Genomic DNA, 288,358 nt, shown 5'->3' on the forward strand with positions numbered 1-288,358 from the left:
CAGGATCACCTTGGAAGAAAGTCCTTAGGATCTCCCCGGGGGACTGTGAAGGGGGGCAGAGTTGAGCCTGGCCTGGAGATACCCTTCCTCCCTCTTCCTTATTTCTCAGTTCATCACATCTCCTCACGCCAAGGCCTTGCAGCTGTTCTCTCTGACGCTCAGTTCAGGCTCTTGGCAGGAACCTGCCCTCTGACACTCACGAGGGCCCTGGGTGGGCCCTTCCTCCTGTGAACGGCTGCACTAACGAGGGTGACATTTCTACTTTCCCCTCCTGTTGTCTTTGTCTTCCTGCAACATCCTGGGCCGGGTCTCCTGGGATACCTAATTAAAAGGATGACAATGCATTTACCATGTTTGGAGCTGAGAATTGTATCTCTATGGAAAAAGAGATTGCTGCTTGGGATCTGTCCCAAAGGTCTACGTTCCATATGGTTCCATAGTCCACATCAGTTAGACGGGAGACATCAGGTGTTAGAGCAGAATATCTTGTTTATGACCGAGAGCATCAGGCATTAGGGTACAAGGTGAAGCAGATGATTTTAATGACAACCTTGACTGCATTAATTTGTTCAACTGATTCATTTATTAAACATGAGCTGCCTTCTGCGGGCTTGGTACTGCAGTCATACACTAGTCAATGACAGACCACGTACACAGTGGTGGTCCCGTACGATTATAATGGAGTTGAAAATTCCTATCACTTAGTGATATCATAGCCATTGTCACGTCATAGTGCAAATACTTGTGTATTTGTGGGGTGATGCTGGTTGAAACAAATGCACCGCCCTGCCACTCATAGAATCATAATACGTGATAATGATCACCCACAAGTGTTGCTGGTTTGTTTTCACTCTACTATACTTTATAATTATTTTAGAGGGTTCTCTTGTACTTAATTAAACAAAAAAGGCATTGACTGTAAAATAACATGTCAGGTTATGTTGGCAGCAGCCTTCAGATCTCTTGTGGATTGTGTTTCTGAGTTGCATCAAAGGCTCCATTGAGTGATGGAACTATACCATCTAGATTTGTAGAAGCGTGTTGTATGATGTTTACACGATGACAAAATCACCTAGTGATGCATTTCTCAGAACCTATTGTTAAACAATACGTGACTGTGGATTAGAGATGAAGATGCTTGCATATAAAAGAGCTAAGGTTCTTGCTTTCAGAGGGCCCGGATGACACAGCATCTATGTCTCCTTAGCTTGATAATCTTACCTCAATCTCCTCCTATTTTCTATTCATGGGGATCTAGAGGAAGGGACTAATCCCATTCCCAAGGGTAAGGGCTAGGCAAGTGAACAAAACCAGGACAAATCAGAGTGTAATTTTCCTTTTTCCCAGGCACCATGATTAGATCCAGGAGAGGACATGACCCATGTCAATGTCAGAAAGAGTCACCCCCTGGAACTTTTGCCAGAACTTTTGCAAAACCCTTGAGTTTTCCTTGCGCTAATCTTTTGTTGTTGTTTGTGTGTTCTTTTGGTGTTGGAGATTGAACCCAGGGTTGCTTTCTCCTCGAGGTGCATCCCTAGTCTTATTTATTTATTTATTTATTTACTTATTGGGGGTTACTGGGGATTGAACTCAGGGGCACTTGGCCACTGAGCCACATCCCCAGCCCTATTTTGTACTTTGTTTAGAGACAAGGTTTCACTGAGTTGTTTAATGCCTCACTTTTGCTGAGGCTGGCTTTGAACTCATGATCCTCCTCCCTCAGTCTCCCAAGCTGCTGGGATTACAGGTGTGTGCAACCATACCCGGACCCAGGCCTTTTTATTTTGAGAGAAGATCTCACTAAATTGCTCAGGCTGGCCTTGAATTTGTGATCCTCCTGCCTCCGCCTCCCTTGTAGCTGGGATGAAGAGCATGCACCACTGAATCTGGCCTTCTAGTTTTGCTAAGAGATTGGATGCATGCCCATGGATCCTGGAGCCCTCCTTGTTACTCTTTGGGAAGAGGCTGCTAGAGAATGAAGCCAGAACAAAGGTGCAGAGAGCTGAGAGTAGGGTCGTGTCATATTTCTGAATTATCCTTGGAGTCCTTAGAGCCAAGAGGGCTAGATCTCCCATGGATTTTTTCAATGACTAATAAATTAGCTCTTTCACCCTTAACCCAAGTAGAAATGGGCTTCTGTCTTTTGAAAAAAAAAAACATCCTTTACTAGTAAGACTAGAGGAATGTAGAGGAGCAATTGTTCACTTATTATAGAACATTTTAATAATATAATTGTGACAACAGACACAGAATTGCCTTAGAATCTAGATGGGAGGACCTCACCCAACATGAGAGATTTGGGAAAAAGATCCAAAGAACAGGAGCCTTAGTCTCAGTCATACAGGAAGATGGGCATTGTTTAGATACATGGACATCTTCTTCCAGGAAAAAAAAAAAAACATATAAAAATAAGATGAAATTCGTTAAACATAATATTTTTTATGCAACTTTTTATTTTTTTGCAGGGTTGGGAGTGAAACCTAGCACCTCATACATACTACAGGCAAGAACTCTACCAATGAATCATACCCCTAGACCCCAAATATTTTACTTTTAGTTTTTTGCATTTCTGGGGATCAAGCTCAGGGCCCCCAGCACATTAACATGTGTTAACAAACACTCTACTGCTGACCTCTACCCAGCCCGCCAGAATAATATTTTTTTTTAAATGTTAATATTCCATTAAAGAATTATTTGAACCTGAGCTGACTTACTGAAAAACTATTTGGTGCTCAAAAGGGGAAATTTATATTTTATCAGAAATTAATACATGTGGGGCATCTCATCCCTTCATAATGCCATATAATTTCTGCTAGTCCCAGACACACCTTTCTCACTTTTAAAGAATTTCATATAATTAAGTGTACCTTTCCCCCCCACAGCCTCGCCAACACTTGTTTTTGTATTCTTATGACTGCCATTCTGACCGGAGTGAGATGAAATCTTAGAGTAGTTTTATTTTCACTTCTCTAATTGCTAGAGATGATGAATATTTTTTCATATGTTTGTTGATCACTTGCATTTCTTCTTCTGTGAAGTGTCAGTTCAATTCCTTTGCCCATTTATTAATTGGGTTATTTGGGATTTTTTGATGTTAAGTTATTTTAGTTCTTTATATATCCTGGAGATGAGTGCTCTAGCTATCGCACTCTTTGGTTTATACCCAAAGGATTTTTAAGATCACCATACTACAGTGACACAGCCACGTCAATGTTTATAGCAGCTCAATTCACAATTGCAAAACTATGGAACCAATTAAGATGTCCTTCAACAGATGAATGGATAAAGAAAATGTGGTACATATATACAATGGAATATTACTCCGCCTTAAAGAAGAATGGAATTATGGCATTTGTAGGTAATGGATGGAATTATGGCATTTGTAGGTAATGGATGGAGTACATCATGCTAAGTAAAATATGCCAGTCTCCAAAATCCAAAAGCCAAATGTTTTCTCTGATAAAGGGATGCTGATCCATAGTGGGGCAGGGTGATAGGGTTTGTGTAGAGGGGATTGAGGGGAGGGTTGGGGCTGTGGGGATGGAAAGGATGGTAGAATGAAACAGAAATTATTATTGCACCATGTACAGACAGAAGAATGAGAAGTTGTGCTCCCTTTGTATACAGTATGTATACAAATGTCAAAATGCATTCTACTGTGTAACAAAGAAACAAAGAAAGAAAGACAGAATTCCATATAAAAAACATACATCCATAAGAGGATAGAATCTATAGCAATTGTTCAAAACTTGAGTTTATGAGAATCCCTTAAGAGAGTGAAATTACAGTCACATGAATCCCTACCTCTGACTGACTCAAACTCAAAAAGAGGTCTGGTGTTTCATTAAGGCTCCTCATGTGACTTCTCTGTGTAGTCAGTTTTGGGGTTCACTGAATCTGAAGAAAGGGAAAAGTACGACAATAGAAAGCACCAATATTTTGAAAATTTTAAGTTTCATAACTGCAGCTTTATAACTTAATTTGCAAAACAGCAATAATTAACGTTCCCTTAGCATTTGTGGTTATTTGTTAGATGTCAAGCCAGATGTTATATCGTGTGCTTGTATTAGGTGCTTTCCCTAGTTCCTAAAGTGAATGTTTAGGTTCTTATTTATATATTATATATATAATATATAAATATTATATATAAATATAATGTATAAATATTATATTATATATATATATATATATATAACTTTTCAAATATGTGTGTTTAATGCTGTACATTTCTCTTGAAATAATGCTTTCATTTCATCCCAGAAATTTTAATTAGTTGTATTTTCATTTAGTTCAAAATATCTAAAATTTATTTATTTTAAGACTTAGTTTTTGATCCATGAGTCATTGCGAAGTTTGTGTTTAATTTCCAAATATTTGGGAATTTTCCAGTTCTTTGTATTATTGATTGATTAGTTGTTTAACACTCATTAGGTATTTCTGGTTTAATTTCATTGTCAACTGAGGACATATTTTGTATATCTGTTCTTTCAAAATGAGTTGTGTGTTTTATATCTTGAGAAAAGTGTGTATTATTCTGTTGTATGAAATACCCTATAAATATCAGTTAGATCAATTTGATAGCGCTATTCAAGTCATTGTACCCTTACTGATAATCTATCTACTAGAACTCTCATTTATTGCAGAGATATGAAGGATATGAAGATCTCCAGTCATAATTGTGGATTAGTCTCCTTCCTTTTTTAGTTTTACTAGTTTTGCTCTTATATATTTTGGATGCTCTGTTTTTGGGTGCATACACATTTAGGATTATTAAATCTTTACTAAATGCTTCCTGTTTTGGTCTGCTTTTGGGACACTGTGATCAAAAGACAGGAAAAATTAATTTTGGGGCTCACAGTTTCAGAGGTCTTAGTCCATACTTGGCCAACTCGATTGCTCTGAGCTCCAGGTGAGGCAGGACATCGTAGTGGAAGGGTGTGGAGGAAGAAAGCAGCTCAGAACATGGCACCAGGAAGGGGGGGGGAGAGAGAGAGAGAGAGAGAGAGAGAGAGAGAGAATATTCTACTCATCCAGAAAAAAATGTATGCCCCAAAGGCATGCCCCCCAATGACCAATCTCTAGCCACACCCTACCTGCCTATGTCCGTCACCCAGTTAATCCCTATTAGTGCATTAACACACTAATTCGATGAAGACTCTTATATAACCAATCAGTTCACCTCTGAACCCTATTGCATTGACTCACACATGAGCTTTTGGGGGACACCTAGTATCTAAATCATAATACTTCCTTTATCACTATATAATCTCCCTTTATTCCTGATAATCTTCTAAATTCTGAAGTCTTTATCTAAAAGTAGCATGGTTATGCCAGCTTTCTTTTAATTCATGTGGGCTTGTTGAATGTTTTTTCTATCCATTTGCTTGTTAGTCATGCGAGTTTTGTATTTAAAGGGTCGTTTCTTGTGTTTTAGCCACTCTGACAATGCTTGTCTTTTAATGTGTTTAAAGCCTTCACGTTTAAAATGTTTCTTGATACAGCTGAATGGAGACCTACTAATCTACCTCCACCATCAAAATAGCCCTATACCACCTGCCATATTATAACAGTGTTATAATAATAATTTGTGCATCTCATTCTTTATAGTTTAGCTGTTGGTTTACTTTTCCATGGACTATAGTCACCAATACATTTACTATTATTGTTTTTATCAGTTATAGGTTAATAAAGAATTTAAAAAGGGAAACATTTTGTTCTACCTTCTCGGTCCTTTCTCCTGGGCTCTTTCTTTCTTAATGTGGATATGGATGATTTTAATATATTCATTTTGCCTTTGGGTTTCTGAAGTTTCAATATAATATGCCTAAGTGTAGATATTTTAAAAATTTATCCTGGTTGGTCTTCTCTGAGCCTCTTGGATGTGTAGTTCGGTGTGGGTCATTAATTTTTTTAAAAAATCTTTAGCCATTATTACTTCAAATATTTATTTTGCTCTGTTAATTCTTCCTTTTCCTTCTAATATTCCTATTGCATGCATATTACACCTGTTGAAATCGTCTGAACATTCCATTCTTTTTCTTTTTTTAATTTTTTTTCTGAACATTCCATTCTTTTTCTTTTTTAATTTTTTTTTTCATTTTTGTATTTTGGTTTGGTAAATTTCTCTGAACTTATCTTCAGGTTCATGAATTCCATTTTTATCCATGTTAATAGAAAAAAATTACTGAATAGATCATCAAAAATATTCTTCATTTCTGTTATATTGTTCTTGGTTTCTACCATTTACTTTATTTATTTTTTTAAATTATTCTTATTTTTTAGTTGTAGGTGGACACAATACCTTTGTTTATTTTTATGTGGTGCTGAGGATCCAACCCAGTGCCTCACACATGCTAGGTGAGTGCTCTACCACTGAGCCACAACCCCAACCCCTACATTTACTTTTTATTCTTTCTTAGAGTTGTACCCTTCTGCTTATATGACTCATCTGTTCTTTTTTTTTAGATATGCATGACAGTAGGGTATATTTTGAATGGTGCAACCCATTACAATTTTGATCCCATTCTTGTGGTTGAACATGATGTGGAGCTATACTGGTCATGTATTCATATATGAGTATAGGAAAGTTATATATTGAATGCTTTGAATTTTTCCATTAAAAGCCTTAACATATGAATATAAAATAACATATATAAAATATAAAATATTTTATATAACATATAAAATAATTATGAATCATAATTATTTTAAATTTTCTGTGTGTTAATTCTGGGATTTTGTGTTTTAATGATTTCTTCACATCTTCAGAATGTGTTTTTTGTCTTGTTTTAGCAAGCCTCAAAATTTTTCCTTTAGGTGAAAGGCAGAAAATGACATGCTACACTTGTAATTCCAGCGACGGGAGACTGAAGTAGGAGTATTGCAAGTTCGAGGCCAGCCTCAGCAACTCAGTGAAGTTCTAAGCAACTTAGTGCGATCTTGACTCAAAAAATAAATAAATAAATAAAATAAAAAGGGACTTGGGATGCAGCTCCATAGTAAAGTGCCCCTGAATTCAATTCCCAGTACCAAAGGAAAAAAAAGAAAGAGAATTACATACTCAGTAATAGGAACTGAGGTAAATAGGCCTTTCATGTGAGAGTTTGTGTTTATCTGGTTCAGAGTCAGCTTGTAGTTATAGACAATAGACTTCAAATTCCTCCATTGCTTCCCCTGTTTTTAGTTACTCTGTTATGTTTGGGTTTCCCTAAGAACTCCTCCTCACATAGCTCTTTCAGCCGTAATATGATGTCATTGACCAGAGTCTTGATGTAGGAGTAAGTCATGGGGGTGTGGGAGTATTCTATAATCCCATGAGTAGATCTCAGTTTTCAATGGGTTTGTGTCCCTGGGCTATGGCTTTTAAAGTTTTGTGAGTTTTTTTCTTTCTTCTTCTTCTTCTTCTTCCTTTTCTTTCTTTTTTTTTTTTTTTTTTTTGTACTGGGGATTAAACCCAGGGGGGCACTTAACTGCCCACGGAGACACACCCCAGCTCTTTTAATTTTAATTTTTTATTTAGAGACAGGGTCTCACTGAGTTGCTTAGGGTCTCACAAAGTTGCTGAGGCTGGCTTTGAACTTGCTGTCCTTCTCCCTCAGATTATAGTTGTGTACCACCACACCTGGCGTGTGTGTGTGTGTGTGTGTTTTGTTGTTGTTGGTTTTTGGTTTTTAGCTTTTTTTCCCTCTCTCTTTTTCCTTTTAGGTGGGAGAAGAAGACTAGAGGATATGCAGCTGGAGAAATACCCCTTTCTCAAGGAGGATAAGGCTCTGGGACAGACTTTCCTCTGGGTGGCTTGTGTTGTAGAGAAGGCTTTTGGTGCATCTCATGCTCATCACACTGCTAGAGCCATAAGAGGATTTTTTTTTTTAAATCTCTTTGTTGTGAGTACCTGGTGAAATTTCTGGAGATAAAACCAGAAAAATGTGCTCCCCACCCACAGATGACAGCCTCCAGGAATTTCTCACTCTTAAGCCAGTTCCCAACCTTCAGCCATTCATGCAGATGGTCATCCAGTATCTCTACCAGCTCTGTTAGTCTCTGCCAGCTTCTGCTCTGGGTAAGCAGATCCCAGTGACTTCTTTCTTCTGTTTATTCCCATTTGGACAGTTGGCGATCTCCAAGAAGTGCCTTCGAATTCACAATCTATTCGGCAATTTCTTATTGCAAGGATGGGAATGCTGATTTCTAAGTTCTTTACCCTTTGGAGCTGAAACCAAAGCCACCTCATTCATATTTTAAAATATAAATTGATAGACCCAGGAAGTAGCCATTCTGGGTAGACTTAGAAACTGAAGATCAGTGTAGTTAACTGACTTTCCCAAGTTCTGATGGTTAGTAAGCTGGGACCAGGGTACTTCAGCCTCATTCTTCTCCTTCTCTATTCCACGGGTCACATTTCCTCCTGCAGATCTTCACATATAAATGGAAGAAATTATGTCATGTGGTTCAGTTTGCTATCCAGAGCAATCTAGCTACATATAAATTATTTCTGGGTCTGCTTTTAGTAGGTAAAAGATAGATAGTCAGACACAGATGGTGGGGGTGGAGGTAAGATAGAGAGAGAAGGATGAGGAGGGGTAAAGGAAGAAGAAAACTTTAACCCTTATACATAGACTTTCTAGTCTGTGGGCCTAAGAAAGATTCTATTCTCTATCTTTTCCAATTTACATTAATCTTATGTTTGAGAGAGATTTTTCTGATTACTTTGCTGACACCACATTTTCCCTGGATTCACCGTACTTTCAGGAGCTGGAGTTGGGAGGGGAGAGGAAAGATAAGGTGATGTCATCTGATTCTTTTCCTCCACTTCTTACTAGCTATGTCTGACCTTGGGCCAGTAGCCAAACTTCTCTGAGACACCTATTCTCCTCAATAAGATAATTCAACTTTCTTTTGTAAGAATCAAGGATTTTAGGTAAATATGTGTTAAGAGTCTGTAAACAAGTCAAAATAACACCTGGCATTTTGCCAGGGGAATGTTAGAGTTCGTAAACAAGTCTGGATGGTGCCTGGCAAAATGCCAGAGGGAGTGGTTTGAGAAGTAACAAAAACAAGCCATTAAGTGTGGAGATTCCTTATTGGTTGACTGATGTATCTAGTTTATGCTAATTAGATAAGCTGTGTGGAATGTATAAATACTGCTCCTGTCCTGCAATACACGGCTCCCTCTCCTGCTGTATCAACTTACACAAGTTATTCGTCACCCCCCGGTTATTTTGCTGCAGCCAGCCGGCCTTCGGCAAATATGTGATACATGTATTAAAACTTATTGTTGTTACTTATTGTTATTAGCTAATATTAACATTCTAGGCCTTACCTTTGTACAGTTTCTGGTGGACACATCTCTGCAAGAATAACCTCCTTCATGCAAATGTGATCCTGAGGACACCTTATTTATCCCCCTCATCTACCAACTCCGACCCTTCCATTTTTAAATCCTCTGGTAAATGAGGACTTTTCAAATTGATTACTGTATGAGCCTGCTAGGGCTGTAATCACAAAATTTGACACCTGGGTAGTTTATACAATAGAAGTTTATTTTCTCACAGTTCTGGAGGTTGGAAATTTGAAATCAAGTTTGAGATCAGCCCTGTTGGCAGGGTGGGTTCTTCCTGAGCATTATGAGGGGAAGATCTGTCCCAGGTCTTTCTCCTGGACTTGTGTGTCCTCACATGGTGTCTTCTCTCTATGCAGATTTTTTTTTTTTAAAGAGGCATGGTCTATATTGGGTTAGGGTGAACCTCAATGACCTCCTTTTAACTTTAATACCTTTGGACCTGTCTCCCAATTAGGTCACATTCTAAGATAAGCAGAGTTAGGACTTCAAAAAAAGAATTTTTTGGAGGGGGACACAATTCAACCTCTAACAATGACCTTGCTACTATTTCTTCTGTGCTACGACTGCCCATTTTTCTTTCTGTCAGTGCTTCTTAGTTTGAGAGCTCTCCACATCCCCTGTAAGACTCTATCACTTGCTCCACACACCTTTCCCATTTTAGAAGTTTCGTTCCATTTAGTCCCTGCCTTTGGGTTGTCATTCCCTTTCCTACTCTTTCTTGATCCACGGAGGGGAAATTTTGTCACTCGCTGGCTGTTCTTGTGCTCTTGCTGTGTTTGTCTTAGCTTTTGAACAAATTCCAAAAATAATCCTTGCAACCTGTAATTTTTATCTCCACGTTGTCTTTTGTTGTGCTGTGCATTGCTGGAACCGTGACAGAATTCTCAGAGTAATTCCAAATCAGCATATATTCACGACAGCTTCATAAAGCTTATTTTATCCTTAGGTAGATGCATCTGAAACTTTGCCTCTCTCTCAGTTCTCATAGCTTTCAGCTTTAGAGCTAAAGCCACTTTGGGAGATGACATGGAATTCATGGATGAAATTGGCTTTGGGAAGCTTTCTTTTGTATTTGCATTGAATTCATTTCAATCCAGCCAATATGTTTTGAGCACCTTCGATGCTTTAAATCCTGGGCATCAAGTAATTCCAGAAGCTCTTGGTCTAGAAGAGAGACACAAATACTGTGATAAGTGATATTCAAATAGTGGATATAAAATGCTATGGGAGCTCCTGTTGTTAAGTTTTAGATTTTATCTCATTTTGGAGATTACTTTAGTGCTTTTAGATTTTCAAGTTTTATCATGGCTGTTGGCCTATGGTATCAGTGATTTGACTTGACTTCATGGTTTTCTAGTGTTCTTAAGATGTATATAAAAATCCTCCATGTGGACTATAGGGGCTTCTGCAACCTGATCCCTGAGCTTGGGTGATCTTATTCCTAGGATGATGTTTCCCTGCGATACAGATGGTCTTTCCATGAGTCAAGGCTGAATGTGCATTACTCAGTTCAGGACCTAAACACGGGCTGTTTTCCTGAAATTGCTTGTCCACCCCTCTTGGTCAACACCTATGCTTCCTCTGGCCTCAAGAATAAAATCCACTTACTCCAAAGAGACTCTGCTATATTCCTCTCTGCCCACCTCAATTAATTCCTCTGAATTATTTTCTTAGTCACTCTGTACATTTTTTCCACACTACTTTCAATGCTCTGTGTCTAGTTATTTGTGTGACTAGTTCTTTAATGTCTATGACCTTCACTGGATTACAAGATCCCCAGGGCTAGAGAAGTCTCTTTCTTTGGCTCATCCTTCTGTGTCCAGTATGGAGTCCAAGACAAAATGGGATCTGTTGTAATCTCTGCTTTTACTTTATCATGTCCTTCCTCATATTCTCTGCTTACACCCAAATCTCTTGCTTTGTGCCATAGTCACATCCTAAGAGCTCAGTACTCACAGCTTTCCTAAGTTCTCATAGCTTTCACATCCTAAGATCACTTGATCTTCTACTTGTGCGGCTCAAGATGTATTTTCCAAACCCCGTTCACTGGACATAAGTGACGAAATGAGTTCCTGTGCTGATATTTGTATTTTTCCTACTTTTCAGAAATATATACTCTACTGAGATAAACAAGAAAAATCATCTGAAATTAAGTTAACTCTTTGTAGGCATTATGCCTACAATAAGACAATGAGAAAATGATAGTACCTGTTTGGGATGACCTAGATTCCCCTCAGAAAGCAGATTTCATTTCATGCAAATTCTAAAAACTTATTGGTGTCTGTTTAGAGTGTTCTTGTGAAGATTCTGCATGAGATTCTGTCTGCCTCATAGTGGAAAAAAAGTGCCGTGGTTGATTAGCAATATCTATTTTGGATTTAGAGTTAGAGGCAGAACACATACTGCCCTTATCCTTACACGAGGACTAGAAGCTGGGCTAACTTACCAGATTCAGGAAGTGAAAACTATGCTCAGTATTTTCAGCAGATATTGAGTGAAGTGGATCCCTATTCCCATTCTTTTAAATTATGTATAATTTACAAATAGTAAAATCCACACTCTGTAAGTTAGAATTCTGGGAGTTTTCATGAATATAAACAGTTGTGTAACCACCACACAATCTAGATATAGGAGAGTTCTTTTGCTCTCCCAATTCTCCCATGCCCTTGTGTACCCATTTTCTTCCCTCAGCCCTCGATAACCACGAATTTGTTTTCTAACCTTATAGTTTGTTTTTGCAAGAATGTCATATAAATGGAATAAAAAACTATGTAGCCTTTTGAGTCTGTCTTCTTTCATTTAACACAGTGAATTTGACAGTCGTCTATATTATTGTGTGTGTATAAGGATAAGGGCTGTATGTGTTCTGCCTCTTGCCTTCATCAAGAAATCAATGAAATAGATTTTTATGTATCTACTTGCTATAATTTATATCTTGAATGCTCCCTAAAGACCCAGGTGTTAAAGGCTTGGTCCTCAGGGTAGTACTACCAGGAGATAGTAGGACCTTTAAGAGGTGGAGCCTAGTAGGAGGTCTTAAAAGGCCTTGCGTTTTCTTCCTTTCTTACCTTTTGCTTCTCAGCTATGAGGTGAGCAGTTTTGTTCTGACATATGCTCCTGCTATCATGCATTCCTCACCACAGACCCCCAAAGCAATAGGGCCAATAGATTATGAACTGGACCTGCAAAATGGTGAGGCTAAACAAACTTTCTCTTTATAACATTATCTCAGGGATTTTGTTGAAGTAACAGAAAGCTGACTAACATACTACTGGAAATGATTGTTGTATATATTGAAATTATAATTGCTAATATGCTTATAAATACAAAGAAATACATGCAAGCCTGGTCTTTTCCCCTTCTGAATGTCTGCCTGTCTATCTACCAATCATCTATCTATCTATCTATCTATCTATATCTCAAATTAAGTTATAAAACAAATTCTAACTAAGTGACGAGACATAGTGCATTCTAAAGGTGTTCAGAGGATGAAGAGGTTTTTGCTCACAGTCAGGGGTTGGTGGCATTTGAGGAAACCTTGAGAAGCGGTTAAGACATCCCTTTAGGAAATGTTGAGCATCCCTTGAAAACTTTCTAAGTGTTCTCTTTTGCTTTTGAGGTGTTCATCAAACCTTTCTCATTTCCAGCCCAACCTTATGCCATGCACAAGTAGGAAATGGAATGGTTGGGGACAGTGAGGCTTTATATGCTTTTCACTGTAGCAAATGTAGATTAACCATATGCTAGTTGTAAGATTCTATGCAATGTGCTCTGGGGAATACTGAGGTGAAGAAGACATGGTTTTACCACTTTATTACTTACTTGTTTATGTCAGGCTTCCCTTTATTCTATCCTGATGTTTCCCTTTTCTCCTTTCCTATTTTGTTTCATAAAGAATTTGAGTCAGTCTCTAAAACTCCATGGAAAATAAATCATTGGAGCAAAGAGATATTATGGACAGGATACCAATTCAGGAGTAAATTTACCTACCTCTCAGGAATGGGTGCTAAATTATTTAGAGATGGACTACAGATTGGGATGTGCATTTTCAGAAGATGAAAGTAAGTAGGGAAACATAATCAGTTAAAAGATCCATGTTGTCCATAAGATAAAGGCAGCCTAGCTGTTTAAGGTTTTCATCTTGCTGAGCTGAGAAAAATTTCTCCCTTGGGTCTTTGTAAAGAAAACACTTTTGATTCAAAGAATAACATCCTGGACTCCATCCCAGCAATAAATTCAAGAGGAAAGTTTGCTGTGTGGCTTCTTGCAGCATCCCTCAATGCAAGCCAATATCGGAACAGCAAAGTTCAATTCTGTCAAGTAAATTTGACAACAATCAGAATGATGCCATCCAGATATGCAGCTCTCTGATGGTATGATTTGATCCAAGGGTAAAATTCATCATTTTTAGAGAATAGATGACTGGCATGTCCTTCAGACAATCCTCCATAAATATCTATTCTCATAAGTGGAGTTTTGATAGGATTTAGACAACAGAGAGTTATCTGACAAGTAACTAGAATACATCTATTCACGGTTTCCACTAGGGGCCGATACACATATTTTGACAACGGATCAGACAGAAGGTAGGATGGGATTGTTTATTAAAAATCACAAAGACTATATAAGATGTGTTTGAACAAAGGTTAGTTTTCCTTAGTATCAAGGAAACATGCTAGACCTTTAAACATACTCTGTCATTTCAACCTTCTATACTATCCTTCTATTGTAACTTCTATTTTATTCCCAGTTGACAGAGAAGCAAACTATCATTTAGAGGAGTTTAGTGATTTGCTCAGGTTATAAACTTGTAAGTAATAGAGCCAGGTTTCAAAGACTAGGTATCTTTAGACTCCTAAACTGCAAAAATCTTTTACTTTTATTTGTTTGAAATATTTTTAACATAAAAATATAAGGTATAATATATTGAACATTTATGGTCTCAAACCTAGCTTATGTTATAAACTATTAGGAGTAAAGTTTATACCCAAATACATTCTTCCCTGATCTCATTCTCTTCTTCCAAAGCCCCTGTTCCTGAAATTGTATTCATTCATGTGTTTACTTTCTGTTAATATAAAAAATACCTTTGATAATTAACTTATAAAGAGTAAAGATATACTTTGGTTCATGGTTTGGGAGATTCCAGTACATATTTGGTTCCATGGCTTTGGGCCTGTGGGAAAGACAGTACATCATGGTGGGGACATGTGGCAGGGTCACCTCATTATCCAGGAAGCCAAAGAAAACAAGGAAATTTCCTAAATTTGCTGCAAGGGCATGCTCCCAATGACCTAAGAGCCTTCCATTAGGCCCCGCCTCCTATGAGCACTATCTGGGGACCAGGTCTTTAAGAAGTGGGACCTTTGGGGAGATGTTCAAGTACCAAATCATAGCAATTTTCATGACCATTTTTTATATTTATCTATCTCTATGCCCATATCCTGAGACTATTTGTGAGGTTGAATTTAAAGATGGTAAACTAATTAATCTGGTGGAGGAAATTTCAAGGCAGCTCAGCATTCAGGCAGTGGCATGAATATTGCTGGTGGCTTTTAGCCAAGTTTACTATAAGAGTCAGGAGCACAAAGCTGAGCCGAAAGATTTTTTAAAAATTGCAGTTCGGCCAGAAAAGTGGCAGTGAAACTCAGGCTAAGGAAGTTGTGTTTGTTAAAGAGATGTTATGAACTGAACAAAGAGACAATAGGAAAGATGGCTTGAGGGCATTTTAGGGATTGGCAATATCACACCCATCTCAGGTTCAAGGTTAAAAGTAAAAATTCCTTTGAGTAGAGACCCTGGGGGCACCATGCTTGCACAAGGGTACCTAGGAAGTTTTTTCCCTGTGCTCACCCACCTGGGCACTCAGAGGCTGCTGCAGCTGTGGCCCTAGAAGGCTTGGCTACTGCTCAAGAGGGTGGCAGACCATGGCATCAACCATATGATCCTGGTTCTGCAGGATGGCAGGATGGTGGAGTTAGGGATTCATGGAGACTTCCATCAAGATTTCAAGGGAAGGCCTGGGAAGGCCGGCAAAGTGTTGTAGCATTGGAGTCCCTGTGGGCTGTCCCTGTTGGAGCAATATGTGAAGATGGCGAGAGGGAAGCTGAAGCTTTAGGAGAGACTCCTGAGATTAAGATATATCAGTAATAGGGTGTCTGCTAAGGAAAGCTGCAGGAATTAAAAAGAAACAAGCTAAGAGAGAGGCTGCACGGTCTGCAACCAACATGGCCACAGAGGCAGGGCTACACAAGTCCTTTGGAGAGAACCTCACAATGCCCTGTGCCCCAGATGCTGGATGCGGAGCTACAGGAAGGACTTGTTTGCCCAGTTGCATTTCAGTCTTACTCTGGTCCCATTCCTTCTTTCTTTGTTCCTCTTTCTCCCTTTTGGGATGGGAATATTTACTCTGTGCCATTATATGTTGAATATATGCAACTTGCTTTTGTTTTTTACAGGGGATCACCCTGAGAATTTCCCTTGAGTCCCAGGAGAGACTTTGGACTTGGACTTTTGGGTCATGCTAAAACCCAAAACTATGAGGACTCTTGGAAATGGACTAAGTATATTTTGAATTGTAAGATGGACATGAACTTTCAGAGGCTGGGGGCAGAATTTTATAGTTCGGATATGTGGGGTCCTGCAAAATCTCATGTGTGGCAATGCAAGGATTTTCAGGGGTGAAATGATTGGATTACCTAGTTGGTAGATTAGTTCATTAACAGGTTAATGGGGCAGTAACTGCAGTCAGGTAGAGTGTGGCTGAAGGTGACATGCTTTGGGGTTTTTTTATTTTGTTCCGGGTGAGCAGAGCTCTCTCTGTTTCCTGTTTGCCATATCTTGAGCTAGTTTCCTCCTTCACACATTGTCTGTCATGCTGTTCTGCCTCCCATTGGATCCAGAGCAAATAGGGTCAGCTGTTTGTTGACTGAGATCTCTGAAATTATAAGCCCCCAATAAACTTTTCTTCCTCTACAGTTTTTTTCTTCCTTATCAGTTTTTTTTTTTTCCTTAATAGAGACGAAAAAGCTGACTAAAACATGGGATGGAAGAAAAAATTTTCAACTCATATATCTGATGGAGAATTGATACACAGAATATAAATAGCTCCTATAATTCATTAACAGCAAAAGGAGAAGAAAATCCTTCAAATAATCTTGTCTTCAACAAATGGTGCTGGGAAAACTGGAAATCCATAGGCAGCAAAATGAAAATAAACCCCTAGCTCTCATCATGCACAAAACTCAACTCAAAGTGGATCAAGGACCTAGGAATTAGTCCAGAGACTCTGTGCCTAATTGAGGAAAAAGTGGGCTCAAATCTTCATCATGTTGGATTAGGCCCCGACTTCCTTAACAAGACTCCTAAAGTGCAAGAAATAATATCAAGAATTAATAAATGGGTTGGACCCAAACTAAAAAGATTCTTCTCAGCAAAAGAATCAATGAGGTGAAAAGAGAGCCTACATTTTGGGAGCAAATTTTTGCCACATGCACATCAGATAGAGCACTAATCTTCTTCAGGACATATAAAGGATTCCAAAAACTTTACACCAAAATAATAATAATAATAATAACAACAACATCAACCCAGTCAATAAATGGGCTAAGGAGCTGAACAGATAGTTCTTAGAAGAAAATATAAACTCGATCAACAAATATATGAAGAAATATTTAACATCTCTAGTAATTAGAGAAATGCAAATCAAAACTACTCTAAGATTTCATCTCACTCCAGTCAGAATGGCAGTTATCAAGAATATAAACAACAAAAAATGTTAGTGAGGATGTGGGAGAAAAGGCACACTCATACATTGCTGGTGGGATTGCAAATTGGTGTAACCAATCTGGAAAGTATGGAGATTCCTTAGAAAACTTGGAATGGAACCACCATTTGACCCAGCTATCTCACTCCTCGGTCTATACCCAAAGGACTTAAAATCAGCATACTATACTAATGCAGCCACATCAATGTTCACAATAGCTAAAATGTGAAAGCAACCTAGATGCCCTTCAATAGATGAATGGATAAAGAAACTAGGGTAACTAGGTTATATAAACATAATGGAATATTACTCAGCATTAAAAGAGAATCAGATTATGGTATTTGCAGGTAAATGGATAGAGTTGGAGAATATCATGCTAAGCAAAGTAAACCAATCAAAAAAACAAAAAACAAAACAAAGGATGAATGTTTTCTCTGATAAAATGGCTGCTGATTCATAACAGAGGTGGGGCATGAGAAAAATGAAGGAACTTTGATTGATCCCAAAAGGGAGGCAAGGATGGGGAGGGAACATGGGGCCAGGAAAGATGGTGGAATAAGATGGACATCAATACCCTAGGTACATGTATGACTGCCCATATGGTGTGATGCTATATCATGAACAACAAGAGAAATGAAAAGTTGTGCTGCAATTGTGTACAATGAATCAAAATGCAATCTGCTGTCATATATGCCTAAATACATAAATTAATTTAAAAAAGAAAGAGTTAAAAGACTTGAATACACATTCCTCCATAGAAGATATACAAGTGATCAACAAACACATGAAAGGATGCAGATCACTAATTCTTAGAAAATGCAAATCAGAACTGCAATAAGATACTACTTACATCCCCTAACATAACTGTTATTTTTTTTAAAGCAGATAATAAGTGTTGGTGAGGATGTGGCAAAATTAGAACCCATGTGCATTTCTTGTGGGCATATAAAATGCTGTAGCATGGAAAATGGTATGGTGATTTTTCAAATAGTGAAAAAACAATTGCTATGTGATTCAGTGATTTTGCTTCTGAGTATATTGCCCAAAAAACTGAAAGCAGGGACTTGAATAGATACTTATACCTACATACATGTCCATAGCATTATTTATAGTAGCTAAAAGGTAAAAGCAACCCAAATGTCTAGTGTCACATAAATGGATAAACAAAATATAGTGGCTATTATGTACAATTTATATTATTCAGCATTAAAAAGGAAAGTAATTCTGACATCTTCAACATGAATGAAAATTGAAGACATTATGGTAAGTGAAATATAGGTCTCAAATAGTAGATATAAATTGTATACTATGAGATACTTAGATTAGTCATAGTCATAGGGATAGGAAGTAGGATGTAGGTCACCAGGGGCTGAGGACAGCATGGAAGGTTATTGTTTAAGGAGTGAAGGGGGTCATCTAGGTAAGATTAAAAAGTTCTGGGGATGGATGGTGGTGATAGTTGCACAGCAATGTGAATGCACTTAGTGCCACTGAGCAGCACCCTTAATAATGGTGCATCTTATGTATATTTATCAAGATAAAAGTATATTTTCTTAAAAAACAAGGACCAAGCCCTTAGATATGAAAATAATATTGTTTTATAATCGATTTCCTTTTAAAAATATAGTTTGCTATCATGTTGACTTTTAAGTAATTCTTATGATCTAGAAATATCCTTAATTTAAAAAAATCAGGTAGTCGTCTAGAATTATGTTTCCTTTTTTATGAATGAAATACTTTCCAAAGAATAACACTTCTATTGCCAATAAAAAGACAAGTTCCTTTCTTATGCTCCACCAGTGGCTCAAAATCGTGTCATAATTTAGTTTGCTTCATAGCTGATCCTTGATTCTCTGGTTTGTGTTTTTGAAATTAAGTATGTAGATTAGTTATAGGATTTTGAATTTCATTAAAGAACAGTAAAGAAGATATTATAAAATATGTGTTAACAAAAAAAGGACAATAGACCTGATAAGGTTGTGAACTACTGCTCTAGGGTAGATGGTTGGGAATGGAATTTCTGATTATAGGATATGTACATTTTCAAATTTACTAAAAAGAGCCAAATAATTTTCTGTAGAAATTTTAAAAGTCATGCCATCATCGGCATTTTAGAGATTCTATATTTTTTCCATTTCATCACCAACACTTGTGATCATCATGCTTTTAAATTTATGCCAACCTAGACATACGATGTAAATTAGGTTCCAATGCTGTTTTTTTTTAAAACTATGAATAATTTAGCCCCACTAATTGAATAATTTGCTGTTCATTAATTCATAAGCCCTAACGACTATATATATATCCAAATTTTTTACATGTGTAGATGGTTCTGGGCTTTCTATTTTGATTATTCTATGAAAATATCAATGTCTTAATCACCATAGATTTATAATAAATCTCCATAAAAGTATTCATTTTTTCACTATTAATATATACTCCCTCCAAAAGTGGTCTAATATTTAGCAATATAACCTTATGGTAAATCCTTAAGGATAACTAGTTGTAAATTATATACACATATTTGAGTTTTAAATGTGAAGGCTGGAGGGAATCCAAATATATGGAAGCAAATCTGCCAAAGCTGATGAAAGCAATGAATATCAGACCTTTATTTTCTTTGTCTGCTGAGACCACCTATAGAAGTTGACACTGTAATAAGATCAACATTTAAAACTCTGAAGTTTATGCTTTGGTTGGTGGGCGGACATGCAGTCAACTTACTTATTCACATACATGAAAATGACAAAGTAAGGCATGCATATTTATTTTCAGTATTTGAAATTGCTAAGTGATCTTTCCAGAACCCATTCCTCATAATCGTGATGAGTGAGGTCCACTCATGGTGTCTCCTTGATATCACCATTCTAGTAAAGGTCACACATGGTCAGCAGTATCAATTGCTCTCTAGAAAGAGAAATTATTATATCCGCTTCTCTCAAGCTGATACATTGCATGGTCCACGGCTTGGTGAACAGGACAGAAAGACCAAATTCATTCATTGTATCAATTGGCTTTGTGCAAGGTGCTACTTGAGAATGAAGGCCAGATCACACATCTGAGAAGATCATGTTCACCGCCATGTCTGGGGTAATGTACATGTGGAGACAAATTTGACCACAAACTACTCAATAAATGAAGGATCAAAAGACTTTTGTTTTACTCTTAGGAACACTTAAAGATGCTTTCCTACCTTCATCCAAAAAAGGTTTAAAATAAACTGTCATATCCCTTCCCCCCAAAAAAGTTGAGAGTGAAAAAAGTTAGGGTAATCCCTGCAACATTAGTGCAAGGATAGAGAAGAAGGCTTAAATGTGCATTAAAGATAGAAATGACCAACATGGAGCTTTTAAAGTGAGTGGCTTTAGACACCCACCCCTCATATTGAACAGGACATAGTCAACACAGTTCTGTGTCTTTATTGATCTCACAAGATACTTGGGCCTGGAAAGAAAGTAGATAACCTTCTTTCTCTGAAGTTGGGTGGAGAATGGAGTTTCTGATTCTTACCATGTATGATTCTTATAGTTGGGGGTAAGGAGAAGTGCTAGTGTTAAGTAATCCATTACCAGTGATTAAATTTGCCACCATTGGTACAATTATTGTAGCTTGTTGATGCCTAACCAGAGAGGTGATCTTGCTTGAAGAGAAAGAGAATGCTCATTTGACCCTTGAAAAACAAATGGATTACTTCTTTAGCAAGTTTTATACACATGGAGACTGTTGCAATCACAATAATGTACAACACCACTTTCCAGGTCTCAATGTGTTCCCTGAAATTCATACATTAAAACCCAGTCCCCAATGTGATGGTATTAGAAGGATTGGTTTTGAAAGGTGATTAGGTCATGAGGACTCCATTCTCATGAACTCAATTTGGCCCTTTATAAAAGAGACCCCTGGAGATGTTAGATAGCCTCTTCCACTGTGTATTGATGTGCTGAGATGTCCTCCCTAAACCAGGAAGCACTCTCTCACCAGATACCAGATCTTCTAACACCCTCACCTTGGACTTTCCAGTCTCCAGAAGACATTTTTGTGAGAAAGACATTTTTGTTATTTATATGCTACCAGTTTATGGTGTTTTTGTTATAATAGCACAATAGGACTAATGTACCCCTAAAATGGAGTACATATCTGGATCTTGGAGTATTTGGAATAAATTATGTTTCATAGTAATATATAAGATGTTTTATAGTAATATAGTAAGATTTCATCTCACTCCCGTCAGAATGGCCATCATCAAGAATACAGGCAACAATAAATGTTGGCGAGGATGTGGGGGAAAAGGTACACTCATACATTACTGGTGGGACTGCAAATTGGTCCAACCACTATGGAAAGTAGTATGGAGATTCCTCAGAAAACTTGGAATGGAACCATCATTTGACCCAGCTATCCCACTCCTCAGTTTTTACCCAAAGGACTTAAAAATCAGCATACTACTGTAATGCAGCCACATCAATGTTTATAGGAGCTCAATTCACAATAGCTAAACTATGGAACCAACCTAGGTGTCCTTCAATAGATGAATAGATTTTAAAAAATGTATATGTACTCAATGGAATACAACTCAGCTTTAAAGAAGAGAGAAATTATGGCATTTGCCAGTAAATGGATGGAGTTGGAGAATATCATGCTAAGTGAAATAAGCCAATCCCCAAACACCAAAGGCTGAATGTCTTCTCTAATATGAGGATGCTAATTCACAATAAGGCTCGGGGCACTAGAGAAGAACAGCGTTACCTTAGATTAGGTAGAGGGAATTGAAGGGAGGAGAGGGAAGGGAATGTGGGGATAGGAAAGATAGTAGAATGAAACAGATGTTATTACTGTATGTATATATGTGTATATATATATATATATATATATATATATATATATATATATATATATATGACTGCATGACCAATATGATTCTATAACATGTACACTCAGAAAAATGAGAAATTATATCCCATCTATGTATGATAGATCAAAGTGCATAAATGCATTCTGTTGTCATGTATAACTAATTAAAACAAATTAAAAAATTAATTAAAAAATATAGTAAATGTATGAACACATAAAAGAATGAAACCTGGTTCTCTATCACCTTGCTTACTTGGATTCGCCCATTATCATTGTCTTTTCTTACAAGATGTTACACTTCAAGTGAAAACTGCAAAACCTATCTAAAGAGAACTCCCCTGCAGTTTAATTTTCAAGATTTTATCAAGTTGTCTGCAGATATTTTGGTAGTTTCACAAGAAAAATTGATAAGAAAGAACTTTTTTATTGTGAGAAACATAAACTTCACAAAAGGGAAATATATGATATGTGTTTTTTTTTTTTTCCTTTAGAACATTCTTACTTTTTAATCATTGCATTTGGAAATCTGCCTAGGCCCCACAGGAGTTTCTTACTGGTTCGTCTTAGCTAAAATACCTTTCATGAAATATAGCTATCTGGCCACTAGTGACTTCATGATATTTGTTGTTACTGATATTCATTACATTTGCCTTTCTGTGGTCATATTATATTACGTTGAATCCCAAATGCACAGAAATGGATTAGTGGTGACACACAGTGATTCACTGAGGTATAAAAACAGCCTAAAGATACTTCAAAAATAAAGAACCTGGAAATTGTCACTGTCATCCTTAAAAATAAGAAAAAGCTGGAAAAATCAACAACTTTTTTTGGATACATCAAAAAGCAGAGATCACAGGGCAAACTACCTAACTTGGGCTACTCTGAAATCTGGACAGTCAGGTACATCCATGGAGACTGAGTAACTGAGATCTGTTTATCTGGAACTGAGGTCACTGGGCCATAAACTGTTGGGAACATGTGTGTGATAACATTTGATAAATCATTGGAGGTTGAATGTGGACTAGTGTTTTAGTCAATTTTTCTGTAGCTGTGACCAAAAGGCCTGATAAGAACAATTTTAGGAGGAAAAGTTGATTTGGGGACTCACAGTTTCAGAGGTCTCAGTCTATAGATGGCTGACTCCACTGGTTGGGGACCAATGAGAGGCAGAATATCTGGCGGAAATGTGTCCCAGAGAAAAATACTGGGACTATGGCACCAGGAAGCAGAGAGAGCATTCTTCTCACCAAGGACAGAATGTAAACCAAAGGACATGCCCCCAGGAACCCACCTCCTCCAGCCACAACCTACCTGCCTACAGTTACCATCCAGTTAATCCCTATCAGCAGATTAATGCACTGATTAGGTTAAACCTCTCATAACCCAAAATTGTTTCACCTCTAAACTTTCTTGCATTGTCTCACACATGAGTTTTTGGGGAACACCTCATCTAAATCCTAACAACTAGGGTGAGAGTGATCAGCTAAGCGTCTCCACTCTTTTATGAAATTTTTCTGGTAGGAACCCTATTTGCTTTCTTATGGGGAAGATCCCACAAAGATCTCTTGTTGACCCTGCCTGTAGGAGGGACAGATCAGTCACTTCAGAACATACATGAAGTACTACTGAGAAACTGATGTGATTACATTTTTGAGAAACCAGCCTCTACCTCAGAGCAAAGCCTTCCAGAGGAAGGGGGCGTGGCTCTTGTCCTTGGAAAACCCCACAGAGCACTCCTAAACATATATCCACCCCTGCTGAGTTGTTTGTCTACAAATAACAGGAGAGATCTGTTGCGCCAGGTGTCCCTGACTCAGTCAGGTTAGGACTCATAGCAACCCCCTGGCAACCACCAATCAGCATGAGACAGGGAAATACCTGGGATGCCAGATGACCCCCTAGTAGTTTATGGTGGTTGATAACATGTTGGGAAACCATGCAGTTTAGCAGTCCACCCCTCATGGATTAAACCAATCAGTTCAAAGGAATCCCCCTCTTGTACTAACCAATCACCCCTCCCAACTTGTTCCTGCCAGTGAATGTGCTAATCAATGTTAAGAATTGTTCTTTGACTTTCCCAAGGTATGGAATGATTTGCTGTGTGATGGTGTGAGCATAGAGTATCCCCCCAAAACCTATAAAATCTCACTGGACAAAGGACCGGGACTCACTCCCTGGGACCCCTGCATCGGGAGCAGTTGTGAGTCCAGGCTCGAGCTTGCAATAAAGACTCTTGTGTGACTGCATCCGATTCAGCTCCTGGAGGTCTATTGGTGGTCCCACAAATCTGGCATCACACTACCAATGACAAAGGCAGATCTACAGGCAGAAGGGACTTCGCCGGAGCCCAGTTTTGAAAACTTTTTCCAGCTATGATAAACACACACACAAAAACAAACAAACAAACAAACAAACAAAAACACAACAAAACAAAACCTGCCCATTTTGGTCACCTAAGGGCAAAAATAATCAACACAACAAGGGCTTCAAGAAAATTGATTTAAAATGTGGTCAGGGAAGAGAGTAGAAGTAGGTGGAAGGTGAGAGTGGGTTTGTGGCAGGAGGAAATGATAGACCACTGGAAGAGAAATGGAAATATTTGTGAAGCCGTAACTCTTAAGATAGGTCGACTAAGAGACAGAGGTGTAACTGAAGGTCATAATATGACACTCTGCTGATCCCACACCCTACCACTACACAAATAAGTTTCTGGCATAACAGTGAATTGCGCTTGCAAGATTCAGAGTCTCTATAATGAGCAGTACACAGGAAACCTGAAAGCTAATAGGGAAGACAAAAATAAAGACATCAGAGCAATTTGAAGCCCCTAGCACTTAAAATTATAACAAGACCTAAATATGATCGAACACTTCTAGAGAGGTTAACATAAAAAACAAAACAAACAAACCTCACACGAAAGACTCACTTACCCCAGTTTATACCACCCACTACAACATGCCCAGCTTTCCAAATAGCCAAAGGGCAGTCAGGCGCGGTCGGTCGTATGCACCTGTAATACCAGGCACTTGGCAGGTGGAGCCAGGAGAATTGCTTGAACCCAAGAATTTGAGGCCATCCTGGGAAACATTAGTAAGATTCAGTTCAAAAAGAAAGAAAGAAAGAAAAGTCAAAGAACAAGGAAAAAACAAAAGAACAACAAACAAAAATATTTTAGAGGCGATAATACATATGTATTTCCAATATTATAAATGAACGACAAAAAAGTTATCACTACTGATTCCCACAGATATTAAGAAAGGCAATAAAGGAATAGTTAAGAACAACTGTATGATCAGAAATTTAATACAAAGTGGAAACATGTCAATTTCTTGGAAGGTAGAAACCACAACATCTCTTTCAAGAAGAAATAATCTGACTACTCCTAGAACTATTAAAGGAATGGAGCCTATAATGAAAACCTTCCCGTAAGAAAAGAACCAGTACTCTACCACACAATCCCCAGTCAATTCTACCATATATGTAAAGAAATAATCCTTATTTTCTACAATATCTTCTGAAAAGTAGAAATAGAGCCCTTCCTGACTCATTCTCTGAGACCAGCATTACACTAATACCAAGAACAAATCATAATTCTCAGATGAATTAACTTTGGCTTTTTTGCCTTAAGTTAGTTTGGAATTTTAAATTCACAAAATAGGTTTACAAACATAGTACAGAGTTTCTGTATACCTTTCTGTATACCCTAAAAGAACAGAGTCACATTAGATTAGGTAGAGGGAAGTGATGAGAGGGGAGGAGAGGGGATGTGGAGATAGGAAAGATAGTAGAATGAAACAGACATTATTACTGTATGTATATATGTGACTGCATGACCAATATGTACACTCAGAAAAATGAGAAATTGTATCCCATCTATGTATGATATATCAAAGTGCATAAATGCATTCTGCTGTCATGTATAACTAAATAAAACAAATTAAAAAATAAAAAGATAAAGTACGTAGTCATATTAAATGCAAATTTAAAAAATTCATTTAGTATTTAGGGAATCCAGGGTAGAAACTAGCTGCATTATGAAAGTATTGAACCTCAATTAAGGGGTGGGAGTTAGTGAAATCTGTAAGTTTAAAGGCTCAAGGAATAATACATAAAGCACTGAACCCTAGTTGGCAAAGTTTTATCATTTAAAAAATTTCCCACTGGGTATAAGTTAACAATTCAAAAATCATGACACATGGATCTCAAGTTGAAAAATTAAGAAATGAATAGTTGATGAGGGCAGACATGGTTTTCACTGTTGGAATGGGAAATTACAGGGCAAGCAAGAAGAAAATGGTAGAATGATTTATGTGGTATTGGAGTTGCAGACATTTGTAGGAATTCGGTTTCAACTTCATATAATTATAGCTGGATGCATAGAGAAACTGATGTGTGTGCCTATATACAGTTTAGCATAGACACATGTGTTTCCTTCTTCTGTTAGGCCAGAAGATCTAGAAGCAATGACACCCAGCAGCAATTGCACCCAGATCTTGGTTTCTAAAACCTCTCTCCCATAAAAGGAACCATGGCTTCTAAAAAAAAAAAAAAAAAAAAAAAAAAAAATGGCCGCTTCTAGACTCAACTGAGAAATACAGAAGACAATCCCAGAATAGCTCATTGTGCCAAAAAGTAACAAATTGCCCAAAGAAACCTCAAAGGAAGGGATATGCCAAAGAGATACAGAAGTTAACAGAAAGAACTCCCCATGGTTAAAGCTGGAGCAAGTTGAGCAGCAAAATAAGAAAAATAGCTTTGGATTATCATTTGAGGTACGAAATAAATATTCATGAGCCCATCCTGATATAAATAAGTGATTGGAAAAATAAACAAGCAGGGGAGAATTGAAAATATCCTGTACAGCAGAATCAAAAGTAATTTATGTAGATACTCTACCCTTGAGAAGGTGGAGCACAGGTGTCCACATCTGAAGTCTGGGCTATGCATAGTAACTTCCTTCTAAAGGGTATATTAGGAAGAGGAGTGGAAAAGTAGTCACTCCGCAATGGAAAAACCTGGCGATCGCTACCTGAGACAGCTGATCAAGGTTATCATCAACAGTGAAAAGTCATGTCAATAGCTCGTAGTCTTGATATGACGTGATGGGTACCGCACTTCATCTGTGTGGTCTTCCTCCCCAAACCCATAACTCGGGTATCATCTCAGAAACACATCAAAAACCAATCACAGTGGAGAGATGCTTTAGAACATACCATCGGCCCTCCTTGGAATTGTCAAGGTCATCAGAAACAAGCCGTGTCTGACCTCTTGTCACACCAGAGGAGCCAAAGGAGACCATGACAACTAAATGTAAAAGGGGATCTTGGAAGAGAAGGACATAAGGTAAAAATCTAAGGAAATCAAGATAAAGTGTGGACTTCAGGTACTAATGATGAATTGATATTGGTTCATTAGTTGTGATCAATGAGTACTTGTGACTATATAGTGGGGATTAGAGTGATTTAAGATGTTAGCTTTAGGGAAAACTTGGTATGGAATATATGGAAGCTCTCTGTACTATCATTGCAATGTTCCCATAATTCTAACACTATTCTTAGGAAAGGTTCCTTGAAAATAGTAAAGAAAATAATAATAGAATCAAGAATCTAAAATTGCCACAAAATTAAACAGTGGACAAAATTCTTTGAATCCAATGATTTTAGACAAGCAACCCCCCCCCCGCCAAAAAAAAAAAAAAAAAAAAAACTCAAGAAAAACTGAAAAGAAATATGGTGGAGACTAGATAAAATATTGCATTTTATTGGACTGGCACTTCTTGGGTTCCAATCCCCTATACCCTGTCGGCAGTCTGTTGCACATGGTGATGTAAAACTAGCAAAGCTTTTGTGTCATTTGTCAAGTCCATGACCTTTCACTAAATTAATTAAATTTTTAAAGAACAAGGACAAATCAATGTTTTCCAGTCTGAGAATGTGTGGAACTTGTTTCTAAAGGCATTTAAAGAAGGGCTAAATTTGTAGAGGCATCATTCAAGTTTTCATCCCTGAGAGCAGAAACAGGTACAAATCACACTATTGCTGAGATGCTTGCAAAATCAGATGCAAAGATAATGACAAATATTATGCTCACAGAGAGAAAGGACAATGAACTAGCAAGAATCCTTCATTAGAAAACGCTCGTGGTTGCTTTGGGTTCTCCATGAATATCACATGGGAGAACTGTTATTATCTCACTTGTAAGTCATCTATATTTACCTTATAGTTGTAAAAAACCATGGCTTGCTGAATTTGAATTAATTTCATACACACATATATGTTATACACACACATGCCTGCATATGAAGGAGACATGTTCAAATCGTTTCCGATTGATCCATACAGGTCATGGGATATCAAGGTTTTAATTTAAGCATTTCCTTGCAATCCCTACTAGAGACTGCGGAGTGTGTTGGAATTAGCATGAAGTGGTGTTGGTGACTGAAGTTAAGTGAGACATTAGTCCTTTACCACCTGGCTGGGTACACTGGGATGTCGACGCATTGCTGTAGATATTGATAGCCATCGGTGATCATTAACATTCTATCTAACATCGATCCAAGATCGAAGGACATTTAAACATTTTCTAGAATAAAATGAAATCCTGGAGACAGGGAGTTTATGTATTTGCAGCAAGATGTGAGATGGAATGGATGGTGACAATAACACTCTTCTTTTCCTAATTTATGCTAACCGTAGTATGAAAGATGCCCACAGGAGATTTTTTTTTCATTATATTGATAAATTAGTTTTGAAAAGGTAATCTTTGTGTGTGGTACAGAATATAAGAAGTCCAAAAGGATAAGCAGTAGTCTTGTCTTATCTGAGGGATATTCTTTACAACATGACCAGTGGGTGCCTAAATTGTGAATAGTACTAAATCGTATCTATATGGCGCTTTTCCCCTATATGTGCACACAGGAATAATTTAATGCCCTATGTGTCTTAGCAAAGCACTTATCATACATTATGGCTGTAACTTTTATAGTTTAGGGGCATGACAGCAAAACTAGAATGAATTTCTTTTTCCTTCCCCCCAGTTTCATGGAAGATTTGTTCTTACCATATATCTGAGCAAGGATGACATGACATTTTTCCTTAAGGACTTTGACCTTCTCACTTAAAAGGAGCACTTTATGGCTTCTCTTTGGCATATTTGAATTATCGGCAACACTATTCTTGCACTTTGGGGCCACTATTAAGTTCCATAAGGGTTACCTGAACACAAGCACTGTGATACCATGGGAGTAAATCCAATAACCAAGATGCCTACTAAGTGACTAATGGGAAGGTGGCATATACAGCATGGATACGCTGGACAAAGGAGTCATGTCCCAGGGAGGATGAAGCAGGATGATGTGAGATTTCATCCAACTACTATAGTGGCACACGATTGAAAACTGATGAATTGTTCATTTCTGGAATTTTATGCTTAATGTGTCTGGACGGTGGTTGACTGCAGGTTACTGAAACCGTGGAAAGCAAAACCTTGGATAAGGATGGACTACTGTCAATAGGAAAGTATGGACTCTTCTCACTCTCATCTCTCTTCCTCAGAGGCCACCACTGCGGCCAGTTCCTCCCTGTTAGTTGTTGACATGAAGAATGCAATAAAAATCGGACGCTTATGATTTCCTGTTAAATATGTCAAGTGGAAAGCCTGCTTTCATCACAGTTTCCTTCACAAATCTCTGAGATATGAAAATAAAGGATTAAAAAGGCCTGGACCCAGAGGACAAAGAGAATGGGAAAGGAGATAGCAATGAAAAATTTGAAATATGGAGAGCAGACAAATGGATGTTAGCAAATTCATCAGAGCAGAGAAATTTAAAACTTCAGCTGATAGTGTGTTAAGCCTAGAAGCAAGATTGTTAGTTATGAAAGGCTTAAGAATCTCAGAAACGGAGGCATCTGAAAGCGGAAATGCAGAGGAAGATGAATATGGCAGGTGTGAGTTTAAAAGTTCTGTATAATATGCAGGTAGATCAGATTCCACCCCTAACCAATTCTCTGCTGCCTGGTGACATGATCCAACATTCTGGAAGAAGATATGGGGTCAACTCTTTGAAAAGTTGAGCCGGAGAGATTCTGGACTTGGGTTTGCAGGCATAGCTCTGGGTAGAGTCCATTATGGAAAATAGAGGAAGAAGTAGAAACATATACACTGGATAAGAAGATTGCTTAGCCTGCTTTCTCTCTTTGGCTTTTGGGAGTCTGTCAATCAGACTATACCTCCAGGAAGGAGATAGAAAGGTCATCTCTCAAGGTATGGATCATACAAGAGAAAAGATAGGCTGAAGTTGGGAATCTCTTAACAAAACAACCTCAGTTCCCAATTGACATACTAATGGTACTTGCAGGTGGACCCTTCAGGAGGTAATTAGGATTAATTGAGGTCTTAAAGGGGGCCTCCATGGTGGCATTAGTGGCTTTAAAGAAGAAGAACAGAGGCCCAAGGTAGCATGCTTGCTCTCTCTCACCATGTGAAGCCCTCCTCCATGTTACCACGCAGCAAGAAGGACCTTGCCAGATGCTCAGAAGATGCTGGTGCTGTGCTCTTAGACTTCCACTTTCCAGATCATGGAGCAAAGCACTTATATCTTAATAAATTATCCAGTCTCAGGCGTTCTGTTATAGCCACAGAAAATGGAATAAGACAAGTTCCAATGTATCATGAGAAGATGTAAGGCATCTGTAGATAAATTGGTGATGGTTACTTGGAAATAAAGCAAGAAAGAAAAATCAGAGAATAAAATAAAACCATATTCAATAAAAGACGACATGGCTCAGCTATGGGTAACAATCTAGAGTAAAAATAGGCCAGTAATAAATATTCATGTAAACAAAACATGATAAATCCACATTTGGAGGGATGGTGGAGGGGCAGATCTTTGTGGCTGGTAGGTCAGGGAGAGTTAGATTGAGAAGTCTCATCACCCACAGTGGCAATTCAAGAGGCAACATCTAAAAACTGTAAAGCAAAAATTAAAGACTGAACATATTCTTTAGAAAGTTAAAAATAAATGCCAAGAAAAAAAATCAGTTTAAGGGATTAAAACTGTTGCCTCCAGGGAATTGCAATTCCTTATTATTTTATTTGGTATTGTTTTAAATCATATAAGACTATTTGACTTTCAAAAAGAAATAAACCAAGAAACAAATAAACAAGATGAGGGAATTCGACCAGTGGGAAAACTGTTGTATTTTGGAAACTTCAAGAAGTTTGCCTGCAGAGGTATCTCTCAATGACTTATTTAAATCTTAGGTAGCTTGAACTATCTCCTCAGGCATAAAATATAATTTTTAAGGTTGAGAAGTCAGATACAAAGATTTTTCAAAAAGACCTAACTTGATATGAAGGGCACGCTTTTTGAAAACTGATCTTGTTCTCACAATTATTATCAGGAAAAAACCCAATGCAGCATTATTTAAAATCATACACAAACATAAGCAAATCTGGGGTTTGAAGTCCAGTTGAAGAAGAGATTAGGAACTCACTTGCCAGATTCTTCTCAGCAGAGATAATTAAAGTTTGAACCTGGTTGTCTTGATGTCAAACAGAAAGTGGAAAGTCGTTTTCAATGAGAAATCTCTCAAGTTTTTAGTCCTCTTTTTATCCCCTCTTTTTATCCAAGAAATACTGACTGTCTCAAGAACAGGTGAATAGTTGTCCCTACCAAGCCTGATGGCCCACCATTGGGTACTCGAGCTTTCTGATTTAGGAGAAATCAAGTGCTCAAAAACCGATTAGATGAATGGTACTGCATCGTCATTGAGCTGGGTACCACACAAGACTATAAACAATATCATCTCACACCATGAGATGAGTCATTACTATTGATTTAGTTATGATCCACTTAACATTGGGGATCTGTTCTGAGAAATTCATTGTTAGGTAATTCCATGACTGGGCCAACATCATAGAGTGTACTTACATAAACCTCGGTGGGGTAACTCAATCACTCAGTGTGGCTTCTTGATGCAATTAAAAAAAAAAACGCAATAAACTTGTCATGTCTGAGGCTGCTGTTGGAGTAAAGTGGCATATTGCTTTATACTAAACTGTTTTTCTTTAATTAGAAGGAGTACACTCCTCAATAACCGGAAGTATAATATAGTGAATACAGTCGCCAGTTAGTCTTTTATTGTCACGATTAACTATTACATACTGTACATAATTGTACGTGCTATCCTTTTTATGACTGACTATGCAGTAGGTTTGTTCACACCAGCATCACCACAAACATGAGATACTAATGGTACTTGCAGGTGGGCCCTTTAGGAGGTAATTAGGATTGTGGCTATGACATTTTGATGGCTTTGACAACACGAGGCTTTAGGAGTTTTGCAGCTCCATTTAATGGTTTGGGATCTCCATGGTAAGTGTGAGGCATATCCATCATTGACCAAAAAATCACCATGTAGCATGTGACTGCATGTGGCTCAATGTGGACCACACTCTCCCACCAGTCAGTGACTAATGTATTATCTGCTAGCATCCTTTCTGATGGATCATAAAATATCTCTTCTGATTGGTTGTTGGCTAGTTAGTTATCTTTTGTTTTCTTTCACATTCTCTCTCTTTCCATGGCTGTTAGTTCCAACACAGGGGTTCCCACTAATAGATCAGGGTTTCTTAGCACCATCTGGAAATTTGTGGAGTTGAAACATCCACTTCTCATTTTTTGTCCAGTGCCAGGCTTTTACACTGTTGATGTGGAAAACTGAGGTATAGCTGCAGCTTTTTCCCTGCTTGGAAAATTTACAAATGATTACTCCTTTTTTTTTTTCCTTTCTTGGTGGTTATATTATGTCTCTGGGGAAATGCAAAGCCAGACTTCTTTGAAAATGAGACTGAAAAAAATTGGATTCTAATGCACCAGTAACTCTTGCTTCCAGTTTTGCAATGATTTCAGGCCTCTGAATCCCCTTATGAGCATTTGAGGCTATGGAGACAAAGCATCATGCACCTGGCTCATCCTCAGGAGACCTGGCCACCAGAGGCACACTGTGAAATAATTTTACGTGTGAAAACCCATAAGGTTTTGCTCCGTCAAGCTCAGCCAGGCTGTGAAGTGGGAAGAGTGAGGATATGCAGGGCTTGCTTAGTGTGCCCGGTGCTTAGTAGCCTATGAAGTGACCAAGGAATCCTGGAAGAAAAAATAGCACAGGGCTGTTTAGAGGAAGGGAGATGTGGTGGAGGAATGGAAGAAGTTGTCAGTGTTTGAATGTTTGAATACTTAGCATGTCGAAGGGGAGTCAAGTCCCCTGGTTCAGGCTGACTCCAGAAGGCAGAGGCAGGTCTTATAGATGGGACACTCAAGCATAAGGTAGCTCAGAGCACACTTTCTGAAGTCCAATGGATTCCCATTGCTGCCGCTTTACAAGGTGTATGACCTTGACCTTGGACGAGTTACTTAATCTGGGTTCCAGGGTCCTCATCGATGTATTAGGGGTAATTTCAGCATCCACCTCACAAAATTATTCTACGCATGAAACTATTGTGATATAATATGACCATTTAGACTAGTGCTGGGGATTTAGTAGGCATTCACAGGACATGGGGCTGGCAGCACTCACTACAACATATGGCGGATTGTTCTGGTATTGAACACTGAAAAGCTCATCAATGTTGCAGAGTCAAGAGGAAGCCTGTTGCCAGCCCCACAGGGATGGAAAGATTTATGCAAAATATGATGAGTGGGACGAAAGGACTTAGGGGCTGGAGTAGGAGCCCTGTGGTCTCTGCTGAGTAGCTGGCTTAGAGGGCTGGCTTTCAGTCTGATCTGTCCTCAGGGACACTTCTCTGTGTTACTCAGCCAGTTCTCACAGGCACGATCACGGTGGGCTTCAGTTCTTGGGTGTTTTACATAATGGGATGTGGTCTATGGAATGGACCACCGTCCTGGTAGCATTTTCCCTTCAATAGATACTGAGAGCGGAGCTTGCTGGTGTCTTTTAAACAATGAGAGACTTCCACACTGGAAGACGAAATCCATGCTGAGAAAAAAGCAAAAAAAAAAAAAAAAAACCAAAAACTTTGAGTGAATAACACAGGAAGGAACTGTGTGTCTCTTGGTACCAGGAGGCGGGAAAGTGTATTTTGAAACAGTCAACTCACAGGCACAAATCCACACTGTCTGTTGGGTCTCTCAGGCACCCCAGCTGCCAGCAGATGGGAAAATGTTCCTGTGGCAGAGCAGCAGGCCAGCTGCAGGGGCTGAGCTCCTTGGCCGCCAACCCAAAGCCTCTCAGCCATGCAGCACCTGGGTTCAAACCCATTTCATTAAACATTCCAGTACATGCAAATTACTATGTTACATTATAACATGAGGGTCCATTGATATTTTTTTAACTGACAAAGCCAAAGTGATTGCTTTAGAAAAACTTCTTTTTAAAAAATTTGTTTTAATTGGTTATACATGACAGTAGAATGCACTTATATACTTTGATGTATCATACATAGATGGATTATAATTTCTCATTTTTCTGTATATATATATATATATATATATATATATATATATATATATATATATATCGTAGAATCACATTGGTCATACAGTCACATGTAATGCATCAGAAAAACTTCTAAAACAGAAGGAGCATCCTGTGAAATATCATCACTTGTACAATTCCTATATTTTGACTCTATTTTTGCTCTTTCCCCCATGCTCGTACTTTTTTTACATAATCATACCTTGTCTCTTAACTAATAAGAATTTTCCCCAAGTTGCAACTTTGTCTAAACTCTTAAAGTTGGAAACAATGTTACCCAATATTATCTTACATGCACTTCCTGTGTTTTAAATGAATAATTACTTACTGTTGGGCATTTAAATTGCTACCAGTTTTGCATGGTGACAATAGTCATAGTTTTTCTTTCCTGTTTTATACTTTTAAATTACTGACATTAAATATAATTACTGGGTTAAGGGATATGAAAATTTTATGACTCAGTTTTTACTTAAAGAGCAACACTTTTATTTATACAAATATAGAAGATCAACCATGTGCATTTATCTCTACTTTCTCCTGAGAGTCCACTAAAGTGGCAGAGGGAGGAAGGCACAGGACATGTCTGGGAGACTCAAGTGGAAGGTGGAACTACATGGGGTAAGCTGCAGCCTGCTGGGCAGACTGTTTGTTGAGCTCCTGAGAGAAGGTGCACAGAGGTGGGACCAGCTGAGCCTGGGATTCAGCCGTCCCCACCTCCAAGTATGTGAAAAAGCCCAAGGGCAGTTGAATTTCACTAAGTATATTGCAGTCAGCATCACCTATAGCAGAATGTCCTCTCCCACAACCCCGAACCCCTGACTTCCTGCTTATGATATATGCAGATGCTCCTCGAGTTATGATGGCGTCCCATCCCAATAAATGCATTGTAAGTTGAAAATGCGCTTACTATGTCCCACCTACCAAGCACCCTAACTTAGCAACCCAGGACCCTATGGAGTGTGAATGGTTTCTTCTCACCATCCATAGCTGACTGGGAGCTGTGACTTTCTGCCATGGCCCAGCATCAGGAAAGAGGGTTATATTCCATATTTCCAGCCCAGGATAAGATAAATATTAAAAACAGCTTGAATTCAATCTACTGAATGCATATCCTTTTCACATCAGTGTATAGTCCAACCATCGTAAGTCAGGGACACTGTAAGTCAGATATGTGTTTTTTAAATTGCTTAATTTTGCCATAGAGTCATAGCATTACTAAAATAGAAGAGGAAAATATGAAAATGTGAACAAGAACTGATGATGAATGCTGGGGAAAATAGAATGTTTAACAATAAAAATAAAAATAATCATACTTGGCTGCTTCTGAAAGTCCCCCAGTCTGCCCAACCTCTCTCCAACACTGAATGCTTACAATTATTATTATTATTATTATTATAAACTATGTTTTAGTGACTAACTATGTATGTACTGTTGGGATTCAGGATGAGACTCTCAAATATGGACACTTGCATTTGAGCAAGAGCAGAAGCCAGAAGTCCACTCTCAACTTCCTCTCATCTTCCCTTGAAGAGGCCATAAAACCAACCTGACTTCCTCTAACGTAGATCATGAGACCCTCCCTAACATCCGTATCCTGGAAGCCATGGGGACACAGAGAAGAGTCTGAGGAAGTAGGCCTTGCTAAGTGCCCCCAGTTTATTACCAGTAGATCACTCCTGCTCCGTTCAGCCCCCGTCCTGCCTGATGGTCTGAAAATGCTAAGATTTCCCTGTTTCCTTGAATCCGCATTACTGAAGGCTCCTGTGTCACCATAAAACTTATATTAACTATGTTTTTATGCTTTGCTCTTGCTAATCTGCATTTCGTCGGAGGAGCTTCAGCCGTGTGGACCTCTGCATGGGTGAGCAAAGAGAGGACTTTTTCTCCCTTTTGGTACTAACTTCCTAGGACAGATTACTGTTGGTGGACGTCATGAGTCAGGCTGTTTGAGGGGATTTTAAAGGTTCCTGTTACACGATCAGGTGGTGTATCTGAGAGCCACCCTGACTCTCACTTCCGCATGCCAGAAGACTAATAGCAGTTCCTCCACAGGCAGTTTTCACAAGAACATCATTAAAGCCCTATCATCCATGTCCTCTCCACCTTGGATTTCCCAGTTCCTCTTGCCCTACATGTTTTTTTCAATAGCTTTTCATTTTAACCCACTTTCAGATAACCCACCTCTCTTTCTCCTTCCTTAAATGTGTTTTCCCAGGTGTTCAAACCTGGTCCTCAAATAACGTGACTGCCTTGCTTTTGGGAAAATGACTTCAACTCCCCAGAACCTTGTTCCCTCCTTTGTGAAGGGAGAGGATTTACCACATACAAACCCTCCCTGTCCCCGGGTTCCACATCCATGTAGTTAACCAACTGTGCATCAAAAATATTTTAAAAAAATTTCATCTGCACTGAACATGTAGACTATTTTCTTTTCATCATTCCCTAAACAGTAGAGTATAACAGCTATTTACATAGCATTTAGGCTTTATTAATTATTATAAGTAAGCTAGAAATGATTTAAAGCATGTGGTAGGATGTTCGAAGGTTATATGCAAATATTGCAAAGTTTTATATAAGAGATTTGAGCATCTGCAGAGTTCGGTATCTGCAGAGAATCCTGGAACCAATCCCCTGAGGATACCAAGGCATGACGGTTATTTCTAAAGTTCTTTCAGTTCCAGTTTTATTTATACCATCGAATAACTGGAATGACACAAATGCTCTACAATAGGATTTTGGTTAAATAAATTATGATATATCCGGATGACAGAATACCCAACAGTAATTTAAAGATTTTTGTTTCGATTACTTTGCATAGGAATGAACTCATGATAGGATGACATTGCACAGTTCCCAATTAATGTCTTCCCACATAAATCTTTTTGCATAAAAGTAAAAGGAACTATACCACAAGGCCAGCATTGGTTCCCTATATACTTGTGATATGGGCAGTATACAGTTAGAAAAATACATTTTCTGTACTTGTGAAATCAAGCAGTGAAGTTGGATCTGTGAAAGGTTCTTGGCCTCGGTGGGGCCTCCACTGAGCTGAGAGTAGGTGGGTCCTCCATCCTAGCCACCCCCCTACCCCTACACCAAAACTTCATTACAGCAAACCCTATTGTTGTGGATGCTGGTCAACACATCTGCACTGCACTGAGCTCTGAGCCTACCCATAATGGAGTCCTTGTTTGGTTGATGCTTAGAACAAGCCAGACATATGTTGCCTGAATGATGAATAAACCAGTTGGTGAAACAATTTCTGTTGGAACTATAATTCTGAAGCTTGATATTGCCTGCTACTTTTCCGTTTCTAAAGTAAATAATGTGAGTACCTCAGATCATATTTCCTCCTAAATGCTTTGTCTACCACTGGAGTAAATTGCCACCAGGTGCTCCCTGGGAGTTTGGATTGGAAAATTCTTTGTGGGGAGGTGAAGGCATCGGGCAACCATACCCAGTGGCATCAATTATGTGTGCATACATCTATCTTCTGTTGCTGGGATCCCCTTGCTCACCGTGCAACTTTGGAGTTGCAATTTGGCTTCTTGTAGAAATATCAAAACAGAGTAAATGTGCTAGCTGGGGGGACTAGAGGACATGGGAGTGACAGATACCTCTAGCAGTTGTGTTTCTCATGTCAAATGAATGAATTGGCAAAATTGTTTTAGCTCAGCCTTTCTGAACGCAAGAAACTTTGGAACACCGAGGAAATTGGATTTGGGTATCTGTGAAGCTGAGGATGAGATTTGGGACTTTGTTGTCCTAGATAGTGAACTGTTACCATTTGAGGCCCCTTGGCATGCTTTATTCTTGTGATGTGGTCTATTCCCTTCCAACAGCAATGGGGAATCAGAGGACTTCTTATCAGGATTGCAGTAGGAGAAATGTCCAAGATGAAAGAGAAGGTCCTATAGGATTTGGTTTACAATACATAAGCTTCAGAAAAACTTTCAGGTTTTGGTGCAACAAAGTTTTGACATAACCAGGTTAAATTGTGGAAATTGGTCAGGGTTTCCCAAGGATCAGCTGGACTGGCCAGTCCTCAAAATTCATTATGGTTACACTTCAGAGCAAAAGTAGCTTAGTTGTTTATTTATTTCTTATATTTCTACTCTATAAATTGTATTTTGTTTGTACGTGTACCAACCTAATTATTATTTATATTTAGCTGTTTTAAATACATCTTACTGTTTGTAGAAAGGATCCTGGTAGTCATTTAAAGCATACCACTCTCTCTGTGAATAGTTTACCCTTTCTTTCATCTCTCCTCTCATAGTTGAAGGGCTCTCCCTAATGCCAGTGTAATCCTGGCTGGTGTTATTCTATCTGCTTTTAAAATTAGTCTCTGTCATCAACTGATTTTGCATACACTCGATCCTTGAATCTCTCTTGGTCTCTATGTAGCCTTCCCTGACATCCCAGGCAGAATTAGATCAAGGAATATCCACAAATAGGATTACAGTACTCCCATGCACCCCAAATCTCCATTGGTTCTCTCTGAGAATTAGATCAACTCTATAAATTCCTGAACTGGTCTAATAAGCCTTCATCACTAGATATCATTCCTCACTATATAGCTCAGGTCCCAGCCACCGCAAGATGCTCACGTCCCTCGACTATGTCTTCCTTCTCTGTCACACTTCTGACTTGCAACCCCTCTTATTTGTGCCGACAATATTTTCTTTACTATTTGGAAAAATTCTGTTTGCATCCTTCAAAAACAAGATGATCCATCATGTCAGCAAGCACAGTTTCTCGCTCTTTCCTTTGGGTTTTTCACAGTCCTTTAAACAAACCTATTCTCTTGCAATTACCCCCCAAGTATTATAAATGTGTTTGCATTTGTTTGTCTCTTACTAGACTATGAACTTCTTGAGAGCAGAGAGCTGCCATTCATCTCTGGAGAGCCAGTGCTTAACATGGTATCTGCCTCATCATAGATCCTTAATTCATGTTTATTGAATTTATTAATTAAGCCATAACCAAGGCATCACCATCCATTTAATTGCAAATGAAATCCCCCAGATGAAATTAACAGCCTCATTTTCTATCAGCTTTGCTGATAAAGTGATGACAAACACTGAATGTTTCACACAACAGCCAGCCAATGTAGAGCAAAGAAAAGCATCCAAGGTTACTGGCCCTGCCCTTGAGGAGCTTACAAGAGAGTTGGAGAGAGAAGGTTTTCATTCACAAAACAAGCTGAGGACAAAATTAAGACTGTTTGAAAGCCATGTTCGTTTTAGACTTGAACTGAAGGTTTGAGGCCAGAATAAATGAGAGCAGCACGTGAAACAAAATAGGAGCTCAGGAATGTTTTCTCCATGAGTGATTAAATGCACGGATGCAGGACCATGCATGATAATATAGCTAGCCCTTCGTGTTGTCACTACCAAATGTCCCCTTCTCCACCTGGGTTGACAAGCAACTTAGCCAATCCCTAGCTGTGCATCCTAACTTTCTAACCCAACTCAGAATCCCCAGTGGGCCAAACATCAAAGGGTCAGGGTTTCGCACTGGTCAGCTGGGCTGGCCTTTCCTCAAGGCTTGTTGTTACTAAAGGCTGAGTAATAAAGATAACAAAACTTTGAGCCTGGCTTGGTGTGCCTGCCGGAGCATGGAAACAAACATGACCCAGGAGCTCCAGGCTCTGCTGATAACAAAGGCTTTCTGAGCAATGGCCCTTCAGAGCAACAAATCAAGACAGACAGCCTGCCAAAAACATGCCGACCCAGCAGACTCAGAATCCCTTACCCGCCGAGAAACAGCCCTCCCAGCCCATCCATCACTTAGACAACTCAAATTAGATGGTGAGAACATCAAGGAAGCCGAATCTGCCTGTTGGGGATATGAGAAAGCTTCCTGATTTCTTGGGCAACCTCGCCCCGAGTAAATCCCCCTTCCCCACATCTCAGTGAACCTGAAGAATAAATACCTCTGTCCGTCAGATTTCTATTCATCCTTCCAGGCTCAGCTCAGATGCCACCACCTTCATTCATCTTCAAAGAACATGTTGCTGGGTCAAGAGTAGGTTTTGATGTTGTTCTTGGAAAAAAGTCTCAGCATTGTCCAAATTGATTTTCTAATCAATTGCCTCTTTCCTCAAAGTGATACACACAAGGAAAAGTTATGTAGGGAACCAAGAACTAACTCCCTTTCACCCACCACAGAATTGAATTACAAAACATAGATTGAAACCCAAGAGGAGCTACTATCTCCTAAAACCAGAATTCAAGTTTGGGGTCTCAGTCCCTTGTACCATGGCAATGACAAAGCCATTCAGACAGATGGATGGGAGGAAAGAGAAACCATCATGTTTGGCTGAAGGTCTAGGCTTTGAGTTCATTTATTAATCCTACCACAGGACAGAGGTGTTGTCTTTGTCTGGTTTTGCTGCTACAACAAAACATCCCAGTCTGGGTAGTTCATAAACCATAGAAATTTGTTTCTCATAGTTCTGGTGGACCGGAAGTCCAAGATCAAGATATAATTGGTTTCTGGTGAGTGCTATTCTCTGCTACCAAGATGACAATTTACTGAGATATCTTCCATTGAGTGTGTGTATGTGGGGGTGGGGGTGGGGGATGTTTTTTATGGCAGAAGCAGAAAAGCAAGATAGAGTAAGAGGAGTCCAAACTTGCCCTTATCTAATGACACCAGTCTCACTTCTAAGGGTGGAGCCCTTGCAGCTTAATCAGTTCTGGAAGCTCCCACTTCTTACTATTGTTACAATGGTAATTAAATTTCAACATGAGTGTTGGAAGGACATTTAATCCATCAAACGTGGGTACGAAAGGGAGGAGACGGATGGATTTAGTCCTGCCTATCCTTTTCCAATTGAGTGATCTCACTCATGCCTAAATATGGCTCAGTTAAGGACTTGGATTCTGACCAATCATATTAGCAAAGAGTAGAGGAGCCCTCTTCCTTTCAGATGTGACTTTAGCCACTTTTACCACTGACCACACATTCATAGAACTGGATGTGATGCTTCCAGTCTCTGGAAAGTGATGCTTCCAGTCTCTGGATCTATGTTCTGATTCAGAGCCCAGGAGATGGTTCCATTATCAGGCACCACTTCGCAATTCCCTGTGTGCCTCCTTATAGGGGGGTTAATATTAGCAAGAGAAAGGATGTAAGTGCTCCATCTTAAATACTCACAAATGATCTAACTCCTTCTTCTATGGTGGATCACTATGACATATAACCAGTCCCAAGTCCTTACAGGACTGAGTCAGGGGAAATGCTCAGGGTTTGAGAAACCTGTGGAGTGTCACGGGGACAGATCTGGAACACGGAAGAAGGGTAAGACAGTAGTGTAGAAAAAAATAAAAGCATCAGGGAGGGAGGAAAAAAGATGGAACTGGAGATCTTTGCAGCCTAAATATTATATACAAAATATATCCTTGGTTTTAGAACAGAATGGAAGAAAAGAGACTTCTTGTGAAGGTGGGAAGTGACAAGGACAGATGAGAATAAACTGTACCCAGTGAGTGGATGGAGGAATCCAGGGAGAGGGATTTAAGGATCCATCTGACACTGCTGCCTGACCATCAGCTCCTATTATCTTTCCAGGATTAATTTAGATTTTATTTCTTCCAGAAAGCCTTCCTTGACTCTTCCAGTCCTGGAGAGTGTCACTCTTCTTCCTGGAGCCCACATCTCTTGCCTCAGAAGTTCATCATGAACCATCTCATCTCAGTGGAGAGAAGATATGCAACCTCCCATCCTCAGAACAGCCAAGACAATTGGTCCTATCCCATGTGTTCCATTGTACACAGGACAGGCACTGATGTTATAATGTACATCCCTTTGACAGGCTGTGGTGTGTCCTAAGGTCGTGTCTTGTTGAGTTCCGAAGGACAGGAGGCCAAAGCTTAGTACTGATTGAGAGAGCTGGGTCTTCTGGCATCAGTGAAGGGGAGGTTAATTGTGGCCTGCCAGTCATGAGTTGCCATAGAGACAGGCCTGAGATGATAGTATTAGCAACCAGCTCAGGAGACCCTAAAAAGTAGGCATGTTGCTGGAGAAAGTACGTTCAATTTTTTTTTCTTTTTTTATTCACAAACTTTAGCAACTGCTGCCTTGAGAGTCCATGTAAAAGAATCTCTAGTACTTTTACATATTTTGTGCTTTTTTCTTTTTTCTGGGAAACAGAACAGAACAAATCTGGACATCTGGATGGAAGTGTAAGTTAGAGGGGACCTGCAGGTGGAGAGCTGCACGGAGAGGCACCTGCTCTGACTTCTGGACCTGCGGTTGGACAGGGCCTGTCTCCATCCTGAGACCTTTCTTTCTCATCAGATGACCAATCACTCAGAGACCCTTCCAGTTTGAGGCTGACCTCTGACATGGAGGCCAGACTGACCATCAGAGCCCTCTATTAAAATGTTCTTTCTAATTCAGGTGGAATTAAAGACAATATAGCATAGGCAAAAATGCTCAACACTGTGTATATTTTATCCTCGTTTCATAGATGAGAAAACGGACATATAAAATGTCTAATTACACTCTAGGTAACACAGACAGTCGACTCCAAACCCACTGTGCTTGAGCCACTCTGCTATTCTGTCTCTTCTGCTAAGCTGGAACTAACTTTCACTGTATCTGCTCCTCACTGCACCTCATTCCTTCTCTGCAACAATGCAGGATAAACTCCCTTTCATTTCAGCCTTTTACCTTGGAGAGAATGTGCATGATGCCCTTAGTAAACTAGAAGCCCCATGGACATTGTGAGGAGTGATGTTCCACACGTGGCTTTGTGTCTCCCCTTGATCCCTTAAAATATGTAGTGAGAGCCCCGGGTCATTATTCCTAACAAATACATTTATTTCCATTTCTTTTCAGAAAAAAGCACGTGCACGTGCGCGCACGCGCACACACACACACACACACACACACACACACACAAAATCCCTTGAATGCTGCATCTATAGAATCAGATGACTTAGTGTCGGGCCAGCACAGATAAAATGCTTTCTGCTCTGCTTGGCATCCGCTAATGCATTGCCTGGTGTCCAATGAGTGTGGAACAAACTAAGGTGCTGCACTCAGTCCCTTGGGTCCCAGGACTGATGTCAGAAAATGCAGCAATTACAGGTCATCCGTCTGCAAGTAACTTTGAGAAGACAATTTAGTGACAGACAGGCTATATCTTTGGGTATTACCTGAGTGTCATGTATGAGTTGAAGTCCCCTGATTCTTACCTCTCCTGCTGTACTGTGCTCTTGAAGGTCAAGACCTACAAGCTTAGGATGTGATGTTTAAAGTGATGGAGGTCATCACCTAATCCAATTGGATCATTTTACAGGTAAGAAAACAGATCCAGACAGATGAAACCATGCTGTCATCCAGTAGCAGCAGCACTAGGAATCAAATCTAGGTTTGTACAAGTCCAACCAACATGTCTTAACCAACATGCTAAAATTCATTTGGCCCCAAACATTGACCAGCACTCTGACTTTGGAAAATCTATAAAATGGACATAATGCAAATACTTCATAGAGTTGTCTTGAGTATTAAGTGGGAAATATGTTATGTGTCCAGCACTGAGGCAGGCACAGAGTAAACTCAATCGGAGGCATCCAGGGTCATCAGCAGGAATGAGGACCCCCGATGACTCTCTGGTGATCCTTTGTACCACACCACATCTGTCTCCCTGGTGTTCCTTAACACAACAGGGTTAGGGGGTGCATTATGTTAGGGATAACATGAAGCAACAGCCAAATTGTGGCCCCAGGGAGCTTTAACTCAATGAGAGACACAAAAAGAGCACCCATCTTACACATCTCAGCAGAAGCAGACAGAGCAGTTGGATGGCTCCTTTGGAAACTTTTCCCTCTCCTTGTTTCTGAGACAGTAATCTCTCTCCATTTGCTTCCTACACATTCGCAAACCCCTTCACAGTCCTCTTTTCTGGATTGTCATTCTTTTCCAGATCTGTAAATATGGCTGGTTCTTGAAGCTTCTCCACTTATCCCCAAAGGGAACTTTCCTGGGGGATCTAATCAGGTCTCATGATTTTGAGTTCCAACTGGAACACTGATGCCTATGATCTTCTTCATTTCATCTTTGATCTCTGCTCTCAGCTCCAAGATCCAATATCCCACAACCCACATGGCTTCAATGCGAGGTTTCTCAACCGTAACATTTCCTAAGCTGAACTATAATTCTTACGTCCCAAACCCATTGCTCTCCCCTGTGATTTTTGCATTTCCCTTTATGTCCCCCAAGTTATTCATTCAATGCCTATTTATTGAGTCACTATCATTATTCCAAGCATTGTTCCAGGCAGGGGAGACCAATACAAAGTGAAAAAAATATGACATCCCTGTTTTCACAGAGCTCATAAACTTAGTAGAAAATAACAATTAAATGATGAACTTCTGGCCCCTCTTCTTGTTCCTCCTCTCTCTATATCTCAGAAGATGACACCACCATTTGCTAGTTGCCGAAGCCAAAGAACTTGAGGTCATTTTTCACCTCTGTCTCTCTTTAACTTTCACTATGTGATCCTTCCACAAGTTCTGTAAGCTTTCTTTGGAATTGAGTTGTTAGTGTTGGAGGTGTGGAGAATGGATGAGATCATGAGTGATTTTGTAGACACCATATGGTACTGGGGGGGAAAAAAAGGAATACCAATGAAAATATTTTCCTCCATTGTCCAGAGATCTAGGGAGTGGGAAACCATCTTCTGCACTCTTGTTACCAGGACAATTCACAGAATTTCTGTCATTGGTTTTATATTTCTCCGGTACTTCTTTTGGGGTGGGGGGTCCCATTATTCCTTTCCTGGCTACAGTGGGGTGATGGTTCTGGTCCTACGACTGTGTTGGCTCCAAGGCAGATCTGGAGCTGTTCTGGGAAGACTACCTGAGGCGAATGTACAGGGGTGTTCCTTTCCATAACCTACCTACCTCTATATCATGGTCCCTCCTTTCCTCTAAGACTTCAGGGTCTTAGAAATAGCTTGTGATATTCAAAGGAGGACTATTTAAGTAGAGTAAGTTAGATGGTAACGAAAAAAGAAAAGTAAAGAAATTAGAGAACAAGCAAATGTCACTTCTGCAGGATGGTCATCAATGGTCCGTTGGACAGCACCAAATGTCCAAATGGGCAGCAGCAGAGCTTTTCCATGATGTTTATGCAAATGGAGGCTAGGTAGATGGCAGGGACTCATCTGGCTTCCATATTGTTCCCAAGTCTGGACAATATTCAGAGTTTTCTCTCTGACACAAGTGTGAAGGCTTCTGGGCTCCTTAAATTGATTCTGGAACTTCCCGCATGGTTCCTCTAGGTGTTGTCCAGAATCTCCTTCTCTGGTCTGGTGTTGGGGCTGAGGGAGAGAGCCTTGCTTTTATAGTCTGTAAAATCGATTGCTGGAGCCCACATTGCTCCCCTTCCTCCAGAGACCAATCAAAAGCAAAATGACCATTTTGTCAAACTTCTCTTGAGACAACTATATAGAATATCTAGCTGAGTGAATGGTGAAAAAATACACACAAAATAGCATATTTGAATCTTTCTACCATGGTTGCTTTGTCATTGAGGAAGACCCAACATTTTGAGGAATGGAAACACCTAAAAATGACCATTAGAATTTATTAAAAGTTTTCATGAGTATAATTTCATTTAATCTTCACGTTGATGCTGTGAATTATCTGTAGTTTATATATGTATATCATACATATTGGATTTTACATATATATGATAAAATCTGCACAGAGCTAGGACTTTTATTTATTTATTTATTTTTTTAGTTGTAGTTGAGCACAATACATTTATTCCAAACATTTAGTTTTATGTGGTGCTGAGGATCGAACCCAGGGCCCTGCGCATGCTAGGCAAGCGCTCTACCACTGAGCCACAACCCCAGCCCCAACAGAGCAAGGACTTAAATGTAGATTTCTTACCTAACTTTACTGTATAAATCAATCCAAGGTGGCAGTCCTGACATCAATGGCTATCAGATCTATATGCTAATCATGGGGCCATGGGTATATTGCGCTTCCCGGTGAGTCTGTGCCTGTTGGTTTCCTTGACTCCTGGAGATAAAGCTATAATTTAAAGCCCAGATGCAAAGATGGTGCTTTAGAAAGAGGTAGGAAAAGAGCCAACTGACTTAGGTGTCTTTGACTAAGGGTGGGAGCAAGTTCTGTGCTTGAGCTTTAATGAACAGAGAACAAACATGAGGTGTTCACAGCATGAGCAACAAAGAGAGGGAATGTATATCTTTATTATTTACTTTTAATTCAACGTTTTCCAAGGGGATGAAAGGAACCTGTATCTTTTCCAGAAAATTGAATTTTGACCTCATTTTTTGGGAAGTCCTTTAAGGACCTGTAGACTTGTATTTTTGACATGGCTAAGAAGTGAATGTACTTTGAAAAAAAAACCTCATTTTTTTAATAACAGGAATAGAGGGGAAGAAATGATGTCTTGGGACAACTATGTAGAATATCTAGCTGAGTGAATGGTGAAGTGACACATAAGAAAAAATACACATAAACTAGCATACTTGAATCCCTAACTTTCTTAGCTGTCTGTGGAGAGAGAACGTGTTTTGTTTTTCTTGGTTGCAGCAAGGTAGGGTATAGGTGCAGGGGTGGGGATGGAGGTTGACGTTTATAAGATTTGGGGGTGGGCTGGGGATGTGGCTCAAGCGGTAGCACGCTCACTCGCCTGGCATGCATGCAGCCCGGGTTCAATCCTCAGCACCACATACAAACAAAGATATTGTGTCCACCGAAAACTAAAAAATAAATATTAAAACTTTCTCTCTCTCTCTCTCTTTCTCTTTAAAAAAAAGATTTGGGGGGCACACTTTAGGAAAAAAAAAGAAAAAAATGATTAGAAAAGCAAATATTTCTTTAGCATGAGGAAAAGAATTCCAAAAAATAAAATTACAGGAAACTTGGGGATTCAGTTACCTTCCTTTGAAAATCTCTTCTGACAATTAGCTAGGAAAACAAATCAAAGCAAAACAAAACAAAAACAAAAACAAAAAAAGAAAAGAAAGCTGAATTAGAAACTTTCTGGTTGCATCTTAAAGTCCCCACCCCTCTTAGAATATTCTGCAAGCCCAACCATTTTGTAGGGAGTCTGTGCAACGCAGTGGGGGACTTAAACTTCAGTAGATTCCTGGGGTGGGGGGTGAATGGGAAGTGAAGAGAATCATTAGAGGTGGGGGCACCAATTGGCCACAGAGAAAAGAACCTATGGTGTGGAGGGGCGGTTAACCACCTCTACCTTGGAAGCATCTTTGGACTGTGGAGAAGAAGATGGGGTAGCAGCTGCTGCCCAAAATTAGATCATATATTGAAAGCTGGTCATCTCTGCTCAGACATCTGTGGACCCACCAGCAGCTTCAGCTGGCCAAGGGCACTGTTCAAGCCCCTGGGACCTCTTCATCCCAGGCTTCAAGTGGTAAACAGATGACAGCATGTTAAGCCTTTCTTGTGTATGGCTCCCTTTGAGAATATAGGGAATTTTTCCACAATTGTGCAATGAAAGCTCCTCTCCTACTATTTCTGCTTTAGTTTAGAAGGAATGGGGTCTCCTGCTTCTTCACTCATCTTGGTCAGGTCTAGGTGAGGGGATATTGTCTCTTGGACAACTCCACTTACCTGCTTCCCACAAAGGCAAGAGGACTGGTTGATCTGACTTTTCTATATTCTCTGGGTAAATTCAGCGATTATAATGGCAAGAATCAGAGGTCCTGGTTTACAGCATATTCTCTTTTGCTCTTTCTATTTTTTGCATTGATTTCCTTATCTTTCTTTCCTAGACGATCTCTTTCAGTTGAGAAATGCATGCTAGGATTCAGGTCTGAGACCACCATTTGTATGCTACACACTCATAAGCACACATGCAATTTTAAATACTGTGTCAGGGGGATCACAGATCATTCTAAGAAAACCAAGGAGACTCACTTCTTAAACATCAAGGTGTCTGTAAATCATCCAGAGTTCTCGTTAGAATGTTAAGTCTGATTCAGAAAGTCTGGGGCTGGGCTTGAGATCTGCAGTTCTCATAAGTGCCCAGGTGATGCCAATGTATCCTTGGATCCTTGCTACTTAAATGTGGTCTAGGGACCAGCTGTGCTAGCCCTGCCTGGGCTCTTGTTAGAAATGCAGAGATTCTCAGGGTCCCATCTCAGACCCATGGAAACAGAAACCTAGCCACTCCTAGGTAACTGTTGCCTTCACATTTCTTCGCTCCCTCCCCCCCATCTCTCCAGGGTTACATTATATAAATGTTAAACAACTGCTCTGGGCAGGAGTTGGTTAAATTAGGAGCTGGTCAAGTAGGAAAATCGCTAATTTCCCCAAGGAGTCTCAGAGACGCTGCTTGGCAGCTGGTCCTCCTCTGTGAGTCGTTGGAGTTTGCAGCCGGGACCTTGTGCAATGTTTGTGGAAGGTAATGTGGCTGAATTAATGATGATGCAGGAGCCTTCGCAGAGGTGATTCTTGACTCTTTTAATTGCACCATTTCTCAACCCTAATGCTGCCTCGCTGCCTTTTCTGCAGTATATACCCCCCACACATACAGAGACACCCATATTGTAGATTAATTCTCCTGCTCAAACTGATAAACTACCTGACACATAATTTATACTCATTTATCTTTGCCTCAATCTAGCCAAACTCTTTTTTCTTCTACTCTGTCAACCAGCGTGCTTTGAGAAAATTAGTCTTTAGGCTGCATCCCTCTACGGTGCTCTTCACAGAAGTCCATTCAAAAGCTTCAGGAGGAGTCAGAGCTCATAAAGTTATGGGGTCTTTTCTATATTTCTGACTTTATCCTGATGGAGAGTCTTTAGCCCTCAGGATGCCTGAGGACTTTACATCTGAAAATTGTAATTTATTCCATCACAAACAAAAGTTTCCCTCAATCTGTCCTCTTTCCCAGTCCCTATGGGACACATTCTTCCCCAGCTAATGTCTGTGATCCTGTCTGCCTCTAGACCTGGAGCCTCCAGGCTGGAAACTCACCCCTTTGACATCTGCCTCCATATTGGTTAGCATCCTCCTGCCTGGCTGGACTGGGAGTCTTTGTGTTGTCTCTCTCAGAACATCCCTTTCCACCTTGGTTCAGGGCCTGGAAGGACCCAATGTCTCATCAGAATCCAGATGTAAGGTTGAGCCTCCTCAAGGAACTTATGTCCCTCTTCAAGTGGCACCAAATGGAGTCAAGGGACATGGGGAATGTGAGGAGCTCTGTTCGTAACAATCCAGTGAGGACCTGAGGGACCTTTTATGATGAACCATCAAACTGTCCTAGCTTGAAATTGAGGGTTTGGATGTGGGGAGAAGTGAGGGACAACCTGGCTTCTTTAAACAGCTCAACTGAACACAGGGATCTGCACCTGGTTCCATGTTAAAAGAAGGTTAAGAACTGGCTCCAGCAGAGGGCCAAGGAGGTGTGAACATGGATATCAGTCCCCATTCTTTTCTATTGGACAAACCAAACACGATAACTCCCAGATTCCTTAGTAACCTCCCCAACTGTGGCAAATCATGGGAGAGAATCAATTATCATCTTGGGACTAGATGGGAGTCCATAGTTGGGTTTGTATGATTGGGGAATGGTGGAGATTCCAGAAAGAGTTGGTGGTGGCCAATTTGTTCTCTTATGGAGTCTAATGTCATGGCCAGTCAATTCAAACTGCTTGCAAAACTTACACCAAGTTCTTCCATCTCCTTCACCATTTGCTCTGCTGAGCTTCTGCTTAATTAATTAATTGCACTGTCATTTTTTCTTCCTTCCTTGGCTGCAGGAACTTTATAGAGACAGTGCTGAAACAATCCTAGTAGACCGTCCACAGATCTTTCCTACTGGAACTCAAGAGGGTCTTCATTGACCCTCATTAAGCCTCCTTCACCACTTGGTAAGGGTCCACTCCCTTGCCCTCTCAAAGCCCCTGGTTTCATTCCCACCTGTACCTTCTCAACTCATGTCCTCACCTTCTGCTTTATAATAATGAAGCTCTCCTGAGTAGGGCAGAGGGAAAAGGAGAAGAAATGCAAGTGGAAAGGAGTCAAGAAAGAACCTAGGGAGGAAAACAGAACAGGCTTAGGTGGGGAAGTGTATGCAGTGTGGAGTTCAAGAAGGATCTCCCTGATTTCGGGGCATGGGAGGAGAACACAATGCTAAGTGCTCACCGAGGCTCAGCAGCTGTCTGACCCAGCCTTGCGAAGCTTCTGTCAGCTTCACCCCCTCCCATGAATTCATGCCATCTCTGATTTAGTGAAAAATAAAGACAATATCTGTGGCAGAAGCTGGAATTTGCACATTCAAGCAACCGTTTATTCATCAGTTTTTTATTCCAGGAAGAGCCCACGATTTCAACGATAGCAAGGCCAGGGAAGACTCTGACACCTCTCACAACACAGTCAAGAATTCAAGATCTAATTTTAGAGTTGAGGAAGCACAAGGTGAAGTCCAATCTCACCCTTGGAACAGGGGAGACAGGTGTGAGAGTTTGTGGTGGCACCAGAGAGAATTGTGCTGACTGTGCATGAGATTGTAGGATTACAGAGAAAAGCTGGGAGATGGAAAGTCCAAACCCCAAGGGGTCATTCAAGGAAGTTTTCTTTCTGAGCAGCAGCCCTCCAGGGAGTCCTGAATTCATTTGCACTTGCAATCAGAACCAACCTTTGCTTCTGGTTGCACCAGATGTCTCTTCCTTTTGGTATCTTTCTCCTCCTTTTTGCTCTCTTTTTCTGGCTCTTTTTTACCAAAGTCTAGGCAGAAAAACAGGAAACATGCTAAATATTCCAAACATAGGGAAAACACTCGGTGGAACATTGTGCAAAAGCCTTGGTAGGGCCAGGAAAGCTGCAGAGAGGAAAATGAGCTACACCAGAGACTGGAGAGACAGGAAGCTGCGGCTGCCTCTAGGGCTGGAGGAGCCCAAGCAGGAGGTTCCGGAGCCCAGCAGCACCATGATGGCTGGCCCCGCTGGAGGGGGCAGCTGCTATTCAAAGAAATCACTGATGTGTTGTAGAAAGCAGCGCGAGAACACTGGAGGCTACAGCTACCTGCTGATGCTGCCACTGCTGGATTTGGGGCCATTATTGGATCCTGCAGGTGATGTCCCCTGCTGTGCATTGCCCAGTTCAACCACTGCTGGGGCAGAGCAGAGCTTGAGAGCGCAGGAACGGTGCAGAGGCCCTGGGCAGTACTAGCACATTCCTTTACTGATCCATCTCTCAGTCTTACCTTCTCTTAATAATTAGTTCTTTTTTCTTTTTTTTTTTCCTCTCCTGTTGGATTCCATTGGATATCCTTCATTGAGCACCCTGTGACAGGCATCAGGCTAGAATTGGGGGATAGGGCTGGTGGGTTCAGAAATACAACACCCACAACTGGTCCTCAGGGTACTTATAGATTAGAAATAGCTCTCTGAAGACCAGTAGAGCAGAGGAAGAATCCCAAGAGGAGCCAAGAGAGGAGAGAAAGGGGAGGTAGCGGGAATTCAGTCGATCAAATTCATTATGTACATGTACAAAAATATGTCATAATAAACCCCATTATTATGTATAATTATAATGCACCAATTTAAAAAATTAATATCCCTCTTATCTTTTTGAGGGAGAATTGCTTCTGGAAATGGGTCCTTTCAAGTTGCCGCTATCTTTCCCTTCTGCTTAAAAACCTTAGGACAACATCTGACTGATTTGCTCAATCAGTAGACATGTACTGAGAATCTGTAACATACATTAGACTTTACTGGGGGCAGCGAGACTTTACCTTCAAGAATCTTCAATCTAATGAAGAGATACTCGCAGGACATGGCATAGTGCACAGAATCGTATTGCAACAAGCTCAGGGGTTGACTTCTCAAAGGTTGCTTGTAGGACACACAGGATGCAATGGGGCTGGGCAGGGTCAGGACAGGAAAGAGGCTTATCCTGGATGCACGGAGTGAGAATGCATCTCAGAGAGGAATATGCAGCAAACTTAGGTGTGTACACAACTCGTCTTCTTGCCTCCTGCATGGCCGCCACCCTCATCAGCCTCTGAAATATGGAAACATCCAACATGAGGAGGCAGAAATGCTCACAGAGTTCTAATTCTCTCCTCCCATAGAATCTTGGTCCAATGACCTTGGAGCTTCAGTTTGTGACCTTGGGATATTGACTCCAGATCCTCATCATAGGGATCTGGAACATATAAATTCTTGTGGTTCCATTCTGCTCTATGATCCAGGATCCCATAACTTACCTGAGACCTAGGGGGACACAAAGTTCTGGGGAGGAAAGTGGAATTCTTTCAAGGACCAGTGAGAATACTTGGTCCTTTCTCCTTAGCTCACACGCCTATTCTATTTTCTTCTCTTTGCAGCAGCTCCTATCTTGGAGATGTTGAGGCACTTGGAGAGACCTCCCCAGGTTTATTTTCCTGTTGAGGTAATTTGCAGGCTCCTAGGATACCAGCCAATAGTGTGCAGGAAGAAGTCCTTCCATATCTGTGTGAGGAAAAGCTGCCCAGCTGATGCACAGACCAGAGGCTGGACTGGGGATGGGCTGATCTTTGTGTAGTCAAGTTGGAGGGGATCATAGAAGGTCAGGACATCCTGCACTGACATGACCTCCCCACCCCCACTCCCCAAGTCCATGGTACAGATCAGAAGACCAAGACCCAGAGAAGTGACAAGATTGACGATGTTAGTTGAACAGGACTCTGGGACAGAAAGACGCTGATGTCCCTGGTGGGTCCTCTTTCCAAACCCTGGTCTCCTTCACACTTCTAAATCCCTTCTCCACACTTCAGTTGAGGGGACCTAAGTTAATTTCAAGGGCTTTCAATGACCATTTGCAATTAACTGTATGGGAAATATCTCCAGCCAATTAGTGTTGGCACATTTCCAGGGCTGTCACCAACCTGCTCTGGAGCAATCAGACTTAATTATCTTGTTGTCTTTCTTTTTTTTTTTTTATGTTAATCTCATTTGTGTGGATTTCTGTAAACAATTAGGTAAGCAAAGACTTAATTCGAATGAAGCAATGCATTTTACCAACAACTCAAAATCTTTAAAAAAACCTCGATTGAGTCCATCCCATAGTTGTTATAGGGCCTAAATCTCCTCCAAACCACTGGAATTATGCTTCTTGGGCAACCCTGAACCTCACTTTCCGATTTGTTTTCTTAACCAGCATGGGGCATACAGAAGAACTCTAGAAGGGACAGCCTGTGTTTTGTTTGAGTTTGACCTCTTCAGACCCAAGAATGAACTCACCAAATTAAACAAAACAACCATTTAATAGCAGGAATTGATGTCTGCTTAGGGAGACAGCAAGATGCAGCACAGCATTTCCAAAACGAGTTCTGTGGAGGATTAGCAGGTGTTTGGAGTGAGTGATGGTCATTTCTGCCTGCTTGACCATTCATTCTCCCACGAACAATAGCTTCCTGTTTTCTTTAGGGATAATTCCCTGGCGTTCTTAATCCTTGCTATTCCAGGGAGGATGAGCTGTCACCACCCAGCTCTGGGGTATGGGGAACTGCTCAACTGCATTGTCTGAGGGTCGTTGTTGGCTTGAGATAAGAAAATGATCTGGGCTGGGCCAAGGAGAAGCAACGGTGGGTGACATTTTCTGAATAGCTGTCTTTCTGCTGGTGGTACTAGGATGTAAAATGAGTTCTGGTCCCTGTCAGCAGCTTCATGAGAAGAGTCAGCTCCATGCCAGTGAAGGAAAACAGGAGAATGAGAGGGAAAGAGCAAGAGAGATGTGATGTCAGTAGTGGAGTTGATGCCTGGATTCTGCTTTACCCTCTGACTTTTCAGTGATTTGGCCAATGCTATAGTTTGGATTTGGTTTGAGTATGTTTCCTATGGCTTCCCAATTGGTAGTGATGGAAAGTGGTGGAATCTATAAGAGGTGGGACCTAGTGGAAGGTGATTAGGTCATTGGATCACTGCTCTTGGAACCATTAATGTTCTGTGGAATTCCAGTTAGGTTTTGAAACAAGGTTGTTATAAAGGAAAATATGACTCACTCCTCCCTGTTCTCTGGCTTTACGTCTCACCATGAAATCTCTCCCTCTCCCATATGCTCCTCCCATCATGCCATCCATCCTAGTGTGACACAACCAGGGTTAGGGGCCCTCACCAGAACTGGCACCATGCTTATTTGGATTTTCAGCCTCCAAACTCTAATCTAAATAAGCCTCTTTTCTTTATAAATTACTCAGCCTCTGGTATTTTGTAGAGCGATGCAAAATGGAATAATACAGCCAATGATTGGTGTATTTTCCCCTCCTTAATCCAATTTGACTTTCCTGTGTCACTTGCAACTCAAAGAGTTTTTACAGAGTACAGAGACAGGAAAGTTTTCAAGGTCAAAAAATTATGATTGAACTAACTTGAATTTCAACTGAAGCTCTCTAAAGGACTGAATGATAAAATCAAGGTAGAATTAATTGTACGAAAGAAATAATGATCATTTTACCTTTGTTCCTCCGTGGAAGCTCCGGGGCAGCCATAGTCTTTTTCTTTAGAATCCTTGAGAATTGGAGCAATGATCTCTCAACTGCTTTTCTCTTGATCCAGGGATAGCTTAGCTGTGCCCTGGTTACCTGGAATTTGCAGCCATGTGGCATGCAGAGCAAAGGGCATTGGGCCAGGATTCCTGAGGCTTTGCCTGTTTTCCCAACAGCTGGCTGAGTGGTTTTGGGCTAGGCAAGGTGGCTAGGCTAATTTTGGCATGGTTCTCAGGGGTCCATTCAGTGATGCCAGTTTCTTCTTATGTGAGCCCCTTTTTAGGCCACTTTTAAGTCCTTGTGCTGCTTTTGGCCCATGCCAGCCTGTCCTTCAAGAGGTCTTTCACCCTTGACTCAAGTGAGATCCTAAAAACCCTTCCTGCAGCATCCTGTGTTCTCCAGAGCTCCTGGTTTTCCCCTTCAAAACCAGCCTGGCTTCAGAACATGACACCACTCTATGTCATTGCTACATTTAGACTTTTATTTCCCTTGGTATTTGGCACAGGCTCAAAAAAAAAAAAAAAAAAAAAAGATAATCACAGAGCTTTTGCTAGGATTAGGATCTGGTCTCTGGGAGGTTCTGTGGAGGATTTCAGAAAGTGGGTGCATGGAGGCAGATTGGAGTTATCAAGTGTACACTGGCTCTGGAAATGTGTGTGCTGGGGAGGGACTAGATAGCAGGCTTTGTACCCGTTACCAGACATTCATCACACAACTGAAAAGTGAGCAAGTAAAGAAACACTTGATGTGAATTTGAAGAAAAAACAAGAGGAGAGCTCATCTCGGGGCTCTTCCTCCTGGATCAACGCAGCCTGCAGCCTGGCTTTTCCTGGGGGAAGGGATGAACTTTTAGTCTTCACGTGTGTCCTATAGGGATGAGAGTGTTTTGCCCTTGACTTTGGTAGTCTGGATTCTGGGGCATCTGTCAGCCCCACTTTAAGTAGCACAGCTGGCCACCCTGGCTCTGCTCCTGGCTCTGAACATCTCTTGGGTCCGGTCCAACACATTACAGAATCAATAAATATTTGAATTTCATGCTTCCAGAAGCCACCGTCATGGTAAATGTTGTTGCTCAAAAAATATCACGAGAGGATAACAAAATCTTTCCTCCTCAGGACCCTTTAGTTACTGCATTATCTTTGGTCCTCCCATTGAATCATCAAAGTGTCTCTCCTGGCTTCAGCTTTATAAAAAAGGAGGAAGAACTGTTTTGGAGATTCTAGCCAAGAGTGTTGTATGTCTTTCCTGGAAAACTGGGCCCTCGGTAGCTGGTTTTCTAATCCAGATACTTGAAGGTTGGTATTCGTGCTATTTGCAAAATAGTGCTATTTTTTTTTAAAAAAAAAAAAAAGCACTAGTGCTATTTGCAAAAACAGCATATGCTTTTTTTCACTTCTAGAGCAGAGTAGAATTTTGCTTCCTGCCTGGCTCATTTGTGATTCATACATTCAAATGACTAGTTCTGATAAGAGGGCTAAGAACACAAGTGACATGTGTCAATTTTAGACTGGAGTATTTAATTGCTGATTTAATACCCTCTAGATACATTTTCCCTTCTGATATGGTGGTCCACAACGCTCAATCTGGTGGCTCCTCCATCAGCCTGAGTGCCTGAGTGACTTTAATAAACTGAGCCCTCTGCCATCCTTAGTGGAAAGACTGCATGGATAAAGGAGTACACTTTAATGGTTTGAACCCATTAAAATATTAGGGTTCAGTTGTTATTGCAGCATAAATCTAACCTTTTCTGACTGATACAAGCTCCAAAGCACTGAGACTTGTGAAAGGGACAGATTCCCACATGCTTCTTCCTTTCATCTACCTTAACCATCAATATAGCAATATAAGCAAGATATTGAAGTAGCAATATAATCTTCCCTTTGGGCTAAGAGTAGCTATTTTTGCACCATTGGGGAAATTTCTGATTATGTCTCCAGGAGAATCCTAGCATACAGACAAAGGGGCATCTTCCTATGGTCCATTGATGTTTTCTCCCCAGTTACTCAGGGAATCTTGCATTTCTTGAGATGGAAAGCACAGAAGTTGTCAATATCTCAGAACCAAGTGGAATTTCATTTACTCATTCTGGAAATGGGTCTGGAATAGGCTTGGGAAAAAGGCGTATGATGGGATGTGCCTGTAACATTCATCTAGAGTTTGTATGAGGACAAAAGTTCACCTCATGCTTCTCTAAGGAGGTTCAGCCTCTGAGTTCTAGCCTCTTCTGGCAGGTGGGAGGTTGAGGCTGCAGAACTACAGGAAGTAGGTGTGTGTGTGTGTGGGGATTTGGAAGGCCATGATTCCATGTCTGGGTGAGACAGGCTTCCCAGAGCATGGCTTCCAAGATTCAGGGGTAAGAAAGGTACTAACACATGGCAGAGGCTGGACTTTCTTTGGTTGTCCCAACATTAATCCCAGGCAGAGAGCAGTATCTAACCCTTTAACCTCACTGGTGGAGAGAAAAGCGTGGATCCCTCCATCCAGCATGGGAGCATCAGCAATCTGGCCCAGATCTCTGTGCAGATTACTATAAAGACACACAGGATGGACAAGGGCAATGGACCATGGATTTTTGCATTGCAGGAACTCATACCTTCAAAGCGACTTGACCACTGCTGTTGCACTCTCAGGCTATCAGCAGGGCTGCGGGATCTGACTTTCAGAATTCAATGCCAAAACTTGAAGGAGAAATTGGAAAGTATGCTTTTTCCTGTGGTCGACAAGGAGGGTGCACAGGTCAAGGGCAGTTGTCTTTTTTTTTTTTTCCTGGTGGAAGTTGTCATTATCTTTAATTGGGGGAAGAATCATATTATCAACTGCTGGTTGATGAGGAACAGGAATCAGTATCCCTGTTCAGGGACATTCTAAGTCACATCCCTGCAATGACCTTTGCATCTGCTCCTCTGCCTGGCTCACAATCAATATTGCGAAAGAGGAAGCTTCTGGATAGGTAAGACGGTCTGAAGAAATATTCCTATTAAAGCTATATTAGCTTTGTGCATCCTGAAGGGCTCTTCATTCTCCAAGGGTTATCTCTCTCTCTCTCTCTCTTCCTTGTCATGCCTGCCACTAGTATTGAGTACATTGGCAAGTCATCACGGGCTACCTCAATTTTGTGACAACCAGAGTTCAGGGTTTGCTCTCAGTCCTGGATTTGAGGCCACTTATAATTCTGAGCAGGCTCCCCAAAGTTAACTCTCACATCCTCTGTATTCTTCTCCTGACAATACCCCCCCTTTTTTTTTTTCATTTGCAGAACTCTTTATACTTCCACATCCATTATTGCATTCGCTTCTCGTGGGCTTTTCAAGAATTGCAAAATAGATTTCCATAGTGTACATAGGCTATTTGCAGTTCCTTTCCCACCACCAGGATAAACCAAAACCATTTACACAAACATTCAGTTAAGGACACCGTAGCTTTTTGTAAACACAATAGAGTCACATTTTTATTTATTTTTTTCCCCATCTCTGCTTCTCATAATGTGTTTTACTCTTTTAGAACCTCTTTCTCCTGATTACATTATATGCATTCACACTTCAGGATTTGTGTGGTCTCAGGAAGTATTTAAGCACAATATCCTTATTCTTTATTCTTGCTTCACCCTCTTTTTTTTTTCAACAAGGCACTTGAAGTCCTTTTTGTCTTTTTAATTATCACTTGCTTTTTTCTTCACCGTCTTCCCTTTCTGTCCATGCCAATCTCTCTCAACTTGCTCCCAAACTGAGGCAGAGAACTCTCTTTGGTCCCACAGGTATTTCCTTCCTTTGTGTCTTTAAAAGAGAAATAGGCATCCATTCACTCACTCACTCACTCTCCTGTGTAGCCATTAGACAAATGTTTGCTGAGCACCTATGACAAGCTGGAAAAATAGCAGTGGATGAGATGGGCACAGTCCCTGCCCTCATTACCTAATATTTCTATAGGGAGACTAACCCAAATCCAAAGGATTAAGAATCATCATTTCAGATAGTGATGTGTGCACCAAAGAAAAACAAAGCAGAGTAGGGCGGAAAAGAGGGAGAGAACTGGAAGTGATAGAGGAGGACTCTTGGAGAAAGTAATGCCAAAGTAGAAATCACCATGAAGCAGAGAGGCAGCTGTGCCCACTGGGGCATCTTCATGCACCTTGTGGGGAGCCCAGGCACAGGGTGCTACACCTTCAAGAGACATCAAGGAGACCAGTGCAGCTGAGCTGGATGAGTGAGGGAAGGAGAATAGGTGGTGGGACTGGAGGGGTGGGCTGAGGGCCTCCAAGGCCATAGGCGACCAAGTTGATTTGATAGGATGAGATGGCTTGCAGGGTGAAGGGCAGACAGTGACATAATCTGGTTAATGTTGTAGGATGAAAGCTCCGACTTCTGGATGAGGATTGACAGCATGCAGGGGTGGATAGAGAGATCATTTAGGAGGCCATTGCAGAGACCCAACAAAGACAATTCTGGTCCATGGGACAGACCTCCACTGGTGGAGGTCAGAAGGACAGACTGGGTTTCAGATGTGCCTTGAGGGTAGACTTTCTAGTGACTGTTCGTGGTCTGCTCATGGGTGATGAAGGAAAGAGAGGAGCATGGACCACCCCTAGGTGTTGGGTCTCAGTAAAACTAAGCAAGTGGTGTTCTGAACAAAGTGAGAAACCAGAGGCAAGACAGATGGCAGGAAATTAAGGGCTCACTCAGACTTAGATATATTTAGTTTAATATGTAAATGGAGATGAAGGAGGAAAGGAACTGAGCAATTAGTGGAGGTAGCAAGACCACACAGATATGGACCATGAAATAAAAAATGTTTAAAGCTGTAGGCCTTGACCGAATCAGTCAAGGAGTAGGCGAGGAGAGAGAAGAACAGCAACTCAAGGACTTGGCCTGAGGGAAAGTCCAATTTTAAAGGTTAAGAAGGAAAGTAGGAGTCAGCAGAGAAGATTTAGAAGTAGTGGCCAGTGATCAAGGAGGAATATCAGCAGGGTAATGGCTCCCGGAAGTCAAGTCAGGAAAATATTTCAGGAAGAAGGGTACGATAAATGAGGCCAACTCTATTGTACCTTAGAGCAATGCTGTCAGGCACAGAGGATGGTCTCCATTTTGCAGACAGGGACACTGACAGGGCATGGAAGTGGTTTTCTAAAACGGATGCAAACTGTTGGTAACTTAGTACCACATTCACTTTCCCTTAACTCACACATCTCTGTCTGCGTCCCCTGAAGAGAATTTCCTGAGAGGGTCTGCAGCAGAAGCATTAGGGATCAGAGCCAGCTTTTCTCTTGTGGACTGGGAGAAGATTTTAATATCAAGAAAGAGAGAGAGAAAAAGAGAGAGAGAGGGAGAGAGAATGCAAACTGGGTGCCAACTTCCCTTTCTCTGCTAGAGCATCTTTCAGAAGACAGAGAATAACACCATTAAAAGGCCACGTGCTGTGGTCTGAATAGGGTTATAATCTCTGAAGCTCATGTTGAAATTTGATTGCCTTTGTAGTGATTTAGGAGGTAGGATCTTTAAGAGGTGATCAGGTCATTCAGAAGTGTTGATACCGCTCTCCAGCTACTGGGTTAATTCTTGTGGAAGTGAATTCAGATGCCAGGACTATGCTTTTGGACTTCATAACTTCCAAAATTATGAGCCAATATAAACCTGTACTGTCTATAAATCATATAGTTTCAGGTGTTCTCTTACAGCAACAGAAAACCAACTAAGACCCCATGTAAACAAATATTAGTACCTTCCTGGATGGTATGGGGCTGGACTTCAAAGCCATCACAGCCTGGAACTAGGTTGTGGCCAAGCAGAATGAAGGTCTCTCTTTGGTTAGCTAGAAATTCTGAGGCTCTGAGGAAATCCCTCTGAAACACATTATCATTCCCTTATCTTGACTTTAATGGCAGGTGTTGGGATAGGAAGTTCAGTGGCTGTTAGCTAGCATGCATAAAGGGCTCAAATGTGCCTAGTAAAGGTTCCCTCTTTCTTTCTAACTATAGCTGGCTTGCCTATTTTGAACCTCTAACTGTATGCAGTGTAACAGGAGAGGTGAACCATCAGGTCTTAGGTTCATACCTGCTTTGCAACTGAATTGGAGAATGATGCTAGCCAGAAACCTGGGAAAATCATCTTCACCCCCGATCCCCGCCTTCACCACTGGACCTAGCACCAGGTTTGTCCAGTTTTACCTCCTAAATATCCCTCAAACTTAATTATGTTCCTCTCTGCTGCTACAGCTGGCATCCAGACCATTAGCAGCCTTCTGTGGACTTAGGAAGGGACTCCTAATTAGTCTCCCCACATCTACTCTGAGCCCTGTAACTGCTCTCTCTGCTGCAGAGTTATCTTCTCAGCCTCTGTCTAGAAACTTTCAATAATTTCCCAGTGACCTTGAAATGAAGTCCAAGTTCCACATCATGACACCCACCCCCACCTTCCTCTTGATCCCAACCAAAGCATCATTGTTTCATGAAGAAATACTCTGATCACTTTGCCCACCATGAATTCTTTTGACATCTGCTCTCATCGAACCACACCCCTTCCCTTCACGGTACTTGCCTTGGTTTGGTAAATATAAACGTGACACTGTGATGATTTGTTTGATATCTACACTGCAGGTCATTAATCCTCTGTTCTGTCTGGTTCCACATTCTAACCATATCACCAACCCTTCTCAGACGCCGCTCAGGAAGAACAAATGGCAGTGTGAAGGCTGCTGTGGACAGCCAAGAGGAGGTGTAAGCAGTTGTCACCTGGAATCCCATTGCCCTTGGAGATCTGGGGGCAATTGTCATGAACACATGGGTGTCTTCCCTTCTCCCACAGTGCTTCTGCAGGTCCTGGTATAGGCTCCTCTCAGAGTCCAAAAACCTCATCTGCAAGTGCTGTCTTTATTTTCTCCACCCCTTTCCATCATCATGATTAGGCCTTCATAAGAAATGGACTCCCACCAGCCACATTGCATTTTTCAACAAAATGTGGGACTCATATGGTCACCTCACAAATAGCCTTACCATCTTTCCATTTTTCCATTTCTCCTCTCTCCCTGTCCCTTCCCGGATTGCTTCTTTGATCTTCTCCACTTTGAAGAACTCCAGATTCTTTTTCATTTATGCAGAACATCTTCCCTGTACCTTTGCAGACTTGATGCCATCTGATAGTCAGACTAGAAGATGTTCTGGGCATCTATATCCAAACTTGCACATAGGAACCTATGGAGAACCTGAGAAAGAAGCTCTTATGAGAATTATTCCTGAAAGAACATTCAGAATTGCATAGGGGGAAAAAATCCCATCCACTACCCTCCCCAACTCAATCATGAAGACAGACTACCATGTTCGCTTAGTAGGATCTAGGATGCTTTAATAAGCTCTAGGCAATAGCTAGTTGGCCTGTCTTCTCTGAGACATCATTCTGGTGGTGAGTTTAATGAAAACATGAATCTTTATGAGAACCACCTGGTTTTTAAAGGCCACATCCTCTCTTCATCCCTGGAAACTCTGGTACAATTAGTTTGCATGGTGCCGAGCAGTGATATCTGTGAGTGTATTCGTGCACATCCAGGGCTGAGGATCTCTCATGGATCATCTCCTTCTTTTTAGAGATAAGGAATTGGAGTCCTGGAGAGCAAAATCTGCAACTTGACAAGCATCCTGTTAACACAGAATTCTATTTTTAAATGGTTTGAAAGCTCAGAGTTTGTCCTTTCAAAACTCAGCACCCCCATTCTTGGATTCTTTAATCTCCTAAATGTCTGAACATCTTTGAATTTCTTCTTTCAGGGATGATAGGTGGTATTATACTTTCTACATTCTGGCATATGAATGATTTTGCATTGCAATCCCACTCGGGTGGCTGCTTGGGTGGTATTAATGCTGTACTTCTGGGGTGGTGTGCCCGTGAGTCTCCTGGGGAACTTGTTAAATGCAGACTGACTTGAGAAGTTCTGGGTGGAGGCTTTGATGCTTCATTGTCATTTCTAGCAGGGTCTCGGGGGATACTGATGTGCTGGTCCGTGGACCACAATTTGAGTAGCAAGAGCAAAATGAAGTGTTATAGGGTCTGTTTTTTCCCAACAGAGTTTTCACTTCATTTTGTCAGATGCCTTTAGGGAAATTTAACTTGTTATCCTTTTATGAGAACCCCCTCCCTACCCACAAAGATTGCTATGATATTACGGAAGAAGTTCTCTTTTCCCCAAGGTTGTTATATTGAGAAGCGAGCTAGTCAGATCACCCAGAAGGTATCGTGGCTGCTAGATGGTGAGATTCTGTCTGCTAAAGCCAGGAAGAGTCAAGGTAAGATGAATAGAAGACTCAAGTGAAGCTGGTGTGGTGGCGCACACCTGTAATCCCAGTGGCTCGGGAGGCTGAGGCAGAGGATCATGAGTTCAAAGCCAGCCTCAGCCAAGAGCAAGGCACTAAGCAACTCAGTGAGACCCTATCTCTAAATAAAATACAAAATGGGGTGGGAATGTGGCTCAGTGGCCGAGTGCCCCTGAGTTCAATCTCCAGTTACCCCCTAAACAAACAAACAAAAAAATAGAGTCAACGTGAGTTAATCTGTATCTAAAGATCTATCACGAAATGTATTTCTCACTTATCTTGGTTAATAAATTCCTTTTCCCTCCTTAGACTGGTCTAAATGTTACAAAATCCTGGGGAACAGGGTAATTTGAGGTCATTTCCACAATGGTGAGGTTCACCCTGGTCTTAACTGGGAATTTGGTAATATTTATCATATCATAGTAAAGAAACAGGTTGAGCTGCTACTCATTGAGCTGGAACTCTTTTTGAACTTTTTTTTCCTTTTAATGAACATGTCATACCTTTGTGTGATACCCTGTAGTGCGTATGTGTGATAGTTCAATGCACATATGCAATGTGTGGTGATTAAACAGATAATTAGCATTTCCATCTCCTTATCATTTCTTTATTTTGATACATTTGAGTTCTTTTAGTTCTTCATAAAACATATATTAATACACACACATTATGAGTTATAGTTAACCCACTGTGCTTTGGAACACTAGAACCAATTCCTTCTATCTGTTGTTTGGTTCCAATGATCTCACCTCCCTCCCCTCTCCCCCCTTACTCTAGTAATCTATTCTAACTCCTTTTTAGGCTGAGATCATCATTTTGTAACTTCCACATATGAGAAAGAACACATGGTATTTGGTTTTCTGTCCCTGGCTTATTTCACTAAACACACTGTCCTCCAGCTCTATCCATTTTTTTCTACTTTTTATGGTTAAATAATATTCCTCTAGAGACAAATATCACATCTTCTTCATCCATCCATTGGTGGGTGGTACCTTGGTTGATTCCATACTTTGCCTATTGTAAATAGTGCTGAAATAAAACATGGAAAGCTGGTGTTCTTTGATATGCTTATTTCATTTTCTTTAGATACACACCCAGAATTGGGATAGCTGGATCACATGGTACATTTGTTTTTAGTTATTTAAGAAACCTTCATCTTGTTAGAGCTGGAATTCCTTCCAACTTAGGACTCAATTTAAGTGCCTATTGAACTTGAGAAATTGCAACTTTGGAATGTTAAAGTAGACTGACTTTTTCTTTTTCCTTTTTTCTTTTGTTGATGGGAGACAAACAAATATAAATAAAGGATCAAGTGCTATAGTCCCAGCTACCTGTCTGGAAGCAGGAAAGGAATACCATGTAACTGTGGTCTGTTGTACAACCTATCTAAGGTAGTAGCCAGTCAAATCATCATATGTCCTGATATATATATTTTTAATCTCAAACTTAAGTTAATGCAAAGCAGGACAGGAGATTGAGAAATTGTACTAATTATCTAGTATTGCACAAAAATTACTCTACAACTTACCTGCTTAAAACAGTAAACACTATTACCTCCAAGTGTCTGTGGAGTAGGAATTCCAGCACAACTCTGATGAACACCTATGCACTATGACTTAGTGTCTCAAAAGATCGTAGTCAAGGTGTGGGCTGGTATTGTGGGCTCACCTGAAGACGGAGCTTGGGTAGAGGGATGCTTATTTCCAAGCACTGCCATGGCATTGGAGGACTGGATCTCTTCCCACACGGGCTTCTATTATGGTCTGGATCTGGAATGTCTCCCAAAGGCTCATGTGTTGAAAGCTTTGTCTTCATTGCAGAAGTGAGGCTTTTGAGAAGTAGTCGGATCATGAGAGCTCTAACCTTATGAGTGGATTAGTCCATTGATGGATTCATAATCTAAATGGATTATTGGGAGGTAGTAGCATCTGTGTAAGAGGTGGGACCTAGTTAAAGGAAATGGGTCCTTGAAGGCATGCCCGTAGATACTATATCTTGTCCCAAGCCCCTTCCTGTCTCTCTTTGTTTCCTAGCTGCTATGAGGTGATTGGCTTGCTCTGCCATGCCTTCTGCCATGAGGTGCAACAGAGGCTCAAATATAATGGCCAGCTGACAATGGACGAAACCTCTGAAACCATGAGCCCAGAGTTATCTGGCTGTCTCAAGTTGAGCATCCTTTAAGTTGTTTATATCAGGTATTTGTCATAGCAACAAAAAGCTGACCAACACAGACCCTTCACTGGGTTGCCTTACAACATGGTAGCTGGCTTTCCCCAGGATTAGTGATTGAGGCGAGAGCAAGAGAGGAAGGACCTAAAGTGAAAGCCACAGTCTTTTCATAATGCAAACCCTTAGGACCCAGCCAAGACATCCAACTGAGGCTCAAAGAACCTTTGTTATACCTGTAACAGTCCCAGTGACTTGGGAGGCTGATGCAGGGGGATTGCTAGTTCAAAGTCAGCCTTAGCAATGAGTGCAATGATTCTTAGTCACCATCTTAAAAGCTGCTTACCAAAGAAATTCATTGATAAATAAGATTCCAACTCATGAAGTTACTCTGAGTTCCTTCCAAGGGCCTTCTGCTACATATTCTCAATCACAGTTAACCTATTCCACGAACAGCTAAGACCAACACTACTTAAATTCTTCCTCAGCAATTGTCAATGGTTAGAGGCAGCAGCCAACAACGATGCTGTAAGTTTTGGTTCCTGGATGAGGAAGAATATGGCCAATTGGTAAAAGCCAGGAACAGTATGGGTGGGGCCTAGGCACAGAGACCATGGTGTTCATTAAGATGAGTGCTGAGCTGGGTGTGGTGGCACATACCTATAACAGTCCCAGTGACTTGGGAGGCTGATGCAGGGGGATTGCTAGTTCAAAGCCAGCCTTAGCAACTTAGTGAGGCTGCAACAACTTAGTTATCTAAGTTATCATTTTTATTTTATTATCTCAAAATAAAAAATGGAAAGGATTGGGGATATAGGCCAGTGTTAAGGTGCCCCTGGGTTAAATCCCCAGTACCACCATGCCCCCCCAAAGTGCTGGCTGTCTAGGTTTCAGAAATCACATGGATCCACGGTAACTAAGTCTTCAGGAAACTGTACCAAGAGAGAACCCCATGCCTGCTAACGGGGGTTCATGTTTGTTTACTCCCCCTAAAATCCCTAGGCTTGTGTGCCACCTGGCTATAAGGGATGATATATATATATATATATATATATATATATATATATATATATATATATATATATGTGTGTGTGTGTTGTTACTAAATCTCTTTTGTACTCCTCTCAGGTATGGAAGATAATGACTAAGAGAGCAGAAAGCAGGAACCCTGACTGATGGAAGACTCATTCCACCATTAGGCAGGAAACCTTAGTTTCTCTCCAGCAGAGTTGTGAGAGCCCTGAGACCACCGGAGTCAATCTCCTCCCTCCCTTTTCTAACTCAGAGTTGGTGTTGTGTCAGTTCTATTTTCTGCCTATCCCTTCAACACTAGACTTGTCAGAAGTGGGCAAGTCTATCGTTTAGCCTTGGGTTGCACAAGTTTGGGGGAACTCATGGGTGAGCACATGTTCCAGACAATGGACTTGTAGGTGGATGCAGTAACCAGATAAGCTGATGAGTTGTCTTCCTTTGGAGGACAAGGTACGTGGGTGTTGTTATTATATTGCAGATGGTAGCTTCACATTGAGAATATTTTGTAGACACGAATATCAAGGAAATCAAGCAACTTGAGCATGAGGTCCTAGGACAGAATAGAGTGGAATATGGCAGCTGTGGGCTTGATTTCCCATCTCTTGTTCTCCTGTTCCTTTGATGAAGCTTCTCTTCTGTTCTATGGGAAGGCTGTGGGATGGTTGAGACTGCCAATCAGAATATTTTGCTTTTCCTTCTCAGGGATTCTCTCTCTTGCAATGGGGAAGTCTTTCAACTAAAAAATGAGTATGTACAGAATATCTTGGTCTTACCTTTTTTCTTCCATAAATATTATCAATTACCTTTGCCATTTAATGTTACAGAGAATAATTTTAAAGTTAATCTATTTTTATAAAAATAGGAAGGGAGGCAAATTGTTAAATCTATCTTATCTTACCCTGGAGTTCAAGATATATCTCTATCCAGGGGGAACTCTCTTTAATATTCACTGAAGCCTTTTGAACTGAAGGTTCAAGGTCTTCAGTTTAAGGATATTTTTCTTTTATTAAATCATTGATATTTGCTTCTGCTAAAATTTTCTTATTCTTTGCCATCAGATACACCATGAATATGTAATTTGGGACTGTCTCTTTTGTCATCTATTCGTAGCATCACCTCATTCAAGAAATTATTTTTCCTTTTACTCTTGATTGTGGGTGAGTTCCTCAAAACTGTCCTTTATATTGTTGATGTCCTCTGTATTCCTATATTCCTCTATACACTGTTGATTTTTTTTCTTTGCATTTTTATGCATTTGAATCATCTCTTTTCACATGTTTAATAGTAACATTCTTTGCTTATCTCATCTAGTTCCTTTTTAAACTCCCTCTTAGCAGCTGCCTTTTGATCTCACTGTGTTTGTCTTTTGTTTTAATATTGTTGACAATACAAGACGAATGTAGGAAATTTATGTCTGTTTCCTGAAGCAAACCTTTATAGAAAGATTGCTCGTCTATTGCTATGTATTATATTCTCCCATCTGTGTTTAGAAACTCTTCACAGGTTCCATATTATTTTGCTTCTTTTTTTTTTTCATTGTTTGAACAATAAAAGTTCTTTCTGTGTCTAGATTTGTTCCCCAAACTGGATGAGTAAATTCTTCTGACATCATCTCACTGAGGTCTTAAGCTTGAGGGTAGTCTGAGGACAGGAGAGAGAGCTACAGTATGGAACACAAAGGACATTTCAGGAAGAGTTAACTTTTTAATGTGACAAAGTCACTGAACTGGACACCCATCGTCATAGTCCAACATTCCCATCCCTGGTCCACCATGTCTGGATGAGCCAAGTTTCTCTGTGTGATGGCGGTGATGGATGGTGGGGTTGCTATGGTCCCAGCTCATTGTATGGTGCAGTTGACCATCCCCTGGTCTGTCAGTATAGTTGCTCTTAAAATTTCCCTTGTCCTTTCTGGAATTACTGCCTTTTCATGAGAAAGAAACTTCCCCTACACCATAACCTCCAACCACAACCTCCAACCACAAATGGTCATTCTTGACGCACAGAACTTCCGACTTTTCATCAAATTTTCATTAGCTATGTGTTAACCCATATATAATGCACAACTTACACACATCACCCTACATGTGTTAATTAGTGCCATTTCCTATGCCTGGAATGTATCAGCATGTATTATCTACCCTTACAGGAGGGTAACCGTCCAATTTCTCCTCCTCCTTGAACATCTAGCACCATTGCCCTCTTCCACGCCAGGAACTTCTGAGCTTCTCCAACTGGAGTTCTTTCTCCTGTTGTACCTGATATCCATCTCTATTTCAGCATGTGGTAAGTTACATTTTAATTGCTTAGTCTTTTGTCTCCCTAGTTAGCATCCGAGTTCCAACTTGTCAAGGATGGGTTTTAATCATCTCTATTTTCCCTTCTTTGTTCTTGACATCTAACAGACAGCTCAGTAAATGTTTACAAAGGTACTAATTGAGTGAGGAAGCATGAACACCAGAAAACAACTTATTCGACCTTGAGGCACTTCCTTTACATTTGGTTGAGAACCTGGTGGTGGGTGCTGAAGCTCAGTTTTGACTGAGTGTTAGAGTTGCAGACTTCTGTGTTCTGTATCATTTCTGTGCAATTCTCCTCACTTGCAAAATCATGCAACAGACCACAATTCCCAACACATTGTCTTCTGCCCTAACAGGTACAGGGTGTTTGCAGTCATCCCCAATTCTTCAAAGACAAGCTGTGCGAACTGCTAATTGGAAGAAGCCTTTAACTTTAAAAGGAAGCCAACCCACTTTTTTCAAGTTCATGTTGCTATAAATCACACTACTTCTATAGCTATGCGCCCGTCTTTCTTTTCTTTTTTTTTTTTTTGACAGAAATGCAAAATTGAATATGCCAATCCCTCTCTGCTAGGCATGCTTTATTTTTAAGATTTCAACCAAATGTCAAAGAGACAGGGGAATGTCTTGCTCTTAAGGAAATCCTGTCTAATGGTTTTGGAGAGAAGGTTGAAATGTGGCCAGGTGATAATTATACACTAGTTTTCCTTAGAACCTATCAATTGATGGGGAGGGGATTTAATTATATCTTTAGGTGCAGAAAGTAACTCCAATAAACAAAAGCGTTTACTTTTATTGTCTAAATCTGTGTATTCTGTTTTTCTTTTTTTTTTGTGACCTTATTGAGGTTTAGTTAGTATATGAAAAACTGCACAAATTATACTGTACAAGTTTTCAATTTTGGATTATATATGTCTGTGTATGTATACATGTCTGGGGAAACATGACCATTCCCAAAACAATATACATGAATAGGCACAAATCTTGTGGATTTATATGCCACCATGATCAAGAGTTCTACATTCCCAGGGCTAATAAATTTTGTTAGTTTTTAATCTGTTGCAGATTTTTTTTTTTTGACATTTGGCTTTGAAGTCCTTCTTAGGTTTCATTTTTTTGTTGTTGTTACCATGATTGTCAATATTGTAGTGATTTTCCTTTTTCTTAACACTGAGGCTGCTTAGTTTTCAGCCACTGACATTGTGTGTGTGTGTGTGTGTAGGGAGAGCATTCTTTGCTTTTTCTCCTGGAATCAATTATCTGAAAACCTGAGTCTTTCAGAACTTTGTATATTCCCGCTCCCCTATTCTGACCATAACTCCAACCATGTCGATGAACACTGAAGTGAATATGAAGTGAATATTTCTACCACCTCTTCTCTACCATTGAATCATCCCTATGACTTCGTGACCCTTGGCATACGTATTCACTGACGAGCCAGGGGTAGCCATAGCATATTCATGTTTTGCCTAGTTGCTAGCGGGTTTTTAGACATGATCTTGCTTTAAAATAAGACTTCTCATCTTCTGATAACACAGAAAGATTGGATTATATTACATTCCTGGGAAGCAAAGGGAAAAATTGGTAGCTTGGATGATATTAGCTCCTTATATATGTTTTAATCTGAGTGTATAATTGAAAGCACCTTAACTTGAACTAGGAAGTCATCACTCAGATTGTCCCCTCCACACACACACACACACACACACACACACATAAGGAATAATTTATTTCAGCTTTCCTAGACAGAATAGTTGATGTTAAGTAAGAATCATAGTCTGTAAATCACATTGTGGTCATTTGTTTGATAAATAGGACAGAGTCATATCTCCATAGGACTATAAAATTGTTTTACAAATACCATTTGAAGAAAGCAGGTCATCTTCTAAGGCTTGGAAAATCTTTTCGCCCTGGAGAGACTCTCGAAGGTGTCGTAATTATGTGATTTACTCTGTTTTGTTCTTATGTTGTATTCACTGGCTTGTTGGGCAAAGGTTGGAAGAAACAATAAGAACTTTCAGTGCCCAGGGAGAACTAGGTGAGGGTGGGTTGGAGAGGAAGAGATTGTGAGAGGAAAAAGAGAGAGTGAGAGAAGGAAGGGGAGAGGGAAGGAAAGGTCAACTATGGAAGAGCAAATGAGGACAGGAATTTTGAAACATGACAAATCTTTTGATCCTAATTTACAAGAATAAAGATGAATGAAAACAGATTCAAATATGGCAGTTGACATTGTCTATGAACAAGGACCTTGGCTGGCCCAAACCTCCTCAAAACTTAATGGTTTGCTTGTTTTTTTTTTTTTTTTTTTTTTTTTTGGTCTTGGCAATTGAACCCAGGGACCTCTGCCACTGAGCCACACTCCCAGTCCTTTTCTATTTCTCATTTAGAGGCAGGGTCTTGCTAAGTTGTCAGGCTGGCCTCTAACTTGTGATCCTCCTTTCTCAGCCTCCTGAGTCACTGGGATTTTAGGAATGTGCCACCACACCCAGCAAGATAATGATTTCTTCTGTGGGACTCACCATTCCAAGCATGGATGTTCCAATGAGCAAGGTGTAAGGCGCATTGATTTTCGTGACATCCTGAAGACTATGAAGACTCAAGGAGAAGGGACCTACGTAAGCCTCAGCTCTTTCATGGGGAAAGTATCAAAGAATTGGGGAGACACATTTTTAAACCATGACAGTTTTGTAGTTCACTTTACCTACCCTACTCTAAAAGAGTTCCCTCATGGATATTACTATGTATTTTCACTTAACTTCCTGAGTGAATCTCAATACACCGCAGTAAATAAACAAGGAAGCTCATATAAGATATCCTGAATACTATGCTAAAGTATTGGAAAGAATTGATCTTTAAGATGGCAAAATCAATAGAAAAATAGAATACATTCAGCAAGGGAAATAGAAGGGCAATGTTAAATGCATTTAGTTTGCCCATGAGAATGTGAATCCCTGGAAGTTGAGTTTATCTTTTACTCATCTATATCCAAACCATGCATGGTACTTGGCACGTAGGAAGTACTCACTTAATACCTTTGGATTGATGAAAAAATTAGCCTTAGTCTGAATTGACCACCCCCCTCCAAATTTCTATAAGCTCAGGAAAGGGGGTGAATATTACTAGGGATGATAAACCCAGAGAAGAGAGAGATTGACTGATCTGTGAGAGCATACGATGCTGCCTTGGGATATTGAACCAACTAAGTGACAGAGTGGAAAGACCTTATCTGTGATGCTACAAAAGGGAGAATTAGGACTGATGGTGAGGTGGGTTTGGAACTGGTGAAAGCTAACCAACTATGGAATGCATGGTGAGCGCCACTTCACTGGTTAAGCATAGTAGAAAATACTTGCTCTGTATCAGATTCAAGAGATTCTAAGACCAAAAGGATGATGGTTTCAGCCTGCCCTGAAGCTGATCTTTAAAATGAACAAGGAACATTTATTATTATTATTATTATTATTATTATTATTATTATTATTATTATTATTTTGCTAGCAGGGATTAAACCCAGTGGTGTTCAACTACTGAGCCACATCCCTCAGACCTTTTTACATTTTTATATTTTTATTTTGAGACAGGGTCTCCCTAAGTTGCTTAGTATGGCCATTTTGACCTCACTAAGTGGCTGAGGCTGACTTTGATTTTCCTGCCCCAGCCTCCTGAGCCTCTAGGATTATGGGTATGGGCCACTGTACCTGGTGGAAACTTAACAATTTGGGGTCATCTTTTCTTCTTCTTCTTCTTTTTTTATTTGTTCTTTTTAGTTATACATGACAGTAGAATGTATTTTGACATATCATATATACATGGAGTATAACTTCCTATTCTTGTAGTTGTACATCATATGGCATTACACTGATCATGTATTTATGTATATAGGAAAGTTATGTCCTGTTCATTCTACTGTCTTTCTCATTCCAATTCCCCCTTCCTTTTCTGCATTCCCCCATTCAGTGAACATCCATTCCTTTCCCAATCTAGCCTATTGTGAGTCAGCATCTGCATATCAGAGACAACATTTGGCCTTCAGTTTTTTGGGATTGGCTTATTTCACTTAGCACGATAGCCTCCAGTTCCACCATTTCCTGACAAATGCCATAAATTCATCCTCTTTTTATGGCTGAGTAAATTGATTGTTTATATATATATCACATTTTCTTTACTCATTCATCTATTGGAGGGCACCTGGGTTGATTACATAGCTTAGCTAATTGTGAATTGAGCTGCTATAAACATTGATGTGGCTACATCACTAGAGTATGCTAATTTTAAATCCTTTGGGTATATGCCAAGGAGTGGGATAACTAGGTCAAGTGGTAGTTCTATTCCAAGTTTACTGAGGAATTTCCATACCACTTTCCATAATGATTGCACCAATTTGCAGTCCCACCAGCAATGTATAAGAGTGCCTTTCCCCCCACATCCTCACCAACAATTTTTTGTTCCTTGTGTTCTTGATAATTGCCATTCTGATTGGAGTGAGGTCAAATCTCAGTGTAGTTTTAATTTGCATTTCTCTAATTGCTAGTGATGTTGAACATTTTTTTCATATATTTGTTAACCAGTAATATTTCTTCTCCTGTGAAGTGTCTGTTCAGTTCCTTTGCCCATTTATTGATTGGGTTATTTGATTTTTTTGGTGTTAAGTTTTTTGAGTTCTTTATACATCCTGGAGATTAATGCTCTATCTGAAGTGCATGTGGTAAAGATTTTCTCCCATTCTGTAGGCTCTCTGTTCATGTTCTTGTTTGTTTCTTTTATGGTGAAAAAGCTTTTTAGATTCAAACAATCCCATTTATTGAATCTTTATATTACTTCTTGTGCCTTAGGAGTTCATTGAGGAATTCATTTCCTAAGCCAACACAATGAAAGGTTGAGCCTATGTTTTTTCTAGGAGGCCCAGGTCTCTGGCCTAATGCCTAGGTCCTTGATCCACTTTGAGCTGAGTTTTGTGCAGGTTGAAAAATAGGGATCTAATTTCATTTCTTGCGTATAGATTTCCAGTTTTCCCAGAACAATTTGTTGAAAAAGTCTATTTTTCTCCAATGTTATATTTATGGCACCTTTGTATAGTATGAGATAACTGTATTTATATGGGTTTGTCTCTGTGTCTTCTGTTCTGTACCACTGATCTTCTTGTCTATTTTAGTACTAATACCCCAGACATTTTTGTTACTATAGCTCTGTAGTATAATTTAAAGTCTGGTATTGTGATGCCTCCTGCTTTATTTTTCTTGCTGAGGATTACTTTGGCTATTCTGGACCTCTTATTTTTCCAAATGAATTTCATGACTGCTTTTTCTATTTCTATGAAGAATGTCATTGGAAACTTAGTAGAAATTGCATTAACTACATATATAGTGCTTTTGGTAGTATGGCCATTTTGACAATGTTATTTCTGCCTATCCAAGAACAAGGGAAACCTTTCCATCATCTAAGGTATTCTTCAATTTTTATTTTTAGTGTCCTGTAGTTTTCATTGTAGAGGTATTTCACCTCTTTTGTTAGATTGAGTCTCAAAAAAATTTTTTGAGGGCATTGTGAATGGCATAGTTTTCCTAATTTCTCCTTCAGTGGATTCATCACTGACATATCAATTTTGGCTCATCTTAAGAAATTAAAAGACCCAAGCCATGAAAAATAAAGTCTGTGTGGGAAGTGTGTCAACAAAATTACTCTTTATTTTTGCTATTCCAATTATTGGTTTCTTATAAAACTTCTATGAATTTAGGGCAGACAGGACGAGGATGAGTGGAAGTATTATAATATTCACAATCTCAGTTAGAGGCCCAGGGCAGTGGTGGGGAGCTTCCAAGACTAGTGGTTCTTTCTTAAAGTGTGTTGTCTGGTACCACAGAATGAATATCACAGGGTAAATGAAAAACAGGTTAGAAAAAAAAATTGGAAAGATGATTATAAATGTAAAAGTCAATGTCAATTGTGTGCATGTATGAATATATAACAATGAATTCTACTATTATGTGTAATTCTAATGCACCAATAAAAATGAACAAAACAAATTAAGCAAAGGAGGAAATATTGAAAGTAAAAAAGAAAGGAAGGAAGGAAGTGAGGAAGGGAGGAATGGAGGAAGGGGTATCAGAAAAAGAAAGAAGCTCAATCAGAAACTCAGAGTAGGGCCTGGAAATCTGTGGTTTAGCAGGAAGTCCAGGTAATTCTGGGACTGGCCAAAGTTTGATAATTAGACCATTTCTGAGGCTCCTTTTAACTCTAAAATACTCCTTCATCATTACAAATTCCACATGATCACGAGCTCCTCCTGTTTCTCTTGGTTACTTATAGGGTACCACAATTCTGGAACCTATTAGATTTATAAGAAAAAATAATCTGTGCATTTCCAGATGTGGGAACATCTCAGAAAAACTTGAAATTTCATATTCGAAATACAGGTACTTCTTTTATTTTCTGCCCTTCCTGGGCCTCTCTGGAAATTCAAGAATCAGATAGGAACTTACTCAGTTTTCCAGAAGGGGATCCTGCAAAGCTGGTAAAGACACAGTCCTTAGAAGATTCAGACCCATGTGAAAAGTCAGTAATTCTCATCACTTTGGGATTGGATTTATGACTACATTGTTTTTATTTGATTTTTATATACTCCCCCTGTAAGAGACACATGTTGTACAATTTTAAGTTAATTCTTGATTGTGCTATAATTGGAGGGCAAATGCGAATGATGAGTCAAATCGGAAGAGGTTCAAAGGAATCAGAAAAGTCTGTGAAGGTAATGCAGAGACCTTTCCATTTACGGATCCACCAACCAAGACTGAGAGAAGCAAAGTGCTTCCCACGGGGCTGCAAAGCTACGACGAAACCAGGATTAGACTCAGATCGTCCTACTTCCAGATCAGAGCATTTACCTTGACATTATAAATTCCCAAAATGGGATGAGCGAGGTACATCTCCATTTAAAAATCTTAAATAAAAGTAAATGTCAAGATGTTTTTTTTAATAGTTTAGCAATATTGGTGTATGCAAATTGCATGCTTCTATTCAGAAGATACGGCATGTCTGGATTAATCTTCCCCATTGTTACTTTAAGTAGAAATGACGAGTCATGTATTTCCCTAACTGAAACACATTGAATGGAAAATAAAATCACTGCCCTAGAGCCCTTTCCGACACTAATGTATGCATGTTTATCTTTGCCTTCACATTCTACTAGACAGTTGTGTCTGCGAGGATGCTTCTAAAAGTGTTTCAAAGGAGGAGAAAGCTATGCTTACAGTTCTAGCTAGAATTGACTGGCGGCTGTTTAGTCATAGATGGGATTCACAGTGCTGGGAGTGACAGTTCATTAACTGGTGCCCAGAGTCTAGTCCTGCTATGGGCAAACCAGCTGCTCTTAACTTTGGGGCTAGTGCTGGTACTTGAAAAGTCTGGCATTAGGAAAGAAAGATTTCAGAGAAGAACAAGGACACCTTGGGACCCAAGCACGTGAAGGAGAGAGCCAGTCTGGACCAACCAGAACCTCTGTTGGTTCCCATTGCCTCCAACTTCCATGAAGGCTGCAGAAGCTGGTTCCGTCCCTCACAGAGCTAAGCACACCCAGAGCCCATAAGATGGCAAAACTGGAGGAAGATCTAAAGACAAGGTGAAGCAGTTGCAGGACAGACTGCTGCCCGGGGACAATAAAGACAGCCAGCTGATCAGCGATGAGGTGTCACTACACACAACTTCTGTTCTCCAAGTCTGGAGTGATAATCTGTCTTGTGGTCCAGAGGCACACCCCAATGAGATTCTGGGAAAGGTAGCTGAGTCCAACCAAGTGGCTTCATCACAAAGCCATCACATGGACCTAACCTCAGAACCTCTCTGGAGACTTGTTATGAGATTTTGATTCATACAGATCCTGGATCTGTACATAATGTTTTTGACAATGATGACATGTGCTTCCCACTATGAACAATAGTCTATTTGAGGTATGGTAGAGGCCAGAAATACATCACCAACCTTTATTCTCAAGTTCTTTTGCATTCTAATATAAGAAAGAGCATATGCAGATGAGACATTGTCATTTTAACAATTCTCCACAATGGGGATGTCTCAAAGATTGTTCTGTTCCCTATGGGCCAGTTCGGGATTCTTGCTCTTTAAGCATCAAAACTCTTTTCTTCTTTGAATCATTTGCATGATGTCTTTCACACATACATTTTATATTTTCTGACATCCGACAAAGCATGACAGGAATGATTTAAGCTTTCCTCTATGATTCAGAGTCATCGCTGGGTGTATCCGCTATTGTATTTTTCTATAATGGGACCAGTTGTATTTGGGGCGATTTGGGCTGACGTTAAATGGCCCCATGATTGATATTGTTCTCTGTCGCTCTCAGCTGGCATTTCTCCCTACTTTCACTCTTCTTGCCTATGGCAGTGTCTCCCCCTTCTTCTAATTTGCTGCTTCCCATCTGCTATAGATTGAGAAACCAGAGAGCTAATCTTATTAAAACTGTGCACCATGCATGATAAAACAAGAACTAGAGCCAGACTCATTTTGTGGCATTTCCCCGCTTTCTTGAGAGCAGGGGAGGTTCGGTGTTGCACCAGTAGTAAATCTACTCCACAGTGTGCTTCCATATAAAATGGAGGCATTCCCAGGAAGAAGGACCACATGGTGCCTGGGACCTTGGCACTGTCTGTGAACACAGGGTTCCTGGCAGCCATACACGGAGAACCAGTGGGAGGATGGATTGATCATGTCACCCCATGCAGTGGAGGTGTGTGGGCTCAAAAGGACCTTCCTGTGGCAACTGGGATTGTCGTCACACTGGGGAGAGCAATTGAATTCCAGTAAGACATCACTTGGCCCATGAAACTTACGTTAGTGGTTTGAGTTTATTAATTTTACACTTTACCGCTATTTGGTGTTTCAATCTTATCATTTTAAAAAGATCTGTATCATGAAATTATACATAAGTTGACGGAGTATATGTGGTGGCAGTAAGCGTGCCTATGTGGGGGGTGGGGTAGCTTTTTATTTTGACATGAAAAAATAACTTCCCATTAAGTGTCAGCCTTATCTGTCAAGTTACTCAAATTTTCACTTTTCTCTTTCACATTAAAGGAGAAATCTTTCAGATTCTGCCTGTCTGGGACCACTTTACCCTTCAGCCTTTCCATTAGCAGCATTTAGTTTTACTCGGTGAGACATTTTGTCATCATCGTCAAGAGATGGGCTTCAGGGCCAGACAGTGTGGGTTGGAATCCCACCTCCGTAAAAGTATTATTTAGTTGCATGACCTGGAGCAATTTAAACTCTGTGCCTCAGTCTTTTATTCAACAGAGACAATCCGAGAGGAGACCTGCTAAGGTTCTTGTGAAGACTGAATGAAGTAGTACATGCAAAGCATCAAGAATAATGCCTACTGGGAAATGAGTGCTTCCTAAATGTTGGCTATGGATAGTCTGGCTTTTCAGCCTCCAAGCATAAAATGATGCTGAAATAAATGAAATGAAAAGAAAAAAGAGCCAAGCCATGAAAGTTAATACTGGCACTATAAAAAGTATTGCTATAAATCCCATTTATTTAATTACAAGCATTTTTAATTAATTTCAAAGCAGGATGGGCATCCCCATCCGTGCTTGGCAGAATGCCTGTATTGGAGGATGAAGAAGACGTGGAGTGGGAGTGTGTGGATGGGCTGCCCGTCATGCTTTCACGATCAAAAATGAGCTCCGTCGTCCATTTAAAATCCTATTCAAAGCAAAATCACATTTGCATGACAAACAACACCCCATCGACCAGTTAGAGTCATGTTTGCATGGCAGAAAGTCGAGCATTCATAAAGTCAAACACGGTATCCCAGCCATGAAGAAGGAATAGTTCTAGCCTCAGCCCTGGAACATAAAGAGAGCCCAACTGGTGTCTAAAGAATGAAGGGATGCATCCATGAATGGATGAATGAATAAGGAAAGAACAAATAGGATTGATCTGCAAAAGGTGAGAATAAATGCCAAAAAGGAGTGTGCATATATAATAGAAGATAACAAAAAGAGATAAGATGCGTAGAAATCCATATTATTCCCAAGCTGCAAATTAGTCCTCCAATGCAAGCCTCACCATGATCAACCCTGTTTGACTGTAAAAAGATCTGGAGTGGAAAGAATATAAATGTGTAAAAAATGTGTGTGTGTGTGTGTGTGTGTGCACGCGCGCGCAAAGGTGTGCACTTTTGCAATAATTTAGTCTGGTTCTCTCAACTTCTTCTCCTTAGTCTAAACTCACAAAAGCAAAGTAAAAGCCTTCTCATTATCTGTCACTCATGTCAGACAGAGTCTGACAATTGGCCCCTTGGACCTCAGTTCAGTCTTCCTCTAACCACGACTCTTCTCTGGCCCTTTAATCTGTAACTCTGAAAAGGGGAGCGGCAGTTTCTGACTTTCCTCTCATATGTGACTGCCCGCTTCTTATCCTCATGAGAGTCAGAACATTATGGAGAAGGATCTCTAGAACCTAACCTCTGGGGGTCCCCACAAGCTGGCTTAATTTGCATTCCTCTGTCTTTCCCTCCTGTAGGATGTCAGGTTGGGCTCATCAGAAACTGCTACAACAGTCTTTTAGGAACTACTGTCACTCGTTCTCTCCTTAGGGACTCTCCTCAGCTCCTCCAAACCTGGATTATGCTCCATGTAAACCACAGAAGGTTCTTGACACAAGATAAAGGGGTCTCCCTAATGAATAATCTTACCTTCAAATTCTTTCACCTTGTCTGCACTGCCAGCCCTTATGGAGAGTTGCTGGGATTTACAAGCATCAATGTCTCTTCTTGCTGTAATTGTTTAGGTGCTTACAGTGTGCCGCATCCTGGCTCACCCTGGTCTCCTGGTCCCCAGGCCTGTCTGACTATTGCCAAACTTTTACTCTCACCTTTTGCAGAGATCAACCCTATGCACAAGACAGCACCAGGGCCTTGGATATGATGCGGGCACTCTCATGGCATAAAGAAGGTAGAGTAAGAAGACCTGGGTTTGAATCTCAGCTCAAACTCTTTCTGCTCATGGTCATGGGCAAGTGGCTTTACTTCTTTGAGCCTTACATCCTTATTGCAGATGAAGATGCTGTTTCTCCCTCCCAGAGTTATTAGGAGGATAAAAGTTATTAGGAGGAGTCCTGTGTCTCTCCCAACATTGCTCCTGGAGTGTGCAAAACCTGCTCCAGAGAGATGCTTAAAATGATTAGTTTATGCCTTGCTTAGCCCCTGTGGAAAGGCTTGCCCTACTCTTTTCATACCCGGGAGGAAAAATAATGTTGTGACATTAAGAGATAAAGAGATGCCACCGTTTAAGCCAGATGTCTCATCTGCTGCAGACTCCAGATTACACCATACATAGTTGGCCGTCTCTGTCTATGGGGTCCATGTCCAAGGATCAGCTGAAAAAATTTAAAATTTTTTGTTATTATCTATTAATCATACATATCAATGGGGCTCAGGGTGATATTTTAATACATGCATATAGTGTACCCTGATCAGATTCAAAATTCAGCCTCCTTGTAGCCACTCTCTCTCAATCCTTTCCCAATCTCTTGTAATCAATATTCTACATTTACGTCGACTTGATTTCTTTTTGACTTGAAAACATTTGAAAAAATATTCATCTGTACTGTGCATGGACAGCTGTTTTCCTTGTCACTTTCTAAAAAAATACAGTATAACATCTGCTTACATAGCAGTTACGTTGCATTAGGTATTTTAAGTCATTTGGAGAAGATTTAAAGTGTGTGGAAGAGGACGGGGAACAGGGGAGGAACAGGGGGTTGGTGATTAAAACCAAATTATTTGCAAGTATGGTTTTGTCAAAATGAACCCAACTACGATGTACGAGGCTCTAAAAAATAAATGACAAAAAGGAATAAAATACATAAAATAATAAAAGTAATGTGCATAGGTTGTATACAAATATTCTGCCCTTTTATACAAGGGGCTTAGATATCATGGCTTTTGGGATCTTTCAGGAGACCTGGAACCAATCCCCTGTGCATGCCAAGGACTGCTATTTCTGCATCTGAGGCCCTCCCACAAGTCACAGCAGACCTGATGGGAAGCTTTGGGGACAGTAACTGTATATCTAAAAATCCTTGTGTGGGGCCTTGGTGGCAAGGGCACTTGCATTTTAATGTCGAGTCACAGCAGTATGACCTTGGCAAATCCAATAAAGGTATCTGCCGTGCTCTCCTCTCACCATGGTGTTCCCTTTGAAGTTAGATGACAATCTTAGTTCTTGGTGCAGCCCCAGCCTCCCAGTTGGCCTGCCATCAATACTAACTGTCCTTGTCTTTAGGATTACCCTCATGAAGTCTGAACTGGGCCTGGGCTGAACGTAAATTTGTTTTCCCATCAAATCACTTCTTCCCAAACATTCTGCCTAATTTCCCCTTTCTGTCCCTTCTTCCTATCTCCGTCAGACCTCCTAGTTTTTCTGGTGACTTTCTGATATTTAAGAGTGGACTGAGGGCTTCAATCTCATTCCAGCCTGTACCCACTTTCTCTCCCCTCCAAATTGCTCGCACCTCAACCCGAGGCATCCATGTGAAGCATACACAGAAGCATACACATTTTTCCTCCTCCTTCCCTTCTTCTCTGGTGTGTTGGGGTTTGCATGTGGGGTGAGAGGAGGAAGTCCATTTTTTTTAAGGTGGTGAATGCTGGAGGCATCAATCTACCTTGGTGGTAGCAGTCTGCCTGGTGGCCCCTGGTGGTCCTTTTCTGGCAGATAGAGGAGGGGAGGGGCCAGGAATGAAGGAAAAGAAGGTGAAGGTAACTTTGGCTGAATTCTTTGAGCTTCCCTTAGCTGCTTCTCCCTTTGGGATACCCAAGTTCTTGCTGCTTAGGGCTCCCTCAGGGTAAATCACCATCCTGGGCAGGAAAACAACAAGACAGCTTGAGTCTAGCTGCCATGACCCTTGGAGGCCGTCCTCACATCCTCGTCATGACGGACAGGTGCCTAAAACAGTGACTGACATATAGTAGGCACTCAGTAAATTATTGATCAATGAGTGAAAAATATGAGGCCCATATTATTACCAGGGCAGACTCATTAGGAACTGCAAGCTGACAGCCATGAGCCGACTCTTCCATTATGTAGGTGGCAAGCAGACAGGGCCAGGAGGACTGATCAAATGTCTCTCATCTGTTTGCTCTGCACCTGCAATTAGGTTGGTAATTTGGGGCCTGCCCTGAAAATGTGATCAGATATAATTTGAAGAGTAAAGAAGCACTAAGCCAATGTTCTTTTTGCTATTCAGTTTTGCTGAAAGCTGTACTGTGGCATAGCAAGTGCTTGCCATCGACTAAGTAATAGCACTTGGATTGTGATTCTGCAGTTGCTCCTAGCACCTCCAGTGTTTATGGGCTTGGGGTATAATAATAACAAAACTCTACCATGATCTGGAACCACATGGGGAAATGCACAAGAAAAACTGAATACTTGGGTACAAAGAACTACTTGGAAGGAATAAAACTCTGGACCCAGTCCTGGCCAAGCTTGGGCCATGACAGATAGCACTGATTAAGAGACTTTGCAACAGAAAGACTTAATTGGGGCTGAATGAAGCATGTACTGGACCTCACTCCCAAATAGCCGGCTTAGAGTTTTGGCTCAGGATAGAGAGATTTTTCATGGAGTGAAAGGTGGTGGTTTTATTTCTTGTCATAGAATGCATGGGGGAGGCAGGATTCTGACTGGAGGGGAAGGGCGATGGGGGTTGGGGTGCACTTCAAATTCTAAATTTTAGAAATAAAAGTTGTTTCTGGGAGTGACTTGATTCTTCACTGATTCTCGGCATTAGAGCTGGGGGACCCTCGTGGTTTGAAGGCAAGCTCAAGAAGTCCAAAAAAAAAAAAAAAAAGATAAGGGGACAAGTGAATTAACTAAGGCAGGAAGGATTAGCAGTTTTAGGGAAGGCAGCGCAGAGGGGAGGAGGAAGCTGTAGATGTCACTTGTCTTTTAAAGACACAGGTTTGGGCAGCTTCAAAAGTTGCACATAATCAAAAGAAAGTTTGGAGCTTTCTGGAAGTTTTAGAAAAACCCCACGGCAATGCAATTTAATTTCTTCTTGGGAGACTTCTACCCAGTCAGAGGGAAGTCCACAGGCCGACCCCCAGCAAAGCTGAAACTCGGCTTTCTTTCCTTTCCTTCCTGCTCAGTCTATACCCGGCTCTTTTGTGGCTTCAGGAGAGTGACATGGCACGACTGATTTTGCTTAGGGAAACCTATTTCTGCAGAAAGTATTACCTGGTCTATATTTTGTGTGTGCCTATGGGGTGGGGGGTGGGGGTCTTGCACCATAGAATAAATGCATCTCTTATTGGTCCACCTACTTGAGGCTCTTTAAGATTAAAAAAAAAAGTCAGAAATTCCATCAGTTTAGTAAATAAAAGGAGAGTGATTAACTCAAAGGACTGAAGGTCTTAGGGTAGATCAAACTGCTGGTTGGAGGCCTACAGAGGTTTCTCTACTGCCTTCAGAATTCTCTTTGTTGGTGACTGTCACTCCCCACCACTCAGAGATTTGTTTCTCCCTGCATTTATTTTTAATTAGGTTTTGTCCCATGTGGTGACAGAATATTGTCCTCCTGTTGGGTCTTCAACCCCCATCACTGCAAAAGCTTATGTCACCACTAAAACCCTTGTTCTCTGAAGAAAAATAATTAAAAAAAAAATGCTGGCATCTATATACATCCCTCCAAAGGGCTTAGATTGGTTTTGCCTGGGTCTCGTGTCTAGGTTGTAGAAATTAGGTCACTGATGGCCTGTCTTGGTGATGTCCCTAACCCGGTGGTAGAGAAAGCAAAGCTACTTAATGGACAGCTTCATCAGAATCTGATATGTGTGTGACACGGAGGGGTTCAGTGACCAAAAGGAACACATCTCTTAGGACTGACCTTTCTGCATTTTCAAAGTGACACATGTGGAAGTTTTGGATTGGATTAATTTCTTTTCATGTCTGCTTTTTTTTTTTTTAATTGGTGCATTACAGTCATACCTAATAGTGGGATTGGTTGTTACATATTTGCAAATGCGCACAATATAACAATATATTTGGGCCACTCCCACTCCCCCATATTTCCTTGTTCCCTTTCCTCTGCCTTCCCCCCTGATCCCTTTCTTCTAACTGATCTCCCTTCTATTTTCATGAGATCCTCCCCCACCCCGTCACCTTTTCTTTTATTTTTTTTCCTCTCCGGCTTTCACATGAGAGAAACCACAGGACCCATGACTTTCTGAGTTTGGCTGATTTCACTTCACCTAATAATGTTCTCAAGTTCCATCCATTTTCCCGCAAATGACATCGTTTCATTTTTCTTTATGACTGAATAAAGCTCCACTGTATATATATACTATATTTTCTTTCTCCATTCATCCACTGATGGACACCTAGGCTGGTTCCATAGTTTGGCTATTGTGAATTGTGCTGCTATAAAAATGGGTATGCATGGTTCATGACAGCATGCTGGCTTTGATTCTTTAGGATAAATACCGAGGAGTGGTTTGGCATGGTGGTTCCATTCTTAGTCTTTTGAGGACCCTTTCTACTGATTTAGGATTGGATTAATTTCATTTTAGAAGCACCAAAAAAATTAAGCCCCCCCAAGGTGTGATCAAGAAGTTTGAGTGAGATCTTTTGCCTGGTTCAAGCATAATGAAAAATTAAGGGGGGAATTTTGCATTATAATTTTGGGAGAATTTTTTTTTCCTAGAAGTGATTTTTTTTTTCTAAAAGGGAAAGTGATTTTTACTTTCAGAACTTGATTTGTTTTTAATTTACTGTATTTAAAATTCAGGCACCCTTATTTGGTTACTCGGGATCCTTGTACAATCTTGAGGGCACTTGATTGGTTCTACATATTTTGAGATGGAGAATTATTAGAGATTGGGGGAGAAAGTGTTGTTCCTATTCTTGTCCTCTCTGGCAACACAATGCTTCTGATACCTGGTGTATGGAAGTTTATTTCCCCAGACATGAAGCGATTCTCCAGTGGACAGCACCTGAGTAGCCTCAAATTCATTTGAATCCTGATGCTGTGTACCTGGAGCTAGCATCTGATCCCACGGATGAGAGTTCACTGCCACAAGACTGCCTCCTCCCCTCAGGAGCTAATCAAAACTAGCAGGTTGTCATTTAACTTATGACCAACTGGGTGTATATAAATCAGGGGTTTCCATGATACCCTCATCATGCTTGATCAATTTACTAAATAAGCTCATAGAATTCAGGGAAACCTATTTGCTCATTTATTATAAAGGATGTTACAAAGGATACAGATGAATGGATGTATATGGCAAGTCATGAGAGAAGGGGTACAGAGCTTCCTTGTCCTTTTTGGGTGCCCCACCCTTCATGAACCTCCATGTTCAGCTATCCCAAAGCTCTCTGAACCCTTTTGGGATTTTATGGAGGCTGAAGGTAGAACTAAAATTTCCAACCTTCTAATCATACCTTGGTCTTTCTGGTGATGCCCCCAGCTTGAACCAATCTAGGGGTCCCCAGCTACCAGTCCAATCATTAGCATTCAAAAGGCACTCATCACTTCAAAGATGTAAGGTCTTTGGAAGCAGAAGCAGAGCATAGATATAATGTGCCCATATGATACCTTCTTTTATCAGTGTATCTTATTATAACTTGCAAATCACTCAAGTAGACTAGAATGTGGATATTTTGTATGCTGTGCTTTGGAATAAAGTATCTTTTGACCTCATTCAGATATTTCTGCGGGTCACAGATACATTGTTGCTCTCAGGTTCCAGAGTGGTAGCTCCATGTGGGTGGACAGTGGGATTTCTCACCTTCCTGTGGGGACAGTCATATCCCTGACTCTGGGCTTGCTTGTTCAGCCCCTAGCTTAAAAGAAGAAAGACTGTGCATGCTGCAGTTGGAAGGATGATTCTGCCATTCCCCCTCAGCCTGCCTCCTCTTCTCATGGAAGAAGGCAGGGCTTCTGTGATCCCTTTGTGCTCCTCTTTGTGACAATCCCCTTTCTGATGTTTCTACCCTTCCCTCAACACACACTACTGCAAAATGTGCCTTTTTTGGACATACCTGTCCAGGTATCTCCTACTAATCCACTTTTCTTATGCCCAAACTCCATAAAGCATATTTATTAAATATGAATCATTCTTTTCCCAATGAATTAAAACACTGCATTTGTCACATCAAAACTGCATATATTCTAGGACCTAATTTAGGTTCTCATGTCTGTTTCTCTCAGCTGCTTGACTATTTCTATAAAACACTATAGTGATTCGATTACATTGACTTTATAATGCTCTGATGCCTGATAAGACAGCTTTCCTCATAGCTTTCTCCTGCTTGCTTTATTAGCCGTTTTCTGCCAAATGCATTTATTCTGCCAAATGAAAATTTAAAGTAGTACATGCAATTAAAAAATGCCTGTAGAGAATCTAGTAAAATGGCAGTCAATTTAGACATTAATTTAGTGAAAATGGACATTTGGTGACATTTAGAATCCCTATCCAAAAACTGGTCAGTAAAGCATTAACTGTAATATCTGCTCTGTAGCTACTGTGTTAATGCTAGCCATTATTATTATCATCATTTCCATATGTTTGAATCTTGATTTTTTTCTGTAAATTTTGTAAATTTTAAGATGTAGCCTCTATGCTTTTCTTCTTAAAGTTACAGGAATAATATAATATTTCACAGTGAATGGAACTTTTAAAATATATCATTTTAAGTATTTATTGCTAGCTATATAAAAGATATTCTTTTAAATATATGCATCTTGGATCCAGTTTTCCAATTACTTTATCCAATTATCTTATTAATTATAGTTTTCAATTCAAATATTTGAATTTCATACATGTACAGTCATGCTATCTAAAAAATGCTACATATATTTTCTAAAAATTTTTTAAATTTTTTCTCCTTAAATTATTTTATTTTTTCCAGTGGCTTGGGAGGCCGAGGCAGGAGGATTACAAGTTCAAAGCCAGCCTCATCAACTTAGGGAGGGCCTAAGGCAACTTAGGAAGTCTCTGGCTCAAAATAAATAAATAAATAAATAAATAAAAATAGAGAGCTGGAGATGTGGCTCTGTGGTTTAGGATCCCTGGGTTCAATCCCTCATAAAAAATAAAATTATTTTATTTTTGTGTAAGTTAAAAGGAAATTGAATAATAAAATCTCAAGACTTTGGGCATGCATACTAACCTAGTTAGAGTTTATTCTGCATGTGTCTCTTTTTTTTTTTTTTTTTTATAAGAATTTCCCAAAACATTTAAACCCTAGTTTTTACAGTGTATACAGCCTAAACCAGAATAATCTATGATTATATCATTTCACACTGTGCAAAATCCTCAAACTAGTGATACAATAGAAAAAAATCAGTAGCAAGGGAATTTTATTGTAATGCATTCATATAATTTGGTCCTTCTCCAAATCAAACTGATTTAAAATAGACACAATCTTGTTAAACTCCTCTAATGAAGTTCTAACAATAATCTATTTGCCCTAGAACAAAAGAGCAATTGATGAAGTAATTTGGAAAAGGTCTAAAAGCAATATGCTAGACTATTAAGATTCAAAAGGAGCCTAAAATTGTTAACAAAACCAGATCTGAAAGAAAAAAAAAACACCACAAATGAAATTTAAAAAAAAATTAAACAGGAAATTTGGAGCTTATTTATGATAGCAAAGGTGATTCTATATGAAAAAAATGGAGGGGATTTCATAGATGATGGAGGTTTGAGGGTTTTTTTTGGGGGGTTGGTTTTGGTTTTGTTTTGGGTACTAGGAGTTGAACTCAGGGGCACTCGACCACTGAGCCACATCCCCAGCCCTATTTTGTATTTTATTTAGAGACAGGGTTTCATTGAGTTGCTTATCACCTCCCTAAATTGCTGAAGCTGGATTTGAACTCACGATCTTCCTGCTTCAGCCTCCTGAGATATCTATGTTTTCTAAAAAATCATGAATTGGTATAAAATAGTTGAAAAACACAAACTCATCCCTGGGACCAGTATAATCAGTGATATCAAAGTCAACAAATCCTATGCTAGAAGGGCTCACTTCTGAAAATCCACAATATTCTCCAAATTCATCCTCTTCATCATCCTCTGCTCCATTGTCTATGGGTGGTAGGGGTATGAAAAGTATGTATGAATGATGTGTGGCTTTGTTGTTCAGTTGCTTTTAAAGAATTAATTTGTACCCAGCTTTTCTACGGTGGGTGGGATAGGCATGGCTCAGGTGGGCTGGAGGAGCGACTGGCTCCCCCAGGAAGGACAGGCTGTTTGGAACTGGTGAGAGCAGAAGGCAGGCTGTTCCCAGCCTGTCTGAGCATCGCCACAGCCACCTACCCAAGAATTTCAGTGCTGCCTCTACCTTCTTCTGCAGAAACCCCACCCATTCCTTCTTTGTATTTTCAATGTTTATATCCAACAATGGTAGACAATGGTCGCTTGGCCAAGGATAGACGTTCTCTCTCTACACCTAATGAGCAAACAAACCTGTCAATCTATATGACCATCAAAGGGAAAGAGCAAAGGGTTTGAAACAGTAGTAAGGAGAATTAACAGGATGGAGAGGATTGCACAGTGTCGGGGCTGCACAGATTACCTCAAAGAGAGGATGCTGTGGTGCTCACAGGGCTGAAGTGGTTAAGGAAATGGAATCCCTCAATTTCCCTTTAATTGGTTTATTTCTCTTTTGGATAGCCCTCAACAACTTTTCTTTATCAGGATCTTCATATTCTGGTTGACAGGGTCTTTGAACAGTTGTGACATCGTTTCAGTAATAAGGGAGGGTTCCAGTAACTTGGTTGCAATAGATGATTATGACATTTTCTGGAAACTGTAGTGCCCCTCAAGGGGTTGCAATTAACTATAACTGGAGGGTAGGGGTTCTTGACATACCAGACTCCCTTCTCCATTGCTCATCTATTTCTGTTAGGGTCCCAAAGATTTTAAGTAACAATTCCACCAAGGGATTGTATTTCTCTACAGCATGAGGAAAGTGGGGCATTAAACATCTCCTTCCCAAATGCTTGCCTGTTGGATAAGATTCCTTGATTTTTCAGTTTTATTACTCCTGGATTTTTCTTAGTGATCAGATTTTCATTGTTGTTTTTCATTTCCTCCTCGTAGAATATTTTGCTAAGAATGTTTTATAGTGCAGGCTTTCTTGCTGTAAATTCTTTTAGCTTCTGTTTATCATGGAAGGTTTTTATTTTATCATCAAATTTGAAGCTTAATTTTGCTGGATATAAGATTCTTGGTTGGCATCCATTATCTTTTAGAGCTTGATATATGTTGTTCCAAGATCTTCTGGCTTTGAGGGTCTGGCTTAAAAAAATCTGCTGAGATTTGAATTGGTTTTCCCTTATACGTAATCTGATTTTTCTCTCTTGCAGCCTTTAAAATTCTATCCTTAGTCTGCATGGTAGGCATTTTCATTATAATGTTTCTTGGTGTAGATCTGTTGAATTTTGTACATTTGGTGTCCTATAGGCCTCTTGTATTTGATTTTCCAATTCATTCCTCAGGCTTGGGAAATTTTCTGATATTATTTCATTGAAGAGATTGTGCATTCCTTTGGTTTGAATCTCTGAACCTTCTTCTATCCCAATAAATCTTAAATTTGGTCTTTTGATGGTATCCCACAATTCTTGGATGTTCTGTTCATGGTTTCTTACTATCTTCACTGTGAGGTCAACTTTATTTTCAAGACTATGTATTGTTGTCTTCATTGTCTGAGGTCCTGTCTTCCAAGATGTCTAGTCTGTTGGTGATGCTATCTATTGAGTTTTTTAATTGGCTTATTGTTTCTTTCATTTTGAGGATTTCTCTTTGTTTTTTTTTTTTTCAGTATCTCTATCTGTTTCTTGAAGTAATCTCTTGCAACCTGTATTTGCTCTCTTATCTCTTTATTGGTGTGATAGATGGTTACCTGTATTTGTTCTCTTATCTTTTTGTTGGAGTGATCAGTTTTTGCCTGTATCTGCTCACTTAGGTCATTCTTTAATTCTCAAATCATTGTAGTTATGTATATTCTGAACTCTTTCTCTGACATTTTATCGACTGCACTATCTATGGATTCTATTGTTGTAGTGTCTTGGTTTGTTTGTGGCACTTTCCTTCCTTGTTTTTTCATGATGTCTATGTGTCTTCCTCTCTTGAGTGTAGATCTCAGGTACTACAGTTTCTGCCCTATTGTCTTATAGTGTCCCTCCAGGTTACCAATACCTCACTTTCAAGGGTGAGATCAATATCACAGCACTTAATCAACCCAAAGTGCATCCATGTATAAGTTAGCTTCTATTTTTACACTTACAGTTTTGTCATTTTAAACAGAAATAATGAGTTCAGTTATCTTAAATCATATAAGCAATAGGTTTGCAGTTTCTGATGGTGGAAGGGGGTTCTGGGTGGTTGGCTGAGATGTTTAAGGGTAGGATGTGAGAATATGGAGGTATTAGATTATATGACCAGTGAGGGGGTGATCATAAGAAATTGGCTGTTAGTAGGAGAAACAAGAGATAGGCAACCCCATATAAGACTCCCTGTTTCCTCAGCAACAGGATAACTGTTAGCACCCCTAGTAGAGAAACCTCTGGTGCAGCCAGGCCACAGGGTCCTTGGTGATATCTTACCAGGGTCCTTATTGTTGTCTCTTGATAGAAGCAGTGATATTTTCATGGTGGTGGCAGCCTCAAAGCCTATATGTAGGGCTGTGGAGCCATGCTTTGGTGAATAAGAAGACCCAACACAGGGTGGCTGTCCACGCAGGCATGGGGCGGCTCTCCCCCAGAATTCCCGGCCACTAGCATGGGTTGGGCATGTGGGCTGTGTCTCTGGAACTCTGGTGCTTAGATTTAATGACTAATCTTCATTGTTCTTTTCCTCTACCCACCTGTTTGTGGCTAACTAATATACCTAACAGAAGGACTCCCCAATCAAAAGCATCACACAGTGAGGGTATGAAATTCCACATAGTTCTTGGAAACCACATCTCGACACTGACTTTTCTATGGTAATCGAGATCCCACATCCATTATGGAGATTAGGAATGTGTCATGGTTTGTACAGTGCCCACTTGGAGAAGCTGGAGCTACATTTCACATAGACCCCTTCCTTGTCTGGTTCTAGGTTAGAGTTTACAGTGGCCTTTGTGAAGATCATTGAGGCTGTAGCTTGTTCTTACTCTGCTCTCTCTGCATCCAGCAGTCCCCCCCCAACACTTCTGCGCCTATGGACCACTTCTCACCTTGAGCTTATCAGCAGATTTTGGAGGTAGATCCATATGATACTGACAGAAGCTACCTATAGAACTATAGGAAGTTACCTTCCTACAGGACCCCACAGGACTCTTTATTTCACAGCCCTACTTTGGGGGATGGGCATGTTTGGCTTATGGAATTAAATGAACTAGAATCCCTTCTTTGGTCCTCTCCCTTCCCTCTGGACCTTTACTTTCCAACTCCCCCAACAGTTGTGCGTGGTCAGATTACTCTCCCATAACTCATCAATTCTCTGCTTGCTGGCGGAGACCCTGATTGATACTGAAGATCTTATCACACAAACAAGATCTGTGCCATCAAGTACGGTATGTAGTCAGAAAAACCAAGCTACCAAGATTCTCAAGTGTCCTAACTGTAGAGACAAAAGAAACCTGGAATAACAAAGTGGAGACTGATGTTCTTGCAGGTGCAATATCTTCTCAAGCCAGCCAGAGTGAAGGTCTGGGTGAGAAATTCTCTTTGTGATAAGTTACTCAACAAAGCAAGCAATAGCTTTGAAAGAAAAGGTGCTTCAAAAAGAATCAAAGCAATCTGAACTGTAACCACATAGGCAAACTCCTGAGGATAAAATATATGTGCAGAAACATTCCTGGGGAGGTTGGTGTCTCACCTTCTGGTTTTGTGCCCCTTCAAGTCCCCCTTCCAGTTTCATCTTCCTGCTCTCATTACTGCTGCTGGCTGCAAGATAATATTATTTAGCACTTGAAATGTGCATGTAGATCTCTTAGTACTCTTATGGATTTTTTTCCAATCCTGGGGATTGAACCCAGGGCCTCACACATGCCAGGCAAGTGCCTTACCACTGAGCTATATTCCAATCCACGCCCCCCCACACACACACGTTTTTTAAAATTTTGAGACATGGTCTCATTAAGTTGCTGAGGCTGGCATTGAACTTGTGATCCTCCCGCCTCAGCCTTCTGAGCAGCTGGGATTATAGGTGTGTGCCATCATCCCAGGCCTTTTGTGGATATTAACTTATTTCATTTTCATAAAACTTTATAGAGTATATGCTATTGTCTCATATTTTTTAAATTGAGGTAAACTACACAAAATATAAAGCTCTCCAGTTTAACCATTTGGAAGCATACAGTTCAGCCATTTTTAGTACCTTCACAATATTGTGCAGCCATCACCACTAAGTGATTTCAGAAATTTTGCATCTCCCCCAAGAGAAAACTTATGCCCCTTAAGGAGTTACTCGCCTGTTCAGTAGTGGCTAAATGTTTTTGCTTCTGGAGTCAAATTCTCCAAGTTCATGCTAAGAAGGAGAGAAACTTGGAGACTTAACTGTTAGGGAGCTTAGGGAAGGTATCACTGAACTGAAAACTCTGATGAATGTATTTGAGTAAGTCTATGAGGGGAAGGACATTCTGGGCAGGAGGGACAACATTGCAAAGGATCTGTGGGCAATGGGATGGACTGAGAGGTGTTTCAGAGTTCAACTATGTAAGAGGAGGGTGACTCAAGATGGAGAAAGAAAATCATGGTTATCTATTGTTTCATAATAAATCACTCCAAAACCTAATGTCTTAAAACAATGAACACTTACTAATCTCTTTTTTCCACCCTGTGGGTCAAAAATCTGGGTCCCTCTGACCTGGGTTCTCTTGCCAAACTGTGATCAAGGCATTGGCCAGAGCTCAGTCATCTGAAGACTTGATTCTGAAGAATCCATGTCCCAAATCAATGGCTTTTGGCAGGTCTTGGGTTCTTACCGGGCCATTGGCACAAGACATCATTTTGTTGCCACTAGGTTGCTAACAATATGACAGCTGGCCTTCCTCAAAGGAAGAGGGGGCTGTGGAGAAGGGAGAAAAATAGTCTTTTGAGAGATTTAGTGTCAAAAATGGCATCCATTGCTGGATGCTGTGGTGCATGCCTGTCATCCCAGCAACTTGGGAGGCTGTACCAGAAGGATCACAAGTTTGAGACCAGCCTTAGTGATTTAATTTTAGTGAGGTTCTAAGTAATTTAGCAAGGTCCTGTCTCAAAATAAATAAATAAGTAAATAAGTAAATAAATAAATGAATAAATAAATGGCTGTGGACATAGTTCAGTGGTTAAGTCTCTTGGGTTCAATCCTTCATACCAAAATGAATCAAAATGACATCCATCAATCTTGACTTGTTCTATTTGTTAGAAGGGAGTCAGTAGGCTCTGCCCACATTCTATGGCAAGAGAGAACACAGGATGTGAATACTAGGATGAAAGATTCAGGGAGACCATTTAAAAAGCCACCTTGCTACACATGTCGAGAGAGCACAGAAGCTTTGTAGTGGATCATGAGGGCTCTGGCCTCATTAGTGGATTGATCCACTGATAGCTGAATGAACCACTGGGAGGTGGTAGCAACTTTAGGAGGTGGGGCCTGATTGAAGAAAGCAGGTCATGGGATGTGTCTAGAAACCTATTCCCTATGCCCAGAGTCTTGTTCTGTCCCTCTCTCTGTTTCTGGCTGCCATGAGTGGAGTTGTCTTTCCCACCATTCCCTTTCACCCTGATGTTGTTGTGTTGAAGTCAGCTGACCATGGACTGGAACCCCTGACCCTGCAAGCCAAAATGAACCTTTCCTCCTTTATGTTGTTCATGTCAGGTATTTTGGTGACAGCAATGTAAAGCTAACACTGTTGTTTAAAAGAAAATCTTAAAATCTCCAGATAATACATCTTTTTTTTCCTATTTTAGTGTTTTATTTCATTATTTATGTTTTTATTGCTTTGTATTCATGAAACATGCTGGTATTTTCACTCTGAAATGTTGCATGTTTGCAGCAATTGAAAACACTATTTCCCCCCTTTCACTCTGATATATTCTTACATATTATGTGAGACTTGTTTATTGTGATCATGGCTTTATTCGACTTCATCTATCAAGTTCTGAGAAAGATGCATTAAAATCTCCAATCAAGAAAGAGTTTCCATTTCTCCTCAGGTGGGAATTTTATCATCCCAATGCCAATATTTTCTTGTATAATGTGTGATAATCCAGGAGGGATTTTCATTATGTCAGAAACTGTATCCTTTATTAGTTTAAAGAACTCTCCCTTGTCCAGTGGAATGATTTTTTCATGTCATTTTTGCGTTTATTTGTTATGTGGTTGAGACCACCTCTTTCTTTCAATTCTGGAGAGCATTTTGTTTTAGATACCTCTCTCAGGTTTTGCTTTTTTGGTATAGTCTGCTCATTTTAAACTGAATAAAAGATTTTTAAAAATTGGATTTTATGATTTAGGTTTATTGAGGAGTTAAATCATTATACTGTTTATTTATTATTTTGTACTAGGGATTGAACCTGGGGCTTCTTTAACACCAATTTACATCCCCAGTACTTTTTTTTTTTTTTAATTTGAGATAGTGTCTTGCTAACTTGCTGAGGCTAACCTTAAATTGCAATCCTCCTGCCTTGGCCTCCCAAGTTGCTGGGGTTACAGGTGGGTGCTGTTAGGTGCGGGGCAGACTGAACTAAGTTGTCTGCAGGGCAGGCTGGACAAATATTAGCTGCAGGATAACCCATGCACTCAAACCCCGCTCTGTCTGGTCCTTTATCACCTGTTTGCATCAAGTCTGAACACTCAACCCCACTCAAGGCTGAGCACTTGACCCCCACCTGTCTGGTACAACGGAAACCACATCTGACCCCTGCCCCATCTGCCTGAAGGTAGAAGATGACACTACTGTATGATCCAATCACTGTACGCCAACAAGGCAGCTTGCAGACCCAGAGACCCCATTAGATTTGAGCTATAAAAACTCCCTCCTGCCGGGCCCCTCTCTCTTTCTCTTGCTCTGTCTCCCTCTCTTGCTTTCGCTCTCTCTTGCTCTCTCTTTCTTCTCTCTCTCTCTCTCTCTCTCTCTCTCTCTCTCTCTCTCTCTCTTTTGCACTGCTGCAATAAAGATCTCTTGGTTGCTCCAAGTATTGTGGTCACTCTCCTTTCAGCAGCACAACTTTTCATTTCTCTAGTTGTATAAGACATAGCATTACACCATATGTGCAGACAATACATGTACCTAGGGTAATGATGTCCATCTCATTCCCCCATGCTCTCTCCCCTCCCCCCCCCCACAGGAACTGGATGACATTCATCTTCGCCTGCTATGAAAGACAAAGATCAGTCCACATATGAAATCTACTGTTTTCTTTTTTCATCCTAGTTCAAAAGTTGGGTTAATTATATTATGACACACTTTTAAGGTAAATATGCTTATATTTTCTACAGGGGTTTAGCTTTAGTTTCACACCATATGTTGACACACAAAACCAATCCTTTTGCTTGGACACTGCATTTTTTTCATAGTGAGTTGGACTTTGTCTTTCAGCTTTATTGTTTGTTTATTTTAGGAGATGTTCTAGGATCTTTTACATCGTGAGAAGTTGAAGATGTGCAGATATGTATGTGACTTTTGTATATGAATTTCAGTTCCTTCAGGACTTTGTAGATACCTTTTCACAGTCTTTTAATTGGAATGTTTCTGTCAATTAGTTTCTACCAGCCTGGTTTAGCTTTTATCCTTGCATATAATTTTCTGGTATGGGTGTGGATGTGGAAGTGAATTAGGCACCCTGAGATGCTCCACAGAGATGACTTCCTCTTAGTATTCATGCACTTGAGAAATTCCTCGGGTGAGTGCTATACCTAGTGATTTGCTTTTGTCAAATAATATATAGCCAAAGTGATGGGATATCTCTTCTAGTATCATTACTGAAAGACTGACTTCTGTCTCGATCATCCTCTCTTACTCTGTAAGTGGCTCCTTCTGAGTGGGCTTGCCAGATTTAGCAAATGCTAGCATAAGAGGCTAGGTGAATTTAAATCTCAGATAAGCAGTGAATAATCTTGTAGAGTCAGTATGTCTTTATGCAATATTTGGGACTTATACTAAAAAATTATTTGCTCTTTATCTGAAATTTAAGCAATTGGACATCCTAGCTCAGAGAGCAGCCAGCTGTTGTATGGTGAGCTGCTTTATAGAAATGGCACATGGCAAGAATCTGAGCACAGTCTCCAACCAACAGCTAGAAAAGAACCAAAGTTCTCGGTCAATCAACTCTGGAGGAATTGAATCTAACAGCCACATAAATGAGTATGGAAGTAATCCTTCCTGGAGTAGGCTTGGTATGTCTGCAGCACCTGGGGACTTTAGGATTGCTGCCCTTGAGCCAGAGGGCCCAGCTTAGCTGCACTTGAAAACCCCTCCCACAGAAACTGTTCAATAATGTTTGTTTTTTTAAGCCTCTAAGTTTTGGGGAGCTTATCATTTATTGGAGGATGACTAGTAGGAGGTCTCTGGATACATTTTTAAACCACCACTTTTTTATTGAATGCCTCTCACTTTATAAGGAGATGGAAACATTAATCACCCTGAATTGCTCAGTACATTTTATATACATAAATTGAAATATCAAGCTACACCTCATAAATATGTACAATTATTACTTGTCAATCAAAAAAAAATTTTAAATATTTAAGGAGATGGAGCTGTTAAGGAGATGAATTTGATCATGATATACTATATACATGTATTGAATTATCATGCTGTACCCATAAATTGATACAATTAAGATGATAATTAACAAAAAAACTTATTAAAAAAGAAAAATAAAAAATATATTCTGCTGTAGGTAGTTCTTCATTAATCTCTCTTTGTTTCAATGGGAGGAATCCACAGATTTCAAAGTTGATATCTGAGGACTGACCCCAGGGATGCTCTGCTACTGAACCACATACCTAGAACTTTCTACTTTTTATTTTTGACATAAGTCTTCACTAAGTTACACAGACTGTCCTTACACTTGTGATCCTCCTGCCTCAGGCTCCCAAAGAGCTGGGATTAAAGGTGTGCGCCCAGCTAGATTTCAGATTTTGTGTTTTGTCTTTCAATAGCTTTTTAAATCTGCTTTTCCATTTTCTCCCTCTTTCTTTTAAACATTTTATTCTTCTCAAATTGATTTTACTACGTTTTCTCAACATCATCTTCAATCTCCCTGACTGTATTTCTGCATTATCTAATTTTCTTTTTTAGTGCTTCTGTTGTTACCCTCATTTCTGAAATAGTACAGGTGTTTCTTTTCCATCTATTTCTTGAGCTTCGCCAGCACACATTTTATCCCTTCAATCATTCTGACTTGTGCCTTTGAATCTCTTCTTTGAGCTTTTATTTCATGTGAAACTTCATTTTTTTTATTTCATGCAGAAATCTGGTCATAAGTTTTACTGGCTTTGTTCTATAATATTTCTGAGTTGCTCCCTCTGTTAGGGGGTCTCCTTCTTCCCCACCGTCTCCATTCACACCAGCTTATTTATTTTCCTTAGGATCATTGCTCTCGTTGGGATGGACTTCATCCTTCCTGGATAGACACAGCAAAGGGTTGAGGGATTCAGCTGGAAGAGGAAACAGCCGGAGACTTGCTCTTCTATCTTTAAACACATTAAAACACAGTGATTTCTCCTTCTGCATTGGTCTTCAGAAATTCTCCCTTGTCATAGGGAAATTATATATTTCACAGCCATTCTTGGTGGAAATGACTTAGCCTTTGGGTATTTCCAGCAGCTTTGAATATACTCTCCACCTCTCCAACATGACTTCTTTTTTTACAAAGGTGGTAGTTCTACTTAATTTCACAAAACCCCTCCTTCCCCACTATGTCAAATTTTAGGATAACCCCCTCAGCTGCCCATGTACCTCTGATTGGCCTTTCTCATCTAAGAGTCCTAGATGCTATCTTCTTGAGGATTCCATACCCTGCCTGCCACATCTAAAACCTCAGCAGCGGGAGTCTTCGGTCCTGGTGCATCCACCTTATCCTGGCTGACATTTTACTATGCACATCAGTTTTCTTTCATTGATTGGAGTTTGAAGTTACAAATCCATTTTAATTTCACTGAATATAGAATACAGAATTTTCTGTTTCTTCTCTTTGTGTGTGTGTGTGTGTGTTTTTTTTTTTCAGGGAGCTTCAAGAAGAAAGAAAAGAGCAAGTACTCTTTGTTTCTGATTATAAGCAGAGTGTATACTTGTTTAAAAGAAAAGAAAATTAAACTACCTCAAAAATGGTAACTTAAAATGCCCACCGTACATTAATTCCTTATATATGGAAATAATAAGTATGCTCTCAACAAAAATTTGATTTTAATACACATATACAGATATTAAAATTTCTATTGTAACTCATCCTGGGTCAGCAGATATGGGCACAGAGCACTCTGTATACACAAACTCACACATGCACACGCCTAGGCTGCAGTTAATGCAGCTGATACTGTGGTGGAGATGGAGCTTTTATTTATTTATTTATTTTGGTACCGAGGATTGAAAACAGGGGTGCTTGAATGCAGAGCTACATTCCCAGTCTTTTTTATTTTTTTAATTTTTAAATTTTGAGACAGGCTCTCACTAAGTTGTTTAAGTCCTTGCTGAGTTTCTGTGACTGGCTTTGAACCTGCGATCCTCCTGCCTCAGCCTCCTCAGTTGTTGGGATTACAGGTGCATGCCACACACCCAGCAGGATTTAGTCCTCAGTACTTGGGATCACTATAAGATCATAGGCTCTTGTGAAATGTGTTTATAATATTCAGTCCATTGTATAGTATTTTCCTTTTTCTTCTTGTCCTCTCAAGACATGGCTCTATCTGTAGATTCTTGTAGCCTAGTAGCATGTTTATAAGACCCTCAAAATGTCCAAGCATGTCCAACATCCTCTAATTTCCTGATAAACATGCCACTCTGATTTTTCCTCAGTTTCTTTCTATGTACCTGGACACACCTGGATATTTGCATGAAATCTATCCTACGAAATTCTTCTAGCATCTTTGTAACATACTTTGTTGCACCACTTTGGTTGACTACTGTGGGTCAGAGCTATTTACTATGACATGAAACAGTGTCAGAGAGATCAAGAGGAGCAAACATATGGGTCAGCAGCTTCTAATCTGAGCAAAGCCAGTATTTCCTTTTAGCAGTTATTTAGTACTTACAGGGAGATAACACTTCATCTACTCTACTATATAATATGCTGTGAGAAAGACAATTCTGTATTGCTAATATCATTGAATGAATACAGGTATATGTTTTAAATATTAGATAATTCTTGGATGAACCTCACTTTTATGAATCAATGCTCCCTCAGTGCAGCATATAATAGATGTCAGCCTAAGGTCTGCATTTTCCCAGATCTGATTCTGAGATAAGGGCTTGAGTACAGGTGGCATGCCGCGGAGGGGGGTTCCAGGAAGTACCAGGAGTTGTGAGACTAGAAGAGGAAGAAGTGATGCAAAGAGCATACAGAGCAGATTACCATGGTGGGCAACCAAGACTCAGTCCATTGTGGATATCTGAGAGGTAGCATGAAACATGCCTCAGAATTATCCCATGTAGGAACAAGGGAGCAAGGATATTTGTCCTCTGACTCCCATTCATCATCAGCTGAAGTTTGCTCTTGGAGGTACTCCCCACACTCTGGCCTTCCCTGAGACAGTTAACAGAAAGCTCACACATGGAGAATGGCTAATGTCCCAGGTAGGATGCTGCTGGAACACAGTACCAAGGGGACATGGAGCCTATGCTACAGTTCCTCCTTGCACCACTCAGATTCCTCGTTCATTCTGTCTTGGCACTGTACCTTAGAGAAATCCAGTGTTGAGAGCCACAGCCAAAGGGGCCCCAGCAAACTTCCAGCTGCCGGCTGATGATTGGCTCACAGCGGCCCCCAGCAACATCTAGTTGATTAGCTCCTCTGCAGTGATGCTCATTGGGCTGTTTCCCTGCCCTTTCAGACCAGGGAGCTGCTCATTGGGGGACTTTTTTGGCTCCACCCACACAACCCAGCCAATTGGCCTCAAGAGCAGGAGGATGGGGGGAGGTGGTGAGGCTTGTGTTTTCAGGGAGAGGCTTGTGGGAAGCCGGTGGTGGCAGTTGGGGCTCTGAGGGTTTTTCCTGAGGAGCTGTTTTGTTTGGAGTGTGTGGTTCTAAAAATAAAGTTAGTTTCTTTTGACGAGTGGCTCCTGATTGTGCCCAGCCAGACTGCGGCAATCCAGATCTTCTGGACCTCTGCAAAGACTTGATGGTTGTAATGGCCCAATTCATGGTCATTACTAGGCATGCAATCATCCTGAGGTGTCCCAGTGAATCCCCTGAGTTCCAGACAGTTCTTGTTTCCCTCTATCTCCCCTGCTGATATAAGAAATCCATTCTTTGCCTGAGAATCTGCTGGCTAAGGCAGACCCAAATTGCTATATATCAGCCATAGCTTTTGGTTCAGTAGAAAACTTAATGTGTCTCCTAGAATAACTATCCCCACCACCCTAGTAAGCAGCATCTCTAAAGTAGAAGGGCCAAAATTGTGGAGATAGGAACAACAATTTCTGCAGCTGAGGTTCTAGAACTGGTGCTGAGAAATACACTCTTACTTCTATCTCTTGATCTCTGCATCAAGTGTATTCTGTCTTGAAGGATGGCACTGTTTAGGTGTTCAGAGCTGGTGACTTAGTTTCTTCTTAATAGAGTTCCTCTCAATATTCTATTCTATCAGCAACTTATAGAGGAAGAAATATATGAAAAAGCTAACGAAGCTCATTTGCCTTAAATTGAGTCCACTGGTCCTAGAAATTGTAATTCAGAATCCCAGTTTGGAAAGTCAAAACCTCCATGAGCTCTTAGATTATGATGCTGACCGAGACACTGTACTTGGGAAGGCAAATCCATGCTCATAATATGTAGCAATACTAACAAGGGTTGAATTCATGCCCTTTAAATGGAAGAATGGGTCCAGTGTAATCCACTTGACACGTAATAGTAGTTGGTCTCCTGAAAATGCCAGGCTTCGTTCTAGGCTCTGCTACAATCAAGCTAGAGTACTTGTTATCAGCAAAGGCAAGTTAGTTTTGTTGACCAGAAGTTCATGCTGGTAGGTCCAAGAATTCCTTCCAGTATGTCTAATGTGTTAATTTATAGGTACTGAGTGGCTGAGGATGAAAGACAGCTGAACTCTGCATGTCCTCCCACCCAGTGCCTTTTGAGTTGTCACTGATATGAGACATAAGAACTCATTTTGTGTCCGTTCCCAAATGTCTATTCATATGCCCCTTCCCTTCTTCAGGTTTATGTTCTTTCAGTCTTGACCTCTGCCCCCTCCTGCTCTACCACCAAGGGATTCATAGGTGTCCTTATCTCAGTCACTTCTCTTCCCCTACAAAGGTGATGGTGTGGTGCACTGTTCTAAGCTCTGCTCTGGAGGCTTTCCCTTATCCCACTGTTTTAAAGCCACCCATCTCTTGGGCTCTTGAGTGTCTATGTTCTGTTTTCTTCCCGCACCAACATGTTGAGACACTCCCTTGATGAATCAGGCCTGGGTATGTTTCCTCCACTGATAGGTGGAGTTATAGGGAACTCCACCACAGAGCTCTCCTTATGAGCTGATGGAAATGCATTGCTATATGTTTATGACCCCCTTCATATGTTGGAGCCTAGACCCCCATGTGCTGGTGTTTGGAAGAGATGATTAAATCCCAAAGGCAGAGCCTTCATTAGTAAGAATAACGCCCATGTTAAAGAGACCCCAGGGAGGTCCCTCATCCCATTTGTCATGGGAGGACACAAGAAGATACATCTATGAACCAGAGAGTGGGCTCTCCCCAGACAACAGATTTGCTGGTTCCTTGATCCCAGAAGAACAGTGAGAAATAAATTTTCATTCTTTAGAGACCACCCAGTCTTCGTATCTTGTGACAGCAACTTCAATGGACAAGGCATATATATCAACACAAAAAAGCCGGTGACTTGGGAATCTGGGCCACCCATTTATATAACTTGTGCCTCCTGGACCTTCTTGGGGACAATTTCAAATATTTCATTTCCATCACATTCACTTATATTGGCAGAATAATGGACACACAAAGGTATATGTGTTCCAATCCCTGGAACCTGTGGCGATGTTAGGATGTGGAAAGAGGGAATTAAGGCAGAAAGAATGGAGTCCTGCTCAACTCTTTCATTTTAAACCAGTGACACCTGCACTTCTAACTTGTACAACTATAAGATAATAAGTTTTTTTTTTTTTTTGTTATTTTAACTGGTGAAACTTATGGTAATTTGTTATGCCCAGAGTAGAAAACTAATTTAACACCTGGGCTTATGACTTGTAGTTTGGATGGGCCCTAGGTTATGGTGAGGAGCTGTAATTTTATAGTCAGTTGATATCACTTGATTATCAGGTCTCAGGTGTCAGGAGTTACTCAGTCTCTCCTTGGCCCCAAGGCAAATCAGAGATGATTTGGATTTGTTTTGTTATGCCCATGAATAGTTCTGTGGCTGTAGATCCAATGGCCTTACTCCAGAACTAGAGAGAACTGCACTCTCCTGTTGAAACTAGCCAGGGATTCTACATGGCACCTTACCTACCATGGGCACTTGCTGCTTGGTGGTGGGAAGTGATAGGCGTAGTGCATTTTTCCTCTGGAGATAACTATCTCAGTGTGGTCCTAACATAGTGCTTCACAAACTTTTGCAGGCAAAGGAATCATTTGAGGAGCTAGCTGTTCAACTCAGTTTCCTAGGTTTCTCCCCCAGATTTTGATTCAGTTGTTCTCCAGTAAAAACTGAAAATTTGCATTGCTAATGAGTTCCAAAGGGATGCTGATGTCTCCAGTCCACAGACCCCACCTACACTGAAAAGCACAGTTTTTGAGGCCACTGGATTCCTGTATTGGTTACCAATGTGAGGAGATCATGAACTTGTCAGGTTTTTCTTTTACCCACTGACTGTGTGTGTGTGTTTTTGTGTGTAGAGTATCCAAAATACTAACACTATTACTTGCCAAGATCTCTTGGTTACTATTATCATCAGTATAGTGGACCACTATCATGTTCTGCAGAATTTCAAGACAATTGACATTGTTTTGGATAAGATAGTGACAGAGAAAATGAGACTTAACATAGGCCTGGGGTGAAACTGTAAATGAAGATTGCCATCTACCCCATGTGACTGAAAATTGCCTTTTCTTCTTCTTTTTGTTGAGTATTGAGAAAAATGCATTTGCCAGATCAGTAGCTGCATTCCAAGAACTTACACCTGTGTTACTCTGTTCCGTTGAAGACACTAGCAAAGCTGCTGCAGTTGAGTCTATCATGTACTTAGACTGACAGTGATTCACAATCCACTTGGTTGCAACAAATGCCATATTGGTGAGTTAAATGAGATATATGGGGGACCAAAACCTCTTCAATCTTTATGATTTGAGAGTGGCTCTGGTTCCTGCCATTTCAGCTGGGATGAGTTATTGCTTCTAAATTATTCTCTTGGCTAGGGTATTGAGTATTTTCAGGGGTTTTCACTTGGCCTTTTATACTATAATGGCTGTCATTCTGCTGAGCAGGAACAAACGTGAGGGGGTCTTCCAGCTGCTAAGTATATCTGACCAAATTAAGCACTTCGTAACCATAAAAATTATCACAGTGTGGGTTGGCAGACCCAATGAACATTTATGAGATGGACTTGGGCCAAGACTCCATTTTTCACCTGGCTTTCACATACCCACTCTAATAAGGGCATTTCTCTAGTGTTAGTGTCAGCTCAAATGCTGGATCCAACAGCCCTGGAAATATCTGGGCTGTATCCATACCTATAGCACATGGTATGATATACACTTCATTTTACTTTTTCAACGTATAATCCTTTGGAGAAGAATTGGAAAATTAGTTCTGCATATTCTTGCAGAGGCTTTGTAGAAGCCTCTACTTCTGCAAGAGTATCTAGCATCTCCCCCGGTCACAGGACTCTGGATCTGAGAACTGGCTCAGCTTTGGAAACAAGGTAAGAGATTATAACCTTCTATTGAGCAGCTACCTCCAGAACCCTGATCATATGCTCTTGGTCTACTTTGGTGATATAAGACAAGCAATGCCCTTGTTGGTTTCCCAACTAGCTTCCCCTAGAAATACCAAGGTCTAGTACTCTCTTTGTCACAGAGCCCTGTAGTTCTAGGCTTCTATTTGCTTTTCCAGTATTGCTGTCTATTATGATTATTAAATCCACTTTGCCTCTGGTGGTTAAGAGTTACTGCCTGTTTCTTCTGTTCTGGAATTCTATCATTTTTATTAGCATTAGGGATCCTACTTTCATGGAAGCATCTCTAACTATCAACCCTGTACTCTAGGGGAAGATACCACTGAGCTTTTCATCAAGGTCAAGTTCTCCTTCACGAGCACATTCCATATTTTTTTTTAGCGACAGTACTCTTCTTTGAGTTTTTCCAGCAAAGATGGTCAGCTGGTGAATTGTCTGGTCTTATGTAAAAATTCACTCTAACATGTGTACCTCAGAACTTATTGATACCTTCTTCAAAACTCTGCCAAAGCAATTCCATCTCTGCTTTGTTACCTGCAAAACAGCATTGTTTCTGGGATTCAAGGAGAAGGTATTCTAGCAGAATATGTGTCCCAGCTCTTAGCATCCTTGCCAGGATGTTAAGTCTATGGTCATTGGAGAATAGGTCTATATTGATAAACTTTCCACTACTCTGCCTTATATTTCACTTCGTTAGTCCATCGACCTCTAGAGACCAGTTACATTATCATAAGTCTTTCCAGTACATGTTAATCGTACCCTGCAGTTCTTTTGAAAAATAATCACTTTCTTCTCAAAGCACAGATAACACTTCTCAGCTTGAGCCATGCTGAATTTTGATCCTTATTATTGGCTTTGAAACAATGAGAGAAAGCAGAGACAGACCTTGAGGACAAACTTACTCTTTTAAGGCATGCTCCCTAGGAGTCCCCTTTGCATGATGTCTGAGAAATAAGTCTGATCTTTTCTAGTAAGGGGGGAGACGGCCACCTCTGTTTGCTCACAGAGTTCAGAGGAATCTGCTTGTTCAAAGTTCTCAGTAACCAGCATAGAAAACCTACTGGGTTGTGCATATTCTGCCACTCACAATGAAGTCTTGAGCCTCATCTTTAGCACAGTTGTCCAGTAGGAGATGGAAGACTCTGTAAATGCTACCATGGATACACTGACATTCTCAACATGCCCTGAGTTGATAATCGATCAACCCGAGTCTTTTATTTTCTTCCTTTAGTGCTTCTAGGGTGCTGAACAACATCCAATTTCATAATCCTTAAAGCAGCTACTGTGCCAGGTATGGTGGCACATGCCTGTAATCCCAGTGGCTCAGGATGCTGAGACAGGAGAATTGTGAGTTCAAAGGCAGCCTCAGCAACAGCAAGGGGCTAAGCAACTCAGTGAGACCCTGTCTCTAAATAAAATATAAAATAGGACTGGGGTGTGGCTCAGTGGCCAAGTGCACCTGAGTTCAATCCCTGGTCCCAAATTCCCCCCATAAAAAGCAGCTACTGTGCCTGTGTCTTATAACCACTAGTTCTGTTACATAAGCCTGCACATCCCTTTCTAACCATAGGGAGAATCCTAGTCAACATGATTCTACAGGCTGATAACATCTCTCCTTTACATCAGACATGGAAATGGAGCCCTCCTTGTTATTTGGGTGGGGAGTGATCCAGTTTCAGAAGCCCACCTGAGGGTCTTCTTCTTTACCACTTGTCATGGGCTGGTTCACCCCCGGTCTTGAGACAACACTTGAAATTTAAGTGGCTTATTAGGGAGATGATCCCAGAAAATCTGCTTGGGGACAGAGGAAGGAGACAAGGACAAAACCTATGGCATTTCTATTAATGAGCAAGTTACTATTGTGAGTAAGTCAATAGTAAAAAGAATCAATAGTAATAGTATACTCATTAGTAATAATAACAATAGTATACTCAACAGTAATAAGAATCTCAAAGCTGTTCCCCTGCAAGGGCCGAGGAGCATATAGAATTTATTTCCCCACATCTCTCTATCACTGGCTGATCTTTGTCTTTGGTACTTTCAGCCCATCTTACATGTGGGCTAAAATAAAGCCCTTGGATCAGGGTTCAGAAAACTTCCACCTAGAGGTTAAATCCAGTAACCCTAGTTTTGCGAATCAAGTTTTATTGAAACACAACTGCCCATTTCATTTTGTCTATGGTTGCTTTTCCATGAGAAGGACAGGACTGAGAAGTTGCAAGAGGGATTGTTCACAAAGCCTAAAATATCTGGCCCTTTATAGAAAACAAAACTGTTATAATAGAGAAAACAAAAATATTAGCTCTTAATGTTAGAGTGACAGGTGTTTGTAAGTGTACTCAAACAGTGAGCACAGAAGTAGACAACAGCCACACATGTACTACAATTTATGAAACTATCTGTCTATGATTGGTACTTAAGTTGTTTCCTATTTTTGCTTTTGTAGAAAAATCCCATGAAAATAATCTCACAGATATGTCTTAGCACACTTTATGCCTATTTTTTTCAGTGCTTTCAAAAAACGGTTTTATTGTGGTATACTTGTATTAAAATAAATAATGAAACCAGTTGGATGCCTTTGAACATAGGCATACACCTATGAAACCATCACCACAATCCTAATTATAAACATATTCATCATTTCTAAAGTTTTCTTGTATCCCTTCATATTTTTGTGTGACAGGAATACTTAACATGAGTTTTACCTTCTTCTTATCAAATTTTGAAGTGTGCAATACCATATCATCAATTATAGGCATTACGTTGTGCAACAGATCTCCGAGATTTACTGTATATCTAGAACTTATTGTATAACTGAAACTTTATATCCACTGAATGCAACTCCCCCATTCCCTAGTGACCACCAGTCTCTTCTGTGCTTCTCTAAATTTATCTATTTTCGAAACATTATATAAATGGAATATTTTATAAAATAAATTCTTAGAAGTGGAATGTTAGTTGCAGGTACATGCATAATTTTAGATTGAGAATATGGCCTAATTAACCTCCAAAATTATACATTTTTATAATTCCTACATGTGAGGACTCCTGTATCATCACCAAAACTGGCTGTAATGCTTTGCTCCTAGGGTTTGGCTACATATGAGCCTGTAGTCCAGGAAAGAAATTTGGGCTGGAGTCAGAGGTTTAAAAACCATCATTATATAAACGACAATTAAGGACAAAAGAGTATCTGAGACCACTGAGGGTCACAAACTCATCATGATCTGATCTTTCCCTTCTTTTATTCAGCAAACAAATATTGAGTGCCTCTTATGTGCATGAATTTCTTGGGAATTTGTCCATATTGTCAAGGTCACTAGTCAGAAAATGTTCTATGATGAGGTCACCCATACTTAAGCACTCAACTACTCAGAGTCTCAGAATTAGCTCTCCTTTATGGTCTCGGTGATCAGCCAACCCTTTGCCATGCATGGTCCTATGCCAGTGTGAACCTTTCGATGTATGTGGCTGCTTTTTGAAATACCCAGGCAGGGTCTGATAGTCATTTCTATCTTAGATAAGCTGACAGTTTTCATTGACTTTGAACCTCAAAGAAAAGAATTTAGGGTTGAGGCTCCATCCATTCCATCTTTTTGCTTCCTGAGTAAAATGGATCCAATCTAAAGTCAGATCTCAGGTCCTAATTCAGTCAAAACACACAGGTCATCCATCTGCCCCAAGTAGGATAAGTGGTTATGAGTTTAAGTTTTGTGCGACTGAACCTTGTTTTAGAAGAACAAAGCAACTTAGTAAGAAGGTGTCTCTCTTGCTCCTCTTTAGGAGATCTCTTCCCATTTTATCTTTGGTTCTTGTGATGGGTCCAACAAGTGGATCAGAGATGATGAGTGGTGATTCCCTTTTAAATGGCCTGGTATGCAGGACTATCCTTCATCTGATGGTTGTCCTGAACACTACAGTATTTCCCTCTCTCCCTCCTGCATGTTTGCAGATGAAGAAGCAACTGACATGACTATCTCCAAATGACTCTTCATGCTACTGACCTCTGATTCTAGTATTTCTCACTTTATCTAAGCAATCTTTTCTTTTCATAGCACCATTGTCAAACCATAGGCCTGGTTTTAGACTTTCAGAAAACATCCCTTTTCTTAATAGCAAATGTTATGGTTGAGGTGTGGTGTCCTCCAAAAACTCACGAGTAAGACAATGCAAGAAGGTTCAGAGGAGAAAGGATTGAGTTGTAAGAGTCTTCACCGAATCAGTGGGTTAATCCCTTGACAGAGATTAACTGAGTGGTAATTGGAGTGGTAACTTGTGGCTGGAGGAGGTGAGAATTGGGGTATGGCCGTGGGGGTATATATTTATATTTGGCCAGTGGAGTCTCTCTCTATTTTCTGATCACCATGTGAGCTGCTTTCTCTGCCACACTCTTCCGCCAGGCTGTCCTGCCTCACTACGAGCCCCAAGGAATGGAGCCTGCTGTGTATAGATTGAGACCTCTGGAACAGTGAGCCCCAAAATAAACCTTTCCTCCTCTACAGGAGTTCTGGTTGGGTTCTTTAGACACAGCAGCAAAAAAGGAAAAAAAAAAAAAGCAGACTAAAATAACAAATGAGAAATATGTATGATGGGCCATTTTCCTAAGTCTGCCTGTTTTACCCATTCCGCTTACATTTTGAAAGTGAGAAGTGTCTCTTCTAATTGCAGAAGACTTTTAAATGCTCAAAGGAGCAACATTCTAAGTTACACAGTCATTCAATAGCCTATTCTGGCCTCCTCTGAAATCTTCTCCTCTTCCAGAAAGCCTTCTTCAATACCTTCCCTCCCCTGAGCTTCCCCAAATAGATGGATATATCAAATTGTACTATAATAATTTATGAACTTGTCTATATTTATTGACTTTTTGATTCTTTGAGAATTAGTAGCCTGTTTAATTGGAATGATTTATAATTATTCTTTGGGGCCTAGAATTTTGCCTGCATAATGGATGGATGGATTGATGGATGGATGGATGGATGGATAGATGGATGAAGTAAGAAAAATGACAAGCCTCCGAATCCTGTGGGTGCTTCCATTTGCCCATGACCATTTCATCATGGAACTAAACCATAATATTTTATGTTATAAAAATATTATAACATTTTAAAACATTTTTAACATGCATATATTGTTTTATAGTTTAAATGATGCAAAAAGTTGTACAATGAATAGCATGGCTCCCTCTCATCCCTGCCTCCAAGTTCCCCTAGTTTCCCTCCTCTAATGGAACCACTGTTAGCCTTTCTTATGGATCTTTTCCAACCTGGTCGAGGCGTGAAGTAACATGTTAATTTCATAAACTTTTGCTCCTGTGCAGAATCCTGACTTAGTTCCTGTGACTCCCAACATGGCCTTTGGGTGACTGAAGCATCCTTAACGTGAGGAGGAATGGTTACCACACTCCCAGTACATACCAGGAGGCTGAGAGTCCATACCAGGAGATGGGAGACAAAAATTACTTGCTGCTTTGATTAGGTTAAAGATGAAGTCTATGCACATGGCTCTATAAACTGGGGTTTGATATGGGTATTCTCAAGTCCCCACCTGCACCCCACCCCCACGTCCCACCCTTCTATCAGCAGCCTCTGATTCTCCTGACTAGAGCATAGACTGGAGTTTTGCAGCAAACTGCTCAGACCCTGAATCTTCCTCTCTATAACACCATCTCTCTGTTCACCCCAGAAGCCCTCCTGGGCAGCCCTGAGGAGACCCTCACCCACACCTATCTCCTCTGCCAATTCTGGCATGAGACGGATGCCTTGGTTTGTCTGAGCTCGGATACAATTTACAAAAGGCTGTGATTTCCTAGGAGTTGAGACTGCGAGGCGGCCATTGTTTACTGGATGAGAGCCTTGACATTCCTAATCGCACCCGCCTCGGGCTCCAGGAGCATGAAGAAACCCTATTTACTAGCATTCACTGGGCCTCTGGGTGTTATTTCAGATGCAGAATAATTAGCAATATGCCCAAGAAGCAACAAAGGCTTGAATGGTATTTAGTGACAATTATTCAGCCAAACCATTGCTTACTATTATAGGGGCTTATTAGCACCAAATTGTTTCGATAGGAAGTGGCATCAGCAATAAAAATAATGGCTGCAGCTTGCTGTGCAATCCCAGAGTCAGCAGAAAGGGGCTGGGATGTGTTCATGTCTCTTTTACATCCCCCCCCAGAAATTCAGGGGGACCCACTGCGATGTGTTGGCACCAAAGGGAATTGACTTAGGAGGCTCGCCTTAGAGAGCAGGCGGGGCTATGCCCTACCAATCAATTGCTCCCTCCTCTCAGAGATTATTTAGATATGAAAACCCTGTAGGGAGCAGGCTCTTCTGTATATCTGTGCCCAGCTCCACTTTGGGAAAAGCAGGTTGTAGGACACCAAGGGACTTGCTGGCATCTTCTACCTTATCACTCTTTGCTCCTGTGCAGAATCCTGCCTCAGTTCCTGTGACTCCTAGCGTGGCCTTTGGGTAACTGAAGCATCCTTAAAGTGAGGAGGAATGGTTGCCACACTCCCAGTACATACCCCCTTATCTAGCTCTCTAATTTACAGAATTCACCTGAAATGTAGCACATGGGTGGTGGAAGGAAAATCACTGCAATAATCCATATTCAGAGATGTCATTGAACTTACTATATAAGGTCACACTGCTAGGCTGGGAGGAAAGTCTGGGTAAACTACATATGCCCTTTTCCTTTACCTTTTCTTCATCCGGGATTTCATTTTTTAATTGGTGCATATTAATTACATAGAGTGGTGAGTCACTGGACATGTGAGTCACATATGTAGCATCATTTGGTCACTTTCACCCCCGGTTATCTCCCTTTACTCTCCCTGTCCTCTCTGCCAATTGTCTTTTTCCTCTACCCCAAGGGTCTCCCTTTTATGACATCCCTATTTTTTTTCTTTCTCTTTTAGCTTTCACATATGAGAGAAAACAGGTAACATTTGTCTTTCTGAGTCTGGCTTATTTTGCTTAACATGTTACTTCCCAGATCCATCCATTTTCTTACAAATGGCATAATTTCATTCTTTTTTGATGGCTAAATAAAACTTCATGTGTGTATGTGTATGTATGTATATGTGTGTGTGTGTATGTGTGTGTGTTTTATGCATTCATCTGTTGACAGACACCAAGGATGATTCCATAACTTGGCTATTGTGAATTGTGCTTCAATAAACATAGGTATGCATATATTTCTAAAGTATGCTCACTTTATTTCTTTTGGGTAAATACCATGGAGTGGTTATAGCTGGATCATATATATGGTAGTCCAATATTTGGTTTTTGGAGGAGCTTCCATACTGATTTCCATAGTAGTTGTACTAATTTACTTTCCCCCCCAAATATATAAAAGTCCCTCTTTCCACCTCTGTATCTTCTACAGCCTTTTTTTAAAAAAATTATTGTCATTCTGTCTGGAGTAAAATGGAATCTCAATGTAGTTTTGATTTGCAGGTCACTGATGGCCAAAGATGGTAAATATATTTTTATATCATTGTTGGTCAATTGGATTTGTTGTATTTGTTCTTTTGAGAAGTGTCTGTTTATAGTTCATTTGCCCATTTATTGAATGGGTTATTGGGTTTGGTGGGTTGAGTTTTTTGAGTTCTTTATCTACTCTGGATATGAATCCCCTGTCAGAAGAATAGCTGACAAAGGAGTCTCTCCCATTCTGTAGGCTACCTCTTCACTCTGTTAATGGTTTCCTTTGATGTGCAGAAGATTTCTAATTTGATGCAATCCCATTTATCAATTTTTGGTTTTATTACCTGGTTATGGAATGCTATTCAGGAGGCCATTAACCATTTCATCACCCATTTATTCTCTCAATGTTAGGGTGTTTCCCCTGCATTTTCTTTTAATAGTTGCAAAGTTTCTTGTCTTAAATCCAAGTCTCTGACCCACATGGAGTTGTTTTTTTTTTTTGTACTCTCCTTCACTATAGAAGAGAATGCATAGTCAAGTCCACGAGTCAGATTTCCAGGATAGAAACATCTTGGACACTTTTTGACAGAATTTCAGTGGGTGATGTATATGCAGAATCAGTAACTTGGAGCTATAGAGATGACTTCTTGTCCTTGGCTCTGTTTCAACTGTCTGTCTTCTCCAATCTGCTTTTCATCCTCCATGTTTAAGTGAGTAGGTGAGTTTTCATGTCCAAACTGAGAGAGCATGTCTGAGGATTGATTACTCAGGAAATTGGGCCCCCTTCTCTAGCTCTCTAATTTACAGAATTCACCTTAGGAATGATGGGGAAGTGTTACAACAAACTGATTTAAGATTTACATGAATAAAAAGATTCAATAAATAGATGAAATGTAATAAGGATGAATAGAAATCTTCGCATTTGGGTTTTAAAAACTCAGTGCATGCGTAAGAAGGGAAGCTATGTTCAAATATGACTGAGTATTTGGGAGTTTTAATAATAAATGCTATGTAAGTCAGTGTCAGTCTGCTTTGGCTTCTGTAACAAAATCCCATAGACTTTTTGGCTTAAACAATAGTGGTCTAGTTCTCTCTGTTCTGGAGGCTGGATATCAGGAATCAGGGCACCAGCATAGTTGAGCTCTGGGGAAGGCTGTCTTCCCGATTTGCAGACCACCACCCTCTTTCTGTGTACTCACATAGTCTTCCTCGGTGGGTGTACATAGAGGGTCTTTCTTTCTCTACTTGCAAGGGCATTGATCTGCTCATGAGAGTTCTACCTTCTTGACCTCACCAAAATCTAATGACCTCCCCGAGGCCCCATTTCCAAATGACACCATGCTTTGGGTAAAGGCTTGAACATATAAATTTTGGAGAGATACAATTTAATCTATTCCAGTCAGCCTTGCTAAGTAAAATAACATTTTAAAAGGTCAAATATAAACTTCGGTTCAATTAAGAAAATATGTTGTAAGTGAGAAAGGAGGTGGTAAAACCATCATGGGTCAGCTTGTAACTGGAATTAAATGGCTCTCTCATTTTGTGGGGCCTTTGCTAAAATAACATTGGTGGGAAGGATCGGTTCAAAGATGTTAGTTACTCAGGGGTCTAAAGAGTTCTAAGGGGAAAAAAATCATTCACAAAAAAAAATTGTGAATTAAAAAAATCAATACTAAAAATGATTTAAAAATCTTATCCCAAATAGCAATTTATCTATTACTAACCAAACCTCAGGGAAGTAGTGCTGGCACAGGTGTGGGAGAAATCACGCAGGGGATTTCTATATAGATTCACAATGGCTGACCTTGCATTTGGAGACAACTTGAGGACAACTTAGGTGGTCTCACTGGAACCCATGGCCAGGTTTCAATCCAGCAATGGATTTAAAATACTGAGCCCACTAACACAGTTGCTATTTTAGTCAGTATTCACATAGGTTAAGAGTACCTAAATACTTTAGGTACTATTTCTATTAATTTTGACTTAGTCTTGACTTTTTTTTTAACCATTTCATCACCCATTTATTTTCTTATTCTCAATGACTTCCTTTTTTCATTTTTTATTCTAATTTGTTATATATGACAGCAGAATGCATTAAAGTTCATATTACACATACACACATATATGCACAATTTTTCATATCTCTGGTTGTATACAAAGTATATTCACACCATTTGTGTCTTCATAAATGTATTAGGGTAAAGGTGTTCATTTCATTCCTTTTTTTTTCCTACCCCCATGCCCCCTCCCTTCTCCTCCCACCCCTCTGCACTATCTAGAGTTTGTCTAATTTTCCCTTGCTCCCCCTCCTATAAATCAATCTCCTTAAATCAGAGAAAACATTTGGCATTTGGATTTTGGGGGCTGGCTCACTTCACTTAGCATTATATTCTCCAACTCCATCCATTTACCTGTAAATGCCATGATTTTATTCTCTTTTATTGCTGAGTAATAGCCCATTGTGTATATATATACCACTTTTTTTTTAATCCATCTACTGAAGGGCATCTAAGTTAGTTCCACTGTTTAGCTATTGTGAATTGTGCTGCAATAAACATTGATGAGAAATGCAAATAAAAACTACTCTAAGATTTCATTTTACTCCAGTCAGAATGGCAGCTATTATGAAAACAAACAACAATAAGTGTTGGCGAGGATGTGGGGAAAAAGGCACCCTCATACATTACTGGTGGGACTGCAAAATGGTGCATCCAATATGGAAAACAGTTTGAAGATTCCTTGGAAAACTGGGAATGGGACCACCTTTTGATCCAGCTATTCCACTCCTCAGTGTTTACCCAAAGGACTTAAAAGCAGCATACTATAGGGACACAACCACATCAATGTTTACTGCAACATAATTCACAATAGCTAAACTGTGGAACCAAACTAGTCTTTACTTTTTTAAAAAAATGTTTTTGAAGTAGAAATGGGAACCATGTTGATATTTAATAAATTTCTTTAATGCAGAGTTGTCTTTGCAGGGGAAAAGAAGTGTTGTCCTTGTATGACAGAACACAACTGACTGGTTAAATATTTAATAAGCAGCCCTAATCTGGTAGCAGCTCCATCACCCCACGATTAGGGCCAGAACATACCCATCAAATTGGCCCTGTTTTTTTATTTATTTTTTTTTTGAAGGGCATTCATTTCCTTCCAGAGTCAAAAATCAAAGTTTTATGGGAATAATCATAAATTTCACCCCAGTCAAACTTACTATAATGAACAGGAAATTAAAAGCAACACTCCCACCAGTAGCAAAAAGAAATAAGACCACTTTAAGACACACACATTAAGAAGTATCAGACACAGAAAAAGAGATCAGAAGATCCCTGGATGCTGTGTAACTGGTTGCATTTTGATTGTATCGGAGCCCCCTCCACTTAGGTCACTTCCCCTAGAAATACTACCTGAGGGTGGGAAGGGGAGAAAAGAGCCTATGTGAAACAACCCTGCGAAGTCCTAGTACTTGCCCCCAACATCAGGAGAGGTAGACTGAGAGCTACGCAGCCATCCTAGGACACAGGTGCCCCAAACCAGAGGGATGAAGCCCCTCCCACAACTTTGATCCCACCAGACACAGAAAAACACAGACAGGAAAAGTGGAAAGATGGTAATCAGTGGGAGGCAATTATCCCTAGGAAGAAACAAGGATTCAGAAAGACAGAAGACAAGGAGAAAAATACATAAAACAAGGTCCTGGGAGAAAACTGAAGGATGAAAGGGAAATTCAGATGAAAGCTGAGACTCTGGAAGGACTACTGACAGGCTGCAGCCCCTCCAGACCCAAAGGACACAGGTGGGAGTGTGTGTGCCCACACAGGTACAGAAACACCCAGAAACCAAGGAAACAGGGATTACGTAGGAAAGAGCAAACATGAAAGAAAGAAAGTGTTATGAGATAAGAATTAAGCTCAATGAAATCTTTTGTATCAGTAAAAACTAATAGTATGAACTTATCTAGTAAAAGGAAAGAAAGTTTAGCTTAGAGGTGTCTCCAGGACCCCCAACATTATGCACAAACCTCACCTAAACAAAAAGTTGATTTTGAATAAAGACCCAGTAGAAGGGAGGAAGCGAGTCATTGGTGCATGAGGGGGAAAGAGCAGGTGTGGAGATCCTGTGGGTGGAGGCTGCAGAGTGTGTTCCAAGAATAACCAGAGGACCACTGCTGCCGAGCAGCAAATGGCAAATGAAGGGGAAAGTCGTGGGAGATGAGCTCACGGAGGAGACGTGGGGTTGGATAACCACAGGGAACCCAGGCTCCTGCCTTTCTCACTTCTCTTTTTCTTTTGGAAGGGAGGAAGAGGTCACAGATAACAAGCCCCTGAAAGCATTTAGGCAAGGGTGCTGTGTGTAATTAATTTTTTTAAAATTTCATTTTACATTCTCGGCACACAATATACACCCAAAGTTGATAAGGTGATGGATATGTTAATGAACTGAAGGGAATCTTTCTTCACTCTATACATAGATCAACGTATCACTCCGTACCCCATAAATATGCACAATTATCATCACTCATTTTTAACAGCACGCTTTGGCTGCTGCATTGGAAGTAGGTTCCGGGGGATATGGGAGAGACCCATGAAATAAGACAACAGGAAGACTCAGGCTAGGATGGTGGCATCGGGGGTGGTGAGAGGTAGTCAGGTGTGTAGTGAAGTTAGGGCCAACCGAAGTAAGAAACAGGATCATCAGCAAATAGTAAGATGGGGGAGATGTTAGAGAAGAGAGGGAAATGAAATAGCTACCTAAGAAAATGGGGAAAATGGATGGACTAGGGAAACATGGTACAGTCAGCAATACATGCCATGGGAGGCTAGTGGATAATACATTTAAAATAAAAATGATCAGTATGGCTGTGTGCTTGACTCCAACCACACCCAGCTCCATAGTCTCTAGCGCATCGTGGAGGTGGAGGGGTGGAGGAGGTGGAGGAACCAAGAAACAGATAAAGGAAAGAAGAGTTAGGGATCTAGGTGATTTTTATAGAATTATAGCAAACCGTGCATTTAAACAGGGTGAGGATTACTGTGGGAACTGGAGAGGGTAAGGGATGAGGAAAATAAGTGAGGTCAGTAGACTTATTGATAGTCTCAGTAGAGAAAGGATTTTTGAGTTGGGTTCAGTTTGGAAAGATGAGAGGCAGTGATTGTTGAATTGGACTAAAGAAAATTAGTTTAGAGATATCCTACCTATACCCATTAGATTGACAAAATCTAGACTCTCCACGTACTATTGTAATTTATAATGATAGTCTACTTATTTATTATAGATTTTAATATCTGTCCATCTTTGAATCCTTGTTCATAGAAAGAACTCTTTAAACCCTTATAATTTCCTAAGTGATAAAACGTATGAAGGTAAAAGTAGTGTCTTTTGTTATTCATAACAAGCTCCTTTCAACCACCCTGAGTTCCTAGCTCTTAGAAAGCTCCTAAGGCTGGGTGTCATGGTGTACACCTGTAATCCCAGCAGCTTGGAAGGCTGAGGCAGGAGGATAACATGTTCAAAGTCAGCCTCAGTAACATAGTGTGGCCCTAAGCAACTTAGTGAGACTCTGTCTCAAAGTAAAAAGGGCTGGGAAAGTGGTTCAGTGGTTAAGTGCCCCTGGGTTCAATCCCTGGTGAAAGAAAGATAGGGGTGGGGGAAAGAAAGCTCCTAAAGATAGGAGCTGGTTGCCCTACCAACTGTGAGATCTGAGGGTTGGAATTTCAGCCTAACTTCCTGGCCTCCAAGGAAAGGAAAGGGGCTAGAGATTGAGTTGACTATCAGTGACCAATGATTTTGTCAATCATACATATGTAATGAAGCTTTATAACAACCCAAAATTATGGGGTCCAGGGAGCTTCTGGGTTGGGGAACACATGGATGTTCTGAAAGGGTGATGTGCCCAGAGAGGGCTTGGGTTGTCTGTGCCCCTTTCCTGTGCATCTCTTCCATTGGCTGACCTGAGATATATCCCTGGTACTGTGTAAATAACTAGTAACAATAGAACTAGGGGGGGGGGTCATGGGAATCTCCTATTTATAGTCAGTTGATCAGAAACACAGGTAATAGCCTTAACGTGTGACTGACGTCTGAGGTGGGGAGACTGGCAGTCTTGTGAAACTGAGCCCTTAACCTGTGGCCTCCGTGCTAACTTCAGTTAGTGTCAGAATTTAACTGAGTTGTGACCAGAAATGAGGTGTTGAAGTATTGATGTGAGTATAGGAAGAAAAGCATCTTGTTCTATTCTCACCCAGATAATGGATAAATAGGAATCCTTCATGTTCTACTGGTAGAAATGCAGTAATTCTTCAAAGCAAACTGGCAGAACTCAGTGAATTTAAGAAAACTTATCTCTCAGGATCTGTTACCCTGTCCATAGTCAGGATAAAGTTCGTGGAGCTCATAGAGAAATGGGCAAGGCAGTGTTCACTGTAAGATTATTTATGGGAACACAAAGTTGAATACAACCCAGATGCTCATTACTATACATATATGAGTAATAAGAAAACACATATACACACATATGCAGAGATGTATGTATGCATGTAAATTCTTAAGATGTCCAGGAAAGAAAACTTGTTTTTAGTTTAGTTTCTTTCTTTTGTAGAAAGAAACTTGGGGTAAAGGGAGGAAGACAAATTTATTTCCCATTCATTTTGGTAGCATTTATCTTTTTTTTTTTAATACAATGTACATGCAATAATTTCTTATTATTTTAAGGTTAACATTGTTATCTGGGTGGTTGGCTAAAGTACCATTTACATTTTCTTCACATTTTTCAGGTTAAAAAACAAAACACATAACCTTACAAATATGACTTTCAAATGTTGGCCGAACACCTACTATACACAAAGTGATAATCCAAAGCTGACCTTGCAAAGATAGACAACTTCTGCTCTGAAGGAGTTCCCACTGAGGTGGGAGATACATGGATTTGCACAAATTATTACAAAATATCATGGAAAGACATTCAGGGTGGTCTGGGAGCACCAAAGTACCAGATTGTTCCAAGACCCAATTTTATAGTTCAGAAATGAGAAACATTTCTGGAGGCAAGTGGTCAGATGAGAGGTGGGAGGGTGTGCTCTGGAGAAGAAGGGACACATTGAATGACTGGACTCTGAACTTTGCTTTCTCATTTATAAAAAATGTGACTAAACACTTATCTCACAGGTTGTGCAAAGATTAAATAAATCATATCTATAAAAAGCCCGGCTCAGAGTGGCATTCAAATCGGAGTGCTTTTTTTCTTCCTCTGACTCATACCAGAAGCCAGGAAATTGCACCAGGTAGGTGTTTCCATTTTTTTCCAGGTTGAAAAACAACAACGAACAAACCCCAGAGGTAAATCTTGCCCAACATGACTGGCTTACAACAGGCAGAGCCCGGGGAAAGCGCTGCTCTGAGGCGTAGGTGGATGCTCCTTGCTTAGTACTTATGGGTATAAGGTAGGGATGCTTAAACATGTCCGGTTTCCTGTGGACAAGAAGAGAGGGTAAGGAGGGCAGGTGCGTCATTTGTTTCAAAGCACAGACTGTTATGCTTGAAGACATGCCAGGCTCCAAGTCTACAAAGAACTGTTCCCCACAGTGACCCAGGAACCTGAGGCCCTTACCTATCTCTCATCCCTCCTATTCTTATCCCCAGAATCGACCAGCCCACAGTGAGCAGAGGCTTCTGATACATGCAAGGCGATCTATTTATGAGTGTTATCTCACTGTCATCACAATGTTCACAACACCAAGGGCATTCAAATACTTCGTATGCTTTAATGAGTCAACATTTTATGGTGGGTTGCACTTGAGAAAGAAAAGAGGGCCCTTAGATGCTCAGTTTGTAATAGAGATGAGGGGAAATGTTCTTTTCTCCATTTCTAAATACTTGTCCACGCCAAGTAGGAGATGTGTGTGGGGTGGGGGGGGCGGGGAGTGGGAGGACTTCAACAGCCAAACACAGCTCATCCTGTTCTTAAATTCTCAAGGCATTCTGAAGGTGGAAGTCCATGAAATCATTAGCACTGCATTTCTGAAGGGCAGCTTCAGAGAAACCTCACTAAGGAGGCAGCTGGGTATCTATACAAGCTAAATTGTCAAAAGGAACTCTTCAGACACTTCTTGCCAATCATCTCAATTGCAGATGACCCTGCAGAAGGGTGTCCCAAAGAATGCTAGTCTAATGTTGTCCTGCTCTGTGTAAGAAGGTTGGGTTAAATTTTAGTTAGGCCCATTCTTAAACAAAAGACTGTCCTTTTTATTAAAAACTGAATGAATACAGCAATTACTTCGGCTCTCTGTAGTTCTTTAAGCTTGCAGATCCCTTAGCTCCTAGTCTGTGCTGCCCTAGGTCTTCATCCAGTAGAGTTCACAGGGATTCATCTTCCACCACAGGCTCTGCCTTAAAGAACTTAAAGAACACAGAAATATTCCGCAGTCTGTACCTGTTTTTTTTTTTAACAAACATGGAGACCATCTTTTTGTTTGTTTAATAATAGGCACAGCTAAAACTTAACCCTAATTTTTTTCTACAGAGCAACAAACAGGGTACCAACTCTGTAAGTACCTTAACAAGTTGAAGAAAAGCTGAACAACAAGTCTCCTAAACTATATCTTCCCAGTGTTCCTTAGTGTGGGAGGTCTTTGATCCTTTGAGCCCCGTTGATTCCTGAATCAGACAGTAGCATGTTCCTTCTGTTGCAGATAGAATTTGCTGTAAGTCGGAGGCTAGCTTCTTAATGTCCTTCAGGAGACCAGCGCTACCTATATGCACATTAGAATGAGAAAATATCGATTATGCGTTATATTGCCACCACTTATTATTTTACTATGTGCAAGAAACTTTTATAATTGCTATATAAGCATTAGCATATTGAATTCTCTTTTAAGGCCACTTTGGAATAAATGCCATTATTATTCTCTTTTCGCATATAAGGAAATTAATTTAAGGCTTTATAAGCAATTCCCCCATCCAACCAACATAGGTGTATATTAGCTATTTATTGTTTCATATCAAATTACCCAACAACGTACAGCCTTAAAACAATAATATGTATTCATCATCTTGCACACTTTCCAGATCAGGAGTTCAGGAATTGCTTTATTGGGTCTTTTGAGATCAGGATCCTTCTTGAAGTTAGATTCACGATGTCATCTGGGACTAATCATTGGGAGGTTTGACAGGGGCTGGGGGATCCTGCTGCCAAGGTGGTGCATGTTTCCGGGAGGAGGCTGCAGTTTCTCGCCACATGGGCATCTCCAGGGGATAGAATAATATTTTTGCAACATCGCAGTTGATTTTTTTTTTCTCAGAATGAGTAATCCAAGGAAGAGAACAAGACAGAAACCTCAGTATCTTTATACCTAGCCCTAGAACTCACACATTAGTACTTTCACTATCTTCTACTGGGCAAAAAGAAGTGTCATGATCCAGCAGGGGACATTTCTACACAAGGGCAATGCTACCAGGAGGAGGCAATCGCTAGGGGACACCTCAGAGACTGGCTGAGTTTGGATTTCAGTTTGCATCTACTCTCTGCTGAGCCATATTCCTGACCTCTCTATGTAAGAAATTGCCTCCCTAATAAAAATCGTCTCTGAAGTGTTCACGATATTTGGATAGACATGAAAGAGTAAACAATGACAAAACCAGAAAAACAAGGTACTGAGTGTCTCCCATGTCCCAGGCATGGTACTAAGTGATTGGCAATATTCTCTCGTCGTACCCAGTGACGAGGCTCAGAGAAGTTAAGTGATTTGCCCAGAATCTCAGAAGTAGAATCAAAATGATATTTCTGAATGGGAAGCCTGTGCGAGATGAGTAAATGAGCACCGATGGAGACCACTTCTGTGAAGGGGAAAGAAGAGAACCAAGGGAGCATGCATCTGTGCTGGAGGAAAGACTGGCAGGGGGAAACGAGAGTCGGGACTGGAAATCAGGATGCTTCACACAATAGATGTCACCACTCAGTTGGAATGCCATGGAACTAAGAGTGGGCACCAGACCTAAGAAAGAGATAAGGTGGAAGAGATCCCAGGGCATGAGTTACATACTGGGCAAATATACAGTGACCTTAGGATCTCATTCTGTTTAGCTGAATGGATCCATCTTTTTCAGAGTCATCATCTGGCTTTCTTGATGACAAGGAGACAAAAGAGAGAGGAAAGAGATACAGAAAACTTGGTTTCTAAACACCCCTCCAGACCAGATAAATCCATCGAGTAAACAAGAAATTTCTTAAAACCAGACACATTGTTACGTGACATCCAGTTCTATTTTCTCACTATCCTGCATGGTGGAATTAATCCACGGCGTTACAAATCCACCTCATGAACTGATCATGAACTATCAAGTACAGTATCAGGGGATGGTGCATATTCTAGAGAAACTCTGATTTATTTGTAGAGAAAAGACTTACCAGGGAATCCTCTGCAGGCCACAATGAGTTTTTTTTTTTTTTTATTGGTTGTTCAAAACATTACAAAGCTCATGACATATCATCATCCATACATTTGATTCAAGTGGGTTATGAACTCCCATTTTTTACCCCAAATACAAGTTGCAGAATCACATCGGTTACTCATCCACATTTTTACATAATGCCATATTAATGACTGTTGTATTCTGCTACCTTTCCTATCCCCTACTATCCCCCCTCCCCTTCCCTCTCATCTTCCCTCTCTACCCCATCTGCTGTTGTTTAATTCTCTCCCTTGTTTTTTTTTCCCCTTTCCCCTCACAAACTCTTATATGCAAATTTTGTGTAACAATGAGGGTCTCCTTCCATTTCCATAATTTCCCTTCTCTCTCCCTTTCTTTCCCCCCACTCGTCTCTGTTTAATGTTAATCTTTTCCTCATGCTCTTCTTCCCTGTTCTGATCTTAGTTGCTCTCTTTATATCAAAGAAGACATTTGGCATTTGTTTTTTAAGGAATGGCTAGCTTCACTTAGCATAATCTGCTCTAATGCCATCCATTTCCCTGCAAAATCCATGATTTTGTCATTTTTTAGTGCTTCGTAATACTCCATTGTGTATAGATGCCACAGTTTTTTAATCCATTCATCTATTGAAGGGCATCTAGGTTGATTCCAAAGTCTAGCTATTGTGAATTGTGCTGCTATGATCATTGATGTGGCAGTATCCCTATAGTATGCTCTTTTAAGGTCCTCAGGGAATAGACCGAGAAGGGCGATAGCTGGGTCAAATGGTGGTTCCATTCCCAGCTTTCCTAGGAATCTCCATACTGCTTTCCATATTGGCCGCACCAATTTGCAGTTCCACCAGCAATGTACAAGTGTACCCTTTTCCCCACATCCTCGCCAGCACTTATTGTTGCTTTACTTCATAATGGCTGCCAATCTTACTGGAGTGAGATGGTATCTTAGGGTGGTTTTGATTTGCATTTCTCTGACTGCTAGAGATGGTGAGCATTTTTTCATGTACTTGTTGATTGATTGTATGTCCTCCTCTGAGAAGTGTCTGTTCAGGTCCTTGGCCCATTTGTTGATAGGGTTATTTGTAACACAGTGAGTTTTTGAGAAGCCAAATGTTGTTCGTAGACAGCAAACTTAGAAGGGAGACAGAAGGATGTTATCTATGGAGGCAAAAATAAAAAACAAATGGGTATAACAGAAGAGATTTGACTCCTGCTTTCATGATGGTCAAGTTTGGATTGGGGTCTCTTTATGTATTTATTTAGGCTTCTACACAAGCAAATCCTGAGACAAAAACTTGGTTCAAGTGGCTTATTTGGGACATAAGTCCAGGACACAATAATAGTGCAAGGAAGTGTATGCGGGAGAAATATACAAGATGAATCAAGAAAGGATGGCTTATTATGACTGCTGCTGTAGGGAGCTCAGCCCTTCAGGGATCTTGGAGAAGCATATAGAATGCTTCCTAGATTTTTTTCTTCTGAAGAATAGGAACCTGAGGCATTAGTTCACTAGCTAAGAGAACCCATTTATTGAGAGTGAACCCCAGAGGCACTACACCCCAGTCTTTCCTGGCTGTTCCAAAGTGGACATTTGTGGTTTGGAAGAAAGGCCTAAGGGAAAAACAAAATTAATGCTATAACATGTCCTTGAGATGGGGACACTAGCTTTGAGTTTGGAATTGCCCACCATAGCTATGGCTAATATTAGAGGCAGGTGAAGGAAATGTGGTAGGAAAAAAAAAATATGCTATAATCAATAAAGTACAAATGACTTCCTCTTGTACCCTCAACTTAATTGTCATTGGCCAGAAATATGTAAGGTGGAAGGGAACGTGGAGAATTGAATGGTTTGGGTGGGGTCAAGTACAGTATCAGGGGATGGTACATATGTGAGTAAGAGAAAATTTTCTAAGGGCCACAATGAACAAAAAGATAATACATTCAGTAAGGAAGATTTGGAATGGATATTGGACAGGCAACTGGCATGATTTATTCAACATTGTGTCTAAGAGTTCAAGGTGGAGTTGACCCCCACGCTCTGAACATCCATAAATCATGCAGTGTGTAGAAGAGGCAGTCAGAAAATCTGACATTTGAGCAACTGCCATTGACCCTCTTCCATATATGTAGCTGTTTATGGCAATCCTGGAGAATATTACAGGGTAAAAGATTATCCACCATGCCGATAATCAGGGAAAAGGGATTGGGTAACAGTAGAGCTGTTGCCACTCAAGTTAAGGACTTGACTGACATGTGGCAATACTGTCAGGGGCCAGAGAACCCCTGGAAGATTAGAGTCAATAAGAATTGTCTTGGAACCAGTAAAACCAGACAGAACTTCTTTCCTTTGCACCCTACTCTCTGCCTGGTTCTTCTCTGAGAAGGAATCAGCAAGAAGCTTGCCACTGGATTTATCCTTTCCAAAGATCTCCAACTTAGAAAAAGGGCATAGAATGGGACATTCCGTCCTGTCTCAGATCCCTCTCCTCCTGTCCTGGTCTCTGTGGGGGAAACAATTACATAGAGGCTGTTACTGCCGGTATCCATGGAAACCAAATAAGTGACATACAGTCTGAAAGTCATAAACTTAATGAAACTATAGTTTTTATTGCACTTCACCCTCGTCCCTGATTAAATCAGATCTGCATAATGTGAAGATATTAAATTTCCATGTTTCTCATTTTATCTCCCCTGCCAATAGGAAGGCTCTGTTGCGAGGAATCCCTGCCAGTGGGCTGGGAACATCATTGCTCTAGATTTTGCTGAAAAATGACTTTTAATAATTGGTGCTGGCTGGGCCACAAAGCAAAGCAGACTTCTGAGAAACAGTTGGATTCTGGCTCCATGGAGATACAGCTGCTTTCCTCTGGCAGGTGGAGATTTTATGGAGGTCTAGGGGAGCCATGGAGAAGCAAAGAGATGTCAAAGGGACACAGAGCAGCAGAGACACAATTGATTCAGGAAATGGTAACTGAGCACTGCATCTGGGCCAGGCCATGGGACACCGAGGGATTCAGAGATGAACAGGATAAAGCACCTCGGTGCAAGGGGCTCACAGTCTAAAGAGGTCACATGGACTACTTCTCCCACGTAGCCCACTTCCAAAACAACCCAAAGGAATGGGGCTGGGCACGGAATCTTTGCCGGCCAGTCAACCACTGTGTGATAGCATTTCAGGTTTTCTGCTAGATTCTCCAGGGATTTCCAGATCAATGATATCGATGCTTGAATTTTATAAGAGCTTTCATTTTAGCAGAGAGGTGAGGTGATGATAGGGACAAAGTGCCATAATATTTTCAGGAAGGAGCAATTTCTCATAGTAGGAGTCTTTAAGGAGGTAGCACGAGGCACTTACATATGTCAGGGATCCTGCAAAATGTTTTCACTGGAAGGAGATTTTTGTCTTCTTGTATTTTTATGTCACTTCATTTCAGGAAAAAATAAAAGATACATGCATATATGGAAATATCAGTGAATCCCATTAATTTGTACAATGAAGATGTGTTAATAATTAAAATTTTTAAAAAATAGGAAGGAGGGTATAATAAAGCAGTGGTTCTCAGCTGGGGATGATTTTGGACCCTAACCCCATATCCAGAAGACATCTGACGATGACATTTTTGGTGGTCACAACTAGGGAAGGTGCTACTGGAATATAGTGGGTAGAGGCCAGGGTGCTGCTACATATCAGATCATGTGCAAAATAGACCTCCCCAAAATGTCAATAGCGAGGAGGTCCAAGAGATCCTGGTGCATGGGACATAATGTGCTACTAACCTAATGTTGATGTCCCCAGAGAGCAGAGAGAGGCAGATCAGCAGATTCTTAAGTGAAGTCCTGGCCCTGCTGAGGTCAGGTGGTCAGGGCTGTCAGGTGAGGGGATGAATTCTCAGGGCCAAGGTGTGTCATACACAGGGAGGCTGGAGCAGGATGCGGCTGTGTCCAGAGCTGGAGGGGAGTTACACCCGGGTTTTACGTTAGAGATGTTCATTTTGCTTCCTTGCCTATGCTCCTGTGTCAGGAGCCCCTGAGACCCTCCCATGTGGGTATGGACCACCCCTTTTCTCTCCTTCTGCTCTCCCTGGATTATTTTTCCTGACCCTAGGCTTTTCTAAAGCTTAAGCATCAGGCTGGTCATGTTCAAGGTCAAGGTTAACAAGGTAAGATAAGGAGAAGGGATTTGATTTCAAGGCCTCATTCCTCCCATTTTAAGACTTCTTAGTCAAGTAGAAACTGCTATTTCACTTTATAAAGTGAATGTTTTAAAAAAGGTTAAAAGAAAGAAAGAAAAAAAAAAAGACTTGCCATGAAAGTACTTAAAATTCCTGGACTTGGTTCCCTGGTTTTAACTTTCAACAAGTATTTGAAACAGTTACCACCTTTTAATGGATGAAGAAGTTATGACCCACATACATTAAAGAATTCTTCCAGGGTGACACACAGCCAGGAAACTATTATCTTGGCATCTTGTCACATAAACGTGCCAAAGACAGTCTTTCTATATTAACCCCTCTATTGCTTTTTTTTTCTAAAAAGCTGATGCTTAACTCATATTTTCACATATACAATTGTTTTGGAAATCACCCAAACAAGCAGATTTGTAGCCACCATAAACATGTCTCCTTTGTATACCCCTGGAAACCTCACACTCATTGCTGACGATAGAGAAGCCCTCAGAACATAAAGACCCCAAGCTGCAGAGACCCTCGACCTTCTGCTCTCTGGCCCAGAGACTTCCCACAATGCTGCGGAGTCTTCTCTCTGATTCCTGGGACTTCCCTTCATCTTCTCTTTTTCTGGAGGGTGAGTTTATCCTGTCCCACCGAGGAGCCTCTGCACAGTCTCCTGCTCTGGGGGTGCTTCTCTCACTCAGCCTGTCCAAGCACGGCCAATACGACTTGCCTCCACGTGTGTGTTATTGCCTTGTGGTTGTATCTTTTCCCTTGAACTTCCCCCAATCCCTCCAACCCCTTCCATGTTCCCAATCAGATCTCCAGGCTCTGTGTTCCCCCTGCCTCACAACTTGTACCTTGCTTTTGGACTTTTTTCAACAAATGGGATTATACAAAAGATAGAGCATCCAGACAGTGTTCTCAGAGATGTGCCAGGAGTTGACCTGAAACTTAGTACACATGGCTCAGTGTCCCAAATCTGGGGAAAGCCTGAACTATCTGGAAAGAACATAAAATTCTTATAGAAACACAATTTTTTTTAAAAAAATATCATTACTTTTTTGATTGACATATAATGTCTGTACACATTTGAGTCACATTATTATTTCAGGCTGAGCATCCCTGATCCAAAGAACCAAAATCTAAAATGCTTCAAAATCAGAAATTTTTGTTTTGGTTTTGGTAATGGGGCTTGAACCCAGGGATGCTTAACCACTGAGCCACAACATCCCCAGGCCTGTTTTAGTTTTTGTTTTAAGACAGGATCTCACTAAGTTACTTAGGGCCTTGCTAAGTGGCTGAAGCTGACTTTGAACTTGTGATCCTCCTATACCTCAGGAGTTGCTGGGATCATAGGTGTGTGCCACCACACCTAGCTCAGAAACTTTTTGAGCACTCATACAATGCTTAACAAGAAAGAGACAGTGGAATGAAATTGATGAGACTATATTATGTACATACATGAATATGTAACAGTGAATTTCATATATATATATATATATATATATATATATATATATATATATATATATATCTCACTAATTGAAAAAAAAAAAACTATAAATAAATAGAAGGAAGACCAATTGAGTTGAGGAAGGGGAACAGGAAAAGGGAGGAGTGGAGGGTAAGGGGAAGCACTAGGGACCAAATTAGAGTAAATTATATTCCATGCTCATATGATGATATCAAAATGAACCCCCATATTATATGTAACTGTAATACACTAATTTCAAAAAGTTTTAGATTTTGGAGTATTTTGGATTTTAGATTTTCAGGTGAGAGATACTCGACCTGCAAAACCTGTGCAAATATTTAAAAATTTGGAGAACTTTGAAATCCAAAATACTACCCATCCTAAGCATTTCAAAAAAGGGTACCCTACCTCTCATACTATAATTCCTACAGTTTCCACATTCATCCTCTGAAAGAGATAGGGACAAGAGCGAGAACCCTAGAGACTTGCTAAGAATCATCACATTATTAATAACTTCCAATCACTGAGCGCTCATCCTGTGCCAAGCACGTACTATGCCACCTCAGTCTCACCGAGTTCTACAGAATCATCCAGGAGCACCGCCAAGTTTTACAGTTCGCAGGCCATAGCAGCCTGGGACGGCTATGGTAGCAGATAGGGACTCCTCCTCCTCTTTACTACCTCATTTAAATTTTCTGAGAAACAGCACAAGCCACTCACCATGGAAATACACAGGGGCCACTCCTGACTCAAGTTCCTGTCCAAGTTCACGAGCTGCCTCCTGCCTGGTTGCTGAGCTGCTTCTGTCCTTTAAGGGACCAACATGGTCACTCTTCTGACTGAATGGAGTCCCTATGAGATGAGAAAGCAACTCCGTTTAGCAGACACAAACCCAGCTAGGAAAACCCCATGTGGATCCTGACGTTATGTGGACAGGGTGTTCAGGAAAGCTGTTATTTTCCAAATTTCAGCTCTAGCATGTCTATTCATTATGTCTTCCTAACAAATTTTTGTATTCAGAAAGCTCCACATAAAAAACAGTGGTTATAAATATTTCATTTGATGGTCCCCTCAGGCCACAACTCTTTGGGTAAATTGATGAAACTATATTACATACATATATGAATCTCACTTACACTGTAGAAATCACTTCCCAAGTCAGAGCCGGTTAGAAGAAGCTCAACCATCGTGGCCCTCTTTGCAATCATAGGCAATTTGAACCAAAGTCAACCCCAGACTAGGTGGGGGAAGGCAGATCAGACAAAGGAGGGGTAGAAGTCCAAGGTACGCAGGGGGTAGACGTATGTCCCCCTGCAAGGTTTCTCCTTCCCTTGTAACCATCATGCTACTCAGTAAATTGGAAGCCAGTGAAGCCCTGTGACTATATCTGTATGACATTTCTAGAGAAGCGCTTGGAAAATGAATTAGGTCTTGTGAGATAATTGGGTACGTGATTTGCTTGGGTTTGCAAGATCAGGCCTTCAGAGTTGTGTTCTTGACTTCTGGTAAGGTATCATGAGGACCTGCCAAAAGACAAATAGTAGAAATCATGATTGTAGCTAGGTGCTTATTAAATGTCAGGCCTTTTTCTAAGTGTTTTACTTAGGAAAAAAAAAAAAAGTGCATTACTAACCTTTGAAATCTTCACAAGAGGGCTGGAAAGTAAGGCTTACTATTATCCCTAGGTTACATTGTAGATGTAAGAAAACCAAGACCAGAGATTAGCCATCTGTTTATAGGTCTTGAGGCACAGAGTGGGAAGCAGGTCCTTGGCTTCAGAGTGCATACTCCTCATCCCATGCATCCTCCAGTTAGGACCTGGTGGAACATTGTTCTGACTTTTAACAGGTTGGTGGACCAATAAAAAATATAGAATATGATCTGAGTTGGTTTATTTTCAAAACACAATCTCAAATGTAATGAAAATAATATGCAAAGCATTAGCCAACCTTGACTTTTTAAAAACATATTGGGAAAAACAAAGCCCAGGAAGATTTAAAAATACAAAGTGATTTAAATACAAAAATGAAGGTATTAACTTAAGACCCTTCTTGCTAATTTTTAAGTGTCGTTTTTCTTGGCTCATGCCATTTTGGGTTTTGCCACCGTGGTTTTTAGCTAACCGGTTGAAGCCCCATTTAGAAGACAGAATTTTTGAGGCATCTGGAGTTCTGTAGTTTGGCTGTGACATTTCATGTCTTACAAGAAGCATTGGGATCAGTCCACACATTATGTTTACTAAAGATTCCTTGTCTTCTTAGTTAAAATCATTTGGAGTACTAGTTAAAACTGTGGATTCCAGATCATACTCCAGGTCTAACAAATCAGAATCTTTTAAGAAAGGGAAAAATGAATCCAATGGTTCTTAGTCATAATCACTCCTCAAGACTTTGACTCCATTGCGCTGATATTGGGTGATAACAGTAGCTTCCAGGGTTGGTTTAACATCTCAGTATCAGTCGTTGCTTCTACCTGGGTAGAAGCCTTGCTGCCAGCATATGCCTGTCACACATTTTTTTTTAAGTTCCTGGAAGGATTTATATGTCTGAGATACAAAAATCACTTGCTGCCTTAGACCTTGGCAAAATAATCATAAGTCAGTATCACAAGTAAGGTGTCTTTGGTGACACAGGAGATAGTTTAGTGACAGAACATAGAAGGAAATTAGTCATGAAGCCAGCTGCATGAGAGAAAAGGCAGCTCTCAACCTGGGAGGTCAATTTCAAAGTGGGATGAGTGAAGAATGTGGATGAGATGCCGGAGTCATTAACTAAAAGTCTGAGCTCAGCCTCAGGACCAGGGTCTGTATGTATAGACAGGGTAGATGGCCATCTGAGGTCCGGGATGCTGCGGGGGCTGTCAGGCTGCAGGGAACCAAGACCCAGCAAGGGGAGACAGGGCTCAGGTACAGGAAATTCAAACCCTCCTAGGAGGAGTGGGATGACAACCAGAAACTCTGGGAACAGAGGTAGGGTCCCAGGGGTTGAAGAAAAAGTGGGTGGGACTTAAAGAAACGAAAATCTGAACAAGAATTCCTCAGTTCCCTGTCTTAAGGGATGATGTTGACTCCAGAATTGGTGAAGTGGAGAAAAAGACTTTCACAGCGGGTCATAGGATAGAGGAGATCCCATTTGGAAATTTAGAGATCCCAAAGGACTCAGGCCACACAGGACATTCCATTGTTAATCTGTTAATCTCAAGATGCTGTCCTTCAATGTGGCTTGCTGAATCTCCCTGTTTGACCTTAAGAAGCTTCCCTTTGGAAAGGTGTTCCCAGCCAGCACACAGCCCACGTGTGCTCCTCCATGTGCATGAGCCCCATGAGCCCACACCCTCCCTCTCTGCACCCAGTCTGGTCTGGCTAATGCCTACAGTTGTAGCTTGATTCCAGGCCCAGCATGCTCAGATCTATCCCATAGCTCCCAAGAAGCCGGGACCAGGTGAGGATAGCATTCTCAATACCAATATCTCCATTTCTCCAAGGTATATCCTAGCGGCTCTGTTTCTGAGTGTGAGCCTCTAGCATCCGGGAATTCACACCCTGATTGGAAGGGACCACACAGCTTATGATTGTTCCTCATCAGAATGGCACAACGAGGCACTTGTCTCATGCAATACAACAAAGCCAGTTGGGGTGAAATGATCCTCCTGAACTACTTCAGAAAGCCAACAGGCATGCTGCAATCCCCTGAGCCCCAGACACATCCAGAGGCCCCCTCTTTCCATTTTCTTGGAGTTTGTTCCATCTGATACCTCTCATCGAGCACCTTCTGGCCTCTTCCATGTGCTGGAAGGCCCCTCCCAGGAAGCCCCACGGCACACGCTCAGAGCCACATGAGGATTCAAGCGACTGTTCAGACACTAATGAAGCCTCCTTGTGCAGAACTGAGCACAGGCACAGATTGTATGTGGGAGGAGATGTTCTCTCCATGTCTGCTCTAAATGTTGTTTCTGAGTTCAGCATTCCAAGAGAAGGAAATGAATGGGGATTACCTGAACCACCCCCTGAGCTGAGGCACATCAATTAACCAGATCATGGGACTCGGCAGGAAGAGTCTCCTTTTTGCTCTTTTTATACCTAAAATCTTTGGGTCAGATTTTGGGATGGTGCACCATAGCCCTTACTCACTTTTCCCTTACACTGCTCCCCCTAGGTGGACCCCATGGTGGTCTGAGCTGCTGAGATCTGGGACCATCTCCTCCTGTGATCTGGGCTCCTAAGGTGGTAGTGACTTCCCACTGTTGCTAATCATAGCTTCTTAGCTCTTCCATCCCCTGCATAACCCATCCTGTGTTTCCAAGACCTCTAGTTCTTCTTCTTTTCTTGGCTGATAAATTGGTTAAGTAAGAGCTAACCCTTTTTGTGACATTACTAAATGCTTTCCATTATTTACACATTTAATTCTAACTTTTACCATCCAAAAAGTACTCTTATTATGCCCCTTTTACAGAGGTAGGGACTAATCTACAGAAAGGTGGCACAGTCAATTAGTGACATAACTGGGATTCATGGGCTCCAAAGTCCATGCTCTGAATCAAAAATAAAAACACAATAATCATAACACAAACAATCTGAGTCACAGCATTTTAGAAGCAAGAGCACATGAGGATAGTGGTTGTCGGAGTGTGAATCCTAGACTGGGCAGCATTAGCATCCCCTAGGTGCTGGTTAGACATGTAACTCTCAGCCTTCAGCCCTAATCTACTGAATCTAAAGTAGTATCCACAGAGGGGGAAGCCCCCTCTAGGTGATTCATATCTTAGTGAAGTTTGGGGACCACTTGTTGAGAGAATGGTTCTATCCTTGGTGTCAAGATTCTGGAACAGTTTGAGATTCTCTCCCTAAAAACCGAGTAGTAGCTTATGTGCCATCTCCCTCCTCCTCTGTAAACCTCTTGTTCTTTCTGGCATGGCCACTTTAGGTGACTGTGCCTACTCTTTCATCTTAAGTAGGGCACTCTTCAGTGGGCACAATGATTGCCCGTCAAAGATGTCCACATCTTAATCTTTAGGACATGTGAATATGTTATATGTCACATGGCAAGGGGGAGTCAAGGTTGCTAATCAGTTCACCATATACACATTATTCTGGATTTTATGGGTGGGTCCAATATAACTACAAAAGTCCTTACATGAGGAAAAGAGAGAGAGAGAAGAATCAGAATCAGAGAAATGGTTGTTTTTAAAGATGGAGGAAAAAAAAAAAAGACGGAGGAAGGGGACATAAGCCAAGAAATGCATAGTCTCTAGAAGCTTGAAAAGGCAAGAAACAGCTTCTCCTTTACAGCCTGCAGAAGGAGCACAGCCCTGCTGACCCCATCACTTTATCCCCGAGAGTCCTATTTTAGACTTCTGACCTCCAGAACTATAAGATAACTTTATACTGTTCTAAGTCACTGACTTTGAAGTAACTTGTTACTGCGGCAATAGGAAACTAATACATACTCCATAATAGAAGACACTCCAGGACGTATTTGATACTCAGAGCTATAGACCTAACCAAATTTTTAATGAATTTCTCACATCTGTTGTTCTTTCAATCTTATCCTACTTAAAACACACACACACACACACACACACACACACATACACACACACAAAGCTTCCAAATCTGGATCCATTTTAGAGACCACTCCTCTCTTTGACTGAACCCTGTCCCTATGTCCTCTGGAACTCTTATTCATCTACCCCCTCCCACTTCTGTCTTCCTTTCTGATCCTGAACACTCCCAAAGGCCCTGAGTCTCTGAAGGCCACTCAAACAGAGGCTGAGTTTTCTCTCACAGCCTAAAGACTTTAGATTCAGGAGGAACACCCTATATCTTTCTAATTTACCATTGTCATCTTGAGGCCATTTAACCCTCTCCCTCTAGCAAAATTCCTTCTTATTGAATGCTCATGCCACTCAGTTCATCACTACTCCTCCTTCTCCTTTCTCCCATCTGTCAGCCTGTCAGTCACTCTGCATCATGCACTGAAGATGTTTGGTCTCACTGTCTACCCTGCCTCTCTACTGATGACCCAAACAGCACCCTGACCTCTCAATTCCTTCATTTATCTTCTCCAGAGATAGTTTCCAACTGTCCCTCATCTATTCACTTCCACAGTCACACCTGCTCTTTGTCATCCCCAAGAACCACATCTTCCTCAGAAATGCGATTTTAAAACTTCCATCCAATCACCACCACTTTTAGGTCTTCTTCTTCCAATGCGACAATGCTTTGATTTCATGGAAACTTCCAAACTTCATCTCACTTATCTAATTGCACAGCCAAAAATCCATAGCTGATTAGTTTAATCACTTCTGTGAGAGGAAAGAAATGATCCCTCTTCTTTTTTTTTTTTTAACTGTACCCTTACAACACAACACAGATTTCTGTGACCCCTAAAAGCATGGGGGTTGCTTCCCACCCTCAAGCACATAATCAGTAATCCAGCAGATACCAAATCACTTCTGTTCTGATACTACCTACCTAGAAATAGTGTCAGGTCCCACCGGTCGAGGTCCAGTCCCATAAGACTGACCCCCACTTCCAGTGCCTTTCCCAAGGCCAGAGGGTCAATTGTGCCTCTGACCAACCAGCTATAAATCAGAGGTTCCTGTGACCCTCTTGTCAGGCTTGATTAATTTTAGAGCAGTTGAGAGGACTCAAGGAAATACTTTACTTTCAATAACTGGTTTATGATACAGGATATTACAAAGGATGCAGATGGAAGACGTGTAAAGCCTTGTAAGAAATAGTTTCCATGTCCCCTCTGGGAAAGATGTACCCAGGGATCTCCACATGCTCAGCTATCTGGAGGTTCTCCAAACTCTGCCCTTTGGGTTTTTTATGAAAGCTTCATTATGTAGCATAATTGATTAAATTATTGACCATTAGTAATCAATTGAAACTTTAGTCCTTTTCCCCTCCCTGGAGATTGGGGGATTGGAACTAAGAATGACTAACCATGCCTTAGTCTTTGTAGTGATCCACCCCCATCCTGAAGCTACTTATGGGGGGTGGGGGGCAGCCACCGCTCAATTCATTAGCATACAAAAATACATCAGTTTGGAAATTTCAAGGATTTTAGGAAGGAAGACCAAATGCACATTCCCCAATTTTATAGTTTCCTTGAAACTGTAATCAAAAATAAAAATACAAGACCATAAGATGAGAGAGCCCTCCCTCTCTCATCTCATGGTCTTGGCCCCTGGTGAAACCCAGCCCTGGCTGAGCCCACCTATCTGTCTTCTCCATTATCTGCATTTGAATAGCAGAGCTTTGCGACTCTAGGTAGAAAATCACAGATCCAGGTTCACTGCTTTGCTTGAAAGATCACAGCCATTATTGTCATGTGAGCAGGGCACACTGCCTGGCGCATCTGTTACCCTTCAGTATGAAATCCCCTCCTCCACAGCCTGACATGCCTGCTTCATAGAGATTCCTTTCTGTTCATCCCCTCCTCACTCTCTCGCCCACATACTCAGTTGGTGATCTCTCCTCATGCTGAAGGAGAAAATGTCAGATGGGAGCCCTCCCCACTCCCCGCCAGCATCTGTAAGTCCTCATTTTAATTCATTTCCTTTCCCAGTCTTCTGGCTCTAAAGAGAGGGCTTCGCCACTAACCGGAACTTGGTCTCAACACTGATGTCTAGAATGGCATTTCCCTTTGCTTACCCAAGGGCTTTGATTCTCCCTGTCCTCAGTCATTCTGGATGGGAATCTATAGCTTCAACTGCTTCTATGATAAAATAAAGAGAAGTCTAAAATCAAAGATCTGAATTTTCTGCTTTTAGAAATTCAGATAAAGATTAAGAGACGTTACGCCTAAGCAGCTCAGTGGTAGAGTGCTTGCCTGGAATACGAGAGGTTCCAATCTCACAGCACCACCAAATGAGGGGGTGACTCTAAGAGTAGGGAGAAGGAAAGAAATAATTAGATTAGCTTTTAAAATAATAATAATGATGATGATGAAATTAAAAAACAATGAAGCCCAAAGTTACTTCTTTGAAGAGGTCAACAAGTTAATGATTCCAGAAATCGATGGAGACAAAAAGAAATCGGATACAAATTTTCAACATCCTAGATGAAAGAGGAATTATTATTATAGATGGTATAGTTACCAAAACACCTCAGAGGAACTGCTATAATTAACTTGATGTCAACAAATTTAACAATGGATTTGAAATGGACCGATATCTTTAAAAAAATACAATTCCCAAGACTGATACAAGAATAGCATTTAGCTTCCAAAAAGTTAAACTTATTGCCAAACTCACCACAAAAGAAAACTTCAGGCCCAGATAGGTTCATGAGGGAATTTCAAGGAGGAACCAATACCAAATCAACAGGACCTATTTCAGAAAGTTGAGGAATGGATTGCTAATAGAATAATCTGAATGAATATCATGGATTTTCTGCTGATCCAAAGATGCCACACCAAAAAAAAAAAAAGTTATATATTTTAGAATTCCATTTAAATGATGTTCTAGAATATGTAAAACTAATTTCTTGTGGGAAACTTCAAAACTTCCTCTGTTGGAATGGGGGAAATTTATATCAAGGGCTTTTCTAGAATAATGGGATCAGGTTAAGGTTACAGGAGTATTAAGAAGATTGCATGTAAGAGTTTTGAATTTAAATATATGTAAATTTAACAAATAAACATTCCAGAAAGAGTGTGAGTAGGTGGAAGTTGAGACAGAACAAGAATGGCAGAATGTTTGCGGTTGTTGAAGTTGGGTGATGCCTGTGTGGGAGTGTATGGCTGGGTTGTGTTTGTGTTGTGTGCGCTTTAAATTCTCCATAATGAAGAGTTAAAGTGGAACAGTTGTGAAGTTGGATTTATAGAGCGAGACATTGTATTTGTGAAACACCCCATTTCCAATTTGCATAGTTCAGATTTGTGCAAAAGAGAGGACATTTGTAATTTCCTTCTAGTCTTATATTTCAAATTGTCCTAACCGATACCGATACACACTTTTGCACCCAGATTTTCTACCCACATTATACTGTAAGCAACTTTGCAGTTTTAGAGTCTTTGGGAATCATCATTTTTAATGGCTACCCCTCTGTCTTCTTAATGCTGAAACTCAGATTTTTATCTCATTATTTTTATCTATATTAAATGTTAGGGCTACTCAGAGCAATGCATCTCCAACGCACCCCTCAGGTATTCTCATTTAATTATTTATGGTATTTATATTCTTCTTGTCCCCAGGAGGATTTAAGGTGGCCTTCATAAAAATGCAACATGATAAAATACATTTAAAACCTAATACAAAAAATAAAGAGAAATGAAATGAATATTTTGTGCAGCAACAATCACACACCCTTCTTCGCTGAGGAAAAGCTTAATAAAACACACACCCAGAACAGATAATGAGGGACAGTGATATTGCTGTATAAGGTGCGCGGGGCTGAAGCAACCTCAAACGCTCACTGGAGGGTAGACAGCAGGATGGCCAAACAAAGTAGCCTCTTATAACAAAGAGTTACTTCTGAAGCAGTACATGTTAGGGGATTTCTGCTAAGCTGGTAACACTTTCATTTTAGAATAATGGAGTAACTTCAGATACAGGATAGAATAGCTTTAACTTGTTATTAGGAGAGCTGAGAGGCAGGGCAGAGGAATAGGCTCCCCTATGGGCTATGCTCTTCCCAGCCCATTATCTTGAGCAAATGAACTCAACATTCCCATTCTCCATTTCTTGCTTTGTAAAACCAAGGGCAATACACCCCTACGTTATGGTGTCACTGTGGAGATTTATCACAATTCTTGGGTTCAGGTGAGGCCCCTTGTGCAGTCACACAGCAAGACATGGCAACTATGTCTCTATCCTTAAGATGCTCATCTTCTGGGGGGCGGGTGGGGGTGGGGGGCAAGGAAACAAATAAGCAACATCACTTCAGAGAGTGACAGTGTCTATCAAGAAAAATTTGCATGTTGTGGAACTCAGGTCAATGGTGTGTGTGTGTGTGAGAGAGAGAGAGTGTGTCTCCCCACTTCTAAAGATATATTCTTAAGAGATATAAGGCACTCACAAAAAGACAAATACTACATGATCTCATTCATTTGTGAAATTAAAAAAAAAATTGATCTCACCAAAGTGGAGAGTAGAATGGTGGTGACCAGGGGATGGGGACGGCAGGGGAGAAGAGGATAGGGAAGGATTGGACAAAGGGAGAAAGCTACAGATACCTACAGGAGGAATAGGTTCTGGTTTTCTGTTGCACAGTAAGATGACAATAGTGTGTATGTGTGTGTGTGTGTGTTGTATAGTGTATATATGTATATGTATACATTATATACTATAGGATCTCTGTTTTTATACTCCATGTGTGTATGATATGCCAAAATACATTCTACTGTCATGTGTAACTAAAAAGAAAAAAAAAGTTAAGAGGAAAAAAAGACTAGAAGAGAGGATTTCAAATATTGTTATCACAAAGCAATGAGAAATGCCGGGGTGATGAACATATTAATTACTTATCATTGTGCACTGTGTACACTGTGTAGGTGCCTCAAAACATCACTTGGTAGCCCATAAATATGTACCATTGTTATGTGTTAATTAAAAGAAAAACGATGTATTGGTCAGGGAATGCTTCTCTGAAAAAGTTCTATTTCGAAAGGAATCTGAAGGATGGAAAGAAAGGTCATCAGGGAACGTGAACAATGAGCCTCAGGTTTGAAGAGACAGCTGGAAGGATCAGTAGGAATGGGGAGAAGAAGGCAGGGGGCAGAGCTCATGGTGCCAGGCTCAGGGACCCAGATTTCACTGTGCGGAAGGAGAGACATTGGAAGATGGAGGCAGTGGAGCTGCACGGTGTGATGGGTGTGTTAAGCCACCATGTGGAGGATGGATTGCAGAGTGGCAAGAGTGAGGCAAAAAGGCCCAGAAAGAAATCACTACATATTAGATGCTTAGGATAATACCTGATGCATAAGGAGCACCACTAAATAGCAGCTACTTTTGGCCAGGCGTGGTATCATACTCCTGTAATCCCAGCAACTCAGGAGGCTGGGGTAGGAGGATGGCAAGTTGAAGGCCAGCCTCATCTCAGCATCTTAGTGAGGCCCTAAGCAACTTAGTGAGACCCCATTTAAAAAAAAAAAAGGCTGGGGATGTGGGTCAGTGGTTAAGCACCCCTAGGTTCAATCCCTAAGGGATTGAACTGGTGACCTGTAGCCCTTCTTTTTGGAAAAAGAAAAATTAGCTTGCAAGGTTAATGATACATTTGGACCATTCATTATTTGGATCAGGTCTTGCTGTTCTCTGTAACTGTTACTCTTAAGTGTGCAGCTCTGTGATGTGCCAGCTTGGCTAGACTCAACTCCATTCCCCAGAAGTCCTTTTCCTGGGTGTGTCACAGAGAGCTTCTAATGGGAGGTTTGGAGAGCGGACAGGAAGCCTCAGGACTTTTCCCCTGTGTGTCTCCATTCACATTACAGACCAGGCACAGATCCCAGGCTGGGGCACATATGCTCTGCCTCTTTTTTTCTATACAGTCATTGTAAGAACACAGACGGCAAAATGCACCCTGAGGCCAGTGTCAAGATTCTGTAGCTCACACATATTGTTGATGTGGTGACTACAGGTCTCTGCAGTGGCTGCAACTGCTCTGCCCTCTCCCATCCTCCTTCAACTTCCCAAGCTCACAGCAGCATTATATGTTCAGCATTATGGTGAAGAGTCCTGGCTTCTACAGGTTCCCCAGACTAAGGTCGGAGGTGATAATAACTGATGTAGATTGCTGTGCACAGTGGTGCACATTTGTAATCCTAGTGATTCTGGAGGCTGAGGCAGGAGGATTGCAAGTTTGAGGCCAGTCTGAGGAACTTAGTGAGACGTTGTCTCAAAATAAAAATAACAAGGGTTGGGAATGTAACGTAGGAAAAAAGTGTCTTTGGTTCTATTCCCATTACCCTCCACACCCCCTCAAAAAAAAGAAGGGGCTGGGGATATGGCTCAAGCGATAGCGCGCTCGCCTGGCATGCGTGCAGCCTGGGTTCGATCCTCAGCACCACAGACAAACAAAGATGTTGTGTCCACCAAAAACTAAAAAATAAATACTAAAAAATTTTCTCTCTCTCTCTCTCTCTCTCTCTCTCTCTCTCTCTCTCTTTAAAAAAAAAAAAAGAAAAGAAAAGAATTGATCTGGGCTTCAGCACATTCTCAATTGAACCAGTTCATGTTAATGGATTCTAGCACATTCCTTCATTCCTTTGCTTTGCATCCATCTTTTCTTTTCCACTATCTTCCCTTGAACTTCAAGTTTCAGAATTAAATGTGAAGAGAACAGTCGTGCATAGGGCTTCCACAAGGTCAAGGTCAATTCCAAATGTATATGTAATTTTATTTTATCTATCTATTTATCAATCTACCTGTGATTCTGCTTCTCCAATGGATCCCTGATTTAATGGATACACCAATACTGATATCAGATCCAGCAGAAATCAATTCAAAAGAAATAGGATTAAATATATCCTGGATTTATCTGAAATCTCTAAGTGTACTTGAGCTTCAGGTATTTAACATTGTTGACAAAAGATAGGACTCAGTTCTGCACAGAGAAAATGTGGATGTGCTGGAATGTAGTTCAGTGGTGTAGTGCTTGCCTAGCATGTTTGAGTCCCTGGGTTATATCCCCAGTACTGGACCATAGAATATTATTTAGCCTTTAAAAAGGAAGGAAATCTTATCATTTGCCATAGCATGGATAAATTTAGAGGTCATTATGCTCAATGAGATAAGCCAAGAATGGAAAGAAAATGACTATATGATTTCACTTATACAAGGAATCTTTAAAAAAAATCAAATTCATAAAAGCAGAGGTTAAAATGCAGTTGCCAGGGGTTAGAAGGAAAAGTTGAATGGAACGGGGACATGCTGGTCAAAGGTTACAATGTTTCAGTTAGGAAGAATATGTTCCAGAGATCTACTGTACAACATAGTGACTATGCTTAATATTAAAGTATTCTCTTCTTGAAATTTACTGAGAGTCAATTTTAAATGTCCTTATCACAAAAAGTGATAAGTATGTGAAGTGATGAATAAGTTCCTTTAATCACTTAATAAATAAGTTTGATTTAATCATTTCACAGTATATACACCTATATCCCATTGTACATCATAAATACATGCACGATTTTTCACTTGTTAATTAAGTCAAGAATGCATGATTCAGCTTTAATTCCCTTGGCAAATTACCACCCAGATTCTCTGTGACCTGCATCTGGGCTTTTGGTGGCCCATCCTAATGAGAAACAGGGAGAAGAGACATTGCTTGGGTATGTAGTTCAGCCCAGTCAAGAAGACACAACTAAGGAGCCCCTGTCTACAGAGTCAAAGGTTGAGAAAGACCAAAGATATTATGTATCCACTATTTTCCTGGTTGTTCATTCTAGAAGGTAGCAACAATGGTCCATAGGATATCATCTGCATCCTAAGCCTATCTGTAGTGCTTATAAAACGTTGACCTGAGAAAAACACATTTGCAACTTAAGCAAGTCACTAGAGCAGGATATTGATAGATGGCACAACAGGCTAATTGTAAACTAGGTTTACCATTGAAGGACAATGGAGGTTTGCTTTGCTTACTTTGAGAACAAAATAAACTATATTGGGTTTCCAGTCAGATAAAGGCCATATTTGAAAAACCAATTAAAGTGAGCAAGTCTACAAACATCGGAGTTTATTATTTCATGAGGTTCTTAAATAGCTTGGTTGGCAAAAGTGCCTTTAGTTGTTTTATTTACCGTAGGTTTCAAAAACTTTGTTCTAGAGGACCATTCCCACTTTCCAGTCAGGAAATCATTTTGGATTGATACTACTTCCAGATATGTATTTAGAGCTATTTATTTAGCTTATAATTCCAGATGTGGGAGTGTCTCTATGAAAGACTCCTTTCATTGCCAACTTAATAGCTCTTCTCCTGTGCTTACTTTTTTGCTAAGAGAACCTAAATGCTCTTGGAATTCTAATGTACCAACCCTAGGCAATGAATCTTCAATCAAGTCTGTTTGGAAGCGGGGTTTTAGTGAGGTTTTACACTGCTGCCACTAAAAGACCCAACCAGAACAATTTTACAGGAGAAAAAGTTTATCTGGGGGCTTCTGGCCTCAGAGGTCTCAATCCACAGACAGCAGCCTCCATTCCTTAGGGCTTGAGGACAGGCAGAACGTCATGGCAGAAGAATATAGTTGAGGGAAACAGCTCATGTGATGATCAGAAAGCAGAGAGAGAGAATCCACTCGGCAAATACGAATATATAAGCCCCAAGCAACGCCCCCAATGCCCCGCCTCCTCCAGCCACACCCCCCCAGCCTTCAGTTACCACTCAGTTAATCCCATCCGGTGGGTAATTCATTGATTGTGTTTAGGCTTCCATACCCCAATCATTTCTTCTCTGAACCTTCTTGCATTGTCTCACATGTGAGCTTTTGGGGGACATCTCACATAGAAGACTATGGAAAAGTTATTTCTTTTCTTTTCTTTCTTTCTTTTCTTCTTTTTTTTTTTTTTGCCAAGAGAGCTTGCAGAAGAAAATATATCATTTGTTTCTTTCACTCTACTTCTTTAATCTCTCCCAACTCCTGACTCCTGCAGGGAAAGTATCTATGATTCTCATAGCTTCATCAGCTACTTTGCCAGGAAAACATCAGGCTTCCATGATGGTTTTGGTAGGATGGAAAGAATCTGGACCTGGTGGAGATGATTGAACACTGAACCAGTCCTAGGCTGCCTTCCTACAAACTCCGTGCTCTTTGTGATAGCTAAATTAAGCCTCTGCAAAACAGGCATTCGGTTACTTGCATCCAAAGCCTCTCCTAACTGATACATCCCCTTTCACCTTACTTTCCTGAGCCATGCCTTGGACAAATGGCATGGCAGACTTTGATTGCAACAGTTCTAAAAGTGGCACTTAGATCTTTCTTGGGACCATTTAATTTCTTTAGTGTTTTGCTGTTTCAATAATAAAGTTGTGTCAAGTTCTATATTTGATATATATTTGTCATATTTGGAAATTATATTTGTCGTATAAGGAGGCATTCAATCCAGCCGTGACAGGTATCATCAGACTTGCTACTTAACAATTAGTTCCCAACAAATAATACGTTGTTTTTCATGGAATACATAGAGTTTATATGGTCAACAAGACAATACCTATATCTAGCTAAGCCAAATTTACATTGGCAAGGGAATGTACCTGTAAGTTACATGAAGCCTTTGGGGAATTAAATCAAAAGAGGCAAAACCATAAAGTATATATGAACCAGGCAAATCCCCTAGGTTGACATGAATAAGACTTGTCAATTTATTCTAATCTTCGTAAGAGTTCCACAGTTCACTCTCTGACAGCTGGCACAACAAAGACTTAAAACTCTAACTAGGAAGGAGGAGGTGGTTACCATCTGTGGCCATTACTGATCCCTCAGAGTTCATCTGTGAGGAATAACTCCATGAGGTATGTAATTTTTTTTGGTTTTCAATTCTTAAAAATAGATTATTACAGTATATTCAAACATACAAGAGAGATTGCAGCAAATAATATAATATACATCCATGTACTCATTGCTGATATTTGACAGGTGTTAACATTTGCCATTGGCTTTAGATGTTATAAAAATAAAACTTTGCAGATACTCTCAAGCCCCTGCATCATCCCGTGTCCTTATTGTTTTAATTTGCATTTCACAAGGCATGTCTTTGCAAAACTAGACCACCTGTGCATCTAAAACTTTATCCATATTTAGGAAGATGTCAAGTAGATGTCTGTCTTCCAAACACACTTTGGTTAGTGGAATTAAATCCTGATGCTACCCAGCCAATATAATCCTGGTGGTTCCTTTCTGATGCCTAGGAATCCAGATTTCATTTGACCACCCAAACCATTAGGACCACACTTTTCTCCCTATATTCCATTTTACGATTAAATGGATCTTGCAAGTTGCAAGAGCTATACATAATTCTTGGAAAGAGTATTTGAGGCAACCCTCAAGACCAGCCTTTAGGGAAGGACATGGTTTAAAACTAGCAATGTGTCAGCCCAGTTCCCAGCCCCAGGTTTCTGCTCAGCATGTTAGACCCTTCTTCTGAGCCCTCCTGATGCTTTTTTACTCAGGGAAGGGAAACTGGGTGGGTAATATTAAGATTCACTCTTGACTTTGAAGACCAAGGTGCTCTGTCCACATCCTTCCTCCTTCCTGGGTTCTCTGGGTTAGTGCTCCAGGCCAGTCCTCTGCCTCGTTCCTGGTTTGTGCATCCAATGAAGACACATTGCTCTACGTCTCTTTATTTCTCAACTGTAGTTTTACCTTCTCACCTCCCTCTCCTGCTCTGAGTACTAAGTCCTGGCTAGAGTCCTAGTGTGATAGTAGAAGCATATGTGACTCCATTTTGTTTTATGACTTCATCCTGTAAAACAACCATGCCAAGTACAAGGGTCATGACTGGGGCAAGATGTTCTTTTCCTTTTGCTATAGAAATCTGTAAGGACACAGAACTACCTAATGGGGCATTGTTTCTGTAACTAGGGTGACTGGGCTAACTGTGATTGGTTAGCTTCCCTCCGCTTGACCGCACTGTCTCGCTTCTGTAACCTGGCTTGCTTGCATTGGCTAGACCCCCCGAACATCCCTTTTGTGGTTTTCAGGCTTATAAAGAGTGCCCTTGAAATTGTTCGGGGCTGATCAGGGGAACAGCTTTATGTTCTGGTCAGCCGCCACCGGTGTGCTTCAATAAAGGCTTGATTCGATTATACGAGAGTGGTCTGGAAGTCAGTTTATGAAACCCCGGGACAAATCTTTAACAATAACACTAGTACAAACCTTTCCCAGAAAGAGAACTTGAATTTCTACAAGCTTACCTGGGGATGGGACTTAAGCTTTCCCATGATATAAGCAGCCAGTAAGGGGTATTCTTCTACTGTCTTTGTGATATACTATGCTAATAAGTCCTGATTTGGGAGAACTAACATCTGTTTAAAAATCTGAAAGCAAAACTTTCCATTTTTTGCACCCATCACAATCCAACTGGACTTTAAATTGTCATTTCCTTAGGCCAGCCTGACAAAAGAACTACCCTGACTACCTATGATCATTTGTAAAAATATTTTTATTTTATTTTCATGTGGTGCTGAGGATCGAACCCAGGGCCTCGCACGTGCCAGACGAGTGCTCTACCACTGAGCCACAATCCCAGCACCCCCGTGATCATTTTTAATATCATTTATAAAATCTTTCCCTCCAACTCAACACAATGGCATATACTTTAAAAAGTAAACAACATTTTATCTCGGGAGACCTCACACTTGAAGTCAATTCATCCTACAGTCCTTGATATATAAAGAGAAATGGCACCTCCAGCTCCCTTGGTACTGAGCCTTGCTCAATCCAAAGAGGATGAGAGAAGCAAATTTCTGGAAGACAGCGATTGATTAAGGAGGCAAGGAATATTCACATTAGGATGATGACTTTTCCCAACTTACCTGGGAAGGTTCCAATTTTATCATTGCATGTGTCCCGTTAGGTCTGAGCAAATCCAGACAGCTGATCATCCTACTGCACATATAGGAGGGGATTTTAAGATCTAACCGAAGGTGTTGGTAAATAAAAGCTCCTCAAAATTGGGCAAGTTTTACAAAATCCAAGTTCTCCGGAGCGAATTAAGGCTCATGTTGAGAAGTAAACAATGATTTCACCATGTGAAGACAAAGGCTAGGCATATTTTCCATTTGATATGTGTTCAACAGGAAGAGGAGGAGGAGGGGGAGGGGGATGGGGAGGGGGAGTGGGGCAGGGGAGGAGGAAGAGGAAGAAGAGGAAGAGGAGAAGGAGGAGGAGAAGGAAGAGGAGAAAGAAGAGGAGGAGGAGGAAGAAGAGGAGGAGAGGGTGGGGGAGGGGAGGAGGAAGAGGAAGAAGAGGAAGAGGAGGAGGAGGAGAAAGAAGAAGCAGCAGCTTGATTCCTATGGCAGCTTCCTGGAGACTTCTATTTTAACATTGCCACATCAACAGTACTTTTGGTTAAGTTTATCAGCACCAAAATAACATAATAAAATTCATGCTATTATTGCTTGCTGAGAAAATAGACCGGTGATCCTACTCAAAGGAAATTGAAGTTGGTTCTGCCTGATTCTAAGTGACCCTCCTCTGATTCCCAGTGATCTCCAGTTTCCTTACCAAGGCTCACAATTTGAAAGCAATAAATATGATTCCATGTAATAAGTAAGGAGCAATGTAATAAGTAAGAAGCAAGTCTCTGTTTTGAGAAAGCCACATTTCTCCCATTTTAAAAACAGGGCATGGTGGTACATGCCTGTTAATCCCAGCCGTTGGGAAGGCTGAAGCAGGAGGATCTTGAGTTCAAGGTCAGACTGGGCAACTTAGCAAAAAAATTTTTTGAAATTTTGAAATTAAAAAAAAAAATAAAAAGGGCTGGGGATGGTCAATGACAGAGTGCCCTTGGGTTCAATCAGGCCAGTGTTTGCCTGGGACTCTCTGTCACAATTTTCCCATCCGTTTCAAGGAAAGCATCGATTCTGCCCATCCGTGTTGTTTTGGAGGCTACAGTTTGTAAAGCACAGGTGTCCTGGATTCCTTAAGACTGGCAGGGAGTTCTCTAATGAGATTTCTTCCTCTCTGGGGCTTTAGAAGTCTCATATCCCCAGTTAGTCTAGCCTCCCTTATTTGAAGGTAATTTTCCTAATGGAGAAGAGAGGAACAAAATAGAAGCTGAACATCATTTCCCTGTTATCTGTAATGTAATAGCGCTTCTCCCCATGTCGCCTGATTAAATGTAATTAAAACAAACTTTGAGTTCATTTGAATGACTTTGATATTTTTGGCTAAATGTTTTCATTTTTCAGCTCTCTTAAAACATAGATTGGTCCCAGAAATTGGACAAAGAAAAATGAAAAGGGGTTATTAAGGAAATGGAAGAAATTACTCATGAAATTTTAAGCAAATTTATTCTTTGTAGACTGATATTTATTGTGTATATATATCAAGTCAAAACAAATATTTAAAGATGAAAAATTCAGTTAATCAACAGAATGCTTTCCCCTCGTTTGTTCTGCACGTTGCTGGGTTGAATGATTTGGGTTGGTACTCAGGGCAAACTCTCTGGACTTACCAGCTATCTATAGATTCACCATCTTAACTAGTCACCTCTTCCCACTGCTGCTCAGACACTCCAGAGACAACAGATCAAGCTGCCAAAAGAGGTCTTACTTGAGAAACCACCTTCATATTTTCCTGTTTCCCCTGTAGTTCTCTAATGGCCAATAGCTGCACTCATTTCCCAGTTAATTTAGTTCAACTAACGAGGTTGGGCATTGAATACAGTTGAGGACCTGTGTTTGGTATTAGAGCAAATGATGTTGAACAGAACAGGCTCCCAAATATTGAGATCCTTATATTCTTGTAAGGGAATGAGGACATGTACACAGATGGTTTATGATAGAGTAGAAAGTAGGTAGTTCCATAAGACAAGGCTCAAGTGAAAGGAGGGATTAATTCGCCTTGGGAATCAGGAAGGTCCCACGATTTGTGTTGACCTTGTCTGAGGTTGCTCAGTAGAATATTGACAGTGGTAAAGAAGATGGGAGGGCATGTTTGATAGGATGCCAAGTGTGTCTGAAGTATAGCAGGGAGCTTCCAAGTATATTTGAATACATTGAGGTTAGTGTGTTGAAACCTCCTATGGACAGAACTTAAGGATGGTTTGGGCTCATTGCCATCACCAATAACTTTCCACAGATGTGCTTACAGGTCACTTGCAGCAGAACCACCTGGGGACTCCCAGTTACTCATGAAAAGTCTCAAGCCACCCTCCTGCCTTGCCCCGTGAACTCCAGTCTGCATTTTTAACAAGATCCCAGGTGATTTGCAGACACAGGACAGCTGGAAAGGTATTTCCTTAGATATCAACTGTATCATCTTTAATTTATTATCCTGAGGGCCATGTGGAAATGATGCTATTTTATTTCTTTTGGTAGTCACTTCTCAATCTTCAAAGCACACACTTAAAATCTGGAAGTTTCGACTTCCATAATGCAACACCAGAGTTCTCCCCTTTCACCTTGTGCAGACACAACTAGAAGTTTCCATCTGAGAGTCAAGAAATGCCGCCCCCGCCCCCAGTCCCTGAATCTGATGTCACCTTGATCTTGGACTTCTCAACTTCTGAAACTGTGAGAAATCAGTGTCCCTTATTAGAGGCCACCCCGTCTAAGGCACTTTGTCATAGCAGCCTGAAGGGAATGAGACACATCTCCTTGGCAGGTTCTTTACTCTATTACTCTCCTGTTTTCAGCTTTACAACTCAATTCTTCTCTCCCTAGCTTACCACCTTCCTGAATCTATTTTTTAAACCTTTATTTTATTTATTTTTATGTGGTGCTGAGGATTGAACCCAGCATCTCGCACGTGGTAGGCAAGCGCTCTAAGGCTGAGCCACAACCCCAGCCCCCTGAGTCTATTTTTAAGGACAAGTGTGAGGTCATATACTTCCTAAATTGGTGTGGTATTGCTCCTTTCACTTGGAAATAGCACTTTTATAGGTAAGGATCTTGAGGATCGATCTTTTCCTTTTGAAAATTTCTAAACATTTCCTGTTATTTTCAGGCATCAAAGATGGAAGAAACATCTGAAGTCGGCCTTATTTCTTTGTAAGTCAGTCACTTGTTCATTCCATCTAAATGATGGTAGGATTCCATATTTCTGAACTAATCTGTCAACAGAATATGATTAGCGTGTGACTCTGTTTACATGTAGTATATAACAAGAATACAACTGGTTTGTTTCTTTTTGTTATTTTTTGCCTAAGAATTAGAGAATACTTTGGATGCATAAGTTCAAATCTTTCCTAAACTCTAGAAACTTTTTTTCATATATCTTTGCAAATATTTTTGCTTATTTTATTTTGTCTCTTTCTCAGGAATGCTAACTGTCCTATATTATCAAATTTCCACTGTCTACTCCTCATCTCTCCTACTTCTGATTATGTATATCTCCTTGTTCTCCTGCTCTGCATGATGGGCAATTTTTATGAAAACCATCTTCATCATACAATTCAATTTTTGGAGCTCCGAATATTCTTTTTCTTGTTTCTCATTGCTGCTATAAACTCTAAAGTAAAATTTTGTCTCTCCTACCTTCTTCTTTAAATACCCCATAACACATTTCTTTTTTTTAACTTTATTTATTTTTTAAATATTTTTTTAGTTGTAGATGGACATATAATACTTTATTTATTTTTTTGTGGTGCTGAGAATCAAACCCAGTGCCTCACATATGCAAGGCAAGCACTTTACTACTGAGCTACAGCCCCAGCCCCAACACATTTATTTTTAACATACTATCTTGTAATCTTATTTTCACCAAGTCTACTTTTTTAAAATGTTCTAGTGCCAATATTTTTTTGTTCCTTATGGTACTCGTGGCTCTGACTCTGCATATATTACTTACATGGCTTGTTTTTTTTGTTTGTTTTAATTAGTTATACATGACAGTAGAATGCATTTATGCCCTTTGATATATCATACATAGATGGGATATAATTTCTCATTTTTCTGAGTGCACACGTTGCAGAATCATATTGGTCATGCAGTCACATATATACATACAGTAATAATGTCTGTTTCATTTTACTGTCTTTCCTACCCCCAAGTCCCCTCCCCTCCCCTCCCATCACTTCCCTCTACCTAATCTAAGGTAATGCTATTCTTCCCTAGTGTCCCCTGCCTTATTGTGAATGGCTTGTTAATTTCCTTCTTTAATGTTTTACATACTAAAGTAAGTTACATGTTATTTTTATTTGCTCTGCTATTAACTATTCCCTCAGTTTGTTCAGATCAATGAAGACGAGTCATTTCCACTGAGCTGAATGGTGGATGCTCTTGTGGACTGTTTCCTACTTACTGTGTCCTGGTCTAGATCGCTAGCTGGGTTATTCTGCGTCCTGAGAGAGTTAGGAAAGGGAGCTGAGGCCATGGCAGTCTCAATCTCAAGGCAGGAGAACTCATTTGTCTATTTTATTTTCTTTGTGTCCACAGCAACTAGAAACGACCTTCCTCTATAAGCTTTTCTATGCAGACATGATCTGTGGTGCATAAACCATGAAACTGTCTCCTTCCTGTTGCTCAGAGACTAGCATTGTCCCTCTGATTTGAAAATACTATTTGAATGTGAAGTGATCCAGTTCCTTTAACTAAAAACTCTGCTTTCTAGAGTCTTTCCAGTTCAAGGTGAAGGAATAGTTGTCCATAGAGTAATCCCCAAAGATCTGGTTGGTTCTTTGTTCCAACCTTGCCTGACACAATAGAGAGGGTTTCTCTACGTTCTCTCTTGCTTATCACCAACACATGGGTAGAAAAAGCCAGGGATATGCTAGAGAACATCTGTACTGTGAGCTTCCTTTGCAACCCACCCTTACGGCCTTGGGGTGCTATTAATGCAGTGGGACAGCCACAGTTCTCCAGTAACCTCTCCATGACCTCAAAGGAAGGGATAACACTTGAACTTGACAGAGGTTCTTCTCACAAGGCTGTGCCATCATCTCAGGAATAAGACTCATCTGCTGATTTCCCGTGTCTTCCTTGAGTTTATCAAGGTCTGCTCTTTATCCAGAAGTAATTGTGCTCTGTGGTTGTTTGATACCAAAGGGACTCTTGGTACCATTCTCTTGATTCTTCTCTGAGGAGAGCTTTGGAGTTCTCCTTTTATTGATATATCCACCTGATCATTTTGGTCAGTTTCTGGAACAGAAGGTTAGATGCTCATTTTTTAATGCAGTCCTACATTTCATAAATATTTCCTGAGTGCTTAATAGTTCCCGATTGCAATGAACTGGACTGCATTGTCTTAAGCTATTTTCTTTCAGCTCCAAACACATGCTTTTGTGACACTTGGTCTAGGATTATACAACCCATGGCCCTGGCATTGGGCTCCCACTAGGCTGGGCCAACAGTGGCTGCTAGAAAGAGCCTACAAGAAGGACATAAAATGTATCCTGTTTGCTGTTGTATCTGTGAGCACAGCCACCAGTGATCTTTACCCAACATTATTGGTTAGTTCCAGTTCTCACCACATTCCCCAAACTACCCTTATCATACTCCCCACTCTCTTCCCTCCTTCCCTCCAACCAAAAGATAACAGCTCCCGTTAGTTAGCATCCCCATAGTTTTGGGTCCCCTCCTCTAAGCTCCATGGGGCCATATCAAAACCAGGCAGGCTGCTCTGGGTCTCAGCTTGGCAGAACTCCTCCTGCAGGCTTTGAGGTTCTAGTACCTCCAAACTCTTTCTTCATTTCCCAGACAGAGGGGTAATAACTGACTCCTGTTGTTCCATACTTATTAACACCACACTATTGCCATCTTTACCTTTTCAATCCTCCAATGTCTGTTTACCCAATGCTTTCTACTGAATGCCTTCTATTGAAATTACTGGCTTTGGTTGTCTTTCTGACTAGATCATAACTGATGCAAAGGCAGAACAAGCCCTCACAGAATGTGTCCATGCCCTGAAGGCACAGAAGAGGAAAATCTAAACTGGTCAATTGGTAAGAGTTCATTAGGGGAGTGGAGAGAGGAAGAAAGGGTGTTCTAGTAAAGTTCTAAGACAAGAGAGAACAGGACACTTCTGAGTCCAAAGGGGAAGAAAAGCATAGACAGTTGAGACCCAGGGATAAGAGAGAATATGGTGGAATTGGACATCTACACCATGCTGTTAAGGGCACTCAAAGCAAGATTTGTGGTGGCAGGTGATACTCCGAAAGATAAAAATAATACCAGCCCTCAATAACCTCATTATAACCCATTTAAAAAATTCAAGGACAATGTGGAGTCACTGGAGATATATCAGGCAAACAAAGGAATCAGAGATTCATCCAATTAATATTTTTTATTGACATAAAATAATTTTAGGTACTTATGGGGTATAGTGTGTTCCTTCAATACATAGGTGCAATGTGTAATGATTAAATCGGGTCATTGAGATTCCCCTTTCCTTAAACAATTATCATTTCCATGTCAGTTCTTTAATGTTGGGAACATTCAGACTCCTCCCTTCCAGTTCTTTCTAAAATGTATAACAAATTGTTTTGACCTACTCTCCTGTAGAACATTAGAACTTATTCTTCCTATGAAACTATGAAACTGTATTTTGGCACATTATCCAACCTCCTTTTAACACCTCCACCAAAAAAATAATATTTCTTGATCTCTATTAGGAATGGTTAGGGATACATGATACCTATATCAAGGAAGAGATGACACTCCAACATCTGGGGTATGTTTGTGATGAGTTGGTGCCACCCACTGCACCAACAGTATCTGATGATAGACGTGGTCCTCTTTTATAATTTATTCCTATTTCTATCAATTCTGTAGCCCATCAAATGCTCCCTATGATTTAGCAAATTCTTATGAAGATACTCTTTTCTCTTTTCAAAGTTTTTTTTTAACCTTGAATGTTGTCTTTACTCTTCACCATATTAAATGAGAATTAGAACACTTTTTTTTTCAGTAATTTATTCTCAAAGTCTTTATTGAGCAAGGAGGACCTTATCAATGATTATGTACATGGCGGGTTTGCATCATCCTCACCAAAACAAAGAACTTCAAAGTCCCTGATAAGTATTTGAGTTCTATTAAATCTCAGATAAGATACTTTTGGAGACACAACTTGAAAGGAATCTTTATGTATAATACTTCCCCTTCTTTTCTCCCCTTCTCTCTACACAATGCCCAATTTTGTACCCCTTCTTCAAAGGATAAAAATACTCTGCCCTCTATTAATGCATATTTACTTGTATTACCCCAATACTTGCATACCCAACCCCACGATGGTATGTCCTACTCCATTTTCTGATGCTATAATGGAATACCTGAGATTGGATAAATTAAAAAGACTAGAAGTTTATTTGGTTCATGGTTCTGGAAACATTTCCTTGATTTGTTTGAGAGCCTCATGATGCTTCATCTCCTGGGAGAAAGCAGGACTGCAAGAGTGTGCCTACAGAAAAATCAAGGCATGCGGGGCAACCTTATTTCATAACAACCCCTTATCATGGTAACTATCCAAATACCTCAGAGCAAGGGTTCATTCCCGAGACAAAGGCATCAATCTCTCCTAATGACCTAATTGCCTCTCAGAGGACCGACCGATTCTCAATATCATTGCTTTTGGAATTAAAGTTACAACATATGAATTCTGATGCGATGCATGGATCTCGAAAAAAATATAGAACCCTCCAACCAAAACAGCGCCATTCTCCTTAGAAGCACCTGTAGTGATGAGTAGCAATTTTTCTCCATTAATAAATAAGAATTCCAAGAGGAACAGTGAATGATGGGGATGATGGGGATTTGAAGGGCCTGAGGGGGAAACAGTCATCAGTGTGCAGTTGTGTAGGAGATCTGAAGGACAGTGAAAAGAATCTTGCTGGCAAAACAGACTCAGAAAGTGTTATTATAAAAATGGTAATTGGAAACTTTATACTGTATATACTATTCTTCAATAATATTCTCCAACCTTCTCCCTAGCTTTTAAAATCCCACTTAGAAGACTTGGGGTGGTTTTTCAATGTTCATCCCCTCTTGTTAAACACAGCAATGGACTATAATTTTCAGCCTGTCCTACAGCCACATGTGGTCACATGACCAATTTTGTCAATGGCGTCTGAGTTAAAGTGATGAGAGCCACTCCTAAGCCTCACCTCTAAGCATCTTTTCAGCCCAGTTCACAGTCCTTCTATCATGAGAGACAGGTGCGGAACCTTGGAAGTCATGTGCTGATAAAGTGAGGGTCTCAAAATACTTGTGTATCAGGAAGTGTCACCTGCCATTTAGGATCACTCATATTAAACTTGAGGCAATTGTGAAATAAACTTGCGTTAAGTTCAGTGATTATCTGATATAGAATTTAACATCATATTATTTATTTTTTTGCATGAGCTGGTTCCATTTTTCACCACATTTAATTATTTCTAGTACCTTGAAAACAAGACCTGGTTTGATAAATCTCCAAGGGTATGAAGGAGGGTGAGTGAAGGAAAAGAAACTATATTAATAAAATTTTATAGGAGAATAACAGAGATATGACAGGACATTGAATCATAATAATTTATCCATTTGTTATTCATTAACACAGGCTTCATAAGTGCCTATTAGGTACAAATTATTATGCTAGATTCTATGATGAATTAAAAAAATAAGGCATGAAGTTATACACAGACTAAATTGAAATGTAATAGAGAAGACATAAATTGCAACAATACATTGCAAGAAATTATTAATTTAAAAATATATGTCTTAGCCTACATTTATCAAGGTATCCTTCCATGGGATTCTCAACTAACTTCTGCATGTTAAATGCACCTTTTTAATCTGAGCCAATATTACTTTAGATAATTGAAAACACCTATATTTCATTTCTTTTTAATAATTCACGTTACTCTGCAGACTAGCTATTAACAATTAATCAAATGGACAATTCAAATACTACCCATTTATCTACCTGTGCATCTACACCACTCATCTACCTGATCTTTGAGGAAACATAGGCATTATCACGTTACTGTACTAGGTCTACCATTTATATCCTATCTACTTTATGGTTGGAAATAAAAATGGACATGAATAAATAGAAAATCTATTGATGTTGAGTACCTACATTTGATTTGTGGGTGAAGAGACAGAGAGACACAAGGCATAAGTTTGAGGCCCCATCCAAGTCAAGCACAGATTGCTGAGGGTTCTAAACCAAGGCAGCATCCCCGCAGAGTAGAACTGGCTAGTGAAGACCCCTTGTGAAAACTGGGTTTCCAACAAGCCCTGTAAGGTAGTTTGGGGCAGTTCTTCCAGGTGTGGTACTAGGCACTCCCTGAGTGAGGAAAGTTCTGGTTGTTGCTGATCTGGTCAGGAACTCACCAGATGAGGATGCTGTCTACAGGGAGAGGATCATCTCCTGTCATTTATCCCGAACATCATTCCCCTCATCTGTGGGCTTCCTCCTGAGAGAGTACAGTCTGCTAGAAGGTAGGGGATGTATGTTCTCATTTATAGCTTCTTTTTCATGTGAGGAGAGACAAATGAGGTGAAGGCTCATGGTTAACATGTAAAGAGTGTCCGCTTATCTGCCACAAAGTAGCCGCTGATGGCTACTGTGTCTCCTCAGATCTTCAGTAAAGTCTATAGGACTCCTGAAATGCTGGGGCTGATGTTTTGTTTTGTTTTGTTTTGTTTTTGGAATCTGGTGAAGAACCTGGGTTCCGTATCTTCTTCTCACAGGAGTAGCACGGATGGCTTGCTCACTTACCCAGGCAAGGGGAACCCTCATTGAGATTTGAATGACATTCTGGAGAACTGTCTGAACCGTTCAGATTCAAGTCACCTTCTCATGTCATCACACATTAAACCCCCACCCCGGACTAGACCAGAATTCATCCTGACCACAAGGGTTAAATTTTTAGACCTATGTGAGAGGAAACTAAAAACATGACTTGAGATCATACTGAAGACTCATCCTGGAGATTCCAAAGGGAAGTAATGGAAACTACCGAAGCCAGCCCTGTTAACCTTGGAAGAGGTGACAAATCATTACACAATCACAAAATGCATGAGCATGTATTTTAAAGGGAAGAGAACAAGTCTTTATGGGAAAGTAGCTCTAAGACAGCATGTGAATTCCAACATGAGTTAGAGTGCTATCCCATAATTTCCATGTCACTGATGTTCAACATGACAGGAGGCACCACCATCTAAGCGAATGATATGCACAATCTACTAGAATTGTGTTTCCGTCTATCAAAATCCCAGCAGGAAACAGGATTCACCACAGTTGGTTTAAAAAAAGAGATCGGTGTGGAGGGACCACTGCTGAGGGATAAGTTGAGTTCAGAGGACAAATCAGGGATGAGCAGTCACCAGGAGCCCAGCAACACGAAAGTCCTTATCCTCCCTACTATTTAAGCGATTGTGGAGGAAGGAGTGTTCATGGAGACCCGGGGGAGCTAGAGCAGTGGAGTGGGGCCATCCAATGTGAGGGACAGACATAGAGGGAACCCAAAGATGAAAAACCAAAGTTGAAAGGAGAGAAGAAGGCATAGCCTGACCACTCTGCCCTCTATTTTTCAGTATTTTTTTTTATTGACTGAACACAACCAGACACCATCTAGAAAGAAAAACCTAGGGTGACAGAGGACATGGGGAAGAGAGGAGAAGGATGGGGAAAGGGAGTTTTGGAGATTCTAGTGCAGGTTTGAGGAGTGGAGATGGCAGATGGAGAATCATCGCATAGGGCTGCTGTCTGGTATGAAACTCTGATTTTAAAAGGAAAAAAAAAAGAATTCAGTAGTGTCCAATGTGTGGGTTTGGGACAAAGTATTCCAGCAGGCATATGCCAGTACAGATTGGGGTGCAGGAAATCATAGCTCAGAAGGATGTCCATGCGAGGTCCTTGGTCTGACCCTGGAGAAGTAGGGGCTGGCACCATACTTCTGGAGTGGGTTTGTGGCCAGGTTTCTGACGTCACGTGTGACCTGTCTGTGGCTGAAATTTCATTATTTCCAGGTTGATTTATTGCGCTGCTGGGAGACTCAGAAAGGCATGCTTCTAACCCTGGCTCACTGACGTTTTTACTGTGGTTGAGGAAAGCCAATGGGAACAGGAGTCACTCCCTGTACTATGTGCCTTTCCATCTCATGCTGGAAAAGCTCTCTTAAAAGGTCAGGTTCCTCATGAGGCTCTACCACCTGTCCATATGGTCAGAACCTAAAAATAAGGCAATACTCATTTTATATACTGAGATTTGACATTGATCTCCAAGGGAGAGTTCTCAGGGTTTTGAAAGGTCACTGAAGGTATAATTCTCTATCTTTTGTCCATGTCCCCAAGGGAGAATAATGGTATTCTTTCTATCCACATGGCTCTGGTTAGGTCTCCTCTGAAGTATAGTAGTGTTGTCCTTGGTCTTGATATATCTGGATACCCATATAAATCCTTCTCTATAATGCAACTGGAAAGATTGTTCCAAAATGGAAATCTCATGAAATCAGACACCTTTGCTTAAAACCCTTCAGTGATTGTCCCTTGCCCTTCGAAAACATCTGGCATTCTTATAGATGCTTCACTGTCTGACCACGATCGACCCTTAGAGTCATCATTCACCAACATCAGCTCTCAACCCAACACAGGTGCACTCTCTCACACAGAGTCAACCACCACATACCATCTATCTCTAGGTTTTTGTTCTACTTGACAGTCCACACCTCTTCATTTTCTTTTTTTTTTTATTGATTTTAATTTTTAAATACATGACATTGGAATGCATCACAATTCTTATTATACATATAGGACAATTTTTCATACCTCTGTATATAAAATAGGTTGACACCCAATTCGTGTTTTCATACATGTACTTTGGATAATGATGTCTATCACATTCCACCATCCTTGCTAATCCCCTGCCCTCTCCCTTTCCCTCCCACCCCTCTGCCCTATCTAGAATTCGTCATGCTCCCCCTCCCTACCCCACTATGAGTCAGCCTCCTTATATCAGAGAAAACATTCGGCATTTATTTTTTGGGGATTGGCTAACTTCACTTAGCATTATCTTCTCCAACGCCATTCATTTACCTGCAAATGCCATGATTCCCTAGATGTCCTTCAGTGGATGAATGGATTAAAAAATGTGGCATATATGCACGATGGTATTTTCTCAGCCTCTTCCATTTTCTAACTTGGGATACTATGATGTAGAGACCCATTTTGTTTTCCCTTAAAAACATCGTAGATGAAAACTGCCTGATATGTTTGCTACAAATGAAGTGTGTGATCTTCTCATTAGTTTCTTTCTTTTTTTTTTAATCATCCTAAAAGAAGTCTCATAAGTCATGCCTAGGTTTTACCAGGGATGCATAATAATGAAGCCAGTCTCCTGATTTAGCAACCCTCCTGGGAGTTCTCCCTCTCTTACTGCAGATCAGAGATGCTACATCTGAGATCAGATACCAACAGAGAGGCCTCAGATCCAGGGCTGACCCATTGATGGCTTCACTGGGGATATGCGAGTGTTATGGTTTGGGTTTGGAATGTCCCCCAAAAGCTTATATGTTGAAATCATGGTTCCCAATGCAGTAAGGTTCAAAGGTGGGACTTTTAGGCAATGGTCGGATTATAAGAGTTCTAACGTCCATTAAGTGGATTTTATGGAGAAGGGATCTAGTTGGTGGAGGTAGGTGACTGGGGCCCTGCCTCAAAGAGTTTATCTTCTTCTTAGCTCTTTTCCCTACACTCCCCTTCCTAGTTGTCAGAGCTGAGCAGCTTCCTTTGCCACACCCTTCTGCCAAGATGTCAGGCACAAAGGACTGGAAACGACTAGGAACAGAATCCTCTGAAATAATGAGCTAAAATAAATCTTTCCTCTTCTGAGTTTTTGGTCACAGCAACGGAAAACTGACTAATATAGGAAGGTAAAGTGATGCATTCAGGGAGATTTCATAAGTACTGACATTTTTAAAAAGAAAAAACAGAGTCAGAATGTCAGGGCACAAGATTTATCCTGTTTTATTTGATTGTTATTGAATATGTAATCTGCAAGTGGAATTTCCTATTAAATAAAGAGGGCGCATATTTTTAATACAAAATGAAAGCCATGAATTCATCGAAGAAATTATTTGAGAGGCTTAAAACATCTTTTAATGTTTTAGAGAAAGAGAAATACAAAACTTTCTGGAGCCAAACATTGTTCTAGTTGCTGTGGATGAAAAAAGAATAAAAAGAAACAATGTCTGTGCTGTCTTGGGATAAGACTGGGGAAAAACTAAATAAATCAACAGCCACCAAAGAATTGCAATGCTTGGTCAGGCCAATTAATTAATTAGCCCCAGGTGACATCCCTTTGAGGAAGGAACTACTACTATTTTCATTATTTGTTCTTTTAAAAGTAATTTGTATTGTGGTAAAACGCACATAACAGGATTTACCATCTTAACCATTTCAAGTGTACAGTTCCATGTTATTACATATATTCAAAGTATTGTGAAATTGTCACCATCATCCATCTCCATAATTCTTTTTTTAAAAAAATATTTTTTTGGTTGTAGTTGGACACAATACCTTTATTTTATTTATTTTTATGTGGTGCTGAGGATCGAACCCAGTGCCTTGTATGTGTTAGGCGAGCGCTCTACCGCTGAGCTACAACCCTAGCCTCTCCATAATTCTTTTTGTCATGAAAAAACAGAAACTCTGTATTCATCTAACAGCAACTTTCCATAGCCACCCCAGCTCCTGGAAGCCACCATTCTACTCTCCAGGGTTTTGACTGCCCTATGTACCAAGGAAGGGCTATTTGTGTTACAGTTGAGGAAACTAGACTGGGAGAGTTTAGGTGACTCCCTCTAGTAACCAGTTAGTAAGTAGAAATGCTGAGGTTTAGTCTCAGCCAGCCTACTCCTGGGCTGTTGTCTTTTGTGCTTCACTACCTCCCCACCTTTGTTGGTAGTCCTGGGTTGCATGTTGGGAACAGAGAGGGAACAGGACACACACAGCCCTGCTTTCATGGTCTCCCAACTTCCAAATGGTTTTGACCTTTACCTACAGAAAGAAATACATTTCATACTATTATTTGTTATAGTTGTTATAGCTCATTTCCTAAGAAGTAAAAGTTTCATGAAATAACACTTAACTTTTACAATTTATATACTTTTGTTTTTCTTATTTTATTCTATTGCATCTTATTTAATGAGATGATGATTGAGATCCACTTACTACATTGATTTTGAGACCCACAAATGAGTTGTATTTTATAGTCAGGAAAATGCTGGTCCAAAGTCATCTGTAGGCTTGCTTCTTGGCTACCAATCCATGAATAGCCCTTCTGATGTCTCAGTTTCCCTTCTGATTATCCTAGGAAGGACCATACCAGTTCATTTATGCTGATTTAGGTCCTAGGGACTATCCCAGGAAAGACCTTGCTGGTTCATTTATGCTGTTTTAACTCCAAAGTATGGGATAAGGTCTAAGTCATCATAGCTCTGATTTATAGGGCTTCCTCTTGGGCTTCTATCTTACAGGACCTGCCTCTGGGCTCACCCCGCTGTAACCTGAAGGAGAATCTGCTGAAGGATAACTGTGCCCCGGAGTCCATCGAGTTTCCTGTCAGTGAGGCCCAAGTCCTGGAGGCCAGACCTCTCAGTGACAAGGGTTCCGGAGATGGCTCTCAGGTTACTCAAGTCAGTCCCCAGAGGATTGCCCTCCGGCTACGGCCAGGTAGGCATGGGGCTTATTTTTGAGAAGAAACCTGGGACAGGTGGGCATAAGGCATGAGGTGGAGGTCTGAGCAGGAAATCTTGGGGGAGTATCTCAGAATGGGGTGGGAAGAGAAGCATGTGAGGGAAGATCTAGGTAGGAGAATGGAAGAAAATGCCAAGTATTAGGGTTTTAGTCAGCAGATCTGAGTTTGAATCTCAACTCTACCACGTATTAGGTACTTAGCCTTGAGCAAGTTACTTAACTTTTCTGACATATCAGGTGCTCAAAAAACATTTGTTCTCCCCAATGCCCATTTTACATAGCGTGTAACTCCCTGCTGAGGTGTGACTGAGATGAAGAATGAGAAAGCAATTTGGGAGGCCCTTTTCCATGGGGAGAGAGACAAGGAATGGGGCAGACAAAGTAGGGACAAAAGACCTTCAGAAGGAAGGAGGATGAGGCTAGGAGACAGGCTTTTTGAAAGCACTGACTTTGACTTTCTGATTAAATTAATAAGAATTTAAGAGAGGGCTAGGGTTGTGGCTCAATGGTACAGCATTTGCCTAGCATGTGTGAGGCACTGGGTTTGAGTCTCAGCATCACATATAAAATAAAATAAATAAAGGTCCATCAGCAACTAAAAATAATCTATCTATATCTATTTATATATCTATAAAGAATTTAAGAGAGACTTACTATGTGCCAGGCATGTGTCAGGTGCTATGGATTCAGAGAAGAGTAGGACAAAGTTCCTGTCTTTTACACACTCTGGAGTGTGGTAATTACCCAAACTCCTGTGATTCAGGATGATAGACTCTTGGGATCCAAAGGATTAGACAGATGGGAATTTTAAGAGGGTGAAAAATCATACACTTAAAAAGAAGAGGTTAAAAATAGGAATGGTCAAGAGTTTGAAAGAGGAACATAATCATAAAGCAAGAGAGAAGGGACCAGGGCTTTCAAGTTTGGTTGATGAAGCAGTTACTTTTTCCCAACGGTGGCTTAATTACTTATTCAATCTTGGAGGAAGAAAAGGAGATAAACTAATATCTTTATGGCTTCCAGATGACTCAAAGAATTTCTCCATCCAAGTGCGGCAGGTGGAGGATTACCCTGTAGACATCTACTACCTAATGGACCTGTCTTACTCCATGAAAGATGATCTGTGGAGTATCCAGAACCTGGGTACCAAGCTGGCCTCCCAAATGCGCAAGCTCACCAGTAACCTGCGGATAGGTTTCGGGGCCTTTGTGGACAAGCCTGTGTCACCATACATGTATATCTCCCCACCAGAAGCCCTCAAAAACCCCTGTTATGAGTAAGTCTCTCCTCCAGAAACCAGGGAAGCACCCCTCCCCCTTTGTCCCAGGCAGGTCCAAGTCCTGGTTCCCATTTCTAGCTCTAGGGTTGCTTTGTTGGCTGCCTTCTGGTCAACCCATAGCTCCTTTCTACTCTAGTTTTCCCATCTGACACACGGGTTAGCCTGTGGATCTGGAGTATTGTGCCAATAGAGTCCAAGGCTAGTTGGGGACCTAGAAAGAAAATTCATCAGCTTCTTGGTCTTTGTCACAAATATATAGGAGGAAAGAGAATGGGAAAGCAGTGAGGTCCAAAGCAGAGGGAAATTCGTGGATAAGTAAGCAGAGGAGTTATGCTTTCCGAAGGCTTGCTTTTATTGTTGTCATCGAGGGCCTGGATTCTGTAGGGTTAAAATGCAAGAAATTAAATCCTAGAGATATTGAACCCTTTAATAGGGTGTAAATTGATGAATAGGGTGTTTTGTGGTGCTGGGTATTGAATCTAAGGTCTTGTACATGCTAGGCAAGCACTCTACCACTGAGGCACCCCAGCCCTGGTTTCACACTTGAATTTATGGCGGAATGACTTATTTAATTGGTGAATACTATGCAAATCCATGTATTATGGTAATTAAAAATGATGGTTACTCTGTGCCTGACAAGGTGTGAATTTGCTTTTTAGTTTTCAAAGTTTTATGATAAAGTTTCCCCACCCCTACCCCATACCAAGGATTGAACCCAGGGGCACTGAGCCACACACCCATCCCTTTTTATTTTATATTTTGAGACAGGGTCTTGCTAAGTTGTTCAGGGCCTCCCTAAGTTGCTGAGGCTGACTTTGAACCTGCAATCCTCCTGCCTCAGCGTCCTGAGCTGATAAGATTACAGGTGTGTGCCACTGTGCTGGACTGTTATCACTTTTAACCTTCTGTCTAGGTTGTACTTTTTACAGGAAAGACATCATCTATTAATTAAACAAGCAAACTATTAGTCTGGGGACAGCAATGTTCCTGTCTGGACATGATATATCAACTAATTGATATTTTAGGGACTTTCTTTTGTGATGGACTTTTGCTGTAGTGTTACTATAGAGAAGTGTTCATTATAAGGTCACAGCAACAACAACTCAAGTCTTAGTCTGGCCTAAATTCTTACTTGCTTACTCCTCACAACAGCTCTTATGAGATACGTGCTATCATGTCCCTGGTTTCCTGGGTTAGGATTAGAGGGGTATGTTGAAGTTCACATGACTAGTAAGTGGAGAAGCTGGGATTTGAACTCAGGCAGTCTGGTTTCACAACTCACTGTCTTTTCTGCAAGGCTAGCAGAAGATGAGGTTGAAATGAGAGAGTTGGCATCTGATCTGTCTGGGCATTTGTGATTGTGTGGAACTGGCCTGGGCATACGACAGTCCGTATTTGTCTGATTCTCTTTCCCTTCCAATTTCTTGCTGCCTTTTTCCTTCAGGGTGTCTGCTTACATTATCTCTTGTTCCTTCTCAGTATGAAGAATGCCTGTTTGCCTATGTTTGGCTACAAACACGTGTTGACACTAACAGACCAGGTAACCTGCTTCAATGAGGAAGTGAAGAAGCAGAGTGTGTCACGGAACCGAGATGCCCCAGAGGGTGGCTTTGATGCCATCATGCAGGCTACAGTTTGTGATGTGAGTTTGGAGGGCTTGGGTGCCAAGCGTGGTTGGCACAGATCAAAGTGGGGAAGTGGCTCACCCTAGGGATTTCTGGTGCAATCTGAGATAAGAACTAGGCTGAACTTTGCACAGTATGAGTAATAAGTTGCTCCTGGTATGCAGTTCCTGCTTATATCTACTCCTTGACCAGAAGAGAGAACTCTTTGAACCTCACTGGTTCCAGTTGTTTTCTGGGGAGAACATCTTACCTTGTCTGGTATTCTTTCAAAATCAAGGCTGAGTTAACTTAACCTCAGCAATGTGGGTAGATGTTCAGATGGAATTTCTTCTAGCCCAGCCCAGCTGTAGGTGGGTAACATGACTATCAGTGGAAGAGTTATGTTTGGAGTTTAAGAGGGAGTCATTTGGCTGTTTGAATTAATCAGTTATGAAATTATTTATTTTCCTAAGAAATTTCTGAATTAGGAAGCTCTAACTTGGATTCCAAGGGATAGGGCTGAGGTCCTTCTCCAAGATGACTTGTCCAGCCCTTCAGGCAGGGAGGTCCTTAGATCTTTGTTCTCTATCAATGATATGGCTGAAGTTGCTTTGCTCTTTTACTTTTTTTTTTTTAAACAGGAAAAAATTGGCTGGAGGAATGATGCATCCCATTTGCTAGTTTTTACCACTGATGCCAAGACCCACATAGCACTGGATGGAAGGCTGGCAGGCATCGTCCAGCCCAATGATGGGCAGTGTCATGTTGGCACTGACAACCATTACTCTGCCTCCACTACCATGGTGAGATGCCTGGCACCACCCATGGTCCCTATCTATTATGGCTGCCCTAACCCAGGCAGAGTCCTTGTGTGAATAGGAAAATGACAGCCCTTCTTCTGGGTAGTGAGCAGTTCCCCAGCTCCTGTCTCCTGTCAGCTGGACATCCCCCTCCAGAGTACAGCCTGCGCAACCATTACAGAGCCTTGACTGGGTCAGTGTTCCCACTGCTTCCCTTGTCATAGTACCAGCGGCAGCACCATGGCACCCAGAATGTGTCCAAAAGACTCTCACAGGCCTAGCTAGAAAACAGGTCTTCCCCTCCTGCTCTGTGCAGATGAGTCCTCATTTCGGACATCATGTTCACTTGGGGTTATTGGGAGAAGACAGAGGAAAAAGAGACAAAAATCATCAAAAACACAGAGTGCCAGTCCTATAAGGAAACATTAAAGGGCTTAAAGTCATTAGCTTGAAGAAAATGGATGACTGAGCTGATATGCAAGAAGACTTCTTGTACGTTTTTTAATGTTTTTTAAAATGTTTTAACTATGCACAATTCATTAAATAAGAGGAAACGCATTTAAATTGAAACAGAAGTCATTGTAAGCCATAAGATAAATATTGCTGATGCTCAGAATCCTGATACTTCTTCATCTCTAAAAGATAATAAGTGAGCAACTGTCTTATCAGGTAGCTTACAGGTACCCCTGTGTAAAGGCAGGAGACTGAACAGGATGATCTCATGAGCTCCCTACAGGGTGTAGGAGCCCACGGATATGTTCTCACTTCACCCCCTCACCAGTGTGGCTGGAGTTCCTTGGTGTCAGCCATATCCAAGTCAAGTACCACTAGGCAATGGGCGAGTCAGCCACCTTTGACACTACCCTATGCAGGGAACTGGATCAGGAGCTGAGGGACATAAAAACTATCCCAAGATCCTACTCTTAGTAGTTTTTGGTTTAGTTGAAAGGCAAGGACATATATATTTATTAATAACACAAAATGCATGATGAATGCAAAATGGGTGGCGTAGTCAATAAAGGCTACTGGTAGGTATCCAAAGGAAAAAAGGCTCATTAAGAGCTGGGATGGTCAAGGAAGGCCTCCTGGAGAAGGTAGAACTCGAGCTAGTTCCTAAGGAAGGAGGTGGGTTACTAAAAAGAAGGCCATTCCAGGTGGAAGGAAGCATGGCCCAGGTCAAGCCTGAGTGGAAGTGGATTGGAGGTGAGCAATGTTTAGAAGAAAGGCTGAGATCACATGGTGGAGGATCATGAGAGCCAGGTGAAGGTGTTTGTCCATTGCTCCAAGATCAGGCCTAACCCAGGGCTGACCCCAGGGAGTTAGTTTATGGTTTTGCTGCATTAAGTTTGAGTAAGAAGAAAAGAGGTGCTTAGCTTTGATGTCACCAACCTGTCACCTTCATTTAACTCCGGAGCTCACAGCTAGGTTTGTGCTGCTACTTTATCCTTCTTGCTTATATATTAGTAAATCATAAAGCAAAGAGGTTTATTTGGGCTAGTGGTTCTGGAGGTGCCATATCTGGTGATGGTCTTCCTGCTGGCAGAGTCCCGAGCAGTGCAGAGAGTCATATCTCAAGGGTCAGAGAGCACATGTATGTATGTGTCTCTTCTGATCTTTCTCTTCTTATAAAGCCACCAGGATTTAATCATGGGGGGGCTCCACCCTAGTGACCTTATCTAATCCTCGTTTTCTCCCAAAGGCCCTTACCTACCTCTAAACACCACACACAGTTGGATTAAGTTTCCATCTTATTAATACCTCACAATGGAATCAAATTTCAACCCATGAAATCTCGAGGGACATACTCAAACCATATCCAAACACAGTTGCATCTCTCTTTGCCTGTGGAGTAAAAAAGTCTTGGTCACAGCCTAAGTTAGCCAAGTTCAAAGGCATAGAATCCATTGAGTATGTGAGACATCTTCATTAACCTCCATGTCCTTCCCCCTTTCCAGGATTATCCCTGTCTGGGGCTGATGACTGAGAAACTATCTGAGAAAAACATCAATTTGATCTTTGCAGTGACTGAAAATTAGTCAATCTCTACCAGTTAACTGTGCCTCTGGGGCTCTGTGGAGTGGACCCTGTGATGGACGGTCCTGTTATTGGGAGCTAGCCTATGGTACTGTCAACTGGGGACCCAATAAGGAAAGATCTTTCTTCAAACCACTCCTCAGAAGCTTAAGATTCCTCTCTGTGGCCTTTCCCCTCCAACCTCCAACCTATTAGGGTGTGTTAATGTTTGATCTGATGGAGGGGAGGCAATTCAATGAGGTGAGGAGTAGGAGGATTTCCTATAATTTTGCTCAGGCCTTAAAAATTGCTAGATATATTCCTGGAAGTGACAAATGAAAAATATCCTATACTTTTCTTCAATTTTTCATTTCAAGAATCAGTCTGATTTGGGGGGTGGTGCTTTAGGAGATCCCTCCTTTCCTTCAGTAAACTCTGGATATCTTTACCTTTCTTTCTAGAACTATAGTGAGCTCATCCCAGGGACCACAGTGGGGGTTCTGTCCACTGATTCGAGCAATGTCCTCCAGCTCATTGTGGATGCTTACGGGGTAAGTATCTTGTGCTGGGAATGACCTGCCACTTGGCCACTTGATTTGGCTTGCTATGCAGAAGGACTCAGATTTGGGAGTCCTGGCTGTCAGTCCATCATGAAGCCAAAGTGCCTTCCTCTTGTGCTCCCAGAGCCAGGGGATGACCAACCCTGGGAGGGATGCAGCCTCTGAGAGAGGCAGGGAGGAGTGGGGACAATGAGTTGAGAGCTAAAAGAAGGTGGAAGGGGATAGTGAGGGGGACTAGATGGAGAAGCAATTGTGAGGTGCTGAGTGGGGCACAGTTTAGGTCCAACAACAGAGAAAAGAGGGATCTGAAACATGGGCAGGGTAAGAGTGACAAAAAAATCAGATAGAGGCTGGGCATAGTGGCACATGCCTATAATTCCAGAAATTTGGGAGGCCAAGGCAGTTTGGGGTCAGCCTGGACAACTTAGGGAGACTCTGTCTCAATTAAAATAAAAAATGACTGGGGGTATAGCTTAGTGTTAGAGCACTTGCCTAGCATGTGCAAGACCTTGGATTCAATCTCCAGTAATGGAAAACAAAATTAGGTAGAAAAGTGCTGCTACCCAAGGTGATCCATTTTGACATTTCTTTAATGTATGCCTTTGAGGCCTGCAGAAGGGTGTGGCTGGTTTAGATTTTACCCAGATTTATCTGGACACAAGTGGGGACAGAAAGAGGGAGGAGATTCCTGGGCAGGAAATAGAGCCGGAAATAGGCTCCCAGGATGCTCCAGTAGCCGCCACGCTAACCTCAGCACCTGGCACTGCCACGGTAAGTTCAAGGCCACCCAGCAAATTTTGCCTGGGATGAAACTGGCTCTTGCCCATTTCCTTTCAGCTCATTTCTTTTGTTCTTTTCTGCTCAGAAAATCTGCTCTAAAGTAGAGCTGGAAGTGCGTGACCTCCCTGAGGAGTTGTCTCTATCCTTCAATGCCACCTGCCTCAACAATGAGGTCATCCCAGGCCTCAAGTCTTGTGTGGGACTCAAGATTGGAGATACGGTGAGGTGGGCTGGGCAAGACTGAAGATGCAGCTCTGACCCTGGCCTGTGCCCTGGAGTATCTGTGGGCATCCTAGCCCCTTCTTTTCTGGTACCTTCTTCCTGAAGGTTATTACAAATGAGATGTGCTGGAGCTGCCAAGCTTTTCCTCTGAAGTTTCTGTCGCCTAAGCTTTCTTTATCTGCTAAGTGAACTTCCCTGCCAGGGTTTCCAAGAACTTCCATTTTGGTTACGTCCGTCTGTATATGTACATTTGATTGCAAATCAAAAATATTTCTTTACCTTCAAACTCTATCCAACTTCCAGATTCCTCCAAGGTAATGCCTTTCTTTTCTCTACAATGTAAAATGACAATATCGTCTATGAATTTTTATGTGCCTAACTATGTGCCAGGCATTGTTCTAGCTGCTGAAGGTTCAACAGCAAATGGAACAGGAAAAATTCCTGCCCTCATGGAATTTGAGGATGCAGATGTTCATTCTGCCCCTCCATATTTTTCCTTATTGGTTGGTTCTCCTTTGCTTCTGTCCAAGGGGAGGGGAAGAAGGAAGAGAAGGAAATAGATCTTCTGATCTACCCATCTTTCTTTAGATCTATATATTGATCTTTCTATCATTGGGTTTTCTGGGCACATGTGCATATACCCCATATAAGAAATTTTGGCCAGTTATGAAATATTATATGAAAATTGAACAGTAGATCTTCAGCTTATGATTGACTACTCTGTGACTCTGTGTGCTGCACAATTGTGCTTTGTGTGCCTTGCTGATATTATGTGACTGTGTTTAGCCAGATATGTCACAATGGCACAACTACCCTGTGTTCTTGGTTTTGCTTTGCGGACGTTGGTGGTGGGAAGGCTGAGGAACTCCAGATCACAGGAGGATTAGACACCCAATCTGGGTACTCCTTGGCAGGACACACACACACACACACACACACACACACACACTTCTTCTCTTCCGGGGCTTGAGTGTTAACTGGGATACTTATATCTGAATCGGGTCTGGCTTTCCATCCAGGTGAGCTTCAGCATTGAGGCCAAGGTTCGAGGCTGCCCCCAGGAGAAGGAGAAGTCCTTCACCATCAAACCTGTGGGCTTCAAGGACAGCCTCACCGTCCAGGTCACCTTCGATTGCGACTGCACCTGCCAGGCCCAAGCCGAGCCTTACAGCCACCGCTGCAACAATGGCAATGGGACCTTCGAGTGTGGGGTGTGCCGCTGTGGGCCTGGTTGGCTGGGGTCCCATTGCGAGTGCTCGGAAGAGGACTACCGCCCTTCTCAGCAGGATGAGTGCAGCCCCAAGGAGGGACAGCCCATCTGCAGCCAGAGGGGCGAGTGCCTCTGTGGCCAGTGTGTCTGTCACAGCAGTGACTTTGGCAAGATCACCGGCAAGTACTGTGAATGCGATGATTTCTCCTGTGTCCGCTACAAGGGGGAGATGTGCTCAGGTGAGTTGAAGGCCGGCCCCGCAACGTGCCCACGTAGCAGCGTGGCCAAACTTGCACACGCGCTGGTGGCTCCCAAAACGGGCGAGGGCCGGCAGAGCTGCGCAGATGGTGGTCTTCCACCCCAATGGCCAAAGAACCCAGGAGGAAGAGAGGCAAATTGATCTTTCCCTACCTTGTAGAATACAAGAAACCTAAACCATCCTCTGCTTCTAGGCTTTCTCTCCTTCCCGGAATAGGGTAGGAAAGTGGAGGAACTTCAAGGTAAAGATATATATATATTTCTGTTCTTTTCTTTCCTCTACCTACTCTGGCAATATTTTAAGGTCCTAATCTTTTTGAGTATAAGGATTAACACCTTTTTTCTGCCCACCCCCCTCCCCCCAGTCACCGAGTGATGATAATTAAATTTTTAGTATTTCAAGAGACTTGGAAAATAGTAATGTATATGCAAGACATTGAAGCATATCTAATGAACTAATATACTTAGGACAATAACTGGAAGATAGTATGCTCTTTCTTGTTAAATATTAGGCCAGTTTTGTTACCATTGTTGTTGCTTTTCTTTTTGTTTCTTTACTATTACTTTAAATTTTTTTTTTAGTTGTTGATAGACCTTTATTTTATTTATTTATATGTGTTGCTGAGAATTGAACCCAGTGCCTCACACATGCCAGGCAAGTGCGCTACCCTGAGCCCCAGCCCCAGCCCCAGCTCCAGCCCTTTACTATTATTTTTTTGATGCCAGATCTACACTGTTCAGTATGGTAGCCACTAGCTACACTAGGCCATTTAAATTAACTGAGTCTGGGCTGGGGATGTGGCTCAAGCGGTAGCGCGCTCGCCTGGCATGCGTGCGGCCAGGGTTCGATCCTCAGTACCACATACAAACAAAGATGTTGTGTCCGCCAAAAACTAAAAAATAAATATTAAAAAAAATTCTCTCTCTCTTTAAAAAAAAATTAACTGAGTCTGAAAATATATTTAGTTCTTTTGTCAGTAGGCTAGTGGTGATTGTATTTGACTCCACAGATATAAAACATTTCAACAGGGCAGAAAGTTCTACTGGATAGGGTCACCATAGGAGAGTTCCTGGGTACAAATATGGGGTTTATCATTTTGAGTCCTTCTACCTGCTGAGTGCTGAACTGTCCTCACTACAAAATTCATTAAAATCTTGAGGCCTGCGAATAATCTCAAACTGTTTCTCTTTGCCTTAAAGACCACTCCTGGGGTACTTGTCCAGCTAGAAGTTAAACTTTATCTGTAGATATGCTAACAACACCTTTAGATGGCAAATGAGCAGTCTGAATTTTAAATTGAGCTCTGGAGATGGATTTTTATCTTGATTTAATGCTTTTTTTTTGCAGTGGACAAACTGCAGACATTTGCAGATTGGCTGGAACTAGTTTATGGGTATGTTTTTATGGCCACTTGAACATAGGGATTATAGTTGCTTCCTGTGATGATCCATGACCCAGACTGGCTTCATCTGCATTGGAGTTTAACCAGCTGAACTAATTGACACAGATGCTCAATTTAACATTAACATTGGCCCTTAAAAAAGCCTGATTAGAACGAATAATCTGTGCCATTCTTCAGCATGCCCTAGAAACATAAAAAAGACTCCTTTTTTACTTATCTATTGGTTCTTTTTAGTTACATATCACATTAGGTTTTGTTTTGGCATAATCATAAAAGCATGGATTATAATTTGCCCTAATTCAGTCCCCCTTTTTCCCCTCCTTTTCCCATTGTTTTTCCTCTATTGTACTGATTCTTCTGCTATTTCACTATAGTTTATTCTTTTAAATTAGTGCCTTGTGGAGATACATAATGGTGAGATTCACTGAGGTGTATTCATATATATACATAGGAAATTTAGGTAGGATTAATTCCCCTGTTCTTTGCTTATCCTATCCCTTCTCCCTCTGTCTCAATCTCCTTCCTCTACTCCACTGATCTTTCTTCTATTTTGATGGAACCCTTTCCTTTTCTTTTGCCCCCTACTCCCTGCTTATTTTGGAACAACTTCTGCATATCAGAGAAAACATTCCACCTTTGGCTTTCTGGGTCTGGCTTATTTCACTTAGCACAGTGTTCTTCAGGTCTGTCCATTTTCCAGGAAATGCTATAAGCTCATTCTTCTTTATGACTGAGTAATACTCCATTTTGTATGTACACCACATCTCTTTAAAATCCATTAATCTGTTGACTATTGACGGGTACCTAGGTTGGTTCTATAGCTTAGCTATTGTGAATTGTGCTGCTATAAACATTGATATGGCTGCATCCCTATAATGTGCTAATTTTAGATCTTTTAGGCATATACCAAGGAGTAGGATAGCTGGGTCATATGGTGGTTCCATTCCTAGTTTTTTGAGGTCTCTCCATATGCTTTCCAGGGTGGTTGCACTAATATGCAGTCTTATCAACAGTATATGAATATTCCTTTTCCCCTTACATCCTTACCAACATGGTATTATTTGTATTCTTGATAACTGCCTTTCTGACTAAAGTTGAAACAATATTTCCCCTACTTATGGCAATAAAATCTGAGAGAGGGCTTGGAGGAAAATGATACCAACATTAGAGAGATTGAGGGGCATGTGGAGAGAGAGATCAGGTACACAAAATGAAAACACATAATGGCAATTTTTTTGGGGGGGGGGTACTAGGAATTGAACTCAGAAGAACTTGGCCACTGAGCCACATCCCCAGCTCTATTTTGTATTTTATTTAGAGACAGGGTCTCACTGAATTGCTTAGCACCTCACTTTTGCTGAGGCTGATTTGAACTCATGGTCCTCCTGTCTCAGCCTCCCGAGCCACTGGGATTATAGACGTGCGCCATCGCACCTGCCATAATGGCAATTTAAACTAGGGGGTGAGGCAGGAACTTCAGCTTATTTTACTATTTAATAGTACTTACATTATTTTTAAAGTACCAAAGGAAATGGACAAGTTTGGGGTGGGAGATCCAAGGGGAGAAGGTTGGAACTGAGAGCCGGGGGTTTGCTGCAGGAGAGGCCTGCAGAGGGCCTGCTAGGGGCACGCCGGCTACTCTTCTGGGTCCTGGTCTGGTGTGAGGCGCTGTGAGAGGGATTCCAGTCAGAGTGTGTTTCCTTTGGCTGATGGCCCCACTGAAGCCACAAAAGAAAGCTGCCTGGGTCAGAAGCCCTGGTTCCTGCCAATGTGGATGCAAGAACAGCTCATCCTCCGTGCACTGCGGTCTAATCCATCAGGGAACCCCAGGTGGCCTAGCAGCCTCCCTCTACCACTTCTTGCCAGGGTGTCAGGTGCCTGGCCAGCCTCACATCTGGACCCTGCCGTGCTGTCATCACATCCTTAGTGACAGGACTCAGGGGCACATGTTCATCCTGCACCTTCTCTGTGTTTCAGTACTTGGTCCACACTGGTAAATAGGGGTCATGCATGATTCCTGACCTCTCAGAGCTATACTCCAGCTTGTCATTGTCCCTTACTTGAGCTGTTGGCTCTGTGGCCTGTTCTTTGCTGCAAGCAGGGGCTCATGAGGCAGGACTGATGTGACCTGGCCATTTTTCTAGGGCCTGGCCACTGATCATGGCAGCTGGTTTCCTGGCCTGCTCCCTCCCTACCATAGGAGTGGTCTGAGGAGTTGCCCACTTTCAGCGCCTCTGCCTTACACATTGGGGAGTGCATCCTTTCCCTCAAGGTTCCTTTTTTTGGGTGCTGGGGATTGAACCCAGAGCCTTACACATGCCTCACACAGGCAAATACCCACTGAGTCACAGCCCCAGACCTCAAGGTTCTTTTCCACTCCCTGCGTTATGAGCACAGATCTATCAGGCACCCTCCATGAGCAGGTTTTGTGCTGCCCTGGTGCAGGGTAGAGAGGTGTTAATAAGAGCTTTGTGCTTCATTAACGTACCTAGGCATAGTTCACAGCATGAGGCAGAATCTGGCAGAGGTCAGTTGTCCTGGGGGAGTCTTACAGGAATCTACCCCTATAGGACTCCACCCTGGGGAGACTCCCTGTGGATAGGGGAGGTCTGGGCAGTTTCATGGAGGAGGTGGGACGTGTGCTAAGTCTCAAAGGAAGGTTGGGTCATACCGGAGTGGAACAATGAGTCAGCCGGAAGTCCAGCTACGCAGGGAGAGTGATCACATTCCCTCTGACCTGAGACACTTGCTCCTTCCTGCTCCCCTGCTCTCTTCCTTCTTCCCTACCTCCGTCTCTTCCACTCATTTCTCATCTGTCTCCCTCCTCTGACTTTCCTGTGAACCCTGGCTAGCCTGTCTTTTGGAGGGGTGCCAATCCTATGACATTACCACACTGTGGTTGCCTTTTAAGGGCTGACTCTGCCAGGGCTTGGGGTCAGCCCGCTGGCTCTGACTGCCCACTTCCACTCCCAGCCTCACTCGCACATCATCTTGTCAAAGATCACTTTGTTTTGCCTCACAAAGGAAACACTGTGGGATCAGGGTTTCTGAGGAGGCCAAGGCCTCTGAGTACGGCCAAGCCACTGTGGTGTCGGTCTTTCCCCAGTCTAGGAGCCATGGCCAAAAGCAAGGCATAGTGGACGCTATGGGGCCTCACTCTGCTGGCTGTCACACCCCTCCCCCAGCTGCTGTGAGGTAGCTGCTGTGATGATAGCCCACAGCTGTCCTTTCTCCATAGCCTTGCCCTGGACCCACAGGAACTGCCTTGCCCTCAGGCATTGGGCAAGGCCAGTCCCTTTGCCTCAAGGTGGGCCTGGCTATGTGGTGCCATTCATGCTCCAGACCCCACAGGGTGCTCAGACTGAAGGCAGTCTCTGTCTGAGACCATATTTCTGCTGGCTTTTGCCTCTTGCCCTAGACTACATCCTGCCTCCCCTCTACTCCCTCAGTGAGTTGCTTGAACAAGAATCATCACCACACCTGTTCTTCTAGGGAACCCAACCTCAAGACTCAGAGGCTGTCTACTTTCCTCTTCTGCCAGCCCACACCTCCAGATATACGTGGCAGCTGGCCAGTGGGGGCTTATGTTCCCCATCCATCCTTCCTGGGAAACAGACCTTTATTTCCAAGGCTGCAAAGAGGTGGCTGAGTTGTATTTTGTTTCTTTATGTATTTATTTATTTTTGGTGTGTTTTGAATCTTGAATGCTGATGTGGTTTCTAGAGGGTGGTGGTGGGGTCATGGGCAAAGCGACCCACAGCGGCCAAGAGACACTGGTTGCACCCCCTGGGTTCACTGGAAGAATAGGTGCCAGGTAGCTCAGGCCCAGTACCATCCCTCTTCCAACCCCTTGGGGCCACCTACTCACACAGTGATGTGGCTTCCAGAGCAGTTCAAGTTACTTCCCCTTTGCCCCTGCCTTTCCTCTGATTAACAATCAGATTTTTATTACGCTTCTTCCTGATTGAGAATTCTGGAGAATGAGTCACCTTATGTGGGGTTTAGGAGCCAACTTTTTTTTTATTGGTTGTTCAAAACATTACAAAGCTCATGATATGTCATCTTTCATACATTTGACTCAATTGGGTTATGAACTCCCATTTTTACCCCAAATATAAATTGCAGAATCACATCGGTTACACACTCACGTTTTTACATAATGGCATATTAGTGACTATTGTATTCTGCTACCTTTCCTATCCCCTACTATCCCCCCACCCCTCCCCTCCCATCTTCCCTCTCTACCTCATCTGCTGTTGTTCAATTCTCTAGGAGCCAACTTTTAAAGTCTTGTGAAATGACTATCAGGGGGATGCAGTTAATGATTTTGAGTTAATGATTGCCTTCAAGCAGACTGACCCCTGACCCCAGGCTCCCTCTCATTCCTACACATTCCTAGGAGGACAATAGTTCTCCCCACCAGGGCTGAGAGCTCTTTGCAATACTGTAATAATATAACACAGAGCATCTCTTGGTTGATATGCATGGGTTTTCCAGAAATTTGGCCACGTTGTAAGCTCCATGATAGAAGGGACTTGGCTTTATTCACTTCTGAATCTCCAGTGCCCACCATGTGGTATGAACTTGATAACTATTTGTTGAATGAATGAATGGATAAGTGAACAAACATTAATGGTGTGCCTGCTCTGTAACAGATTTCATGATAATCACTGTTACTAGAAAAATTAATTTGGCCTATTCCCTCCCATCAAGGAACTCACCATTTAGAAAGAAACAGGAAAGCAAATGGGCATAAAATAAGGATAGAAATAGAGGTAGATTTGCTGGGAGAACCTAGGAGCAGACAGTTGATTCTGTCTGAGGAGATCAGAAAAAAGTTGTTGAGTGAGTAAAAATTTGAGTTGGGCCTTTGAGAGTGAGGGGGAGTTTGGTAAAGGTCACAGGGTGAAAGAGCAGTCTAGGAAGAGGGAACAGCCTGAACAGAAACACAAGGAAATAAGGATAGTGGAGAAAATGAGTATCTCCGTGTGTTGGCTAATGTGTGAAAAGGTCAGGTGGATGAAGTATGTGGTGCTCACTGTCAAAGTCGTGGGTGTTTGCTAAAGAGTTGGACTTAATCCTTTAGGCAGGATGGAGCCTTTGTAAGTCCAAGGATGCTAAACATTGTACAAGGTACAGACAGTCCCTCAAAACAAAAAGCACCAAGTTTGAGAAACGATGCTTTAAAGAAGGAGAATCATGGCTATAGAGGAAGGGTGGTTTGAATTGAGGATGACCTGGAGGAGGGGAGATGATTAGAGTTGCCTGGGGATGGGACCACGCAGGATGGAAACATCTTCAACAAGGCCCATAAACACAACAGTGAGAAACTCCCTTCTTGTGACATCCACTCAAATAGTTCAGTAAATGTGAATTCCTAAAATGTTCTCATCTAGAATTTTCTCACTGGTGTCAAGTCCAGTTACTGGACTTTTCTGTTCTTCCTCAACTGGTAGAATTTTTAAGAATTTGTTTATTTAGGTGTATATGACAGCAGAATGCATTTTAATTCATTGTACACAATTGCAGCACAACTTTACGTTTCTGTGGTTGTACAAGATACAGAGTTGCACCATATGTGCAGTCATACATGCATGTAGGGTCAATGATGTCCATCTCATTCCACCATCTTTCCCACCCCCATGTCTCTTCCCCACCCTGCCCTCCATTTTGCCCCATCAAAGTTCCTCCATTTTTCCCATGTCCCCCCATTGTGGATCAGCATCCAATTATCAGAGTCAACTGGTCAAATTTAACCAGTTGGACTCCAGCTTTTACTGTTCAAGCCACTTTCTCTGTATGTTACAGCAGTCTTCTAGAAAGACTATATGAATATAAATAGGGAAAGTCATTACTTATGGTATTGAACAGAAGGCTAAGTACTTGGGACCTAAAGTCAGAGTGATTTCAGTATGAGCCCTGCTCCTGCTATTTACAAGTTGTGTGGCCTTGGACAGTTTACTTAACCTCTTTGGTCCTACAGAGTTATAAGAAATGAATAGGATAACATATTGAAGAACTTGACCCATATTAAATGCTCAACAAGTGTTCTTGGGCATTATTACCCTTGTAGTGGTTATTTTTGGCGCTTGTTCCTACTGGAAATACTTCCTTGGTCGGTTTGGAACACAGATGCAGTTCTTTTGTGTAAATGCTTTCCAAGGCTTCCCTCCTTCACTGCCAAGGCACCATATTCTGTATTGAGAAGAGGACCAGGATAAGAAGGACAAGTTGTGTTGGTGATGTTGGGGACAGTTGAACTGTGGTGTACAACTCAAAAACAATTTTGTTTTTAAAGAGAGAGAGAGAGAGAGAATTTTTGAAAATATTTATTTTTTAGTTTTCAGCGGACACAACATCTTTGTTTGTATGTGGTGCTGAGAATCGAACCTGGGCCCCACGCATGCCAGGCGAGCACACTACCGCTTGAGTCACATCCCCAGCCCCTCAAAAACAATTTATTGTAGAGAATATTTCTGCAACTTTTGAGTGCAGAGGAGGAACAAAGATGAGCCAGCAGAGGCTTGTTGAAGGCCCCTGGGCTATGCAAGGTCATTGCTAATGATCGTCCATACTGCTGTCCTTAGGAAAATCTCTCTTTTTTCGTTCATCTTCTTCTGTTTTCTGCTGTCTTTTCTCTCCGGCATTTGTGGGATTTAGTTAAGAGCTCCGGCCCTCAGCAGGCTGTGAGGTAGGCTATATCTGTTCTTTCTGCTTACTTAACTCCATTGCCGACTCCATGGGCTCTTGGTACCTTCTCTCTGCCCCTTGGATGCCCCACCCCATGCACCTGTGTATTGGGACACTCTGTGTATCTTCTCTTCCCTGTGCTTGGGGCATCTCCTGTCCTCCATGGCCGCTGTGTTGAGGTTTTCCTGTCTTGGGTATGCTCTCTCAGATCCCTGCTGCTCACCTGGCAAGGTGGCACGTAGCCGATTTGAGAAACAGAATAACGGACATCTGTGGCTGAGTTGTTAGTGGGAGGGACCAGCTCATTCAAATCAGAGCCTATGTTGGCGTCTAACCCAGCTGGGAGAAGACAATGATGACAAAGGTAGACCCCTCGCGTCTGGTTGGAGAAAGGAGCAGTCTATGCCAGATCAAAGGGAGAGAGTTTGGGGCCTGAGGGTCACTTTGCTGTCTTAGGCCACATCATCCAGGATTCTGGGTATTCTCTGTGGGTGCAGGCTGTGGCTCAGTGCTGTGCCAGTTCTTAAGGCTGAAGAGCTACCTTGTCCTCATACAAGGGCAAGAAGGGTGGAAGGCTTGGGAAATTCAGCTCCCGAGACTCCTTTGTCCTGTAGGGACTCAGACCAAGACCTTCCACACCTTGGAACATCTAGAGAGCCGAGTGTGTCCCCATGGAGTAGGGTACCCCCTGATATTGGGCCAGTTCCCTGCTGACCTGGAGGATTATTATCTGTCTTGCTGGGAGAGCAGAATGGAAGTGTGTGGCAGGCTGCCACAGAGTGAGACAGTCACTAGCTGATCCACCCTCTTGGGCTGTCTGCTTTCAGGGCATGGCCAGTGCAGCTGTGGGGACTGCCTGTGTGACTCCGATTGGACTGGCTACTACTGCAATTGCACCATGCGTACCGACACCTGCATGTCCAGCAATGGGCTTCTGTGCAGCGGCCGGGGCAAGTGTGAATGTGGCAGCTGCATCTGCATCCAGCCAGGCTCCTATGGGGACACTTGTGAGAAATGTCCCACTTGCCCGGATGCCTGCACCTTTAAAAAGTGAGTGGGCAGTTTGGAGAGGGTTGGGAGATTGGGAGTGGGGAGAGAGGGTCCCCTGGACTAGAATCCTCAACTCTTAAGTTCTTAAAGTTCTACCTCTTACTCACTGAAGCTTTAGGGAGAAGAGTTTGCTCCTGTCAAATGGCTTCTCTTCTCTTTCCAATGAAAACTATGGGGAGTTGGAGGTAGAGGTAACGGCAAGGGGCCAAATAGCACTAGCTGGATTCCAGTTGGAGCAAACTCTCTCCTAGGGTGGCATCTTGAACACTCCCAAATTCAGAAAGGAAGGCTAAGCCAGATATTCTCTGGAACATTCCGGTGCTGATGTTCTGATTCTATAGGAGTTGCAGAGGCTGGAGTTGGGGAAGACACTGTGCAACAGGGGCAACTCGCCAGTACAAACTTCACCTGTTTGTGGGTCAGAGGAAGCCCCAAGTCCGAAGCTCTGCCAGTCTTCTTACCACTTTAAGCAGGGCTGGAGTCATGGGCATGCACCTGTGCAGCTATACAGGGCCCCATGCTTAGTAGGGCCTTTGCATGTTCTGCTGTCATAGTTCTTAGTAATTTTTGAACAATGATTTCATTTTGTCCTGGGCCCCCCCAATTTTGTGACAAGTTTTGACTTTAAAGTTCCCAGAAGTGTGTAGGGCTCACATATCCTAGTTGGTACATGAAGTTTAACAAAGGACCCGGGGACCTCTGGCTGCGGATGAGGAGCCTGTGGGTGAGGAGGACACCTTTCCTCCTGAACTCCACACTTGACTATTTGGGGCCTTAGGATGATTTTACTGGTTGTGTGTGTGTGTGTGTGTGTTTTATTAATTTTTTTAAACTGAGGAGCCGCTTTCTGGGTACGTGGAGGTCAGAGGTGGACTGGGACATGCCTCAGCTTGCTGCTCCCTTGCTTTAATTGACGTGTCCTCTCTCCTTTAGGGAATGTGTGGAGTGTAAGAAGTTTGACCAGGGAATCCTACAGGAGGAAAATACCTGCACCCGTTACTGTCGCAATGAGATTGAGTCTGTGAAAGAGCTTAGTAAGTTCAGCAGGCCTCAGAGTCTCACTCGTCTGGGTTCTGAACGTTTTCACTTCAATCTCAGAACCTGCCAAACTCCCATCTGTAACATGGAAGAGTAATTCCTGCTTCAAGAACTGTCATGCAGGCCTGATGCACAGCAGGCATGAAATGAAGTCTAACTTTCTTGAGAGACCTCCTCTGACCCCTCCAGAGTGCCCCTTTCTGATTCCTGAAGCACAGAGACCCAGCAAAAACCTGTGCGTAACTTGTAAAGCTGTATAAATTGGGCAACCCTAACTTCACCCTATCCCCAAAGAAAGGAAGATAATGTACTCTACTCTGCAGATAAAAAAACCTGAGGCACACACTGGGAAGTGGTTGCCTATGGTGGGCCTCATCTTAGCCTAGTAGGCTAGTTCACTTTATTAAAAGTTAAGCAATTCTCAGGCTTGTTTGGAGGAAAACCTTCACCCTGATGGTCATTACCCAAATCTCTTTATCCTGAAGCCCTACTTTTGGCTTTCTAGAGTTCCCCAGAGATAAGACAAAAATGCGAACACAGCAGGGAGCAAAATTCTTGCCTGCAGTTATTTTTCTTTGTACTTCATCTTGATTTTAAAGATGATCTTTGCTGCTGTCAGCACAGCTGATGTGGCGGTTATCTGGGCCGGGAGGCACTGGGTGGTGCTAGGGAGATGCAGTCTCTCTGAAGATAGCAATCGCCCACAAAGGCAGGAAATTCGTTTTTAGTGAGATCCATTGTGAGATGGCCAGGCAGTCAGCTTTGGGTGGGAGTGTTATGGAAAAGAGTGAGATCTCTGAACCTTTTGATTAATATCAGAAGTGGGCTGGGGTGAGGTTGGTGATTTGGGGATTGAGTTTGAAGAGGGAGTTTTCTTCTAGAGGGAGCTATGCTTCTATAATTAGCCCAGAGGAAGGGTATGCTAAGATGCCAAGGTATTTTATCATCTAGACCAGGTGGGCATTAGTTGATAAGCATTTCTTTACCTACCTCCTTTGTCACTAAAATCATCATAAAGGTAAATGCTTACCTATATGAATTTTATAACTTATGAAAATTTAAAAAAGCATCTTTCCTACTCATTCATTACATATTTTTCTCCAAACCTGATGAAGTAGAACTATAGTACTATTGTTACCTTTATTTTGTGAATGAGCAAACTGAGTCTCAAGAAAATTAACTTGCCCACAGAAGGGAGTAATGCATTGAGAACTAAATCCTGAAAGGTTTACTCTTTCCTTTGTGCTGTGGTACCAGTACTGATGGCCTGTTGACTTCAGGTCCACTGGAATGTATTTTTAGACTCATGTTCTGGTCCCTCTCCATCACTTATTTGCAGTGGTAATCTTGGCACATTTGCTTAATTTCATGGTGTATCAGTTTTGCCCATCTGGTTCCTCAGTATAGGATGTAGTGCAACTGGTGAAGGGTAACCGCAGTGTCACCAACAGAATAACAGGTTGGAGAGTTAAACGACACACTGTGGGAGGCACACTAGATCAGAAACAGACATGGAAGAGCTAAAAGGGATGTGTAAACAAAGTATGGAGAATTATTGAGCAAGCAGAGAAAGAGAAGGGAAGAAATGCCTACTGTATGTTAAGGTCTGTTTATTTTATGCATAAAATTCTCCACCAACTCTGTAAGGTGGGGAGATCATTTCCCTTTTATAGATAGATGAAGAAAGAGAGAATGATTGAGGTCAGATAACTTACCCAAGATCACACAGCTGGTAGGTAGTAGAGCCAGGATTTGAATCAAAATGTGTAATGTTATTAGATCATGTCCCTTCCAGAGGAAGGAATAAGAACCAATAAGGGCCCTTGAGGGACAAAATACATCAGTGAGGGTCAGTGAGTGGCAACTGCCAGGCATGCCAGCTATCTTGAACCTAGGCATCTTGCCTAATATCAGACACAGGGTTTCCTGTCACATGCTTTCCTAAAAGTCCTGTGGCAGAGGTCCTGAAAGCTGTCATCTTCTAGGAATTGACTTGTTTTTCATTCTTCCATATTCTCCTCTCCCTTCCCCAGAGGACACTGGCAAGGATGCAGTCAACTGTACCTATAAGAATGAGGACGATTGCGTCGTCAGATTCCAGTACTATGAAGACTCTAGTGGAAAGTCCATCCTGTATGTGGTAGAAGAGCCAGGTGAGTGACTCCTGAAGTCCTGAGTGACTCCTGAAGTCCTTTCTTTACCAGCCAGGAGAGAGAACAATCTTAGGCAGGAATTTCTACCTACCACTCCTCTTAAACTGAACAGGTTAAACCTGGCTTTAAAAGTGATGTGAGAGTTTATTACCCTGGTGAGGGGACGTATAAACATAAGTATCAGCCAGAAAGTGACTTTCTAATTGAGGAGACAGAAAGATAAGAAGGTGGGTAAGGAGAGGAAGAAGGTGGGTTTGGATGTCATCAAGGAACAAAATATGTCGTGACTATTTTTTCCCCTCAGTTTTGGGGATGGAACCCAGGACCTCATGCATGCTAGGCCAGTGTTCTATCACTGAGCTACATCTGCAGCCCTATCATTGCATTTTTGGAGGCAATAAGGTCAAGAAATAAGGAATTTAGATTCTAGAACTTTATAGCACATGGCATAAGTTCTACTGAGGACAGCTGCAATGAGTACCCTGCCTGCTGCTATAAGAGGAAGGCCTGTGGGAGGCACTGATCCTACCATGTCATGGCAGAATGTAGTGATAGGTTTCTGGCACTGATTCAAGGCTGCACTGAATACAGAAAAGATTAAAAATACTGCTTGCTCTAGAGATCCTTTGGAAATAGGAGGAGTCCACCCCGCCATACACAGACCAACCATAGGTTGATTACTACCCAATAGCTAGATTTGTTTGCTTCACCTTACCACCATCATGGCCTCTGTCTTCATCCATTTTCTACTACTATAAAGAAAATACCCGAGGCTGAGAAATGTATGAAGAGGAGAGGTTTCATTTGGTTCACAGTTTTGGAGGCTAGAAGTCCAAGATCAGTGGTTTCATCAGTTCATCCTCTGGTGAGGACCCCCTTGGCTACATCACCACTTGGTGAATGCTGACTGTTGAACCCAGGGCCATGTGCTAAGCCCGTGTTCTACCATTGAACTATACCCTCAGCCCAGGCTGGGAACTGTCATTTTGGGAACTAACGGGAGTCCAATGAGAACTACATTAATCCCTTGCAAGGGCAATGCTCCCAATGACCTAATTACTTTGACCTATCTCTTATAGGTTCCAGTACCTCAATATCACCATGTTGGGAACCAAGCTTTTAGCACATGAGTGCTTCAGGGACACACTCAAGGCATATCCAAACCATATACCTTCTTTGCCCTTAAACAACAGATTAAGATATGAATCATTAGAAAATAATTTGGAATACTTACTATATACTGAATACTATGCTAGGTGCTAAAACTAACAGTAAATAAGGCAGATGTGGTACTCGCAGGCCATGGGGGAGACAGGCATGGAAATCAATAACGTCATTGCAGTGGGATAGGACTGTTAATGGTGGAGGCTGGGCAAACACTAGAACGAAGGAACAACCTTGGAAGGCTGAACTTGAATCAGCTGGTATCCTGACATTCATAGCTGTAGGAATTTCTTCAAATCATCTTTTAGACAAAGGACCAGAATTTTTCTTTTCCTGCAAAAGACCAAAATATTTTAGGTTTCAAGGGCCATATGGTCTCTGCTGTGGCTACTCAGTCCTGCTATTATAGCAGGAAAGCAGCCATAGATATTCTGTAAACTTGTGGACAATGGCTATATATTTTTATTTTTTTATTTGTTCTTTTTAGTTATACATGATAGTAGAGTGTATTTTGACATATTGTACATTCATAGAGTACATAATTTATATTAATTAGGATCCCATTCTTGTGGTTGTGCCACAAGAATGAAGTTTCACTGATGGTGTATTCATATATGAACATAGGAAAGTTACGTCTAATTCATTCTACTGTCCTTCCTATTCTTATCCTTCTCCCTTCCCTTCATTCCCCTTTGTCTAATCCAATGAAATTCTATTCTTCCCTTCACCCCCTGTTGTGTATTAGCATCCACATATCAGAGAGAATTTTTGACCTTTGGTTTTTGGAGATTGGCTTGTTTCACTTAGCATGATAGTCTCCAGATGTATGGCAAAAGTCATAAAGTCATTCTTTTTTTATGGCTGAGTAGTAGTCCATTGTGTATATATACCATATTTTCTTTATTCATTCATCTGTTGAAGGGCATGAAGGTTGGTTCAATAGGATAGGTATTGTGAATTGGGCTGCTATAAACATTGATGTGACTGTGTCACTGTAGTATGTTGCTTTGAACTCCTTTGGGTATGTACTGACGAGTGGGATAACTGGGTCTAATGGTGGTTCTATTCCAGGTTTTCTGAGGATGCTTTCCAGAGTGGTTGCACCGATTTTCTTTTTTTAAAATTTTTTTTATCAGTTGCTCAAAACATTACAATGACCTTGACATATCATACATTTGATTCAAATGGGGTATGAATTCTTATTTTTCCACATGTACAGATTACAGTATCACATTGGTTTTACAGCCACGTTTATACATACAGCCATACTAGTGTCTATTGTATTCTGCTGCCCTTCCTATCGGTTGCACCAATTTTCAATCCCACCAGCAATGTATGAGTGTGCATTTCCCCCACATCCTCACCAACATTTATTATTACTTATATTCTTGATTGTTGTCATTCTGACTGGAGTGAGATGGAATCTCGGTGTAGTTTTAATTTGTATTTCTCTAATTGCTGGAGATGTTGGACATTTTTTCATATATTTATTGGCCATTCATATTTATTCTGTGAAGTGGTCATGGCTGTATTTACAGAGAGAGTTGATAGTTGCATTTGGCTCATGGGTTCTCAAACTTTAGCATATTTTCCTGTTTAAAAAAAAAAACCCAGTGCTGGGGTCATAACTTAGTAATAAAGTACTTACCTAGCATGTGTGAAACTTTGGGTTCAATCCCCAGCAACAAAGAACAGTCCTGAGCCCTGTCTTACTTCCACAAACCACACCTCTGTGCTGTTAGTGTTCCTGGCAATTGGGCTACACCCCAACATTTGAGTGCCTCTTGATTTAGGCTCATCAATTCCCCCAAGAAGCCTTCTCAGTCCTCCCCTGGCCTCCATACTGCTGACTAGGTTTGGTTCTTCTGTTTGACTCGCATAGCATCTGTGCTTCCTTAGAAGGACCTTCATTTCACTAGAATTAAATTGCTTCTTTAATCAGCTCATCTGCTCAGATCATATGCTGTGCGGATACACGAACCATGTCTGTCGTATCTATTGCTATATCCCTGTACATCTACCAAGAAGTTAGTTAATAAAGAGGTTTTGAATGATTTTCTGCTGAGAGCCACAGCCGAGTCTGTATGGCCCCTGGCATTTTGCCAACGGTATTGATTGACAGGCAAGGCATTACTATCCGCCTGTGCCGCAACTTTTGAGTTCTCGCACTATTTTGGAGTTCTCGTGGGGATTTCCGGGGATTCCTCGAGAGTTCCCATTGGTTGGGGAAGGGCAGGAGGAGGGATTTCCGGGAGAGATATTTCCGGCTGGGGGTTCCTGGACAAGCCTCGTGGCCTTCGGGAGGATTCCCCGGGAGCTGTGTGAAGTGTTTTCCTGCAGTTTAAAAATAAAGTTTGTTCCTGCTTCAGTGGCTCGTGATTTGTGCCCAGCCAGACTGCGGCAATTTTCTAGGTCTGATTATTCCTAGAGGAAAAGTGAGTGTATGTACATCTTGATATCTGCTAACCAGAATTTTGGCTGCTTGGGGAGGGAAGAAAATGAGGTGGTTTGAAAAAGGAGGCAGGAAAGTCTGGAGGAGCTGCCCCAGGTCGCCCTTCCTTAGGAAAGAGCTGCCACATAAACGTCACCGAGGGTGTTGCTATGTCCATGGGTGGAGGAGTGCATGGTGCCCTGTCTGGAATGTTGTCCACTAGCCCTTCCCAGAGCTTTTGCCCTTTATATGGGAAAAGGAAGGTCAAGAAAGGGCATAACCTTAATTTTATTTGGCGACTCCAAGGGTAGTTGACATGAGGAAGGAGAGAGGAGAGTCTGGGGATGTGTCCATGAGCCAGCAGGGGTGGACTGGTTTGACCACGATTTCCTCACGCCTTCCCACCCACCCTATCTGCAATTTTGTCCCTACTAATTTCAGAAGGGCACTGTGTCTTTGCTTTTGGGTCTAACATTACCTCATTTCTTTGCTTCACCTGTCTTTGCTGGCACTTTTGCTGAATAATTTATCCAAATCATTTGGCTTGGGATTTTGAGACAGCAATCTATTGCCTCAGGTTGTGGGGAATAGAGATGATGGTAACCTTGGTGCCTTGTCAGGAGACCCACTCCTCCACGTTAGGATAAGGGACCCTAGTATAATATGTCAAAATAAACTCTATTGTCATGTATATCTAAAAAGAGCAAAAAAAATTAAGTAAAATAAAAAGAATATGGGCCCCTCATTTCCTCTCTGTTTGTCCTGGCTCTGCTTCTCCTCTTAGCCCCAGCCCCAATTATTTCTAGGGACTCCAACTTTGGGGAGATTGTAGCAGCTGGGTTCCCAGAGGATTGTAGGAGATATCTCTTTCTCATGGCCTCACAGATGCTCTCTTTGAAGGGCTGAGCCCTGGCAGGGCAGTAAAAACAGTATGTCACATGGTTAGACATTGCCCATGTGGGGAATGGCCATGTGGAATGGGATCCTGAGCTGGGGCCTATTCATTCCCAGATAGTCTCCAGATAAAATACAGTATGTTCCAGGCACTGTTTGGTACATACTTACACTTAAAAGTAACTCCTTGTTTATCTGAAAATAAAATTTATCTGGGCTTCCTATAATTTTGTTTGTTAAATCTGCCAACCCTACCCAGACTCCTCTGACCTTGGGTCACTCTGAGGCTGTTGCTGCAGCTGGGGGTGCCTTTCAGAGACCACCTGATCTTGTCTTCTGCTTCTGGGAAGCCACCTGCCCCTGTTGGGACATATGGGTAACAGATTGTTCTCACCTAAATACCTCCTGGGATTCTACCTGTCCTGCCCAGACTAACATGCAGAAGGAAGAGATTTCACCTTGGGGTTTGAAGGTCAGCCCTACTCCATTCTTCCAGAGAATTCATAATTGCTTTTCCCAGAAAAACTGGGGCCCTTCACTCCTGGGAATTCAGACGCTGGAACTTCGCAGCCTCTCTCCAGGCACTCCTTTAATTATAGACAGGGTGTAATTTGGTGGTTTGGAAAAGGGCCAACTTGGTTTGTGGTGGTGGTTGTGTTTGTGTAATGTGTGGTGAGCATAGAGTGTATGTTTAGAGAAGAAGGTGGGAGACAGTGTGGAAAGTGGGTGTGACTTCCTCTCCAGACTCATCAGTACCCATACATACAAACACCTGGTTTCATAACACTTGAGGTTCCAGAGTGAGGTCATTTGTCAGACACCTGAAGTTTATGGGAGCAGAGATCTTCAGAGGATAATCAGCTGACCCTCAGAGGGATGACGGACCTCTGTCTGCTTTGGTTATTGACTGGGGCTGAACAGGAAGTCAGCTTACAATGGGGTAGGATTCTGGATGACTAAATATTTTGAGAAAGAACCTCTAAGATTATCATGGCTGGCAGGCTTCCTGGTCTCTAAGCATGCTAAAAAGGTTCATCGCCCTTAAGGATATAAATATCTAAACCACAATTAACAGACACTAATGTCTACCGGGGCTCAGTTAGCAAATAAATAAAAACACTGGGTATAAGAAGAACACTGGTAATAATGGTCCCTAATGTTTATTGTGAGCCAGGCATTGCTTTCAGTTCTTTAAATATATTTCATTTAATTATTACTCTTTGCAATTTTTAAAATTGAGTTTGGAGGGTTGGGGGTGTAGTTTTTTGATAGAGCACTTGCCTGTCCTGTGCAAGGCCCTGGGTTCAGTCCCTAGCACCCCACCCACCCACCCCTAAAAGGGAGTGTGAATACTTTCTCCATTTTAAAGACAAAGAAAATAGAAAACAGACATCCAGAAAAATTAGTTACTGAATGTCACAAAGTACAGTGTGTTAAGCCAGGATTTAAATCCAGAGTGCATAGTGGCACACTTTGCCTCTGTTTAGGGGAGAAATGGGAGAGTGGTGAGGACTCTCACAAATAGAAAACACTGTGTCCCAGCTAAAAGGAGCAACTGCTCTCAGCTGTAGTTGGTGGCCACTTCATAGGGATATTGTTCTAGAGTTTCCAAATCTTTTGATTTTTTTTTTTTCTTTTTGTTGTGTGTGGGCCTGGGGATAGAATCCAGGGCCTTGTGGAGTACTCTACCACTGGGCTACACCCATAGTGGCCAAATCGATTTTTTTTTTTGTACTAGGGATTGAACTCAGGGGCACTTAACTACCGAGCCACATCCCCAGACCTTTTTGTATTTTACTTAAAGACAGGATCTTGCTGAGTGGCTTAGGGCCTCACTAAGTTGCTGAGGCTGGCTTTGAACTCACAATCTCCTGCCTCAGCCTCCTGATTCTGCTGGGAATATAGGCATGGGCCACCAAACCCAGCAGAATCAATTAAAAACAAAACAAACAAACAACAAAAAAAACCAGTTGGTTAACTCATATCAGGTGGTCTAGATTTTGTGCAGGAGTGACCAGCTTGAGAGCTCAGATTTAAACCACTCAGGACAGCTTATTCCCCCCCCCCTAAAGATTGCTCCTTTAAAAACAAACAGACAAACAAACAAACAATAAATTTGTTTTAAAATTGTCCTGTTTACTTCAGAGGCGTTTCCAGTGCATTGTTCCTCTGAAGTAACACTCAAGGTCTTACATTCATGGCCAGTTCAAGTGATTCCTGCTCTCTGCTTCTTCCTTGCAGAGTGTCCCAAGGGTCCGGACATCCTTGTGGTCCTGCTGTCAGTGATGGGGGCTATTCTGCTCATCGGCCTTGCTACTCTGCTCATCTGGAAGCTTCTCATCACCATCCACGACCGGAAAGAGTTTGCTAAATTTGAGGAAGAACGAGCCAGAGCAAAATGGGACACAGTAAGAGGCTGGGTTGGGCTGGGCATTTTCTTGAGTCTTTGGTTCGAGAACCTGAAGTGGGAACAGCAGCTGTTCAGAGTGGCCAGGGTCATCCAGTACTGCAGTTTTCGGATTATCCTCTGTTCTGGAAACTGGGAGATGGTCTCACTGTTGTCTTTAAGCTTCCTGAAAACTACCGGATCCTCTACCACACGGTGACCATGGGCCATGTCTTGAGTACTGACAGAACAAATAGGACCCAGCTCTGCTCCAGCCGTGTAAAGAAATGGAAAAGAAATTTACTCTTCAATTGAGGGAGACAAGACAAACCTATATTGAGAACAATAATACATTATATAGTATTGAAGTCCAAAGCATTAAAAACAAATAGAAAAAAATAGAATAGCTAACATTGACTGAGGGTTTGCCATGTGCCAGGAACTGTTCTAAATGCTTTTTTATATATTAGCTTATTTCATCCCTGAAACAACCTTTGTGGTGGGGAGTATTAGTGTTCCCATTTTATAAGTAAGAGAACTGAGTGCAAGGGAGTTCAGTGCTTGTCTGATTGTGGGAGGGAATTAGGTAACTATAGGACTTCCTTTTGGGGTCAGCCACTTAAGAATAGTGGCAGGACATCAATCTACCTCATTCTCTTCTTTGCCCCCAAATGATGAAATGGTAGTTTCCAAATCAGACTCTTATGGTCCCTGTTGTTTATCTTGATTTAAGCCAATCAAATAAGCATTTATTGAGAACTTTTTATATACTAATTTTACTGTATTCTCCTTTGGCTAATCTTCCATATTTTAACTATTTTCTGGACCTTTTACATGACATTTTACTCCTTGAATGTCCAGGGTTAGGTCAAAAGTTTGTTCCCATTTGGTGGTGATCCCAGGACTTTGTACCAAATAGTTCCAAAAACCTTGGATGTTTCTGTTAAGAGCATATAGAGCATGCTGAGTCTCCAAAGGACAGAAGAATGTTCTGGGCTTCTTGCAGTTACCATTAAGAACTATTTAGCCAGGTGCAGTGGTGTGCACCTATAATCCTAGCAATCAGGAGGCTGAAGCAGGAGGATCACAAGTTTGAGGTCAGCCTTAACAATTTAGTGACAGACCCTCAACAACTTAGTGACACCCTGTTTCAAAATAAGAAATAAAAAGGGCTGAGATGTAGCTCAGTTGTAAGGTGTCTCTGAGTTCAATTTCTAATACCAAAGGGGAAAGAAAAAAAAAAGAGAAAAAATTGCCTTACTTCATAGGTTTTGTCATTTTTTTGTTGGAAAATAATTTGAGAAGAGGGGCTTATTTTTCCCTGATAATATGACAGTTTTGTAGGTAATCATTGAAGAGATGAAAACAAATTAAGAATTATTTTAGCCGAAGCAGTCCTCTGTGTTCTGACCTTCACCCATCAACTACTACATTTCTCTCTCTGCCTCACATTGGCTGGCACTGTCACAGCAAAAGAAAAAGGGGAGAAAAACAAAAGAAAGAGTAGGGCGAGAGGAGAAAACAGAACAGATTTGGTGAAAGCTATTCTAGAATGTTTTGGGATTGTCAAAGAATGATGGGCCTCCAAAAAAAAAAAAAGGGCTGGACTGATTTTAACCCTTTAAAAACAGCCACAAGATGGCCACATCATTTTTCCTCCTCTCATTTCCTGCCCATTCCCATTCTAAAAGTGAAAGTGTGAGTAAAATGAGCACCAGCCTGTTTCATCCAGTCTAGGTCAGAGAAGGGTGTCTTGGGCAAACCTCTCAGGAGAAATCGAAGACTTTGGGACATGAGAGGACCCCGGAGCTGACTGTGAGACACTCACTCTCCTGTTCTCTCTACAGGCCAACAACCCGCTGTATAAAGAGGCCACGTCTACCTTCACCAATATCACCTATGGGGCACTTAATGACAAGACGTCACCATCAGATCATTTTCAGACTATGCCAGGATTGTGGGTGTCTCTGCCATCATGTTTACAGAGGACAGTATTTGTGGGGTGGGATTTGGGGCTTGGAGTGGGGTGGGCTGGGAGAATGTCAGTATTTGTGTGTGTGTGTGTGTGTGTTACACGTGGGAAAATGTTTAATTTAAAATGTGTGATGTGTTCCCAGAGCACAGCTCCTCGGCCTTTGTTCTCAGATGCCTCCTGCAGGGATGTGTCCTGCTTAGCTTGAGGGTAATGTGGAGCTGAGCAGGTGTTCTTCTTTACCTCAGTGAGAAGCCAGCTCTCCTTAGTAGGCCATTCTCCCTAAAGAAAAGGGCAGGGCTGGGGCTTCTCATTTCAGAGAAAGGGATGCTAAGCCCTGGCTCTGTCCTGAGTTTGTAATTTTATGGCATTAGGTCTGACTCTCAGGAACTGCTGGGCCATGCAGCCCGGTTTTGTCACCTGTGTCTCTGTGTCCTTACATTTCCCTCAGGCTGAAGGGAGAGTCAGGGGAGAGCTTCCTGTGCCTTCTGCCACCACCTGGATCAGCTGTGGTTCTCTTGAAAGGGAAGTCCTTGCCACCTAATATACATTGACCTGATGAGAGTGAGGAAGGCAGGGCCACTCAGGGTCCTGCATGGCATGGGGGATGTGCCAGCTTTCCCCAGTTCATACTCACGACCCTTTAGATTTGCCTCTCTGGCAACTCTACCCCGGAGGTTTGTTCAGAAGTGTCATCCTTAGACCAGCACCTTCTCTTTTCCTCCCATTTCCACACCCTTGCTGTTGCAGATATTTGCTATGTACTGGAGACTTCTCTCATGACCAATGGCGGGTGCTATGGTGAGCACCAGAGGTCCTCCCCTTCAGACCTCTGCTCCACGTCCGAGGCACCTCCACAACCTAAGCCCGGGCCTCTGTGTGCTACATCCACCCACAGGGGTGGCTGCATTTACCTACCTCATGGGTGTCTTGTGAAGGAGTCATTCCCATGAGTCTGTTGAACCTAAGTGCCAGGATGGCATGATGGGCCAATTGTATCAGCATGTGTGGCCTCTATTCCTACAGGAAGGAGAGCCTCATTTTAACTCAGTCTTTAATCTGAGAGGCCACAAGTGCAATCTTATTTTATTTTGTTCGTGGGAGTACCTGAAACCATGATGAGGTTTGCTTACTCTAAAGGGACATGTATATAAACATACTTACTTTATATTTGTAATTTTATTTGATGACAAAGAAGGAAAGTATAAAAAGCCATGCAGACATGAGTGGGAAGCAGACACACCCATTTGGCATCATTCATAGGAATTTGCTGCCCAGTCGCTGGTCTATAAGGGGTCCTCAATTCTTGGGAGCCTGTGGGAATAGATGTATGGACACGCTGGACCTTTCCTGAGGGAGAAGGACTGTTCTTTCGTCCCAGCAAAAGCAGTTGCTCCATTGGTGTTGACTTTTATCCCACATTAAAAACTGGTCTTAGCACCCTAGAAAAGGGTATAAAGATTTATAAGCAGAAAATCTGTATTCAGTGCCGCAGCTAAGAAATCTTTAATGCTAATTAGGGCAAGCCACTTTCTTCTCCCCAGGACTCAGTTCTCTAGTAGTAAAAAGTATGGATTTGGACAAGCCTACCATGAAGGCCCAATTCAACATTCTGAGATGCCAGAATCTTAATGGTATTAAACATGAAGTCAAGATGGGGGTGGGATGGGACTGGGGTGCAGTTCAGTGGTAGAGCCCTTGTCTAGCATGTGTGAGACCCTGGATTTGAATCCAAGCACAGCAAAACAAACAAACAAACAAACAACAACAACAGCATCAAAACTGAGGGATTTTGCTAGAGTTTGCTTTTTAGTTGGAAGATCTGAGAGCCCTGGCTTTGGAAAGAGCAGATGTTAATCCCTATCATTCTTCTCAATGAGAATCTCATCCTCATCCTATCTTATCTCAGAACCCTTTCTCCAACTTTTGTTAGCAGGTATGTCTCCTGATGTAGCACTTAAGTTTCACTTAGTTATTATTTCTGAGTTATTTTGCATATCAATAAGAAGTAGCTGATCCAGATGTTAACACTGAGAAATTACAAATGAGGCTGATGACTGAGCCCTTTCTCACTGGTAGATTACCCTCACAGTAAGAGATGGGAATACGTAGAGGGACAAATATGGGAAGGAGAAGGATGATCACAAATCCAAGAAGTTCTGAAGTTAATTGTGCTAACCTTTGGCTATCAAGACAGATTTTATGAGAGTAATAGTGGGACATTTTCCTTAGATAGGATGGTTTACATGAAGAAACCCTGTGGAAGGAGGAAGGCAGTGTATCCCAAGGATGAAAAATATTGTGAACTCTTGTGTGAGCTTCTGGGACAAGGCTTGTAGGCCTTGAAGACCAGTGTTGCTTATTTGCCAGATGGAGACTAGAGGTTAGTTTTGGCATCAAGTGAACATCTAAATAGTATTCTGCATCAGACAATATAGTGCAAAGGGGTTGTACCCAGCTCTTTTGGGGGTAATTTTTTGCCCAGTCTCAGGGTCTGTGGACAAGAGTTGGAAAACTGAACATTCCTGACAAGTTGCTGTATCAGGAGTCAGTTCTTTGCCTCTCAGTCATTCCTAGACTGTCCAGACACTTCTGTTTGTTAAGTTTCCTGAAATTACTTAAGTGCCTTCCTGACTTCCTCACCACCTCCTCTGAGTTGTGCAACAGTGAATTAAATGTGTTTTCCAAAAAGAACTGGCCTAAGGCTGTCCAATGCTTCCTGTGTTGTTATTTCTGTTTCCTCTGGTTAAAAAAGAATAAGTGTCATTGCCTCACAAATGATTATTTTAGAGTAAGCATGCTTCCAAGTGTAACAGAATGACGACTACTATGTAAACTGAAGTTTCCGTCAGGACCCAGAGCTTTTCTTTTCTTTTCTTTTTCTTTTTTTTAGAGAGAGAGAGAGAAATTTTTAATATTTATTTTCTAGTTTTTGGCGGACACAACATCTTTGTATGTGGTGCTGAGGATCGAATCCAGGCCGCACGCATGCCATGCGAGCACGCTACCGCTTAAGCCACATCCCCAGCCCCCAGAGCTTTTCTTTAGACAATAATATTTTCAAAATGAATAGGCTATTACTAAGAGTTTGTTCTAACAGTTTTGAGTTTTTTTTTTTAATTGACATTATTTAGGAAGTTGTGCAACAACCTCAACCTCAACAACCTCAACAGAACAGACTGTCATGCTTCCTTTGTGGGAAACATGAATGATAAAGGCTTGACGGCAAATTATTTATAGGGCTATTTACATGTCCAAATTTTACTTCAAGTATTGGGTGTCAAAGTGTGGTCCCAGGACCAGCCACATCAGTATCACCTGGAAACTTGTGAGACATGAATATTGAGCCAGGTGTGGTGGTGCACTCCTGTAATCCCAGCAGCTCAGGGGGCTGAGGCAGGAGGATCGCAGGTTCAAAGCCAACCTCAGCAATTTAGTGAGGCTTTAAGCAATTCAACAAGACCTGGTCCCAAAAGCTAAAAAGGGCTGGGGATGTGGCTCAGTGGTTACGTGTCCCTGGGTTCAATCATCCCTGGTACCAAAAAAAAGGACACATAGTAAATACAAGATATATGAGGCTACTACCAATGTAACATGGCACGGTATTTTACAGTCAATATAGGAATATACTCTAAAATACAGAGTTGATACATTAACTAGTAACAGTACTTTATCATCATTAAGTGTTTTGTACCTAATACGGAGTATGTACTTAATAATCTATGTGCTACTTTGGCAGTATATTAGATTTGTTTACACATAACTAATGTGTTATTCTACAACATTATTATGGTTATGATGTCACTAGGTGGCAGGAATTTTTTAGCTCTGTTATAATCTTATGGAACCACTGTCATATATACTGTTGGTCATTGACCAAGATGTGGTATGCAGCTCATGGCTGTACTAAATCAGAAAATCTGGATGTGGGACTAGGCAATCTGTGTTTTAATGATTCGGCTACATGCTTATGTTTGAGAACAGATCTAGAAAGAAGGTTATAGAAAGCTCAGTCGCTATACTGTTAAGAAAATACCTTGGCTGGTTGATTCAGAAAACCAAATATCCACCCACACAAAATGAAATTCTACTTTTGATCCATTTTTCAAGTTAAGTGATTTTGGCTTCTTGAGTTCATTCAAAGCCACATATTTCCATGAAAAAACTAAAAGAGGTAATAGATTGGAATCTTGTAACAACAAAAACTAACAGCATACTTGGAAGGCACCTAAGAAAACTTCTTTTGTGTATCAAACTGCAGGCTATCACAGAATTTATTCACAAGAGTTGGGATTAAAATCTAATTATTAACATTATCATCCTATGGGGTAGAGAGAGAAGAGGGGAGGGGAGGGGAGGGGGGATAGTAGAGGATAGGAAAGGAAGCAGAATACAACAGACACTAGTATGGCAATATGTAAATCAGTGGATGTGTAACCGATGTGATTCTGCAATCTGTATACAGGGTAAAAATGGGAGTTCATAACCCACTTGAATCAAAGTGTGAAATATGATATGTCAAGAACTATGTAATGTTTTGAACAACCAACAATAAAAATTTAAAAAAAAACACATTATCATCCTATAGGATGCCAAAATAAGATGGTAGAATTTATAACTTCATTTCTCCTATTTACAATTTATTGATCACTGACAGTGTGGGATCGAACAACTTTACAAAACACTCCCATCACTTTTGCCTTTGATTCTTAAATTTCTTACATAATATACATTTTGAAAGTAACACAATGAACAACATTATAAAGATCATATGAATATAGACCTAATCCTTTTATGTTGAAATCTTGTGAGATTTTTTTATTTATATCTTAGTCACAGGCAACTAAATGGATGGAAGTGGAGACCTTATGAGAAAAAAGAAAGATGTGCAAGGATGTTAGCTGGACTCTGCTTTTCCTGACTCTTGCATGTCAAACACATTTGTAATACTTTAGCTCTGGGCCTCTGTTATCTGAACTCTACAGTAATAGAGCCATCTAATGACCATTGGGGCCAATTACAAGCAGATTGGTAAATACAGAGCAGTCAGTTTTCACACTGATACAAAGGAATGATAATATATGCTTTGCAAGTTAAGCCATTTAAAATAATTTCTATTTGATTTTTAATACAGTATATTTCTGAAAATATATATTCCTAATTTGTTTAATTTGGCTAATACATGCAAAGAAGACAGTCTTAGATGTTTGTGATTAGGGTTAACTATATCAGTAAATAAAAACTCAAAACTCTACTCGATGTGGCTTCCTAAGAACAGTTTGTATGACGAAGGGAGATTGAGAGGTCAGGATTGTGTTTGCCGTCCTTGAAGCTGTTAATGTCATTGTGAAATTCCTCCAACCTCTTGCATAAAGGAAGCACTTTTCGTCAGTTCTGTGTTTTCTGACAATGCATACAGAAAGCAGCACTTAGAAAATTTAAGAGCCTTTACATAATACGTCCATTGTAAATTATTCTTTAGTATTGTCCCTGAAAAAAACTCTGTAAGGAAAAAGTTTCACAATTAATTGTGTTTTACCTAATGTGTTAGCTGGGCTTTCCAGTGACTCATGCATAATTGGCATGATTCTTTGGAGAGGTCATAGTAATGGGTGGGTAACTATTGCTTTGATGGCCAATGGAAATATCTAGTTAAGAAAAAGAAAAAGAAAAATGTTCATGGGTGTAGGCTGGACTTTGCTTTTCCTGATTCTTACAATCACCACTGTGACAAAGATTGATAAGTAGCCCAGTATATGTTTTCTCCTTCTAGGTCTCTCTTGCAGCTCGATGTGCCACATCCAGCTCATAGACAATGAGATTTAAGTGGAAGAGGTGCATGAAACTTCCAATAATGCCATTTAAGGGCAGAAACATGGCTTTATTCTCCCTTTCCTTCTTCCTGAAGGTGGAATTTATAGCTAATAGCTAGAACTTAAGCAATCATGATGGAGCAAGATGTGACTTAGGGAATTGTATCAGTTATCTATCTATTGCTGCATTGCAAACAGCATTACCTCCAATTTAACAAACATTGTTATGTAGCTTCTGTAGTCAGGAACTCAGTGATGGCTTAGTTAGGTAGTTCTGACTCAGAAGCTCTCATGAGGCTGAGATCAAACTGTTGACTAGGACTGCAAGTCAACTGAAGTCTCAAAAGGGCTGGAGAATACTTTTCTAAGATGGTTTACTCTGATGGCTGTTGGCAGCAGGCATCATTTCCATGCTGGCTATTGGCAATAGGCCAATATCCAAATGGTGGTTGGATATCTTCATAGGAACACTTGGGTGTTTGCATGACATGTTCACTCTGTTTTCTCTGAGAGTGAATATCCAAAGGAGAGCAGGGAGGAAGCCACAATCTTTTTATGACTTAGTTTTTAAGTCATAATTTACTTTTTATAAGAGTCACCCCATCACTTTTGATGTACTCCATTATAAGTAACTTGCTACCAACCAACCTTTAAGGGGATGGGAATAGATGCTACCTCTAGAAGGAGGAACACTGTGGACAGAATCATTGTACTCTAGTGGTATACACTTCCTAACCCCCAGAATCCATGCATGGAATAAAGAACTTTATTGATGTAATTAATGATCTTGAGATAAGGAGATTATCTTGGATTGTCTAAGTAGGTTCAAAGTAATCGTAAAGGTCCTTATGGGTCAGAGTAAAAGAATCAGCATAGAAGATGTGATGATAAAAGCAGGTCAGAGTGATATGGCCAGAAGTCAAGGCATGCAGGAAGCCTGTAGAAGTTGGAAAAGATAAGGAATACTCCTCTACAGCCTCTAGAAGGATTGCAGCTTTTGACATTAGCCCTGTAGGACCAGTTTTGAACTTCTGACCTCCATAAATGCTAAGATAACAAATTTGTGTTGTTTAAGTCACTAAGTTTGTGGTATTTTTTTAACAGCAGCAAGTATTTTTGGATGTATTTAAAACCATCACTGTCCACAAATTATTTATAGTTCTCCCACATATAAAATAAACTCACCAGTCTTATGGCCTCAAGATGTTACTCCATTATAGTATTAACTCAAAAAAGTTTATACTCTTGCTGGGTACAGTGGTGCATGCCTGTAATCCCAGCAATTCAGAAGGCTGAGATAGAATTGTGAGTTCAAAGCCAGTCTCAGCAATGGCGAGGTGCTCAGCAACTCAGTGAGGCCCTGTCTCTAAATAAAATACAAAATTGTGCTGGGGATGTGGCTCAGTGGCCCAGTGCCTGTGAGTTCAATCCCAGTACCAAAAAGAAAGTTTAGACTGTTTTCCTCTAAATAGAGGGGCAGATGAAGTTTCTTGGGTATAATTACTCTTATACAGCTACTTAAGTACATACTCATCAATCTGAAGTGGAATAAAGAAAAAATTATATGTTCTTCTCCTACAATAACCAATATAAAGTGGTAGGGCATATAGGACAATTGCTACAGAAGCTTCTGTTCCAACAGGTAGAAAAAGAAAAGATGGTATACAGAAGTTACTGGTCAGTAGCAAATTCTGAAATCCACTTGGTTACAGGCTTGCAGATCCTCTTTCAAAGTCTGGGAGTAATTCTTTATGGTGGTTTCACCCTTTGGACTCTTGGTTTTACCCTCTAAGTCATCTTTCTTTCATGAAAGGTAGTATGTATTTGCATGTTTTTTCAGCCTCCTTCATGCATGTAGAAATGTGAGTGTACTCACAAATCATTTTGATATATGACGTTCTTTACCTTGGATTTCTGCTAAAGGGCAAAGACCTTAAACTTCTTAGAAACCCTATTATGTGAATAAGAGGACCTGTGAGGCACACTTTGAAAAATTTTAGAGGGATTTTTGTCTGAAGAGGACTCTGATGTACCATCTTTAAACACCCCTGGGATAAAAGCCAGTGGACCAGTAAAACAGAACACTGTCTCCCTGCCTTGGCACACAGTATCAGCTCTGGAGTGACTGTCTCTCAAGCTTTGAATGTGAAAGAGAAGTAAAATTCAATCTTAGGTCATGATTTTGTAGAAATTTTCTGTTACTGATAAAATAATTGAATCTTAACTTATCCTAACTAAGAACATCTTTGGTGGTTTTGGGGGTCTGTGGAATGAATGTATAACAAAGTAACTCATGAATAACTTTAGAACCCCAAACTACAGTTATTCAGGATTTGGTAAGCCTCCACATTCTGTTGATCAGCACACATTCTGAACCCATCATTATTCTTACACATTAGTAGTTTGATACTTGCTTTCTGTGGTGGCTCATGCCTATAATCTCAGCTACTTAGGAGGCTGAGGCAGGTAGATTACAGTAGAGGTCAGTTTGAACAATTTAGTGAGACCCAGTCTCAAAATAAAAAGTAAAAAGTGCTGGGGTGTAGCCCCTAGGTTCAATTCCTAGTACCACCAAATTAAAAAAAAATTCTTAATGAACTGGTAAATAATTACATATATATATATATATATATATATATATATATATATATATATATATATATGACTATAAATAAGAGTGGGAAGTGGGGAAGTTGGGGATGGAAGGTAAGTAGATTGGGGATGTTTACAAAAATAAAAGACCTGGTCTCAGCACTTAGGTTATTTATAGACTCTTTTTTAAAATGGGAGAATAATTACAATTTTATTAGGACTATTTGGGCTCATGTTTTGAAACTATGTCACATTTTTGAGGTCAAAAGGCAATTTTAAGCAAATGGACTTTTAAAAAACTATTTGTTCTAATTAGTTACACATGACAGTAGAATGCATTTTGACACATCATACATAAACGGAGTATAAGTTCTCATTCTTCTGGCTGTACATGTTGTAGAATCACATCAGTCATATAATCACAAATGTACATAGGGTAATAATGTCAGATTCATTCTACTATCCTTTATTTAAACCACAAACTAAAAGACTCTTTAGAGAGGATAAGCCATATGCATTTTAAAAGTACTAAAGAATTACAGCCCAACATGTCATGAACACAGGTGCAAAAATCCTCAACAAAATACCAGCTAACCATCTGAGTACAGTGGCACATGCCTGTAATCCCAGTGGCTCCTGAGGCTGAGACAGGAGGATCAAGAGTTCAAAACCAGCCTCAGCAATTCAGTGAGGCCCTCAGCACCTCAGGGAGACCCTGCCTCTAAATAAAATACAAAAAGGGCTGGGGATTTGGTTCAGTGGTTAGGCGCCCCTGGGTTCAATCCCTGGTACCAAAAAACCAGCTAACCATATTCAGCAGTACATGAAAAAGGTCATTTACCACGACCATGTAGGATTTATCCTTAGGATGCAAGCTTGGTAAACATAAGCAAATCTTTAAATGTGAGACATCATAATAACAGAATGAAGGAAAAAACCATATTCATCTCAATTGATGCAGAAAAAGTGTTTAACAAAATTCAACATCCTTTCATGATAAAAACTGAAGAAACTGTATATAGAAGGAATATATTCCAACACAAAAAAAGGCCATATATGACATACCCATAGTTGACATATTATGAAAACTTTTCTTTCTTTCTTTCTTTTTTTTTTTTTTTTTTTGGTACCAGGGATTGAACTCAGGGGCGCTCCACCACTGAGCCACATCCCCAGCCCTATTTTGTATTTTATTTAGAGACAGCGTCTCACTGATTTGCTTAGCACCTTGCCATTGCTGAGGCTGGCTTTGAACTTGCAATCCTCCTGCCTCAGGTTCTAGAGCTGCTGGGATTACAGGCATGCACCACTGCACACCATGGCCTATGAAAATTTTTCTTAAAATTAGAGAAAGACAAATTTGCCTCATTTCACCATTTCTTTTCAACATGGTACTAGAAGTCTCTTGCCAGAGCAATTAAGCCAGAGAAATTAATAAAAGATATCTTAATAGGAAAGGAGGAAGGGAAATTGTCTCCATTGATGATAAGATCTTATTTATATAAAGAATATTCTAAAGATTCCACTAGAACCAATAATAAAATGGATACAAAGTTAGCAAAAATCACTAGCAGTTTTATATACTAACAGTAAACTATTCACCTGCTGGCACGTGCCTGTAATCCCAGTGATTGGGGAGGCTGAGACAGGAGGGTCACTAAGATGCCAGTCCGGGCAATTAGTGAGACCCTGTCTCACTAAGTTTGCTTTTACAAAAAAGTAAAAAGGGCTGGATATGTAGCTCAGTGTTAAAGTGCCCCTGAGTTCATCCCCAGTACAAAAACAAACAAAAAATGGCAACCAAAAAACCCCAAACAAAAACAACACCCCCCCCAAACAAAACTAAACCAAAACAAGAAACCAAAAAGAAATTAAGAAAACAATACCATTTATAATAGCAAAAACCAAAAACAAGCACAAAAATCTTAGGTATAAATTTAACCAAGGAAGTAAAAGATCTGCATACTGAAAACTAATGATGAAATAAATGGAAGAACACACAAATAGATGGAAAGATATCCTGTATTCATGAATTGGGGTAATTAATATTGTCAAAACATCCACACTATCTAAAACAATATACAGATTCAATGCAATCCCTAATAAAACTATAATGACATTTTTCACAGAAATGGCAAAAATAATCCTAAAAGACCTCCAAAAGACAAAGAAATCTTAAGTAAAAAGAACAAAATTGGAGGCACTATGCTATCTGACTTCAAAATATACTACCAAATCAAAATAATGAAAACAGCAGAGTATTGGTATAAAAACAGACAACACAGATCAACAAAGCAGGATAGAGTCCAGAAATAAACCCTCACATTTATAGACAACTTATGAGATACAGGTACAATTTCATTCATCTGCCTGTTGATATCCAATTTTACCAATACTATTTATTGAAAAGATTGTTATTTCCCCATTATGTGTTCTTGGCTCCTTTATCAAAATATACATATACAAAAGTAAACAATAATGAATAAAAGACTTGCATGTAAAACCTGAAACTATGAAACTACTAGAAGAAAACAGGAGAAAAGTCCCATGATATTGACCTGGGCAATTATTATTATTTTTGGACATGATTCTAAAAGTACAGGCAACAAAAGCCAAAATAGGTAAGTAGGACGGCATCAAACTAAAAGTTTTTTTTTTTTTCTTAGTACTGGGGATTGAACCCAGGAGTGCTTAACCACTGAGACACATCCCAAGACATTTTTATTTTTTATTTAGAGACAGGGTCTTGCTGAGTTGCTTAGGACCTTGCTAAATTGAAGAGGCTGGCTTTGAACTTGCAATTCTCCTGCCTCAGCCCCCTGAGTTGTTGGGATTATAGTGTGCATCACCATGCCTGACCAAACTAAAAGGTTTCTGCACAGCAAAGGAAATAATTAACAGAGTGAAGAGACAATCCACAAAGTGGGAGAAAATATTTACAAACCATACATCTGATAATCATATCCAAAATATGTAAGGAACCCAAATAACCCAATGCAAGAAAAGAAATAACTCAATTAAAAAATGGGCAAAGAATCTGAAGTAGACATTTCCCAAAAGAAGACATACAAATGGCCCACTGGTATTTGAAAAATGCTTACTATCACTACTCATCAGGGAAATGCAAATTAAAGCTACAATGAGATATCACTTCATATTGGTTAGAATGGCCGTAAGAAAAAAAGAATAAGTGTTGGTGAGGGTGTGGATAAAAGGGAACCCTTGTACATTGTTGGTGGGAATGTAAGTTAAAGCTGCCATTTTGGAAGGAGGTTCTTCAAAAAACTAGAAATGGAATTACCATAATCCAGCAACTCCATTTCTGGGCATACCCAAAGGAATTGAAATTAGTCTATCAAAGAGTCGCCTGCACACCCATGCTTTGTGATGCATTATTCACAATGGTCAAGATATGGAATCAATCCAAGTGTCCATCAATGACTGAATGGATAACGAAAATGTGGTATATATACAAAATTGAATATTTAGCCTTAAAAGAGGAAACTTGCAGTGTGTGACAACATGGAAGAACCTGATGGACATTATGCTAAGTAAAATATGCAAGACACAGGAAGATGAAACTCAGAAATAGAGGGTAGACCCAGGTGTGGTGAAGGATGCCTATAATCCAAGCTATTCGGGAGGCTGAGGCAGAGGATATCAAGTTGGAGGCCAGCCTCACCAACTTAAGGAGACTCTATCTCAAATAAAAAGTGAAAAAAGGACTGGGGATTGGGGATGTAGCTCAGTGGTAAAGGGCCTCTGTGTTTACTCCCTCCCCAGTACTTCAAGGGAAAAAGAAAAAGAAATAATAGAATGTTGGTTGTCAGAGGCTGGGAGGAAGTGAAGATTGGGAGATGCTGTTCAAAGGGTACACTGTTTCAGATAGATTTTTTTTTTTCACCAGGGATTGAACTCAAGGGCAGTCAATCACTAAACCACATCCCCAGCCCTATTTTGTATTTTATTTAGAGACAGGTCTCACTGAGTTGCTTAGCACCACACTTTTGCCAAGGCTGTCTTTGAACTCTGGATTCTCCTGTTTCAGCCTCCTAAACCTCTGGAATTACAGGCCTGTGCCACCACATCCCACAGGAGGATTAAATTTTGAAATATATTGTAAAGCATACAATAATGTACTATATTAAGAGCTGCTGAAAAAATTTCAAATCTCATTTCTAAAAAGATAAGTGAGGTGATCGAGGCTATAAACTTGATTTAATCATTCCATATAAGGTACATATATTAAAACATCACATTATACCCTCACATATATAAACAATAATGAGTCATTAATTTAAAAATGAAATAAAAGTTCTAAATGCTTACAAAGCAGGGTTTTAAGATACAAATGAGCAGGTAATATCACTGAAGGAATTAAATATTGCAACATTTATCAAGTGCTACATATACATTTTAAAATTATTACAACCCTTGAAGAACAGAAAACAGACTCAGGGAGTACAAGTAATTTGCTAAATCTTGTGCAGTAAAGACAGAATGTAAATTGTATCCATCCATCTAAAGCCTGTGATGTTCAATTCAATGTAAATAACAGATAAATTACATGGATAAATATAAATTACATGGATAAATGCATGTAAACATACTGACTGATATGTTTATAAAGGACAGATATTTATAAAAGACAGATGAACTTTTTAAAAGAAAAATCTTCACAAAATGTTCTTACAGAGCATTTACAAATTTAATATGGCCCTAGAAAATGATTAATTTCACTGAACTGGATTTTTTTTTACAACAAGGGATTGAACTAGGGGGGTGTAACCACTGAGCCATACCCAGCCCTTTTCATATTTTGATACAGGTTCTCACTAAATTGCTGAGGCTGCTTTTGAACTTGTGATCCTCCTATCTCAGCTTTTCAAGTTGTTGGGATTACAGATGTGCACCACCGCCTCTGGCTGAACTGGATTTATACAACGTATTAGGGATATAATATTTGAAGAAAGCAGTATTTTTTCTTTTGCCACCATCATTTCAGGGAAGTACAAAAAGTTGATTTAATAAATAAATCCAAACTATCTCTTACGAAAGAAAGAGTACCTCAAAAGGTAGCCTGGGATTCATTTCAGGTAAATATTGGTAAGAAGGGCCTTAAAACTGCTGCTTTCAGTCTCTTACTACTTATTTTTCGGCACTGGGGATTGAACCCAGAGGCGCTCTACCACTGAGCTGCATCCCCAGGCCTTTTTATTTTTTATCTGGTGACAGGGTCTCACTAAATTGCGAAGGCTGACATCCAATTTGCGATCTTCTTGCCTCTGCCTTTCGAGATCCTGGGATTAGAGACCAATACCAAGTAGCAGAAACCAAGAAGCACCGCAAACTCTGGAAGAAAGGGAGGTCGGAGGTATTCAAAGCAGGGATAGAAAACCAAACTGAAGTGGGGGGTCAGGGTACCGCGCGAGAGCACCGGAGAATGAACAAAAACAGAGCTGCTGGAAGAGCAGCGAATGGGTAGGATGGAGGACGAAATCCAGGGCTGCCGGAGAACAGCGAGAGAAAAGACCCCGGCACCCAGACACCGAGTTCAGGCCCGCAGTGCCGGCCGGGTGAGGTTACAGCTCCTTATGAGGTGGGGCCCACCGGCTCGACCGCAGCGCTTTCCCGTCGGCGCCCAGACGGCGGCGAGCTCAGCCGCTTCCCCACCGCCCGCCCTAGAGCCTGGATGGTGGTGGAGGCGGCGGTGGCGGTAGCGGTAGCGGTGGCGGTGGCGTGGCTCTGGCGGAGGTGTTGGCTCTGGCGGCGGCAGCCAGGGTCCAGAGCCTGCCTCGCTGGGTCCGCTAGGTGGACGGAGCGTCGGACGCGGTCAGGTGACCTCGGGGGCGGGGCCGCGCTGCGCGGGAGCCGGGGGAAGGAGGCGGAGCCAGGGCCCTGCGCGCGAGGGTCTTGAGGCGCCTGGGGGACACCCGCCTGTAGCCCAGAGCGAGCCTCAGCTTGAGGGAAGGAGGGCGGGGCAGTGCAGGGCAGCCAGGAGGGTCCATGGGGTCGATTGAAGCAACGCTGACGAGGTGTCCAGGCGAGGTTTGCTGAGGAGAGAGGAAGGCAGAACCTTGGAGCCTGACGGGGGAGAACAAGATTTGAGGGAGGACACAGTAGAACATTAAAGGAGCTGGGTGAAGGAAGGTTCCAGAGAGGAAGGCGAGGCTACCAAATGGGACAGTCAGAGGGGCAGAGTGACAAGGACTGGGACTAATCACGCGGTCCCTCAGAAAGTGGCTGTAGAAGGGTGGAGGACACGGTCGCTGGGAAACTCCCTGTCCCCGGCAACTTGCACTTTCATCTCCCGGGTCGTTTGCTCATTTGTTGACACGTTGACTTTCTTCTCAGAGTTGTTTGACTCATAAAAACGGGGCCTATGGGACTCCACCAGAGCATGGGTTCTTGCCCCAGGAGGAGATTCACAGAATATTTTTAAGCAAATATGACAAACGGGAGTGATTAATGTGTGAATGTTCCTTGATGGCAATAGGTGCAATGAGGTTAGGTGTGCAATTGCTGTTATAGACATTTGCAAGGGAAGTGAGTGGGGCCACTTGGAGGGAGGGGCAGTGTGAGCGAAAGGGGAAAGTACTCTGTAGTGGCATGCCTTACATAGTCTTCTGTAAACATGCCTTTCTTTTTTCTCATTAAATCCTCATGACTCCACTTCCTCCTCAGTTACTGCTCTCTTTCCCTTGACAGCGAAACTTCATGAGAGAGTCTACTTTATATCTGCAGTATCCATCCTCACCCCCTTTTCTCTCTCCAAGGATGTTTTATGAGCCACCATCCAGAGGCTCCTCTCAACATCTCAGGTGTTCTCTCTACCTTGCAAAACCTAATGAGTCTTTCAATACTTGTCTTGACCAATAGCACCTTTTACCACAATTGATTACTCTTTGAAGTACTTTCTTTACTTCAGGAGGCCCTAGAGTGATTCTTTCAGAAAGGACTTCAGGTCTTGTCTCCCTCTGTTCAGAACTCTTTAATGATTCCCACCCCTTCCGGATAGGAGCTTAAGTTCTTAGTATTATTAATGGGCCCTCCTTAATCTGCCTGCCTCCTCTGTTCTGTTTGCTGTTTCTGCTTCAGCTTCCAGTGTCTTCTACGGTTCTTGGATAGTGAGGCTTCTTTTTGCTCTAGGCCTTTGTACTTGCTCTTCTTTCTGGCTGAAGCCTCTTTTCTGAGATATTCATAGGCTCCCTACCTCTGTTCCTCTTCATTCAAGTTTGCCTCTCAGTCAAGTGTTCTTTGGCCACCCTTCTATTACCTGCATTTCTCCCTCTACACATTGCTTCCTATTTTTCTTCCCTTTACTTTTTTCTTATTAGTATTTATCACAGATAACTGACAAGTACAATATATTTTAACTTTTTTTCTATTTTATCATCTCTCTCCTTGACTAGGATGTAAGCTCTCTCCTTGACTAGGATGTAAGCTCTTCTTGAGCCAGGGTTTCCCCCCCCCCATTTTGTTTACTGCTATATCCTCAGGCCCAGAAAGAGCTTAGCATAGTGAGCAGGCAATAAATCTATGTTGAGTTTACAGATTGAGGAATGAATGGATAGATGATTAAAGAACTCCCAGTCATCAACATCCTTCATTTTTCTCCTTTTTATTTTTTTATTATTATGTATACAATTGTGCTTGATACTATGAGAGATTATTCAAAGAATGATAAGTAACCAGTCCCAGTTCTTTTAGGCTGGAGTTGATAGAAGAACTATACATGTGAAAATTAAAATCCAAATGATTAGTGTAACTTGAATCATGAGGACAGCAAGGATAGTGAAGACAGTATTGCTCTGACAAATAATTTAAAGATTGAACTGATTAGAGAAGGTATAGAAGAGATTTCATAGAATGGGTTGCTGGGAGACCTGGATAGATTTCTAATGTCTTCTTGAGATGGGTATTGTTAATGTGATTTCATTTTATTTTTAAACCTATTTTGGATTCCAGAGATAGTAGATATATCACATTCAAAATTAATTACTATAGCATATTTCAGAAATAAATGCAAACAATTTAAAAGTGATAGGTCTCTATTTGACAGAATAATGATACTTCACAATATGAAAAAGACACTGATGGATACAACTAGCATTGTAATATATAACATTACTAATAATGTAATAAATAGCTGTTCAGATGTGGCTCAGATACGAGTAAAAAAAATTGTGACAATTTTGGGAATTTCCAGAAGTGTTGGTTATTACTGTCGCATGATGTGAAATCCATAGTCTCAAGTGAAGCTAAAACATCTTTGGTTTGTAGTAGTATTGTTTTGAAGGCAGTGTTGTATGGTGCTGAAGAGCATGTGCTTTTGAGTTAGATTGCCTAAATTCAAATTCTGATTCCATTACTTGCTGGCTGTGTGGTCTTGGGAAATTTCATTTCTCTCCAAGTCTTTATTTTTCTCATCTGTAAAATAGGGATAATGGCAATTCCTTAAAGTACAATTGTGAAGAATAAATTAAATAATTCATGTCATAGTGTTTATCATAATGTTTAGCACATAGTAAGCATTTGTTAGCTGGTGATTGCTGTTTCTGTAGTTCTACTCCTTAGGGTTTATTTGAATAAATATAATTGGATTTCTCTGCTTTTTGTGCCACTTGAGGTGCATTTATTTACTTCTCTTTATACCACAAAGGGACTGGGTGCTCTCCTGTGATTTACAATCTAATAATTGCTTTTTTATGTCCATGTATCTGCAATGCTAGGTATTATACCTTAAGAGAGTGTTACACTGAAGAGATAACTTCAGGTAGATAAATATAACTATAAATATAATTACTTAAATTTCCTAAATAGACATATGATTTTTTTTCTATTTGTGCAGGAAATCCTTTTGCACTGTTGCTCAATCATACTTGTTGATCAAGGCCTTTTAATCCTGAAGAGCAGAATTTATCTCTCAGCAGAAAGATGGAAACAAGAGAACATTTGTTCTGCCAGGTATTTGTTCAAGACAGTTTTTAAAGATTCCCTGTATTTTTTAGTTTATATTATTATACATCTATGATCATTAAGCAAATTTAGAGAGTAATAAAGTCCTCAGGAACCTGCCTAATATCTGAGATGATTTTTGAGCTCTTTTAGTGAACATATGTTGGACTGTCATCTAACAACCCAAGTAGTACCATACCAAGAGAATTTCTGTGGGGTGTGATGGGAATATCTTTTGAATGTAGCAACCTGGATAATTCTTCAAGAGATCAAAGAATTTAAACTGTCTTCCAAAGTGGCTGTTACCATTTGCATTCCCACCAACAATGAATGAGTTCCGTTTGTTCCACTTTCTGGTTCATATTTGTTACTTATAGTGTTTGGGATTTTCACGTTTTTAAAATAGTGTCATTGAATTTTAAAATTATTTTAAAATTGGCAAATAATAATTGTGTATATTTAAGGGATACAAATTGGTGTTTTCAGCTGTGTATATGTAATTGAATGATTCTGTCAAGATCATTCCATTGTTTCCATCACCTCATCAACTTATCATTTTTGATATAAGAATATTAAAAATTTGTTCTTTCAGCCATTTTGAAATACACAATACATTATTAACAAGTGTTGTTACCATACAGTGCATCAGTTCACTAAACTCTTCCAGTGTAACTGTAACTTTGTACTCTTTCCTTTTCCCCATCCCTCCCTCTTCTCCAGCCTCTGGTAAACAGCTTTTTACTATGTGTCTATGAGATCAGGGTTTTTATATTTTACATATAAGTGAGTTCATGCAGGGTTGTCTTTCTGTACCTGGCTTATTACATGTAGCTTTCAGTCTTATCCATGGTGTTGGATATGACAGAATTTCCTTCCTTTTAAGCCTGAATAGTATTCCATTGTGTTGATATACTGCGATTTTTTTTTATCTATTTGTCCATGGACACCAAGGTTGATTTTATATTGTGGCTATTGTGAATAATGTTAAAATCAATCTGGGAATGCAGATATCTCTCTGACATACTATTTAGTTCCTCTGAATATATACCCAAAAGTGGACTTGCTGAATCATATGATAATTCTATTTTTAGTTTTTTGAGGAACCTTCATACTATTTTCCAAAAATGGCTATACCAATCAATGTTCCAACCAACAGTTTGTAAGGGTTTTCTTTTCTTCAGATCCTTGCCAATCCTTGATATTTTTTTTTTATCTTTTTGATAATAGCTATTCTAACAGGTGTGAAGTAGTATCACTGGTTGTAATTTATTTGCATTTCATAATGATTAGAGATATTGAACATTTTCTTTCAAATCTGTTGGTCATTTGTACTTTTTTTTCAGTACTAGGGATTGAACCCAGGGTGTTTTTCCACTGAGCTACATCCCAAGTCCTTTTATTTTTTAACTTGAGATAGGATCTTGCTAAGTTGCTGAGGCTGGCCTTGAATTTGCAGTTCTCCTGGTTCAGTCTTCTGAATTGCTGGGATTACAGGCATATGCTATTGCACCTGGTTTATACGTGTTTATTTTTGAGAATTGTCGGTTCAGATTCTTTGCCAACTTTTTAATTGGATTGTTTTCTTGATATGTTTAGGTTCCTTATATAGTTTGGATATTAACCCTTTATCAGGTGTATGGTTTGCTTATTTTTTTCCCACTCTGTGGATTGTGTCATCATGCTGTTGTTTCCTTTGCTGTGCAGAAGGTTTTTAGTTTGATGCAATCCCCTTCTTGTTTTATTTTTTCCTTTTTTGGTGCTGGGGATCAAACCCAGGGCCTTATGCATGATAGGCAAGTGATCTACTACTGAGCTGTAGCCCAGTCCTTCATTCAGTCTTAATAGTCGGTTTTTACTTTTATTATCTGTGCTTTCTGGGTCATATTAAAAAAAAACCCCGCCATTACCAGTGTTGTGGCACTTTTCCCAAAGGTTTTCCTCTAGTAGCTTTGTAATTTATTTTACCCATTTTGAGTCAATTTTATATATTCAAATTAGACAAGTAGTGTCTAATTTCATTCTTTTACATGTGGATATCCAGTTTTCCAACCACCATTTGTTGAAGATACTGTCATTTCCCTATTGTATGTTCTTGCCACGCCTGTCAACAATCAGCTGACTGTAATACTTGAGTTATTTCTGAGTTTTCAATCCTATTCTAGTTTTTATGCTAGTACCATGTTGTTTTGATTACTATAGCTTTATAATGCATTTTGAAATGAAGTGTGATGGCTCTAACTTTGTTTTGCTTCAGATTGCTTTGGTTTTGGGGGGTCTTTTCTGATTTAATACAAATTTTAGGATTTAAAATTTTTTTTTTTTTTTTTTTAAATGACATTGGAATTATCACAGGAATTGCATCAAATATGCTTTGGATAGTATGGATGTTTTTAGTTTTTAGTTGTAGATGAACACAATGTCTTTATTTTATTTATCCATGTGGTGCTGAGAATCAAACCCAGGGCCCCACATGTGTGAGGTGAGCACTCTACCACTGAGCCACAACCCTAGTCCCTCAATGTCTTATAGTTTTCATTATTGAATTTTCACCATTCTGACAGGTGTGTAGTGGTGTCTTGTTTTAATTTGCAATTTCCTGATGACAGTTGATGTTGAGCATCTTTTTATATGCGTATTTGCTATCTTTACATTTTCTTTGGTGAAGTATTTGTACAGATCATTTACCCTTTTAAAAATGGGTTGTTCTTTTCTGATTGCTGTTTCAAGAGTCTTTTGTATATTATGGATAATAGTCCTTTATGAGGTATGTTCTTTGCAAATGTTTTCTCCCAGTATTTATCCTCTCCTTCTCATGATAAGTTTGTTCATAGAGCAAAATATTTAAATTTTAATGGAGTCAAGTTGATTAGTTATTTCTTTCATGGATCATGCCTTTGATTTGTATGTAATTTTTATGATTAAAACTATTGCTTTGTAAAGCATATGGTAAATATTTTCAATCTGATGCCTTAAGAACTAGATTCAGGTATTGTTAAATATATTAATGAATGCCATGTATTTTAGAGGTTCATAATGCATTGAGGAAAACTGATGATATTTAAAGTAGGTCATCTGAAATAATAATGCACTAATGAATAAAATCATTTTTAACAAAATTCCCTTTGGTAGCATTATTTGAGAATAAATACTGATCTAACATGAATTATTGGACCCAGAATGTTGCATTTGATGTATAGGTACAAAGAGAACATGGATAATTGTGACTCTTGATTGTTCACAGGCAGAAGAAAATATTGGCTTATCAGTTAATAACTCTTCTGGAACCAACTTGCAAACAAGAAATATTGAAAACAAGAAATACATCAAATTTTCTAAAATAGTGCAGAACAAAGTTTCACCTGAAATTAGGGGTTATAATCCAGAACATAAAAATGTGTAAGTTAAAAATGCTGATCTTAACTTTATTGAATTATGCTTTTGTTAGTGCCAAACATATAGTTTATGTTGCTTATTTGTGGTCATTCTTTCAGGAGCATAGCTTTAAATCTTAAATAGCCATTCTTACATTCTTTGCTCACTTCTGTCACAACTATATTGAAGTCTGTTATCTATCATAGAATACCAGTTAGAAGAGAGCAATTATCAAAATTATCAATGTGTCTGTAAGTTTATCTTTTTTTTTTCCTTGCGATGCTGGGGATTGAACCCAGGGCCTTGAACATGTGAAGCAAGCACTCTACCAACTAAGCTATATCCCCAGACCATATAAATTTATCTTAGGGGGCTAGGGATGTGGCTCAAGCGGTAGCGCGCTCGACTGGCATGCGTGCGGCCCAGGTTCGATCCTCAGCACCACATACAAACAAAGATGTTGTGTCCGCTGAAAACTAAAAATAAATATTAAAAAAATTATCTTAAAGATAATTTAGGAAGGAAATAAAAGTGTTCTTCTATCTGAGCTTGGGTTACTGGTTTCCATAAAATTAAACCATTTGAATATTTGTTAATTCTTTTTTTTTGTATATTTCATTGCCTTGGTTACCTTTTGTTAGTTACAAAAGAAGCTCTAGCCTTTCACATATATGCAGGATAAATAATACTTATTTTTAATATAAATTAAAATTTTTAATATCTTACATACATGGCAATAGTGGAGTGCATTACATTCATAACTATCCATTCACAGCACAATTTTTCGTAACTCTGAAAGTATGTTCACGCCAAATTATGCCATTATACATGAGCTTTCTATTTTTTTTGCATTACAATTCTTAATACGCTTTTATACCACAGTTTATCCATATCTCTGTTTAAAAGATTGGAATAGAAAACTTGCTTCTCGTAAAAAGAAGAAAGCTCTAAGAAAACATTCTGGATATATCTCACTTTATCTTTGTCCACCTATATGCTTGTCTTACCAATTGGTGAAGTTGGAAATTATCTGAGCATTGTGATTAAAGAGGCACTTAAACCCAAATCTCCTCTACTTACCATAAATTTGTATTTCTACTTTATTTAATCTAACATTTTTATCATGATTTCTGTTAGATGGCAAAAGCAAGTCAATTGTTTCCAGAAGATCACAATAGAACTTGTTATCTAATAAGAAGTAGAAGGTAGGGGGAATGTCCCTTACCTTGTTTCTTTAGCATTGTTCAAAGTAGGTTAGTACCTTGGAGACACATGCCCCAAAGGAATGGAATACAGGACAAATATTTTAAAACTATTCATTATTTATACCAAATCATCTCTATTCCATAAGATGTTGGAGCAGCTCAAAATTTAAAAACATACTTAAAAAAGAAGATGAAACACCACAATCATGTAGTAGAGTGGAAGCCATGATTGAACCAGTTATAGGAAGACTCAGTTTCATGAGGAATATATAGGGAAGAGGTGAGAGAGACAAAGCAGCAGTAGACTCTAGGCTGTGACCCATTAATGGTCATGAAATTAATGGTCATGAAATTAATGGTCATGAAATCAGTTTAGAAAGTCACTACTAGTTGCTGGGCATGGTTGTACATTCTTGTGATCCTAGCAACTTGGGAGGCTGATGCAGGAAGATCACAAGTTCAACGCCAGCCTCAATAACTTAGTAAGGCCCTAAACATCTTAGTGAGATCCTGTCTCAAAATAAAGAAGGGCTGGGGATGTAGCTCAGTGGTTAAGCACCACCCCTGAGTTCAATACTCATTACCAAAAAAAAAAAGTAAAGAAAACAAAACCAAAAAACCCCCAAACCAACCCCCAAATTATATAACAACAACAACAAAAACCCAAACGTACAAAAAGAAAGTCACTACTATTTTTTTCTTTTTGAAGGAAATAGTTTAGAACTGATTACATTAGAGTACTTTTCACATAATATAGATAAGTATTGTTTTGTGGAATAGTTTGTTATTATATATTCTCTTTCTGAACTGTTTCTCAATAGAAAATTTATGTTAGCCTATTTATTTTCAAAATAGTTGAAAGTCATTGCCTATGGGACCAGCGGTCTGTAGAGGGGACTAAATAAGATAGGTAATTTCTATTTCAGGATAGGAATTTGGGGGATTGGATTTAAAAGGGAAACAGAAGCTGGGTACCCTGGCGCATGCCTCTAATCCCAGCAACTCAGGAGGCTCAGGCAGGAGAATTGTGAGTTTAAAGCCAGCCTCAGCAAAAGTGAGGCACTAAGCAACTCAGTGAGACCCTGTCTCTAAATAAAATACAAAGTACAGCTGGGGATATGGCTCAATGGTTGAGTGCCCCTGAGTTCAACCCCCAGCACTCCTCTCCCCATAAATAAATAAATAAAATAAAATAAATTAAAAAAAATAAAAGGGATACAGAGTCCAAAGGGCAAAGTATCTGCTGGATGTATGATAAAATTTTCTCTTATTTTACAAGTTTGTTTAGGACTAAATTTACCTAAAACTATTAAATATATAACTTAGTCATTATCCTGTGTATTACCTAGGCAGGTCTTGCTCTAAAAAGAAGGAACCATTTCTGAAAAAACTTTTAGTTCTGTGAACAAGGAAGAGTAAGATATTACTCCAAGTATGAGGAGCTGAAACTCAGTTGATGTGAATACTGGACAGGAGCAAATCTATGGGGTTTGCCATAGTAAGTCCCAATTTGTCTGCAGGTTAGAATTATGTGGGTATTTTTAAAAAATTTCAATATCAGACCACATCCAAACACTTAAACCAATATTTGGGAATGGGACATAGGTATTAGTGTTTTCTGAAGCTCCCCAGGTAATTACAATGTGAAGAAGACAAGTTTGGAATCTAGTTCAGCCTGGAATCATTCCTAGTCAACAGTGTTTAAAGAACACAAAAATAATTTTATGTTTGTCCTTGAAATTTAGATATATCCTGGATTATCTGAAGTAAAACTATGTAGTTTTCCAAGAGCATTGGTCTTGTCTCTTCCAGTTTGATTCAGGCTAATTGTATTTATCTTGTTGTATTATGTGATGTTTGTGTTGTGAAAATTCTTTGTAGTACAATAGGAAGTGGAAATAAGAAATAAAAGTAACAAGAAAGCAAATTATTAAAAGGCAGTTCAGCCTCTAGTGCCCAGACTTTAGCCTTGAAATACCACTTCTTATTAAAAGGCTCTTTGGAGATGTGGCCAATTTCAGGTAGAGAAAATATATAGAGAGGCCCAGAACATCTTGATTTCCACAGATAAGAAAAGTAAGGAAGAATGTTACCAGTGATACATCAGGAGGACTTAAGTGCCTACTTGAAGAAGCTCCTGCCTTTTTCCACTGAAGATGAGAAAATTTGAGCATCAATAAAGAATAATTTTTACAGGGATTAAACTACATCAAATATACTTAAATTCATGTATTCAAAATTATACAGAGAGTCAATTGGACATTATGTACTTCCTGAAGGAAAAAACACCACTTAAAAAAACAAGTGGTTTTGTACTTCCCCCTAAAAAATTAAACATTAACATGATCAAACTTTAGAATCCTATGATCTTGATGAAACTTCCAGCAAAATCCAGATTGGAAAATCTACGGGACAAATGACATCATCATCATCATTTTCATCATCGTCGAAAAATGAAAGGAGAAGCTATAGATAAAAGGAGATTTAAGACAGATTAGCCAACTATAACATGGGGACTTTATTGAATCTGATGCAAATTATTGAAACAGTTTATATTGTTTAAGTGACAACCGGAAACTTGAACTCTGATTATCTTACTTTATGATATTAAGAAATGCCTGTTAATATTTCAGGGGTCATAATAGCATTTTAGATGTTCTTTATAGAAAAAAACACCTAATGTATATTATGGAGATATATATTTGAAATCTTTACAGATGAGACTGGGTGCAGTGGCATAGCCTGTAATCCCAGCTACTTGGGAGTTGGAAGGTGGTTCATAAGTTTGAGGCCAGCCTTAGCCATTTAGCAAGACCCTGTTTCAAAATAAAAAAATGAAAAATTATGGAGATTTAGCTCAGTAGTAGTGTGTCTCTAGGTTCAGTCACCAGTACTCCTCCCCAAAAGATCTTTGTAATGAAATAATATGATACTGGGATTTACCTCAAAATAATAAAGGATAAGAGCAGGGGTAAGGATATAGATGGAAAAAGACTGGCCGTTAGTGAAGCTGGGTGATAGTTACATGTGGGGGATCATTACATTATTCTATTTTGGTTTATGTTTGAAAATTTCCATAATTAAATGTTGAAAAGAAGGAAAGAGGAAGAAAAGCAATCTAGGAGTTATTCTGATTTCTGTGTGATTTAGGTATAAAACATCAGTATTCCTATGTAGAGAAGAAAAATCCTCTGATTTTTCAGGAGCAAAAAAGTTCAGGAGAAAGAAAAGTTTACAAGTACAACTGCACAGTACAAGAACTGAGGTAAATATTTGGAAATTTTCCTTTCACCTTCAAATATTTGTCCAAGTTTTAAAATGTCACTATTTTAAGTGTTACTTCTCCTTCCTCTTCCTCTCTTTTTTCTGAGTCACATTCCTACCCCTTTTTAAAAAATTTATATTTTGAGTCAGGGCCTTGCTAAGTTTCTAAGGCTGGCTTTGAACTTGTGATCCTCCTGCCCCAGCCTCTCTCTTTTTCTTCTTCTTTCTTTCTTTTTTTTTTTTTTAAACTTTGGAGTCTCATGTTGCCCTGGCTGGAGTTGATCCTGCCTCAGCTTCCTGACTTTAGGAGTACACCATCATGCTTGGTTTTCCTTCTTTTTTAAAAAAAATAAAATAAAGAATCCTTTCAGAAGATGATGAAAATTTGTCCATTTTTCTCCATTAAACCGATTTTAGTTTTTAAACCTGTGTCCTCTGCTGACATTTCTGCTATTTTAAAAATGAGCCTAGTGTTTCTTGGTTTGTGGCAGCATAACCTCAGTCTCTGCCTTCATCTTCACATGGGTCTTTATGTCCTTCTCTCCTGTATCTCAAATTTCCCTCTTCCTTATTTTTGTGAACATATCCATTATTGGATATCTCATTTCAAGACCCTTAACTTATATCTACAAAGAATTTTTCTCCAAATAAGGTTATATTCACAGGTTCCAGAGATTAGAACATTGACATATCTTTTTGTGGAGGCATCATTCAACTTCCTACATTTGCTTATTTTTTAAAGTTTATTTCTATTCCAATTTCATTCAGAGCTTTTTAAATAAAATCATTCTTTTTAGATATGCATGACAGTAGAGTGTATTTTGACATATTACACATACCTGGAGTGTAAATTCTAACTAGGATCCCATTCTTCTGGTTTTACATGATATGGAGATTCATTGTGACGTACAAAGAAAAGATATGTCTGATTCATTCTATTGTCTTTCCTATTCTTATCCTTGCTCCCTTCCCTTCATTCCCCTTTGTCCAATCCAGTAAATTTCTATTCTTCCCCCTCCTCTCCTTGTTTGTGTGTTAGCATCTGTATATCAGAGAGAACATTCAACCTTTGTCTTTTGGGGATTGGCTTATTTCACTTAGCACGATAGTCTCCAGCTCCATCCATTTACTGGCAAAAGTCATAAAATTCTTCTTTATGACTGAGTAATATTTCATTGTGTATATATACCACATTTTCTTCATCCATTCATTTGTTGAGGGGCACCAAGGTTGGTTCCATAGCTTATCTATTGTGAATTGAACTGCTATAAATTTTGATGTGACTGTGTCACTGTAGTATGCTGATTTTAAGTCCTTTTGGATTTAAACCAAGGAGTGGGATAATTGGGTCAAATGGTGATTCTATTCTAAGTTTTTTGAGGAATTTTGACTGCTTTCCAGAGTAGTTGCACCACCTTTCAGTCCATCAGCAATATATGAGAGTACCTTTTCCCCTACATCCTCACTAACATTTTATTTTCATTTGTATTCTTGATAATTGCTCTTCTGACTGGAGTGAAATGGATTCTCAATGTAGTTTTAATTTGCATTTCTCTAATTGCTAGAGATGATGAATCTTTTTTTTTTTTGTATATTTGTTTACCATTCTTATGTCTTCTATGAAATGCTTTGGCAGTAACTTGAAGAACTTTAAAGTAACCCTGTGACCTTGCTATGCATCCATTGCTCATTAATAACATCCTAATAATACCCATTCTCCTCATGATTCCTCAAGTTCACATTACTGTTCCACTAGGGCAAGGCACTGCTTGTGTCCCCTGTTTCCCAGATGAGTTCAATCATTCTCTTTTTAGTGTGAACAAGAGAGGCATATTTCAGTTAATATGTTTGGCCAGAAGTAGCCGTAGAAAGTGTGCAGCCATACAGCGAGTGGCTGCCCTGCAAGCATCTCAGTTGTTTTTCACAATTCATAATCCATCTTCTTTCAGCCCTGGTAGCAATTTCTCTAGAAGACATTTTCAGAGATTCCTTGGAGATCTTCTCTGTCTTGGGCTCCCACCTCCGGCAAATGAATGATGATGGCAAGAATTGTTTCTGGGACATAGTTGTCAATCTTGATCAATTAGACTATGATAAATGAGAGTTTCCACTGCTAAGAAGTAGAAAAATGACATTTTTTCTAAAGAAAGCTGCTACATCAAGGGGGTATCATTTCCTGGTGCCTAGTGTTCTCCCTGTGCTTCTTTCAGCACCTGGGTAGCACAGAAGCATAGGGCTCCTAAGCATAGGAGGAACCTGGAAACGGATCTGAAGAATGGCAGACTCCTCATACTAACTCCTACATTTCCTTTTTATTTTTCTATTTTGATATTTGTTGTGCTTCCTAAATCTGAAGTTGAATGCCTTTCCTCAGTTTTGTAAAATTTGAGTTCATTTCTGTTAAGAGAATTTCTTCTTCCTTAATCTTTTACTATCCTTCTGATTCTTGTTAGAAGATGTATATTAGACCTTATGATTCTGTTCTTCATGTTCTTTCACATTTGTATTAACTCTATGTTACTATAATAAAATACCTGAGAAATTAACTTATAAATGGAAAAAGCTTTATTTTGTCCTATGTTTCTGGAATTTTCAGTCCAAGATCAATGGCTCCATTCTTTGGGCCTCTGATGGGGCAGGAATATATATATATATATATGTAATGGCAGGAATATGTTGCAGAGCAAACCACAACCCTCATGAGCTAAGAAGCAGAAAAGTGAGACAGAGACTAGGATTCCATAGTCCCTTTGAAGTCATGCTTCCAGTGATCTAAAGGCCTGTCATGGAGTTCCACCTCTCAAAGCTTCTACTACCTCCAGACTTAGCCCAGGGACCAAGTCTTTACATAGCAACCCATTAAACTATAGCAAGATTACTTCACATTGTTTTTATCTATTTCTCTTTTTCTTTCTTGTATTTTGTAATTTTTCCTTGTGTACTTTGTGGTACACTTGTTCTTCATCCACCTGAATTTAATTTGCAGTTTAGCCTTCCCATTGAGATTTTTTAAAAATATTTTTTTAGTTGTTGATAGACCTTTATTTTATTTATTTATATGCGATGCTGAGAGTCAAACCCAGTGCCTCACACATGCCAGGCAAGTGCACTACTGCTGAGCCCCAGAACCAGCCCCCCATTGAGATTTTTATGTTTTTTTTTTTTTTTTTTAGTTGTAGGTGGACACAATACCTTTATTTTTTACGTGGTGCTGAGGATTGAACCCAGAGCCTCACACATGCTAGACAAATGCTCTACCACTGAGCCACAACCCCAGCTTCCCCATTGAGATTTTAATTTCAGTGATTATATTTTTTAATTCTAAAAGTTTTATTTGTTGATTTTAAAAATCTGTCTTAAATCATATTCTTTGCTCATTTTCCTTAGTTACTTCACTAAGGGTATCTGATAAAGATTGGTTATCTGATAAATATATGAAATCTTTGAGAATCTAAATCTGTCATTTTGTATGATTCTCATTTATATTAACTGTGTCCTTGAACATTTTATATTTTGTTCATTCTTTCACATATACTTGATCTACATTTATGGGAGTCTCATGATAAATCTCTGTACCTCCAAGAGAATTTTTTTGAGAATTTACATTTGCTTCTGCCTTGCACTTCTTAACTGTTATATGTCTGGGATCACTTTAAATGAATTTTTAAAATTTCTATTTTCCTGGCCCGCATATTTAGTGTAAATTTGAATTCAAAATTTGTGTGTGCCTGGAGACATGGCTATAACTGATGAGGAGAAATGGTCTTTCTTCTTCTCTTTCTGTTTTCCAGCCCAGAGTTGAGACAGAAAGAAACCATACTTGGCATACTCCTCCAGTGAAGGTAAGTTTTTTCCTAGCCTATTCTTGCTGAGAACATTGATTTGAAGATTTTGGGATCTCAGTATCAATTTCTATCAATCTTTTGTGCCTTGAGTTTGTTTTCTATATTCTGAGTAGTCTTTGAAACTCAAAGTTATAGATTCCATGTAAAATTGAAGACATCTATAATAGAGTCCTCCTTTTCTAAAGTGGTATTTATTTATCTAGCTGTTTGTCTAGGTCTATTATCTATTTATCTAGCTGTTTGTCTCTTAAATCATGTTTGTATATGCAGGGGTAAGTGGTAATTTACTCAATCTTGACAATAATTACCTGTGTCATTTGAATAACTGCATTGATTCTTCACATTATTTTGTACCTGTAGTTAAAATCTGTTTATGTAGCCTAGTCTGGTGGCTGAGTCATGTTGTTCTCACTATACCATAGGTTTTCCCTGTGCTGTAAAATTCATGACTGCAAATTGACAGAATATGAATTAGAAGGCAATTAGTGGTATACTTAAGAAAAACATGGCTTTGCAGAAAGAACATCGTATAGTTTATTTAAAAACTTAGCATATATGAAATGCAATTTAATTACAGAAAGCAATTTTACATCAGAAGCATAGCTAGGTGAGAAGCTCAAGTTATGATTATCTTTTAAGAGGTTCATTTTCTAAGAGTGATGGATTACTAGGGTTATCTCAGGCACCAACGTACTTGCTTTTGGACCTAGATTGCCTCTCCCTCTCTGAAGCTGTCAAAGGAGGAGATGACCAGGAAAGAAAGCACTTTATGCCAGTTGCCGAATCAGTACCATGTTCCCAAGACTTCATTACCTCTTTATACATCTTCCTCACTTATTCGGTATTAAATTATTGTATTCTATTCCTTAACTATTGCTTCAAGATTGGGTTTTTTATTTTCCAGAGTTATCTGTCTCTTTTGCATACGTAATGTCAAATATTTTTTGCAAATTAAGAGACTGTGCTCTTAGGATCAAGTAGAGATAAGAGCACTGTACTTGGGATTGGAAGACTTAAATTGAGTACTAATTGACATCATATTTTAGTTTAGGCTCTTGTAAAATTCACTTTACATTTCTGGGCCTCATTTTCCACTTTTGTACAAGAATCTTGTATTATATACACTCTTAATATTTCTTCTAATACTGATGATATATAATTTATTTATTTATAATAGTATCAAAGGAATCGTCTTTTCCAGACATTTTTACTGACAGGTGATGAAATCTTTGATTCTTTGGCTGTTTAAACATTTAAAAAAAATTTTTTTTAGTTGTTGATGAACCTTTTTTTTAAAATTTATTCATTTATATGTGGTGCTAAGAATTGAACCCAGTGCTTCATGCATTCTAGGCAAGTGGTCTACCACTGAGCTACAACCTAGGCCCTAAAGATGTTTTTATTTGCCTTATTATAAAACTTTCTTTAAAAAATTGCTGTGACTTATAATAGGAAAAATTGGACCACAATGAAGGAATGACGTCTATTTTCTGACTAGGCTCAGTAAATTCTATTCCTTACAGATACAGTGTGTAAAAGAAACAAGGTGGGAATTCTAGGGGAAGAATATGAAACTCTATCACTGGAAAATTCTTTGGGAAAGGTTCTTATGATGAAAAAGAGAGAGAGGGAGGGAGGGAGGGAGAAGGAGAGAGAGAGAGGGAGGGAGGGAGGGAGAAGGAGAGAGAGAGAGGGAGGGAGAGAGGGAGGGAGGGAGGGGGAGAGAGAGAGAGAGGGAGGGAGGGAGGGAGGGGAGAGAAGCAGGTAGATATGAATCTCAGGCTATTGATAGATTTGCTAATATTTTTAAAAAAATTTTTAGTTGTAGATGGACTCAATACCTTTAATTAATTAATTAATTAATTATGGTGCTGAGAATCGAACCCAGTGCTTCACATGTGCTAGGCAAGCCCTCTACCACTAAGCTACAACCCCAGACCCGGTTTGCTAATATTTTAAAATGTAGTTTTATATAATTGTATTTGCTGCTTTCTAATGTGGATGTTTCTTTGACAGGGAAAAGAAAATACATTCTAACCTCTCCCTGACATTATATGAAGAAATACCTCAAGGACATTTTTATGCAGAAGAATTAAGTGGTAATAAGAAGTTCTAGAATTACTTGAATAAATTTCCTGATTATATGCTCTTTCAGCAGTTAGTGCTTATTTTTCCATTCCCAGTGGCTTATGATATGAACTGATATTACATTATATAATAAATGCTGCAGGCCCTGAGAAAACAAAAGTAGACAGTTTAGTTCATAAATATCTTTTGCTCTATTGATTTAACTGGAATATTCTCATCAGCACCTTTTAAAAAATTATTATTACTATTTTTAGTTGTCAATGAACCTTTATTTTATTTATTTATATGTGGTACTGAAACTCAAACCTAGTGCCTCACAGATGCTAGGCAAGTGCTCTACCGCTAAGCCATAGCCCTAACCCTTATCAGTACCTTTATGCTAAGGCGTATTCTACCCTTTACTCCTTCTTGACATTAACCTCTACCATAACTTGGGCTTCTTCTTTGTATTTATGGACTAATTTGGCATAGTTTTCTTTCTTTCTTAACTCTGCCCGTCGTATTAGCTTAGTGTCCAAGTAGATAACCCCTATGCTGCTCTAGCTTCCCACCTCTATTTCTCTGACCAGAAATCACGGCTGCAAATCATGAGGGTCATCATGTTGAAATCTAGACTTTCATGTCTTGTTCTCTGTTCACAATCTCTTATACTCTTAGCTCTTTTTATTTACAATTTCATTTCCTTGACCTCTGCATTTGGTGTACAATATGATTTCTAGCCCTAGCTACTTTTTTAGCACAGTTGGCATTCCTTTAAGTTTTGGCCAGAGCTCTCTCCTATTTCCTTTGGTACCTATTTCAAATAGTAATTTCTATCCTCAAATCCTCAACCCTATCACACCTATTTGTTAAAATTTTAAAAACCTTTTATTTAATTAAAATATTAAGATTTGCTTCTCTGAAATATATGAAAGTGGATATTTTCTCCCCCATTTCTTTTTGTTCTTAAAATTTTTTATTATGGTAAAAATGCTTAGCATGAGATCTACCTTCTTAACAGTTTTAAGTGTAAAATACAGTATTGTTATCTATAGGGACAAAATTGTACAGCAGAGCTCTAGAACTTATTTATTTTGTGTAAATTTTTATTTTGTTTATTGCTATATTGCCCAGGCTTACCTTGAATTTGTGATCCTCCTGCTTCAGTATGAAGTGTAACTAAACTTTTATGTCCATGCTTAACAACTTCCTGCTTTCTCCTCCCCCGTTCCTGGCAACCACAGTTCTATTCTTAGCTTCATGAGTTTGATTGTTTTAGACATATTATGCAAGTAGAATCACACAGTATTTGTCCTTCTATGACTGGCTCATTTAACTCACATAATGTCCTCTAGGCTCATCCATGTTATAGTGTATTACAGGATTTTCTTCTTTTTAAAGGCTGAATAATATTCCATTATGTGTATATACTACACTTTTTTTTCCTTTAAATCCACTCATCTTTTGGTGGACATTCAGGCTGTTTCAACATCTTGGCTATTGTGAAAAGTGCTGCCATGAACATGGAAATGCTAATATGTCTCTTTGAGATTCTGACTTCAGTTGTTTTGAATTAATACCCCGAAGTGGGATTGCTGGATCATGTAGCTTTATTTATTTCAGAATTTTCATAAAGGCTGTTTGTTGGGAGGAATCTTCCTAAACTCCTTGCTCTTCCTACCCATAAACTTACCTTTAAACACCATCCATAGTCTTCCCTTTTATCTCTTTGGAAAAGTTTTTCTGTCACCAGACTAATTCTTTCACTTCTAACTTGGGTTCTTTTTTTTTTTTTTTGCTTCCACAGGATCTTTTCTTTACCAATTTTATATTCATTACTTTTCAGAGAAGTGTCTTCATTAGTTATTCCATTTTTTTTTGCTTCCCATTTCACTGAAATCTGGCTTCACATCCAGTATTCCAGTAAAACTTTTATTATTAATAAAGTCACTGTTGTAATTTAAAAGATCTTTCTTTTGTATTCAGTGCTGTTTCCTGAAAATAAAATTTAGTAGTTACTGAACTATACCAAATTTAGTTCAACAGAATTTTTTTTGATATTCTATTCTGAAGTAGGAGCGGAAACCAAAGAATGAAAAGTCTTGCCTCAGTTCAGTAAATGATATCGATATGCAAGCAGTCTACGATACCAAGATATTTGGTTGAGGTAGATACTGAGTGCTATGAGAGGACAGAGGAAGTATTCAAAATTTCCAGGGAAACCTTTTCATATGTGATCTTTGCATGACTTTTCTGACAATTTCTCAATGTCTCCAGATATATCTAAATAAATCATGAGCTAGATTTTAAAGAATCTGAGAAACAAATGTTTACTCCCCTTTCTTCTTTTAATGATTATTTTTTTCAAGAGAGTAGGGGGAATAAGGATATTTATTCTTTTGAATTAACTAACTAAATGTTTTGTTATGTGTGTGCAGAACTTCTTAAAGCCTGTAAAATTTTTAGTAAAATTCAAAGTGGTAAGATTTATGTGAATGATCTGCCAATGGTCCTTGGTACCTTGAAGAGTTCTATAAGTGATTCAGAAATGCTACAGGCACTAAAGACTATTGATATCAATGGTAAGTTTTTTTCTTTTCCATATTAATTTAAGCTGGTCATATTGTAAATTATATGAAAGATAATCTTTAAAATGTTATAAAACATAATTTTTGTCACATGTTCTAAAACACTTTTGTTTTAAAAACATTATCTGATGATAATGGGTCAATAATTTTTTTAATAAAAATTGGGCCTCAGGTACACATAATTTTACTGATTTCCAGATTGGATTATAATGTATTATCATCATTGGTCTATGGATGGTTAACTTAATCATATTTAGTTGTGCAGTGGTATTCAATAATATAATAAATATCTGACCTGACCACCCAAAATGAAAACTAGGACCTTGATAATAAACTTTCACCTATCCATAAAGTTTATTAAATAACCCATTCTTTTTTTCCCAACCTGATGTAAGCATTTTTTTGAGTCCTAGCTTATTATTTTCTTGCTTTTCTTTTAATAGTTTTATTGTTATGGATATATATTTCTGTAAAATAGATAAGAATTATAACTTTTTTGTTTTTGAAACTTTAGTAAAAAATTTATCATAATGTATGAATCTTTTGGGGCTTTTTCAGTTATTAGATGACTAAGATTTATTCATATTGTTTCATGCTTCTTTTAGTTTGTTTAGTCATTTGCATAATATTGTGTGAATATATCACATCTTATCCATCTACTCTCTCATTGATGAGCATTGAGTTTCTTTCTAAGTTTTTGCTACTGTGAAAAATAGTTGGCATGACAGGTTTCCTTATATGTATGTACTAGGGTTATTCTTGAGTATATACTTATAAGTAGAGTTACTAAACTATAGGTATATAAATTAATGCCATACTGTTGTCCAAAGAAGTTGTACCACTTTACATATTCACTAGTAAGTAATATACCCAAGTAAGGTATCCTGTGGATCCACTTTCTTTTCAATATTTGGTGTGTTTAAACTTTTTTTAAAAAAATATATTTATTGAGCTGTAATTGAACACATAGTATTTTTATTTTTTTATGTGGTGCTGAGGATTGAACCCAGTGCCTCACACTTGCGAGGCAAGCACTTTACCACTGAGCTATTGTCCCAGCTCCATGTTTAAACTTTTTAAAAATTGGTTTTCTTAGTATACATGATTTTATTTTATTTTATTTTATTTTGGTACTGGGGATTTAACCCAGGGGCCCTTAACCACTGAAATACATCCCCAACTCTTTATTATTTTTTTTATTTTGAGACAGGGTCTTGCTGTTACTGAGGGCATCACTAAGTGGCTGAGGCTGGCCTTGAACTTGGATCCTCCTGCCTCAGCTTCCCAAATCGCTGGGATTATAGGGGTACACCACTGCACCAGTTTAGACATTTACTTTTATTAATTACATTTTATAAAGTGGTACTATGAAATAAGGAAGCATTTCTTAAACAAGGCAAAAAAGGTTTGCGTGTAATAGGAGGAGTTTGGGCTTATAAGAAGAGGTTAATAAATTTTATATATTTGACCATATTAAAATAAAAAAAAAACTTTTGTTTGCCAAAAAACACCTTAAAGTGAAAACATGTTACAAACTTGGAGATATTTGAATTTCACACAAGTGAAAAAGAATTAGTTTTAAGACCATTTAAAAAACCCGTACAAATTAGTAGCAAACAATGAGGTAGAAAAATAGGCAAGACATATTTTACATAAAAGTATTTTTCATAAAAGAAAACACATATAGCCAATACTTATATAAAAAGTTTATTCAGTTTGTAATCCCAGCTACTCAAGAGTCTAAGGAAGGAGGATCACAAATTTGAGGCAAGCCTTGGCAATTTAGTGAGGCCTTGTCTCAAAATAAAATTTAAAAATGACAAATTTAAATAATGATATCAGTCCTACATTTAAAAAGTCCTGAGGGTGTAGCAAATCACTAAATATGTGATTTTAATCAGTCTCATATTGATTAATGGTGAAGTTACCTCTAAAATATTTGCTCCTACAAATAATAATGCCTAAAGAACATTTGTACATAAACTCTTTCACATTTGTTCAAACATTTCTATAGAACAGATTTTTAGAAATAAGAAAGCTGAGTTAAAGAATATAACACTTTGACAGGTATTGCAAAATTGTCCTATTCCTCACACAAAGTTTCCCTAAGTCTAGCCCCCCATAATGACCATGAGTGTCCTTTAGAAGTATGGGTTCTAAATTCTATTTATATTGACTATAAGTTATTATTTTTAGAAATTCCATGGGTGATTTTCAGGTAGTCCATTAAGTGGTCCCTCTCAATGTGATTTTTAAATTTGATTTCTTTACCATTTTTAAAATTACCTATGGGAAATGGTTTATGTAAAATTATGTTATTAAGGTATTATTTTGCCTGAAACAAATATAGAATGGAATAAGTTAATGAATTTATAAGATCAGGTAGCATGTATGTCATCAAGTCAATATTTTATGCCTGATTGCACTATTTGCTCTTGATAGGAATTAAGAAAAGCACATATGTCATTATGATTATAGATATTCATCCTTGTTTATATCAACCTAACTTAAGTTTAAAATGACAGAGAAAAAGTACCCAAAACCTGCAAATCTTGGTTTTATTTTTCATCTCTCAATATAATGTAATGCAGAAACTGTGCTTCTTTTAAAAGATATTTCTTGGCAATGGAAACATGAAACTGAAGATGTATTTTCTTATCTATCCTGAAAACTTATCACAAAGCGTGGATCTTTTTTTGTGAGAAGCCTTGATTATTAATAGTGGGAAAATGTTCAAACTTGGATTTTCTTGAGCACACATCCTATCTTTAAATATCCTAGAAGGATGTTTATCCCTTATGTGAGTCATACATGATTGGCAAGATCTTGTTTGTGTGCCCTGGGAATGTTAACTTACTCTGTGACTTGGATAAAAGAAAAAAATTTGAAAATAAATTTCCATAAAATACCTCAATTCACTCCAGAACTCTTGATACTTTTAAAAAGAATTTTGAAGGAGATATTAGAAAAATTAATAGCTCTGACATTTCCCTTGAATATGTCATGGCTCATTGCTTCACAGCGATATTTATTTTGCCAAATGTTCTAGAAGAAATATAGCTGTTAAAGTTGTCATCTTCATCTGCATCAGAACTTTGATTTATTTCCTTTTCAAGAGTTTTTGTCAAGAAATTGAAGAAAACATGAAATTCTCTGATATATTTATGAGTAGTTTGCATATAGTTTTATTAAGGTATAATTGACATACAATAAGCTGCACATATTTAAAGTGTACAATTTGATAAACTTTGAGATATGTATTCACCTATGAAACACTATATTCAACATTATGAGTTTATTCATCACCTCTAGTTTCTTTATATTCTTTTTTAAGCCTTTAGTTTCTTTTTCCATCCCAAATCCATTCCTAGGCAAATCCCATTCTGCTTCAGTCACAATAGATTAGTTTATATTTTCTAGAATTTTTATATAAATGGAGCGTGCAGTTTTTCCTTTTTTTAGTGTGGTTTCTTTCACTTCAACTTATGTTGAGGTTTATCCATGCTTTTATGTGTATTGATAATTCATTCGTTTTTATTACAGAATACTATTCCATTATATGGATATACAATGATTTGTTTTTTCATCTATGAATTGAAAGACTTTGGTTTGTTTTCAGTTTGGGATATTACAAATAAAACTAGAATAAACACTTATATATCTATATATATTTATGATTATATTCTTTCATTTATCTTGAGTAAATACCTAGCAGTAGAATTATATGCAAGTCCTTTATTGGATAAGTGATTAGTAAAATATTTCCTTCCAGTCTGGCTTGTCTTTTCATTAAGAATGTCTTGAAAAAGCAGAAGTTCCTACTTTTGATGAAGTCCAGTCTACATTTTTTTCTTTTATGGATTGTGCTTTTGATGTCTTATCTGAAAGCTCTTTGCCTAAATGGTCACAATGAAGTCAGAAAACAAGTCAAGTAGTTGATTAAAATTTGGACAGATGTTTCACTATTTTTGAAGGAAAGAAGAGCCCTCTTTCAAGTTGTTACACTGAAGAAATTTGGAGGCAGATAACAAGCTTCCTAATATTGAAGAAAGTATTTTTATGGTATGGAAATGAGAGCAATTAAGCCTTTTCAGTTTCTTTGCAGTTAGAAGCCTGGAGGCAATTGGATGGAAGCACTGAAGTGTTTTTACTTCTGCTCAGATGACATTAAATAGAAATGCAGATTTATAATTATTTTTTTCTGGTGTCCATAGCATCATTGATCTATAAATCCTGACAAAATTAACCTCATTTATTTAAAGACAGAAAGAAATGAAATCAAAATTATTTAACTTGAAGAATCTTGACAAATTGATTTTTCTTGATAAGGATCTATTTTTGTTCAGAAAGTGAATTTTAAAAACCCCGATTCTGTGCTTTGGCAGATTCTGTGAATCAGGATTTTCATCTCTGACTGTCATTAGAGATGACTTATGCACCCTCATGACAAAAGCACTGCATAATTTCAACTTCTTTTTCAAACCAAACAACCACAATTTCTTATAAAAATCATCATTTGTACAATTTAGATTTCCTTTCTTTTAAGAAATAGTCTTTATTTTTTACATGAAAAATGAGATGACTTCTCTGGTAAGTATTATTTTAATATTGTGCAGTATTTTGTTCATGTATTTTAATGGGGAGAGGGAAAGAAATGAGGTGAGATAAATCTTTTACAAGAATCTCAACTGGATCCCTAACCTCCCCAGAAAGGCTTGGAACCACTTTTCTATAGCACAGTGAAATCAGTTCTATCCTCTAAGTATAAAACCCATTATGCTTAATCACTTCTCAGGTAAAATTGGCATGTATATTATATATATTATATATATATATATATATATATATATATATATATTTATTTATTTTACATCTAATTATAAATATAAACATTAGAGTCTTAAACTGAGAGCATTACAGATCTACAGTCCTAGTTCATAGTATTTCTGTTATTGCTGGTGCACTATTTACTATTTAATTATAACACGTAACTTTTTTTCTGGTAAGTTTTCTTTACATATAGTGTTATTGTTGACTGCTCTTGTGTACAGACAATGGTATTCTAACATCATCAGTTAATCCTATTTACATTTTTTAGCTTGTATTTTTATTTTATGTTTTTAATGAGTTTACTGATATTATTTGCTGATGGGATTTTTTCCTTCTCTTTCTGAACCATTTTTATAGTTAATGGAATGCTGGATTTTTCAAATTTCCTTAAGGCTGTGAATGATATTTCTTATGTGACCTCTCAGGATTCAGGTAAAAAGACTATTCTTCAAAAGTATAGAAGAGAATGTTTTGATAGTAACTAATTTTAGGGTGGGGTGGGCATATTAATTTGTTTTTTCAGAATCTCTCACTGGGAAAGTGAGACATGAGTCCTCTCCCATTCTCACAAAGACATTAAAAAGTCTGCATCATTGCCACAACATCCTTTCTATCTCCAGTTATGAGTTAATTTGCTTTAAACACTACTTGTGTCATGCCATTTTCTTGCTCAAGAATTTAGATGCTCTTTTGAGAAGGGTCTGTTCAGTTCTTTTGCCCATTTATTGATTGGGTTATTTGTTTTTGTTTTTTGGTGTTAAGTTTCTTGAGTTCTTTGTATATCTTGGAAATTAATGCCCTGTCTGAGGAACAGGTGGCAAGATTGTCTTCCATTCTGTAGGCTCTCTCTTCATGCTCTTGTTTGTTTCTTTTACTGTGAAGGAGCTTTTTAGTTATATATAACTAAAAGAACCAATTTAAAAAAATAATTTAGATGCTCTTCCTATTATATAAATTTTTATGCTAAGCTTCCTCACATCTTTAAAATTTTGCTTGCACTTGTTTTTCCACGGAAATTTTCCCAGGTTAATTAGTCTAATTAATCTCCATACATGTCAATTTCATTCTTACTTTTATGTGTGGTGTGTGTGTGTGTATGTGTGTGTGTGTGTGTTTGTGTGTGTGTGTGGGGGGGGGGGGTGTTTTCTGTTGAAGTTTCGTATTTCTTCTCTACCCCTGACAGTATTTCTATTTGGTTGAAGTATTCTGAGACTAATCAAAGACTCTCACATTTCTTTTGTTTTTTCCTCTTAAAACAAAACATAACAATTCTTTTACTCTGTCAGGAATTTGCTTGTATTTCTCCCTGAAAATTTGGATATTATGGTTTGCCTAACAACTTAGTTTACATTATAAATAAATTGTAAATATAGTGATTGAATGGAGTATTCATGTTAATGATAGAAACAGTACTTCTACAAGTTTGAGACCTCTAATATTCATGACTTGTTCTTGGCTTCTTCATTAGGTAAGATCAAGTTTCCCTGAGCAGTTGTTGGTATTATCTAATTTTATAGTTAACAGACTCTTTTTTCTTAGAATCAAAGATGTTTGAATTTGATAGTCTTTGTATTTCCAGAAAAGCATGCAAATATGCAAGAAAAATTGTTTATTCACTTATGTAGTAAATGTTACTAAATGTCTACCTTATATAGCAATGAACAATACATGTAAGATGATGCTTGGTTTGCTTTTCCTTTTTGACTACTTATTTCCTACTTGACATCTTGATTAACTTTTATAACATTGAGATTTTTCTTGATACTCTTTGTCTACTTGGTTTTTGACTTACAAATTTTTCCTGACTAAAGGTTCATGTGTGGACTCCTAAGTACTGCCTTCTTGTTGAACCACTAGTGAGAATAGCTTATTGACTTCAATATATTCCTTGCTCTTTTAAGTCCTGGCTTCCTATATTGATCTTATTTTCTATTTGCGGTTGAAGTGTTCTGAGACTAATCAAAGATTCTCACATTTCTTTTTTTTTCCTTTTAAAACAAAATATAACAATTTATTATTTTTATAAAATATCCAAGCAATATGTGTATAAACCTACAAAAGACCCTCTTTAACTTTTCCTACCTTGCTATAGTTTAATATTGACTTTAAAAATCCTTTTTATATGCCACAATGGACACACACACACTTAACAGAGTTTATGCATGTCTTGTCAAGAAAAAATGAGTTATCAATTACCAGGTAGAGGAGAGTTAGAAGACCTAGAACTTGTAAAAGTTGGGAATCTAGAAATCTCTCCAGAAAATGACCGGAAAAATATAAATGTCTTTTACTTTAAGAAAACGGGAGGTTTTGCTAACATTTCTCCCCCCCCCCCCCCGCATGATGTCTCATTATTTCTATTTCTTAATTGTGAAATTTGACATTTTTAACATAATTACTGGGTATTTATATATATTTTTTCTATAAATTGTTTTTTCGTGTTTATTGTCCATTTTAAAAACTGTCTTGTTTATTTCTTATTGATTTGTTAGGGTTTTCATATTCTGGCTGCTGATTCTTTGTTACAAATGTTTTTTCCTATTATAATGTTTTTTTTCTTTTAAATATTTTTTTAGTTGTTGATAGACCTTTATTTTATTTATTTATATGTGGTGCTGAGAATTGAACCCAGTGCCTCACACATGCCACGCAGTGTGCTACTGCTGAGCCACAGCCTCAGCCTCCTCCTTCTGCATTGTTTTTCTTTTAATTTTAGAGTGATATATTTTTTGAAATAAGAATGTTAAATTTAATCATAGAATTTATTAACTTTCTTTTATTTCTTCTGAATAAAGAAATAATAACTTTGCTAACACACACACACATTTTTATCATGATTATTGGCTCTTGTTTTTCAAGGTTCCTGTGAACTTGGGGACAAGAAGATGAGAATAGAGCAAGTTAAAATGTCACAAAACTCACTGTTTCTTAATGAGAGCCATCCATTTTTTTTTTTTTCTTTTGAGGACACTTCTTGGATTGCTAGAAGCCTTTTTTTTATTTCTAGAAGTTTGAAAAAAGTTGATTGTGACAATTTTTGCCAGTGTTCTCATTGCTTTTAATGGAGGAAGATTTTTTTTTTTTTGGATTTTTTTCCTTTGTTATTTTTTCTAACTTTATCAATAACTACTAGTTGGATGAATACATAATGCTCAGTTTCCCTTCTTGGTTGTGTTTATCCAAAGATTGATATGCTTATTGTATCCTGAGTTCCAAGAAAATCTAATCTGACTATAAAGTGATTTGTTTTCTGGAGTTAGTTAAGGAAATTTTTTTTTTTTTTTTTTTTTTTTGTGTGTGTGTGTGTGTGTGTGTATGTTTTAATCAAAGTAAATTAAGGGATGTTGTTGTCAGAGGAGTATTTAATTTAGCAGTTGGACACAGCTTTCCATTTAAGTTTTCAGGAAAGCTTTTTAGTGAAAAATTCTTGATTGGTGTGTGCATTTTCTTCTAACCATGTTTATAATTCATTAAAAAAATTTTTTGTAGTTGTATATGGACAGCCTGCTTTTATTTTATTTATTTTTATGTGGTGCTGAGGATTAAACCCAGTGCCTCACATGTGCGAGGAAAGTGCTCTGCCACTGAGCTACAGCCCTAGCATCTCCAATTCATTTTTGATGTTAGAATTGCTAGCATAATATTTACTAATTTCCCTCTATAAATCCCTCTTCAATCACTAGGGATCATAGAAAATTCAACATCTCTCCTGTGACCATTCCTATACCTGCCCACTTCCAATGTGGAAATGATCTTTGAATTTCTGAAACACTTTGAATACATGACATCACACTTGTCACATATTGCCTTGTCCACTGTATGTATTTAGTCTTTCAGATTAAAAAAATAAAATCTCTCTTAAGAAACCATGAAAAAAAAAGAATTGCTAGCATAATAATATTAAATTTCTGAAAAAAAAAGAAACCTTATAGTAGTGGTTAAACTACTGCTAAACTCTTTGTAATATGATAAAACAGCTGAAAAGACATTTTGCCTCTCTATCATTCTTCTTTTCTAATAAAATTTTCATTTTTAAGCAATTAACAACTCCTTCAGATTGTGTATTAAATGATTTGCTATTGTGGATTATACCATTGGTAAGAAATTGTCTTAATTAAAATTTTTAAGAGTTAAATAATATAGTGATTAAAAGCAAGCATTGTGGATTAATATTGTTAGATTAGTATTTTGACTCTTCTGCATACTAGCTGTGAGTTGAAGGGGACTTTTTAAGCCTTAGTTTTCATATCTGTAAGTAGAGATAAAAGCCTATTGTGATGATTGAATGAGCTAACTCATAGCTTTTAGTGCAGTTTTTGACACATGATCAATATTCAATAAATACTAGCTATTGTTATTGATATTATATTAATATTTATAATAGCAAAAATTAGAATTTATTCTAGAAATGTGACCAGAATTGGAAAATGCCTACTTATACTTATAGGTGAATATTTAGAAAACCTCACGCTTATGTAAGGTTATTTTCCCTATATGGTTACTGTCACAAAATCAGTTTTTTTTTATCCAGGGAAAGCTGTTGATTCTCGTGGTACAAAAATTTCTTTGTTTATTGTTTTTCACAGCATTCCAGAAAGCCTTGGAGATTTTTTCTAGGATAAAAGATGGTTGGGTTCCTACTGATGAAGTAGTTGCTGTTTTGAGTAGCATGAATATCTTTGTAAACCCTGACACACTGCAGGAAGTGATCAAATATTCCTATACTGACTGTGAGTTACTTGAATTTTAGATACTAATTTTGTGATTTATCTTTTGTTTCTGTGTTTTCATTCTTGATGCTTAACCTTCTGCCACTGCCACTGCTTACTGGTGTCTATAATAAAAGATAGTCTTGGAAACTTAAACAAAATGTTTTATTTTTGATATGTTTGGTCTAAGAGTAAAATGGATTTAAAAATTTTTATAACATCATCTTGCTTTTCAATAGTTATTTCTTACTTTTTTAGAGAGGTAGTTTCTTGTAGTATCAAGAGTATTGGCACTACAAGACCTAAATTTCTTGAATTCTCAATTTTATTATGTAGTTTGGATTAATTGCTATGCTGTTCAATTACTGTTTGCACAATGTAGATTACTTTAAAATATTATAAATGTTTAGCAGATGTTTTATATTAAATATATTTGTCCAAGGGATATTCTCTAATAAACAGACTAGTGATTGATTAACTGATTTAATTCATTCATTTAATGAGTCAGATAATCGCTAATTTGATATCTATTGTACTTGGACCTGTGCTAGGTGATACAAAGTAGAATAGAACACAGTTCTTGTTCTAAGGGAGCTCACATTCTAGTGTGAAAGAGTCAAGTAATGCTCTGTGACAAGTACTATAATAGAATGTACATAGGCTGCTAATACATATTGGAAGCCCCAGGGAAAGATTATTAGAGGAGATAATGTCTGAGCTAAATCTTGAAGAATTAATAGGGATTAATTGGTTAACAGAAGTGGTAAAGGGTGAGAAAAACATTTTAGATTAAGAGAACAGTTTATATAAATATGACAGAAAAATAATCAGACATGGCATCCTTTTCAATGAGTTTCACTGGTTTTGTATATTAGTGGTGGCTTTGTAGTAGGTGTTTGGCTGCTGATATGTGGTCTGGAGGTAGAACCAGGTGTCATAGAGTTCGGTTAGGTTGTTATTGGGCTCTGGAGTCGTAGATATGAGTGGAGGAATATATAGGAGGTAACATTAGTAGAGGGATATATTGAAATATGAAAATATGTATAAAATAGAGATTTTAAGTACTAATAAGCCATATTATTAAACATTCTTTAGGATATACCCTACCAGGAGCAAGAGAAATCATACATGAAACTGTTGCAACACTTTGCTTTTTGGCTTATGAAATTCTAGTCTGGGTCTCCAGATCTCCTACTTTATTTGGGGAAATAGGCTGGACAAATGATAATATTTTCATAGGATTATTGTAGGAATTAAATATGAACAAGTATCACAGTGCTTGGCACTGTGAACAAGCTCAAGGAAGGTGAAGCAAAAACCTAAGAGTCATCTTTGACAACTTCATTGCTTTCTCATTCTCAAGCAATCATCATAAAGTTCTCTTATGCATGTATGTATATATTTTTGTGGTACTGGGGCTATTACCCAGGAACACTCTACTCCTGAGCTATAGTCCCAGCCCTTTTTATGTTTTATTTTTAGATACGGTCTTGCTCAGTTGCCCAGGCTGGCTTTGAATTTGTAGTCCCCTGCCTCAGACTTCGGAATTACTGGGTTTGATTACAGGCTTGCATCACTGTGCCTGGAAAAGTTGACTTATTTTAAACTCCTAGATATCTATTAAATCATTCTATTTCTCCATTTTGATTCAAGTTACTATAAACTTTTCTTAGGACAATTGCAGTTCATCCTTGCAAATCTACTCATATCCACATTTATCCTTTTTATGCTGCAAATAAAATGATGTTTTCAAAGCACAGATATGACCTTGTTATTCTCCTTGCATAAAATCCAATAATAGCTCTTGGACAAGAGCTGTTTAGGGTGGCTTTAAGGTAATGTATGTATAAGGCCTTGCATGGTCTGACCTTTACCCAGATCTTCAGCTTTACCTCAGACCTATTCTCCCTTGCTCTGTGCCTTTTTAGAGCTTCAACTATATACATCAAGCCCCTTCCTTTCATATACCCATTGCATATATTATTTTTTCATCCTTGAACATTTCTCTTTTACTTAATTCCTACTTATACTTTAGTCATTTCCTACTTACACTTTAGATCGAAATTTAACCATCTATTCTTCAAGGATTTTCTTATTCACTTATCTCATGTTATAAACTCTCATAGTACTAATTACAGTTGCAAATTATATTTTTAATTTTTTTAACATTTGTATCTTAAATGAAACTAAACACCAAATGGACAGATAACATGTCCACTTTTGCTTAACATTATATTCTCAGTACCTAGAAAAATGCTTTTAGTACATATTAATTGCTCAACAAATACTTGTTAAATTAATTAATAATTCTGACCCCTTATTTCATCATTTCCAATTAGAAAGAATAATATGTCCTTCCTTTTGTTATATTTATAAGTTGGCTGCAATTCTCATAAGGAAGGTACTTGTCTTTTAGTTATGAAAATCATCTTAATAGGAATGTTTGATTATGGGAACTAAAATCTACTGGGAAACACCTAGACTGAGCAAAAAGGTAAGGTGAAATACTCTACAAATGAAAACAATAGGAATTTAGTATATAATAGAAGCTTAGTAGTGCAGGAAGATTGATAGAACCTAAAAGTGGGTGGCTGAGTAGGGGTGGTAGAGAGAAGCCATAAAACTTTAGGGCTATAGTATATACTTGCTTATCATGCTCCTTAATTTTAAATTATCAGTAAAAGTTTTAGTCTTGTATTAGTGTTGTTGATAGGGGAATTTAAAGGGAGAAAGACCTGTAGATTCTATTTTGGGTTTCTTTGAGATAGAGAAAGGTTAGTACCTATAGAAGGTGATAATGTGATATCAAGAATTGATGGGAGAATGCCTGTAATCCCAGGGGCTTGGGAGGCTGAGGCAGAAGGAGTGCTAGTTCAAGGCCAGCCTCAGCAATTTAACAAAGTCTTATGCAACTTAGCAAGACTCTGTCTCTAAATAAAATATAAAAAAGGGCTGGGGATGTGGCTCAGCAGTTAAGTGCCACTGGGTCCAATCCCTAGTACAAAGAAGAAGAAGAAGGAAGAGGAAGAGGAGGAGGGAAGGGGAAGGAGGAGGAGGAGGAGGCCGGGGAGGAATCTATGGGAAATGTTATAGCATCACAAGTCATAATAACCAAACTATGTAATGAGCCTTGGTGTTCATCAATGGATGAATGGATAAAGAAAATGTGGTATATATACACAGTGGAGTTTTTATTCAGCCATAAGGAAGAATGAAATTATGACATTTGCAGGAAAATGGATTGATAATAATATATTAAGTAAAATAAGGCAGACTCAGAAAGCTAAGGATAGGATTTTTTTTTCTCACATGGAAGCTAGAGAGGAAAAAGTAAGAGACGTGTACGTGTGTGTGTGTGTGTATCTCATGAAAATTGAAGGGATATCAGTAGAATAGAGGAAAGGAACTGGAAGGGGAAATAATGGGAACCAATATTAGCCAAGTTATATAAGTTGTATTATGTACACATATGAATAGTAACAATGAATCCCACCATAATGTGCAACCATAACACACCAATAAAAATACGGGAAAAGAATCTATGGGAATAGAAAATAAAACAAAAATCAATTGAAGGAGTATAAGTTACTCAGGTATCTTTAAATTTTGGACAGGTATTGATTTATGTTAGTATATGGTCTGGGGTCTGAGCTGTATTGGTTTAATAGTAAAGGAAATAATGAATTTTGGATGCTGAAAGATTTGGGTCACCCTTGTAAGATACAGGTGAATTTTTTTTTTTACCATACGATTTTTATTTTTTTAGTCATACATGACAGCAGAATGTATTTTGACATATAAAACATACATGGAAAGATACAGGTGAATTTTGAAGTAAAGAATAATATAATTGAGTTACCTTTCTAAAAGGAAACAGCATTATAGATACTGTTTTAACACCTTGTTTTTGCATTTGGTTTATTTTTGGAGTAATGATGACAGGCAGATAAAATGTTCATTTTTATGAATTTTCTTAATGAAGAGGAAGGAATTGTGCTTTTGGAATTTTCAGAAAAATGCAAGAAGAGGTGGACATGGTGAATTAGGTTATTGAGTTCAAGGCTGCAGTTGCCTGGGAGGCTGAAAAACCTCTGTCTATAGAGGAGGTAGAAGTAGCACCTGCAAAGTCTCACGAAGTTTGAATTAAAATCATTGCCACTGCACTTTGCCACACTGATGCTTATACTCTGTGTGAAGCTGATCCTGAGGGTGTTTTCCAGTGATCTTGGGACATGAAGGTCTGGAATTGTGGAAAGTGTTGGTGAAGGAGTTACTAAGCTGAAAGCAGGTGATACCGTCGTTCCACCTTACATCCTACAGTGTGGAGAAAATTTTGTCTAAATCTGAAAACAAACCTTTGCCAGAAGATAGGTGGAGCCTGGCTCTACTTTTGTGGTCTTCGGTCTAGGAGGAGTTGGCTTGGCAGCTATCATGGGCTGTAAAGTTGCTGGTGCCTCATAGATTATTGGTGTGGATATCAATAAAGGTAAATTTGCAAAGGCCAAAGAATTTGGAGCCTTTAAATGTATTAATCCCCAAGACTTCAGTAAACCCATCCAGGAAGTGCTCATTGAGATGACTGATGGAGGAGTTGGACTATTCCTTTGAGTGTATTGGTAATGTGAAGGTCATGAGAGCAGCACCTGAGGCATGCCACAGTCTGTGGGTCAGCATGGTGGTTGGAGTAGCTGCTTCAGGGGAAGAAATTGCCACTCGTTCATTCCAGCTGGTGACAGGTCGTACATGGAAAGGCACTGTCTTTGGAGGATGGAAGAGTGTAGGAAGTATCCATAAGTTGGTGTCTGAACATATGTCCAAAAAGATAAAAATTGATGAATTTGTGACTGGCAGCACGTCCCTGAACCAAATTAATGAAGTTTTTGAACTTATGCATTCAGGGAAGGGCATTTGAACTGTTGTAAAGTTTTAAATTCAAGAGAGCAAAATGTATTTATCCACACTCCTAAGTCTTGTGATCTGATGGAAACAGCTGGACAGATATGGAGGTCTTCCAGCTGATAGCCTGTTGGATCTTCAGTGACTACGATAGTGAACAGTGTTAATCTGTGTGATTCATAAGTCTCTGCAATCAAGGACAAGGCTAACACAGTCACAGATCTGTTTTCTGGACTCTCCTTCACATAAGTAATTACAGCTAATGAACAAATATTACAACATAATAAAAGTAATTTCCAAAAAAAGAGAAATAGCAAAAAGAAAATGGAAAATCAGTTGATGGCAGTTCTTGAAGTGTCAGTTATTTTGGTTGCTGAAATAGAGTATTGGTATAACAGTTTTTTTTCCTCTTAGGGAAATTAGTGATCTGGAAATGGAACTGGGTGAAAAGTGTGACTAACACAATTTTTGCTAGAGGAGGTTTGTTGATATTGTGGAGTTATCTGAGGATTACTGAAATGTAGGCGGCAATTCCTGATCAGAAGGTGATTTAACATCAATTTGGTCTAACATTTCTTTGATTGGTTCAAATATATACTTGCTTTGCAGTAATTTGAAGGCCTGTACTTGACATAAATAGCTTTATCAATTTTCAGAGAATCAGAGTGAATCAAGCTTATTCAACATTAAACTATATTGCACCTAATTTAATTCTTCTTAGATTCAGAAGTCTCTTAAAAACCACTTCTCTCAGTGTGCTAACACGTATTACTGAACAGTGGACTAAAGAACAAATTCAGTATTATTATAGGTAATAATACTGAATTATTTCTGGGCCTTTTCACCTTGGACGACAAGGGAAACCAATACTTGGGTGAAAAAATTTTTATACTACCTCTGTGCACGATTGGAATGACATTATTTAATCACTGCATCTGAGCTTGTTCTTGGTCATGCATTGCCTGAGAAGAAAAATGGCTTTAGACAGGGGTGGTGGCAAGGATGGGTAGGAAGTTAAAGTACATAGAAGGTGCTAAATATGAGTAAATAGAAGGTACTAAATAAATGGTTATTTGCTATTTGTTTAGCATTATCTATAGCCTCCAGTGTATTTTATTTGTTTGAAAATAATTTTGAAATGATAGGAATTAGGTACTTTATTAGGCATTGGGGAAACAGAAGTAAAGGACACATTCTCTATTTTTGAAGCGCTCACAATTTAGAAATTAAGACAAAATAATAAATAAATACTACCTGTAGTAAATGCTCAAAAATGTAAAATGAATAAAATGTTATATAGACTATCTAGAAAAGAAGCTTAAAATTCTACTATGTCAATGAAAAACTCTTATTAAGAAGCAAAACTATAATCTTAATTTTATATTTCACTTCACTTATTCATAATTTCAAACATTCAAAACTCATAATAGCTGGTTCTCTGTTCCCACTTCCTATATAGTGAAAACTATATCTGTGTCAGAAGTAAATACAGTATTTGAACTTATTTATTTCTATTACAGGTAACCAGATGGTGGATATTGGTGATATTGTATTTGCTTTGAATGAACTACAGCAACCGTATGAAGATGTTTGTAAGGGACCTCTTGTTGCTATAGCAAGTTTTGTTGTAAATATAGTGTATTTAAATTAAATCCTAATTTATAAGTTTTACAAAGGATTTTGAGAGTCTTTGTTGAACCCTCTAAATCAGGGATGATAAAAAGTTAGATATAATGTTCTTACATATACCTTGTTAATGTTGATTATGTAATACGACTATCATAATTTTTCTTTGATCTTACACTTAATACATTGCAACATCAAATTTAAAACAAGATTGTAATATTAAATATATGTGCCAGCCATATGCTGGTAATCCTAGTGACTCGGGAAGCTGAGGCAGTAGGATCACAAGTTTGAGACTAGCCTCAGCAACTCAGTGAGGTCTTCTGCTGACCCTGTGTCAAAATAAAAAATAAAAAAAGGGATGGAGATATAGTACAGTGGTAAAACACCCTGGGTTCACTCTCTAGTATTTAAAAAAAGGATAATATTTAATTTATAATTTGTAAGGGATTCTGACATCCTGACATTGGTCCTTCTATCAGTATTTAATTTTTCTTAATTAAGTATATTGTTTTTGATTTCTTCTTATTGCATATCATATTACTCACTATCTATTCTCTCATTTATCTAAATTTCATTTGGTTAAAATTACCCTATTCCCATAATTTTAAGAATTATGAAGATTTATGAAGCTTATTACATAAAAAGTAGCTTCTAGCCTTAGTCCTTCCCCAGCTTTTCTGGAGGTGATCATTTTAAATGTTTTATCTGATTTCTTGGTATTTATATTAATAACATGTTTACATTGCTACTTAATGATTTTTTAAATAAAAAATTTGATATGATAGTTATATATATTTATGGACACAGTGTGATGATTTTATGTATATATACATACATAAAACGATCAAGTCAGGTAATTAAGTTTTCAATCTTCCTAACACTTATGATTTCTTTGTTTTGGCAACCTCCAAGAACTTAAATGTTATTTTTTAGAATTTTGAGCAGGCATAGTAAACTTCCTACTTAAAAGAATAAGGATTTAGCTCTGTTTCATTTTTCTGTGTCCCCAACATACTCAATTTCCCCATATTTATCCACCCATCCAATATATTTATTTATATATATATGTATACATATATATATAAATTTATTTAATTTTAAATTCAGAATTTATATTAACAAATCTATATAAACACTATTCACACCTGACCCATATAGTATCATATCATTACTTTGTTCTTCTGTGCAACATTTGTTCCTTCTTTAATAGTTGTCATTTATATATTTGGTTGGTTTTTTAAAAGTGTATTTATTATTGACTTGACCCCAAATGTTGCCAGATGAGTTAAAAATCCTCTTCATAATTTTGACTGCACCTGGTTTTCTATCAGTTTTGTGCTCTTGAAAAAATTTTCCTTAGAGTACTCTGAAAGGTGTAGAGACCAACAAATAGCATATTGGAAAACTGAAATGGATTTTTTTGATCTCTACATCTTGTGTACAACTGTCATCCTGGGGTCTCCTTTACTCACATTTTGGAGACTCTTTTTACTTCTGTATCAGATTCTTTTCTCACATTTGTCTGATAGTTTGGCATGGGATTTTAGATTGGAAATAGTTTTTTTTTCTACGAAGCTTGGATTTTCTGGTTTCCTTTTTTCTTTTTCTTTCTTCTTCCCTCAGTCCCCACCCCCCTCACTTTCTTCCTTTCCTCCTTTTATTAGTACTGGAAATTAAACCCAGGGCACTTTACTACTGAGCTACATCTCTAGTCCCCTTTTTTTTTTTTTTTTTTTTGAGACAGGGTCTTGCTAAATTGCTGAGGCTGTCCTTAAACTTGTGATTCTCTTGCCTCAGCTACTCAGGAGCTGGAATTATAGGCGTGGACCACCATACCCAGTGGATTTTCTAGATTTCCATGTTGCTGTTGAAATCTTAAATTCATCTAATTCTTGACCCTTCTGTTGTACCTGATTTTTCTCTTTCAAGCTTATGGAATATTTTCTTTTCATTAATTGTACTAAATTTTTAGTAATGCGTACCTTGAAATATGTTTCCTTGTAACTGTGTGCTGTGTATGTGTTCTTTGATTCTGGAAAATAAAAAATGTCATTTAGTTTTGTCTGTTATTTTTTTTTTTTTTTGGATCTCTTGGTATTTTTATGTTTGACTGCCAGTACCAGTTCTCCATTTCTTTTTTAAGTCATTTTCTTCTTTATTTCGGCTTATTTTCTTTTTTGTTTACATTCCCTGGGATCAGAGGTGGTGCTTACATGCAGAGAAAACAGCATACTCAAAGATTCGAAGTATGAACCAGGCTTAGTCTCAGCGACTCAGGAGGCTGAGGGAGGAGGAACACAAAAGTACTAGGCCAGCCTCAGCAACTAAGCCATGCCTTAAGCAATTTAGTGACTCCCTGACTCAAAATAAAAAATAAAAAAGGGCTGGTAATGTGGCTAAGTGGTAAAGTACCTCTGGGTTAAATCCCCAGTATCAAAAAAGAAAAAAAAAAAGGTTTAGAGTATGATTATGAGATTGTGACCAAGAGCCAGTAACTCAAGGTGGACAATCCTGCAAAGTAAAACTTATTTTCTCCATTTTTATGGAGTTAGACATCAAAATGAGCATTCTTTATAAAAATCAAACAAAAAGTATACAACAGAGCTGGGATTTACACTGTTATCTGTTATTGTGTATGGTCATAAAAAGTGAACATATAGTTTATCTTTTATATAAGTTTTTTTAATATGAAAAGAGGCACTATTAATTCTTATCCCAGACAATAAGTCGAGACTCTTTCAGGTTCTCCATTTTTCTAAAAATATTTTTTAGTTATAGACGGATGCAATATTTTTATTGTTTATTCATTTTTATGTGGTGCTGAGGATTGAACCCAGTGCCTCACATGTGCGAGGCAAGCGCTCTGCCACTGAGCCACAACCCCAGTCCCTGGTTCTCCATTTTTAAAAAACTTTTCTTTTTGTTGTTCCTTATTGTTTTCTTTCCTTTAACTTTTTATTCTGCTTTCTGGGAGATTTCCTTAATTTATCTTCTAGAAACTTTTTGGTTTATTTAATCCCATTTGTCTATTTTTACTTTTATTGTCTGTCCATTGGGTTCATATCCAAAAAACGAATTGCTCATACTATTGAAATGGAGCTTTTCTCTTGTTTTCTTCTAGTAGTCTTATAATTTCAGGTCTTATATTTAAATCATTAATTCATTTGAGTTAATTTTTGTATATGATATAAGCATCTAATTTAATTATTTTTCATGTGAATATTCAGTTCTCTTAACATCATTTATTGAATATATTGTCTCTTCTCCATTGAATGTTCTTGATACATTTATTGAGGATCAATTGACCATAATTGTATGGATTTATTTTGGACTTTTTATTCTGCTCCATTGGTCTATATGTCTGTTTTTATGCCAATACTATACTGTATTTATTACTATAGTTTTGTAGTACAGTTGAAATAAGTGTGATGCTTCCAGTTGTATTATTTCTTGCTCAAGATTGCTTTGACTAGTCAGGGTTTTTTTTTTTTTTTTGTAATTCTATACAAATTTTAAGATCATTTTTTATATAGGTCTATGAAAATGTTATTGGAATTTTGAAAGGATTATATTGAATTTGTAACTGTCTTGAGATAGAATGGCCTTTTTAACAATATTAATTCTTGAACATGGGATATTCTTTTATTTATTTTTGTCTTCTGATATCTCTTTCATCAGGGTTTTGTAGTTTTTAGTGCACAAGTCTTTTACCACCTTAGTTAAATTGATTCCTAAGTAGTTTTTATTTTTGTGGCTATTGTAAATGAGATTGTTTTCCTGATTTGTTAAGATAGTTTGTTGTTAGTGTATAAAAATGCTATTGATTTTCTTTTAAAATTCTTTAAAATTTTATCATGCCTCAATTTACCTTTTTTAAAATTATATTTTATCTTTTGATTAGCATGTAATAATTGTAAATACTGATGGGGTATGGTGTGATATTTAAACACATGCATTAATTGTGCACCAATCAAGATAATTAGCATTTCCCTTTCCTTATCATTTCATGTTTGGAGTCTTTAAGTACCTCTCTGTACATGTAAAATATACAGTAGGTTATTGTGAAATGTAGTCATTCCATTGTGCTGGAGAACACCAGAATTCTTCTTTCCTTTTGTGTTCTGATATTCATTATCCAACTTCTCTTAATGCTCTCTTTTCCCTACCCTCCCCAGCTTCTATTAATCACTAGCCTACATTTAGATCAATTATTTGTAGTTTCCATATATGAGAGAGAACATGCAGTATTTGTTTTTCTGCCTCTGATTTATTTTTAATTAACATAATGTGCTCTAGTTTCATCCATTTTTCTGGAAGTGAGATTCTTCTTTGTTGATAAATAATATTCCATTGTGTAAATGTAACATATTTCTTTACCCATTCATCCACTGATGGAAACATAGGTTGATTTTAGATCTTACTCATTGTGAAGAATGTGACAACAAACATGTGAATGCAGGTATGCTGATTTCATTTCCTTTACATGTATGCCCAGAAGTGGGGTAGCTGGATCATATGGTAATTCTACTTTTTTTTGAGGAGCCTCCATACTGTTATCCACAATGGTTGTACTAATTTAAATTCTTACCAACACTGTATCAGAATTTCCTTTTCTTCACATGCTTATCAGCATTTGTCATTTTTTGCCTTTTTGATATTTATTTTTCATGAGAGTATTCAGTTGTCTTAACATCTGAGATATAACTGGGGTGAGGTTATATATCATTGGGTTTTGATTTTCATTTTTCTAATCATTAATGATATTGAGCATTTAAGAATTGTTTTTTGGTTGTTGTTGGGCCTTTATTTAAATAATTTTATGTGTATGTGGTGCTGAGAATTGAATCCAATGCTTCACACAGGCTAGGCAAGCACTCTACCAAGTGAGCCACAACCCCAGCCCATTCACATAAAATTTTACCCTACCAAAATCAAACACAGGCTAAGTAATACATGGGTGAAAAAGAAATTAAAAGAAAAATAATATGGGGCTTGGGTTATAGCTCAGTTGATAGAGTGCTTGCCTTACATGTGTGAGGCACTGAGTTTGATCTTCAGTACCATATGAAAATAAAATAAAGGTATTGTGTCCATCTACTACAAAAATATTAAAAAAGAAAAATAATATGAATATATATGAAAAATATTCTTTTTAAAAATATATTTTTTTAGTTTTAGCTGGACACAATACCTTCATTTTATTTATTTATTTATTTTTATGTGGTGCTGAGGATTGAACTGAGCACCTCTGCACATGCTAGGCAAATGCTTTACCAATGAGCCACAACTCTAGCCCCAAGAAAAAATATATATTCTTGAACTTATCAGTGCAGCAAGAACACACAAATACTGCATATAATCTGCATACAGTCACACATATCAGAAAAAATAAAATATACAATAAAAATTTTTTAAAAAAAGGAAAATGGGGAATAGGAAAAAAAATCTTAATGAGAAATAAAGGTCTTATTTCCACTGAGGTGGTCAAAACTTAGACAAGGATGCATGTTTATTGCTTATGCTGTTGTGCCATTCTTTGTGTGTATGTATGTATTACCACTTATCTATTTATTTGTTTTGGGGTTCTGTGACCCTTAGTTCAAGTGCTGGGGATTTTAAATTCTAATCCTTGTTTCTCACCAAGCTGTGAACTGTTTTGACCAGGAGCCGAAACGTTTGTAGTAACTCTCAGTTTCTCCTCTCATAGTATAGGATGGTATAAACTGAGGCATGCTGACAAATGGTGTACTTCCATAGTGGGGCTGGTGCAGAGTTCTGCATTGGAAGTTCCAGAAGCTGGGGTTTAGTCTTGGCTGACCTTTGGAACTCTGTCAGGTGGTAATAGGGATTTGATCCACATGCCCTCTTGCTGGGCAGATGCCAATCTCTATTGGATATCTGGGTTTCAGGGGCCTTCCCCAAATTCCACTTTAGAGTGAAGAGTCTAAACCTCCACATATTCCACTGCCATGGATGTAAATTACCCATGATCAGGCCTTGAGTGCAGATTCCCCATCTGGCTGGTTACTAGTACCTTCCCAATTGCTCATATGGGCTGTCAACAACAAAGGTATTCTCCTCTCCTTGGTATCCCCAGCCTGATCACTCTAGGCACATTTGTCTTTGCATCTATTTTGTTCATGCTAGTCCAGGCACACTCAGCTGGGTGACTAGATTGGGTCAGTCTGCCAACTTCCTTTGTGAGTTTCCAGTCTCTCACTTTTAATGCCACATGGCTGCTTCAACATGGTTCCCAACACTGTGGAGAGTCTGGTTCCCTGGGAACTGTGAGATGAGTGATTTTGGTTGCTTTTCCCTCAACAACTTCCCCCACCATCTCTGGGTCAGTTAAGATCAGCCTCCTTCTCTATTCCACAGGTTCCCCCAAACCAATTTTATTTGCCATGCTTTCCTCTTTCTCTGCCTGTGTTCCCTTTCCCCTCTGCATTGGGCTGGTGGCACTTAAGCTGCCACTACCAGCTGAGCTGGCTCATCTCTAATGTATTATTTGTTTTTTTAGCTAATTTATTTTATTAGTTGTTCAAAACATTACAAAACTCTTGACATATCATATTTCATACATTTGATTCAAGTGGATTATGAACTCCCATTTTTACCCCGTATACAGATTGCAGAATCACATCGGTTTCCAGACTAACTTTACAAAAACTTAAATCTGATTTTGCTAAATACAGTGTTCAATTTTCTGTATTCATCTTGTTTAAACTCTAGGTTAGATGCATGTTTCTTCTAGAAAATCTTTCTTGTTTTCTAATACTCTAATCTCCTAATTTTCCTCCCACTTTATTAGCCTTTCCTTTTTGGTCTTTTTGCTAGCTGCTGCATTTATGGCTGAATTTTAAGTATTAGCATAATTCCAGCCTCCACTCTGATTCCCATTCTCTTAAGATTCTTCTAGAGTAGTCTTACTGCTTCAAGTATTATCTCTATTCTTGACTTCTGATTTATCTCAAACTTAATGTGTTTGCCAATAAACTTTGGCTTTCCTGTCTTTGACATCACTATACAGTTGCTTAAGACTGAAACTTAGGAGTTCTTCATGGTCCCACCCTCCTCAGCCTTTTGTTCAATACATCATTAAATACTCTCTGCTTCATTCTCAAAATACTTCCTGAATTTCTCCACTTAATAGCTCCATCACTGTCAACCTTGTCAAAGCCACTGTCATCCTTTTCTCTGTATTTTCCTGTCTGATCTTCCAGAGAATCTATTCTCTCTATATAGCAGCAGAGTGATATTTTATAAATTTTAATAAGATAACTTAATTCTCCTATTTAAAACAGTGATTTTTATTGAAATTCTGATATAAACAAAACTTCTTTCCATTGTCTATGGTGATAGATTAAAGAGAAAGTAGGAGCCAGGGGAGAATATATGACAAAAGTTATTTAATTCATTATTTTAATAATAGGAAGTGTTTGTGAGTTCAGACTTCAGACTTTTGTAAATCTAAAGTTCAAGGGAAATTATTCTTTATAATTTTTCATGGATGAGGGCCCTATAAATTCTTCTTTTTTTTTTTTTTTTTTTTTTTGGTACCAGCGATTGAACCAGGGGCACTTAATCACTGAGACACATCCACAGCCCTTTTTTTAAAAAATTATCTTGAGACAGTCTTTCTAAGTTGCTTAGAATCTCACTAAGTTGCTGAGGCTGGCTGTGAATTTATAATCCTCCTTCATCAGCCTTCCAAACCTCTGGGATTACAGGTATGTGCCACTGTGCCTGGTGCCCTATTAGTTCTTGAAATATTTCAGAATCCTCAAAGATATATTAAGTTGGGTTAAATATTTTATTGTGTTTTGTTACTTAAAAGCTGGCTGTTCAGTTATACTATATTTGTTATTGTTTTTAACCACAAAACCATTAATTCTTGACTATTCCAAATAAGTTTGTTGTATTAACTTTGTGAATACGCATGTTATAAAATTTGTGTTTTTATGTTCCTGTTAGTATTGCCTGATATAATTGAAAACCTCCATAATATCAGCAAGGAGCAAATGAATGTCTCTGACCTGTGGAACATTCTGTCTATTCTGAATAGTAATTTAAAAAAAAGATGAATTCCTAGCTGCTCTGAAATTCACAGCTGTTGATGGTGGGTATTCCAAATACTAAAATTGAGATATTCAAAGATATTATTCATCTTCTGTTTTTGATAACACCCAGTTTAAATGTCAGGTGATATCTCATAGAGATTTGAATTTGCATTTCTCTGATTAGAGATTTTGAGCATTTTTTCTTGTCTGTAGGCCATTTGTATATCTTCTTTTGAGAAAGATCTATTTGAGTCCTTTGTTCATTATTTAATATTGTTTTCTTGCTCTTAACTAATTTGAGTTATCTATATATTTTAGATATTAGCTGCTTATCTGATATGTGATTTTCAGATATTTTTCTCCCAACCAATAGGTTTCCTCCTTATTCTTAATGTTTTCTTTGCTCTGAAGCAGCTTTTTAATTTTAGGCAATCCCATTTGTCAAATTTTGCTTTATTGATTGTTCTTTTGGGGTCATAGCAAATAAATTTCTATCTATACTAAATGTCATGAACCTTTCCTCCTGTTTTAATCTTGTGATTTTATGATTTCAGGTATTACAAGGGATTTTTTGAAAAACCAGTAAATATAGTTTGGAAATACAAAGTTGATTATTTGTTATATAGAAAAATATTAATATCTAATTTACTACTTCTCTAAATTGACCAAATATGCTTTGAGTACCTTCAAGTTGGGAAGAATGTTATTGAAAAATAGCATATCCCAGTGAACACAGAGGGAATGATTAGATGTTATAAGATCTATTAGAATTTTATAATACTACTACTTGGAACAAACTGATAGATTCAGGGGCAGAGTGTTTGTAGTTAGAGAGATGTAGGGGCATTACTAAAAGACAGAAGCAGGAAAAATGCTGCAATAAAGACATGCTATTTTACTATAGATTATAATTCCTAAAAAAAGCCCCAAGTGTTAAATAAGAAGCCATGATAGAAAAAACGTAGCTGTATAGTTAAACTCTATATAGGGTTTTTTGTTTTTTGTTTTGTATCCACTGGGGATACATCTTGCTCTCTGTACTTTGTTCTAGTTTGTGATCATAAATTATTTCCTTGTTTCTGACTAGGAAAACAGAGCTGCTTCTATTTCCTGTGTTTGTCATTTTGACTTTATAATCTCATACTTGTGTGATCTTGTATAAAAAATAATAGATATAACTACTTCTTAAACATTATAGTTATAGAACCATTGGGCACTCTGACAGAAGTCTTTAAACTTACCTGACATAGAATTTTTAACTTGGAACAGTTGAAGATCTAAACTATGATTGAGGTCTATCTTTTAGTTTGGACTAGGAGTATATCTTAGATTTATATTTTAGGAATATGGATTATATCTATAATTTCTCTTAATTGATAATAATTGAGAACTTATATCTTAAAACCATAGAAGTTAAGCTAATTATTCCATGAAATTAATCTTTTGGTTACTCAAAAATATGAAAAAGAAATATGGTTCTTATGAGTACATCAAATGATTTAAATTTTTATAGATTGCTTTATTGTATTTGGCTTTTGTTTAGTGAGGCTTATCTATTAAATATATTTTTCTCACAGATGACAAAGTACAATTTGATGAATTCACAAAAACAGTGAAGAATATGTGTGATGCCTCCAGGTTAAAGGGTAAGTACTGGATGATTTGCGACTCTTAAATTTACTTTTATTGAATGGACTTCTTTTTGTTTAATTTTTTTAAAAAAAATTGGCTCTGCTAGTTTCTGATAAATATACTGATGTTGATTTGCCAAACTTGGTTTTGATTAAAAGTTGGTAGTTACTGTAATGAAAGAAAAAAACGGTTTTCTCTAGAAAAGGAGTTTAATTAAAAATTTTAAAAAGCCACTTTTTTGTGTGTGTGTCCTAGGCTTTATGGAAAGTCTGCTATTGACTTTAAAATTTTTCCACATAAGAATATTTACTGTATCATTTTAAGCCTCAGACTTAGAACTCTATTCCATGAATTGGTTAATTGGTTTCTATTATTACAGAACTTCTCATAAATTCTCTGCTGCTCCCCCAGCCCCCACTGCCTTTTCAAAACAAGCTCTGGAAAGTTTTATTAAAGAAAAATTCTGTATGGTTTACTTCTCACCAGTCTGTTCTGGTATGCTTCTAATGATATCAGAATCAATTAGAAAATAGAAACTGTAATTTTACGATACATTTAAGGGCAACTGGTAATCTCTAGTTTGTTTACACATTCTTTAGACAAGTCTACAAATTAGCATTGATTATTTGCAAGTTATTACACTAGCTGAATTATCATTTTTCTTAATGTTAATCAAAGATAACCTATTATTGAAGCCATTATAAAATGATTATAATAAACCATATCTGGAATATCACCAGCATTTATAAAACCAGATCTGAGGAAAGAATTAGGTCTTGGGACATATGTTCTTAATGTAGTAAATGTTTAGCCTGTCTTGATTCTTACAAAATTAGAACAGTGAGAATATTCACAGGTCTGCTGCTTCCTTTAGTAAATCTTCCTCCAGGCTCTTCTTCAGTTCTTGTTAAATAAAATAGTTGTCATGTATATTTTGGTAGTACAGTTCTCAGAGTATTTGACTTTTAATTTTATTTTAAAGTTAAAGATAGGAATAAAATCAATAAAGATAACACCTAAGGGTTAGTGTATTTTTTGTTTGGAGGATATATTTAAAATTTTACATCACTGATAATTTATTTGAATAAGTGTTTGAATGACATTTGGTCAGTGAACATTCTTTTTTTTAAATATTTTTTAACTTTATTATTTATTTATTTATTTATTTATTTTTGTTGTAGTTGGGCACAATATCTTTATTTTATTTTTATGTGGTGCTGAGGATTGAACCCAGGGCCTTGCACATGCTAGGTGAGCACTCTACTGCTGAGCCACAACCCCAGCCCCTCAGTGAACATTCTTAAGAAAACAACACAAATTAATGTTTAATAAAACAAATGCAGAGTCAATTATGTGCACAAATAAGTAGCAAATACTATTCAGATTTGTAATACCTACTCTTCCCTGGAATGTGAAATTCTTCCCACTTTAGGTTGAGGAAAATATTTAATAATTTTCTGTTAAAATATACAAATGGGTTAAAAACTCAAATGAGAGTATTACCAGCAGAGTAGAACACTTAGAAGATAGAACTTCAGACAACGAAGACAAAGTTTTTCAACTTGAAAAGAACATAGATAGCTCAGCGAGAATGTTAAGAAATCATGAGCAGAACATCCAAGAATTATGGGATAACATAAAGAAACCAAACCTAAGAGTTATTGGGATACAAGAGGGTATAGAGTTCCAAACCAAGGGAATGAGCAATCTATTCAATGAAATAATAATAGAAAACTTTCCAGACTTAAAGAATGAAAAAGAAATCCAAATACTAGAAGCCTACAGGACACTGAATGTACAAAATCATAAGAGATCCACACCAAGACACATAATAATGAAGATGCCCAACATACAGAATAAGGAGAGAACCTTAAAAGCCACAAGAGAGAGGAAGCAGATTACATTTAGGGGTAAACCAATCAGGATAACTGCTGATCTTTCAACACAGACTCTGAAAGCTAGAAGATCCTGGAACAACATATTTCAAACACTGAAGGAAAAAGGGTTCCAACCAAGAATCATGTATCCAGCAAAATTAAGCTTCAGGATTGAAGATGAAATAAAAATCTTCCACGATAAACAAAAGTTAAAAGAATTTGCAGCTAGAAAACCAGCTCTTCAAAACATCCTTGGCAAAACATTACAGGAAGAGGAAATGAAGAATAACAATGAAAACCAACAGCGGGAGGTAGTACAGTAAAGAAAAAACTAATCATAGAGGAAAAACAAATCATGTTAAGTAACATACATAATCAAATATGGCTGGAAATACAAACCATATCTCAAGAGTAACCCTAAATGTTAATGGCTTAAATGCACAATCAAAAGGCATAGGCTAGTCGAATGGATTAAAAAAAAAGATCCAACAATATGCTGCCTACAGGAGACTCATCTGATAGGAAAAGACATACAGACTGAAGGTGAAAGGTTGGGAAAAATCATATCACTCATAGGGACCCCGGAAGCAAGCAGGGGTGTCCATACTTGTATCAAATAAAATAGACTTCAAGCCAAAGTTAATCAAAAGGGATAAACAAGGACACTACATACTGCTCAAGGGAACCATACACCAACAAGACTTGATGATCATTAATATATATGCCCCAAACAATGGTGCAGCTACGTTCAAACAAACTCTTCTCAAGTTCAAGAGTCAAATAGACCACAACACAATAATCATGGGAGATTTTAACACACCTCTCTTACCACTGGACAGATCCTCCAAACAAAAGTTGAATAAAGAAACCATAGAGCTCAATAATACAATTAATAATTTAGACTTAATTGATATGTACAGAATATACCACCCAACATCAAGAGGATACACTTTCTTCTCAGCAGCACATGGATCCTTCTCAAAAATAGACCATATATTATGTCACAGGGCAAATCTTAGCAATTAAAAAGGAGTAGAGATACTACCATGCATTTTATCTGATCATAATGGAATGAAATTGGAAATCAATAAAAATATGGGAAAGGAAAAATCCTACATTACATGGAGATTAAACAATATGCTACTGAATGAAAAAAGGGTTACAGAAGACATCAAAGAGGAAATTAAAAAATTCTTAGAGGTAAATGAAAACTCAGACACAACATATCGAAATCTCTGGGACACTATGAAATCAGTACTAAGAGAAAAATTCCATGGAGTTCATGCCTTAAAAGAAGGAAAAGCCAACAAATAAATGACCTCACACTACATACACCTCGAAGCCTTAGAAAAAGAAGAACAAGTCAGCAGCAAATACAGTACAAGGCAAGAAATAATTAAAATTAGAGATGAAATCGAAACAAAAAAAAAAAACAATCGAAAAAATTGACAAAACTAAAAGTTGGTTCTTTGAAAAAATAAATAAGATTGACAGACCACTAGCCACGCTAACAAAGAGAAGAAGAGAGAGAACCCAAATTATTAGCTTACGGGATGAAAAAGGCAACATCACAACAGACAATTCAGAAATACAGAAGATAATTAGAAATTATTTTGAAACCCTATACTCTAATAAAATAGAAGATAGTGAAGGCATCGATAAATTCCTTAAGACATATGAACTACCCAGATTGAGTCAGGATGATATAAACAACCTAAACAGACCAATATCAAGTGAGGAAATAGAAGAAGCCATCAAAAGACTACCAACCAAGAAAAGCCCAGGACCAGACGGATATACAGCAGAGTTTTACAAGAACTTTAAAGAAGAACTAATACCAATACTCTACAATCTATTTCAGGAGATAAAAAAAGAGGGAGAACTTCCAAATTCATTCTATGAGGCCAATATCACCCTGATTCCCAAACCAGATAAAGACACCTCAAAGAAAACTACAGACCAATATCCCTAATGAATTTAGATGCAAAAATCCTCAATAAAATTCTGGCAAATCGGATACAAAAACATATCAAAAAGATGGTGCACCATGATCAAGTAGGATTCATCCCTGGGATGCAAGGCTGGTTCAATATTCGGAAATCAATAAACGTTATTCACCACATCAATAGACTTAAAGGTAAGAACCATATGATCATCTCGATAGACGCAGAAAAAGCGTTCGACAAAGTATAGCATCCCTTTATGTTCAAAACACTAGAAAAACTAGGGATAACAGGAACTTACCTCAACATTGTAAAAGCTATATATGCTAAGCCTCAGGCTAGCATCATTCTAAATGGAGAAAAACTGAAGGCATTCCCTCTAAAATCTGGAACAAGACAGGGATGCCCTCTCTCACCACTTCTGTTCAACATAGTTCTTGAAACGCTGGCCAGAGCAATTAGACAGACGAAAGAAATTAAAGGCATAAAAATAGGAAAAGAAGAACTTAAATTATCACTATTTGCAGATGATATGATTCTATACCTAGCAGACCCAAAAGGCTCTACAAAGAAACTATTAGAGCTAATAAATGAATTCAGCAAAGTGGCAGGATATAAAATCAACATGCATAAATCAAAGGCATTCCTGTACATCAGCGACAAATCCTCTGAAATGGAAATGAGGACAACCACTCCATTCACAATATATTCAAAAAAAATAAAATACTTGGGAATCAACCTAACAAAAGAGGTGAAAGACTTATACAATGAAAACTACAGAACCCTAAAGAGAGAAATAGAAGAAGATCTTAGAAGATGGAAAAATATACCCTGTTCATGGATAGGCAGAACTAACATCAAAATGGCGATATTACTAAAAGTTCTCTGTAGGTTTAATGCAATGCCAATCAAAATCCCAATGGCATATCTTGTAGAAATAGAGAAAGCAATCATGAAATTCATATGGAAAAATAAAAGACCCAGAATAGCAAAAACAATGCTAAGCAGGAAGTGTGAATCAGGCGGTATAGCGATACCAGACTTCAAGCTATACTACAGAGCAATAGTAACAAAAACAGCATGGTACTGGTATCAAAACAGGCAGGTGGACCAATGGTACAGAATAGAGGACACAGAAACCAATCCACAAAACTACAACTATCTTATATTTGATAAAGGGGCTAAAAGCATGCAATGGAGGAAGGATAGCATCTTCAACAAATGGTGCTGGGAAAACTGGAAATCCATATGCAACAAAATGAAACTGAATCCCTTTCTCTCGCCATGCACAAAAGTTAATTCAAAATGGATCAAGGAGCTTGACATCAAATCAGAGACACGCCGTCTGATAGAAGAAAAAGTTGGCTACGATCTACATACTGTGGGGTCGGGCTCCAAATTCCTCAATAGAACACCCATAGCACAAAAGTTAATAAATAGAATCAACAAATGGGACTTACTCAAACTAAAAAGTTTTTTCTCAGCTAAAGAAACAATAAGAGAGGTAAATAGAGTGTCTACATCCTGGGAACAAATCTTTACTCCTCACACTTCAAATAGGGCCCTAATATCCAGAGTATACAAAGAACTCCAAAAATTAGACAATAAGATAACAACCCAATCAACAAATGGGCCAAGGACCTGAACAGACACTTCTCAGAGGAGGACATACAGTCAATCAACAAGTACATGAAAAAATGCTCACCATCTCTAGCAGTCAGAGAAATGCAAATCAAAACCACCCTAAGATACCATCTCACTCCAGTAAGATTGGCAGCCATCATGAAGTCAAACAACAACAAGTGCTGGCGAGGATGTGGGGAAAAGGGTACACTTGTACATTGCTGGTGGGACTGCAAATTGGTGCGGCCAATTTGGAAAGCAGTATGGAGATTTCTTGGAAAGCTGGGAATGGAACCACCATTTGACCCAGCTATTCCCCTTCTTGGTCTATTCCCTAAAGACCTAAAAAGAGCATGCTACAGGGACACTGCTACATCCATGTTCATAGCAGCACAATTCACGATAGCAAGACTGTGGAACCAACCCAGATGCCCTTCAATAGACGAATGGATTAAAAAAATGTGGCATTTATACACAATGGAGTATTACTCTGCATTAAAAAATGACAAAATCATAGAATTTGCAGGAAAATGGATGGCACTAGAGCAGATTATGCTAAGTGAAGCTAGCCAATCCCTAAAAAAAATGCCAAATGTCTTCTTTGATATAAGGAGAGTAACTAACAACAGAGTAGGGACGAAGAGCAGGAGAAGAAGACTAACATTAAACAGAGATGAGAGGTGGGAGGGAAAGGGAGAGAAAAGGGAAATTGCATGGAAATGGAAGGAGACCCTCAGGGTTATACAAAAGAACATACAAGAGGAAATGAGGGGAAAGGGAAAAATAATACAAGGGGGAGAAATGAAGGTCAATAGAGGGGGTAGAGAGAGAAGAGGGGAGGGGAGGGGAGGGGAGGGGGGATAATAGAGGATAAGAAAGGTAGCAGAACACGACAGTCACTAGTATGGCAATATGTAAATCAATGGATGTGTAACTGATGTGATTCTGCAATCTGTGTATGGGGTGAAGGTGGGAGTTCATAACCCACTTGAATCAAAGTGTGGAATATGATATGTCAAGAAATTTGTAATGTTTTGAACAACCCACAATAAAAAATAAAAAATAAATGTCATATTTCTGTGGCTCCCATAGTACTTAGCCCTCAGTTGGGCACAAAATGGATGTTATATGAAAGCCAAGGCTATTTTTTATTTTGAGATAGGGTCTCCTTAAATTGCTTAGGGCCTTGGTAAATTGCTGAGGTTGGCCTTGAACTTGGGATCCTTCTGCCTCAGCCTCTAGAGTTTCTAGGATTATAGGTGTGTGCCACCACGCCCAGCCAGAAAATGGTGGTTCTTTTACTTTTTTTTCTTCTTCCTTTTTTTTTTTTTTTTACTTTGAGACAGTGTCTTGCTAAACTGCTGAGGCTGGCCTTGAACTTTTGATCTTCCTGCCTGAGCCTAACAAGTCTCTGGGATTATAGGCATGTGTCACCATGCCCAGACCATGCCAAAAGAATTAAAGCAGAGGGCTGGGACCCAGGTTCGATCCTCAGCACCACATAAAAATAAATGCACCTAAAAAATAAATATTAAAAAAAAAAGAATTAATCTAAACATTTATGTTTACAGCAGCATTATTCACGATAATCAAAAGGTAAGCCAGGCATGGTGGCACACACCTGTAATCCCAGTGGCTTGGGCTGAGAAAGAGGATCCTGAGTTCAAAGCCAGTCTCAGCAATTTAGCAAGTTCCTAAGTAACTCAGAGAGACCTTGTCTCTAAAGAAAATATAATATAGAGTGGCTCAGTGGTTAAGCACCTCTGGGTTCAATCCCTGGTAACAAAAAAAAAGGTGAAAGCAATCCAAGTGTCCATCAACAGATGGATAAATAAGATGTGGTATTTACTTACAACAGAATCCTAGACTTAATAAAAATAAAAAAGGAAATTCTGGGCTGGGGATATAGCTCAGTTGGTAGAATGCTTGCCTTGAATGCACAAGGCCCTGGGTACAATCCCCAGCACCACCAAAAAGAACAGAAAAGGAAATTCTGACAAACTTCAACATGGATGAACCCTGATCAAATAAGGTAATCACAAAAGGACAAATACTGTATGATTTCATTCAAATGACGTAACTAGAGTAGTGAAACAGAGTCAGAAAAAAAGAATGGTGCAGAGAAATAAAATCTTCTAGTTCAGGAGGCTCCTACTTAGAAAAAACTTTTGGATATAACCATTGTTGTGGTAGTTTACTTAACACTACTATGTACACAGTGAACAAACTTAGGTCCTATTTGAAACATCTAGTCTTTCTAGATGTTTAGAAGTACACAAAGAATGTTAAAAGTAAAAGTAGTAAATAGAACATTTTGTAGATTAAAAAAAGAAAGGAAGGAAGGAAGGAAACAGAATGGAGGTTGCCAGGGGATGGAAATGAGTTATCATTTAATGGGTATGAAGTTTCACTCTGGGAAAATGAAAAAGTTCTGGACATGGATATTGGTTATAGTTGTATAATTATATACATTTAATGCCACTATATGCCTAAAAGGCAGAAGGATCACAAGCTCAAGACCAGCCAAAGCAACTTAAAGAGGCCCATAAGCAACTTAGCAAGATCCTGTCTCAAAATAAAAAATAAAAAGGTAAAGTACCCCTGAGTTCAATTCCACTACAGAAAAAAAAAAAAGGCTAAAATAGTAAATTTATATGTTGTATATTTTACAGTAATATATGGAGCGTCCGAGTATACTTAAGGGAACTCTTCTTGCATGTATGGCATTTTCCCACTGTTACTTTATTCTGCATGATCAACATTCCCAAAAGCCTACACACAAACTTAGAAAATAATATGGCAGATTTTATTCTAAAGAGCTTTCTTCTTGAGGAGATAAATATATTTCTTTCTTTCTTTCTTTCTTTTTGGTGTGTGTGTGTGTGGGGGGGTGCTGGGGATTAAACCCAGGGCCTTGTACATACAAGGCACTCTACCAAATGAGCTATATCCCCAGCCCTTGAGAATTTATATTTTAACACCACTACTCATTCTCTGATAGTATTAATGCCTAAATAGAATTTTGGGATTTTAGTAGGGCATGGTGAAATGTACTTGGAAATTGCCAGACACTTGGAAGGCTGAGGCAGGAGGATCAGGAATTCAAGGCAAGCCCGGGCAATTTAGTCAGACTCTGTCTCAAAATACAATTAAAAAGGGCTGTAAATGTAGTTCAGTGGTAGAGTGCTAAGGAAGCCCTAGGTTCCATCCCCAGTACTCGTCCCCCCTCCAAAATAGTCAAATTATATAACAAGATTTCCCATGAATACCTATCAGGGCATAAACCTGACCAGGAGTAAGCAGCCAATAGAGCAAATGATCCTATGACCAAAACCCTATGGTTCCACACTTTGCTTTTAAAAGGATACTCCTGAATGAACCAAACAGAAACATTGATGGGAAGGTGAATCCCTCTGCAGCCCTTAGTCACCAAGTACTCCGAGAAAGATAAATGTGCCTAAAGTTTAAGAAAGGAATAGTTGGAACTAGAAAGAACCACGTCTCTGGATTAGAGAAACAGGGTATCAGTACTGTAAATGGTCAAACAAAATTAAGAGTGTTTAGCCATGGCTAACATACTTATGAAGCAGATTCTACACAAATTCCATTCACCTAATTGTAGTCAGGACCAAGTGAAACCTATCACCAGAAGGAACCTGACAATTTGACATCCACAGAGAAGAAAAGGATCAACTAAGCCAAATCATTCCTAGACTCATGTTTTGAAATAGTAACTGACTATCTAATTTGTTTTATTTCCCAGGACTTTAAAAAAAAAAAAAAGTTAAGAAATCTTTCAATTTAATTTTATTTAACTAAAAGTAAATAGAAAACAAGAGATAAAACAAATGACTGCAAATACCAGGAACAATGTCAACGACAATGCCAACCATATGGGAAGGAAAGAAACAGATAAGAAGTAAAAATCACACGAGTGAAAAATAGATATGGATTTTCTACCTACTGTATCAAAGGAATTCATACTCACTTTGTGACTTACATAATGTTACTGACTGTAAAAAAGCAAAATAAAGCCAGCCATGGTACTGCGGGCCTCCCAGAAACTCAGGAGGCTGAGGCATGAAGATCACAAATTCAAGGACAGCCTCAGCAACTTAGTGAATCTTCATCTCAAAAGAAAAAAATAAAGGCTGGGCACAGTGGCACATGCCTGTAATCCCAGCAGCTCGGGAGGCTGAGACAGGAGGATTGCAATTCAAAGCCAGCCTCAGCAATGGTGAGACGCTAAACAACTCACTCAGTGAGACCCTGTCTCTAAATAAAATACAAAATAGGGCTGTGGATGTGACTCAGTGGTTGAGTGCCCGAGTTCAATCACCAATATCACAAAAAAAAAAAAAAAAAAGATAAAAAGGGCTGGGACAGCAAGGAGCGGTGATGCATTCCTGTAATCCCAGCAGCTCAGGAGGCTGAGGCAGGAGGAGGATGAGTTCTAAAGAGCCCCTGGGTTAAATTCCTGAAATCCTAGCAACTGCCCCCCCCCCCAAAAAATTACTGCACCAAAATCCCTAAGGCAAGAACTCAGAGACATAAGCCTACAACTCAAAACAAAAAGACACCCAAAACACTATATTATGTCAATTTGAGGGGTTTTGCTGATTTAATTCTAAAGGAAAAGCTTTGAAACTGAGTTGAATTTAGGATGTGTAGGGGTGTAGGAAGAGAAATAAGCCAAAACCTAAAACCTGCCTCAAAAGAATGTGAAGAAGCCAGCCTATACTTTATTTAATAGTTTAATTAATTAATTACTTTTGGTAGTGGTGTGGTGGTGCAGGCCTGTAATCCCAGCAGCTGGGGAGGCTGAGGCAGGAGAATCTTGAGTTCAAAGTCAGCCTCAGCAACAGAGAGGTACTAAGCAGCTCAGTGAGACCCTATCTCTAAATTTAAAAATACAAAAAAGGGCTGGGGATGTGGCTCAGTGGTTGAGTGCCCCTGAGTTCAATCCCTGGTACAAAAGAAAAAAAAAAAAAAAAAAGAAAAGAAAAGTAAATGAGAGCTAAAGCTATAGTTCAGAGATAGAGCACTTGCCTGGCATGTATAAGACATATGACTATGTATTATTGTGGTTAAAATTATAAAAACAATAAAAGTTTGAGTCTTCCGTCTCTACCTAGAATGATTCTAAGTGCTTTATGTTCATTTAAGAAAAAATCAAGTTCCATGATGTTCCCAGAAATATAAAATTTATGTCCACTTTACAGATTTGGAAAGTGAGACCAATGAAGCCTAGGAAGAACAACAGGAATGTCCATACCCTAACTCCTCCAGGTTTCCACTGCATGCTCCATTGTCAACCCACCCCACACCTACCAAGGGATTAGTAGTTTGTAGAAGATGGTTCATATTTCAGGCCTTCATTTTGTCTGATTCATGTCTATCCTGATAAAATAACTTACTGCCCCTACACTTCACTCCTCATCTCAAGTCACAGTGGCTGTATCCTTGTCCCAGCCCTGCCACTATGAAATAAAACCTGTGACTCTCTCAGTTATGTCCCTTCTCCAGGTCTCCCCTCCTGATACTCTATGGCTCTAATTCTCTGTCTCATGAAATAAGTTCTTCTTAAAACCGGAGTTCTCTCTAGGTCCCCAAACTCCTTTCCTCAGAACTCCTTGAATTAGAAATCTGATCAGATTTTGGTATCTATCATTGACTGAAAAATAATGTAGTTTTACAGATTAGGTTTTATTTTAGTATTGACTCAAACAAAGAGAATCATTTATCTTGCCTGTTAAGTGTAAGCTGCTTTCCTAGGTGTTATGAGAAATATAAAACAGAATGCTCAAGGAATCTTAAAACTTTGAGATAACAAATGACAGAAATGTACAGAAGATGATAATCTGGATGCAACTGGTTGCAGAGTAATGGACAATTGAGTGGAAAGAGGGCAGGGTTGATGTGCAGTGTCTGTGATCAAGGTTGGATGTGGAGAAAGTGTAGTCTGTTTCATGCATGCTTAATGAACACCCCACATATAAATGGGTGGAGGCATGATTGTCATCTTTCTGACTGAACTCTGAGCTCTTTGGGGGTAAGATTCATTGTTTCTCCACATCTATGTTTTTCAGAACTCTTAACAGTTATTTGTACTTAGTAGACACTCATTTGCTGGAAAGATACCTACATGAATTGCTTTAGACTGTTTTTAGCAATAGAATTCTTTGCCATTTGGATTGTTCATTGATTTGAAACCTTTCCAGTTACTCTATCCTTTCCCACCCGTTTTTCTTCTTTCTAAATATGACATCAATTTATGTTCCTAGCTGAGCTTTCTACAGAGTTTCCTTTTAATAATTTCAATGAATGTGTTCTATGGGTATAAGGATGCAGGACTCTCTGCTGTCTCTATTTGCCAAAGGCTTTTCGAAGAAAAGAAAAAAAAGAGTTCGCAGACTGCATGACCCCATTCTTAATACCCACGTTCTCAGGCCCTCAATAAACCTGAATATAATTATTTTCCTTCTGAGAAACATTACACACATATGAAGTCCCAGGAGATGCTCTAATTCTACTTAAGTGAAATGTTTGACATTTTGAGTATTTCTGCTATGTCTCATTCACCCTTCGTGATGGTTTTTCTCATCCCAAAGTTTTCAAGGTTTCTTTGTTATCAAATTAAAGTTACAGAGATTTTAAGACCCTCTGGAAGCAGCCCATTCTTGAATTTGTGTCTTAGTGATGTCTAATTTATTATTAAGTATTTTTGTAGATAATACTTAGCTTTGGATTCTTAGCCGATTCATCTTCCTAACAAATCTCAGATTTTCAATCCAAAGATAGGCATCTTCTTTTCCATTTCATACTTCACATGTCTCTGATTTTCTTTATCTTACCAGTATTCTGCATTTGGGAGGGTGGTATTCTCTCTCTTTCCAGATATCTCAATCCCTCCCACCCCACCCTACAGCATCCAAATTCAGTCTTAGCATGTGGTGACATGTCATTCTTCTAAGGAAAAGGAATTCTGCAGAGCAGTCACTGAGGGTTTAAAGAAAAGAGTACCCCAAGTCTGGGACTATCCCTAACAAGCTGAGTGACATATTTCATGAAACACAAGGCTAAGGCTTTCTCCTCTGTAAAACAAGAGAGGAAAACAAAAGCAAGTCTAGATTACTTTCTAATGCTGAAATTACCACAATCAGTTAACATTTACTATTTCCTTACATACTGCAGGCATCAGGCTGAAGGTTGGATGTGATCATGGGATTACACCAACTCTATTAAAGTAGGCACCATTGTTATCTGCATTATATCGTGGGTGCTCACAGAGGTAACTAATGTGGGTCTGAGAATGGAACTCAGACAGCATGTCCCTTGAGTTACATATTATACATCACATTCTCTTATCAATTCATCACCTACATTTTTATACAGGTTGGGCATGTGACTTCTGTAAGTAACAAAATTATACAAAGACATTAAAGTAACACCCATTGCTGTGGTTTGGGTGCGATCTGTTCCCTAAAGCTTCCTGTGTTAGAATCAGGGTCTCCAACAGAGTTAGACTGAGGTGTGGTGGGACATTAAAGAGGTGGGGCTCAGTGGGAGGTGATTAGCTCATGGAGGGCACCATCCTCTTGAATAAATTAAATGTTTTTTTTTTTTGTTTTTTTTTTTTTTCCAAGAGAATAGGTTAATTCTCTGGAAACTGGATTAGATCTTTCAGGTCTCACAGGATTGGATAAGTTTCCACCAGAGTGGGTTGTTATAAAGTGAGCCTGGAACCTCTCTGTTGATTCCCTGCACACATGCTCCTTTCACACGTGATTGCTTCCTACCCTTCACTTCTCTGCCATGGTATGTTATAGCACCAGGCCCTCACCAGAGGCTGACTCCTTGTCATATCATGTTCCTGGACTTCCAGAACTGTTAGTAAAATTAATCTCTCTTCTTTACAAATCACTAGCCTCTGGTGTTTTGTGTAGGAACAGAAAAAAGACTGGGACACCCATATTGTCAAAAAATTTTTTTTCTCTCCCTAAATGACTTGATAGGGAACCAAGAAGCTGTAGCCTAAAACACAACCATATTGCATAAGTGTGCACATTTCATATACATAATTTTAACCAATATCAAAATCCAAAGACATATAATCTCACTGTGTAATATAACCATCATGTTATTATATTATCTTGCCAGAAGAGCTGCCTATGCATTGTACCCTTTATGAAACAAGGCTCCAACCTAACAAGGGCAGATGTAGCTCTAATGGCCAACCTACTCCCCACTCACACAAACTGGACCCCACAGAAGTATCTCCTCTGTTGCTGAATAGAGACCTTTCCTCTTTCAATCCTGCCCAATGTGTGGATTTAGCAACATCTGCTGCTGCTATTCTCAGTGACACTCCAGTCACCCCTGCCCAACACTGAGACATCAGTCTTCAACCTGGGAGCCTCTCCCTCTCGGGCAATTCTGGCAGCAGCCTTCTTGTCTCAAAGCCAGCACATTGGTTTCTTCTCCACTTAAAGCCCACTAATAGCTCTGCATTGCCCTAGAAATAAAACCCAAGCACACTTCTACTATCTCAGAGGCCCACTGCTCAGCTCTTCACACTTGTAATATGACAACTGTTTTTTGTTTTGTTTTTTACCATCTGTCAGACTAAGCTCTTTCTCACGTGGGACCATTGCACACACTGGCCCCTTGATTTGGAATTCTCTCCCCACCTTCCTTCTACAGTTGGCCTTCTCATTTCTCAATCCTGAACTATAACACTCTTCCACAGAGTTCTCCTCATCCTCATACTTAACTTGCTCTGATCCAGTTTCGTCTCTTCATCCTTCATTAACTTCCTTCACAATACTAATAATTGGTATTATTTCATTTTATTAATCTCTGTGTGTATGGGGAGGGTGAACTATCTTCCCTCAGTATAACCTAACATGCAGGAAGGTAGAAGAAGCTTGGCCTTGTCAAAGATCTACCTCCAGCACAGAACTCAGTCCAGCTCAGGTTAGTCAATAATTACATGTTAAATGAATAAAAACATGACCGCAGATCTTGTCAATGCCACAGTCTGGCTGGGCACAAATGCCGCAGTGTGTCTGGCTGGGCACACAATCACGAGCCACCACACAGCTTGTAGATTCAAACAGCAACTCTTTATTCCCGAACTCACACCAGCCGTCTACAATCACGTTCTGGGGAAATCCACGTTCTCTGCCCAAATCCACACCCACTGGGCTTCTGTCTCCCAAAATATATTGTCTGAATCCCGTGAGAACTCAAGGGGAACTCAGGCAGCAGGATACGCCCTATTCCCAGGAGGAATAATCTTAAACCTTAAACCTGGAACCTAAACTGGGAACGCCCTAAACACGATTATCTTAAACCCGGAACACCCTAATCCGCCCTGGTCCTTGAGCAAGGTCACCTACATTCAATGTCACTGCAACATGGGGTACGCTGGCAAGGAAATTGTCATACCTACTTACTTGGCTAATGGCTCCCAGCATCTCCCCCCTTCTGATTAATTAAACAACAAGCAATGTGGCTTAAGGACCGTGCCTGGTAGGTTGTCCAATTCAACATATGGTTCTTACCCGTCATCGGAAAACTGACCTTTAGGCGTCAGCCTCCTGTCTTAGGTTGATACCACTGCAATTGAATCATACCCGTCACTGACTACCGGTCCAGCATACAGCCATACTTGTGGATAGGTCTATGCACCAGTAGTGGGGTGAGGTTCTTTGCCTCACCTCTGTTGGCCCCCAAATTTGGCCTTGGTGCCAGTGGGGGAGTGAGGTTAATGTGGCTTAAGGACCGTGCCTGGTAGGTTGTCCAATTCAACATATGGTTCTTACCCGTCATCGGAAAACTGACCTTTAGGCGTCAGCCTCCTGTCTTAGGTTGATACCACTGCAATTGGATCATACCCGTCACTGACTACCGGTCCAGCATATAGCCATTGGCCCCCAAACTTTAGACCATCACTAGCAGAAGGGAGGAGGATACAGAAATGCCACGACACCAAGCCAATTGATGGCTCCTTGTCACTTTAAGAAAAAGTAATCTACTGGGAAAGAGGACAAAGATTAAAATATAAGTAAAAGTTAATGGCTTAGACAAACATGATTGTGGGTCCTTGATCGATATTAAAAGAATGGAGCCTGGAGATAGCCTTCTGATAGGATTGATATGACACCCCTACTTGGAAGGTACTTTAAAAGTTGTGTCTGAGCCCACTAGCTACCAAGTGAGTGAAATCTTCTGTGTGACTAACAAGGGCTAGCTAATTGTTAAAGAGTTTCTCTGAGGCCTGTAGGTGGCTGGAGATCTTTGAGCATTTCCGACACTCTGCCTTCTTTCTACCTGTTTATATTCACACCAATTTTTATAGATCTGTATTCAATATCTAAGGTACATGAGGTGAAACCCTGGAAATGATCAACAATAACAGTAGACAGAAAATTCAAAACAGATCAAATTCCTACTGGTAAATCCACCATTGAACACCTTTATTACATCTGAGTGACATTTAAAAGAGCTTCACACTTTAAGTTGCTCCCGATTAGGTTACTTGAGATAAATGAGGTTCTCAAATAATAACTAAAGGTATTAATATACAAACATCTACCTGGTAGAGATTTAAAAAATAAGATGACTTTGTATATATTGAGATATTAAAAACATATGACAGATGTAACAGAAGAGATCTAAGGTGGATTGATATTAAAAGGCCTAGTGGAAATCTGGTGTCTCTTATTGGGATGGAACATGTGTTATGGCTGTTGAAACATGTGAACTCCCCTGTGGTGAGCTGGTGAGTGAAGGTGTAAGAAGCAGTGTTGTCTGAGGAGGGCACACCCCAGCACGTGAATCTTAGCATCCAATGTGCACAGCCAAAGGACCCCCTTATTTCTCAAGGTTTCTGTCCTGCTCTCACTCACAATGTTCCAGCATCCCTTGCTGATGAAATACTGGAAGATGAGTAAAAAGAAGCAAATATCTTTATAATCCTTGGGGCCAGATCCCTGTCAGGACTTCTGCCTAAGAAAGTGAAGTAGGGAATGAGAGAGAGGGGGTTTAAGGGCAGAGCTATGGTCTAGCATCTGAAGCTTCCTGTCTACTGGCATGAGTAATGAGGAAATAAAACACAGAGCTGTACCTGAAGTGGGAAGACTCATTTGGTTTCTATTCTGCTCCCCAGTCTGGAAGATGGTGTTCTCAGAGGGGCTAGGGAAGAGGCAGAGTCACTGAGCTGCCTGTGTAGCAGCCAAGGCAGTAGAAAAACAAGTTCCCACACTGGGCAGAGTCCTCCTGATGTTAACCTCCAATGCAGCTACCCCTGGTCTGTTTTTAAATGTAAAAATTATCAATACCTTAAGCATACCATATTCAAAATGTGGATAACCAAATAAAGAAAAATAAATTGAAAGAAGTTCTATTTAAAAAAAACCACTTCACCCATAGCACAAAAGTTAATAACTAGAATCAACAAATGGGACTTACTCAAACTAAAAAGTTTTATTCTCAGCAAAAGAAACAATCAGAGAAGTAAATAGGGAGCCTACATCCTGGGAACAAATCTTTACTCCTCACACTTCAGATAGAGCCCTAATATCCAGAGTATACAAAGAACTCAAAAAATTAGACAATAAAATAACAAACAACCCAATCAACAAATGGGCCAAGGACCTGAACAGACACTTCTCAGAGGAGGACATACAATCAATCAACAAGTACATGAAAAAATGCTCACCATCTCTAGCAGTCAGAGAAATGCAAATCAAAACCACCCTAAGATACCATCTCACTCCAGTAAGATTGGCAGCCATTATGAAGTCAAACAACAACAAGTGCTGGCGAGGATGTGGGGAAAAGGGTACACTTGTACATTGCTGGTGGGACTGCAAATCGGTGCGGCCAATTTGGAAAGCAGTATGGAGATTTCTTGGAAAGCTGGAAATGGAGCCACCATTTGACCCAGCTATTCCCCTTCTCGGTCTATTCCCTAAAGACCTAAAAAGAGCATGCTACAGGGACACTGCTACATCCATGTTCATAGCAGCACAGTTCACAATAGCAAGACTGTGGAACCAACCTAGATGCCCTTCAATAGACGAATGGATAAAAAAAATGTGGCATTTATACACAATGGAGTATTACTCTGCATTAAAAAATGACAAAATCATAGAATTTGCAGGGAAATGGATGGCATTAGAGCAGATTATGCTAAGTGAAGCTAGCCAATCCCTAAAAAACAAATGCCTTCTTTGATATAAGGAGAGTAACTAAGAACAGAGTAGGGTTGAAGAGCATGAGAAGATGATTAACATTAAACAGGGATGAGAGGTGGGAGGGAAAGGGAGAGAGAAGGGAAATTGCATGGAAATGGAAGGAGACCCTCAGGGTTATACAAAAGTACATACAAGAGGAAGTGAGGGGAAAGGGAAAAATAAGACAAGGGGGACAAATGAATGACAGTAGAGGGGGCAGAGAGAAGAGGGGAGGGGAGGGGGGATAGTAGAGGATAGGAAAGGCAGAACACAACAGACACTAGTATGGCAATATGTAAATCAATGGATGTGTAACTGATGTGATTCTGCAATCTGTATATGGGGTAAAAATGGGAGCTCATAACCCACTTGAATCAAAGGGTGAAATATATCAAGAACTATGTAATGTTTTGAATAACCAACAATAAAAAATTAAAAAAAAATAAAAATAAAAGTAGATAACAAAAAAAAAAAAAAAAAAAAAAAAAAAAACCACCTTAGCTCTTTAGGAGCAAGCATGGAATTTATCAGACATTGCTAAGAAATCTAACAAATAAAAAATGCAGCAAAATATTTAAAGCATTGAAACATAAAAACCACCCACCTAAAAATTCTGTATTCAGTAAAATTATCCTTCAAATGTGAAGCAGAGATCAAGACTTTCTCAACAAAAATTGAGGTATTCTTTGACAGTATACCTGCCCTGCAAGAACTATTAAAAGGAATGCCTCAGAGGAAAAAGAAAATAACACAGCTCAGAAAACAGATCGACATAAAGTCATGATGAGTATTTGACAAGGAGTATGTGAAAGAAAAATGCAAAAACAAATTTTTTCTTAATTTAATTAGTCTGACACCATTGTGCTAATACTAATTAGCTGTATTTAATTCCCATCTATGCAATTATACATTTTGCTCTCCAGCCCACATGAAACACCAGCCAAATCAAACCACATTCTGTACCATAAAATACACCTTAACAAACATACAAGTAGAAATTACAGTGCCTAATCTCAGATCACAATGAATAAACTTGAAACTGACAATAGGAAGATAGTGAAAAGCCCTGAAAACTGGAAGGGTAAAAACAACAACAACAAACTTCTAAAGTGACATATGAGACAAATAAGAAATCTCAAGAGAAATTTAAAAGCATTTCAAAATAACCAAAAATCAAATTACAAGTTATAAAAATTTGTGACATCTTTTTGTCTTCCCTGCATATTTTTTCCTGGTTCCTCCTGAACTTAGTACTAGCTACCCTGCGTTTTCTTACATCAGGATCCGGAAACCTAACTTTCAGATACCTCAAGATAGATTCACTAACAAGAACAACTACAAAAAGCAAAAATTCACTATAAGAACGTTCAAGACTTGGGGGGCTTGGGTTGTGGTTCAGCTGTAGAGCGCTCACCTGGCACATGCTAGGCCCTGGGTTCCATCTTCAGCACCGCATAAAAATAAGTAAATAAAATAGAGGTGTTTTGTGTAGAGCAGCACACCCCAGCAACTCACCCTCAACGTCGTTTTCTTTTAAAGGTCTTCTCCCACAAACGCGAAGAATGGAATCCTCAGCACTGTGTGAGGATGGGTCTTCTTCTGGTCGGCCGTCGGCTTCTGGTCGGCCGTCGGCTTCTGGTCGGCCGTCGGCTTCTGGTCGGCCGTCGGCTTCTGGTCGGCCGTCGGCTTCTGGTCGGCCGTCGGCTTCTGGTCGGCCGTCGGCCGTGGGCTTCTGCTCCGCGTCGGCCGTGGGTTTCTGCTCCCCCGTCGGCTTCTGCCCCGCCGTCTTCTTCTGCTCCGTTGTCTTCAGTTATCTTCCACAAAATGTGGCTGGCAAGAGGTCTTATATAGCCCTTGGGTCACTGTGATTGGCTCAAAGTTATGCTAATTAGGGTTTGAAAAATGTACCAATGCTATTGGTCCAGACTTTGTCCAATCAGGTTTGGAAATGATCTAATGCTATTGGTCAATTCTATATTCCCACCATTCATTCATGTCTGCCCCACTTCCATTTTCTCAATGGAGGTTGAGTAGTGGGAAATTGAGGTTGTGGACCCAGCTGCAGTGATGCATGGCATGGGCTTCTGCAGCAGGCCTCCCTGCTGTGCCAAGGCCTGGCTGCTGCAGATGACAGGTCTGACAGGTCAGGGAGCCTTGACTCCCTAGGCACTGGCTCCAGGCAGCGGCAGGGCCGCTGGAACTCTCACCCACCCAGGCCAACACCCCACCTCTCTTGCTTCTTGGCAGGGATTAGTAGACAGGCTGTCCTTGCTTTTTAAATTCTCCTTCCCTCCCCCACCTTTCTTCCTCTCCTCTCCTTTCTTCAGCATTTCAACCTTTCTCTCCAGGACCCTCTTTTCTTCACTCTCTCCGTTCCTTTTCATCTTGTTTTTTGAAGGCTCCTTGCCAAGACACGGGACTGCGTCCACCTGGGACAAGCCAAAATAAAGAGACACAAGGCAGGGCTCCTCACCAGGGTGCTGTGCGCTGTCTTTGCTATTCCTGGGAAGGTTCAGTGAAAGTCACTTCAGTCTTCCCTGGAGATCACACTGTGGGGTCCGTTCCTTATATATAATCGTAATTTCACATCATCTGCATAGAAATATTTATCACAATCTGAAAGGTAGAAAATAATTTTCTTTTTTCTTTGCCTTCTAGAGCTCAAGTAAATTTACTCAGTGTTCTTAGTATATTTCCTTTTAACATTATCTGAACCATTAGAAGATGATTTTGTTCCACATTTCTTTTCATACAATGAAAACTGTTGCTGCCAAAGAGCAGCCAACTCAATATATATTCAAAAGGACTAAGAGTCATAGAAGAAAACTGTGTAACTATGATGGTTATCTTTTTTGGCCACAAGAAAGATGGTATAAAGGAACATAAGATTATGCTTTGATGTGGTCAGATGCTTGGTGTGCTGAAATGTGAAGGGACCCCAGCAAGGTTACCTTGGAAGGATAGGACATCTTTCGCCATTCATCATCTCTGGTTTCCAGTCTCCTTTACCAACTGTTCAGAATTCATGATAGTGATACCAGCTGCACCTTGGGCCCATCCAATAGCTATCATGACTGACCAGCCATTTTGGTAATAGCTATTAGCATGTGTGACTCCACCTTCTATTTTCCAAGTTCTGATCACTCCTTCATTCCTACAGCCAGAAGTTGAGCAGATAAGAATGAATAGTCCTGGGAATTTAGGTCCCATGGGCAAAAATCTATGTAATATACCAGAATGAAGATGCCAGTAAAATATTAATGTGGTTTGCAAGAAACCTCAGTGGAGGCTATTCAAGCAGTACACATGTTAAAATTCCTCCACCAAATCAGGAGCATAGCAGTAGACCAGCTTGAAACAGGATTCTTCCATGCCCCTTCCACTCCTACCAGCTGATGCTTCAGTGCCATCACAGACACCAGATGTGGGTGATGACAAAAAAGGGGAACATGGACGTGCAGGAGAAGGCCAGTGCCAGCTCCTCCCATGGAGAGTCCATGGCTGCAACCTACCCCTGAGACTGGGCCTTGCCAGCTGGCCTCTAGTTTTATTTTCTTTTCCTTAACACATAGTTGTATAGACTTATAGGACACAGTGTGATGTTTTGATACAAATATACATTTTATAATGGTGAAATCAGAGTAATTAGCATATCTCTCAGGTCAAACATTTATCATTTCCTGTGACCGGATCATTTAAAATCCTCTTTTAGCTATTTTGCAACATACACTACATTATTATTCACTGTGGTCATCTTGATGTGCTATAGTTTGGCACAGATGTAATTCCTCCTATCTAATTGAAACTTTGTACCCCTTGACCAGTGTCTCCCCTCTTCTCTCTACTCTCAACCTGTGCTAACCAGCACCCCTTCTGCCTGCCTCAATCTCCACGTATAAGTGAGATCATTTGTGAGAGCATTGTCTCCTCTAGGTTTATCTATATTGTCACAAATGACACAATTTCCTCTTTTATGGGGGCTTTTTAATGTAAATATACTAGGGATTGATCTCTGGGTCTTGTGTCTGCTGGGCAATCCCTCTATCCCTGGGGAGCTTCATCCTCAGCCCTAATTACCTTTTTATTGTGGTTCTTAAAACTGACTAGTATTCTTTGTATTTGCCACAGAATGTCATTCTTTTGTTTTTGTTTTGTTTTGTTTGGGAGGTGGGTCTGCTGTTTTCCAGGCTGGTTTGCAAGAAACCTCAGTGGAAGCTCTGCAAACAGTACACAGGATAAAATTCCTCAACCAAAGCAGTGGAGCATAGCAGGAGACCAGCTTGAAACAGGATTCTTCCATGTCTTGGCTCAAAGGAATGCTCCTGCCTCAGCCTCCAGGTAGCAGGCCTGCACCATAGGGTCTGGCTCCTTGTTCATTTTTTATTTTCTATATTTTTTATTGGTGCACGATAGTTGTACATAATGGTGGAATTTGTTGTTATATATTCAAATGTGTACACAATATAACAATGTAATTGTCTAATGTCATTCCCCAGGATTTTCCCTTTCCATCTCCTCCTCCCTCCCCTGCTTCCTTTCCTCTACTCTACGGATCTTCCTTTGATTCTCATGAGACCCTCCCCTCCTTTCTTTGTTTTTTCCTCTCTAGCTTCCACAAAGAGAGAAAACATGTGACCCTTGACTTTCTGACTCTGGCTTATTTCACTTAATATAATGTTGTCAAGTTCCATCCATTTTCATGAAAATGGAAATTTTCATTCTCCCTTATGGCTAAGTCAAACTCCATCCTTTATACATTCCATATTCTCTTTTTTCAACCATTGATGGAAATCTAGGCTGGTACCATACTTTGGCTATTGTGAATTGTGCTGCTATAAACATGAATGTGCGTGTATCACTGTTGTATGATGATTTTAATTTTTTAGACTTAATACTGAGGAGTGGTACAACTGGGTGGTGGTTCATTCCTAGTCTCTTAAGGAACCTCTCTTCTAATTTCCATAGTAGTTGTACTAATTTACAATCCTACCAACAGTGTTGTTCTTTCTCCACATCTTCTCCAGCATTTATTATTGTTTATATTCATGATGGCTGCCATTCAAACTGGAGTGGGATGAAATCTCAGTGTAGTTTTGATTTACTTTTCCCTAATTGCTAACAATATTTTCATGTATTTGTTGGCCATTTGTGTTTCTTTTGAGAAGTGTCTTGTTTAGGTGATTTGCCCATTTATTATTTGGATTACTTTTTATGGTGTTGAGTTTTTTGAGTTCTTTATATATTCTGGATATCAATCCTCTGTCAGAAAAGTAGGCATCATTTTCTGAGCTTTCAGGTTCCTATTGAGAAAGTCATTGCCTGTAGCTGTATATTAGGTGTTGAACCTCCTTTTTCTTCTAGGACTTGCGTAGTTTCTGACCTAATTCCTAGGACTTTGATCCACTTTGAGTTGACTTGTGCAGGGTTAGAAATAAAAGTCACGCCTTATTCTTCCACATATGCATAGTCTACTTTCCAACACCATTGCTTAAAAGACATTCTTTTCTCCAATGCATGTTTTAGCACCTTTATCAAGGATCAGATGACTGTATCTGTGTGGGTGTGTGTATGTGTGTGTGTGGGTGTGTGTATGTGTGTGTATACCAAGTACCAAAGTACCATGAAGTCAGATGTTATGATGGCTCCAGCATTGCTTTTTGGGCTTAGAATTTTTTTTGGCTCTTCTGGGTCTTTCATTCTTCCAACTGCACAGTAAAACTGTCTTCTCTCATTCTATGAAAAAATGTCATTGGTATTTTGATGGGGATTGCATCAAATCTGTATATTGCTTTTGGTTTTATGTTCATTTAGCAATATTCATTCTGCCTATCTTTGAACATGGGACATCTCTCCATATTATTGTGTCTTCTTCAATTTCTTTCTTCACTGTTCTATAGTTTACATAGTAGAGGTCTTTTACCTCCTTGGTTTGATTTATTCCTAGGTACTTTCTTTATTGAGGCTATTATGAATGGGACTGTTTTTCTAATTTCTTTCTCAGGAGATTCATTATTGGTGTATAGGAAAGTACTGATTTTTATATGTTGATTTTGTAACCTGCTACTTTGCTGAAGTTGTTATTGGTTCTAGTAGTCTCCTGGGGAGATTTTTGGATCTTCTAAGTATAGAATTGTTTCATTTGCAATCATTGAAAATTTGACTTCTTCTTTTCCTATTTTTATCCCTTTGATTTTCTGTCTTGCCTGTTTGAACTGTGTAGAATTTCTTGTAATATATTGAATAGGAGTGAGGAGGGTAGACATCCTTTTCTTTTTACAGATCTTCAAGGAAATGCTTTCAGTTTTTTGCCATTCACTGATGTTGGCTTTGTGTTTGTTGATCATAGCCTTTATGATGAGGTAAGTTCTTTCTATGCCTAGTTTCCTTGGTGCCTCTATCATAAATGGGTGCCACATTTCATTGAAGGCTTTCTCTGCATCTTTTGAGATGAGTATGTGATTTTTCTCCTTAATTCTATTTATGTGGTATATTGCATGTCTTGATTTATGAATGTTAAACCATCTTTGCATAACTTGGATAAATCTTTCTTAGTCATGATGTACAATCATCTTAATATGTTGTTGAATATAATTTGCTAATATTTTATTTTTGTTATTGATTTTTTTGTCTTTTTAAAAAATTAATTATACATGTCAGTAGAATGCACTTATGTACTTTGATGTATCATGCATAGATAGGATATAATTTCTTATTTTTCTGAATATACATATTGTAGAATCACATACATACATACATACATACATACAGTAATAATGTCTGTTACATTCTACTATCTTTCTTATCCCCACATACCCTGCCTTCCCCTCCTTTCACTTCCCTCTACCTAATCTAATGTAAGGCTATTGTTTTTTTTGTTGCTGTTGTTTGTTTCGCATTACAAGTCTTAATACACATATATACCACAATTTTTGTATCTCTGTATATAAAGTTTGTTGACTCCCAATTCAAGTCTTCATACATGTACTTTGTGTAATGATGTCCATCACATTCCACCATCCATGCTAATCCCCTGCCCCCTCCCTTTCGCTAATATTTTATTAAGAATTTTTCATCTAAGTTCATCAGAGATATTGATCTGTAGTGATACTGGCTTTGGTCGATGATGACACTGGCTTCATACTATGGATTTGAAGTGTTTATTCCCATTCCATTTTTGGAATTATTTGAGGAGAGTTGGCATGAGTAAACCTTTAAAATTCTGGTAGAATTCAGCTTAGAATCATTGTGTTCCTGGGTTTTTTTTTTCTGTTGGATAATGTTTTAGTTGGCCTTTTTGTTACTGTGGCAAAAAGTTCTAACAAGAACAATTTTAGAGGAGGAAAAGTTTATTTGTTACTCATGATTTTAGAGATTTCAGTCCATAGATGGCCCACTCCATTGTTATGGGACCTAGATGTAGCAGAACATCATGGTGGAAGGGCATGGAGGAACCCCGCCCAAGACCTGCGTGGGGTTGGGGGTGGGGGTGGAAATGAGGTTCCTCTAGGTGGAATGGCCTAGATGTAGAATAAAGGCTAAGAAAAATAGAGCAAGGGAAAACACCACAGAACACAATATATATATATATATATATATATATATATATATATATATATATAATTTTTTTAAGTGGGAGGAGGGGGGTCAGGATGGGCTAGCTGACTCCACACTAAAAAAAAAAAAAAAAAAAAGTAAAATGGAGCCCATGCTTCCTTTATTTATATATCAGGGAATATCAAAGGTTTTCCATGGAATGTTTCTTGCTGAAAAAGGTACAAGGTCTATTCAGTTCCCAACAGGTAATGCCCATCTCCAGAGCTACTGTGAGAGCTCTCCCTAGTAGAGCAGAGATAAGATTCTGTGCCTTGGGCAATCTGTTGAGTGGGAGGAGCCACAAATATTTCCCAAAGTTAAACCTAAATTTCCTTGGCTTCCATTCCTAGTGAAGACCCTCAAGTAATTCACAGGTGGCTTCCCACAAAAGAGGAAAACAGCTCAGGACACAGAGACCAGGAAGTGGAATGAGGGTGAGAGTGAGAGTGAGAGCCAGACAATGAGAGCAAGAGAGCTAGGTAGTGAGAGTGCGCCAGAGAGGGAGGGAGGGAGGGAGTGAGGGGGGAGAGATAGAGATAGAGAGATAGAGACAGAGAGAGAGAGAGAGAGAGAGAGAGAGAGAGAGAGATTCATTTATACAATTAGGTACCTAAGGTTCATCCTCCGTGCCCTAAATCAGGTAGTCACTGCCTACAGTTACCTCTGGATTAATCCACTACTTAGCTCATACCCCTCTAATCACTTCACCTCTGAAAATCATTGCATTGTTTCACATATGAGCTTTTGGGGATACCTCATATCTAAACCATAACAGGTGGGTTTTTAAAAAAAAAAATTTTTTAGTTATAGATGGACACAATAAATTTATTTACTAAAAAAATAAATTTACTTACTAATTTATTTTTATATCTTTATTTATTTATTTTTATGTGGTGCTGAGGATGGAACCCAGTGCCTCACACTTGAGACAAGTGTTCTACCACTGAGCTACAACCCCAGCCCCAAGTTGTTTTGTTTTGTTTGTTTTTAATTACTGCTTCTATCTCCTTGCTAGTTATTGATCCATGTAAGTTTTCTATGTCTTCTTGATTTGATTTTGGCAGGTTATATGTGTCTAGAAATGTATCAATTTCTTCTGGGTTTTCCAATATATTGGAGTATAAGTTTTCAAAACTGCTCCCTAATAATCCTGTGGATTTCTGTGATATTTGTAGTCATTTCTCCTTTTTCATTTCAAGTTTGATTAATTTAGGTCTTCTATCTTTTCTTTTGGTTTTTTGGCTAAGGGCTTATCAATCTTGTTTATCTTTTCAAAGAACAACTTTTCATGTCATTGATCCTTTTTATTGTTTTTGTATTCTCTATTTCATCAATTTCACCTCTGTTCTTAATTATTTATTCCCTTCCGCTGGTTATGGAATTGATTTGTTTTTGTTTTTCAAGGGTCTTGAGATGCATCCTTTGATTGTTTATCTGGTATCTTTCTGATTTTCTAATATAGGCACTTATAGTTATAAACTTGTCTCGTAGAATGAGTTCACAGTGTTGCCAAAGTTCTGGTATATTGTATCACTATTCTTGTTTGACTCTAAGAATTTTTAAATTTCTCTCTTCTATTACTCATCATCATTCAAAAGTGTAATGTTCAATCTCCACATGTTTTTATAGGTTCCGAAGGTCTTTTTGTGGTGTTGATTGCTAATTTCATTCCATTATGATAAAATAAGATGCAAGAAATTATATCAAGTTTTTTTTTTTTTTTTTAATTTGGTATGGGTTGCTTTGTGGCCTCATATGTGGTCTGTTTGTGGGAAAGGTCAATAAGCATCTATACCACCAGCTAAGTACTCATGAATTCTTTTTGTCTCTGCTTATCTTGGAAAGATTTTATTTCCACTTAAATTCTGAAGGAGAGCTTTACCATTTTGGCTGACAGGTATTTTCTTTCAGGATTTGGAGCACATCATTCAAAGCCTCCTGGCCTGGGCTTTAGAGTTTGTGCTGAGAAATCAGGTATAATTCTGATAGACCGGCCCTTAAATGTTACATTTAATGGGGCATTTTTCCCAGAGGCTTTTACCATTTTATCCTTGCTCTGTATGTTAGGCATTTTAATTATAATGTGTTTTGTCGAGGTTCCTTTTTGATGTTCCTTTTTGAGTTTTCTTTGCCTCCTGTATTGGATGTCCTTCTCATTCTCATGTTTTAAATTTTTTTCTGTTATTTCCTGAAGAGGTTATCCACACCATTGGCCTGCCTCTCATAACCCTCTTCAATTCCAAAGATTCTTAAATTTTGTCTCTCAATGTTGTCCCAGAGTGTGTGTTCTGTGTCTCTCTCTGTCTCTGTCTCGCTCGCTCGATCTATCTATCTATCTATCTATCTATCTATCTATCTATCTCCACCGACAACTAAATCAACCACGATTGAACCCAGGGCCTCAAAATTGCTAGGCAAACAGGAACTTACCTCAACATTGCAAAAGCTATATATGCTAAGCCTCAGGCTAACATCATTCTAAATGGAGAAAAACTGAAGGCATTCCCGCTAAAATCTGGAACAAGACAGGGATGCCCTCTCTCACCACTTCTATTTAATTTAGTCTTTGAAATACTAGCCAGAGCAATTAGACAGACAAAAGAAATTAAAGGCATAAAAATAGGAAAAGAAGAACTTAAAATATCACTATTTGCAGACAACATGATCCTTTACCTAGAAGACTCAAAAGGGTCCACAAAGAAACTACTAGAACTAATAAATGAATGCAACAATGTGGCAGGCTATAAAATCAACACACATAAATCAAAGGCATTCCTGTATATCAGCAACAAAACTTCTGAAATGGAAAGGAGGAAAACCACCCCATTCACAATATCCTCAAGAAAAATAAAATACTTGGGAATCAACCTAACAAAAGAGGTGAAAGATTTATACAATGAAAACTACAGAACCCTAAAGAGAGAGATAGAAGATCTTAGAAGATGGAAAAATGTACCCTGTTCATGGATAGGCAGAACCAACATCATCAAAATGGCGATATTACCCAAAGTTCTCTACAGGTTCAATGCAATGCCAATCAAAATCCCAACGGCATTTGTTGTAGAAATAGATACAGCAATCATGAAATTCATATGGAAAAACAAAAGACCCAGAATAGCAAAAGCAATTCTAAGCCGGAAGTGTGAATCTGGAGGTATAGCGATACCAGATTTCAAACTGTACTACAGAGCAATAGTAACAAAAACAGCATGGTACTGGTACCAAAACAGGCAGGTGGACCAATGGTACAGAATAGAGGACACAGAGACCAATCCACAAAATTACAACTTTCTTATATTTGATAAAGGCACTAAAAGCATGCAATGGAGAAAGGATAGCATCTTCAACAAATGGTGCTGGGAAAACTGGAAATCCATATGCAACAAAATGAAGCTGAACCCCTTTCTCTCGCCATGCACAAAAGTTAATTCAAAATGGATCAAAGAGCTTGATATCAAATCAGAGACTCTGCGCCTGATAGAAGAAAAAGTTGGCTCCAATCTACATATTGTGGGGTCGGGCTCCAAATTCCTTAATAGGACGCCCATAGCCCAAGAGTTAGACTTACTTAAACTAAAAAGTTTTTGCTCAGCAAGAGAAACAATAAGAGAGGTAAATAGGGAACCTACATCCTTGGAACAAATTTTTACTCCTCACACTTCAGATAGAGCCCTAATATCCAGAATATACAAAGAACTCAAAAAATTAAACAATAAGATAACAAATAACCCTATCAACAAATGGGCCAAGGACCTGAACAGACACTTCTCAGAGGAGGACATACAATCAATCCATAAGTACATGAAAAAATGCTCACCATCTCTAGCAGTCAGAGAAATGCAAATCAAAACCACCCTAAGATACCATCTCACTCCAGTAAGATTGGCAGCCATTATGAAGTCAAACAACAATAAGTGCTGGCGAGGATGTGGGGAAAAGGGTACACTTGTACATTGCTGGTGGGACTGCAAATTGGTGCAGCCAATATGGAAAGCAGTATGGAGATTCCTGGGAAAGCTGGGAAAGGAACCATCATTTGACCCAGCTATCGCCCTTCTCGGTCTATTCCCTGAGGACCTTAAAAGAGCATACTATAGGGATACTGCCATATCAATGATCATAGCAGCACAATTCACAATAGCTAGACTCGGGAATCAACCTAGATGCCCTTCAATAGATGAATGGATAAAAAATGTGGCATTTATATACAATGGAGTATTACGCAGCACTAAAAAATGACAAAATCATAGAATTTGCAGGGAAATGGATGGCATTAGAGCAGATTATGCTAAGTGAAGCTAGCCAATCCTTAAAAAACAAATACCAAATGTCTTCTTTGATATAAAGAGAGCAACTAAGAACAGAACAGGGAAGAAGAGCATGAGGAAAAGATTAACATTAAACAGAGATGAGTGGGGGGAGAGAAAGGGAGAGAGAAGGGAAACTGTATGGAAATGGAAGGAGACCCTCATTGTTACACAAAATTACATATAAGAGTTTGTGAGGGGAAAGGGAAAAAAAAACAAGGGAGAGAATTAAACAACAGCAGATGGGGTAGAGAGGGAAGATGAAAGGGAAGGGGAGGAGGGATAGTAGGGGATAGGAAAGGTAGCAGAATACAGCAACCATTAATAGGGTATTATGTAAAAATGTGGACGTGTATCCGATGTGATTCTGTAACTTGTATTTGTGGCAAAAATGGGAGTTCTTAACCCACTTGAATCAAATGTATGAAAGATGATATGTCATGAGCTTTGTAATGTTTTGAACAACCAATAAAAAAAGGAAGTCCCAGGGCCTGCTACCAATTTTGTAATTTCTAAAATCTGGGACAAATTGAAGAATAAATATATCTTTTAAAATAAGTTGCCTTTCAAGAGATGCAGGATCTAAGAATGTATATTTTACTAAGCCTTCCTTCAATATTTCTACAAAAGTTCTGGGATTTCACGCCAACCCCTGATGAAGTGATGCCAATGTCAGAATAGGTTTCATCCTATTATTTTTAAGTGCTGCCTTGAGACAAATGATCAGGCGATCTCTGTATCACCTTCAAAGTGATTCATCATAAGTCCAAAGAGGATGCTCAGTTTGAACAGCAGAAGGGCCCACAAGGTATAAAGTGTTAGGAAAATATAAATCATCCTCCAAACCTTAGCAAACTGAGGTCTCTGTTAGAGTTTGACTCAAAATTATTGTTATATCTCTCCAGATTACCTCAAGGCCTGAGTTTGAATCCCTCTCTATATTTATCAGGGTCATCAGCAAATCTTCCTAAATCCTGTTGGGCCTGTTTTAGATCTTGCATAGAAAAAGGTACCTGCATTCTTACCAGTCAATATTCTCCATTTTCCTCTTGTAATGTGTATAAACTGGTAGTAGGCTAAATAGGGACAGACTCATGATGAGGGAAATAGGGTTGCGGGAATGGGAGCAGGTAATGGTGGGTACAGAGGACAGTGGGAGAATTTGATATTGGCAGATGAGTGTTAGGTACATTGTTGAGAGGAAGGAGGGTGTGGTTTGGGGGTCCCTAGGCTAGTAATGTTTTGACTCATTGAACTAGAAAGGCCTCATCAGAGTAGGATGGGCATGATATTGAAAAGTGGGGGAGGGGACCAAGAGTTTTTGTGTCACTCTATTGGAAACATAGATAGTCCAAAAATAACAACAGGATTACTGACATAGAAAAGAGCAAGAATCATTGTATTCCTTGGCTTTCCTTTGGAATAATAAATGTGAGGGGACATTGGGTCCATGCAAAGGCACTATAGAATAAGGACCATAACTACGACTTTGGTGAAGAAAAGATACCAACTGAGAATATATTTCTTAGCTATGAGGGATCTTCAACTAGTGCCCCATGAGAAGATTTGTAAGTAGATAAAGGTGGTTAACTCATTGCCCTCCAGATTCTGGAAGTAACCTATAAAAATGGTGGTGTGATGCCCATTACTGAAGAGAGACAGGGGGACACCATAAGGCAACAGCCATAACAGTGGAGCCTCATTGCCTCTCTGATGGCCTTGCTCAAAAGAATGCCACAAAAAGCAAGAGAAAGTGTACATCTATATGTCAGCAGGAAAAAAAAAATGTCACTGTTATTAAGAGGAAAAAAAAGATGAACAGTGACAACATAACTGACATTAGATAAAGCATGGGTGTGACATATGGAAGAGGTTTCAGCAGAGGAAAGTGTAGGCAGAGAAACTAAAGCAAACTGTAAGATATCAGAGGCTAAGTTAGACATAATCTCAACCAAAGCTGGGAGAGGAATAAGGTGAAGTTTAAATTCCTTCCTGTAGATGGCTGTCAATCGGATTCAAGGCACTTGATTAGATGTCACTGGAGAGTGGGGAGTTGAAACTCCAAACCTCAGGTCTTGTGTTCCAAAGAAAGAAAATTTGAAGTCAGAAACCAAAGATAATGCAAGATAACTTTTTTCTTAAAGTAAAAATAAAGTAAGGCTCAAACAAAGAGCATTCTTCAAACAGTGGTTCACTCCCAGCAGAGAACAATGAAGGAAAGAGTCCTGTCTCCAAATTCATTGGTATTTTATGGTTGCCCTGAGAACTGGGTCCACATTCACCACTTTTTGACAATCAGGTGTTCAACTCCTTCATGTCAAGGGGTAGAGTTTTTACTTAGTTGTTCTTCTCCACAACTGTCATATTGGCCATCATATTAAGTGGGGGTCTTAATTTACAAGTAAATACTATGTTACTGTGAGTATTGGGGTCAATGACCAGAAAGAACTTAACTTTTTTCTCCTGTAATGCTAAGGAAATGTCTCTTCTGAAATTTATTGAGACACTTATGACCATAAATTCTAGCTTCACAATGACCCCAAATGACCCTGACAAGAGTTAGTAATAGCCCCATTAATCTTTCTTGGTGTAATTCTTAATTGACTCTCTTTGTTCTGATTATTTGTGTACCTGTTGTTTTTCTGCATTATCTGCCTACCCACTTGCCTTAAAAGTAATTTAAAGAAAGCCTTAAGAGCAACATAAAGAAAACCCATGACATTGGCTGTTATTTGTTTGCATTTCAGTGCTCACTACTAACTGCGATCTAACATCTCTCACCCACTGAGAGAACTGACAATGGCCTTCTTTGGTTTGGCAGGTAGAGGTCAGAGGAGGGTCCCTTTGCCTTGGAGCTGGAAGGCCACATGGCAGATGAACAAAATCCTCCTGCCTTCCACAAAGACCATGAAGGAAAGCAGGTAAGAGGGTGGGGGTCAGTCACAGAGCTACCTTTGTCAGGATGTCCCTCCTCACACTGTACAGCAACCAGGCTTCCTAAAACTTGGTGAAGTTCTTCACTGATCTTGCACAGCCCCTTGGGCAGATTGGACACAAATCCTCACAGAGAAGAAATTCAAGCAGAGCACAGCTGTCCAAGTGGCCCAAACATAAGCACTAAGCGGGTTGGAATTCAGGTCCCACCACCCTCGTTCAGGGCTCATATCTATTAGGTGGCAAAGAGCCAGGCACACATGGGCACTGGCCTGGGCAGGCACCAAGAGATGTGGTTTCACCAGACTGAGGTTCTGATGGAGTTGGTGTCTGGTGCAAAACTTTAATTCAACTGTTAGCTCTAAAAACAGGAAAGCATATGTTCTAATCAATAAAATTTTCCCTGTTTTTTTAAATTTTTTATTGTTGGTTGTTCAAAACATTACATATTTCTTGATATATCATATTTCACACTTTGATTCAAGTGGGTTATGAACTCCCATTTTTTACCCCATATACAGATTGCAGAATCCATTCAGTTACACATCCATTGATTTACATATTGCCATACTAGTGTCTGTTGTGTTCTGCTGCCTTTCCTAACCTCTACTATCCCCCCTCCCCTCCCCTCCCCTCCCCTCTTCTCTCTCTACCCCCTCTACTGTCATTCATTTGTCCCCCTTGTATTATTTTCCCTTTCCCCTCACTTCCTCTTGTATGTACTTTTATATAACCCTGAGGGTCTCCTTCCATTTCCATGCAATTTCCCTTCTCTCTCCCTTTCCCTCCCACCTCTCATCCCTGTTAAATGTTAATCTTCTTCTCCTGCTCTTCGTCCCTACTCTGTTCTTAGTTACTCTCCTTATATCAAAGAAGACATTTGGCATTTGTTTTTTAGGAATTGGCTAGCTTCACTTAGCATAATCTGCTCTAATGCCATCCATTTCCCTGCAAATTCTATGATTTTGTCATTTTTTAATGCAGAGTAATACTCCATTGTGTATAAATGCCACATTTTTTTTTTATCCATTCGTCTATTGAAGGGCATCTAGGTTGGTTCCACAGTCTTGCTATTGTGAATTGTGCTGCTATGAACATGGATGTAGCAGTGTCCCTGTAGCATGCTCTTTTTAGGTCTTTAGGGAATAGACCGAGAAGGGGAATAGCTGGGTCAAATGGTGGCTCCATTCCCAGCTTTCCAAGAAATCTCCATACTGCTTTCCAAATTGGCCGCACCAATTTGCAGTCCCACCAGCAATGTACAAGTGTACCCTTTTCCCCACATCCTCGCCAGCACTTGTTGTTGTTTGACTTCATAATGGCTGCCAATCTTACTGGAGTGAGATGGTATCTTAGGGTGGTTTTGATTTGCATTTCTCTGACTGCTAGAGATGGTGAGCATTTTTTCATGTACTTGTTGATTGACTGTATGTCCTCCTCTGAGAAGTGTCTGTTCAGGTCCTTGGCCCATTTGTTGATTGGGTTGTTTGTTATCTTATTGTCTGATTTTTTGAGTTCTTTGTATACTCTGGATATTAGGGGTCTATCTGAAGTGTGAGGAGTAAAGATTTGTTCCCAGGATGTAGGCTCCCTATTTATCTCTCTTATTGTTTTTTTGCTGAGAAAAAACTTTTTAGTTTGAGTAAGTCCCATTTGTTGATTCTAGTTATTAACTTTTGTGCTATGGGTGTCCTATTGAGGAATTTGGAGACCGACCCCACCGTATGTAGATCGTAGCCAACTTTTTCTTCTATCAGACGGCATGTCTCTGATTTGATATCAAGCTCCTTGATCCATTTTGAATTAACTTTTGTGCATGGTGAGAGAAAGGGATTCAGTTTCATTTTGTTGCATATGGATTTCCAGTTTTCCCAGCACCATTTGTTGAAGATGCTATCCTTCCTCCATTGCATGCTTTTAGCCCCTTTATCAAATATAAGATAGTTGTAGTTTTGTGGATTGGTTTCTGTGTCCTCTATTCTGTACCATTGGTCCACCCGCCTGTTTTGGTACCAGTACCATGCTGTTTTTGTTACTATTGCTCTGTAGTATAGTTTGAAGTCTGGTATCGCTATACCGCCTGATTCAAAATTTTCCCTGTTTGACAATATTATGGTACAAAACTCTGATGTTTTTTTCAGATTTAAAAATGTAATAATAAAATATAATATTATTACAGCATAGTATTTAAAACAACACAAAATGCAAGCATGGCTTTAGATTTCTCACAAAACATATTTTCCCCCAGATTAAATTTTTTTTTCACATATATCATTTATATATCTTTATGGGGTATATTATTGCAACTCAATAGACGTATACAAGTTTTACCATGCAACTTTGATATTACATCCAGGAAGTCCCTATAATAAAACCTGAATTTAGTTTCATTGTGATGAATTACTTTTCCTAGAATTCATACTGTGACAGAGTCTGAGAGACTGTCTCTTCAGGCCCTTCAAGAATTAGGACATTCTAGCATTTCAAGCAGGAAAGATGAGTCTGGACACCTGAGGAATTTGGAGGAAGCAGATTTATTTAAGCTGCAGCAATCCAGAGGGTCTAACACCAAACAAGCTCTGGACCCCAGATCTGGAAATTCTCTAAGATTTCAGTGGGTGGTTACACAGCACAATGTTTAATATAACTTAATTTTTTTCCACATTCATAGGTTGGATAGAGGTTTCACAATTTTTTACAGAGAAAACAGAAATTTTCGCACATCAGCAAACTTGATTGGAGACTTTTTTTAGGTTGTAGATGAGCACAATACCTTTATTTTTATGTGGTGCTGAGAATTGAACACCAGGCCTCACATGTGCTAGGCAAGTGCTCTATCACTGAGCCACAACCCCAGCCCTGCAGGCCTAACTCTTACAAGAAAGAGAAACCTGGCCTTTACAATAAAAAGGAGCTCAAAGCACAATGAGTGCTCTGGATATTTTGCTGACTTCTTAAAATTATCTCTTCTTGATTAGGAGAGAGACTTGTGTGTTACAATTAAGGTGGGAGTCTTTGGGGAACTACAGCATTACCCCCTTTGATGCTCATTATTTAATCCTCTAAGTCAAAGGGCATTATTATCTTCTTGGCTTAAAGCTTTATATAATGTAATATCATAGTTGTTGTTTCTCTTTTTTTTTTAAAAAAAAAAAAAATGCTTCTATTGTAGAACCACTAGTTTTAATGTAAAGAGGAAACAAACATGGAAGCAATAAACAAGTTCATAGCATAATCCATGCTATGTCAATTAAGCTTTTGAATCCACCAAGAAAAGGAAACCATCCTCCAAATAGTGAGCTTGGATCTCAACTGCAATGCCCTTTCAGGATTGAACTGGTACATGTGTTTTTTGTTTTTCTGATATTATTAACTATGTGTTTGATTGTTATCAGTCCTAGAGTCAAGACAAAACAAAGGACTCTGTATATGACAGAAGTAAGGGGTGGCAATGACAGTATAAGAGCTGTCTTAAAGAGTGAAACAGTCCATTTTCCTTTTGGTTAGTATATCTTTCACCTTGTACATCCAACCCAGAGTGGCTAAAGCAGGGCTGATGTTTCCCCAAGCTTTGGGCACATTCAGGCTAGTCAGCTTCCAGAGTGACTTGAGCAGGGTTGGTGTCCTTCAGATCTTTGAGTTTCTCTGGTGTTTCCTTCTTCCTGATGCTCAGCTTAAGGGGTACAAATTAAGGAGGGAAAGCTGCAAAAGAATGTACGTAAGAGATTTTATTTTCAGGAGGTTCCAAAGCAGGCTAAAAGGAACAAAGTATTACATAATGCATATCTCTGCATGTGTACATACATGTATTGACATATTTGGTGACACTCTAAAAAGAGTAAGGGATTGTAGATAGTGCTCTATGTGGGGGTGTGACAAGAGGTGGGGGATATCCCAGGAGGCTTGAACTATGTAAATTTAACTCAATGTAACTTTAAACAAATTTGAAAACAGCCTATACTTTCACAAGCCTGACACAACATTGGCTTATGATCTTCCATATATTGTTATTTCATTTAAAAAAAGAAGTAAATTCAACCGCCTGCCTCACAGGTCAGTTGCCTTCCAAAGGTGCACCTCTAAGTGGGTTGACATTAATCTCAGAATATATTTCTGCATGGAAATCATGTCAAATGCCTTCCTGGTTCCCGAAGTTTAGGTACTGCTCAACAGCTTAATTTTACCCCTGGCTTATCCTCCTCATCAACTTTACTTTACCAGAAGCAAACCCAAGGTTGTACCTAGTTCGCCACCCTGGTCAAAGTCACCCAGTTAAGAGGGATTTAAATCCAGCTCTACCCAATCTGAAGTCTTTACTTCTCCTCACACTACCCCTTAGCCAGACAAACTTGCTTACTTCTATTTTTCCTTTCTTGAAAATCTCTTGGAAGAAGCCAGTGTTAGGCTAAATGTGGTAGATCTAGGAGGGTATTTTCCCAATAGGCTATTTTTCCTACAAGTCCAGGTATGGCCAGTCTGGCTGTCCCCAGCCTGCTGCAATGTACTGGGGCCTCACACCACGGCCCAGAGACCCTGTGCCCAGATGACCCTATGTCCAGGACACAGAGTCTCCTCAGGGAAGAGTGGAGGACTAGGGGAAGGAGACACCATGGAAAGTTCAAGAGAAAGGACCAGAAGGTTCTTCCAAGGCTAGATTCCCAGAGCAGCCAGAGATCCCCCTCTCTATCTTGTCCTACAAGATCAGGTCTAGACCTGGCCAGCAGCTCCCAGGATCTAACCCCACCATCTCACCAGTGAGCTGGACTCATCTAGCCCCACCCACTGCCTGCTATGAGGACTGCAGCCTTTATGTAAAGTGCTCACTTGTTTATTTGGATGAGTTCCCTGAGTTAGAGCCACAACTCCTCAAGGGTCCTGAGGACTGGTGGCTGGTCCTGGGGTGACAAAAGGCAGGCAGCATGCAGTGGAACTTGGTGAGGTGACTGTAATGGAGAATTATCAGTTTCCCAGCTCTTATACATCTTGAGCAGAGAAGCATCCTTGGGGTCAATTCACTGCAATGGCACCATCATGAAATGGTGGCATATGGTGGCAAGAGCAGCATCCAGCTGTTTTGGGCATAGGGCATCAGGCGTCAAAAGTCAGGAGTTGAGTATTGGCATGGGGTGGGGGTGACTGTGGTGGTGTCAGCATGCAGGTGTGATTTGGAATTCCTTGCTTCCTGCTCATGGTGGCAGTGACAGGGGAAGAATCCAGAAACAGTGGTGGTAACAACAGATGCATCCAGCCATGAGTATTTTCATCTGCCATAGTGACAAGGGTCTGGCTGCAGTTGCAATGAAGTTGGCCCCAGTACTGAGTGTCACTGTCTAGTATCCATGTTAAAGTCTGGTGGCAGCAGGGTGGAGCTCCAGAGTCTGGCAGGGGCGGGAGCAAGATGCAGCTGCATCAGGGGTCCAGCCTCAGTATAGGGGTCGGGCACCAGGTGTGGGGTGGGCAGTGTTGGTGTCCATCTGGCGTTTGGAAGTTTGAGTGCTGCACAATGGTGGTGGCACCATAAGAGTTCAGAAGCAGGGGCAGCAACAACAGGCAGTGTCCAGCAGTGAGCATCTTCATCCTGCAGAAGTAACTGGGGTCCGGGTGCAGGGCAGTGAAGGTGGCATCGAGTGGCCATGTGGGGAGTCTGGTTGGCTGCAGCAAAGAGCTCCAGGCTGGCATGGCAGCAAGGGCATGGGATAGTGGGTGTCAGAGTGAGAAGGTAACCAGTAGCTGGGATGACCTCTGTGATGGAGGCTCCATGTCCTGGTCTTGCTCCTGGTCGACTGGCCTGCTCAGGAAGAAGCACGTGGGAGGCAGTGGTACCCAGGCAGCTGCCCAGGACCTTATGCTGCCCACAGCTGCCATGTCTCGCTCTGGCCATGAGCCACTGGATGTCTGCTCACCCCATCACCTGATATAGCCTCTCTACTGAGGAACTAGGCTGTTGCTAGGTCGGGGCGGTCTTGGGAGAGAACCTCACCATACCCAGCCACATCCTGCATGGACTGTGGGTGCAGAAAGCAGAGGTCCTAGGACATCGTCACCCCCAAAGTGCATTTCTGTGGCTGGGGGTGGCAGAAGACCAAGACAGAGAACTCGTTGCCCTTAGACTCCCACTGCCACCTGTGCCCTCCACCCTTGTCATGCCCCAGGGATGCACTTGGAGGGTGAGGATTTTCTAGGCCCCCCCACCTCCCACCTCTGCACTCTGCTACCACAACCCAGGGGAGATGTAGCTGGGGAGGGTGGGTGTCTTCTACCAAGGTTGCCCCAGCTGGCAGCAGGCCTACTCATCCCTCAGAGGCTGCAACTCAGGGAGGGGCAGGGTGAACTCAAGGATTAGGTGAGCAGCCTGGTAGACTCAAGGCCAATGCCAGGCATTGGTGGAATGGGCAGCATAAGGTACTCAGCAGGTGTCTGGGTACCACCAGCTCCTGCACCCTGCTTCGTGAGCAGGCAGGCCCTACCAGGAGCAATACCAGTTGCCTGGAGGAGCCACTGCAGAGGCCATCACAGCCTCTAGTCGTCCTCTGACTCTGAGGCCTGCTGTCCCAAGCTTTCACCATCACCGCTAACAGAGCTCCACACTGCAGCCACTGGAGTCCCCACAGGGCCACCAGTGATGCCACAGCCACCATCACTGCACTGGGACCAGACTCCTGCCACTACCAGAGGATGAGAATGCTCCTCTCTGGATGCCTGGCTTGACGTTGCCACCTACAGACTCCTTGGTTGCCTTTGCCACCGCTGCCATAACTGAACTTCAGGCACCAATACCTCCACAGATTCCAAACGCCAAGGCTTCACTGCCCAGGCTCCTGCCCATGGCTGTCC

The 288,358-nt window shown here is 39.7% G+C and overlaps 3 protein-coding genes, 1 long non-coding RNA gene, 1 other non-coding gene and 3 pseudogenes across 5 annotated transcripts; 5 read left to right on the forward strand and 3 right to left on the reverse strand.

Annotated features, from left to right (window-relative positions):
• The first annotated feature begins 7,711 nt into the window (after positions 1-7,711).
• LOC139702452 (uncharacterized) lies at positions 7,712-16,619 on the forward strand. Its single transcript, XR_011705082.1, has 3 exons — positions 7,712-8,059; positions 15,799-15,917; positions 16,359-16,619. It is a non-coding gene; the product is annotated as an uncharacterized lncRNA (long non-coding RNA).
• Positions 16,620-51,309: 34,690 nt separating this feature from the next.
• Positions 51,310-190,998, forward strand: LOC114081398 (integrin beta-3). Its single transcript, XM_071603818.1, has 14 exons — positions 51,310-51,547; positions 52,805-52,869; positions 159,419-159,614; positions 160,662-160,914; positions 162,397-162,559; positions 163,163-163,324; positions 165,796-165,885; positions 166,760-166,894; positions 167,916-168,345; positions 177,285-177,507; positions 178,441-178,541; positions 180,579-180,698; positions 187,429-187,595; positions 189,421-190,998. The coding sequence occupies exons 1-14, from the start codon at positions 51,310-51,312 to the stop codon at positions 189,751-189,753; spliced, it is 2,676 nt and encodes an 891-aa protein (XP_071459919.1). The 3' UTR covers positions 189,754-190,998.
• On the reverse strand, positions 138,768-138,889 carry LOC114081402 (small nucleolar RNA SNORA51; annotated as a pseudogene).
• A 15,889-nt stretch (positions 190,999-206,887) lies between the features above and the next one.
• On the forward strand, positions 206,888-220,710 carry LOC139702464 (EF-hand calcium-binding domain-containing protein 13-like). Its single transcript, XM_071603718.1, has 5 exons — positions 206,888-206,917; positions 210,150-210,304; positions 214,636-214,750; positions 219,305-219,435; positions 220,611-220,710. Exons 1-5 carry the CDS (start codon positions 206,888-206,890, stop codon positions 220,708-220,710), a joined length of 531 nt encoding a protein of 176 aa, XP_071459819.1.
• A 2,457-nt stretch (positions 220,711-223,167) lies between these two features.
• Positions 223,168-241,133, forward strand: LOC139701359 (EF-hand calcium-binding domain-containing protein 13-like). The gene is made up of 5 exons (XM_071603819.1): positions 223,168-223,243; positions 228,437-228,511; positions 232,666-232,809; positions 239,205-239,276; positions 241,111-241,133. The coding sequence occupies exons 1-5, from the start codon at positions 223,168-223,170 to the stop codon at positions 241,131-241,133; spliced, it is 390 nt and encodes a 129-aa protein (XP_071459920.1).
• On the forward strand, positions 235,238-237,718 carry LOC139701332 (alcohol dehydrogenase class-3-like; annotated as a pseudogene).
• An 8,600-nt stretch (positions 241,134-249,733) lies between the features above and the next one.
• Positions 249,734-249,861, reverse strand: LOC139702569 (small nucleolar RNA SNORA72). The gene has a single exon (XR_011705186.1). It is a non-coding gene; the product is annotated as a small nucleolar RNA SNORA72 (small nucleolar RNA).
• A 19,500-nt stretch (positions 249,862-269,361) lies between these two features.
• Positions 269,362-270,189, reverse strand: LOC139702484 (trimeric intracellular cation channel type B pseudogene; annotated as a pseudogene).
• Positions 270,190-288,358: the final 18,169 nt, after the last annotated feature.

This window comes from Marmota flaviventris, chromosome 17 (genome assembly GCF_047511675.1).
Source record: "Marmota flaviventris isolate mMarFla1 chromosome 17, mMarFla1.hap1, whole genome shotgun sequence".
Classification (NCBI taxonomy): domain Eukaryota; kingdom Metazoa; phylum Chordata; class Mammalia; order Rodentia; family Sciuridae; genus Marmota; species Marmota flaviventris.

Excerpts from the sequence above, each read along its gene's own strand:
- LOC114081398 (XM_071603818.1), top strand. The coding sequence starts at position 51,310 with ATGAGCTACACCAGAGACTGGAGAGACAGGAAGCTGCGGCTGCCTCTA. Across the intron at positions 159,615-160,661 it reads TGCCCTCCGGCTACGGCCAG|ATGACTCAAAGAATTTCTCC; the intron begins GTAGGCATGGGG and ends TATGGCTTCCAG. Across the intron at positions 160,915-162,396 it reads CTCAAAAACCCCTGTTATGA|TATGAAGAATGCCTGTTTGC; the intron begins GTAAGTCTCTCC and ends GTTCCTTCTCAG.
- LOC139701359 (XM_071603819.1), top strand. The coding sequence starts at position 223,168 with ATGGTCCTTGGTACCTTGAAGAGTTCTATAAGTGATTCAGAAATGCTA. Across the intron at positions 232,810-239,204 it reads CAAATATTCCTATACTGACT|GTAACCAGATGGTGGATATT; the intron begins GTGAGTTACTTG and ends TTTCTATTACAG. Across the intron at positions 239,277-241,110 it reads GCAACCGTATGAAGATGTTT|CTACTCAGGAGCTGGAATTA; the intron begins GTAAGGGACCTC and ends CTCTTGCCTCAG.
- LOC139702464 (XM_071603718.1), top strand. The coding sequence starts at position 206,888 with ATGGAAACAAGAGAACATTTGTTCTGCCAG. Across the intron at positions 206,918-210,149 it reads GAGAACATTTGTTCTGCCAG|GCAGAAGAAAATATTGGCTT; the intron begins GTATTTGTTCAA and ends GATTGTTCACAG. Across the intron at positions 214,751-219,304 it reads TGCACAGTACAAGAACTGAG|ATTGCCTCTCCCTCTCTGAA; the intron begins GTAAATATTTGG and ends TTTTGGACCTAG.